The 266,747-nt window shown below is 46.9% G+C and overlaps 6 protein-coding genes across 9 annotated transcripts; 3 read left to right on the plus strand and 3 right to left on the minus strand.

Annotated features, from left to right (window-relative positions):
• The first annotated feature begins 282 nt into the window (after window positions 1-282).
• On the plus strand, window positions 283-51,943 carry ADAR (adenosine deaminase RNA specific). Of its 4 annotated transcripts, none has more exons than XM_052637136.1 (16): window positions 283-300; window positions 24,673-25,007; window positions 29,959-31,391; window positions 33,262-33,445; window positions 33,932-34,080; window positions 34,660-34,804; window positions 34,930-35,120; window positions 43,593-43,818; window positions 44,074-44,245; window positions 44,520-44,613; window positions 45,216-45,338; window positions 45,636-45,769; window positions 47,612-47,794; window positions 48,268-48,380; window positions 48,916-49,043; window positions 49,208-51,943. In XM_052637136.1, the coding sequence occupies exons 2-16, from the start codon at window positions 24,993-24,995 to the stop codon at window positions 49,443-49,445; spliced, it is 3,528 nt and encodes a 1,175-aa protein (XP_052493096.1). In that variant the 5' UTR covers window positions 283-300; window positions 24,673-24,992; the 3' UTR covers window positions 49,446-51,943. The 4 variants fall into 4 exon arrangements, with proteins under 4 accessions (XP_052493096.1, XP_052493098.1, XP_052493097.1 ...); XM_052637138.1 differs by having other exon boundaries at window positions 43,593-43,740; XM_052637137.1 differs by having other exon boundaries at window positions 33,932-34,008.
• A 5,251-nt stretch (window positions 51,944-57,194) lies between these two features.
• CHRNB2 (cholinergic receptor nicotinic beta 2 subunit) lies at window positions 57,195-64,800 on the minus strand. The gene is made up of 6 exons (XM_052637477.1): window positions 64,737-64,800; window positions 63,293-63,438; window positions 63,060-63,104; window positions 62,531-62,640; window positions 60,808-61,777; window positions 57,195-57,365 (listed from the first exon to the last, which is right to left on the minus strand). The coding sequence occupies exons 1-6, from the start codon at window positions 64,798-64,800 to the stop codon at window positions 57,195-57,197; spliced, it is 1,506 nt and encodes a 501-aa protein (XP_052493437.1).
• A 13,285-nt stretch (window positions 64,801-78,085) lies between these two features.
• UBE2Q1 (ubiquitin conjugating enzyme E2 Q1) lies at window positions 78,086-87,702 on the plus strand. Its single transcript, XM_052636597.1, has 13 exons — window positions 78,086-78,412; window positions 80,622-80,726; window positions 81,061-81,165; window positions 81,755-81,805; window positions 83,375-83,515; window positions 83,729-83,813; window positions 84,081-84,141; window positions 84,337-84,427; window positions 84,539-84,597; window positions 84,680-84,728; window positions 85,006-85,101; window positions 85,440-85,506; window positions 85,968-87,702. The coding sequence occupies exons 1-13, from the start codon at window positions 78,086-78,088 to the stop codon at window positions 85,997-85,999; spliced, it is 1,269 nt and encodes a 422-aa protein (XP_052492557.1). The 3' UTR covers window positions 86,000-87,702.
• Window positions 87,703-88,554: 852 nt separating this feature from the next.
• TDRD10 (tudor domain containing 10) lies at window positions 88,555-140,130 on the minus strand. The gene is made up of 13 exons (XM_052638122.1): window positions 140,112-140,130; window positions 136,254-136,282; window positions 135,644-135,723; window positions 134,654-134,712; window positions 118,675-118,745; window positions 117,876-118,032; window positions 96,756-96,798; window positions 96,144-96,234; window positions 95,649-95,796; window positions 95,257-95,402; window positions 94,868-95,022; window positions 88,801-88,871; window positions 88,555-88,587 (listed from the first exon to the last, which is right to left on the minus strand). Coding segments are annotated over exons 2-13 (1,056 nt in total). The 5' UTR covers window positions 136,256-136,282; window positions 140,112-140,130.
• Window positions 140,131-141,171: 1,041 nt separating this feature from the next.
• On the plus strand, window positions 141,172-158,416 carry SHE (Src homology 2 domain containing E). The gene is made up of 6 exons (XM_052638008.1): window positions 141,172-141,777; window positions 145,062-145,188; window positions 153,768-154,097; window positions 155,965-156,121; window positions 156,574-156,693; window positions 158,188-158,416. Exons 1-6 carry the CDS (start codon window positions 141,172-141,174, stop codon window positions 158,414-158,416), a joined length of 1,569 nt encoding a protein of 522 aa, XP_052493968.1.
• A 15,181-nt stretch (window positions 158,417-173,597) lies between these two features.
• Window positions 173,598-228,366, minus strand: IL6R (interleukin 6 receptor). Its single transcript, XM_052638017.1, has 10 exons — window positions 228,048-228,366; window positions 208,418-208,666; window positions 207,358-207,481; window positions 203,390-203,562; window positions 202,948-203,114; window positions 200,887-201,028; window positions 188,709-188,752; window positions 187,284-187,353; window positions 183,406-183,499; window positions 173,598-177,304 (listed from the first exon to the last, which is right to left on the minus strand). Exons 1-10 carry the CDS (start codon window positions 228,364-228,366, stop codon window positions 177,058-177,060), a joined length of 1,629 nt encoding a protein of 542 aa, XP_052493977.1. The 3' UTR covers window positions 173,598-177,057.
• Between the last annotated feature and the right edge of the window lie 38,381 nt (window positions 228,367-266,747).

The following is a 266,747-nucleotide window of genomic DNA, read 5'->3' on the forward strand; positions in this document are numbered from 1 at the left end:
CCCAAACCCAAGTACCTATTCCGCACCATGCCTACAGCAACACCATTAACAGAACAGTAAAAACCCAAGGAAAGCAGCAACAAAATCCTAGCTTAACTAGGACGCAAACAAAAGAGAGAGAGATCACGTGGTGCTCCCTCCCACGCCCGGCGCGCCGGTGATGTCACCAATCCGCGACAGGGCCATTGATTTCAGATTGAAGGTAGAGAGGGCTACGTGGTGGGGGAGGGCGGGGGGAGGGTCCGGGCGGCAGTGACTGTCTCTGGTGTCGAGTTGTGTCCCGGAGAATTACAGGACCCGGTAAGAGGTTTTTCCCTTCCCCGCCATCACCTTCTGTGGCCTGAATGCCCGGCTCCCGCCGCCGCTCCAGTGTCGGGCGCTACTGAAAGGGGGAGCGCAGGGGCGCCCGGGTGGGCTGAGGGTGGCCGCAGGGCCAGGTGGGGAGGCGGGGGTCGCGGGCAGCGGCGGGGCTCGGCAGCCTCGCGGGGAGGTGAGCGCCGGGGGCCAAGTGCTTGTGTGCGTGCTCCCGGGTGTGGGCGGCAGAGACTGCGCACGGATGCTCTGGCGCTCGTGCCAGTCAGAGCCGAACAGCTGGGTACCAAAGGCCCTTGTTTCCCTCTCGCCAACTCCCTCGCCTTAGGGAGAGTGACAGGAGAGCGGGGCGCCTGGGACTCGTTCCGGTCCGCTCCTTTCTGCGTCTTCAGCTCTGACTGCATAGGCCCGCGCCTCATCCCTGGGATAACATCCGCCGCCCTTGGCCTGCCTTCCACAGGGAAGGCGTAGGCGTCCGCCGTGTAGAGCCCACTGCGGGGTCACGGACACTGCGCTCCGCCTCGCTCTGGCCTTGGTGCAGGAAGCCTAGTTGCGTCACCTCCCCTTCCTTCATCTGGCTTGATTCTTGGGCCCCGCTGGAGGGTAAGCCTGCCTTAGGTGTGACGTGTTGATGTCAGAGTTTGGGAAACTTGTCTTTCAAGAAGGCCTTAGTACCTGTCACTGGATACTCAACGCAGTGTCGGGGTGTCCCAGCCTGCGGTAAGGGAGGGAGCAGAGCCTGAGCTGCTAAGGGAGGAGGATGTGCACACAGAGGCCTGCACAGTGGCTGATGTTGAGAGGGAGGCCGGATCTCTAGAACAGGCCACTGGGAGCGAGAACGCAGGAGCAACAAATTGTCCAGCAAATGTGAGTGGTGATGCCAGTTTCTTTCTTTACTAAAGAAAGCCTGTTCCCATCGTGTCAGAGATCCTGAAATATCTTCTCCATTATTTCATTATTTCACAGTTGGGTGTGCTTGCTGTGTGAGAGTCAGGGAATAGAGTGGAAAGGGGGCATGAACTTTGGGAGTCAGGTCTTCTTTGCCAGCTGTATGACAGTGACTGAATTATTTAACCTTTCTACTCCTACTTGATCTTATCTACAAAATGAGGATAATTAAATCTACCTTGCAGGGTTGTTGTCAGAATTTGAAGTGTCTAGCTATTATTAGTAAGATCCGAGCACCCAAGACTTGAACTTGCTCCCTTGCTGAAGATATCCCTTTGGTACAGCTGCTTGAAAAGCAGGGGAACTTTTTGCTATTCTGGATATTTGCTATTCTGCCAGATAGGATAAAGCAGAGTTGGGATGGGGGTGGGGAGACTGGAAACCCACCATCTCTCTACAGTAGACCATCAAATTTTAGAACTGGAAAAAGATTAAGCCTCACTTTATTCTCTTAATTATGCTTAGTTGCTTCATTCGTCTCCAACTCTTTGCAGTCCCATAGACTGCAACCCAACAGGCTCCTCTGTCCATGGGATTTCCCAGGCAAGACTACCAGAGGGGGTTGCCATTTCCTTCTCCATCTCTTAATTGTAACTTCTCTTTATTGAGCACGTGCTAGGTGTGTGACCCTGTAACCAGGCTCTTTACAGACACTAATTGATTTAATCCCTCCAGCAACCCAGTGCTATAATAAGTATTATTCCCATTTTACAGATGCAGAAGATGAGCTTAGCCAAGTTTCTGACACTAGTTAATGGCAGAGCTGGAACTTGAACCCAGGCCCTCAGGCTATGTGGCGTTTGGGTCTTGTTATTTTTCAGCATCACCAACTCAGTGGACATGAATTTGAGCAAACTCCCAGAGAGAGTGAAAAACTGGCCTGCTGCAGTCCATGGGGTCAAAAAGAGTTGGACACAATTTAGCAACTGAACAACATTTCTCAATGACTTGAGCCCAGGCAGTGTGAGCCTAGTGTAGTGGGGGAAGGGAGGCATAAGCAGAATTTAGAAGGCCAGTGTTTGCTCTAAGAATAACATCTCATTGTCCAGTGATAAATTATCTTGTATTTTACATCTTGCCCAGCATTGTCCAGATGTGAACCAAGATTTGGCCTTTTCACACAGAGAAAAAGGAAAGGCCCATGGGCACACCGTGCTGGGATCATAGACACGCAATAGATACTTGGAAAGAAGAAAACATTTTGAGATATTGTTACTTCAGCCAGGAGTAACATTGCTTAAGACAGTTTCCTTTAAGCTAGTTATTTTTATACTGTAACAGGGTGTAATGTGACCTTCCTTCTGATTTGTGGATTTAAAGATTTGAAGCTGTGATTCAAACCATGACTGGTATTATCTGTGACCAACTGATTTAAGTTTTCAAATATGTGAACCACAGGATCTGAGCTTTTGGGCTTTTGTAGTGATCTCTTGAGATACGGCAGTTTATTTTGCTCTAACATCTGTTAGACTTGGACCATAGTGAGTACAGCTGCTTGAGTTAAGTTTTCTGGAGAACACTGGATGATCATTTGGTATCAGGGTTAAAGAGTTCACAATATTAAGTTTGTCACAAAATCAAGTATTTGAGAAAGATCTGTGATGGATGTGCATTAATGTGGGAAGAGTAAATGGGTTTTAAACAGATGATATTCTTGGTGTTTTTGATCAGCTGTGCTGTGTTGTTTCTCAGTTTGAGGATGACTTTCAGCTGTATGGTGAGTTATTAGGAACTTGGAAGATTTGCATAACCCACCCATGTAGATTGTGACAAATAAACTCTCAGTTCCTCCACCCAAGGAGCTCTCATTGCTGCTTCTGTACCGTCCCAGATGTCCTGAAGTCACCTATTTCATCACGTTTATCAGACTTAATGGGAGAGATGCTTTAATATAATTTATCCTTCCTTTCCCTTTGTACCCCCCCCCCCACCACACACACAGTGAAGTTCCTTCCCCAGAAGGGTATATACTAATCTAATTGCAAATAGCAGAAACCTAATGTAAACTAACATAAGCAAAAAAAGATTGATTATTTAACTAGGAGGTCCAAAGGTGAACTTCAGGCATGGCTGGATCATGAGACTGAAATGATGCTGTGAAGACTCTCTTCACCCTGCCTTTCTCTGCTTCTTTTTGTTTATTGCCCTCATTCTTTTCTGCTGTTTTTCTCTGTTCATATTGAAAAAGGTGACTTCTGGCAGCCCCAAGACTATGGTCTTATAGCTCACTTCTAGCAATGTAAGCTAATCATGTAGACAAGGAGCAACGGATGCCATGATTAGGCAAGTCTGTGTCACAGGCCCACTTTTGAAGGGCAGGAGTAAAACTTCTTCCATAACGTCATGGGATGGGGAAGTGCAGAAGTGCTAGGCAGGTGAAAACACCAAAGGATTGCTTCAAGTGTGTGTGCGTGCATAGGCATTTGTGCTGACGTGTGTGCTCATATCCCACTTCTCTGAGGCATTTCCAGAGTCTTTCAGCTAGAATGAAGCCACCTGGTTTTGTTTGTCCATCGCACATTGTTAGTTTGTTATGGCATCGGTCATGTTCTTTTTCTCTTTTCCTTGCCTTTGCATCTGCTGTTTGGGTTGTGCGTGTGTGCGTGTACACACTCACACACACTGTCTTGGCTGATTGACTTCCTTGGGTTCAGGCCATGCTTCTCTTCCCAGAAGCCTTCTTTGACCTCCATCAACTAGGAAGTCACATAAACCCCTGAGCCCAACCCCGCTGTGGATTTGATTTCTGTTTGATAACTGTCTATTTTCGGGTCAGTTCTTTGCTAGACTGAGAGCCCCTTGAAGACAGAGGCTGTGTGCTCTGTATTTCTTACTTAGCTAAGAAATTAGCTGCATTATTTTTCTTCTTAGCACTTAGAACAATTGACATTGTATATTTGTTACCTGTCTTCTCACTAAAACATCAGTTTCATGAAAGTAATGAGGAAAGAAATTTTTGTTTTGTTTACCACTGTATCTCTAGGGTCTAGGATGGTGCCTGGCACATAGTATGTGCTTAATAAGTGTTTATTAGATGAATAACTGAAAATCTACTCACAGGGAGAAAATGATGCCACTGTGTTGATTAGGATTAATCAACGTTAATCTGCATGATAGATACAGTTGTCACTGTAAATATCTGTAAACACAAGTATGCAGGTGCCATCCCAGCAAGGCAGAACCTCTCTCCCCGTGTGCATCAGCAGAGGTGAAGGGTCAAGCCGCAAGGAACAACCACCTGGAAATTCCACCCTGGGAGATATTTCACCCCCCCGAAACCCTCCTGAACTATGATGTTGTTCGGTTGCTAAGACCCGTCCGACTCTTTGAGACCACATGAACTGCAGCATGCCAGGTTTCCCTGTCCTTCACTGTCGCCTGGAATTTGCTCAAACTCATCTCCATTGAGTCAGTGATGCCTTCCAACCATCTCATCCTCCATCGTCCCCTTCTCCTGTTCTCAATCCTTCCCAGCATCATGGTCTTTTCCAAGCAGTTGGGTCTTCACACCAGGTGGCCAAAGTATTAGAGCCTCAGCTTCAGCATCAGTCCTTCCAATGAATATTCAGGGTTGATGTCCTTTAGGATTGACAGGTTTGATGTCCTTGCAGTCCAAGGGACTTTAAAGAGTCTTTTCATAGTCTAAACTATGATAGGTAGGATATTAAGGCTTTTTTCATAGTTTGAGTCTTTTTTTTCCCCCCTTAGAGTATTTATCTGTAAAACATTTTCTTGAGCACTTACAATGAGCCAGGGAAGGTTTTAAGTCCCTTAACAATTCATTCTTTGACTGGAGTTTGGGGATCAAGGGTTGTGAACTTTAAACCTTTTTCTTTTAAGTACCCAAACATTCAAAAGAGGCTTAAAAAAAAATCCAAACTAGGAAGTTACAAAAGAAATGAGACCCCTTTCCATCCAGCTTACCTCACCCTCCACAGGTAGCGCTACTTCTAATAGCTTGCTGTGTATCTCCTCCTTCCTTTTCTTGGACTCTTAAATAAAATACACTCCATCTTCTTGTCGTTGTTTGGCTTTTCACCCGGATGTTCTGCACGCTGATCTGCACCTTACCTTCTGCGTAGCCATCTTCCAGGTGCTTCTGCTGTGCCCGGCGCTGCTCCCCAGGACAGCACCCTGCCTTGAGGGGAGTGGCAGAGCCAAATGCGGGAGACTCGCAGCACAGGGTGCAGCCTGGCCTTGGGCACAGCGGCTGCTCAGGTGTCGGTCTTCGGGCCTCTCCCAGGGAGGGCCCAAACCCGCAGCCATCTTCCTGGTGCCTCATCTTCAGGGAACCCTGCTCATGCCGCATCTACCCCCCAACAGAAAAAGTGGAGCAGTGATGCCCTCCTGTTTCTTCTTTAACACACATAAAACAGTAGTTCTCTTACAGTTAGAGGCTGGAGGTGAGAGGGCTGTTGTTTAACCCCACTCTCACCCCCAAATATCTGGGCCTCCCTTCTACCTAGCTGCAGTACCTTCTTGTCCTCGTTTGCTTCCTTAAAAGTGAGTAAGACCATGGCTGAATCATGTTGATGTATGGCAGAATGATACATACACAGTAATAAAACAGTTGCTGCTGCTGCTGCTAAATCGCTTCAGTCGTGTCTGACTCTGTGCGACCTCATAAATGGCAGCCCACCAGGCTCCCCCGTCCCTGGGATTCTCCAGGCAAGAACACTGGAGTGGGTTGCCATTTCCTTCTCCAAATAAAACAGTTATCCTCCAATTAAAAATAATTATTTTTTAAAAGTAAGTACAAGTTTACACTGCAGTCCGAGTTTACACTGCAATGCTTGACCGTTCCCTGTGCCTCTGTCTAGCCCTGCCCTCTCCAGGACTGGGTATTTTAACTGAAAGAGGATAATCTTGGCTGACTTGACAAACTGTCTCATTTTAATTTGCACTTTTGGTTATGATTTAGTTTGAACTGTTTTTTGTTAACCATTTTTATGTCCATTTAAAAAATCTTGTTAATTTGTGATTTTGTCTATTTGCTTGTTGTCTCTAAATGATTTTGTTTATAAATTATACAAGTTATCTAAAAAATGAGTATGTGCTGATTATAAAAAACAAAAAACTCTTATGTGCTGTAAATACCCTTCCAGTTGGTTGGTTGCCATCTAATTTTGGCTTTATTATTAAATATACAAAAACCTGTTTTTCATTCTTCTGTAGACAACTTTTGTCCTTTTTGATTTCTTCCTTTGCTTGTAAGCTTAAAAATATTTTTTCTTCATTCTGTGTCCTAAAGGTTTGCTTTTTGACATATGACTAAAAAGCTAATATTTGGTTTTATTTCAGATTTTCACAAGACATTTGATGTAAATATTGTGCAGTGTTTTAAATAAAAGCAGTTTTAATTAAATAAAGGTCTATGTTTTGTTTTAAAGATACAATAGCATGTATGTATCATATTTTTCCTTTTTTAAATTTAGTAGAATATCAAAGCTTACTCCACAAAACTGACTTCAAATATATGTATAATTGTCATCATTTTAATGTTCTTAAGCATTTTATAAATTGCTTCATGAGATGTTTATCTGTTGCTATTGATCTGGTTTAAAGAAGCACTCTTGTTCCACTAACAGCTTCTCAGTGTAGTCAAAATGATGAATTTAGCCTCGTCCAATTCCCTCGTCTCAAAACTTCCCTAAATCTCTCTTTGAGATATAATCATATACAATAAACATTTTATGAATATGATATGGTATTCACTGAAATCCATTCAATAAATTTTGACAAATACAGATACCCATTTAATTACCTCCAAATCAAGACGATAAAGGATTTCCATCACTGCAAACAGTTCCCTCATGCACCTTTCTAGTTACCAGCATCCCAGAGGCTACCACTGTTCTGATGTCGATCATCATAGGTCAGTTTTTGCCTCTCTAAAATGTCATGTAAATTGAACTGTGCAGTATGTACTTTGTGTGTGCTCCTTTTAGTGAGGTTCAGCCACGTTGCATGCGTCACTATCTGCTTTATGCTTGTGCATTTGTTGTTTAATTCATTCATCAGTTTGTGGACTCTGGGGTTGTTTCCAGTTTGTGGCTATCAAGAATAAAGTTCTATGAATATTCTTTTTCTTCTTTTTGTATTGTGATGAAAAAACACATAAAATTTACCAAATTAACCATTTTCAAATGTACAGTTCAATGGTATATGTATATTCACATGGTGAAACTGATCTCCAGAACTTTTTCATTTTCTTTTTTTAAAATATATATTAATTATTATATTTTTTGGCCATGCGGCATGCAGGATCTTAGTTCCCTGACCAGGCATTGATTCTAATAGGCTCCCTGCAGTGGAAGCGGTCTTAACCACTGGACCTCCAGGGAAGTCCCAGAACTTTTTCATTTTCAAATCTAAAACTCTACACCCATTAAACAACTCTCCCTTTTCCCTTCTCCCTATCCCTGGTTCCATAAACATTCTTGTGTAAGTCTTTTTGTAACCATCTCTTTTCATTTTCCTTGAGTAAGTACCCAGAAGTATAGTGGCTGAGACATAGGGTATTTGCATTATTTAGCCTTAGAAGAAACTGCTAAACAGTTTTGAAAGGGGTTGTACTGTTTCACATTCCTTCCCACCAACAGTGTATGAGAGTTCTAGTTTCTCCATGTCCTCACCATTAGATATTATGAGGGATTTTTAAAAATTTTATTTAACAGAGAAGCCTGGTCTGCTGCAGTTCATGGGGTCCCAAAGAGTCAGACACAATTTATAGACTGAGCAATAAGAGACAAAGAGCTGTGATGCGGTATTTTGTGATTTTATCTCATCATATCTTAATCATTTATTTTCATGGCTGTTTCCATTTAGACTGAGATTCTTCCAGGCAAGGTTCATACAGTAGGTAGTTATCTTTTTCTTATTAACTTTTTACCTCTTACTTTGGGTGTGATAGATGCTTGATTATAAAAAACTTGAAAGCTGAAGAAGCTATTAAAATGAATAGAATCTCTGGTAATCCTACCTCTCAGATATCATCATGAACATTCTGGTGTCTTTCACGTGATGCTGTGTTAGGCAGTCCACAGATAGGGCAGTTCCAGGGAAGGTTGATACAGCAACTCAGCGTTACCCCTGCCCTCTACTCTGCCATCCTCAGGGCATCATTTACTCACAGCAAGGAATTTTTGTCACAGAAAGCCCCTGACAGACTTCCTTTGTATTTTGCTGGCCAGAGTTGTATCACATGTATCACTGGCAAGAGGAGTGGAACTGCCAAAACCGGGTTAGATTAGGCTAATCACAGTCCTTCCTCTGACCCCGGGGAGGCAGCCTGGCCTTCTCAGAGGACTGTGGACAGAACCAGGGATCTGTCAGGAAGGAAGGCAGAGTTCCAGGGTAGGCACTCAGCACTGTCTGCCACTTAGTCATGCTGTTTTTCAAAAACCTAACTGTTCTCTATTTAAATTTTATGCCTTTCCCCTTATAATGAACTAAACATCTTCCATGTCATTAACTCTTCATAAATATGACTTTTATGTATTGTATTATTTATGACTGTACCACAGGCTACTTGACCACGTCTCTAGTTTTGGACGTTAAAGATGTTTTCAGTTTTTTTCTACTGTATGCAATTCTATAGCCAGCCTAAATTTCTGTACTAGATTTCGAATTATCTTCCTCAAGGTAGGTTTTTATGATTGCGTTATTAGTTATACTTATTAATAATTATGTTGCAGTATGATTACAAGATTAATAATGATTGTTGATTATTACGTGACGTTATTAATATATTTAAGACTTCTGACACACATTGTCCAATTGCCTTGTTAAAAAAAAAAAAAAAGGCATCTTAATCTTACCACCATCTAGGAGGATGCCTGTTTCTCCTCCTTTCCTTATTTTTTACTTTTCTCCTTTCTTTTTCTTTCATTCAGTCATTAATGTATATTCCTTTGGCAGATATTTGTTGAATATCTTTGACAGCCAAAGCACTGTGCTGGTCATGAGGGTACGAGACTAGTACCGCTCAGGACATACAGACAAAGATCATGCAATTGTATAACTATAGCTACTGATAAGTATTACGAAGGAAGCTTCCTAGGGTTATAGATACTATAAAGTTTATATGCCTTCTGGCATAGGGACAGGACTGGAGGAGAAAAGAGTTTACAACTTGGCTTTTTCAAGGCTGCGAGAGTGCTCTGTGGCTATTGGGCAAACAGGATGAACGGTGCTTTTTGTGACATGAAAGGATAGGCTTGGCGGGAGAGTGGGAATTGCTGACCTTGTTATAGACTTGGGCCTTTATGCCAAGAGAAACAGATAGCCAGAAAAGGGTTAAAGAAGGGAGGTGATGGTGACCTAACCATCGTTAAGAACATTTTGGAGGGGGCCAGAGTGGATTCCTAAGATTAGATTGTGAAGGTAGCCATGGAGTCCCCCCAGCTGGCACTGTTTTTTTTTTTTAATTACTGATTTTATGAATGAAAATGTGAGTTGTATTATAAATGTGATCGAATATCTCCCCACGCATTTGCACTTCGTTTTTTGTGACGTTTTTTGTGAATTGGCTTTTTGTCGACTGCAGCATTAGTGGGAACGGCATAGTGTAATGGCCAGGAGCACCCGCCCCAGAGCCAAAGTGCCTGAGGTTGAATCCTGGCTCTGCCAGTACTGACTTAGTTATCTTAAACAACTTTGGTCCACCTCAGCTTCCCCTGCTACACCACGGGGACAGTAACAGTGTACCTCTCTTCTAAGGTAGTTGCACAAATTAAAAGATAAACTACGGGGCTGGCACATATGAGGACTCCATATGTACCTGCTGTCTTATTTCAGGTATGTGGGCTTTATATATACAGATATATGTATTAACTCTGTCTTGTGTATAATGTGTTATAACTGTGATTCCCTATTCATTTCCATTTTTTAATTAATATTACTTTTTAAAAACTTTTTACTGTGAACATCTTCAAACATCATGTCACTGTTTTGAAGTACAAAAATTTATCTGCAGTAAACAGATGTCAGTCTTCTCCTTTGTGATGTCTTCCATTCCTGTGAAACAGGTCAAGTCATACCCAAAGATTTTGTTTTTCAGTGTTTTTATTCAAAATGCTTTACAAATAATCCTTTAATCCATTTGTAATTTATTTTGGTTTATTAATATCAGGCAAGGCTCTAAATCTATTCTTTACTTCCTTACACATTCATAGGGGCTTTGATTTAAGTTGTACCTGGCTGGCCTAGTGGTTTTCCCTGCTTTCTTTAGTTTAAGCCTGAATTTGGCTATGAGAAGCTGGTGATCTGAATAGATTTAAGGAATTAGAACTTCTAAACAGTGTGCCTGAAGAACTATGGACAGAAGTCCATAATATTGTACAGAAGGCAGCAAACAAAATCATCCTGAAGAAAAAGAAAAGCACAAAGGCAAAGTGGTTATCTGAGGAGGCCTTACAAATAGCTAAAGAAAGAAGAGAAATGAAAAACAAGGGAGAAAGGGAAAGATATATTAAAAAAAACGCAGATTTCCAAAGAACAGCACAGAGAGACAAGGCCTTCGTCAATGAACAGTGTATAAAACTAGAAGAAAACAATAGAAGTGGAAAGACTAGAGATCTCTTCAGGAAAATAGGAGGTATCAAGGGAACATTTTGCCCAAAGATGGGCGCAATAAAGGACATAAATGGTAGCGACTTAGTAGAAACTGAAGAGATTAAGAAGAGATGGAAAGAATACATGGAAGAACTGTATACAAAAGATCCAGGTGAACCGTATGACTATGACAGTGTGGTCAGCCACCCAGAGCCAGACATTCTGGAAAGGGAAGTCAAGTGGGCCTTAGGAAGCACTGCTGTCAATAAAGCTAGTGGATGTGATGAAATTCCAGTAAAACTATTCAAAACCCTGAAGGATGATGCCCTCAAGATGTTTCATTCAATATGTTAGCAAATCTGGAAGACCCAGCAGTGGCCACAGGACTGGAAAGGTCAATCCTCTTCCCAGTTCCCAAGAAAGTAGTACTAAAGAATGTGTTCACCATTGGACAATTGCACTCATCTCCCATGCTAGTAAGATCATGCTTAAAATCTTAGACACTAGGTTTCAGCATTATGTGAACCAAGAACTTCCAGATGTGCATTCTGGGTTCAGAAAAGGAAGAGGAACCAGAGATCAAATTGCCAACATTCACTGGATCATAGAGAAAGCTAGAGAATTCCAAAAAAAACATCTACTCTGTTTCATCAACTACGCCAAAGCCTTTGACTGTGTGGATCACAATAAACTCTTAAAGAGATGGGAATACCAGACCATCCTACCTGTCTCCTGAGAAATCTGCATGTAGGTCAAGAAGCAACAGTTAGAACCCTGTATGAAACAAGTGAGTGGTTCAAGATTGAGAAAGGAGTACTACAGGGCTGTCTGTTGTCACCCTGTTTGTTTAATCTATACGCAGAGCACATTATGAGAAATGGGCTGGGTGCATTATCTGGATGGAATCAAGGCAAGAGAAACATCAACAACCTCAGATATGCAGATAATACCTCTCTAATGGCAGAAGGTGAAGAGGAACTAAAGAGCCTCTTGATGAGGATGAAGGAGGAGAGTGAAAGAGCTGGTTTAAGACTAAATATTTTTAAAAAACCCTAAGATCATGGCATCTGGCCCCATTACTTCATGACAAATAGAAGGGGAAAAGGTTGAAGTAGTGGCAGATTTCCTCTTCTTGGGCTGTAAAATCGCTGTGGATGGTGACTGCAGCCATGAAATTAAAAGACTCTTACTCTTTGGCAGGAAATCTGTGACAAACCTAGACAGTGTGTTGAAAAGCAGAGACAATACTCTGCCGACAAAGGTCCGTATAGTCAAAGGTATGGTCTTCCCAGTGGTCATGTGTGGTTGTGAGAGCTGGACCGTAAAGAAGGTGGAGCATTGAAGAATTAATGCTTTTAAACTGTGGTGTTGGAGAAGACTCTTGAGAGTCCCTTGGACAGTAAAGAGATCAAACCAGTCAATCTTAAGGAAAATCAATCCTGAATAGTCATTGAAAGGACTGATGGTGAAGCTGAAACTCTAGTGTTTTGGTCATCTGATGCGAACAGCTGACTCATTGGAAAAGTCCCTAATGCTGGGAAAGATTGAGGGCAGAAGGAGAAGAGGGCATCAGAGGATAAGATGGCTGGATGGCATCACCGATGCGATGGACATGAACTTGGGCAAACTTTGGGAGATGGTAAGGGACAGAGAGGCCTGGCATGCTGCAGTCCGTGAGGTCACAAAGCATTGGACGTGACTGGGCGCCTAAACAACAGTAAAGGCTTTATGTTGATTTTTTATTTTTTCAAAATTTAAAATTTTTATTTTGTATTGGTGTATAGCTGATTAACAATGTTGTGATAGTTTCAGGTGAACAGTGAAGGGAATCAGCCATACATGTACATGTATCCACTGTGGCTCAGATAGTGAAGAATCTGCCTGCAATGCAGGAGACCTGGGTTAGATCCCAGGGTTGGGAAGATCCCCTGGAGAAGGAAATGGCAACCCTCTCCAGTATTCTTACCTGGAGAATCCCATGGGCAGAGGAGCCTGGCAGGCTGCAGTCCATGGGGGTCACAAAGAGTCAGACACAACTGAGTGACTAAGCACAGCACAGTTCAGTTCAGTTCAGTCGTTCAGTCGTGTCTGACTCTTTGCGATCCCGTGAATCGCAGCATGCCAGGCCTCCCTGTCCATCACCATCTCCCGGAGTTCACTCAGACTCACGTCCATTGAGTCCGTGATACCATCCGCCATCTCATCCTCGGTCGTCCCCTTCTCCTCCTGCCCCCAATCCCTCCCAGCATCAGAGTCTTTTCCGATGAGTCAGCTCTTTGCATGAGGTGGCCAAAGTACTGGAGTTTCAGCTTTAGCATCATTCCTTCCAAAGAAATCCCAGGGCTGATCTTCTTCAGAATGGACTGGTTGGATCTCCTTGCAGTCCAAGGGACTCTCAAGAGTCTTCTCCAACACCACAGTTCAAAAGCATCAATTCTTCGGCACTCGGCCTTCTTCACAGTCCAATTCTCACATCCATACATGACCACAAGAAAAACCATAGCCTTAACTAGGGAAGAACCATAGCCTTGACTAGACAGACCTTAGTTGGCAAAGTAATGTCTCTGCTTTTGAATATGCTATCTGACAGAATGTGGTCCACTGGAGAAGGGAATGGCAAACCACTTCAGTATTCTTGCCTTGAGAACCCCATGAACAGTATGAAAAGGCAAAATGATAGGATACTGAAAGAGAAACTCCCCAGGTCAGTAGGTGCTCCACTGGAGATCAGTGGAGAAATAACTCCAGAAAGAATGAAGGGATGGAGCCAAAGCAAAAACAAAACCCAGTTGAGGATATGACTGGTGATAGAAGCAAGGTCCAATGCTGTATGGAGCAATATTGCATAGGAACCTGGAATGTCAGGTCCATGAATCAAGGCAAATTGGAAGTGGGCAAACAAGAGATGGCAAGAGTGAAGGTCAACATTCTAGGAATCAGCGAACTAAAACAGACTGGAATGGGTGAATTTAACTCAGATGACCATTATATCTACTACTGTGGGCAGGAATCCCTCAGAAGAAACGGAGTAGCCATCATGGTCAACAAAAGAGTCTGAAATGCAGTACTTGGATGCAATCTCAAAAACGACAGAATGATCTCTGTTCGTTTCCAAGGCAAACCATTCAATATCACAGTAATCCAAGTCTGTGCCCCAACCAGTAACGCTGAAGAAGCTGAAGTTGAACAGTTCTATGAAGACCTACAAGACCTTTTAGAACTAACACCCAAAAAGCACAGCACATTCTCCCCCAAATCCACTTCCAGTCCAGACTGGCACCTAACATTGAGTAGAGTTCCATGTGCTATCCTTGTTGTCTATCCATTTTGAATATAGCAGTGTGTACATGACCTTCCCAAACTCCCTAACTCTCCCTCTGCCCTGGCAACCATAAATTCATTTTCTAAGTCTGTGAGTCTCTTTTTGTTTTGTAAGTAGGTTCATTTGTATCATTTCTTTTTAGATTCCACATAGAAGGGATGCCATATGATAGTTCTTCTTCTGTATCTGACTTACTTAACTCAGTGTGACAATCTCTAGGTCCATCCATTTTGCTCAAGTGGCATTACTTCATTCTTTTTAATGGCTGAGTGATATTCCGTTGCATATGTGTACCCCATCTTCTTTATCCGTTCCTCTGTTGATGGACATTTAGGTTGCTGCCATGTCTTGGCTCTTGTAAACAGTGCTTCAGTGAACATTGGGGTACATATATCAATGGCAACCCCACTCCAGTATTCTTGCCTGGAAAATCTCACAGACAGAAGAGCCTAGTGGGCTACCGTCCATGTGGTCCCCGAAGTCAGACACAGCTTAGCAACTAAATCACCACCACCATCCCTTTGGGTCATGTTTTTCTCCAAATATATGCCCAAGAGTGGGATTACAGGGTCATATGGTAGCTCTGTTTTTAGTTTTTTAAGGAACCTCCATACTGTACTCCGTAGTGGCTGTACCAAATTACATTCCCACCAACAGTATAGGAGGGTTAAATAGATCTTTTTTTGTCCTAGAAAGCCTATCAATTAGCCAAGCTCCATATATAGACTAATTGATCTTCCCCTTGCTGCTGCTTTTGGCTCCTGTCATGCATTGGATCTGTACACACACTAGGGCCTATTAGGAAATGTGGTTCTGCTCTGTAGCTCCATTCTGGTATTATACTAGCACTGCTTTGATTTAGTCAGTATGGCTGTCCTCTTTTTATAAAGTATTTTGGCTATCCTTGCTTGTTTTTTCTTGCACTTGAACTTTAATCATTTTGTCAGGTAACCACTCCTTACTGCCCCTAACCTCATTAGAATTTGCAGTAAACTGCTGTTTGATTTGGCACTAATTGGCAGTCATAAACTGTTCAGCCATCACATTTGTAACTGATGTATCCTTCTGTTTAAGACAGTTGTTCCTCAACAGAGTTTTGTACTTTTCCACACATTTTAATACATTAAGCTCTTCACACTGTTTAGAATTATTTCCATGTTTCCCTTCTTAATTTTAATTAAAAAAAAAACTTTGTGTATTTATTTGGCTGCCTCGGGTCTTAGTTGTGGCATGCAGGATCTTCCTTGCATCATATGGGGGCTTTCACTGCAGCAGACAGACTTAAATTTTGGCGGGCGTGTTCAGTAGTGACATGCGGGCTCGGTGGTTGCAGCATGTGGACTTAGTTGCTCCGAAGCATGTGGAATCCTAGTTCCCGGACCAGGCAATGAAACCACATCCCCTGCATTGCAGGGCGCATTCTTAACCACTGGACCACCAGGGAAGTCTCTGTTTACCTTTTTTAAAATGTTTTATTTGCTGTTAAGAATATAGTGCTTTTCATGTAAGGAAGTGTTGTGTTTTGTATATTTCTCTTACATCCAGCCATGTTCCTTAACTGATGGTGATCCAAAGAGTTTCAATCTTCTTGTATCAACTAGGATTATGATATTATCATCTGAAAATGTTTTTCTTTCTTTTTTTGTTATCTCTTCTGTTTTGTGTTATAGAATATGCTAGGATTTTCAGAATAATGTTAAATACCATATTTCTTTGATTTTAAGACCACTGAGCATAAGAACATGTTATCAACTTAATAATAGTTTTAGGGGCTACTAGTTGAAATATCCCAATATATAATATCCATGCATATAATTCATGGGCTTCCCAGGTGGCTCAGTGGTAAAGAATCTACCTGGCAATGCAGGAAGCATGGGTTTGGTCCCTCAGTCGGGCAGATCCCCTGGAGAAGGAAAAGGCAACCCACTCCAGAATTCTTGCCTGGGAAATCTCATGGATAGAGGAGACTGGCAGGCTACAGTCCATGGGGTCACAAAAGAATCAGACATGACTTAGCAACTAAACAACAACAATATGTAATGCACATCCCAATATCAGAAATGTTTGGAGTACATCTCAGAATGGAGGAAGTAAGATTATGGTGGTAGTGGTGGCCCTCTTTATTTTTTGTTTTAGTGGGAATTCCTAATTATTCCATTTTAGATATGATATTGGCTGCTGGTTTATGGTCAGTAGTCTTTGTTATATTATAGAAATAACCTTTCCTTAAATGTAATTGTGCTGGACGGAAATGAGAAGGCTGTACTGTTTAACTGAAAAGTGGAAAGCGTGACTGTGTGCGTGCTCTCTGTGCCAGCTGCTCTCTTTCCACCTTTTCCTTGGTGGCCCCCAAAGTGCAGAAATCTTGGCTGCTCAGCAAGGTCTGTGCTAGTCCTTCACCCAGAGCGCCCTGATTTGCACAACCTATAGAGGATGGTGTCTTTGTTTCCTGCAGCTACGGTGACAAATGACCACGGATTTGGGGGCTTACAGCCATAGACATCTGTTCTCTCGCAGTTCTGGAGGCTAGAAATCTGAAGTCAGTAGTGTTACTGGGTTGAAATGGAAGTGTTAAAGGGCAGTGCTCTCTCTAGATGCTCTCGGGGGGAGTCAGTCCTTGCCTCTTCCAGCTTCTGGTGGCTGGCTGCATTGCTTGGCTTGTGGCCACATCACTCCCATCTTCAAGGCCTGCATCTTCAAATCTCTCTCTGCCATGTCTTCACACACCTTCTCCACTGTGTGCATAGATGGAAATTTTTTTTTTTCTAAACTTGTCATTGTTGCCGCTGCTGCTGCTAAGTCACTTCAGTCGTGTCCAACTCTGCGCAACCCCATAGATGGCAGGCCATCAGGCTCCACCATTCCTGGGATTCTTGAGGCAAGAACACTGGAGTGGGTTGCCATTTCCTTCTCCAATGCATGAAAGTGAAAAGTGAAAGTGAAGTCGCTCAGTCGTATCCGACTCTTAGCGACCCCATGGACTGCGGCTTACCAGGCTCCTCCACCCATGGGATTTTCCAGGCAAGACTACTGGAGTGGGGTGCCATTGCCTTCTCCGTGTCATTGCTGAAGGAAATGCTTTTAAACACATATGTTAGGAATTTTTGTCGTTCTCTCGCTAAGTTGAGTCCTCTTTGCAACCTCAGGGATTTCAGCACGCCAGGCTTCCCTGTCCTTCACTGTCTCACTGAGTTTGCTCAACTCATGTCCATTGAGTCAGTGATGTCATCCAACCATTCCATCCTCTGTCACCCCCTTCTTCTCTTGCCCTCAATCTAGCAAAGCCTTATTATTCATTCCATTTGGGAAGAAAATTGTGGTCACCTGGAAATGGCTCTAGGTCAATTCCCAGAAAGTCAATCCACTGAATTCAGTTCCACAAAAGCCCCTCAACCTTCCCTCCTCCTACTGACCCCCAGTCTCCTTCTCAGTCTTAGCTCTTCATCTGCAGGGAGTGGGCAAGCTACATTTCCTCTAATACTGTTGTGAAGGCAGGATAAAAACTGGTCAATTAAGGCTAGATGCTTAAAGAAAAAAGTAAAGAAAGCAAAGGCTTTCTGCCCACTTCCCCAGGAAACACTGCAGAATTCAGGGGGCGGGGGGACAGCGGCTGCCCTCAGGCCTGCCTCAAACAGTATTGCACTTGGCCCCTCTGCTTCCTACAAGCCATGGAGATGAGGACATTGCCCTTGCGGGAAGCTGGGACTGAGCGCAGCCACTCATAGGCTAGGTCCTAGGGGAGAGAACGGAGAGAAGGCAAGAGTGAGAGGGAAGGTCCCCTCTTTGGACTTTGACTCAGTTCAGTTCAATTCAGTCGCTCAGTTATGTCCAACTCTTTGAGACCCCATGGACTGCATGGACCTCATGCTTCCCTGCCCATCAGCAACTCCCAGAGCTTGCTCAGACTCATGTCCATCGAGTCAGTGATGCCATCCAACCATCTCATCCTCTGTCGTCCCCTTCTCCCACCTTCAATCTTTCCCAGCATCAGGGTCTTTTCATAAGAGTCAGTTCTTCTCATCAGGGAACCAGAGGATTGGAGTTTCAGCTTCAGCATCAGTCCTTCCAATGAATATTCAGGACTGATTTCCTTTAGAATAGACTGGTTGGATCTCCTCACAGTCCAAGGGACTCTCAAGAGTCTTCTCCAACTCCACAGTTCAAAAGCATCAATTCTTCAGCACTCAGCTTTCTTTATGGTCCAACTCTCACATCCGTACATGACAACTGGAAAAACCATAGCCTTGACTAGATGGACCTTTGTTGGCAAAGTAATGTCTCTGCTTTTTAATATTCTGTCTAGGTTGAACATAGCTTTTCTTCCAAAGATCAGGTGTCTTTTAATTTCATGGCTGCAGTCACCATCTGCAGTGATTTAGGAGCCCCCCCAAAATAAAGTCTGTCACTGTTTCCATTGTTTCCCCATCTAGATGCCATGATCTTGGTTTTCTGAATGTTGAGTTTTAAGCCAACTTTTTCACTCTCCTCTTTCACTTTCATCAAGAGGTTCAGTTCTTAGCTTTCTGCCATGAGGGTGGTATCATCTGCATATCTGAGGTTATTGATATTTCTCCTGGCAGTCTTGATTCCAGCTGGTGCTTCATCCAGCCCAAGGTTTCTCATGATGTACTCTGCATGTAAGTTAAATAAGCAGGGTAACAATGTATAGCCTTGACGTACTCATTTCCCGATTTGGAACCAGTCTGCTATTCCGTGTCCAATTCTAACTAGACTAACAGTCTAACTTTGTCTCAGTGGAACCCAGATGTGGACCAGTAGCTGAGCCTCTCTGGCTAGAGCCAAACTAGCCAGTCAAGAGTTCTCGCCAGACCAACCTAGCACAGAAGACGTGGTTTCAGGGTGTCAGAGCTTAGTGCATGAAACCACAAGCCGTGTGGTCATCTTGTGCGTGTGCAGTGTGTATGAGACTAAATGTACATTCCCACTTTAAACTTACATGTAAAATACTCAGCGCGGGCAGGTAAGCCATTACTATTCATATTATTTTGGCATTATTACTAGTATATCTTTAAAATACAATACTTACCACAATGCCTATAGATAGTTGATAAATACTATTTTTCTTCCTTCATTTACTGGGTAACTTTGAGCAGGTAGAGGCCACTTCTGGAGACCTGTGTTTTTTCCGGGGGTACCTGAGGCGTTTCTTGCTTTCTTGTAACCTCAAAGCCAGTCTAGTCAATACCCTTAATAGAATATACATCAGCATATAGACAGCTGGGGAGCACTGTTCAACCAGGTGGGCGGCTTCGCTGTTCTGCCCACAGGAAGCCTTATAGGTTATCGAAGCAAGTCAGGTTATTACAGGAAGACCCTGGGAATTGTGAAAATTATGTTGATGTGGCAGTAGCTGTCTAGTAGAATAAAAAACCCAGTGATTAAACATTGAAACAACAAAAAAAGAAGGCAATAAATGTATGCCTAGCAACTCTATGAATTGCTTGTTACGTATTTCCTAGGAGTTAAGATAAGAACATGAGTTTATTTAGGTGCAGATCCTCTTCTAAAATAGTGCACTAGTATTTAAAATAGCTCAGTAGTTCATTACTTTTTTGATAACGTGCTGCAAGTTCAGTTGCGCACATTCACAGGCAGTCCATTTTTGTTGCAGTATCTGCTGTATGAGCAAATATTGAAGGAGTTTGCAGACGTCTGCTTTACAGTAGGGAGATAGATGATCCAACTGGGTATAGCCCATATGTGCAGAAAAGTCTGGTTATGGGAAATTACAGACTAGAAAGACAGTTGTAAATATGCATCCCTGCACGCACCATCCCAGGTGGTGCTAGTGGTAAAGAACCCACCTGCCAAGGCAGGAGATGCAAAAGACACGGGTTTGATCCCTGAGTCCGTAATATCCCCTGGAGGAGGGCATGGTAACCCACTCCAGTATTCTTGCCTGAAGAATCCCATGGACAGAGGAGCCTGACGGGCTGTGGTCCATAGGGTTGCAAAGAGTCAGACACTACTGAAGCGTGCATACACGCAGGTAGTCAGGTTAAACAGAAAATCCACAATGAGCCAAATTAATCATTATAAAGTGAGATTAACAGTTATATATATAGTTCAAAGAGTCGGACACAACTGAGCGACTTCACTAGTCACTGTATAGTTCAAAAACAAGAGTAGCAGGGTCTGGAAACAAAAACCAACCCAGTAGTCCAGATGATAACACGTCCTTCCCGATAACTGGGCAAGGCCAGGCCCCCAAAGGCGCACATGGAGCCAGAGCTTGTCAGTGTTATGTGGAAGCCAGATTTCTGAGGACACTGAATGGGGCGCTTTTGGAGTAATACCTAATTCTAGACAGTAACTCTTGTCACTTAGGCAGTTGTTAGCAAGTAACCTTAGGCAGTATGTTCACAGGAGGTCCTGCATTTGGGGCTACTGCCAGGCAGCAGATAGTGGCAAGCTCCTGGGGAGGTAGGCACCTGTGTCAGGAGAGCTGCATATATGTGTCCATGGAGCCTGGAAACACAGGGGAAACAGCAAGGGTGAGCACTGGTGAATTAACAGTGGAGATTTAGGGGTAGCTTTGACCACGTGTGGGCTTCACCGGTGGCTCAGATGGTAAAGAATCTGCCTGCAATGCAGGAGAGCTGGATTTGATCCCTGTGTCAGGAAGATCCCCTGGAGAAGGGAATGTCAACCCACTCTAGCATTCTTGCCTGGAGAATTCCATGGACAGGAGCCTGGCGGGCTACAGTCCATGGGGTCGCGAAGAGTCAGACACGACTGAGCGACTAATACTTTCACACTTGACCATGTTTGCTCATCTCTAATTTTCTTGCAATCAACAAGAAAATTAACTGCAGTTAAAGTGTTATTAATTAATACCTTAGGTTACTTTTTAAAAGAACTTCATCCAACTCGCCAGGCCCCTACAATAGAACAGCACAAAGACTGATGTCACCACCTCACGACCCTCTGGGAGCTGAAACAATCACTGAGGGCAAGGAGATGAAATATTTATGAATAAGACTGTTTGCAGTTACTTGAGCTGCTGAGATTAAGTGACAAGAGCAGTTGTTCTTCCAAGGCATACACTGACTCTCTGTTCAGGAAACAAATTTCGCCTTCCTGCTTCCCCCTTGCATCCTGGGTTTGATTCAAAGCCATGGAGGCAACAGCGATGCAGCTTCCCTGCACAGTAGCTGTGATGAGTGCTTTTCTGGATGATTCTTGTGGAAGGTGATGATTCTTAGGATTGTTTAGCTTGAAGGCAAGAAAGCAGAGGTGAGACATAACTCATTTTACTTAAATGAAAAAGAGAAGACACTGGAATTGCTACAGGAAGAGTTTGCTGTTGTTCTTAACCTTTTAAACTTGTGAAGTACAGCACATACCTACAGAAAGGTGCATAAAGCATCAGTGTATGCCTTAATGAATTATTGGAAAGCCGTGTATGTAGCCACCACCCACGTTAAGAATTAGAATATCAGCAGCACCCAGAACATTCCTTTCCAGTCAAAACCTCTCCTTCCCACCCTAGAGATAACCACCATCCTGTCTTTGATGCGGAGTATACTATAGTTGTTTTGCCTCGCTTGGGACTTATAAGTGGAACCCTGTCATATGTATATGGCTTGTTTCACTAACTATCATGTTTAGATGGTTAACCACCCTGTTGCATGTGGTTATAGTTCTTTCCTTTTTGTTGCTGAATGATATTCTCTAATAGGCAGATGTCACCATTTATCCATTTTCCTTTTGAAGAGCATTTGGGTGGTTTCAGGTTGGGAGCGACTATGAATAATCCAACTACCAGCTTGTTGTATGTGTCCTGGTCTTGTTGTTATCCTGGTCTAGGGGTGAAATTCCTGAATTGTGGGGTGTGGAGATTCACACCTTTCCCAGGTGTCCTGTCATAACTAGGAGCTGTTCTGCACCCTTGCTCTCATGCGCTCTCATCAGCTGCTAAAGTGCTTATTTGATAATGGACAGCAACTCACCGAGGCTTGGCTTTGCATTTCCTTAATGTGATGAGATAGAGCACTGTCTCTTGTGTGTACTGATATTTTTAATTTCCTCTTGTGACATTCGTGTGCCGCTGTTTTGCCCATTGTTTTTTCTACAGAGCAGTCTGTTATTCAGTCAACTAACCAGCCCCCTGAAGGCCACTATCAGGGAATGTGGGGAGTTCCCTGCCCCAGGAGAAGACCTTACAGCTCTAAAGGCTGATATATAAACAAGTAGTTCATAACATTGTGATGATCGTGTGAAGCATTGGTCTCCCCCACCAGACTGACTGTTAGCTGAAGGGGGAGGACTCTTATTTGTCTCATGTCCTTAGTGCTTAGCACAGTGTGTGGCATGTGTTGGGTGTTTAGTGAAGTCTTTGTTAAATGAATGAAGAAGAGGCATTTTCAGAGGATGGTGAAAGTGCTCTAGTAGGGGTAAGTGTTAAGTAAGAGAGAAGCACAAAATAAGGAACCACGAATTGCAGCCCCTCCCCCACCAAAAGTGGGGCAAAGCTTTCCTTGGAGATAATATCTGAAGCAGATCTTGAAAGACTTTCACCAGAAGCTGTGGAGGAAGTATATTTAAGGCTAGACTAGAATGCACAAAGGCACTGGCAGGAAAGGAGCACTACACCAGAAATGTGAAGTTGCGGGGTGTGGGGGGCGCACCTCGCACCAACTCGGGCAATGGAATGAGAGGATGGCGAGAAAGGGCGAGACAGTGCTGTGAAGGGACTGCCTTGTAAATCTCATAAGCAGTGTCCACTGAAAAAAATGCACAACCTAAAAGCTGAGAGTTGTGTTTTATTCAGTGGACAAAACTGAGGATTTAAGCCTAGGACACGGCCTCTCAGATAACTCTGAGACTGCTCCAGAGATAAGGGAGGTGCCAGGATATATATGAGTTATTTTAACAAAGACCAGGTAGTCAGAACATCAAGAAATTATTGTTAATTAAAGAAAACTGGATATAGCCTGTGTCTTCTTATCCTGAGTTTCCTGCATGACATGGAGGAGAGGGCTGCAGAGTTGGATGATTGGATGGTGGGCATTGTTTTTAGCCTGAGTTCCCTCAGGGCTCACTATTGGGATAGCTCTAATGTGATGACTTGATAGCTGCAACATCCTTTGCTTAACTGATACAGCAGGCAATATTTTTCACTCACACAGTGGGGATAGAATTGAAATGAAATACAGAAAAAGAGAATTCTTACAGGTGAGCGGGGAAGAGAGCTGTTGAGCATTAGAAATGATCTTTTCCTAGACATCTTGGAGAAAATAGAGCAGGTATATAAGCCTGATCATGAAATCAATTGGCAACAAAAGTTATCTTTTTGAAAGCCATCATGTAACATGATGGAGTGTAGAAGAGTGACTTTCTGCAGTCAGACCTGGATTTAGCAGCAGCATGGCCCTGGTGGAGCCTCCATTTCCACATCTGTAATTTGGGAATCATGCCCACCTTGTGGAGTTGTTGTGAAGATTAAGGAGATAAGGTGGGACTTCCCTAGCTGTCCAGTGGTTAAGACTCCCACTTCCACTGCAGGAGCTCGCCAAAAAAAAGAGATGAGGCATGTAAAGGACTTCACCCTTGCCTGGATGGATGCTGAAGGTGAGATGGTTTTGTGATGTAGATCCTTAAGTCAGTTGCTGATATTATTATCTTGCTACTACATGCTGGCTGTTATGTGGTCATGTTGATGCAGCCAAGATCTTGGCTTTGTCTGCCCACTAAAGCCAAATAAAAAATACAGAGACAGAGTTTGGAGGAAATAGAAAGGTGGCTTTAATCCTCAGCCAGTGGAAGGGAGAGCAGAGTAGGCTTGTTCTTCAAGAACTGTGCTCTGCTTCTAGGAGGAATCTGGATTCCATGGATGAGGCTCACAGTCAGGGGTCAGCGATGAAGAGCAAAGGTGTAAGGGTCTTGTATTCTTCCTCTTGCACTGTCATTGGCTGCTGTCTGGTAGCCCAGGTGTTGGGTCCATAGTCTTTCTTGACTTGTACTGTGGCCTCCTTTCTGTAATGCAAAAAAAAAAAAGTGAAGAACTGCAAGGAGTGGTCTGCAAAAAGAGTGCTAGAAAGGTGAGCACCAAACACAGGATGTGATTAGCATAGAGTTAAAAGATAACAGATGCAGAAGGTAGCTCCTGCAAGGTCTGAGGTACAGGATTTAATTTACAAATCAGGTTAGTCTTGGTTATTGACTACTGATCAGAAACAGTTAAAAAGAACTCAGGGCAAGGGAAAAAAGACCTTTTCCGTTATTTTAACTGCAACAACATCAGTTAATATGCTCGAGTATGGGTAAATAGTTCAGTGAGGACAGTCAGTCACCTGAAGAGCTTTGGGCCCCCGTTCCACTTTAGAGACACGCGGTCATCTTAGGATCTGGGAGTAAGAAAACAGCCCCAGACTCTTTTCTCCAGTGCTAGGCTTCGCAGGGGGGCTTTGTTCTCAGTTTGCTTTATCCCGTGTATTCCTGAGACAGCCATGAGGGATTTATGAGCTCAGTATTTTATAGCTGTTTTTCTAAAGAAAGCGTATCTTGCCCAGTTCTCATGCAAGGAAAGGATTAAACTTGTAATCGGAGTGAAACCAGACTTTCTCGTGCTCCTTTGCGCAAGCCCCGCCCCTCGGCCAAACTTTCCAAAGAGGGAGGTCCGTTTGAAGAAACGAAAGTGAAATTGAACCGGAGCCATTTCCCAGTCCTGCTCCCGGCTTGAAGCTCCCAGCTCCCTGCTCCCGGGGCTTGAGTCGACTCCAGAGGCGCCCCCTGCGTCTGGGAGGCCCACGGCCTGCCCTGGGAAAGGTCCAGCTGCGGAGGGTCGCGCTGCTGGCTGCGGGCGGGCACCGGAACATGCCTGGGGTGCGCCATGGACCCAAGACAGGTAAGCCCCTGGGGTCAGGGCCCAGAGCCGGCGCGCCCGCACCCTGCTGGCCTGGGCTCATCTTATCCTCCACCCCGCCCCCACCTCCCGCCCCCACGTCCCTGTTTTCCTGCTTGACATATGCTTATTGTGTGAGAGCGTGTGGTTTCTTGCCAAGCAAAATTGCTATTCTAAGAATTCAGAAATTTGTGTCATGTTTATTAACTCTGTGTTGAGTAAGATTTGGAAGAGGATTTGTGAGGGAAATGCACCTCCTCTCCCAGAGGACCAAGGCCTGAGCCCAGGTCAAGACAGCCCCCCTCTGCTTTTCTGCTCGGACCCCATGGCGGCTCAGTCCAGCCTTTAGCCACCTCCCCCCCGCGCCCCCACCTGCTTGACTTTGAACGTCTCCTGCTTAACCTGTAGGAAAAAGTTTATAATGGCTTGACTCATTATGTCCAAAACCTGGAAGACCCTAGTGTCCTTCAATGGGTGATTAAACAAACTGGGATACATCCATATAATGGAAATCTGCTCAGCCACAAAGGCAGGAAATACTGCTGTATTCAACAACATGGACAAATCTCAGATGATGCTGAGCAAAAGAAGCTGGATTAAAACACTGCATACGAGTTCATTTAGATGACATTCTGGAGAAAAACCCACAGGGACAGAAGACAGACCAGTTGCGGACAGGAGCTGTGTGTGGAGAAAGAAGCTGTTTACAAAGTGCATAAAAAAGGTTTTGGGGAAGGGAAATATTCTGTATCTTGATCTCAGTGGTGGTTAGAGGGCTGTGTGTGCCTTGAATCTGTATGGTCAAAACTCAGAGTGCCAAGTGCTAAGTCACTTCAGTCGTGTCTGACTCTGTGCGGCCCCATAGACGGCAGCCCACCAGGCTCCCCTGTCCCTGGGATTCTCCAGCCAAGAACATTGGAGTGGGTTGCCATTTCCTTCTCCAGTGCATGAAAGTGAAAAGTGAAAGTGAGGTCGCTCAGTTGTGTCCAACTCTTAGCAACCCCATGGACTGCAGCCTACCAGGCTGCTCCGTCCATGGGATTCTCCAGGCAAGAGTACTGGAGTGGGGTGCCATCGCCTTCTCCGTATATGTACATGCATGTATGTGTGTGTGTGTGTATATATACATACGTATATGTATACATGTATTTTTTTTTCCCTCCTTTAAAAGAATTAGGGACACTTGACTTGTGGGAAAAGCATTTTTCATGCAAACCAACATATTGCCCTATGGAGCCCGTGTGTTAGAGGTGGGGGCTTCTCTCTTAATCTCAAAAGTGTGAGAACAGACTGAAGGGAGACTGTGCAGGGCATCAGTGACTTGTCAAATGGTTTGCATAGTACATAGGCATGAAGTTGGGTGAAGGGGGATGTTGAAGGATTTAAGAATGATCACCGTGGGGGTTGGTTTGCTCCTTTCTTCTTGCTCTCAGTCCCGCTCAGTGACTCCACGGGGCTATTCTCAAGTGGTTTGGCTTTTAGGAGATTTTAGGGGGTATAAAGGACAAATTAATAATCTCCCTCTAATTTTTCTCTAAAATAACTGTTGTTAAAAATTTGTGTTTCCCTTCTCTGTCTCTTTTCTCTGTGTTCTTTCTATCATGCATACACATTCATGGGTTTTTTTTTCCCTTTTGTTTATGAAAAAAGGGATTATAGCATACATATTTGTCTGCAGCTTGCTTTCTTTGTTAATTTAACATTATATCATTCCTAAATAGATAACACATTTTTTTAAAAACTGTGAGTATGATTCCACAGCCTGAATGTGTCATGATTTGTTCTACTCTTCTTTAAATAGACATTCAAATATTTTACAAGTTTTGGCTAAGAAGCAGCAGTTTAAATCTAGAAAGCATTGAGCTAGAAACTGACTTCAGCCACTTTGAAACAAAGTTCTTTCACCAGGGTCACTCAAAGAGCTAATCAGAAATCCCCTGAAGTCCCCATAATTGAGTCCTGTGGACCCAGCATTCACTGTACTCACAAATACCCCAGCCCTGGAGAGGGAGGGGGGTTGCGTGCAGCAAGAGGCACAAGAAAGGCAGCGATGAGGTGAAGAGGTTGCATAACTAGCGATGGCTTGTTTATGCGGGTGTTGGTTCAGGATCAGCTTTGTGCCGGGTGCTGTAACTGAAGTGTAGTCCTTGTCCCCCAGAGGCTTACTCTCAAGTTGACTGCAGCCTCCCCCACATACTACATGGAGGCCATTGAGAGTAGAGACGTTAGTATAATTTCTAGGGCACCCAATATTATCAATCACCTTTGAGATACACTACAATCCGTATGTGACTGTATGTGCCATTACGAAAATAATCAGTAGCAAAAAAGAAAAACAATCAGTAGCTAAGATAAAAGGTAACATACATGGTGTAAGAGGTGCAGGGTGGGAGGAGTTCAAGGAGAGGAAACACTCCCAGGCTGGGGTGTGCAGGAGTCAGAAGTCTCCTGAAGAAGGTGGCATCTAGAGAGATGTGTAGGGAAAGGACCCAAGTTGTAACAGGTGGCAGGAGGGGGAGAAGCAGGGACGTTGCACTGGCATATAGAGAGAGGGGAAAATGAGAGGCACAGTGGCAGCCCATGTGAGAGAGAATGAGGGGCTAGAACGGGGAAAAGACGCATAAGGGAAAAGATAGAGGTGGTAGACAAGATAGGACTTTGCAACTACCTGATGAGATGCGGGAGACAGGGACTAAGGTAGGCAGGCAGCCGGGGTGACTCAGGCTTCCAGCCTGCATAACTACGAGGAGAGTGCTGCCACTAACAGGAATAAGAAAGCAGGAGAAGGGGCTGAGAGAGGGAGAAGAATTAATTTGGTTCAGAATGTGTGTCATTTGAGGTAGTGGTCAAGAATCTAAGTGAACAGATCGTCTAAGCATTTGAAAATTCAAGTCTTAAGCTTCAGCACAGGTGGTAGCAGAGATAATAGATTTGAACACTGTTTCTTAAAAAGACTGGTTAAGGTTAGGGGAGCGGGTGAAATCAACCTGGGGAAGGAAGAAGAGAGCCGTAGACAAAACCTCGGAGACTAATTATATCTAAGGGGTGAAAGAAAGGATAGGGACAGACAGAAGGAAGAAGAAAGATGAGAGATCTTTGGTGCTGTGTCACCAAGCTGTGGGAGGATTTTAAAGTAAGAGATCTCGATCTGCGTTGAGTGGCATATGTTTGTTGTACTGAACTGACCACCAAACAGCCCTGGAAACAGAGATTCAAGAGGAGGAATTTATGTGGTCTTATTAGCATGAGGCGGTATCCTCCTCCAGCACCATTTGGAAGTTTTGGAACAGAAAAAGGGGAGAACAGGCCTTGGGTGGAGAAGGGAACCGACCCTGAGATGCAGGCTGAACGAGGAGGTGTTTGGCTGACCCGCAGCCACGGGGGCAGGAGTGGACGTCACGTGAGCAGCAGGTCCCTCAAGGGGAAGGAGTGGATGTCGTAGAAACACAGGGAAGTTGCCGTTGGAGAAGAGCAGGAGTCAGCAAACTGCAACCCACAGCCAACTGCAGCCCTGGTTTTGTAAAGGAAGTGCTACAGATGACCCTCCTACCGGCCCCTTACAGAAGAAGTTTGCTGACCCTGGAAAAGAGTTTCAGGATTGGAGGTTCAGTGGTCAAGTAACAGTGAGATTGAATTAGAAGCTGGATGAGCCGCTCGTGTGGCTGAAAGGCGGAGGTGGCAGCCGCTGGAGAGGCACTGAGGAACTGTGCAGCCCATGTACTGTGAGCATGACCAGTGAGAGCACTGAGCTCCCCTCACCGTGGCCGGGGGGCGGGGGTGGGGAACAGAAAGCTGAAGTTACTGAAGAAAGGGACGCAGCTGCCTGCGGGTCCCTGTGGCCTTCCGGAGGATCAGACAAGGAGGATGTGAGCATGAGGAAACAGGTTTCCTAGATGTGCAACCCTGGAGGCAGGCAGCCAGGTGTTTACTGACACCCCAACCCTGGATCCCATAAGCCCCTCCAGTGAGTAGTCCTGCTCCGTGGGTGGCATCACGGTGAGTAGCATCGCTGGTCTGTGGGTGCGGACAGAGTCGTCGTGCTCGCTGTTCTGGTGAACGGGTGGCAGTCTGAGAGAAGCTGGAGTAGCTGGTGGCCTACAGGACCGGCTTCTGAAGATGCACCATGGAAGCAGCTCCTGGGCAGTAGCTAAGGGGGTGTGGAATAGACACCAGCAGCTCCACACATCCAGGTGGGCCTAGTGGCCTGAGTAGGAGTGCCCGGTGTCCCTTCTGAGCCTGGGCACCGTACTGAAGGATGAGAACAGTGTACCTGTTTTCTAAGAAAACTGTCCGGTTCCCTTAAAATCAAATTCTGGTTCTCCCAGGATGGCGGTGCAAGTAGACGATTCTCTGAGGTCCCGCCGCCCTCCCCCAGGTGAGGGGACTCCCTCTGCTACAGCCTTGGAGGATGGGGCTCCAGTTCACCCAGGCCACTTGCTTGTTTCTTTATTGTCCCCCAGATGATAGATTCCAGAGAAGGGGGCTGGGCGGTGGGCCATCTCATGGTCTCCTAACTCCCTTGGCACTTTTAGGTTATTCTGTGTGTTTGTTTTTAAAGTAAAACATTTATTTGCTTTCTTGATTGTAAAAGTTTTTTGTTTTTTTTTGGATGAGTGGAAACATACGTTCTCAAGTCCCTAAACTCTTGAAGGGAAGACAGTGCGCTAGGTTGCTGGAGAGGCTGTGCTGGAGTGTCAGCACCGCCACATGCTCCCAGGAGCTCTGTGTGTCTCACTGTCTGCTCCTCCATCTATTCCCTCTGTTGGGTCCACGGGTGGCACCTATGAGGTGTGCAGGCCGCCCTAGCTGGGTCACTAGCCCACGCCTCACTCAGCTTCTCAGCTTGTTAAGAATCAGATACAGCCCCCACCCCCACCCACCCCAAGAAGGCAGAAGGGACAGACTCCCTGCCGCAGTCCTAATTCACGCTCTTCTCCATCTTCTTTTTCTGTAGGGGTATTCCCTCAACAGATACCAAGCCCGCCCAGCCCAAGGCTATGAGCACAGCAGGCACAGACACCAGCAGCCAGAGCGGGGACCTTATCGTGACAGTTTCCAGCTCCAGCAAATAGAGTTTCTCAAGGGGCAGCTCCCAGAAGTGCCCCTATTTGGAAAGCAGCCACCATCACTGCCACCGCTCCTCCCTGGACTCTGGCCGAGGTTTCCAGGACCACCTGCCAGAGGCGGGCCCCTCCAGATCCGAGGTGTCCCCAGGGGCGTGCCTCTCAGAAGTCAGGTAGTCCCAAGACGGTTCCAGCGTCCTTTCCCACGTGGCCACATTCGGCCATGGAGAGGTGTTGATAGGCTCTCCTCACATTTCCAGGGACTGACCATCAGCCAGGATCAGGAACAAAGGACCCTAAAGCTCTTGGATGAGCTTGGAGACGGGAAGGCCACCACAGCACGTGATCTGGCCCGGAAGCTCCAAGCCCCAAAGAAGGACATCAACCGAGTCCTGTACTCTCTGGCAGAGAAGGGAAAGCTGCACCAAGAGGTAGGATCTCCCCCTTTGTGGAGAGCCACAGTCCCGGTTCAGGCTCAGAACCAGCCTAGCCAAGTAACAAGGGCAGAGAGTCAGACCCCAGGAGCTCCAAGCCCAGACTCCAGTGTGGAAACAGAAGACAGAAGCACCCCGTGTGGCTTAGAAGAGCCCCCCGAGCCTCTCGACATGGCTGAGATCAAGGAGAAGATCTGTGACCACCTGTTCAGTGTGTCCAGCTCCTCTGCCCTGAACTTGGCTAAAAACATTGGCTTCACCAAGGCCCGGGATGTGAACGCTGTGCTGATTGACTTGGAAAGGCAGGGAGATGTCTACAGGCAGGGCACCACCCCTCCCATATGGTATTTGACTGACAAGAAGCGAGAGAGGATACAGATCAAGAGAAACAAGGACAGTGTTCCGGAAACCACTCAAGCTGCTGCTATCCTGGAGGCCGGAAAAACCACAGAGGGCCCCACCTGCAACTCACCTGCATCAGATGCTTCCAACAGCACGGTCACCCCAGGAAAGGTGGAAAATGGGCAGGAACCCGTCGTCAAGTTAAAACTCAAGCAAGAGGCCACAGCAGAACCAGTAAAACTGAAACCACCTGTTCATGACAACGGCCCCTCCAAAACAGGGTATGTTGACTTTGAAAACGGCCAGTGGGCCACAGATGACATCCCCGATGACTTGAATAGTATCCACGCCGCACCAGGTGAGTTCCGTGCCATCATGGAGATGCCCTCCTTCTACAGTCATGGCTTGCCACGGTGTTCACCCTACAAGAAACTGACAGAGTGCCAGCTGAAGAACCCCATCAGCGGCCTGTTAGAGTATGCCCAGTTCGCTAGTCAGACCTGTGAGTTCAACATGATAGAGCAGAGCGGACCACCCCATGAACCTCGGTAAGAGACCACCCAGGAATTGTGCCTAAGGTTGGGGTCGGGCGCTCTTGCTCCTGACACAGTCTCAGCCGACTCGTGAGCGGTGCCGGTTGGTGGCCCCTGTCTTTTCCCTCTTCTTTCTACCTGTGGGCTGCGTCATCCTTGTCTGGCCCTTCCTCTACCTCTTGAGCAGGGAACGTAGACCTCGGCCCAGCCAGAGTCTTGGCTGAGCAAGGGGGAAGTTGGCACTCTTGGCTAAAATGAAGCTTCTTTGGAGATGATTAGCTTCCATGCACCAGTGTCATGCCTGCCGCCTAAGGCCATAGGTAATGAAGGCTTGATGCCCCTCCCGCCCCCTTCCATGTGCCATCCTCCTCCACTCCCACCCCACCCCCTACCGGCTGAGCTCCCCACGGGATGCACGAACAGCTGGCTGCACACCGGAGTAAGGATGGATTGTGCTGCTAAGTAGCAATGAGTTCAAACCACCCCACCCCTCCTGCCTCCCGCTCAGCTCCCGTAGGGAAGGGATGCACATGTAGGGTGTGTGCGGCTGCCTGCCTTCTGAAGGTGGTGGTTCTAATTTTACAAGCTGCCTCCGCACAGATGGGTGGGCTAGCACTTGCTGCTGCTCCTAAGCTGTGAAGTCAGAAATTACCTCACTCAGACAGCTGGCCTGGCCCGGCACCATAGGCGTTTCCAAGCCAGCAGACAGATAGAGGAAGACAGGTGGGCCCAGGAGGAGCCGCTGCAGGGCCTAGCAGAGATCAAGGACCACTAAAGCCGAGTGGCCGCCCGCCGCAACTGGAGAGCACGCCGGCAGAGTCCCACTCACCTTCACATTAGCTGTAGGCCACTGTCTGATGAGGGTAACGACTCCCAGTGGCGACCCTGCCTCCTTATCTGACCGTCTTAATGACACTGAGATGACATTGCAGGGGAGCTGTGAGGAAGAGAGGGTGCATCCAGAAGCTGGCAGGGTCAGGCGGGTGTGCTTCCGTCTAGGGTAGAGGTAGAATGGCCGTCCTTCCTTCTTCTCCCTTTGTCCCTCTCCCAAGTTGGGGCACAGCAGTGGGTTTTGTGGTTAACCTTTCTTTGGACTCCAGCTGTAAGAAACATTGATGCCATGTTCAAATATTTCAGAAGACCCAGGAAATAAGAAATCTGACCTACTTTTCTAAATGAAATCCCAGATTGAGCAAAGAGCTGAACCAATTTGAAAGCTTGAACAAAAGCGGACTAAGCTAAGTCCAGGGGGCCTAGAACAAATGCTTTTTGGTTCTCTGCATAACGAGGAGATATGCCTTTCATCTCAGGCGGCAGACAAATAGAGCTGTAGGATGGCTCAAAGGAGACCATGAGAGTGGTGTACCTCTGAGGGTAGGTTGGGGACTAAAACAGGCTCCCCAGAGTGGCAGACATCTGATCCCCGCAGGTGTCTGGAGAGTGTGAGGCTGCGCTGTGAGAAGCCTTGGCTTTCTTTAGGAACACCCTTGAGGTGGCCGAGTCGGCCACCATTGCTTTAGGGTAAAGGCTCTTTGGTTGCTAACAAGACTCTAATGGTGATTTTAGCTCATCATTTTTTGTACAGATTTGATCTTAATTCATTGCTAAAGGATAGTGGGTTTCCCTTGAGCTAGTTTCTTATCACCTGTGGCTATGTTTGCTCTAATGAGCTTGGAGAGAGAGGGTCGCTGGCTGCTTTGTTTCCAAAAAGCAGGAATAGGCTGTACCTGCAAAGGGACAGGAGTCCCTTGGTCTGCCCCCCATCTCCTTCACAAGTCAACAAACCCCTTAGCGTAGCAGGAAATTCCAGGGTGAAGATCTCTTTGGAGAGGGCAGAAGGGATGGCCTAGACTAGTGTTCACACATCTAATCACTTTCCATCAAGATTTAAATTCCAAGTTGTCATCAGTGGCCGAGAGTTTCCCCCAGCTGAAGCTGGCAGCAAGAAAGTGGCCAAGCAGGATGCAGCCACGAAAGCCATGACGATTCTGCTCGAGGAAGCCAAAGCCCAGGACAGTGGAAGCCCAGAAGAAGCCTGCCGCTATTCCTCGGAGAGGGAGCCAGAGAAGGTGGGTGTCCCGTCCTCCGGGAGGACCTCCACTCACCGTCCGCATCCGTGGAGCACTAGACCATCACCTGACCCTCTTGGAACAGTCCCGGCCTGCCCAACCCGCTGTCTCAGAGTCAGCTTCCCGCTGTCCCCTCTCCCCCGCCTCACCAACCCGCCTTTCCTCTTTTCATACCCAGCTCTCCTTCTGGTGCCCCCTCCCAACCTAACTGGAATTACAGAATTTCAGAGTTGAAAGAGGCATTAAAATTTATTGAATCCAGTCTCCTCTCTTGGCAGATACAAAATGAAACCAAGGACATTTAAGTAACTGATCTGCAAGGCCTAGAAAATCCCCGCAACCCTCTTCCTTTAGAAAACCAGCCCCAAACATGCAATTGACCGAAAGAAGTTCTCCCATCCCCGTTCCCTCTGCTGTGACAGAGCAGCCAATGTTTTCTCAGTCTGTTTTTGTTCTTGTTTTGTTTTTGTCTCATTTTCTCCACAGACCGCGGAGTCCCAGACTGCCACCCCTTCAGCAACATCCTTCCTTTCTGGGAAGAACCCCGTCACTACATTGCTTGAGTGTGTGCACAAGTTGGGGAGCTCCTGTGAATTCCGTCTCCTATCCAGAGAAGGCCCTGCCCATGACCCCAAGTACATCTCTTGTATCATGTATCTCTGCTGAGGTTTTCTCAAAAAAGAGAGAGATACATTTTCTTCCTTGCCTCCTCGAGATGGCAGATTATTTCACTGAGCAGTCACTCCTGTTTTCAGTATGGAGAATGTGGGGCCTTGAGAGCATGGTTGCTGCTTGTGGAGCAGAGTGTCGGGTTAGGAGCTCACAGGGCAAATCAGGGACCGAGCAGGAGGGAGACACCTGGCTTGAAGGTTACTGGTGGTGGGACTAAGAGGTGCAAGACCTAGGTCTACCTGAGAAGCTCTCTGCTCTGAGGCTCTGCAGACTTACATGTTCGAGAGAAGGGTTCCTGGAGGAGATGAAATTAGGTTGATGCTTAAAAATGTTGCTTAGGGGTCAGTTGGGCTGCGAGAGACTGGGGGCAGTAGGAGGGTGAAAGGCACCGGCTCTTCAAGGCAGAAGTGACTGCGTGAGCCAAGGCACGGAGGCGATGTGTGCAAGGAGATTACAAGTCGTGAAGGATGACAACCTGACAAAGGCTAGGTAAAGCTCTCCTATCAAAACCAGTTTAATCCTCTCCTTTCATCTCCTGTCAGGTTCCAGTACTGTGTTGCAATGGGAACCCATACTTTCCCCACTGCCAGCGCCCCGAGCAAGAAGGCAGCAAAGCAGATGGCTGCCGAGGAAGCCATGAAGGCCCTGCAAGGGGAGGCGACCAGCTCGGCGTCTTCTGATGACCAGGTGGGGCCATTTCCTACTCACAAGATGCTGGCCGTTTTAGCAACCGAGTGGCGTAGGATGGCCCGTGAGCCCCTCAGAGTCTCCGTTAAGTGGTCACAGTTCCTCTTTGGCTGATTCTCCTTCAGCCCGGAAGTACGAACACGGAAGCGTTCGATAACTTGGAATCAGTGATGCCCAACAAGGTCAGGAGGATCAGTGAGCTCGTCAGATACCTGAACACCAACCCAGTGGGTGGCCTGTTGGAGTACGCCCGCTCCCACGGCTTTGCTGCTGAGTTCAAGTTGGTTGACCAGTCCGGACCTCCTCACGAGCCCAAGTGAGTGTTCCAGTCCTGGCTACAGCCTTGTGTCACAGGGTGGGACAGCCTATAACCCAGGAAAAGGAAGGATGTGTATTAGCTGTGAATGACAGGCAGGGCATGTTGAGAGAGCCCTGTCCCCAGGGCCTCTGAGAAGACACTAGATCAGCCATCTTGAGAAGATACCCACTCTTCCAGTGAGTGTGAGCCTTAAAAATTTTTTTAAACAAGTTTTAATTTTTAAAGGGATATATATACCCATAGAAAATCATTCAAGCTGATTGAAAAGATGTGCAATGAAAAGGTCTCATTTCTAGTTTAGACTTCGTTTCCTTCCCCAGACTCATATACTGTTACCAGTTTCTTGATTCCATGCACATCTGAGCCTGTTTTCCTTTCTCTGTGTTTTAAAATAAGTATATGTCATCTTCTGTTCTACTTAACTGTGTGCCTCAGAGGTCATTACAAATGAGTATGTATAGACCTACCACATAAATGCTCCATTGAATAGATATTTACAGTTTTTAAATTGCTTTGCTGAACAAGAGATACGAAAGTCCCTCTTAAAACAGACACTCAACTACCTACCTGGTAGTTTAAGAAGAAGAACATTATTACTGTTTGAAGCCCCACCTTGCATAGTTTGTCTAACCGACTTCCAGGGACATTCAGGCTAGTTCTGGTCTTACTCTAAAAGCACTCTTGCAGCGAACAGCCTGCTCTACCTGTCTTTGTCTACATGTACAAACCTGTCTCTGGTATAAATGTTCAGGAGCGGAAGTTCTGGGCAATCAGTCTCATACACTGTTGTTTAAGTTTTTAAAATAGGTAATAGATTATGCAAAATAAAAAATAGTATTCAAAAATAAAAATATAAAAAACTTCTCACTTTTTCTTCTCACTTTCACCCAGTTCTTACCTATACATACACACACACACATACCCCAACATGTAATAACTTTGCACTATTATATATCCTTAAAGAGTGTCCCTATAAATACAAGCAGCTATATTCCCCATCATTACACAGAAATACATATATGCATTAATTTCTAGCTTGCTTTTTACATACAAAATTATTATCTTAGAAAATTTTTCATATCACTTTGTGTTCTTGGTATATAGCTGCAAAGTATAGTGTTTCAGTATACGGATTTATCATGATTTACTTAACCAGCCTCAGTTAATGAATACTTGGATTGTTTCCAAACTTGGTATTCTAACAAGGCTACAATGAATAACATATGTGCATTTAAAGTTTTGGTAAATTTTGCCAAATTTTCCTCCAATGAAATTATACTGGTCTATGCTTCCACCAACGGTATATAAAGAATGTCTCTTCCTCTACCTCATAAGCATTCTAAAAGGCGAAAAATGGTATCTCCATAAAGTACAAAGCCTAGTCCACACCAGGATATTTATTGTTACTATTTACCACATTAATAGGTCAAAGGAGAAACACCACATGGTCATCTCCTGAGGTTCCGAAGAGACATACAGTAAAATTTAGCTTCCGTTCAGATTAAGAAAGCAGAAATTATTGAATACATCCTTTGCATGGTAAAGAACATGTCTGAAGTCAAAAGCCAGCAGCTTATGTTAAACCCAGAACTGTTCCTATTAAAGTCAGGGAGGTGCGGCTGCCAGTGTCATCACTATTTACTGTCATTCTGGAATTCCTAGCTAATGCAAGCAGTTTAGAGAAAGAAGCAAGTGTAAAGAGAGGGAAGGGGAGGTAAAGTTACCACTATTTGTAGATGATTTGATAGTATGCCTGGAATATTCGTGAGAAAACTGAAGAAATGCAGAGACGAAGCAGAATTTAGGAGAGCAGGGGACTACAAAATGATGTGTTAAGAGTCAAGAACTTTTCTTGTATATAGTAATAAGCAGTTAGAAAACGTGTAGAAAATATCCTATTTGAAACTTTAGCTAAAAAGATAAGTGACTCAGGCACATTCCTAATAGGGAATATGTGGGTTCCACGTTAGATAAAATGCCAAAAACCTGGGGACCATCTCCTCTATCCAATTCACCTCCTTCAGCCAAACTGTCCTTGAAGAAAAGAAAAAAAGGAGGTGTTAGTTGCTCAGTTGTGTCCGACTTTTTGCAGCCGTGGACTGTAGCCGGCCAGGCTCCTCTGTACACAGAATTCTCCAGGCAAGAACACTGCAGTGGGTAGCCATTCCCTTCTCCGGGGGATTTTCCCAACCCAGTGATCGAACCCAGGTCTCCTACATTGCAGGCAAATTCTTTCATTTCTGAGCCACCAGGGAAGCTCTGTTTATTGTACCTACAATTTCTATCCCAAATCCCTTTCTCCTCTTTCTGCCTCCAGTGTCAACACTCTCTCAGCCAAGCCATCGTCTTCTCTCACCTAAACCAGGAAATAGTCTCCTGGTCTCTCTACGTTTATTTATTCATTCAACAGATATCTATACAGGGCATTGTATTTGTTAGAATGGGAGTCAGATATCAATAATCATATAAAGAAATGTAAGATCTTGGATTTGATAGATTATAAAGCGCTCACATTGCATGATGTGATGAGAACCTACATGGCATGACTTGACTCAGTACAGAGAAAGGAGAGGGCTTCCCTGAGAAGTGATGCGTAAGCTGAGACCTTAGTACCCCCAGGTCTGCAGAGCTGGTAAAGGGCTGCCGGAAGGCCAGTGTGGGTGGAGCAGACAGCACAGGGGCGACCTGATGCCAGATGAGACTGAAGGGAACCTTGTGAGCCATGTCATCCTGCTGCCTCACAAGCAGTAGAGAGCCATTGAAGGGTTTTAAGTAAGGGAGATTCACTTGCCCGCCCCCCCACCCGCCCCGCCACTGCCCCGACTTTTGCCCTCTCCGTGGCATACTATATTTTTATACTGCCTTTTCTTTCATACTCTAAGAAAACCATTTCAGACCTTTGTCTTCAAATTTCCAACAAAACCCCTTTCTCGCTATAAACTGATGACCTGACTTAATAGAGAAATAATTGTTGTTCAGTCACTCAGTCATGTCTGACTCTGCGACCCCGTGGGCTGCAGCACACCAGGCTTCCCTGTCCTTGACCATCTCCTGGAGCTTGCTCAAGCTCATGTCCATTGAGTCAGTGATGACATTCAACCATCTCATCCTCTGTCATCCCCTTCTCCTCCTGCTTTCAGTCTTTTTCAGCATCAGGGTCTTTTCCAATGAGTCAGCTCTTCGCATCAGGTGGCCAAAGTATTTTAGCATCAGTCCTTCCAATGAATGTTCAGGATTGATTTCCTTTAGGATTGGCTGGTTTGATCTCCTTACAGTCCAAGGGACTCTCAAGAGTTTTCTCCAACACCATAGTTTGAAAGCATCTATTATTTGGCTGTCAACCTTGTTTATGGTCCAGCTGCCACATCCATATATGACTAATGAAAAAACCATAGCTTTGACTAGATGGACCTTTGTTGGCAAAGTAATATCTCTGCTTTTTAATATGCTGTCTAGGTCGGACATAGTTTTTCTTCCAAGGAGCAAGTGTCTTTTAATTTCATGGCTGCAGTCATTGTCTGCAGTGATTTTAGAACCCAAGGATATAAAGTCTGTAACTGTCTTCCATCTGTTTGCCATGAAGTGATGGGACTGGATGCCATGACCTTAGTTTTTTGAATGTTGAGTTTTAAGCCAGACTTTTCACTTTCCTCTTTCAGCTTCATCAAGAAGCTCTTCAGTTCCTCTTCTCTTTCTGTCATAAGGGTGCTGTAACCTGCATATCTCAGGTTGTTGATAAATCTCCCAGCAATCTTGATTCAAGCTTGTGTTTCATCCAGCCCAGAATCTTGCATGATATACTCTGCATATAAGTTAAAGCAGAGTGACAATATACAGCCTTGACATACTAACTCCTATTACAGTTTTGAACCAGTCCGTTGTTCATGTCTGGGTCTAATTGTTATTTCTTGACCTGTAAAACCTGTATGCAGGTAGGTAAGTATGGTGATCTAGTATTCCCATCTCTTTAAGAATTTTCCACAAATTGTTGTGATCCACACAGTCAAAGGCTTTAGCGTAGTCAGTGAAGCAGAAGTAGATGTTTTTCTGGAATTCTCGTGCTTTTTCTTTGATCCAGCGGATGTTGGCAATTTGATCTCTGGTTCTTCTGCCTTTTCTAAATCCAGCTTGAACATCTGCAGTTTCTCAGTTCACATACTGTCGAAGCCTAGCTTGGAAGATTTTGTGCATTACTTTGCTAGCATGTGAAATGAGTGCAATTGTGTGGTAGTTTGAACATTCTTTGGCATTGCCCTTCTTTGGGACTGGAATGAAAACTGACCTTTTCTAGTCCTATGCCCACTGCTGAGTTTGCTGGCATATTGAGTGCAGCACTTTAACAGCATCGTCTTTTAGGATTTGAAATAGCTCAGCTGAAATTCCATCACTTCCACTAGCTTTGTTCATAGTGATGCTTCCTAAGGCCCACTTGACTTTGGACTCCAAGAATGGCTGCCTGTAGGTGAGTGATCATACCATTGTGGTTATCTGGGTCATTAAGATCTTTTTTGTATAGTTCTTCTATGTATTCTTGCCACCTCTTCTTACTATCTTCTGCTTCCGTTAGGTCCATACCATTTCTGTCTTTTATTGTGCCCATCTTTGCATGAAATGTTCCCTTGGTATCTCTAATTTTCTTGAAGAGATCTCTAGTCTTTTCCATTCTATTGTTTTCCTCTGTTTCTTTGCATTGTTCACTTGGGATGGCTTTCTTATCTCTGCTTGCTATTCTTTGGAACTCTGCATTCAAATGGGTCTATCTTTCCTTTCCTCCTTTGCCTTTTGCTTCTCTTCTTTCTTCAGCTATTTGTAAGGCCTCCTCAGACAACCATTTTGCCTTTTTGCGTTTCTTTTTACTTGGGGGTGGTTTTGATCACTGCCTCCTGTACAGTGTTACAAAGCTCTGTTCATAGTTCTTCAGGTACTCTATCAGATCTAATCCCTTGAATCTATTTGTCACTCCCATTGTATAAACGTAACGGATTTGATTTAGGTCATACCTGAATGGCCTAGTGGTTTTCCCTACTTTTTTCAATTTAAGTCTGAATTTAGCAATAAGGAGTTTGTGCTCTGAGCCACAGTCAGCTCCTGGTCTTGTTTTTGCTGACTATATAGAGCTTCTCCATCTTCAGGTGCAAAGAATATAATCAAGATGATTTCAGTATTGACCATCTGGTGATGTCCATGTGTAGAGTCGTCTCTTGTGTTGTTGGAAGAGGGCATTTGCTGTGACTGGTGCATTCTCTTGGCAAAACTCCGTTACCCTTTGCCCTGCTTCATTTTGTACTCCAAGGCAAAACTTGCCTGTTACTCCAGGTATCTCTTGACTTCCTACTTCTGCATTCCAGTCGCCTGTGATGAAAAGGACATCTTTTTTTGGTGTTAGTTCTAGAAGATCTTGTAGGTCTTCATAGAACCGTTCAACTTCAGCTTCTTTGGCATTAGTGTTGGGGCATAGACTTGGATTACTGTGATATGGTTTGCCTTGGAAACAAACAGAAATCATTCTGTCGTTTTTGAGATTGCACCCAACTAGTGCATTTTGGACTCTTTTGTTGACTATGAGGGCTACTCCATTTCTTCTAAGGGATTTTTGCCCACAGTAGTAGACATTAGCAGTAACAATCCTTACTTTCCCATCACTGAATCCACCTTCCTACGTCATCTGCACAGGACATCTGTACTGGTGTGCAGGAAGCATCCTCCTTCCATTCCGTGCCCTGGATCCCCTCCCCCTCGGCCTGTCCTTCCATTCTCTCCCACTCTCATTATCAGCTGCTCCAGAGCTCTGTTGGATCCTTCCCATCAGCCTGCACACATGCCTGTGCCCATCTGCTAAAACCCTTCCCTTGACCCCACATCTCCCTCCAAATACCACCTCGTCTCTCTGCTCCCCTCACAGCCAGACCTCTCAGTATAATTGTTTATACTCGATGTCTTCATCGGTTTCACTTCCTTGACTCATTCCAGTTAGGCTTTTGTCCCCAGCATTCCACTAAAAGGCTAACCACTAGCCATATGTGGTTGCTGAGCACTTGAAATGTGGCTGTGTAACCGAGGAACTGAATTATCAGTTGTATTGAATTTTCATTAAAGTTAGCCTCATGTGGCCAGTGGCTGTCGTATTGGACAGTGAAGCTCTAGTGGATCCTAATTGCGCAACTAAGAAACTTTGTTCTGTATATTGTGGTTGTTCAGTCACTAAGCTGTGTCCGACTCTGCAACCCCACGGACTGCAACATGCCAGGCTTCTCTGTCCTCCACTGTCTCCCGGAGTTTGCTCACTTTCATGTCCATCTCATCTTCTGCCGCCCCCCCCCCCTTTGGCCTTCAGTCTTGTTTTTCTGTGCACATATATAGGTATGTGTATATATATGTATGCGTATCTTTGTGCCTAAGAGTGCATATTCTTTTCAAACATACAGAACACTCATGAAATTCTCCTGGATCCCTCAGGTCAAGATTCTACACAGTTTGGCCCCATCCCCTCTCTTCAACATCTCTTCATGCCTCTGTGCTTTTCCTTCGTAAGCTTTAGCCCACTGGCTTGCACAAACCAGTTGGCATCATCAAAGAAAGCAGCAAAGGCATTCAGATGCTTATGACAAGCAAGAAATAGTGAGAAGCTCAGTGTGGTTGACCAGAAAGATGGATTCCTTTCACTGCCTTGAGCTGATTGATAAATCTTGATACTGAAACCTTTGTTATATGCAGTTAGATTATCCAGAAAGCTGGGTTTCCCTAAAGCAGGTTCGGTTCAGTTCAGTTCAGTTCAGTCGTTCAGTCGTGTCCGACTCTTTGCGACTCCATGAATCGCAGCACACCAGGCCTCCCTGTCCATCACCAACTCCCGGAATTCACTCAGACTCGGCGTCCATCTAGTCAGTGATGCCGACCAGCCATCTCATCCTCGGTCGTCCCCTTCTGCTCCTGCCCCCAATCCCTCCCAGCATCAGAGTCTTTTCCAATGAGTCAACTCTTCGCATGAGGTGGCCAAAGTACTGGAGCTTCAGCGTTCGCATCATTCCTTCCAAAGAAATCCCAGGGCTGATCTCCTTCAGAATGGACTGGTTGGATCTCCTTGCAGTCCAAGGGACTCTCAAGAGTCTTCTCCAACACCACAGTTCAAAAGCATCAATTCTTCGGCGCTCCGCCTTCTTCACAGTCCAACTCTCACATCCATACATGACTACTGGAAAAACCATAGCCTTGACTAGACGGACCTTAGTCAGCAAAGTAATGTCTCTGCTTTTGAATATGCTATCTAGGTTGGTCATAGCTTTCCTTCCAAGGAGTAAGCGTCTTTTAATTTCATGGCTGCAGGATCTGGTTAAAAGCTGGGATTCTTGAAACCTTGTCTGGTAGCTACCCAAGCTGTTTTGCTCCATCTCTTCTTCCCTCTGTGTTTGTGGAGATGCCTAGCCACAAAGGGAGGGGAACCACAGGCCACTCCCCTCCCTGCCTAGCAGCACTGCCTGCCTCCCTGCTCTACCTGTCCCCTCCCCCTAAGTTATTGCAAGGCCTCCAGGAATCTAAAGTGAAAGTGTAGTTGCTCAGTTGTGTCCAACTCTTTGCGATCCCAAGGACTGTAGCCCGCCATGGGATTCCTCTGTCCATGGGATTCCCCAGGCAAGAATCTGGAGTGGGTTGCCATTTCCTTCTCCAGGGGATCTTCCAGACCCAAGGATCGAACTCGGATCTCCCGCATTGTGGGCAGACTGTTTACCGTCTGAGCCACCAGGGAATCCCCCAAGAATCTAAAAGTAACTCCTAATAAAGGTGTGGTTCCTGGAGCTAAGGCCAACCTTGCTCTCAGATCTCTCCAGGTTAAGTCCTCTTGAGCAAATCAGGAAATGAATGAGGAAATGAAACCAGGTAATTAAAAAATCAGAGCATTAGAAACAGTGATTCAAGCAGGAAAAAGTTACTTCCGTCTCATTTCTGCTTAAGGTAAAAAGGAAGTCCACATGTGGTGCTGGTATTGCTTTAAAGCCTCTCTAATACTTGCTGATTTCCTTTATGGTAAAGGCAGGCTTCGAGCCTTTACAAGCCATAGCGTCTCGTCAGAATTTAATAAGTTGATTTTATCCCGTTTATTTATAGCCACCTTCCGTGAATGGCAAGTGATCCTGATTTTTCATTTACAGTAGTGATACAGAGTGTCCTTTTAAAATGTATTTAAAGTAAAAAAATTTTTTAAAAAATAAAATGTATTTACATTGAAAAAGAGTCAATTTAGAGAAAAATATCAGGTAAGTAATACTCAGGTGATACCTGGATATAGTGGAAACCACACTATGATTCAGGAATATTCAAAGTCTGGGGAGTGGTGCCTTAGGAACAGAGCTGTCAGGAGTGATGAGGCCACGTGTCGGCCAGTCTGGCCTCCCGTTGAGCAAAACCAGCCCTTTTCTGGAGCAGCTGGCGGGGTCAGGTACTTGTCTTTATTCCCTGCTTCTCATCTCCAAGGTTCGTTTACCAAGCGAAAGTTGGGGGTCGCTGGTTCCCAGCCGTCTGCGCGCACAGCAAGAAGCAAGGCAAGCAGGAAGCTGCAGATGCGGCCCTCCGCGTTTTGATTGGGGAGGACGAGAAGGCAGAGCGCATGGGTTTCACAGAGGTAACCCCAGTGACAGGGGCCAGTCTCAGAAGAACTATGCTCCTCCTCTCAAGGTCCCCAGAAGCAAAGCGAAAGACAGTTAAGCCGTCTACTTTTGGTGCTATCTTTTTTTGGGGGTCCTGCTAACTCCTGTCTGGGTGGAGTCAGCTCTTAACTTGCTGTCATGTGAACCATCCCTCGTCTTTAATATTAGCCTCCATAGAGCTGGGATGCTAGTGCAAGAGGGGGAGAAAATGACCTACAAGTCGAGTAGTCCTCGACCTCCCCCACCCAGTCTGAAACATGGTGGACGCAGGCGAGGCTCTGGCCCTGACAAGCCTCCTCTCCCCACAGCTCCCTCTCACGGGCAGCACTTTCCACGACCAGATAGCCATGCTGAGCCACCGGTGCTTCAACGCCCTCACCAACAGTTTCCAGCCCTCCTTACTCGGCCGCAAGATCCTGGCTGCCATCATCATGAAGAAAGACTCTGACGACCTAGGTGTTGTGGTCAGCCTGGGGACAGGTAAGTGGGTGCTGAAATGTGTCCCCCCAGCTCTCCATGCCCTGTGGTGACTGCACGTACCTCCTTATTCTCCTCTGTGGGTGAATTTAAGGCAGAAGACTCATCTTCTATTTTAGCTACAGTTTATTCAGAGCAAGGAATGAATTCTCATATCGTAGGAAAAAGAATACAGGAGTCAGGATTGATAAATAGGCTATTTGTACCTTCAGGGTTTAAGAACCAACATCCTTGTTTTCCTTTGGAAATTTTACATTTGCTTTAAATGCCTTTCTAGGAAATCGCTGTGTGAAAGGAGATTCTCTGAGCTTGAAGGGAGAAACTGTCAATGACTGTCATGCAGAGATCATCTCCCGGAGAGGCTTCATCAGGTGAGCAAGATCGCAGGGTGTCAGGGCCCTGCCACCACCTCACAGGCAGGTCCTCAACGCTGCAGGGTCAGCCTTTGAGCTTCTTACTGAATCAGTTCCTCTGTGACGTGGCTACATCCCTCTCCTCGGCCTGCTGTTGAAGAGTGCTGTCTTTTCCCGCTAACTCCACTTCAAGCCCCTTTTAAAAAACACATGATGACCTCTTGATCTTCAGGGCTATGGGGATGAGGAGGCCTTCTGTCTCCATTTGAGGACCTAAAAACAAACCCACTGTCCTGCCAGCTTTCCTCTCCAGTTCATCTTTAATTTGTAGAAGGGAAAGAAGCCACAGCCTCCTGTAGTTCCTGAATCAGTTTGTTCTGCCCTAAAATTCCTGTCGCTGCCAGAGCAAGAAGCTCTTGGCCGAATTGTAACTGACCTGAAAGGCTAACTTAACTGTAAGAAATGCTGAGGTCTCCCATGGAGAGATTCCCCCACCTCTTTCAACCGGCGAAAGCGTGTAAGGTCTGCACCGTTAAGGCTTTTCCTTGGGGTCAGATTATAGAAGCAACCACTGTTCCCAGAGTCAAAGCAGTCTTCTTAACCAGACTTTCTTCTTACAGGTTTCTCTACAGCGAGTTAATGAAATACAACCCCCAGACGGCGAAGGATAGTATATTTGAACCTGCTAAAGGAGGAGAAAAGCTTCAAATAAAAAAGAGCGTGTCATTCCATCTCTATATCAGGTCTGTACAGTCTCTGTTGTCACCAGAGCCGGCCCGCCGGCTTTCCGGGGCTGGGTGTCTGAATGGTCTCCATGTCCATAATTCAGAGCTTGTTCAGTGGGCAATGCTTGACTCTTGCTTGAGGTCCACACCCCAGTGTGGGATGACTCACACTTCTACCCACTCCAGTAGCCTGTGTAGGCTTCAGAAAAAAAAAAAAAAGCCTCATTTCTGCCACATGGAACTGTTCTTGAGCCCCAGGCAGCTGAAGAGACCCATGCGCACAGGCGGGTGTTAACAGACGCCCCTGTCTTGCAGCACGGCCCCGTGTGGGGATGGTGCCCTCTTTGACAAGTCGTGCAGCGACCGAGCCGTGGAGAGCACAGACTCCCGCCACTACCCTGTCTTCGAGAATCCCAAACAAGGCAAGCTCCGCACCAAGGTAGAGAACGGTGAGTGACACGTCCTCCATCGCCCACAGAAAGGCTCTGCAAAGCCCCAGGCCCATCGCAGGGCCAGGGCACAGCTGCAGGGTTTCTGCCATCATGGGTGGGATACCAGGGTCTTGTCTCCAGAGGGAGGGAAGATGTAGGTCGGGGAAGACCTATGGGAAGACTGGGACTCCGTTTTGCATTAGTCGGCTGGGTGGATATGCAGTCACATAGGAGGCAGCTGTGCCCATCGAGAGCTCAGAGGAGAGAGATGGCTGCAAATAAAAGTCTGGGAGTTATCCTCCTGCGGTTGATCCTTATGGCCATGGAAATGGATGGGATCACCTCAGGGAAGGTTGGAGAAAATGGAAAGAAAGCGAGGCAGAACAAGCCTGAGGCGTTGACAGGACTCCGCGCCCGCTTCCCCACCTGCCTAGTTGGCCGCTGGTTCTGCACCTTGTCTGCCAGCTCCTCCTGCTCTACCGTCCTCCCGTGTCTCCTCACCGTCTCCTCACGTCCACTCCGTTCCCTTTAGGCCAGCCGTCTGCAGTCATCAGAGTGACCCTCAAACAGAGGTCATGTCGCTTCCCTCCTCAGAACCCTGAAGTCTAAACACAGAGCTCCCATATGACCCGGCAGTTCACTCCTAGGAACATCCCCAAGAGAAATGAAAATAGGTCCACACAAAAACTAACACAGACCGGCTACCCTCTCTCTCGGCGTTGCCACTCTTGGGGCTGAGGAGGCTGCAGGCTGCCGCGTTGTTGTTGCATTTGCTGCACTGGCACTGCGCTTTACAGCCCTGAAGAGTCTGCTTTTTTCCTCTCATTTTTTCCCCCTGCAGTCTCCCATTATGGAGACCCAGGGAGAAAAAACTAATACAGAACGTTCATAGCAGCAATGTTCGTAATAGCCCAAAAGTAGAGACAACCCCAGTGACTGATGAGTGGGTAAACAAAATGAAGTATATCCATAAAACAGGATATCATTTGATACATGCCACAGCACGAGGGAACCGAGGGAACAGTGTGAAGAAGGGAAAGAAGCCAGTCACGAAAGAGTTTGTGTTACGTGGCTCCCACATTTTCATTTACTTGAAACGTCTAGAATAGGAAAATCCATAAAGAAGGAAAGTAAGTCGGGCCAGCTGGGCCAGCGGTGGAAAGGGCTGGAGGGAAATGGGGCGTGACTGCTAAGGGATAGGAGGCTTCCTTGGAGGGTGATGAAATGTTCTCACATTGGTTGTGGTGATGGCTGCACAAGTCTGTGAATACACTAAAAATTATTATATTCTCTAAACGGGTGGATTGTATCTCATTGAAGTTCACGAAGAACCAGAAGCCCACCACCCTGTCATGGTGTCCCACTACACGAAAGCAAGCCCTGCCACTTCGGCCATCCTGGTTCTTCGTCAGGTCCCTCAACAGCTAAACCCTCTGCTGCCTCAGGGCCTTTGCTTTTGCTGAACTCTGTATCTGAAACACTCTTTCTCAGCTGTTTCTTCTCTTCCTTCGTGTCTCAGCCCCCCGACAGTCCTGTCCCAGGAGATGCCCTGACCTGTCCATTATAGCTCCCTCAAACCATCTACAATCATTATGTGTGTATTGGCTGACTTGTTTAGTGTCCCCTTTCTGCTCCCTCACTCCCATAAACCCGCTAGGAACGCAAGGATCTGATTTGGTTTTGCTCACTGTTGCTTCCCAACACCAAGCCTAGTGCCCAGCACAAAGTAGCTGCTGTGAAATATTCAAAGAACAAATGAGTGAGAAGCCTCTGGCCCAAGTCTAAGGAGCAGAAAATGCCATGCCGGGGAGGGGCCTGGTCCAGCGGCCCTTGCAGGTCTAACCCAAGTCTCTCATCCAGGGGAAGGCACGATCCCAGTGGAGTCCAGTGACATTGTGCCCACATGGGACGGCATTCGGCTGGGGGAGAGACTCCGCACCATGTCCTGCAGCGACAAAATCCTGCGCTGGAATGTGCTGGGCCTGCAGGGGGCACTGTTGACCCACTTCCTGCAGCCTGTGTATCTCAAATCCGTCACTCTGGGTAAGGACCTGTCTTGGAAGCTGGAACCGGACTGTCATCCTGGTTCCCAGATCCCAGCAAACTGCTCACTTCATTGCCAGGTGTTAACATGATGTCTCCCCTTTACGAAGTGTGCTCGATTCGGTGGTTTAGTGATTGATTCTGAGTGTCCCGTCTGCTGTGATGGGAAAATTGGTTTAGGCAGCAGTCTCAGTAACAATATGCCAGCCAAGTCTTTCAAGGTGAGTTTGAGAAACACAGCAGCTTAAAACTGCAGTGTCTTAGTGTCCTTGCCGTCTCAGCGCTTGGCCTTACCTGGAACCTTATATATTGTGCTTAACTGATGATCCCTGTGTATCCTGGGCAGCCGCAGTCAGCAGGTGCTCCCTGCCTAGGGAGCTGAGGCTCTGTCTGTGCCCTCACCCTCCCCACATGCCTCTGTTGCTTCATGGCACTGGGGATAATCAGATGTGTGCATTTCTTTTTGTACCCAGGTTACCTGTTCAGCCAGGGGCACCTGACCCGTGCCATTTGCTGTCGTGTGACAAGAGATGGAAGTGCGTTTGAGGATGGACTCCGACATCCCTTTATTGTCAACCACCCCAAGGTGCGATAACCCAATCCATTTTTCTCTTGACGTTTTCTCCTTTTCAAGTAGTCCTGTCAGCAGAGCAGAAATGTACAGTGTGGGCAAGGGGAGCCTTAGTTGGTTTCCCTCAAACTTAGCCTTCCCTCCTTTGGGGGCTTCCCCGATGGCTAAGATAGGAAAGAACCTGCCTGTAAAGCAAGAGACCTGGGCTTGATCCCTGGGTTGGGAAGATCCCCTGGAGGAGGAAATGCAACCCACTCCAGTATTCTTGCCTGGAGAATCTCATGGACAGAGGAGCCTGGCAGGCTGCAGTCCATGGGGTCACAAAGAGTTGGATATGACTAAGCGATTAACACTTTCACTTTTTTCCTTCTTTTAGTTTGGAATTCATTTGAATTGAGGTGGGGTTAGTACATCTCAGTCTTAGCCAAACGGAATCATCAACAAGGGGGAAAGATCGTGACCCCGTCTTCCCTCTTTTCCTGTGAGTCTTGAGTCCCTGCTTCAGAAGCTTTTCTCTGAAAGTTTCCATCTTCCTCCCTGGAATTCCTAGGTTGGCCGAGTCAGCGTATATGATTCCAAAAGGCAGTCTGGGAAGACCAAGGAGACAAGTGTCAACTGGTGTTTAGCTGATGGCTACGACCTAGAAATCCTGGATGGGACCAGAGGCACCGTGGATGGGTAAGGAGCTGGGGAAGCACAGCCACACAGCCAGGCGTGCCAGCCAGACTGCCAAGGGGCGTCACGTTGTCAAAACACCAGAGCTTAAAAGCTGCCGCCTCCGCACCCCCAGTGCCTCCACTTGTTCCGTCCCAGGTGGATAATGAGTCCTTCTGTTTCCCCAGGCCACGGAACGAATTGTCCCGGGTCTCCAAAAAGAACATTTTCCTTCTATTTAAGAAGCTCTGCTCCTTCCGATACCGCAGAGATCTACTTAGACTCTCCTATGGTGAGGCCAAGAAAGCTGCCCGCGACTACGAGATAGCCAAGAACTACTTCAAAAAATCTCTGAAGGACATGGGCTACGGAAACTGGATAAGCAAGCCCCAGGAGGAGAAGAATTTTTACCTTTGCCCAGTGTAGTGTGACCCAGTGACTGATGGGTCGGGTGTTTCACACTGGGTGCGAGAGAGAGGTCGTAGCATTCCTCATCACATGGGTCAAGGGGTTTGGGGTTTTATTTTCCCTTTTTTTTTTTAAAGAATGGAACTGCGGCTGGTGACACTGAGAACTTTGGGTTCCTGTTATTCTGCTTTTCTTTGGGAATCCCAGGCCAGGTCTCACCACCCCCTTCTGTTTTCCCCAGCAGAGAGACGGAGACCGCAGGGCAGAGAGAAGGGGTTGGTTCCTTCTTTCCGCCCATTTCCTCTTCCGGTCTATTTCCATTTTTTTCTGTTTCCTTTCCCTTTGTGTTTGCTACACTGACCTCTTGTGGTCTCGATTAGGTTCCAGTCAACCATGTGAACCATGCCAGGGACAGAGGATTTTTCATTTGTGAATTCTGAGGCCCCTCTGCTTCCCGTCTTCCCCTTCTGAGATTCCTTCCTCGTGATTGTTAGTTTTTCCTTTTCCTCCAAGAGGGTAAAGCAGTGAACTTAAAGAATCTGGTGACACATTTCTAAGGGCCGGAGTTGAACACTGCAGTCAGCTTGTTACCGGTGCCAAGCGTGATGAGAACCTGCAGATGATGCTCCGTGATCTTGCACTTTAGCCGGCTTGGGAGGGGCCCAGCGGCAGGGGAGGCAGCTGCCGGGGAGGTGCATCCCTTCCCCAGGTGGCAGGAAGGTCTGGGACCAGCCAGATGGGGCTAATGGAATTGCCTGAGCACTGGAGGAGGCCTGCCCTCCAGGGATAACACAGACCACTTTCCCGGTAGGCAGACATACCTTGGAATGTTGCCAAGCTCCCAGCTGCTGCTCCTCCTAAAGCATTCCTAGGAATTTGTCCTGCTGATGGGGGCAGTAACGCTGTAGACCCCGACCAATTGGTAGGAAGAAACCCAGGGTAAATCCTAGAGGGTAAATCGTCTCTGCTCAGATAATCATGACTTAGCAGGAATAAGGCAAAAAATCATGTTGGGTCAGACCACTGTCCCCCCCCAGCATATTTCTCGTGATGGTGACACCAAGGGAAGGTGACTAATTCATGGTAAATGGGGAGTTTTTAAAAGAATGCCATAAATGTTGATCCTCGGCAGCTACAGATAACCTGTAATTGCACAGATTTGAAGTTCAGATGTCATTTTCCGTTGATTAACTGAGTGCTTTTGTTTTGCCTAATAGCTTCAGAAGGTTGTCTGCGGGCAGGTCACAGACCCGAGGTCTCCTGCCCACTAGGAGTCTTTCTAGGGTTGCCCTTGAGCAGTAACTCCAAGTGAAAGGGGAGGTTGTCCTAAAACTCTGTGAGGTGGGACTCTGGGTCTGCACCTCAAGCTAGCGTGGACTCCTGTGGTCAGAGCCTGCGTCTCTCCGTGGAGTCTGGCTCTGGGCTAGCCAGCCAGGTGTGCTCCAGAAAAGTACAGAGGCTCTGCCCTCTCCAGACCTGAGCCTGCCTCTTTCTCTCTGGACAGTTCCTGTCATCTGTGAATAGGCCACACCAGTGCCCTCGGATGATCTTCCGTCCTCCCGCACACCCTGCCGACTACGGCTAGTTAAGCCCCGTCTGTCCCGCCTTGTCGGCGGTGGATCCACCCAGGTCCGCACATTTATTGTCGTGGCTACTGTGCCCTCTGTGCTTTTGACCAAAGTGAGAAACGTTAGGTCTTTCAAATACACTAAGGATGTTTCTGCGGGACACCAAAGTGTCCCGTGGAACTAGAAGGGAAGCAATGGCTGTCTTCTGAGGTGGCAGGGGCCTACCCCCGGGTCTGTCAATCTTCCACCGGCACGAGATCAGTCCCACCCCAGGAGGCAGCTCAGCTCCCTGGTTCTTTGGGCTGGAGAGCAGCACCTACTCACTCCTTGGCATGTCCAGCCCCTTGGGCATCAGAACCTCCACAGAGCTCAGTCTCAGCCACCACCTCGTCTCAGCTGGGAGCCTGGGCACTCTGAACCATTCAGAGCCCCCGCTTGCCCCAAGATCTTGTCTGGCGAACTTACAGTATTCAGCTTCTGCTGTAGGAAGAGAGTAAGGCTTCCCTGTACCCGTGCATCCTCTGGAAACAAGCCTGTATTGGGCCCTGCACGGCCACCCCACCCTGGCGCCTCACCCCCACCCCCTCAGAAGAGGCAAAACCCCTGCCCAAAGTGTCTGCTTCACTTTTTTGTTCAATCCTTGTTTTTGAAAAGCAAGACCTCCTCCCCAGCTTTTTTTTTTTTTATGATCTTTGTAGTTGATTTGTCTGAACTGTGGCTATTGTGCATTCTTTGAATAATCACTTGTAAAAAAATTTGTCGCTGCTTCAAGCTATTTCCTTTACTCATGTTGAAGGGATTTTGCTGGCTTTTGGGGTCTCGGTAGTGACTCCCAAGAGCAGAGTGGAGAAGAGCCCAAGTGTAGACTTGGGGGCCACGATGGGTGCAGTCAGTTTTATGATCCTGCTTTTATGTGTCCTTTGGTATAAGTGACTAACAATATACATTCCTCATAAATAAAAAAAAAAGAATCTGAATTTTTAGAAAGCCTCGAGTCTTGGTTTCCTGGGGGACGAGAAAGTGGGGAACAGAGGGAGCTGTGGTCCTGGGATTTCCGGCAACAGCACTAGCTGGGACTGACTCAGAACCTGGGGATCGGGTCCCCCTCAGCCAGCAGAGAGGAGCCATCTCAAAGGTGAGCTTTTGTCTGGCACAGTGGGTGCATCAGACAGCCTTTACTTACTTCCCCAGTTCCACACCCCCACCTTCCCCAGCAGAGCCCTCCATCAAGTATCTTGTCCTCAGACACACGCTGTGCAAGATTTCAAGGCCCAGAGTAGGAAAGTGTCCCTTGAGACAGCATCGCAGACCGCAGACACAACTCCAGAGGTTTCTACAGCCCTCCACCCCCAGCTGTTTGCCTGCGGAAGGTGCAGGTTGCAGCCTGGACAGACCTGACTTGGCCACTGTCTTGGGAGACAGGCCATTTGCTTTCTACTTTATAGATGGCAGCTAGAATATTTCTGTCTTGATTTCAGAGCGGAAACACCATTTTCCTTGTTGCTGTTGGGTCAGGATGTCTACAAGTGTCCTCTTTGACCTTGTAAAGATACCATACCAGAGGATAGGAGATGCCTGACAGTGAGGCCTCCTAAGTCAGTGAAACCTCCCTCTTCATCGACTATACAGATGGAACAGCTGAGGCCAGCGGGGGCCAGCAACATGTCCTGGGGGACATTAACCTAGGGCCAGAACTGCATGGGGGTCACTCACCATCTGTTGAAACAGTCGGGCAAGCTGAACAGATTCTACAGTGAAGGACAGTGTCTCTGCCTACAGTGAGGCCTGGAGCCTCGACACCTCTGTCCTCTCTGTTCTCAGGCGTCTGGTCCCACCTGGAGGGAGATGTATCCAGGCCTTTTAGAAAACGAACCATTTTCTTCATACCTAAGGTGAGTGCAGGATGTAAGACTGTCCCCCCAGCTCCCAGTTCCAGGCAGGCTGGAAGGCAAGGCTGCCCCCTGGGAACACGAGGGATTTCCTTTAGCATTTTGGTTGCTGCTCACCTGGCATTTCATCTCAGCCCACCATTTAATGCGGCTTCCAGGATGCAGGCAGGCCCGGGTCAAACCCGTGTTCCAGGAGATGTGCCTTGCACACAGCCGTATCTATCTCCAGGAGACCAGGCCTCACCTCTGCCCTGCCCTCCAGGGCCTGTTTTTACAAAGGACCTCCCCAGGAGCTATTTCTGGGCTCTGTCTACTCCAGGCCAAGCCTTATCTTTCCCATCTGATGAATGGACTTGTCAGGCCACCATCACAATCATTGGCTACCACTGACCTTTTCTTTAGATTTTTTAATGTCTAACCACAGCAACCTCTCATGGATCCAATTTCCCCAGTATTCTCCCTTTTCCCCTTATTCACCAACCCTGGCCCATGAGGATCTCCCCACTCCCCCCTCAAGGATTACAGAGAGATAAGACATCTTTGGAAACAACTTTATGAGAATCTTGAGTTCCTATTGAGTCTGGTCTGGAGTGGGCTAGACCAGTGCAAATGTTCCAGGAGCAGATGGGGTGGCCAAGGCCAGTGTTGGGGAAGATAGGGACACAGCAGGTGGGTGAGGTGTCCTAATGATTCCTAGACCAACAGTCCCCTAGGAACCACGTGACTGTCAAACTGACCTCTGAGACTTGTTGGAATGAATACTGAAAGGTGGCTGTTTATTCTATGTCTAGTCTTGAGTGGGCAACTGGCCAGCATGAGTTGGCTAGTGAGGGATGCTGTGACGCCAGCCCAACTCTGCCTACAAGCAGAAGGTGACAACTAGAACTGAGTAGGGAGTGATTCAGAGAAGACCCTGATGCCCTTCGCTTCCCTCCCAAGGAAGCTCTTCTTCCAGCCTCAGAGGCTACGAGCGTGGACTCTGGGGTCAGTGTGGGATTTCAGGCCAGCACCACTCACCAGCTATTTCTTGGTCTCTCGGGCCTCATTTTACTTCTGTCAACAGGGGCCCCTTCCCTGCAGGATTGTTGTGAGGAGTAAAAACAGGGCATCTGAAGCAGCTGGCCCAGAGCAGGCCACTGGTACACAGCAGCTAATAATGGTGGAGATGCAGGACAGGAGACGAAGCTGCACACCCTCCCTCTTTCCTTAGGGGGAAACAACCTGCCCTTCCTGCACAGCCAGCCTTCCACCACAGAAATGCCAGCTGGGGGCTGCCCGTGTCTTATTTGCTTTTCAATCTGCAATAACTCGGGACCAGCTGTTCCAATATTAGACTCCTCACTGCCAGAAGACTGCCTTCCTCCTGCTGCAGTGCCAGTCATCACAAGCAGAGTTTTTCATGCCTTCTTTTCAGATGAAAAATGGTTCTCAGATGGCCTGTGGCCTTCCCGTCTCTGATGGAGAAAATCTCAACTGTTTGCTCGCTGCCACCTCCCAAGTCCAGCTTGCTTGGGTTTCCATCCAGTATCTCTCCCTCTCTCTTCATATGCAGGACTCCCCCGATCCTGGCCTGGTGCTGAGCTGGGTACCCAGTTCTCTTCAGAGATGCCCACCATGCCCCCTTTCTCCACCCCAGCCCCCATGGAAGGGGCCAAGAGGCATTCCTGACAACACCAAGAGGACAGAGGACGCAGGAGTGGAAGAGACTGGTTCTCCAAAGCTTCTCAATACCCTGAGGGTCAAGGCCTGTCCTGACACGTGGTAATACTTTGCCTGAGCCCTCTTCCCTCCACCTCTGTCCTCCCCGCTAGCAGTCCCCAAGGGCCTGCACCCAGAGATGGAGGGAATGGTACGGCCCCAGGGACCCTGCCTGGTTAACCCTTTCTTCTATACATTGATCCTTCACACCCTTGCTGCAGTCCTCAGTCAGCTGCCACCCTCGTCACAGATGAGGACGAACAAGTTCAGAGTTCAGTGCTGGTATAAGGTCAGGCAGCACACAACCTCCGGGCCTGCATTTTCCCGTATGTCGGTGGGGTTCATGGAGAGGAGTTCAACAAGCCGCTCTAGCAGCCCCTCTGGCACTGTCCAGTAATTTACCTGGACCACAGCCACTTGCGGCAAGTACTGGGAGCAAGTCCAGCCAGGACAGCAACTGATGGGGCCTCCCCAGCAGCCCTGGCCCTGGCAAGGAGCCCGGGAGAGCTGGGCAAGTAGGCCTCAGGTCAGCACCTTCCCCTTCAGAGGGAGAGTTCCTTTTCAATAGCTGTTTCAGGTTCTGGGATGTTTCCTCAGGGCTATGAGTTCAAGGTGGGTCCAGGGATGATACAGGCAACTGTCCATCTGGTGTTTCGAGAAGGGAGTCTCCGTAGTGCCGAGACACTCACCCCCCAGAAGAGATGTCTGCTGGCCCATTCTGGCAGGAGGGGAGAGGCATGCCTCATGCAGCTGCTGATTTAATGTCTGGATGGTTCCTCCACAGCCAGCACAGGGCTAGATCTCCGGGGGGCCTGAGCACACACCTGCGTCAGGAGGCCAGAGCCTGAGCTCAGCCCAGGAATGGAACAAATCTTTGCTGAAGGGGCTCCAGAAGGCTGTTAGGCTCACCTCAGCACCCCCTGTGTAGTATCTCTCCAGCCCCAGCCCTGTTTCAGGGGGCTATTTCCTCCAGCGTAAGGGTAGGTCTGGGAGGAAGACTGACGTAACAGGTGACTGAGCCCACACCTACCAGCTGTGCCTGCCTCTCAGACGACCCCCCAAGCATCTACTGTACACCAGGTGCAGCGCTGGGCTTTTTCACAGACATCACGCCTTCCTCAGACCAACCCCACGAAGAGGGACTTACTAGCCCCAGTGTATAGATGAGGAAATGGAGGCCTAGCCAGACTTGCTGAGGATGGCTGAGAGTAAGTGGCAGGGCACCCAGACTCTGCTCCTTGGCCGGCGCTCTGCACTTAACGCTGCATCTCCCCACCTCCTCGATGCCTGCAGAAGCAGGCGTCCAGCTGGACTCCAGAGAAGAGCATGGTGTGTCAGGCAGGTGCCTTAGGTGCCCTTGGCAGACAGTCCCCTGTGTGACCTGCTGGCTGAGCCCATGTTGGGACCACAAATCGGAGCTGGTCATGTGATGGGGGCTGGGCCTGATGATTCCTTAAGAGGTCTGTTTCCCGGGCTCATGGGCCAGGGGAGCCCCTGGGAAAAGCGTCAGGATACAGCCTCCAGGGCATGCTCTCTGCAGTCCGCTGTGCAGACCTGTCCTTCCCAAGTTCTGCAGCAGCCTAGCTCAGGTTTGGTTGGGAGGAGGAAGGGGAGGAGCCAGAGCAGGAAGGATGGAGCCAGGAATAGAAGGACGGGAAGCAGGAGCCATGCGGATGTGGCAGAGCTCTGGCCATTCACTCCCCGCTTGGCTGGCCTCCACAGCCAGCCCTCTCCTGCCCAGCCTGCTCTGCCGCGGGCAAAAGGGCTGGGTCTGCTGAAAGCTAACATCTTTGGATTACTTACCCCAGCAACCAGTCCGTTCAAATTGCATGCGGGGTAGGGGGTGGAGAGGAGGGAGAGGAACAGCCTGTGAACCTGAACTCATACAGTTTGAGAATTTAGCCTTTATGCTCCAAGTAGGTCACCCAAAGATTGGGAACTCAGAGGCTCCCCTAATACCAAATCTTGCCCCCACGCCCTGGCCTGAATAAGAAAGGAAGCCTAGGGAGAATCCTTCACTGGGAGAACGGGACCTGGGGGTGAGCACTGGGCTGCATAGAAATGAGGGGCTGTGGGGCAAGAAGCCTCCCCCAGGACTCCTACCTCAGCACCAGGCTAACATCTGAGCAGGAGCCCCTGGCCACTGTGAGGCCCACCCAGTCAGCTGCTGTCCAGTTAAGCGAGGACAGACCTCAGGCCACACCCAGACCCCTCTCCCCCTCACGTCTCCCTTCTGCGCTGCATGGTCTCAGGCCAGTTAGCACAGCGTCGGAGCCCCTGTCCCACCCCCTGCTCCTGCACAGCCCTTTTCCATGACGGAGGCAGCCAATGACTTCACTCCATCCTCCACTTCTCAGCCTTCATCCTTCAGCAGCAACACTATTGCCTGAGCTGGTTCAAGAGGAGGGGCACCAGGCAGTTGGTCCAGCCTCCAGGTTAGCGCTGGCTGGGTGTTGGGGGAGGGGAGGGGAGGGGATGGAGGAGTTCCAGGTGAAGCGAAACGATGGGTCTGTGGGGGCAGCACCCCTCTTTCTGGTAGTTCACTCATCTCTCCTCCACCCAAAACTATTGTCCAACGGAGAGGCTGAAGGAGCATGGAGCTGGGGAGGGCCTCACTTGGAGCTGGGAGCCGAGTGGTCTGCGTGGAGGAAGGTGGCAGTGGTGTAGTTCTGGAAGAGAGGCTGCAGGAACATGCCGATCGTGCCAAAGACACAGACGAAGACAAAGATCCAAAGGAACAGGCGGTCGATCACCATGGCAACATACTTCCAGTCCTCACTCACCTGGAGAGAGGAAGGGTAGGAGACCCAGGTATCAATCACATAATACAGGAGGGGACTGGATCGGGAATAAGCAACTTCCATCACACATCACTCCTCTCCCTCCTTGACCCCAGAGCGACCGTTCCAAAGTTCGGCTCCAGTCTTGCCTGCTTAAAAGCCTCCAGTGACCCCATTGCCTTCAGCAGCCACCCAAACTCCCAAGTCTAGAATCAAGAGCACCCATGACAAATACGAGCCAACATTTATCTTCTTCCAAGTCCGACTCAGACTTACCAAACTCGTCTGCCCTCTCAGGTCTCTGTGCCTTTGGGTTTCCTCTCAGTCTGGAATTCCAGTCCTCCCTATCTCTACTTGTGAACTCCTACACATCTTTCAAAGCCTAAATCAAAATGTAACCTCTTCTATGATGCCTTCTCTAACCCCCCAGCTCAGAATGAACCTCTGCTTCCTCTGGGGCTCCCTCAGCATCATCTGTACATCTCTGTGCTGTGCTGTGCTTATTCACTCAGTTGTGTCCGACTCTCCGCAACCCCATGGACGGTAGCCCACCAGGCTCCTCTGTCCGTGGGATTCTCCAGGCAAGAATACTGGAGTGGATTGCCATGCCCTCCTCCAGGAAACCGTCCCAACCCAGGGATTGAACCCAGGTCTCCAGCATTACAGGGGAGATTCTTTACCGTCTGGCCACCAGGGAAGCCCAGTATTTTTACTCCACTGTATTGTCAGTTCAATTCACATGCCTATCCTCTCCTCCCCACCCCAACTTAAGCTATGAGCTTGTAAACTACAGGGGCCTGATCTGATTCATTTTTGTAATCCCAGCATCTCAAACACAGAGTTCCAGTAAATGAGTGTTGAACTAGTGAATGAATGGTGCCCTGCAGGCCTCACTCCTTATATAACTGCCCGGGGAGCCCTGTCCAACAGCCCCAGGATGTGAGGACTGAGTCTCAGATGCAAACAAATCCATCCAGAAGAGGATAACCACTGTGTTTGGGAGCCAGTCACAGGATCTGCATGAGAGCTGGCCTCCACTCAGAGCCATTCCACTCCTGTCTGAACCTGGACCTTTGCACACATGTTCATCTGAAACCTTGTGCGTCCTCTGTACCTGGCACCATACTGGGCACTGGGGATGTGAGAGGGCAAGACAAACACATCCTGCAGTTCAGTCTACTGAGGGAGATGGACATAAAATCAGTAAAAATAAAAATGATTACACCCTTTTGGGTGCTTACCTGGAAACAAAGGACAGAGAAATGGAGGGGGAGATATCATTCAGGGTGTGATCTGGGGAGGCTTCTTTGATGGAATGACATCTTAAGCGAAGATCTGATAAGTGACAAGAAGCCAGCTCTATCAGGAATAAATTGAAGAAGGAAACAGACAAACCCAACCTGTGGTGGTGGTTTAGTATCTAAGTCGTGTCCAACTTGCAAACTGAGGGACCTTCAATTGGCCTGGGCCCTTCAAAAACGTCTATGCCATGAAAGACAACGCTAAGGAACCGTTCCAGAGTGAAGCAAACGAAAGAGACAGGACAACCAAGTGCAATTCAAGATCCTGGACTGAGCTGGAGGAGATGCTACAAAGGCTGTTACTGAGACAACTGAAAAAATTTTAGTATGGACTTTATATCAGATAAAGGTATTGATGCTAATTTCCTGAATTTGATCACCGGGCCTGGGTTATAGAAGACAATATCTCTGTCCTTGGGAGAGAAAAGCTCGAGTATTTGGGATAAAGGGTCACTTACTCTCAAGAGTAGGGCAAAAATTAATTAATAGTAGTAATAATTCTTAAAAGGGAAAAAAGGGGCATTCCAAGCAGATGGACCAATATGTGCAAGGTCTGGAGGCAGGAAAGAGCTTAGCTCGCTTAGAACAAGTGTCAGATGAGCCAGTGACCTGAGCTGTGGAGAGCTGACACATGGTGAGCAGGAAACACTGTCTGTTTGGATGGAGAAGCACAAGAACTAAATCGGGGAGACCTTCAGGAGTCCCTGCCCTGGGCCAGGCGAGAGCTGATGGAGGCACAGCCAGGGAGGAAGCATGGAGATGGTGAACAAAGGATGAAGCGGAGAATGATTCTGGAGGCTGAGCTCACAAGACAGGACTTCTGATGATTTGGATGGTGGGGGAGATAAGAAAGACAGTCATCGAGGATCACTCCAGGCTTCTGGTCTAAACCATTGGGTGGATGGTAATGTCATTTACTGAAAGATGGGGAGATGAGAGGAGCAAGTTGGTGGTGGGACTGTAAATCAAGCACTCAGTTTTGGACATGTTAAGTTTGAGATGCTGTGAAACACCCAAGTAGGTCATTGCATCCTCATCACCTAGCTCAGTAAATGTGCATTACATGCGTTTGCTGCAGTGGGGGAGGCAGAGGCAGTGGCACAGCCAGCTGAGCCCCTGCACCACCAGCATTCCCCACTTGGCCTCAGCCACCTCTGAGCCTCCAGCCCCGTCCTCTCTTGCGTCGGTCCTTCTCATCTTCCATCAGGACCATAACCTGCTCCCTGGCTCAAGCCCCAGCTCCTGCCCTCCCAAGGGACAGAAACGCTGGGCTCTGGAGCATCCCACCCCCCACAAACGATAATGCAGGAGCCTGCCCTTCCTTACTCCCCAGGCCAGAAAGACTGCATCCCAGTGGAAACATGGCAACAGCTGAGCCGCAACCTGGAACCAGCCAGGTGATTAAAGACTGCTGGATGGGGCCAGCCACGACCCCAAATGAGGGGGAGTCAACCCCTCATATTCCCTCCTCCTCATCCCCTAGTTCAGTGTTCAAGGAGTCCCCTTCAGGTACAGCCACTGCAGAAAAAGCCGTGTGTGCAGAAAGCTCTGGGCAGGTCCCTGGCCTTCAGCTGCCTCCACCTCCATAAATAATTCACAAGGCCATTCCCTGAGGACTCAGAAGAGAAGGAAAAGGATACTGATTTGGGGCTCTGCCCTCTTCCCAGTGGCCAGTGGAGCCACCTAACCACCCCCACACCTCCCATACACACTTTCTACTGCCCTCAATTTTGCCCCCAACACGGGGCACCCCAAGGATTCATCCTCATTTGTGTAAAGAGCTGCAGGTTAACAACATGGTCTTGGGAATACAAACGGCAGAGAAGGTCTCTGGGGACACAGCCACAGGCCAGCTGCAAACCCACAAGGGCCTCCTCCCCTTTGTGGCCACCTTTCCAAAACTAACGACACTAAGGATGCTCCAGCCGAGGTATTTCCCTCCGGATGCTAGTACTCGGGAAGCAGCAAGGTCATCCTGTACCGACTGCGGAAGCCGAAGGAGAGGCTGCGCCAGCGCCCAGGCCCACAGCCCCAGGCCAGACCCGCACTGTCGGCATCCTGCACTCTAATTTGCTTTGTCTGAGGAGCTTCTGAGGGGCCCTGCAGCCCCGCATCCCATGCCCGAGTCCCTGAGCTGCACTCACGCTCTGGTCGTCGTCCTCACTCCGCATATGATCTGCGATGAAGCGCACGCCGTCCACCGCCTCCCGGAGGCCGCAGCCACACGGCCCCCTGGCGCGCCCGGGGCCTGCCGCCGGCGCCGGCTCCGAGCCGAAGGCCCCAGCCAAGCCCTGCACCGACGCGCGGTTGACGAAGCACGTGCAGGAGTCGGCCCCCAGGGCCTCGCGGAAGAGGGCGCCGGCTCCCTCTCGCTCGCGCTGGCGCCGCCGCAGGCGGAGGCGTTGGCGGGCGCAGCGGTGGCGCGGCTGCTGCATGAACAGCAGCGTGGGCAGCTTCTCCAGGAAGACGGCCTTGACCCAGGGCGCCATGGTGTGCGTGGTGGGTGAGCGGTGGTGCACGTTGAGCACGCACACGCTGGTGACGATGGAGAAGGTGACGAGCACCATGGTGAACATGAGGTACTTGCCGACGAGCGGCACGTCGAGGGAGGTGGGCGGCACGATCTTAGAGATGAGCAGCAGGAAGACGGTAAGCGCCAGCAGCACGGAGATGCACAGCGTCATCTTCTCACCGCAGTCAGACGGCAGATAGAAGACGAGGACGGCTAGAGAGGTGATGAGGACGCAGGGGATGATGAGATTGATGGTGTAGAAGAGCGGCTTGCGGCGGATGATGAAGTCGTATGTGATGTCCACGTAAGTGGAGTCATCTGGGTTCTCGTTGCGCCGGCCGGGCAGCGCCACTATGTCCCACTCGCCGCTGGGTGTGAAGTCGTCCAGGTTGGCCACGTCACTCTTGAGCACCAGATCGATCTCAGTGCGGTCGTAGGTCCACGAGCGGAACTTCATGGTGCAGTTCTGCTGGTCAAATGGGAAGTGCTTTACCTCGATCTTGCATGCGCTCTTGTAGATGGCAGGCGGCAGCCAGAAGATGCTGCCGTCGTAGGAGACCACGGCATTGGAATAGAAGGACACCTCGTACATGCCGTCGGCACTGCCAAGGGATGGCACAGTCAGCCCTGACTTAAGCATGCCTCCGCCCCATCCATCCACCCAGCCCAGAGTGGGAAGAGAGGAAAGCCGAAGAGAGGTGTGGGAAGAGGGAGGTAGGAAGGAGCAGGAATTAATAAGCAAGAAGGGGATGAGGGTGGGTTGGTGGATGAGAAGAGGTGTCCTGGTCAGAAGGCCTGAGGGACCCCTCTGTTACTTGTCATGCACTGTATAAGCCGGTTGGTCCATATGAAGGTGGAGAAGTCGGGGGAGCCAGGGAGATCAGAGTGAGGGGCCCGGAGCAACGGAGAGGGACAGGGGCAGGTGGGAGCAGAAGATGTTACCTAGAGCCTAGGGACTAGTGGCTCTGGGTCTTGGAGGTAAGATGGCTTATTGTAGGAGAGCAGGTGGACCCTGGGGAAGAAACTGGGACCTCCAAGTTCTTTGATTCTTACCATTCCTCCAGGAAAGCCTATTTTTTAATCAGTTTGTGCACTGGGGGCTGTCAATCTTTGTATCACACCACAGCTCCAAACAATTAGAGTCCTAATTGACTGGGAGGGAGCTGGCCATGACCCAAGTTACCTTGGCTGTCCACACCATACCTCACTGGTTTGGGTTTGTCCGTCTGAGCAGTGGCTTGTCTGTGCCAATGAAAAGTCCCTTCTCTCCCCCAGCATAAGCTAATTTACTTTCTCCAAGACCTGAGCACTCTCAAGTTCTCCTCCAGCCTTCCCATCCCTCCAGGGTCACCTACTTGTTGTACAGGACCACATCTGGGAGCCAGATGTGTTTGGAAGGGAGCCGAACTTTCTTCATGTTGTCAAATTCCTCAGGCTTCCAGGTGAGGCGATAATCCTCCCACTCCTGGGAAAGGGAAAGAGGGAGGCAGCACTGACCTCTGCCCTGAGAGGGGCTCAAGGTCAAGGACAGAGACAAGAGGAGGCCTATTTGGCTTGAGGAAGTTTTTAAAAGTCATTGCCTCGCCACCGAGCCTTCTCGGCCCAGCAAAAGTGGCTTCTCATTTAATTTGCATAGCCAAGCCAAGATATTAGAAGCTACATTTTGTGAATGAGAAAATGAGTCTTGCAGTGTTTAACATATTCAAAGTTAACAGAGCTGGTGAATGGAAGAACCAAGACTCATATCCAGTTATTTAAGATCCCGAGGTCTATACCTTTCTGCCTCTCTTGTGGAGATTCAAAGAGGGAAAAGCATATGCAAAAAATAAAAAATAAAAAAGGAGGAAAGAGAAGCCCAGAGGTGTGGGCAGGAAGAGCTCTAACCTGAGTCAGCCAGACATTGGTGGTCATGATCTGCTCCCGCTCATGCTGCAGGAAAGAGAAGCTGCTGAGAAATGCCCCCTGCCACCATCCCTCAAGTCTGTGGGCTCCCTACACCACCCCAGGCTCCTTCCCCCACCTGCCCAAGCCTTGGGGACTCCAGAAGAATTAGTGCAAACATATTCTGGCTATGCCAATTTCAGTAGCGGGGCAGAGAGCTTGGGACCCCCACTCACCACACTGATGAGCTGGGCCAGTGACACCATGAGCTGTACTGTCACCAGCTCAGAGCCATTGGTGGCTGGGCGGATAAGTTTGTTATAGCGGGAAGGATCCAGGAGATGCTCTACCAGCCGCTCTTCTGTGTCCGTACCCCAGACTCCTGGGCAGGGGAGTGGGGTGGGGAGCAAGAGGTAAGTACACAGCAAGGAGGGCCCACCCAGGATCCCACTCTCCCTAGGCAAGTGGGACAACCTAGGCCCAAATAGGAAGCTGTAGTTTCCCACAACCCATCCCTAAGAAGATAGCAAAATGCTTAGGTTGCCCCCATGGAAGCCCTTCATATAGGTTCCCACAGCTCATCTCTAAGAAGACAGCGAAATGCTTAGGTTGCCCCCAATGGAAGCCCCTCATAGAGAAGGCCCTCTCTGAGATCACTGACCAAGAAGCCCAGATAGTCCCCCCACAGCCTCCCACTAAAAACCCATTCTTCAAGGATCAGTGGAGACCCTGCTCTTCCTGCAAGGTCTCAGAGGATGATTTCAAAAGATTTGAAGTTTCTGTTTCCAGGGTTTCTTTTAGAAGATATCTACAATTCAAGGGAGGTTTTAGAAGGTAGTGAAAGGAGAAGAGTTATATGTGTCCCACCATACAGCCTTTCTTCTCAGTCAGTGCCTATCTCTGTGTACAAGTAATGTTATGCGCCTCTACATGTGACTAGCTGTGACCCCCTCCCCGAAAAGGTATTGGGTTGGAGTAGAATACTTGGGCTACCTGAGTTGTGCGGGACAGGGCATATACTTAGCCTCAAGTTCCACACATACAGGAGCCCACCTCTCATGAGATTGCAGGCAGATGTGGAAAGCTCATTTGGTTGTATTTTCCTTTTGTACCTGCCCCACCACACACTATCTCCTGCAACCCTGCATGAACGCACCCCCACATCCTCAGAGACCCCTCCCTGGCCCTTAGCCTGGCAGAGCTTCTTCCCTTCCGAGTCTCCTGTCCACCCTCCAAGAGAGTTGAGAAGTTGCTTGTTTCCGTTTCCTGCCTTGCCCCTGTGGAGTGAGCAAAATCAGGAGCCCAATATGAGGGACAGGAAATGATGGAGAGCCAAGTGAGGGTGCCGAACCAGGTAGATTTTCTTGAGATAATGGCTCACTGGAAGTTAAATAGCAATTCAGCTGCAATCAGAGTCTCCCCTTCCTGCCACCCCAGAAATCCTGGGGAGATCCCTTCCTTCCTTCCTCTCTGTACCCACATCCTCTCCATCACCACTGCCCAGGTTGCCCTCTCTTCTCCACATCACTTAGAGCAAGTCCTTCCCCCAGTTCAGTCTCCCAGGTACTCCCAGCTGTCCTGGGGGTCTCTCCCCTAATCCCCAGCAGACTTCCCACCATAGGGATCCCTCCCTTACAAATGCGAGCCTGAGTGAGACAGAGCGTGGCGACTTGTCCTTACCTGAACACAGTCCGAGGAGGCCAAAGCTGAGGAGCAGCGCCTTGGGGCCAGAGAGCCAGGCCATGCCTCTGGCATAGCTCGCCGGCTCGCCTAAACGTGCCAGAGAGCGCCCCAGGCTGGAAGGCCGCGGGCGGGGCTCTGTCCGTGGTGCTGAAGCCGCTCCTGCGCCGCCCGCGCCGGGCGGGAGCGGAGCCCAGGGTGTGCCCACAGCCTTTGGTGCTGCCGTGATAATCTCCACGGCGGTTCCTCGGGCTCCAAGAGCGAGAAGGAACCCGCTTCTCGCTTATCCCGGTCTGAGCAGGCGGAGGCTTTTCCGGCTGCTCTTCCAGGGAATACAATTGGGACGGTGAGAGGGAGGAGTCTCCGCCCCGGAGGCGGAAGCGCCAGAGCTCAGAATAAAAAGGGTCCCTGGTTGGGGTATTCTTCTGCTGGTCCTGCTTAGTTAGAGTGTGCGTGAGGCGGAATAAGGGTGGCTCACCCGACGGTGGAGAAGTTCTGAAACCCCAAAGTTGGGGCAGGACCTGGAAGGGTCTGAAAAGCCTCAGGAAGAAAACGCAAGGAAGACAAACAGGTCAGGACCGGGTAAGCACCCGGGACAAAGGGCCAGAATGAGGGGAAGTGGGAGTCAAAAAGAGTTTCTGGGTCCCACCTTCCTTTTTTTCTCTTACCAAACCCAAATGCTCCCGCTTCCCGGGAAGGCTGAGGCTGCAGCCAAGACAATGCACTTAGGCCCTTAGAGAATGAGACGGAGGACTGACTGTAGGTTTGATATTTTAAGAAAGCAAACAATTTGGAGTCTAGAAACAGGATCCCCTCATCTGTTCCCTTCCATACCTCCACAGAAGGCATCCAGGGGATCTAAGGTGGAGACATGTGGACATCTCCTGAAAAGGTGACCTTCAAGAGTGGAAGGGTAAGTGGCCCTTATCAATTAGTCTTTCTCACCCACATTCTGTTCTTCACCAGTCTTTGACTTCTGTGTGACAAGGGGGAATCAGAGGATGATTTCATAGAGACCAGCCCAAGAATGAAGCTAACACAAAGGAAAGCAAAGATGAGACAGAGGTGTCAAAACTCAATGACATCTTTGATCTTAAAAGCCCCGAACTTTTAACTTCTGAGCCAATAAAGGCTTCCCTTTTTTCCTAGGTGGATTTTTTTCAGTTTCAACCAAAAGATTCCTGACTAAAGCAGCCTTATCATACATCAAGGCACTGTCTTGTTCCATCTCTGCCTACGTCTTCAACCTCCTCTGGGCTGGTGCCCGCAACCCCACACTCCTCATAGTAATGTCTTTATTTATTTTTGAAATAAACCTTTTCTTTTTCTTTCTTTCATTTTTAAATTTATTTGGCTGCACTGGGTCTTCATTGCTGCATGTGGGATCTTAGCTGTGACATGCAGGATCTAATTCCCTGACCAGGGATGGAACCCAGGCCCCTTGCACTGGGAACACTAAATCTTAACTTCTGGACCCATCCTCCATGCTTCAGGGCCTTTTAAACATTCAGTTCCCTTGATTCTGTTTTCACCCATTTCCCGTCAGCCACTTTCTACTTTGAACACCTGGCAGAAACATCAGTTCCTTAAGGAAGCTATGCCTGACCAAAGATTAGGTCAGGTGCCCTGAGACATGTTTCCAGAGGATAATAAATGAGTAAATAAATCAATCTAAGGTGGTAGCTATCTCTCCTCCTAGATTTCGAACCAGTATAGTGCCTGGCATGTTGTGAGGGTTCAACAAATAAGCCAAAGGGCTGGTACAAGACTGAAATCTTTTAATATGTAGAGAAAAATTCCTCTCTAAAAGCTCAGCCAAAAGCAACTTATATACATGTACTTAGTTCCTGGAATTGAGAAGGAAAAGCAAAACAAGTATCAGCAAAGGGCTAGAGAGGATGTGGGATGACTACAGTCTCCATAAGGTGCGTGGAAGGAAAGTGAAAGTGTTAGTCGCTCAGTCATGTCCCACTGTCTGCGACCCCGTGGTCTGTCCATGGACTTTTCCAGGCAAGAATACTGGAGTGGGTTGTCATTCCCTTCTCCAGGGGATCTTCCCAACTTAGGGATAGAACCCAGGTCTCTTCCGTTGCAGGCAGATTCTTTACCATCTGAGCTACCAGGGAAGCCCAAAGCATGCGGAAGTGGCCAAAAATCTGCACCACAAGCTCCAGGACACATACGTGTGCAAACATGTTATCATCTCTTAAGAATTCAAGAAATCTTAGAACCAAGGAAAGAAGTGGAGAATAAAAGCCTCACGGAAAAGGGAAGGAATGTGTGTAGTCACTCCACTTGGGAAAAGAGTCAAAGGTGGGAAGAAGACTTTCCTCCCCGCCCCCTCTGCCTTCAACAATTCAGATCAATTGTTCGGTATCTACTGTATAGTTATCAAAGATGCAGTGATCAAAAACTTAGTCCCAACTACTAAGGAGATCACAGTTTGGTGGCAAAGACTTGTGACACCATGTGGTGGCTGATCTAGAAGAGTGTAAACAAGGTGCTTTGGAAGTATGGGTGAGAGAGGAGTTCATAGTGCCTGAGAGCCCGGAAGGGGTAGAGATGAAAGTTGAGATTTGAAAGATGAGAAAGCCAATTAGACAAACGTGGCTAAAAGGCATTTCAAATGCCTAGAAGAGAGGGACACGGAGCTTTACATGTAGCTAGTACTCAGTCCTTTCCTCTTGCAGTGAATGCTGGGCGGTAGAAGAAGGCTGCAAAAGTCTTCTTTTATGAAAATCTCTCTCTGGAGTGGTTGCTTGTCTCTGTATTGACAGACTGGAAAGTCATTTGCTTGCTTGAGTCCCTTGGTCACTCCCTGATCTCCTTTTTGGTCACTTCGGGCAGCCTGTTCACCTTGGCCTTTAACTTTTCTTTTCAAATTTCTCAGCTTTTATTCTGAGTCCTCTGAGCACAACCACCCAGAGGTGGAGGAGAACTGGAACACCCTTCCTGCTTCCTTCATGTTTCCACACACACCCCTCCCATATCCACCAGGAAGAGAGGACAGGCCCAGAACTACACAAGGTGATGGATACATGTAGGAGTATCAGTCCTCAGGCAAAACAGTGAACAGGCAAGGTTTTGGTGGGACACACTCAAGGCCTCTGATGGTGAGGAACATTTTTTCTGAAAGGCGTAACAGTGTTCAGTTCAGTTCAGTCACTCAGTCGTGTCTGACTCTTTGCAACCCCATGGACGGCAGCATGCCAGGCCCTCCTTGTCCATCACCAACTCCCAGAGCTTACTCAAACTCATGTCCATCGAGTCACTGATGTCATCCAATCATCTCATGCTCTGTCGTCCCCTTTCTCTTCCCACCTTCAATCTTTCCCAGCAGCAGGGTCTTTTCCAATGAGTTAGTTCTTTGCATCAGGTGGGCAAAGTATTGGAGTTTCAACTTCAGCATCAGTCCTTCCAATGAATATTCAGGACTGATTTCCTTTAGGATTTACTGGTTTGATCTCCTTGCAGTCCAAGGGACTCTCAAGAGTCTTCTCCAATACCACAGTTCAAAAGCATCAATTTTTTAGCACTCAGCTTTCTTTATAGTCCAACTCTCACATCCATACCTGACTACTGAAAAAACCATAGCTTTAACTAGCCGGACCTTTATTGGTAAAGTAATGTCTCTGCTTTTTAATATGCTGTCTAGGTTGGTCATAGCTTTTCTTCTAAGGAGCAAGCGTCTTTTAATTTTATGGCTGCAGTCACCATCTGCAGTGATTTTGGAGCCCAAGAAAAGAAAGTCTGTCACTGTTTCCATTGTTTCCCCATCTATTTGCCATGAAGTGATGGAATCAGATGCCATGATCTTAGTTTTAAGATTTTTAAGATTGTTGAGTTTTAAGCCAACTTTTTCACTCTCTTCTTTCACTTTCATCAAGAGCCTCTTTAGTTCTTCTTCACTTTCTGCCATAAGGGTGGTGTCATCTGCGTATGTGAGGTTATTGATATTTCTCCCAGAAATCTTGATTCCAGCTTGTTCTTCATCCAGTCCGGCATTTCGCATGATGTACTCTGCATATAAGTTAACTAAGCAGCATGACAATATACAGCTTTGACATACTCCTTTCCCGATTTGGATCCAGTCTGTTGTTCCATGTACAGTTCTGTTGTTTCTTGACCTGCATACAGATTTCTCAGGTGGCCTGGTATTCCCACCTCTTTAAGAATTTTCCACAGTTTGTTGTGATCCACACTGTCAAAGGCTTTGGCATAGTCAATAAAGCCAAAGTAGATGTTTTTCTGGAACTCTCTCACTTTTTCGATGATCCAGTGGATGTTGGCAATAACATTACAATGTTATTTCTCTATTTAAGATACTTTAAGTTTAAAACTTTATTACCAGAGTAATACAAATCTATGAAGAGCAATTGGAAAACACAAATTAGCAAAACACAAACTAGATTCATAATCTTACCTCTTAGGGAAAAAAAAACAGTTTACATTTCATATATATCTGTGTGTGTGCATACATATATATACCCAGTTATGTATGTGTACTTAGATATAAGTGTCTTCCCAGGTAGCACTAGTGGTAAAGAACCTGCCTGCCAATGCAAGAGATGTAACAGATGTGGGTTCAATCCCTAGGTCGGGAAGATCCCCTGGAGGAGGAAATAGCAACCCACAGCAGTATTCTTGCCTGGAGAATCCCATGGACAGAGGAGCCTGGCGGGCTACAGTCCATAGGGTCACAAAGAGTTGGACACGACTGAAGCAACTTAACATGTTTATTTAGATATACATGCAAAAAGCATATAAATTATAAGTGTACAACTAGATAAAATTTCACAACATGAACACAGCCTTGTAACTCCCACCCAGATTTTTAAAAAGAGAGAATGTTAGCAATATCCAGAAGCCCCCCACTATATTCCCTGCCAGACATTATTTCATCTTCTTCAGTGACTCCCTAACAGGTACTACTTGAAGTTCCGGAACTAGAGAGAGGTAATAGTTACCCAACTTTGTAAATGTAGTACATGTCACTGAACTGTACACTTTAAAATGGTTAAAATGGTAAATTTTATGTTATGGGTAATTTCTAAGAATTTTTTTTAAATGACCAAAAAAGTAAATACTATTCTGACATAACAACATAGATTAACTTTGCCTGCTGAATTTTATATAAATAGAATCATAATCTTTTGTATTTTTTTTCAATGGTTAGTGAGAATCAAGGGCATTGTTGAATGCAATTGTGGTTCATCATCTTCATTGCTGTAGAGTATTCCATTGTATAAACGCACCACTGTTTATCCATTTCACCACTGATAGATATTTGGGTTGTTTTCTATTTCAGACTATTAAAAATAACACCACTTTGAACATTCTTGTTCATGTTTTTAGTATACAGATATATGTTTCCATTTACTTATTAAAAAGGAGCACACGTAAAATAGGTTTGTGACCTTCTTTTATAAATTTATTTATTTTGGGCTGCACCAGGAAGCTTGTGGGATCTTGGTTCCCCGTCCAGGGGTTGAACCCCAGGCCCATGGCAGTGAACACACCAAGCATTTCCCACAGCCTTCACCTTTCATGTACTGTTTCTGAAATCTCTCTCCACATCAATATTTATAACTATTTAAAAATAGTTTTATATCAATCTATTTGATCAAATATTTGATAACTATTTTAAATAGCTACATAGTATCCCATTATGGGTAAATGTTTGCACACACCTTTAATAGTTTCCAAGTGAAAATGCTGAGTCAAAGGTGTTTTAAATTTTCTTATTATTTAATCATTTATTGCTGAAATGAGCTCCAGAAGGACTGATACTATTAGAGTGACCCTGGGGCTCCAGGCTAAAGCACCTATGATGAATACCTCTACAATCTTGCCTGTGCTGACCCCTTCCTTTTCTTCTTCCCCTCCTCCCAGTCATTCCTCCTTTGACTTGGGTCTTTCTGCCCAACCTCCTACTTTAGGACCAGTTCTTTAAAAGCATCCCCCCACATTTCCACCTAAGTATCTTCTCTTAATACTTTCACACACTTTCTTGGGGGTTAATCCTGACTATTAGCTCCCTTCAAGACCTTTACCCTCCTTCATCCCTCTTGCTGCACTTGTCACACTGTAGCACAGTTGATTATATCTGGCTCCACTTCATCCATTACTATGTGTTCCAAAGAGCAACTGGAAAAGGAGTAAGTCAAGGCTGTATATTGTCACCCTGCTTATTTAACTTATATGCAGAGTACATCGTGCAAAATGCTGGGCTGGATGAAGCACAAACTGGAATCAAGATTGCCGGGAGAAATATCAATAACCTCATATGTGCAGATGATACCACCTTTATGGCAAAAAGTGAAGAGGAAGTAAAGAGCCTCTTGATGAAAGTGAAAGAGGAGAGTGAAAAAGCTGACTTAAAACTCACCTTTCAAAAAACTAAGATCATGGCATCCGGTCCCATCACTTCATGGCAAATAGATGGGGAAACAATGGAAACAGTGACAGACTTTCTTTTCTTGGGCTCCAAAATCACTGCAGTTGGTGACTGCAGCCATAAAATTAAAAGATGTTTGCTCCTTAGAAGAAAAGCTATGACCAACCTAGACAGCATATTAAAAAGCAGAGACATTACTTTGCGGACAAAGGTCCATCTAGTCAAAGCTATGGTTTTTCCAGTAGTCTTGTGTGGATGTGGGAGTTGAACCAATAAGAAAGCTGAGTGCCAAGGAATTGATGCTTTTAAACTGTGGTGCTGAAGAAGAGTCTTGAGAGTCCCTTGGACTGCAAGATCAAACCAGTAAATCCTAAAGGAAATCAGTCCTGAATATTCATTGGGAGGACTGATGCTGAAGCTCCAATATTTTGGCCACCTGATGTGAAAAACTGACTCATTGGAAAAGATCCTGATGCTGGGAAAGATTGAAGGCAGGACGAGAAGGGGACGACAGAGCATGAGATGGTTGGATGACATCAGCGACTGAACAGACATGAGTTTGAGCAAATTCTGGGAGATCAGCGACTGAACAGACATGAGTTTGAGCAAATTCTGGGAGATGGTGACGGACAAGGAAGCCTGACGTGCTGCAGTCCATGGGGTTGCAAAGAGTCAGACACAACTGAGTGACTGAACTGAACTGCACTGGAGCAGGAGCAAGAAACACAACAAAAATGATAAAATGAGTAGCAGCTGTCATGTGAGGAGCCAGGAATCAAGCCAGGCTCTCCCTACAGGGAATGTAGCTTCTTTGTCTCTTCATCCCCTGTGTTTAATACAGTTCCTGGCAAAGAGCAAGTCCTCAGGACGTGTTTGTTGAGTCAGTGACAAAATGCTATGCTTCTGGGAGCAAGTCAAAGGAGAAAACTGCTCACTCTGCCCCAAACAAGTGCATCTGTTCACTCTGAAAACACATGACCTTTTGGAGAAAAAAAATCTTCACAATTCATTTTCCATAGAGCAGCCGGAGTGATCTTTTTTTTTTTAAGGCTGTGTGTGTGTGTGTGTGTGTGTGTGCCCTGCTGCATGTCTAGTTCCCCTACAAGGCATCAAACCTGGGCCTATGGCAGTGAAAGCACCAACTCCTAACCACTCAACCACCATGGAATTCCCCAAAGTGATCTTTTAATATTTTAAATCAGATCATGCTACTCCCTGCTTAAAATCTTCCAAATGTTTCCCACTGCACTTTGAATAAAACTCAGCAAATTACTGTGGTCTCTATTCTTCATTGGCCTCACCTCCTGCTCCCTCCTCGTCTTTCATGAGATTCAAGGTATGTGGATCCTCTATTTTTTTTTAAAAAAAATGAGCTCTTACTGTGTGCACTGGACTGAGCACTCTTCATGTTTTCTCACTTAATCCTCCCAACAATCTTATAAGGTAAGTACTATTATGGTTTCCATGTTACAGATGCTCCAAGAGAAGCGTGACAGGCTAAATAACTTGCTGAAGGTCACACCTTTAGCAACTGGCAGAGCTGGGGTTTGAAGCCCATGATCTCAGCCAGTATATAACGAGCTTCCTGCTTCCAGATCACACCACCTTCGTTCTCAGGGTCTTGGAGGTTGGCTCTCTCTCCTGGAATGCTCTTTGCCGGGTCTTCCCAGGCCATCCTGCTCTTCATCAGAGATCAGCTCAAACCCCGCCTCCCTAGGGAGACCTTCACTGACTACTGGACTTAACCCCCAGTCATTCCCTCCCACATGACCCTACCAGTCCACAGTCCTCTGGTTATTTCATTCATTTGTTCATTGTAACTCCTTGCACTTAGAATGTTAGTACCAAGAGAACTGGGATACTGTTTGTCTACTGCTATATATTTATGGTCTTCCCAGGTGGCACTAGTAGTAAAGAATCCACCTGCCAGTGCAAGAGAAATACATAGAGATTTATTATGCAAGAAATAAATCGAACAAGGGTTCGATCCCTGGTCAGGAAGATCCCCTGGAGAAGGGCATGGCAACCCACTCCAGTACTCTTGCCTGGAGAATCCCCAAGGACAGAGGAGCCTGGCGGGCTACAGTCCATAGCGTTGCACAGAGTCAGACATGACTGAAGTGAGCGAGCGAGAAATGTACTATGTGCCCAGCTCTGTAAGATGTGTTCCTCATCTTCCATAGCCCATTTCATCTACACGGACACAATGACCCACGCTGCAGGACAGAGCGTCATACTGTTTTACAGATAAGGAAACTGCATTTCACAGAAATTAAATGACTTGCCCAGGGTCACATAGGTACCAAAGCAGAGAAGTTCAAATCTAAACCCAGTTCTGTCTGACTGCCCAGTCTGTGCTCTTCCCACTCAGCTGTGCTTTCCCACTTTATGGCCTAATTCGAAGGACAACTGTAGCTGATTCTCCAATTAACACCTATGGCTCTGCCTCTTTCCCACACTCAGAACCCACACTCCACTGGACGTCCAGAGGACTGTCCACATCCCCCTCCCTCTACACACTCAATGTGTTCGTGACCCAGCTCTCCACCTCTCCCACAAAACTTAGCTGTCCTTTGAGAAGCCTCACTGTTAGTGCTATTAGTTACCCAGGCATCTAGTTTCTCCAAATTCCAGTGACATTTTTATCTTCCTCCACCTTAAAGCCCAAGATTTCTCCACTGCCTAGCTTACCTGCACCACTGTCTCTTCCTCACCCTAATCACGAGCCTTCTTTCTGTTCCTCCAACTTGCCCTGGTTCTACCTCGGCATCTCTGCACATGCTGTCTCTTCTGCTCAGTCCAGTCCTTCCTCCCCCTTTAGATAACTCTGCTATCCTTCAGAATTTAACATATCACTTGTTCAGGAAAGCCTTCCCAGATCTCTAGTCTTACTCTTTGAGGCACTTACCACAATTGCAATTAAGTGGTTGAGTGTGTTCAGTTCAGTTCAGTTGCTCAGTTGTGTCCGACTCTTTGCGACCCCATGAATCGCAGCACGCCAGGCCTCCCTGTCCATCACCAACTCCCGGAGTTCACTCAGACTCACGTCCATCAAGTCCGTGATGCCATCCAGCCATCTCATCCTGGGTCGTCCCCTTCTCCTCCTGCCCCCAATGTCTCCCAGCATCAGAGTCTTTTCCAATGAGTCAACTCTTTGCATGGGGTGTCCAAAGTACTGGAGCTTTAGCTTCAGCATCATTCCAAAGAAATCCCAGGGTTGATCTCTTTCAGAATGGACTGGTTGGATCTCCTTGCAGTCCAAGGGACTCTCAAGTCTTCTCCAACACCACAGTTCAAACGCATCAATTTTCGGCACTCAGCTTTCTTCACAGTCCAACTCTCACATCCATACATGACCACAGGAAAAACCATAGCCTTGACTAGACGGACCTTAGTCGGCAAAGTAATGTCTCTGCTTTTGAATATACTATCTCGGTTGGTCATAACTTCTTCCAAGCAGTAAGTGTCTTTTAATTTCATGGCTGCAGTCACCATCTGCAGTGATTTTGGAGCCCAAAAAAACAAAGTCTGACACTGTTTCCACTGTTTCCCCATCTATTTCCCATGAAGTGATGGGACCACATGCCATGATCTTCGTTTTCTGAATGTTGAGCTGTAAGCCAACTTTTTCTCTCTCCACTTTCACTTTCATCAAGAGGCTTTTGAGTTCCTCTTCACTTTCTGCCATAAGGGTGGTGTCATCTGCATATCTGAGGTTATTGATATTTCTCCCGGCAATCTTGATTCCAGCTTGTGTTTCTTCCAGTCCAGTGTTTCTCATGATATACTCTGCATAGAAGTTAAATAAGCAGGATGACAATATACAGCCTTGATGTACTCCTTTTCCTATTTGGAACCAGTCTGTTGTTCCATGTCCAGTTCTAACTGTTGCTTCCTGACCTGCATACAGATTTCTCAAGAGGCAGGTTAGGTGGTCTGGTATTCCCATCTCTGGTTGAATGTGTAACAAACGATTTATGAACTTATCTGACGTTCTCCCAGTCTGAAGGCCTGGGAAAGGTGAAGACTGGGTCTGTCTCACTCAGTGCTGCCTCCTCAGTGCATGGCACATCATAGGTGATTAGGACATACTTGTTCTTCTCTATGTGAGTTTGCTTTATCACCTCTTCCATTGTCATGTCTGTGTCCAACAACAGAATGTAAGTTCCAAGGGCAGGGGTTTTGTTGTTATTTTATTCACTCCTGTTCCCCTAGCACCAAGTGTTCATTAAATGCGCATCTCCATAACTTCCTTTCCACTTCTAATGCCCTTGCCCTACACATCTCCGCAGAACACCAGACATCACTCCCCACTAGGCTTTTAGAGGCCAGAGCACTCTCCTGGCCAAAGAGCTGAAATGCTAAAGACACCAGCAGAAGAAATGACAGATCTCATCCCAGTGACCAGGACCTGAGTTTCCTCCTTGGGGACCTGAAGTCTGCAAAACCATGAGACTCTCTCATCATATTGTTTTCCTCTAATTAAAACTTCGTAACATACAGTTCATCGGTACCATCTTTCTAGGTTCCATATACATGCATTATGCATTATATATGCATTGATATACCATATTTGTTTTTCTCTGACTTACTTCACTTAGTATGGCAGAAATAAAACCAATATTATAAAGCCACTATCCTTCTATTAAAAATAAAATTTTTTTTCATAAAATATGGAAGTCAGGATCTTCCAAATAGCTGCATTTGTTGTTTTCTTGGGTAAGGGTTGGTGTCAGCTACACATGAAAACTTCTTGAGAAAGCATCAGAGGAAGGCAGAAAGGGTTAAGGCATGGACTTCGGAGACATGCTCAGGAACTCTGCTTACTACCTGTAAATCCATGGGTAATCCCTCCTTTTCCCAATTGTAAAACAGGGATAAAAATGCTTCCCTTATAATGTTGTTGGGAAGGGAGGAGTAGTGTTTAGAAAGATTTGCAGAATACCCTGACTTAGGAAGTGTTCAATAAACGGGACTTTTAAAAAATTATTTGCTTTACAATACTGTGTTAGTTTCAGATGTACAGCAAAGTGACTCAGTTACACTCATCTCTTGCTGTCATATCTTTTTGACCTTTTATACAGTTCATGAGGTTCTCGTGGCAAGTATACTCGGGCGGTTTGCCATTCCCTGAGGAACTGGTCTGAGGGCATAAGAGAGGGTGTCAGAGAATAAGATGGCTGGATGGCATAACCCATGCAATGGACATAAACTTGGGCAAACTCCTGGGCAAATTCTTGGAGATGGTGAGGGACAGGGCGGCCTGGCTCACTGCAGTCCATGGGTCACTACAAGTCGGACACAACTAGGTAACTGAACATGTATATATTGGGCTGGCCAAAAAGTTCATTTAGGTTTTTCCACACAATGTTACAGAAAAACTCAAGTGAACATTTTGGCCAACCCAATTTTCCCCCCCATCATTTTCTATTACAGGTTATCACGAGATACTGAATATACTTCAATTAACAGGATTTCTTAGCACAGCCTTTTATGCTCCCAATTAGCACATTCATAAAAGTGACATGTAGCTATCTGTCCAGTCTCCCAAAAAGAGATAAATCATCTTTGAATACCCGGAACCCAATTTAGCCAATGAAGGCCTTTTCAGCCTCCACTGACAACATAAATGAGTAGCCCAGAACAAAGCACTGAGGTGCACAGTCAAGCTCCCACAAAGGCTAACTCATTTTAGTCCAAGTGAAAAGAGAAGGTAGCAATCTGGCCAGCTGCTCAAGCGCGGAGTTGGCTCGGTAGAACCCATCAGGCCCTACCTGGGCTGACACCTGCCCTCCGAAGTGCAACGCCAACTATCGGTCTCTGGAACCTCAGCCAGCTTTGTCCTTTGTGATAGTGCCACCTAGCGAGACCCTGGAAGCACTGCCGCCTACACCGGCTATGCCAGGACCACTGCGACAAGCCCGATAGACTTTGGACTGGGACTGTGGTCTCCTTTCATTTTATTGCCGGGTTAAAGGTTTAGACTAGTGACGTCCTCCTTCCATGACCCTGCAGAGGAAGCTTGTGTTGTCCCTCCCCGACCCACGTTGAGACCCAAAGGGACTGATAAGCGCGAAGAGTCAGCTATCGACTACCCGTCGTGCAGAATTGACCAGTGATCACTCTGCGATCTCCTCGCATCCAATCCTCCGGAGCAGGCAAAGCAAGCATTAGCATCCTCATCAAAATCATTGCACAGATGAGAAAACTCAGGGAAGGTGGTTAACCCAAGGTCACAAAACATCGGAGATGACAACCCAAGCCTCCTGTAACCGGGTCGGGTCCCTGGCTCCCTCCCCAGTCACACGCCCCTCATTTCAGCGTGGCCCCAAGGGAACAGAGCCTTGGGGACCGCGCGCCGAGGACAGGCGGGTGGGTGCAGGATACAGATGATACATCGGCGACCGCAGCTCTCGCTCTTCCTTCTCTGCTCACAGAGAGCCCTGCATGTTCACCACGGTTCCGGGCGGGGGAAGAAGGGCCCAGAGCAGGAAACACGGTCCCGCGCAGGTAGCCCCCGGGAGCACGCGGCGCCGGGTCACGTGAGAGGGGCTCGGCGGCGGGGGCTCTAGCACGCACGCACGCCATACGTAAACACGCACTGAGGAGCTGAAGGCGGCGAGCCCGAAGCCCCGGGTCACATGTACAGAATAAGGGGGCGGGAAGGAGAGAGGCGTCACGTGAAGGAGGTCGGAGCAGCGAGGTCACGTGACGGGGGACGGAGGCGGGGCCGCCGAGGAGGAGGAGGAGGGGCACGCGGCTTCCGGCGGTGGGGGGGGCCGGCGAGCGGAGGGGGGGGCCCTGTCCCGGAGGTGGCGGCGGCGCCATCTTGGCGAAGGGGGGATCAGGAAGTGCGGACCGCGGCGGCGGCGGCGGCGGCGGCGGCGGCGGAGCCCGGAGCGGAGGCCGGAGGCTCCCGGCCCGCCGGCCCCGGAGCGGAGCGGAGCGGAGGATGCAGCAGCCGCAGCCGCAGGGGCAGCAGCAGCCGGGGCCGGGGCAGCAGCTGGGGGGCCAGGGGGCGGCGCCGGGGGCCGGGGGCGGCCCGGGGGGGGGCCCGGGGCCGGGGCCCTGCCTGAGGCGGGAGCTGAAGCTGCTCGAGTCCATCTTCCACCGCGGCCACGAGCGCTTCCGCATTGCCAGCGCCTGCCTGGACGAGCTGAGCTGCGAGTTCCTGCTGGCTGGGGCCGGAGGGGCCGGGGCGGGGGCCGCGCCCGGACCGCATCTACCCCCACGGGGGTCGGTGCCTGGGGATCCCGTCCGCATCCACTGCAACATCACGGTGAGGACCCCCTCGTGTGCGCGTCTCTGGGGTCCTCTTGTCCTCACCCCACACAGCTTTTTGCTCTCGAAAGACCTGGGAGGCCGAATCCCCTCTCGGGGTTCGGCTCTCTTTCTTCAGGTTGCACTTGTTTCTGACGCTTGAGATTCTGCCGTGGACCCAGAATCTCTACCCTTCATAGTCAGGGACACCCTGACATATGGCGCCTCGACTACCCCTTTCCATTACCCACCCACATCGCAAGGTTCATAATTTTGGCTCATTTTGGTTACTTCACGACTTTTATTGACACCTGGGAATGCCGCTCTTCCTCGCCCCCCATCTCAAGGTTCCAGGCCTCTTCATTGACTTCAGCTGGAAGGACTTGGCTTGGAATTCTGTAGATTTCAGTGATTGCCCCCTTCTCAGAAGTACCTTTGGTTTAGGACGTTGCCACCTGTGAGATCCCTGCCCAGGTGTCTGTCATTCAGTCCCTCTTCCTCTCTGAATTTTACCAGTGATAGTTTGCAATTCATGACCCCTTTGCTTCCTCTCCTTTGGATTGCCTTTTATTCTGGTGTAACCTCTAACTCTCCTCCTTTTGCCCCAGCTGGTAGCTGCCACTCCCATCCTGTTCCCTATGGATATCTCCAGTTGCCCTGGGTTGTTACCTTTCCTAGTAATGATGGTGATGTGCAAGGGCAATCTCATTTGTTCTGAGTGGTAACAGTTCCTTTTCTCCCAGTGAGCATCATTCCATCCTAGGTGTGCAGGGCTGGGAAACACCTTACACGTCTTCCATTTAGGCTAGCCTCAAACATTCTGGGAATAGGGTTGGCGTCTGGTAATCTGGGAATACCTGATACTGCATGGTATAGCACTTAAAATGACTGATCCCATCTGATGTGGTAGTGTTGACCCTGCTGGGAGCACCGGGTCGCGAGCCAGGGGACAGTACTTTATCCAGGCAGGCACACTGCAAGTGGGAGTAGTCTGGAGAAAGACAGACTTGTGAATTGTGTGGCACTTGGGGGCCTGAATTCAATTCACATGGTTCTTGTTTACTATCCCTTTCTTGCATCAAACCAGGTCAAGGTTTGGTGAGGCAAGCCTCAGCTTGGTTTGGATGGTGCCCCACCAAAACTCACGTGTTCCATTTTCCTCTCTCACTTTTTTTCATACTAAAAAGTCGAGATTGAAGGACTAGGTGTGGCTCTGTGAGCTGACAACTTGAGCATCTTTGATAATTTTTCTCCAGGATTGAGGATTAGAGCAGTGGCGGAGTTTAAGACCTTTTTAGGAGGTTCCCTTGGCATATGTGGAAACTTCTGGGATTAATTCCTTACCTGAATTATGCTTTCAATTCCTTAAGGGTAGGTTTGCCCGCTTCTACTTGGCTTCCCAGTTGCCAGAGGCCATCTACGCTCTTTGTCCCTGGAAAGAGGTTAGTTTAGAAGATTCTGAGACTCCCTGTGACCACTATAAAGAAGACTTGGCCTGAACTGGCCCCCTTGATTTGGGCAGAGGGGGAGTCTGGTCAGGCTGCATTTGGCACCACGGCTCAAGAATGCTGGGAATGTCAGCAGCGTAGGCTTTCTCCCAGCCTGCCATGTGGAGCCCTACAGCCTACGCCTGGACTGAGAGAGTGGCAGGTTCCCAAAGGAGAGGTGGGGAGAAGTGGCCTTTGAGGCATTCTGTTAGGAGTGGAGTGGGAAGATTCTTCCTGCCACCCTTTTACTTTCAGGTTTTAGAGACATCATCTAATTTTTAATTCCTCCGTCCCTAGCTAAAATGAAAGTAATCTGTGGTCTCTGGTGTTTTTCTGCTGGTGTGATTGTGATGAGGCGATCCTTTCCTCCACTGATTAAGGAGGGTCGGAGGCCTGGGTGTGGGGTGTGGGAGCTTAAGGCCTGGAGCTTGTTGAGGCAACACAGGAGGTAGGAAACCATACTCATCCTCAGCACAGTTTGGCTGTGCTCCTTCTCTGATGTTTACTCTTGAAAGAAAAGGACCAGGCTTCTTGGAAAGGGTCATCCCAGGGACTTGTTTCTCCTGGTCTGGGATTTGTTGGGAACCTGGCTCTGAGCTGGGCTTGTATATGTGTGTTGGGGGAAGGGGGCGGATGGTGGAGGGCAAAGGGACTGGAAGTCTTGGGGCAGGGAAGGCAGGCAAAGTCTAGCTTTCCCCAGAGTCTCCTGTCTTGACTGCTCTCCCTGCTCTTTCCCCTTAGGAGTCATACCCTGCGGTGCCCCCCATCTGGTCAGTGGAGTCCGATGACCCTAACTTGGCTGCTGTCTTGGAGAGGCTGGTGGACATAAAGAAAGGGAATACTCTGGTGAGGGGCCAAGGTGTTGAGCAGGGAGTGCATTTTCCTCCTGTGAGACCCATGCCATGAAAACATCCTGTGAAACGTGTGTCTGGAAAGTGGGTGGTGCAGTAGCCTGAACATTTGAGGCAGACGTCCTGGGGGAGTTGCTTCCTGAAGCCAGAGGGAGAGCCCTGCACCTGCCCCAGGATTCGTCCCGTAAGCTCGTCCCCACAGCCCTGGGGTCTGTGAGTTCCAGAGAACTAGGTACCAATTTGGGGGCTGAGATAAGAGCCCACCCGTGTACCTGTCGGTATTGGGGTGGGGAAGAAGTGTTTGACGTCACTGTGATCCCCTACCCCAGCTACTGCAGCATCTGAAGAGGATCATCTCCGACCTGTGTAAACTCTATAACCTCCCTCAGCATCCAGATGTGGAGATGCTGGATCAGCCCTTGCCAGCCGAGCAGGTGAGCACCTGAGGGGCTTTGAACCCTGTTACGCAGAGTTACCCCCACAGACAGCACTCAGGAAATACATGTTACTTGAGATGAACCTGCAGAAGTTTCTCTCCAGTACTATTCCAGACACGTACACATATCATGACTCTCGGCCTCTCCTCTAGATGTTCGGAATCCAGCTAAATGGGGCACCAGTAACTTCACCCCTCTGATCAAACACTCTCAAGGTCATCCCTCGGGGGGATTTTTACTGTTAGCAGTAGGCAACCATTGGGGACCGAGGCCCCTTGTTAAGATCCAAGAATGCAGTTCAGTCTAGAGATTGAGTAAAGGGGTTCTTGGGGAGATTAAACTGGGATTTGTGAGTTAGGTGGCAGGAACAGCCAGTGTGCTGCTCTTGTTGTTTGGCGTGTAGTGGACCGGCAGTGAAGTCATTCCCTGGACTGTTGCTTCTACACAGCTCTGACTGGTAGAGAGGCTGGTAGCCTAATGGGCAGGTGCACAGCTTCCAGACCCAAAGGCTCAGGGGAGTAGGTCAGAGGCTGCATTCTAGGAAGCCACCAGGGTCTGACCTCCATCTTTTCCCTCCCTACTGCAGTGTACACAGGAAGACGTGTCTTCAGAAGATGAAGATGAAGAGATGCCTGAGGTAGGCTTCTACCCAAGACGGTACTGGTGGGACTTTCTTTCGGTCAGCAGCATTGAGAGCCTGCTATGTACAGAGCTCCGGTCTAAACTGGGGAGAGAGAAATACCAAATGAAGACAGCTGTACTGACCTGGGGGAACAGCAGTGTAGTAGAGGAGACGGCGCCCATGTCCAACCACCGGAGACAGATAAGTGCAAATCTGTTTACAGTAAACAGTCACCATGTTAATCTCGGATGGCTTTGTAGTCAGACCTGAGCTTGTGTCCTGTATCTCCCAGCTGTCTTGATTGGGGGATTTTATCTGTTCCACTAAGGTACTACTTCTGCAGTTTTCTTATTTATAAAATGGGATGTTAATATCTACTACATAGGGTTGTCTTTAAGAGTAAATAAGGCATTCATGTGAAAGGCTCCGTTCCATACATAAGTGCTAAATACTTGGTGATATTCTCTAAAAACAACTTGGTTAAGAACTTCAGAGCCAGACAAAATTTGATGTGCATCTTAGTTCTATTAAGAGTTGTATGACTTTGTGGGTATGATAACCTCACCTGGACCTTGGCATTCTCATTTGTAGTATGGGGGTAACCTCCCCTGGACCTCGGCATTCTCATTTGTAGTATGGGGGTAACCTCCCCTGGACCTCGGCATTCTCATCTGTAGTATGGGGGTGATGATAAAATAATGGCATGGTGGTTATAAGAACTAAATGAGCTAGTGTCTAGCATCTCAGCAACTAGTAGAGTAATTAGGAAATTAGTATCACCACATCCTGCCAGAGGAGATCATGATTACTTTGTTTCTCTGCACTGAATTAACATCCTAGGTTCTGCAACTTCTGTAACTTTGTTAGGGTCTTGAGCTGCACAAAGGCCCCAGGATACATGAAACATTCTCCTGTCAGAGTGCAGACAGCCCTCCAAAGTCTGGCTGAAACGGGCTGCTCCCCCATGTACAGTGAACTAGCTCCTCACTTGGAGCAGGGTGAACAGGGGCCGGTTCTGTTCTTGACCCCTGCTCTCTGCATTCTGGACCCCCTTCCTTATTTCCATCTTGGCAGGGGGTGCCTCTGCCTATCCCCTCAGTCCCTGCACTTGGGAAGGCAGGAGGTTTCTCCCTTAGACCTGGAGTCCTGGGAACTCCTGGGTACAGAAGTCACCTGATGAAACATGAGCTTTGAGTCACAGTGTCAGGCCAAAGTCATTTTAGGAATTAAGGAAGAGTTTGTGCTGCCAATGGAGAGCTGTAGGGATAGTTGGGGCAGGGTAGATCTAGGGAACAAGAAAGCCGAGTCTCTGCTTGCTTTCCCTAGACCTTTTCGTAGCCCTGCAGCTTGAGAACTGGATAGGAGAGATTTTCCTCGTCTTTTAGACTGTGAAGGGAGTGGGGCTGGGAGCTTTCCAGCAGTGGAAAGGGTATTGTACTCACTCAGCTCCAGACAGACTGCAGCCGTCTATCTTCTCCACCTGCAGCTCTAAGTCATATGGGACTGGAGAAGGGAAAGGCCTTCTCCACAGTGTGTGTTGCTTGCTTGCTTTTGTCCCACTCCTGCCCCACACATCCCCCCTAGGACACAGAAGACCTAGATCACTATGAAATGAAAGAAGAAGAGCCAGCGGAGGGCAAGAAATCTGAAGATGATGGCATCGGAAAAGAAAACTTGGCCATACTAGAGAAAATTAAAAAGAACCAGAGGCAAGATTACTTAAATGTACGTGCTCTCTAGAGAGAAGCTGGGCCTAGGGGTTGGCTGGTGCTGGCTGGGAGGTGGTAGGCCATCGGGTGACAGGGTGGGAAACAGCATCTCCTTTGGGGTGGGTTATCAGTGTGCCTCATCCTTGCCTAACCGTGGGGCATACTGCAGCCTACCCCTCGAGTCTAGCACATGACGTGAGATGTTCTGCCCTCCGTGCTTCCTTTGTAGGGTGCGGTATCTGGCTCGGTGCAGGCTACTGACCGGCTGATGAAGGAGCTCAGGGATATATACCGATCACAGAGTTTCAAAGGTGGTAAGTTTGCCTCACAGCAGGGTCTGAATGCGAGCTTTTCAGAAAGAAAGGACACGGTGGCGGCAGTAGATACGTGGATGCTGACCAAGTTTTTAGGCCAAGGATGGAACACCCCTCATAATGGCTTAGATGGGAGGCATGTCTATGTGGGATGAACCTGGAGCCTTTGACCTTTCTTTCTTCTCAGCCTGGGAGAGGGATCTGCATCAGGTCCCGCTTAGCACTGGGACCATCACCTGATGATATCCTTCTTCTTCCCTCCTTCAGGAAACTACGCAGTCGAACTCGTGAATGACAGTCTGTATGATTGGAATGTCAAACTCCTCAAGTAAGTGGCGGCTATGGGGCTGGAAAGGAAGTTGAGTAGTGAGTGCAGTCACTGTGGTGGGAGTCTCCAGGGCCAGCCGTCCTGGGAGCGGGTGTGGACAGTGGCTTAGCCCTCTGCTGCTTGCCCCAGGGGCAGTGGGAGCCTCAAGGCTCCTGACTTAGACCCAGAGCTAAGCCTAAACTGGTTGCTTCCTAGAGTTGACCAGGACAGCGCTTTGCACAACGATCTCCAGATCCTCAAAGAGAAAGAAGGAGCCGACTTCATCCTGCTTAACTTTTCTTTTAAAGTAAGTCCGTCCTTTCCAGTCTTTCCCGGGCCTAGCCATCCTTTCCACCTTCCAGTCCTGCAGAGGGCCCTGACCTCCCCTCCCTGATGGCTGCCTCCATCTCTCCCTCAGGATAACTTTCCCTTTGACCCGCCGTTTGTCAGGGTTGTGTCTCCAGTCCTCTCTGGAGGGTGAGTGGCTCAGCAAGGGCAGAGGGTGAAGAAGGGTTGGGGAGCTTTTTCCAGGCATAGCTAACTAACCTTTCTTCTGCAGGTACGTTCTGGGCGGAGGTGCCATCTGCATGGAACTTCTCACCAAGCAGGTGAGCCTGTCTCTCGTTTTTTGCCTGGCTGGCCTAGGCAGGGCTCGGGTGACCTTTACCCTTCACCCCTCCATCACGGGTTGGGTGATGGGCATAAATGGCCCTTTCATTCTGCCTGGCAGGGCTTGCACTCACTGACCTGGGCAAATGGGTGATGGCTGTTCTGGGAGTTCAGGGCAGGGGCCCTTCCGTGGCTGCATCTGCTCTCTGGAGAACCAGCATCAGGTTTCTCTGGCAAGTCTGCTGACTCGTTTGCTCTGCCCACGTTGTCACTTAGGGCTGGAGCAGTGCCTACTCGATAGAGTCAGTGATCATGCAGATCAGTGCCACACTGGTGAAGGGGAAAGCCCGAGTGCAGTTTGGAGCCAACAAAGTAAGGAGCCCAGACCCTGGCCTGGTGGGGCTGCCGGGAGCCGTGTGACTTCAGGCCCCTAGGAGGCCACAGTGGGGCTGAGCCGCCGCGCCGGCAAGTGGGCCTAGTGTATCCGCCGTGGGGGCAGAGCAGGCCTCGGCCTCAGGGCAGCCGAAGACTCGGGGGGGGGTGCAGGTCTGGAAAGGGAAAACTAGGGGGTTGTACCCTGTGGGGACCTCCCAGGTAGAGGGTACTTAGTCTGTCAGCAGAGCGCAGCGCTGGGAGCCGGGTCTCTGGGCAGCAGCAAGGCCGCAGCCGGCCTTGTCTGGCGGCCTGATCTGGTGGCTTCCTCTCCCCAGTCTCAGTACAGTCTGACAAGAGCACAGCAGTCCTACAAGTCCTTGGTGCAGATCCACGAAAAAAACGGTGAGGCTGGAGCGCGACTTGAGATCCGGACCTTTGCCAAGCCTGAGGTTTCCATCCGGCTAAACAGCAAGAACCCCTTTCGGTGTCTGAGCCTTTTCCACCTGTTAGTGCGGCACCTGTCCCTGTTGCCCAGGGAATTCAGTGAGCTGGAGGGTAGCGTGCGCCACTCTCCTCCAGTAAGCCAGTGGCGGTCAGGGCACAGGTAGACTGGGCGCCGCCCCACCTGCCCACCGCCCTGTGAGCACGCTCACCTCACTGGTGTCATCTCAGGGTGGGTGCATCATTCTGTCACAGTTTCCAAGTAGGCAGTTCCTCACCTGCCCATACAGCTTCTCTCCCTGCACCAGGGAGCCCTTTGCAGGATCTTTTCACCTCTGACCCTGGAGACGTCTTCAGTGATTAGGGCTAGGAGGGTGGGCAAAACAATCTCCACCTCACAGTTTTCTTCCATTTCTTTGCAGGCTGGTACACACCCCCGAAGGAAGATGGCTAACCCAGGAGTGCCATCCCCTTCCTCCTTCCCCAGGCACCACTGGACCAATTACCTTTGAATGCTGTATTTGGATCTCACGCTGCCTCTGTGGTTCCCTCCCTCATTTTTCCTGGACGTGATAGCTCTGCCTATTGCAGGACAATGATGGCTATTCTAAACGCTAAGGGAAAAAAAAAAACACACACACACAGAACTGTTTGAAGTACTCAAGACTGACTTACAGACCAACCAACCACCTGGCTGGAACCCTTGCTAGCAGGCATTCTTATAAAAGAAACTTTCGAGCCTCCTTATATTGCTGGAAACTCAGCTGTGCTCCAGACTAGAGCCTCCTTACCTATGCTATGGATTTTTAATTTATTTTCTCTTATTTCATGTACACTGCTTTTTTTGGTTACAGTGTATGATGGATGTGTATGAAAAAAAATGTATCTTTGGGAAAACAATTACAGTTTGTTAATTTGAAGACGCTGGTTTTGACTCATCTTTATTTTTATTTTCATAGCTTACCCTTCCCCCATCCCCTGAATTCCTTCAGCAGTTGGGGGAGGGGTACCAAGGTCACTGTGGCTTTGGGAGCCATGAGGAGCTGCACTTCACTGCTAAAGCCAGAGAAAGGTGGAGCTGAAGCACATGCCTGCCTCAGCCTGAAGGGCTCTGGAGTGACCAGACTTGTACCCCCTGGGAAGGCAGAGCTCAGCCTGCTGAACCGCAAAGCAGGCTGAAATGATGACCCTTATTCTTAACTTCTAGTCACAGATGTTTTCAAATTTCTAAGAAAAATAAGGAGGCCTAAGAGGCTGCTTCACAGAACTACTTTTAAATGAACTGAATAGGGATGGGGCCAGTCTCAAGCATGTATGTGGTCCTTCTGATCTCAGCAACAGGCTGTGTAGCTACCATTCGTGTTCACTGGTCACCCTTCCCAGGAAGTGGCACTGAAGGGAGATGGTTGGGAGCTCCGTTGCTGCTCCCCTTGTCTGTTGCTTCATTTATTCCTAACAGAAGAGCCAGGCAGAGCTCCGAAGTAAGTTGTTTGGCTTGGAGACTGAATTCTTCTAAGGTACTTTCATAATGTGGGTCCTACTGGAAAGGATTGGCTTTAAGGGGTTTGGTCCATCTACCTGTGGGCCCCACTCAGGCTCAGAACTGCTGTGGAGGCAGGTCCATGAGCTGACCTGCCGGTGCTGGGTCTGTGCTTGCTGTGTAAGTACATCTGTGCAGCCTCCTGGTCCGCGAGCTTGCTCAGGGGCAGAGACAGCCTCCAGAACCTGCCTACAGACTGGATGGTGAAATGCCAGAGGCCAGGGATGGCCAAGTGAGGATGAGGATGTGTCTTAGCTTAAACAGCACAGCCGTCTGAAACCTCTAGGATGCCAGAGTTCTGTATGCTTTGACACAACTATTTTAACTTTGGTCACACCCCCCGCCCCCAATTAAGGGATTTTCATGTCTTGCTGCTTCAGGTGGATGCAGAGTTCACCGGAACCACTCAACGCTGCTCTAACCCTACCACACCCACCTGGTACAGGGTGCTCATTTATGCTGAGGTGGAGGTAAAGAGGGCAGGCACCCACAGGGAAACTCATTTCATGGAGCTGAGATCTAGTTCTCAAGGCCTCTGCCTTTTTTCTGGACTTATCACCAGCCCTGGCTGGAACGTACTATAGGTTGTGTTTTCAGTAATGTGTGCTGTGGGCTGTCCTCTGTACAATGTATTTTGTAATGTATTTTTCTCATCTACCAAAGGATGGAACAAATAAAATTATTTAAATAGTTTGGCTCTAATCAAATTATTATTTAAAGAAAGAATGGGGGGGTCACATTCACCTGATGTAAAGGGAAGCACCAGCTCCTGTGCGCTGTAGCTATATAAACACCAACTCTCCAAGAAAATCTTATCAAACCTAGCAGTCCTTTCTATGACCTTACGTTAGGCTCCTAATGAAGTTACATGGTTAAGGAAAAAAAAAAGGCCACATCATCTGGAACCAGTGTTCTGTCTACCAAGAAGGCGAAGAGAAAGGAAACAAACCTTATCTTGCGCGAGTGTATATCTATGTCCCACACAAGGTTTGAATAGCTGGCACACGGCAGCTCCCAGCCTGTGGCTTCAGCTTTAGAGGGCAGGGTTGGGGAGGTGTGGCTAGATAGGAATCAGTCACCCCAAATGTGAAGTATGCCGACGCTTATTCACCAAGCCAACAGATCAGTGTTCAGATGCTCCCTACCTGATTCTACGCTGGAATGCCAAGGAAAGTTAAGCAGTGGGCCCCTCCATTCTCCAGAATCTGTCAGGGCAACTTATATCATGCTCTGGGGTTACAAAAAAAAAAAAGGGAAAAAATACACTGGCTACATCAGACTTTCAACCTCATGGAAGCTTCCCTGTTTGGTTCAAATGTTCACGGTGAGGACACACGACACACTGAGAAGTGAGCTGGGGGAAGGCAAAGGGGGATCCAATCAGTCCTGGGCACCCCCAAGGCCTCAACAGGGAAAGGGCAGGAGGGCAGAATCCAGACAGGAGAGGGAGCATGCTGATCGCAGCCACGTCACTTAAACTCTTCAAACTTCAGGATGTGTGACTGGAAGAGAAAGATAAAATCTGAGTGGGAAGGAAGGACCGCCCCCCGCCCCCCCCCCCCCCCCAGGCAGTCCACCCCACCCCTGGACAACTTCAGTTTGCTTCCTCTACAGGAATGACAGGTAAATATGCAGCACCCAGGCCGAGGCCAGGGGGTGGCTGCAGCTGAGACCCTGGGGTGGGAGGGAAGGAACAGGAGACACAGGGCAGTTACCTCCAAGTTCAAAGCACCAGTGATTTTCCCTTTGAGGATGCGATGAATAACCTGATTTGAACTCAAAATACCTGCAAAACAAAATACAAGAACAAAACCTTGGTATTTGTTGGTCCGGCAGGAGGAGCAAGGGAGGGAAGTGAGAGGCTGGGGCTGCAGGAAAGGGTTCTGGCTGCAGACCAGCTCCTGCGGACAAGTCTCTGCTAGTCAGAGCTCACTCCCAGCTGCCAGGATAACGTGAGATAATCAGCGCTGAAGAGGGAGGAGAGGGGGAGGGCAAAGTGAGAGCACATAAAAGGAAGCATTATACTTGTTAAAATGATTACGGGTATCTGAGATTGCACATTTCCTAATGGAAATCCTGGGGACAGAGAACGGTTTACTCAACTCTGCTGAGTTTTGGCTGGAGAGATGGAAGTTAAAAGACAGAGAGCCTTTATACCACGACGAGTGAGCATTCCTACTTGCTGGGACAAGGCAGGGCAGGGCGCTGGTCAGACACTCGCCTTTATCCAGTCTGCCCTTAATCAGCTCCTGCCATTCCCACCCCCACACTCTGGGACTGTCTGTATGCATGCAACTGGCTCATATCAAGGGTAGACCCCAGTACTACCCTCACCCAGGCCGTTTTCTTACTATGAAACATGAAGAAGTCCCTTTCATTTTTCTGAGCCTTACTTTCCCCATCCATAAAATTGTACACCTGCCCACCTGGCCTCAGGACCATACTCCACATGAGAGCTGAGCAACCCCCCATCTGAGCTGTACACTTTGGCCCTTCTGACAGGCTTGGAGCTGCTCTTAGAGGGCAGGGGGCTCCTTACTCTGGGCTGCCCTCCAACACCCAAGCAGTCAGGTTCGGCCTACAAGACATTCCCCAGCCCTGTCTGCTGCGTGAGTCCCCAAGCAGAGCCTCTTCATGCAATGACCCAAGGCGACCTCTGGGTGGTGCCCCCTCACCACTGGGCACAAGCCCATAAGCCTAGCAGGAAGGCTTGGCTCTGCACTTGGAGGAGGTGCTTTTCCATCTTGGTTTGTGTGTGTGTGTGTGTTTCTTCACATCCACTTCTCCTCAGCCCCTTAAAGCACTCTTTCACCCTTTCACATCTCACTTAAACCCCAGTCTTGAGAAGAGCCAGAGGAAAGAAGTGGCCTCGCCATTTCAAGGTTGCAGAACTGAGGCCCCACAGGTGTCCAGATCTAAAGTAACAACCCCTCACATCATGTACAAAAATAAACTCAAAATGGTTTAAAGACTTAAGCATAGACATGACACCATAAAACTCCTAGAAGAGAACACAAAACATTCTCTGACAAAAATCACAGCAATATTGTCTTAGGTCAGTCTCGCAAGGCAAGAGAAATAAAAGCAAAAATTAACCAGTGGAACCTAATCAAATTTAAAAGCTTCTCCACAGCAAAAGAAACCATCAAACAAAAAGACAACGGACTTGGAGAAAATACTGGCAAATGATGCAACCAACAAGGGGTTAATTTCAAAAATATACAAACAGTTCATACAGTTCAACATCAAAAAAACAAATAACACAATAAAAAATGAGCATCAGGGGCTTCCCTGGTGGCTCAGTGGTAAAGAATCTGCCTGCCAATGCAGGAGACACGGTTTCCATCCCTGGTCCAGGAAGACCCCACCTGCTGCAGAGCAACTCAGAGAAGGCAATGGCACCCCACTCCAGTACTCTTGCCTGGAAAATCCCATGGACTGAGGAGCCTGGTAGGCTGCAGTCCATGGGGTCGCTACTAGTCAGACACGACTGAGCGACTTCACTTTGACTTTTCACTTTCATGCATTGGAGAAGGAAATGGCGACCCACTCCAGTGTTCTTGCCTGGAGAATCCCAGGGACGGGGGAGCCTGGTGGGCTGCCGTCCATGGGGTCGCACAGAGTCGGACAAGACTGAAGCGACTTAGCAGCAGCAGCAGCAGAGCAACTAAGCTCATGCGCAACTAGTGAGCCGGTGCTCTAGAGCCCGGGAACCGCAACCACTGCACCCACGTGCGGCAACTACTGAGCACCATGCGCCCTAGGGCCTGCACTCCACAGCAAGAGAAGCCACCGCAGCGCGAAGCATGCGCACAGCTGGGTAGCCCCCACCTCCGCAACTAGAGAAAAGCTGGCACAGCAACAAAGACTCAGCACAGCCGAAACAACCGAATAAACAGAATTATTCTTTAAATGGGCATTAGACCTGAATAGACACTTCTCCAAAGAAGACACAGACATGGCCAACAAGCACATGAAAAGATGCTCAACATAGCTAATTCTCAGAGAAATGCAAATCAAAACCACAATGAGCTATCACCTCACACCAGTCAGAATGGCCATCTTCACCAAGTTCACAAATAGTAAATGCTGGAGAGGGTGTGGAGAAAAAGTAACCCTCCTGCACTGTCGGTGGGAATATAAATTGGTGCAGCCACTATGGAGAACAGTATTTGTTGCTGTTGTTTAGTTGTTAGATCCTGTCCGACTCTTTTGCAGCCCCTTGGACTGTAGCCTGCCAGACTCCTCTGTCCACGGGATTTTCCCAGGTAAGAACACTGGAATAGGTTGCCATTTCCTTCTCCAGGGGATCTTCCCCACCAAGAGATCGAACTTGTGTCTGCTGCCTTGGCAGACGGATTCTTCACCACAGAGTCACCTGGGAAGTATGGAGGTTCCTTAAAACACTAAAAATAGAGTTACCATATGATCCAGCAATCCTACTCCTGGGCATAGATCCAGAAAAAAACGAAAACTCCCAACTCAAAACAATACACGTGCCCCAGAGACTACCCTGGGGGTTCAGGGGCTAAGACATCACACTCCCAATGCCAGGGGCCCAGGTTTGATTCTTGGTCAGGGAACTAGATCCTGCATGCTGCTACTAAGAGTTCATTGCTGCATCTGAAAAGATCCCGCAAGCCGCAACTGAGACCCAGCACAGCCAAATAAATAAAAGATACATGCACCCTAATGTTCACAGCAGCAGTATTTATAATAGCCAAGACATGAAAGCAACCTAAATGTCCATCAACAGATGAATGGACAAAGAAACCACAAAAAAAGAATGAAATAACACCATTTGCAGCAACATGGGTGGATCCAGAGATTATCACATTAAGTGAAGTCAGACAGAGAAAGCCAAATATTATGTGATATCATTTATAAGTGGAGTCTAAAAAGTAATACAAATGAACTTATTTACAAAACAGAAACAGATTTAGAGACACAGAAAACAAAATTCTGGTTACTGACGGGGTGGGGAAAGGATGAATCAGGAGTATGGAATTAACAGCGTACCTGATGCAAAGAGCTGACTCATTTGAAAAGACCCTGATGCTGGGAAAGATTGAGGGCAGGAGGAGAAGGGGACGACAGAGGATGAGATGGTTGGATGGCATCACCGACTCAATGGACATGAGTTTGGGTGGACTCCAGGAGTTGGTGATGGACAGGGAGGCTGGTGTGCTGCAGTTCATGGGTTCGCAAAGAGTCGGACACGACTGAGTGACTGAACTGAATCATTATATGTAAAACAAGTAAACAACAAGGATTTAAAATATAGCACAAGGAATTATGGGGGTTCCCAGGTGGCTCAGTGGGTAAAGAGCCCGCCTGCAATGCGGGAGACACAGGCAGGTACAGATTTCACCCTGGGGTCAGGGAGATCCCTTGGAGGAGGCCATGGCAACACTCTGGTACTCTTGCCTGGAGAATCCCATGGACAGAGGAGCCTGGCAGGCTACAGTCCACAGGGTCTCAAAGAGTCAGACACGACTGAAATGACTGAGCACGCACACAGAGGGAACTACAGTGAATATCCTGTAATAGCCTCTTATGGAAAAGAAACTTAAAGATACATATAAACAGACACACACAGACATAAAGCTGAATACACAGAAGAACTGTACAAAAAAGGGCTTGATGATGCAGATAACCACAATGGTGTGGCCACTCACCTGGAGCCAGACATCCTGGAACGTGAGGTCAAGTGGGCTTTAGGTAGCCTTACTGCCAATTAAGTTAGTAGAAGTGATGGGATTCCAGCTGAGATATTTAAAATACAAAAAGATGATGGTGTTAAAGTGCTGCGCTCAAGATGTCAGCAAATTTGGAAAACCCAGCAGTGGCCACAGGACTCGAAAAAGTCAGTTTTTATCCCAATTCCAAAGAAGGGCTGCACTGAAGGATGTTCAAACTCCTGGACAACTGCGTTCACTTGCCATGCTAGTAAGGTTATGTTCAAAATCCTTCAAAGGCTTCAGCAGTACTTGAATCGAGAAATTCCAGATATACAAGCTTGGTTTAGAAAAAGCAGAGGAACCAGAGAATAAACCGCCAACATTCGTTGGATCAGAGAAAGCAAGGGAATTTTGGAAAAGGATCTACTTCAGTTTCATTGACTACACAAAAGCCTTTGTGTGAATCATAACAAATTTCAAAATTCTTACAGAGACGGAAATACCAGACCATCTTACCTGTCTCATGAGAAACCTGTATGCAGGTTAAGAAGCAACAGTTAGAACCCTGTATGGAACAACTGACTGGTTCAAAATTGGGAAAGGAGTACGACAAGGCTGTATATTGTCACCCTGATTATTTAACTCATATGCAGAGTACATCATGTGAAACATTGGGCTGGATGAGTTAAAAACAAGCTGGAATCAGACTGCTGGGAGAAATATCAACAACCTCAGATTTGCAGATGATACCACTCTAATGACAGAAAGCAAAGAGGAACTAAAGAGCCTCTTGTTAAGGGTGAAAGAGGAGAGTGAAAACATTAGCTTAAAACTCAACATTAAAAAAACTAAGGTCATGGCATCTGGCCCCATTACTTCACGGCAAATAGAAGTGGAAAAAATGGAAGTAGTGACAGATTTTCTCATCATCTTGGGCTCCAAAATCACTGCAGATGGTGACCGCAGCCATGAAATTAAAGTCGTTTGCTTCCAGGAAGGAAGGCTAGATAACATATTAAAGGACAAACCTAGATAGCATATTAAAAAGCAAAGACATCACTTTGACAACAAAGATCCATAGAGTCACAGCTATGGTCTCTCCACTATGGATGTGAGAATTGGGCCATAAAGAAAGGTGAATGCCGAAGAATTGATGCTTTTGAACTGTGGTCTAGAGAAGATTCTTGAGAGTCCCCTGGACAGCAAGGAGATCAAACCAGTCAATCCTAAGTGAAATCAACCCTGAATGAATACTCATTGGAAGGACTGATGCTGAAGCTGGAAGCTCCAATACTTTGGCCACCTGAGTTGGTCAATAGGCGACTCACTGGAAAAGACTCTGATGCTGGGAAAGACTGAAGGCAAAAGGAGAAGAGGGTGACAGAGGACGAGACAGTCGGATGTGGCATCACTGACTCAATGGACATGAACTTGGGTGAGCTCTGGGAGATGGCGTGGGACAGGGAGACCTGGCATGCCGCAGCCCATGGGGTCACAAACAGTCAAACACGACAGCAACTGAACAACAGCAGCAAATAACTGAATCACTTTGCTGCGGACCTGGAACCAACACAATACTGTAAATCAACCGTACTTCAATTAAAAACCAGAGTAACAAACATCACATCAGGGAGTAAAGTAACAAACATCACATCAGGGAAGTCTTGAGTCCACCGCTCTAACCTCTATCACTGGTCTTCAAATACCACTTCTCTTCTACAAAGAATCCTTCTCTGAAGAAATAGTAAGCGAAACTCAACGTACATGAAATAGATGGAAGCTGAGCAGTTCCGGCAGAAGCAAGAGGCCTGCCCTCCCCTCACCCCACCTAGAGAACTCAGCCTTCAGGGCAGCACCTGAGGTCCCCTTCCAGATCTTATTGTTCGGAGAGACCAGGTATGAAAACCAAATTCTCAAGAAAGGTCGGCAAGGGGCAGATGCTGAAAACTAGGGTGAGACCGAAAGGACAGAGACTGATGGGAAGGCATCCTGAGGGCCTTGGCTGCCCCTACACAGAAGCTGTTCCCGCCCAGGTGCCTGGAGGGACGCACAGCATCCACCATCCCCTGGGTCCTCTGGAGGAGGGTGGAGGGCGCCTTACCTTTCTCCAGCATGAAGGGCTGAGTCAGTGGGGGGATGGTCCAGAAGTCATCACTGTCCAGGGTGCGCAGGGACTGCACAGGGATGGTGGCCGATCGGCCAAAATCCACGAACATGACCACCACCCAGGAGTCCACGCGGTCCAGCACCCAGCACCTGGCCGGAGGGAGGGAGAAGAGGTTTGTCCCACCTGGTGCCACACAGAGCAGTCTTCATGGAGAGGGCTGGAAGCTCTGGGGTAGGAGGAAAGAGAGTTTCCTGTGCTGTTCCCCACCTTGGGTGGAGAGGTGATCACAAGGAATGATCTTGAGAGAAGCAGCAGCAGCAGCAGCAAAGACACGGGAGTCTGGAGGATGGAGAGGCAAGCCTCCAGCCCTGCCCGGCACACACCTGTTCCAGGCCAGGCCGTAATCGCCCAGGTGGTACTCGGCCAGACCACGTGTCCCGCGCCGCACCGCTGAGTCCTGCAGGTAGGGCTGCCGCTCCTCCGCCTCGGCCAGGGCGCTGAACAGGGCCTGCATGTTCTGGTACAGTGTCTGTGGATGGTACAAACGCTGTGGGCCTCGCTGCCTGCCTGTATCACACGTCTGTCTTGGCAGGTATCACCTGTTACATCAGCACCACTGATCCACCCCAAGGGAACCCATGGTACGAGGTGAGAGAGAGAGTGAGGCCGAACCAGGGATCAAAGTGCGGCCCCTCTGGATGTCCATCACGCTCACCCCAGTGGGGCCGCACGAGGAGGGATCCAAGCCCCAGAGCACCACCAATAAGCCCCGTACCTCAGTGATGTGCATGGCCCAGAAGAAGGGGGTCTGAGGGACAGTACTGGTCACCAACAGCCCCACCTCCCCGCCGATGCTGGGGATGGTGGCCAGCCAGCCCAGGTCTCGGAAACATTCCCTTAGGAGCAGCACCAAGAAGGACCCTCTGTGCAAAGGGCAGGGAACAGAGGGAAAGGGGTGAACGCAGAGCGATCTGACCAACGCCTGTCCTGGGGATGCCGGGCAGGAGAGTCATCTTGACAAGAGGGCTGTGGCCCTCCCCAGGGTGGGGACAAGTGCTTCGGACACACTGATCTCAGGGCATCCAGGGTGGGGAGAGTCCCAGGCCATCACCATACAGAAAAGGAGACGGACTCTGCAAGTGCTTGGGTCTGATGGGGGAGTTCTGAAAACTTGATTTCCCCACCCCCATACATCCCTGCCCCCACCCTCTAGGGACCGAGCAGACATTTGCAATTGCCATTTGCTGGTGGCCTCTACACCTCCGCTCACCTCATTTCCATGGGAACTGCAAAGAAGCTTGTCTTGGGTTTCTCTGTCTCACAGGGCTCACCAGAAGCTCTAGGAGTGAGCTGTGGGCAAGCTGGAAGGCAGAAAGTGGAGTCCTGGAGGCACCAGGGCCGTCTCAGAGGACTGCCCCCCACCTCCCCCTCAAGAGACCCCAGAGGTAGGATGAGATGGGCGGTGAAGCTACATCCTGCCCGGTCTCAGCCTCCAGACCCTCTAGGGAGGGCTGTGCTGGATGATCTTTCGCCAACAAAGCATCCCAGGGACCTCCCTGGTGGTCCAGTGGCTGGACTTCACTCGCCACTGCAGGGAGTGCATTTTCAGTCCCTGGTTGGGGAGCTAGAATCCCACATGCCTCGTGGCCAAGGGATCAAACCACAGAACAGAGCCAATGTTGTAACAAATTCAACAAAGACCTTAAAAATGGTCCACATCAAAAAAAATCTTAAAAAAAAAAAAAGAAGGCATCCCAGAGGAATAAAAATATTTTCCACACCAAGGGGTCAATGCGGGACAAAGCTGGAAGGAGGCTGCGAGAGGTAAATCGGGAGCTGCAAAGACACATCCTGGGAACAGATGGCGGCTGGGGAATCTCACCAGTGGTTCCAGCAAATCCTTGAGCAGAGGCCTTCTCTGAAATCTAGGGAGGGAGAGAAAAGGCATCACTCGGGCATGGCGGTGTTCATCTCACTGTCTACATACTGGGTCTCTCCAAATAGATTCGGATGAGAACAGCCACAGCCCCTGGACTGACACGGGCTTCAGCTGACTTCAGGGACCCCCACCCCGCTTTCTCCTTTCTCTCAGGGGATACTGAGCCAAGGAAAGACAGGAGGTTCAGGAGCAGGGAGCAGGGAGGGAGGGCATGTTGCCAGGAACACTCACCAGGTCCTGCAGGCACAGAAGCCCAGCGCTGCTTAGCCCCAAGGCCCCTGTGGGCACTTCGGGAAAGAGGAGGAGAAAGGGGTAGGGATGGCGACTCTGGGGCAGGTCTGGGTGGAGACAGACTACAGACCTGCAGCCCTCAATCCACACAGGCTTCCCTCTGTCGACTGTCCTGATCTGGAAACCCCCGACCCTGGTTACACCCACAGATCTCCCTGCCCGGCTATGTTCCTGCTTCCCCCACAACCCCTCCCCGCTGCCCGAGAACACACACGGCCGCTATTCTCCAGTGGACACGCGACAATCCTTCCATAAGCCCCTAGTGAGTTTCCTTCCTTCCCTCCAATAGATGACACCTCACCCGCTCCTCTCTTCAAACCCTCCACACCTCCCACCCAACACCCACCCGGTGAACTGGCCTCTTCATCAGGAGAAAACTGGAAGCAACTGGATGCAGGGGCACCCCCATCCTCTCACCACCCAAACCACCCCCCACCCCGCTCTCTCTGCCCCTGTTACTGTGGCCACCAAGCGCCTTTCCATTGTGCTTATAGAGAAAACCCAAAGTCCCCACATGGGCTCGCCAAGGCCACCACGATCCACCCTCCTTCCACTGACCTCTTCTCTGCCCACTCACCCTTGAAGCATTTGTAGGCAGCCCCTCTGTCTAGCATGTTCTTTCCCTGGTCTCCCCACGGTTGGCTGACTTTTCATCCAGATCTCAGCTGTCACTTCCTCACACAGAGGACTCCCTAAGAACCATTTGAGTGACCCCTCTCCTCTCTATCACCTCACCTCATTTTAGTCCTATGTTTGCTTCTTACTACTGAGACAGGCTGGGACCTGGGACCCTTTGCTGCAGTGCTCACACCTGGACAAATGTCTCCTCCAACAATAAAATACAAGGAAACTCTAAGGGACTAAAAATAACTGCACGCATGTGCAGTCAGGGAGAATCTTGGACAATAAGATACAAAAAAGATGGGAAACCCAAAACCCAGTGCCACTTCTGAAGACCAGGAGCAAAAGCAGGATGCTGTACCTGCCCCACGCACAAAGGCATGGGCTAACCACCGAAGCCACCTCTCTGGCGTGAGCCCTGGACACGCCCCTGCTCACCCCATGTAAGGACCCAGCTGATCCCACCTTGGGAACTATCAAGCGAGCTTGTGGCTCATTTTCCCTCCTGGTGCTGCTGCAGAGGGGGACCCAGTAAGGACTTGCCTGAATTTCTTGTCTGGCCTCTAATCAATTTCTATTGATTAAGGAAGCTAAGAACCCTGGTTGGTAATACTATCTGACATTTTCTTTTTCCTCGTTTTTCTTGGTGGGGGGGGGGGGGGTTGGAGGGCACTGTCTTATTTATTCACTTTTTTATGGGTTCACTGTATGTGTATTTCCACTGGAATTTAAGCCTGGTGTGAACCACATCTCTCTTCTGACAACCACCTTCATGGCCAAGGAAATCTCAGGCCCCAGAACAGTGTCTGAGACATGCTAAGCTCTTAGCAAATATATGTGAGAGAAAGAGACAGAAGGAAAGAGAAAGGAGGAGGGAGGGAGGAGAAATGAACTGGGGCAAATTCTTAATATAAACCTCGGTTTCCTCTTCAATACCATGAATCATACCTGATGTGAGGATCTACTTTGGCCAGCATCTGTTCAGGACATGACACCAAAGAGATGCCTGATAAATGGAAGAGAGGTTAAGGGACTTCCCTGATGGCCCAGAGCCTAAGCGTCCACCTGCCAGTGCAGGGGACACAGGTTCAGTTCTCATCCAGGAAGATCCCACGTGCCGCAGGGCCATGAAGCCCCGGCGACACCACGCCGGAAGCCCGCACACCCCAGAGCCGGTGCCCCGCAGCAAGGGAAGCCACCGCACCACCAGAGAATAGACCCCGCTCGCCGCAACCGAGAAAAGCCCAGGTGCAGCGACGAAGACCCAAGGCGGCCAACAGATGAACGAAGTTTCACAACAGGGAGGTTAAAAGCGCAGGCCCTGGAGTTAGCCGGGGCGCCAATCTTGGATCGAGCTCCGTAACTCTGGCCTGGCTCCTTGGCGTCTCGTCCGCAGGACAGGAGAGCAGCAGCGCCTATTGCTGGGTTTAGACGGGTTCATGCAGCAAAGCGATCGTTACAGAGCCCGCAGAGTGAGCCCTCCACGAAGGCGAACCAGCACCGTCAACCAAGGGGGCCCAGGCAAAATCTCCACGTGAAATCATTCTGCCCCTGCTGCTGCTGCTGCTGAGTGGCTTCAGTCGTGTCCGACTCTGTGCGACCCCACAGACGGCAGCCCACCAGGCTCCCCGGTCCCTGGGATTCTCCAGGCAAGAACACTGGAGTGGGTTGCCATTGCCTTCTCCAATGCATGAAAGGAAAAGTGAAAGTGAAGTTGCTCAGTGTCCGACCCTTAGCGACCCCATGGACTGCAGCCTACCAGGCTCTTCCATCCATGGGATTTTCCAGGCGAGAGTACTGGAGTGGGGTGCCACCGCCTTCTGTTAACTTATGACAAAGCAAAGTGACAGTGTTAAAAAATCTCCTCTAGCCAAGCTGCCTTTTTATTTGAACAGGGCTTCCCAGGTGGCGCTAGTGGTAAAGAACTTCAGGAGACACATGTTTAATACCTGGGTCGGGGAGATCCTCTGGAGAAGGAAATGGCAACCCACTCCAGCAATCTTGTTTGGTAAATCCTCATGGACAGAGCAGCCTGGTAGGCTACGGTCCATAGGGTCACACAGTCGTACACGACTGAAGTAACTTAGCACTTAGCAAGGCAGTTTCATATACCAATCTCAAGAACCAATTATCAGCAAAGGTTTCAAGCTTAAAATTACATTAATACAGACACATTGAAAACCATTCCAGGTCTAATTATTATTCCCTAATGATTTGAGAGATGTAAAAGCCTATTTTGTCAGTCTGTTAAATTCAGTTTCAAAGGAAAATCTATACAATTGTCATCCAACCACCACAGCAGACACATCACTCAAAAACAAACTTCAAATTTCAGGATATGCATAACATAGAAGTGGCCACCTAGAGGCCACAGCAATCGAGGCAGCATCTCAGGAACTGCCAAACCAGCCGATTTTAATTAAGTTCTATTGTTGCCACAAGCACAGTAACTCTACGTCCCGAATCAGTCAACAGCTCTTAATGGTCTACTTCGTTCTGGAACACTGCTACCAGCTGGTCAAGCGTTCCAAGAGGTGGCCTGCTCCAGAATCATGCAGGTAAGTCCCAGCAGTGGGAGAGAAGTCGCGGGGCACACAAAGGTCAGTGGCCAGAAGGCTTTTGGGGGCTGGGAGCACCGACTCATGTGACACTCAGAACAGTGGTGGCCTCCCTGGGATTGCTCACTGCCACACCCTTGGCCTGCTGCGGCCACCCTGGACCACCACTTTTAAGGTCCTGTCTCTACCTGGGGAACCACACCTGGAGCTGCCTGACGGGCATATCCTAGTGGAAATTTAAAACTTGGAGCTTTAACCATCAGCTGCTTTCCTGCCACCCAGTACCACCTTGTAAAACTTGGAGCTTTAACCATCAGCTGCTTTCCTGCCACCCAGTACCACCTTGCACTTCTTGCATTTCTATGTGCTGGGCTCAGAGGGGCAAAGACAGCAGACACAGGCCTTGATCTTGGGGAGCTACACCGAGTCACTCCACACGTATTTATACAACGCGTTCGTTCTGGACACAGCCATCACATCTCCTGGGGGCAGGAGACAAGAAGTATACAAAAAAGTATAAGGTTGATGACCATAAGGGTAAAGAAGATTCACAAGGCAAGGAGAGGGGACAAGAGGGCAAGCGTGGGGGAGGGCGTGACAGCTGAGCAGAGGCCCGAATGAACTGAGAAGGCAAACCCGCAGGCATCTGGGAGATGAGCCTTCCTGCCAAGGACACCTGAGGTCCTAGGGTAGGGCTGTGCTTCCACTGCGACACTGCAGCCGGAGAAACAGGCATTTGCATCTCTTATCGGTCCCACCCAAGACAGGTCTTCTGCTTCCAGGCGCTTGGAGTCTCTTCCACAGGGTCCCTTTAAACTAAATCTAAGTGAACAGATGAACTGATGGTGGCACACCCATACACAGAATACAACTCAGCAATAAAAGAGAGAACTGCTGATGGCGCGACCACATGGATGATTCTCAAGAACATTCTGCTGAGTGGAAGAAGCCAGACACAAAGAGGCGCGTGTGGCTCGAGTCCATCTACACCAAAGTCTAGGAAAGGATCACTCTCATCTAAACTGATGGAAAGCAGATCAGTCACTGCCTGGGGCCACGAAGCAGGGAAAAGGCACAAGAGAATCTTTGGGGGTGACTGAAATAGTCTATATTTGACTGTGACGGTGGTTACAGACGCATACGCTTGTCAAAATTCATCCAACTGTACATCTAAAAGGGGCTCATTTTATGTAATAATTCAATGATACTTCAGTAGGTGATTTTTTAGTATAAATTGGTTAAATCTGGCTAGGTCATTCCATGCTCAAACCCTCCAGTGTTCTCATTATTATGTGACTATGTTAATGCCAACTGCTGCTGAATCAAGTTACACACCATGAAAATTAAAAATTTTTAATACTAAAAATGTATTATGATTATTTTTATCTTTAAACAACCTTCTCCAGGAATTAACTGCTCCTTTTTTCCCATTTACTTGGATTTCCTTAAATTTCTGGCTAAATCAATAAAACAAAGACAAAATTAATGACCATCCAGTAAGACTGAAAAGAAGACACAAATTGCCAACATCAAGAACAAAATGGGATATCAATATACAGCTCACAGATATCAAAAGGATACCAAGGGGACATGAAGGACAACTCTACACATAAATACAAACATGAAGCGGGACAACTTACTACAAAATATACCACTTTCTCAAAAACTAGAAACTATCAAAACTCACCCAGTCTGAAACAGACAATTTGAAGAGCCCCATTACTGTTAAAGAAATTGAACTCTTAATTAAAAAAAAAAATCTCAGGAATTCCCTGGCAGTCTAGTGGTTAGGACTTGGCACTTTCAGTGCCAGGGGCCCTGGTTCAATCCCTGGTTGGGGAACTAAGATCCCACAGCCAAAAAGGAAAAAGAAAATAAAAAGGAAACCTCCAAGCTCAGATGGTTTTACTAGAGAATTCTAGCAAACATTTAAAGAACAGTTAATGTAGTTCTATACAGTCTTTTCCAAAAGGAGAGAACACTTCCTGATTCATTTTGAAGAATGCATTTATACTAGTATTCAGTTCAGTTGCTCAGCCATGTCCTTCTCTTTGCTAAACAAGAAAAATTACACGTTCATATCACTCAATACAGAAAAAACCATTCAACAAAATTCAACATCTGTTGAATGCTGAAAATGTTGAAAATTCAACATCTTTTATAGGTTGACTTATTTCTGCCCCCTCAAAAAAATATCTGTGGAACTCCAAACCCCTAGTACTCAGACTGTGACCCTTATTTGGAAACGGGATCTTTATAGAGGAAAGAGAGGTAAAACGAAGTCCCCAGGGTGGGTCCTAATCCAGTACGAGCGTGTCCTTATGAGAAGAGGAAGCCTGAGCAGCAGCCCGACACAGAGGGAGACAACACGAAGCCACACAAGGAGAGCGATATGCGAGACAGAAGGCTGGGGAGACACGCCTGGGAGCCGAAGAGCACCGAGGGTGACTGGCAGACGCCAGAAGCTAGGCAGAGGCAAGCCACAGCTTCCCCCAGCTTTCAGAGGGGCCTCCGCCCTGCTGACACCGTAATTCAGGTCCTCCAGCCTCCAGAGCTATGAGACGGTCAATTCCTGTTGTTCCAAGCCACCCAGCTTGTGGTACTTTGTGACAGCAATCATACTACTACTACTGCTAAGCCGCTTCAGTCGTGTCCGACTGTGCGACCCCACAGACGGCAGCCCACCAGGCTCCCCCATCCCTGGGATTCTCTAGGCAAGAACACTGGAGTGGGTTGCCATTGCCTTCTCCAATGTATGAAAGTGAAAAGCAAAAGTGAAGTCGCTCAGTCGTGTCCAACCCTCAGCGACCCCATGGACTGCAGCCTTCCAGGCTCCTCCGTCCACGGGATTTTTCCAGGCAAGAGTAGTGGAGTGGGGTGCAACTGCCTTCTCCAGACAGCAATCATAAGAAACTAATATAACCATGACTCATGATTTAAAACAGAGAAAACTCTTAGAAACAGGAACAGAGGAGTTTCCTTAACTTAATAAAGAATATCCATCCAAAAGCCTATGATAAACTCATGCTTTATTGTGAAAGACTGAATCTTTTTACCCTAAAAGAATAAGGCAAGGATACCCACACTCACTACTCTACTTCAGCATAATGCTGGGAATCTAGCCAGTACTAAGAAAATGAAACAAAGACATACAGATCAGAAAGGGAAAAAAGTAAAATAAAACTGGCCTTATTTGCAAATGACATTACTGTCTACACAGACAACCCCAAGAAATCTACCCCCAAAACCCCACATTCCTATCACTAATAAATTCAGCAAAGTAACAGGATATAAGATAAATATTAAAAAATTATATTTCTATATATTACCAATGAGCAAGGAGACAGAAACCAAAAATACAGTGTCATTTATAATCACTCAAATAAAATTAAATACTTGTATCAACCTAATAAAATATATTAGAACCTGTATGCTGTAAACTATATAATCTGATTAAAGAAATCAAAAAAGGTCTGAATCAATGGAAACACATACTGTGTATTTATGTTCATGGACTGGAAGACCCAACATATAATAAAGATATCAATTCTCCTTAAACTAACACATGAGTCTAAAGCGATTGCTATCAAAACTCCAGTCAAGAGGGGTGGAGCGAAGGGAACACTGTTGATGGGGATGTAAATTGGTACAGCAATGATGGAGGTGGCTTAAAAAACTAACAACAGAGCTATTATATGACCCTGCAATCCCACTCCTGGGCATATATCCAGAGAAAAACATGATACGAAAGGATATATGTACCCCAAGGTTTACTGCAGCACTGCTGACAACAGCCAGGACATAGGAGCAACTTAAATGTCCATCAACAGATGAATGGACAGAGATGCGATACACATATACGATGGAATATCACTCAGCCAGTAAAAAGAACAGAAATGCCTTTTGCAGCAACATATCATGCTGGGTGAAGTAAATCAGACAGAGAGGCATACACGTCATCTGACATCCTTTATATGTGCAATCTAAAAAGAAATGGTACTAATGAACTTACAAACAGCAGGAGAGTCACAGACTTAGAGAACAAATGTGTGGTTGCTGGGGCGAAGGGATAGTTAGAGAGTTTGGGATGGACATATACACACAGCTATATTTCAAATGGATGACTAACAAGGACCTACTGTATAGCATGTGGAACTCTGCTCCATGTTATACAGCAGCCTGGATTGCAGGGGAGTTTGTGGGGAGAATGAATACATGCATGTATATGGCTGGGTCCCTTTGCTGTTCACCTGAAACTTTCACAACATTGTTAACGGGCTGTACCTCAATACAAAATTAAAAGCTTTAAAAAACAAACAAACAAAAAAACTCCAGTCAAAATTATTGTAGTTCTAGATTATTCTAAAATCTATATACAAAAGGAAAAGAATTAGAACAGCTAAAACGATACTGAAAAACAGTAACTAGAAGCAATCTCCTAATTTCAGTACTTCTTATAGCTATAGTAACTGAGACTATATGAGACATTAGACATGTAGATCAATGGAACAAAACTGGGGACCCAGAAACTTGTTGTTCAGTCACAAGTCCTGTCAGACTCTGTGACACCACGGACTGCAGCACACCAGGCTCCTCTGTCCTTCACTATCTTCCAGAGTTTGCTCAAACTCATGTCCATCGAGTCGGGGGTGCCATCTAACAATCTTCATCCTCTGCTGCCCTCTTCTCCTTCTGCCTTCAGTCTTTCCCAGCACAGGGTCTTTTCCAATGAGTTAGCTATTTGCATCAGGTGACCAAAAGAGGGAAGCCTCAGCTTGAGCATCAATCCTTCCATTCCTTCAGGACTGATTTTCTTTAGGACTGAGTGGTTTGATATCCTTGCATTCCAAAGGACTCTCAAGAGTCTTCTCCACACAGTTCAAAAGCATCAATTCTTCAAAGTTCAGGCTTTTTTTATGGTCCAACTCTCACGTCCATACATGACCACTGGAAAAACCATAGCTTTGACTATACAGACCTTCGTCAGCAAAGTGATGTCTCTGCTTTTTAATACACTGTCTAGACCTGTTGCAGCTTTCCTTTCAAGGAGTTAAGTGTCTTTTACTTTCATGGCAGCAGTCACCATCCACAGTCATTTTGGAGCCCAAGAAAATAAAATCTGTCACTGTTTCCACCTTTTCCCCTTCTATTTGCCATGAAGTGATGGGACTGGATACCATGATCTTAGTTTTATGAATGTTGAGCTTTAAACAGATTTTTCACTCTCCTCTTTCACCCTTTTCAGAGGCTCTTTAGTTCCTCTGTTTTCTGCCATTAGAGTGGGATCATCTCCATATCTGAGGCTGTCAATATTTCTTCCAGCAATCTTGATTCCAGCTTGTGATTAATCCACCCCAACATTTCACAAGATGTACTTTGCATATAAATTAAACAGAGTGACAATATACAGCCTTGTCATAATCCTTTTCCAATTTTGAACCAGTCAGTTGTTCCATGTCCAATTCTGCTGCTTCTTGACTCACATAAACGTTTCTTAGGAGGCAGCTCAGGTGGTCTGGTATTCCCATCTCTTTAAGAATTTTCCACAAATTGTTGTGATCCACATAGTCAAAGGCTTTAGCGTAGTCAATGAAGCAGTTTGTTTTTCTGGAATTCCCTTGTTTTTTCTATGATTCAGTGGATGTTGGCAATTTGATTTCTGATTCCTCTACCTTTTCTAAACCCAGCTCGTACATCTGGAAGTTCTCAGTTCACATACTGCTGAAGCCTAGCTTGAAGGATTTAGAGCATAAATGTACTAGTATGTGAAATGAGTGCAATTGTGCAGTAGTTTGAACATTCTTTGGCATTGCCCTTCTTTGGGAATAGAATGAAAGCTGACCTTTTCCAGTCCTGTGGCCACTACTGAGTTTTCCAAATTTGCCAGCATACTGAGTGCAGCCCTTTAACAGCATCATCCTTTAGGATTTTAAATAGCTCAGCTGAAATTCCGTCATCTCCACTAGCTTTATTCATAGTAATGCTTCCTAAGGCCCACTTGACTGAACACTCCAGGATGTCTGGCTCTAGTTGAGTGATCACACCATCGTGGTTATTCAGATCATTAAGACCTTTTTTGGATAGTTCTTCTGTGTATTCTTGCCACCTCTTCTTAATCTCATCTGCTTCTGTTAGGTCCTTACTGTTTCTGTCTTTTATCATCCCCATCCTTGCATGAAATGTTCCCTTGGTATCTCCAATTTTCTTGAAGAGCTCTCTAGTCTTTCCCATCCTACTGTCTTCCTCTATTTCTTTGCATTGTTCATTGAAGAAGGCTTTCTTATGTCTCCTTGCTATTCCCTGGAACTCTGCATTCAGTTGGGTGTATCTTTCCCTTTCTCCCTTGCCTTTTGCTTCTCTTTTCTCAGCTATCTGTGAGGCCTCCTCAACCACTTTTCTTCTTGCATTCTTTTTCTCTGGGATGGTTTTGGTCACTGTCTCCTGTGCAATGTTATGAACCTCTGCCCATTGTTCCTCAGGCACTCTATCAGATCTAATCCCTTGAAACTATTTCTCGCCTCCACTGTATAATCATAAGGAATTTGACTTAGGTCATACCTGAATGGTCTAGTGGTTTTCCCTACTTTCTTCAATTTAAGCCTGAATTTTGTAATAAGGAGCTCATGATCTGAGCCACAGTCAGCTCCTGGTCTTGTTTTTGCTGACTGTATAGAGCTTCTCCATCTTCAGCTGCAAAGAATATAATCGGTCTGATTTCACTATTGACCATCTGGTGACGTCCATGTGTAGAGTCGTCTCTTGTGTTATGGGAAAAGGGTGTTTGCTATGACCAGCATGTTCTCTTGACACAACTGTTAACCTTTGTCCTGCTTCATTTTGTACTCTAAAAACAAACTTGCCTATTACTCCGGGTATCTCTTGACTTCCTACTTTTGCATTCTAATCCTCTATGATGAAAAGGACATCTTTATTGGTGTTAATTCTAGAAGGTGTTATAGGTCTTCATAGAACCGTTCAGCTTCTTCGGCATCAGTGGCTGAAGCACAGATTTGGATTACGACACTGAATGGTTTGCCTTGGAAATGAACTGAGATCATTTAGTTTATTGACTCCTAAGTTACCGACGTTCACTCTTGCCAGCTCCTGCTTGACCATGTCCAACTTACCTCGATACATGGACCTAATGTTAATTCCAGGTTCCTATGCAATGTTTTCCTTACAGCACTGGACTTTACTTTCACCACCAGACACATTCACATTTGAGCGTTATTTCCATTTTGGCTCAGCGGCTTCATTCTTTCTGGAGCTACTAGTAATCACCCTCCGCTCTTCCCTAATTTCATATTGGACACCTTCTGACCTGGGGAGTTCACCTTTCAGTGTCATATCTTTTTGCCTTTTCATACTGTTCATGGGGTTCTTGAGGCAAGAATCCTGGAGTGGTTTGCCATTCCTCCTCCACTTAGCCACAATCTGTCAGGACTCGCCACTATGATCCGTCCATCTTGGGTGGCCCTACACAGCATGGCTCATAGCTTCACTGAGCTAGGCAAGTCCCTTTGCCACGACAAGGCTGTGATCCATGAAGAAGGATGAAAAAATAAATGAGTCCACACAAATATGCAAAAGCAATTTAATGGAGGAAATGGTGCTAGAAAAACTGAACATAAGAAAAAAAAATAAAACTCAACCTAAGTTTCAAAGCATATACAAAAACTAACTCAAAATTAAAAGGGGCTTTACAATGTAAACCCATGTTACTTTAAAAAAAAGGATAAAATCTTTGTACCATTTTACATTCCCACCATATGAAGGGTTCTCTGCATCCCCTCCAGGATGTCACTTTTTAATTTTAGCCTGATAGCTATATAGTGATATCTTATTATGGTTTTAATTTACATTTTCCTAATGTCAAATAGTCAATCCTCATCCCAGTTCCCAAGAAGGGCAGTACTAAAGAATGTTAAACCACTGGACAATTGCACTCATCTCCCGTGCTAGGAAGGTCATGCTCAAAATCTTACATGCTAGGCCTCAGCATTAAGTGAACCAAGAACTTCCAGACGCCTAAGCTTTAGAAAAGGCAGAGGAGCCAGAGATCAAATTGCCAACATTTGCTGGATCATAGTGAAAGCAAGGGGAATTCCAGAAAAACATCCACCTCTGTTTCATCAACTACAGTCTGACTGTACAGACTGTAACAAACTATGGAAAACTCTTAAAGAGATGGGAATACCAGACCATCTTACCTGCCTCCTGGAAAACCTGTATGCAGGTCAAGAGGCAACAGTTAGAACCCAGTATGGAACAACTGACTGGTTCAGGATTGAGAAAGGAGTACCACAAGGCTGTTTGTTGTCACCCTGTTTATTTAACTTATACACTGAGCACATCATGAGAAACGCCAGGATAGATGAGTTACAAGCTAGAATCAAGATTGGCGGGAGAAATATCAACAAACTCAGATATGCAGATGATACCACTCTAATGGCAGAAATCGGAGAGGAAATAAAGAACCTCTTGATGAAGGTGAAGGGAGAGAATGAAAAAGCCAACTTAAAACTAAAAATTAAAAAAACCAAGATCATGGCATCTGGCCCCATTACTTCATGGCAAATAGAAGGGGAAAAGGTGGAAGTAGTGACAGAGTTCCTCTTTTTGGGCTCTAAAATCACTGTGGATGGTGACTGCAGCCATGAAATCAGAAAAGGACTGCTTTTTGGCAGGAAAGCTATGACAAACCTAGGCGGTGTGTTGAAAAGCAAAGACATCACTTTGCCGACAAAGGTCCTTATAGTCAAGGCTGTGGTCTTTCCAGTGGTCATATACAGTTGTGAGAGCTGGACCGTGAAGAAGACAGAGAACTGAAGAATCGATGCCTTCTAACTGTGCTGCTAGAGAAGACTCTTTAAGAATCCCTCTAACAGCAAAGAGATCAAACCAGTCAATCTTATAGGAAATCAAGCATGAATACTCATCAGAAGGTCTAATGTTAAAGCTGAAGCTCCAATATTTTGGTCACCTGATGCAAACAGCCAACTCACTGGAAAGAACCCTGATACTGGGAACGATTGAGGGCAGAGGAGCAGAGGGCAACAGAGGACCAGACATTTGGACAGCATCACTGACTCAATGGACATGAGTTTGAGCAAACTCTGGGAGATGGTGAGGGACAAGGAGGCCTGGTGCGCTGCAGTCCACGGAGTCTCGAAGAGTTGGACACGACTGGGAGACTGAACAACAACAATTCTAACGATGTTGAACATCTTTGCTTGTGGCTAGGGCTGGCCAAAAACTTCTTAGACCTGACAACAAAAGTGTCATTCATTAAAGGAAAAATAGATAAACTGGACTTCACTGAAATTTAAAACCTTTGTTCTACAAAAAATCCTATCAAGAAGATGAAAAAAAAATGAGCTACAGAGTAGGAGAAAACACTTGCAAATCACGTATCCAACAAAGGACTAGAATCTAGAATACATAAAGAACTCTCAAAATTCAATGGCAAAAAACCCAAACAATCCAATTAGAAAATGGGCAAAAAAAAGAAAGATATTTCAACAAAAATGATATACACAAATAGTAAATAAGCACATGAAGAGGTATTCAATAGCATTAGCATCAGGGAAATGCAAATTAAAACTGTAATAAGATACCACAAATATACCTACCAGAGTGGCTAAAGTTAAAAAATGACATCCTGGAGGGGTGTCTGAGAACCCTTCCAACAATCATAGTGGAAATGTAAAACGGTACAGTCATTGAAAACAGTTTGGTTGTTCCTTAAGAAAGGAAACATGTAATGACCATAGTATTCAGCAGTTTTAATTTGGGGCATTTATCCCAGAGAAACACACAAACTCTATACATGAAGATTCATAGCAAATTTTATTTGTAATAGTAAAAAACTAGCAACAATGTAGATATCCTTCAGTGGGTAAATGGTTAAGCAAACTTTGTACATCTACCCCATAGAATACTACTCAGCAGGATAAACTATTGGTATACGCAACAGCCCCTGGATGATCTCAAAAAATTATGCTGACAGAAAAAAGCCAATCCCAAAAGGTTACATACAATATTTTTCCATTCACATAACACTCCTGAAACTGAAGAAATAGAGAACAGACTAGTTGTTCCAGGGACTAAGGTGGAGATGGGGATGGGAGGGAGGTGGGTGTGGCTATAACAACAGGAAGGATGCTCGTGGTAGTGAGGGAAATGTCCTGTATCTTGACGGTATCAGTGTCAATATCCTGGTTGTGAGATTGTTTTCTAAGATGTTACCATTGTGGGAACTGTGTAAAGGGTACAGGGAATCTAGGTACTGTTTCTTACAACTAGCTCCATGTGACTCTACGATTACCTCAAAAAGAAAAGTTTAATTGAAAGAAAAATTCTTATCTCACCAACAGCATAAAAGCAGACCGCCACTGGCCAAAGCCTGCTGACCCCTGTCCTGGTCAGTTACAGTATTTCAAGTATCTTCTTCTAGTTTTTTGGACTGAATTTATCTTCCTTTGTATTATCTTTCAAAGCAGGTAAGTTCCTAATTTTAATTGATAACTCCTCTTTTTTTCTGTATGCCTTAACAACTCTTATTCTACTCTGAGGTTATAAAGAGATTCTTCTATACTTTTTCCTAAAAGTTTTAAAGCTTTGTTTTTCACATGTAAGTATGGTTCATCTAGAATTTATTTTTGTGTATGAGGTAAGGCATGGATATAATTTCATATTTTTCCACATAAAAAAGCAACTGTCCAGATTCAACAACTGAAGTATCTGTCCTTTCACCAGATATGTACAACTCTACAAGAATAGTCACAGTTTCTCCATTTGCAAGAGCCTCTTTTGGGGGACTCTCTATTGTATGTTATTAGTCTCAAATATTCATAGGCTTGTAAACTTCCACATAAATTTTAGAATTAGCCTGTTCCATTCCTGGGAAACCCTGTGGGAATTTTTATTGAAATTATGCAGAATCAACAGATGAATTTGGGGAGAACGACTCTTAAGTAACTCTTTTTCTATCTTCCTATCCACGAACATGAAACTTTTACCATTTTAGACTTCCTTAAAGACTTTCAATAAAACTAACATTTCCCCCATAGGCCGTGCTCACCTTTCACTGGATTCATTTCTATGTACCTTAATTTTTTTAATTGATCTTATGAATGTTACATTTAAAAAATTATTTTCTGTTGTTTATTCATGGAAATATAAATAAACCTGATTTATATATATCTGATATATATCAAACTACCTTATTAAAATATTTCTAATAATTTAGTATTTAAGTTTTTCTATGTAAAGAAACATCATCTGTAAATAATGAACTTTGTTTCTCCTATCCCAGTATTTATGCCTTTAACTTATTTCCCTTACCTTACTAGATAAAAGTATATCCATAAAAAAAAAGTATATCCATGTCTCGTTCCTATTTTTTAATGAGAATGTTTATAATGTTTTTCTATTGAAATATTATTTTCTGTAGAGTTTTAGAAGATAGCCTTTATCAGGTTAAGAATAACTTTTCACTTCGAGCTGCTAAAAATCTTTATTTTTAAATCATAAATTAGTGCTGAATTTTATCAAATGCTTTCACTGTGTCTAAAGTGATCATATGGTTTTCATTCTTTAATCTGTTAATGTAGTGAAAGAGTTATTGTTTTTCTTTATTTTTCTTTTTTTTCCCTGGCCTTACCATAAAGCTTGCTTGTGGGATCTCAATTCCCTGACCAGAGTCTGAACCCAGGCCATGGCAGTCAAAACCCAGAATTCTAACCACTGGGCAACCATGAAACTCCAGACTTGTCATTTTTCTAATGTTAAATTTCCGTATTTTTGGAAAAAATCCAACTGCCATTACAATCTCCATCAGCGAATATTGACTTCATTTTGCCAATATTTTGTTTAGAAACATCGCATGTGTATTCATGTGAGAGAAGCCAGCCTGCAATTTATTTCTCTCATAATCTCCTGCCTGATTTGTTATCAGATTATATTGGCCTCAAAGAATGAACTAACAAGTATCTCCTTTATTCCTTAGAAGAATTTATATAAAATCAGAATTTTCTGTTCCTTGAAAATTCAGTAAATTTGCCTATAAAACAATCAGAGCTCGGTGTTTTCTTTACAAGACGATTCTAAACATTGATTCAAACTGCTTTACAGATATAGGACTATAAGATACAGGTTCTTATCTAAGATACAGGTTCTTATATTAGTTTTGAAAATGATATACTTTAAAAAACAGGTCCATTTCTTCTAAGTTTTCAAATTTATTAGCTTATATTTTAATATCAGCTACGTCTATAGTTATGATCTCTTTTTTAATACTAACGCTTATTTATTCCCTTTTCTTTTTTCTAATTAATCATTCCAAAAGTTTTTTTCATTAATCTCTTTAAAGAATCAAATTTTGACTTTATTGATCCTTCTATTGAAGGTTTGTTTTTTACGCTTCTTGTTTCCCCTCCAGTTTTACGGAGATATAACTGACATATAACTACAGCTTTGTTTACAAAATTAAAAATTGTTTTATGAAAGGGAAACAAGAAGTGCCGTTTTTACGTATTGATTTATGGCTGCGCTGTGCCTTAGCTGCTCCACAGGTTCTCCTCCTGGCTGGGGTGAGCGGAGGCCACTCCTCCTTGCTGTGCACGGGCTTCTCGCTGCGGTGGCCCCTCTTGTTGCACACACAGCACAGGTTCTAGGCGCACTGGCTTCAGTGGCTGCGGCGCGCGGGCTCTAGAATGTGGGCTCAGCTGTGGCCCACGAGCGTAGCTGCCCTGTGGCACGTGGGATCTTCCTGGCGCAGGGATGGAACCCGTGCCCCCTGCATTGGCAGGCCGATTCTTAACCCCTGGACCACCAGGGAAGTCCACAAAATTTTAAATTTTAAAAAACTTTGCTTTAAAATTTTTGCTGGGACGTCCCTGGTGGTCCAGTGGTTAAGACTCTGTACTGTCAATGCAAAAAGGCCAGGGTTCAATCCCTGGTCAGGGAACTAGACCCCACGTGCCACAATTAAAGATCCTGCATGCCTCCACTAAGACCCAGTGCATCCAAATAAACAGATGGTTTTTTTTTTAAATTTTGTCTGTTCCTTATTTGGGTTTATTTTTACTTTTTACCTACTTCAATCAACTGTAAGCTCATTTATTTTCACCATGTCTCCTTTGCTCGTTTAAGCATTCAATATTACATACTTCCCCATAAGTACTGCTTTTGCTGCAGTCAACTTTTTTATTTTCTTGGTCGTACTGGGTCTTCCTTGCTGCGCACAGCCTTCCTCTAGTTGCAGTGGGCGGGGGCTACTCTTTGCTGCAGTGAGCAGGCTTCTCGTTGCGGTGGCTTCTCTTGTTACGGAGCACAGGCTCTGGGTGATGGGCTGCAGAATCTGCAGCACATGGGCTCAACAGCTGTAGCCTGTGGGCTCTAGAGTACATACATCCCACAGCTTTCGATGAGAAAAACTTGTCCGTATTGTTCAGTTCTAAGAACTTTTTCAAAAAAATTTTCTGGCTGAGCTGTGCGGCATGCAGGATCTTAACTCCCCGACAAGGCACTGAACTCATGAGCCCCATAATGGAAGCCTGAAGTCTTGACCGCTGGACCACCAGGGATGTCCTCTTAAGTATTTTTAAATTTCTCTTATAATTTCTTCTTTGACCTACGAGTTATTTACTTAGGAATATGTTTTTAAATTCCCAAAAGCATGGAGATTAGTGTTCATCTTTGGTTACTTATTTCTAATGCAAAAGCACCAGAAATGGTCCTGAGAAATGATATTCATCCCAAAAGGAAGACGGTGAGCCTCTAAACACTCTTACTAGTACCTGGTTCTGGCATGACAGTACTTACCCAAACAACCGTAAAATTGGACAAAATACACAAATTAACTGTTTCTGGTACACACTAATGATAGTGAATAGCAGAGGGCAATCTGCCTGAGAAAAGGAAAGCACGGGCTAGGAGCCCACATTGCCTCTGGCCCGCTGCCGGGGGGCATTTTCCCAATTCACAGCCAAGGCAAGCAGAGCCTGGGCAGTCAGTGGCAGTCCCCCTGAGCAGAAGAAACACACAGGAGAGGTTTGGTGCCGGGAATTTATGAGACGGGGTACCACTGAGAAAGGAGTACAGAAAAGCCCCAGAAATCTAGGGGCTAAACCCAGGTGCTTGGCTGTTTCCTAAGCTGCCCATATGCAGGGTAGGTCCTGGGAGGCCTTAGAGAGAAGAGCTGCTGTAGAAGGTAGAGAGTGAGCTAAGAGAGGAATACAGGTATCAATACGATGCTGGGAAGATAACGAAGTTCCAGCCCAGCCGGAGTGGAGCATGGTAAGTACCCTGACACCTTCAGCCTACAAGGTCAGATCTGAGGAAAAGGATTTTGCCTAAGAACAAAGGCTCAAAGTGAAATATCAGTTCAGTCACTCAGTCGTGTCCGACTCTTTGCGACCCCATGAATCGCAGCACACCAGGCCTCCCTGTCCATCACCAACTCCCGTAGTTCACTCAAACTCAAGTCCATTGAGTCGGTGACGCCATCCAGCCATCTCATCCTCTGTCGAGTATACCAGTCTCCAAAAGAGAAAACCAACTTTAATAAGATCAAAAGACCAGCTAGTGACTTCATTTTTGCTAGGAAAAAAAATCAGCACTATTTAAAGAACAGAATATAAAGTCTCTGTAATACAACATCCACAGCATCCAACATACAGTAAAAAATTACTGTAAGAAGCCTTTACTCTTAAGCAAGGAGGTAAATGTCAACAAAAGCAGAGCCACAAGTGGCCCAGATGTTGGAATTAGCAGAAAATAATTTTGTAACTACAGTAAGTATATTAAAGAACCTGGAAGAAAAGATAAACAAAATGGGTGAAAAGATGAAAGAGTTCAGGAACGTCCCTGGTGGTCCAGTGGTTGAGACTCTGTGCTTCCACTTCAGGGGCCCTGGTCTGACCCCTGGTTGGAGAACGAAGGGGGCTCCCCAGGTGGCGCTAGTGGTAAAGAACTCGCCTGCCAGTGCAAGAGACGTACAAGACATGGGTTCAATCCCTGGGTCGGGAAGATCCTTTGGAGTAGGAAATGGCAACCCCCTCCAGTATTCTTGCCTAGAGAATCCCATGGACAGAGGAGCCTGGGAGGCTACAGTCCATAGGGTCGCAAAGAGTCAGACACGACTGAAGCGACTCAGCACTCAAGCACACACGTGTGGAACCAAGACGCCACATGCCTCAAGGCCCAGCCAAAAAAAATAAAGGAGAAGCTCAGCTGAGGAATGGGGGGTAAGAACTAAATGGAAGTTGAAAGCTACACTATTTGAAATGAAAAATGCATTAGATGAGCTTAATAGCAGATTGGACATAACAACAGAAAAGGTTTGAGATTTCCAAGACAGGTCAGTGTGAAGAAGCGGGAAAGCTAAGACCATACCTATAACTGAGAGCCGTGAGCAGGGTGGTGTGAATTATTTTCAGCAGTTCAGAGAGGTTGATGGCTGAGTTCAACTAGGAGAGGAGTTGTGCAAGATATGACTTAGTGAACTAAGGGAATTAAGGTAATTTCAATGAAGGCAGTTATGATTCTGGAATCTAAGCTAAGAAGGGAAGTAAGGGTGTAGAGTGTTGAATAGTGAAGAAGTGGTAGGGGCAGTGTTTTGAGTCCAGTGTGTCTGATTGTTAGACTGGGGGTTTTAGAGCCTTGCTACTCAAAAAGTGGTCCCAGGACCAGGGGTGCCAGCGCCACTTGGCACTCGTGGCATAGCGCCACAATTCTCAGGCCCCACCCCACATGCACTCAATCAGCATCTCTGCAGGTAGCGCTCAGCAAGCTGTTTAACAAGCTCAGCGGTGACTCTGATGCTGCTAAAGCTTGAGAACTGCTCTTCTAGAGTAAGAGAGATGCAGGGAAGTGGTGAGGGGCAGAGTGGGGTGCTCCAGATGATATTTTGGAGGTGTTCAATTATGAGCCGTGACAAGGTCTGAGATATAATTCAGGGAACGGGAAACTGTGACCGAGTGGAAGGAGAGATCACTGAAGATAAATGGTCTAGGAGATAAGGGGTCAGACTCTTAGACAGACCATCCACAGGACACAATCTGAGTGTCAGTAGGAGAGAAAGACGGTGAGTCAGACGCGGAAGTTATCAACGAATAACAGGGCACAACAGTGAGAATGCCAGGTGACTGCAACCAAGAAGGTCAGTATGTGGCGGAGTCGGACAGCCTGCCCTTCCGAGAGAGGGTTTAAAGAGAAAGGAGGAAAAACAGTTTGCAACTAGCAAAGGGAGCCACCTCTGGCACTCTTACTGTGGAGATTCTAACCCACCTCTCAACTCCCATCTCCAACTTCTCCAGGCTCGGCCGACCTTGTTAATTGCCTGCCAACAGGCATTGTCTCTTCCCTTGCTGACAGATTCCCAAGTTTAGCGACAGTGTGCCTATTTTAAAAGCTACATTTTCCAGCCTCCTTTGCACTGAAGGTCACCAGCTGCAGCGCTCCCTAACAAAATGTAAGCAGCATTGTGGTAGGGCTCCTGAGGACGCGCCTTTTATGGGCACATAGGCTCTGGGCCCTCTGCTTCTGCCCTTCTTCCCACCTGGAACCCTGGTTAGCATCATGGAGCTCCCATTCCACCCTTGGACTCCCTACTTTCTGAACTCTTCTACAGCAAAGAAAAACAAATAGCTTTGCTTCTGGTTCACCTTCACCTACATAGAGCTGGCTTCATTGGAGGGAAGCTCAAAAAAAAAAAAAAAAAAAAAGTCATTGGAGGGAAGCTCCTGGAGGTTAGTCATGGGCCTTCTCTTCTCTGTCCACAAAGGAAGCCCCCACTAGGCACTGCCCCACCGTTAACTCTCACGTTCCCAGGCTTCATACTTGTTTTCCTATCAGGAAGGATCAGGTTTTACTCACTTTTGTCTCCCTCACCTTCCACACCAGCAGCCAGAACAAGGCTATGCAAACAACAGATACAATTGTTTGCTGCGTTAAACAAGTAAAAACCTCAATTTCAGTAACCCAGGTGGAAAAAGCCCTGACTGAATTGCCTAATAACCCTTTTCGTCTTTGCCAAGAATACAGCCTTCCTTTCATTTCAAAGTCCCAGGTTTTCTATACCAACCTTGCTCCTGACTGTTAAAGTCATAAAGTTCCCTAATTTCACCCCAGCCCCCGTTCTGTCCACTGTAAGATGGGACAGAAAGAGAGAACAGAAAGCAGAGTCATCTAAGCTCTGAAGAGTGACCACAGGTGGGCTTCCCTGGTGGCTTAGTGGTAAAAAGAATCAGCCTGTCAATGCAGGAGACCCAGGTTTGATCCCTGGTCCGGGAAGATCCCATGTGCCATGGAGCAGCTAAGCCCACGTGCCACCACTACTGAGCTTGTCCTCTAGAGCTTGACAGTAACAACGAAGTGCCCTACATGTGCCCTAGAGCCCACGCCCCACAACGAGAGCAGCACTGCAATGGCAAGCCCATGCACCGCAACTAGAGACGAGCCCCTGCTTGCCGCAACTACGGCAAGCCCGGGTAGCAACGAAGACCCAGCACAGCCAAAACTACACAAATTAAAATCTTTTTTTAAAAAGTGACCGCAGAGCAACCCCTCTCCACAGCCAGGCACCCACCAGAAGCTCCTGGGGCCGCTCAGTCTCCTCAGGGGTCCTCTTGGGAGACCTGTTGTTGGAATTCACGTACAGTTTTCGCTTGTGGAAGAGCTTCCCATTCAGCGCCTGGATCGCAAGTGCCACTTTCTGCATAGAGCCCAGATCTACGAATGCGAAGCTGCAAAGGAAGGAGAGGGCAGCTCTGAGCCCAGCTCAAACAGAGCTGCAGGCGGGTGCCGAGCGCAGGAATGGTCTCCTCTCCCCTCTGCGGGGACAGGAGAGCGGCTGGGCCACTCCTAACGCACAGGAAGGCCACCACGACACCCAGGTCTGGGCTGGGCAGTGGGGGAGCTGGTCCTGAGGTTCCTGGGGACCGGGAGACATGCACTGCCCCTTTCACCATATACCATAGGGTTGGCTCTGCGTTTCCTTCACACTGTTCCCCATGGAAGTTCAAAGTCCTTTTACTGCCTTGAACATAAGAAAGGAAAAATATGAGTAGGTCCAGATTTCAGAGGCAACCAAGGCTGAGGGAGGTTCACTAACTTGCTTCGAGTCAGAAAACAGAGAAAGGACAAGACCAAAAGCAAACCCAGGGCTCTGGATTTCTAACCCAAGGTTGTATGGTAAAGGTAGTATTAGCTGCCGAGTCAGAGGGTTAAATGTGGAAAGGGGGTTTCCCAAACGTCCCCTCTGCCAAGTCACAGTGGGCGTGGCTTTGGGAGCTGTTGAGCTGGTCTGCAATATCAGTGCATCAGCAAAATGGACAAAGAGGAAAGGAGTTGCTTCCCAAAAAAAACAAAGGAAGAACAGTCATTACCATCTGCAGCCATTCTGGACTCTGTGGACATGGAGAGGGCTGAAGTCCTTCAGAAGGCACCGAATCTCCTCCTGCAACGGTGGGTTTAAAAGTGATTCAGAGACCTGAAGACAAAACTGACAGCTGGATCCCCAACCAGTTAGGCTGCTATCAGCTGAACAGAGACTTAAGGAGAATCAATGAGGTGCTGAGTGTGCCAGGCTTTGTGCTCAGCGACGCAAATACAGAGACAAGAAGGATGTAAGCGCTGCCTTCAACTGCAGTTCAACAGACGTGTGGGGCCCTGACAAGACAATCAAGTAAACAGGTCGTTTTACCAGAGGGTGTGAAATTCCATGAGGACGTACGGAGGCCTCTGGGAGAACACAGTCTGGGTATCTAACCCAAATTTGGAGAGAAAAGAAGTGATCAGGGTGGGCTCCCAGGTGGAAGTGACTTTCAATTTATTAGGAATCTCTAGGCTATCTCCCTTTCATCGCTACCTAGGCGGGAAGACATTTTTAATTGAGTCTGCTGACTCAGTCCTGTATTCATGGCAACTTCCCTTCATTTCTTTCCTGACACGTCCGACAGCAAACATGGGCTACCCACAAGCCTTACGCCAAGCGTTACAGGAGATATGAATTTGAACTTGACATAAGTCTTGAATTCAAGGAGCTTAGAGTTCATAAACGCGTGATCTCTGTTTAACCGATGGGGCGGAGTGACGTTTAAGAGTAAAAGTCCAGTCCAGAGGGGCAGCGCGTGGAGGGAGCATACTCATCTCCGGTCAGCTGCTGATTGAGCTGTCTGCCATGCCTGGTCTATAAGGCTCCCCACCCCTACCAACCACCCCAACTCTCCTCACTGCGGCCAGGCCTCTACCGCCGGGGGATACGATCCCCTCCCCTGGACGTCTCTCCATCTAATTCTCAGCTCTCCCTGCTGCCTGCCTTTGGGCTCCCTCTCCCACTCCCACCCCTGGCCTCCAACCACAAATGCCCTCCCTTTTTTGAGATAACATCTACCCAACCCTGATGCCCTTCTGAGCGACACCCTATTTTTTCTTTTTCTGCCAAATGTGTAGAAAGAGCCATGTCCGCCTATTGCCTCTGTTTCCTCCCCGCCCACTCCCTCCTGGCTGCAGCTTGGCCGCTGTTCCTGCTCCGCTGAAAATGCGTTCTTGCAGGTCACGGATGCGCTGCCCACGGCCGCAGCTTCCCCTCAGGCCTCCCAGTCAACTCCTACCTGCACCTCCCCACTTTCGCCTTCCCCAGCTTCCCCGCTGGCCGTTCCCACTGCAAATCCCACACCTGTGATGAAAACCCACGTTTCCCAAGAAAATTCTATTTTGGGAAAATGTATATTTATACCATCTTCTGTTATTATCAATCAAAAGTCACTTTGTTGGCAAGGGAAGAGAAATGTATAATGTATGGCTCATTTTTCCGAGTCTTCATATTTATATTACATTTAAATTCAAATTTTCTAATTTGCTTTTACTTCTAAATATTTAATGTTTATTACACATGAATCTACAAGATGCTGAGCAACAAGCAGTTTGTGAGAACAAGCGATATGTGTTCAGCATTTTCAGTTTATAAAGCACTATCATATGCCTATTCCATTTGATCTTTAAAACCACCCTATGAAGTATATATTATTATTGTCCTTGTTCTCAAATGCATAAAAGAGATTAAGTGACTGCCCTAAGATTACACAGCTAATTTAGAGTCAAGATTTGAACTCAAGGCTTCTAACCTCAAATCTGGCATTCTTTTCATGATATCATGCAAAACGATACCTTTCTTCTGGTCAGATTTTGCTATCATTAAAAGAGAGAATCCCCTGGTGGTCCAGTGGTTAGGGCTCTGTGCTTTCACTGCTGAGGGCATGGGTTCAATGCTTGGTCAGGGAACTAATATCCCCAAAGCCGTGTGGTACAGCCAAAAATAAATCAATGAATAAAAGGTGAAATAAAATAAGAGAAAACTCCCATATTTTTGTTCCTTCAGTGTCAGGACACCACAGCCTCAGGCCAAATCCAACCCGCCACCCTTTTCCTAAGGGTTATTGGAGTGCAGCCACCACATGCACTTACGTCTTCTCCGCGGCCGCTTTCATGCCCCAGTGGCAGAGTGTCCGCAACAGAGGCATATGGCCTGCAAAGCATGAAACCTTACTCCCTGACCCTCTGGGGCTTCCCAGGTGGTGCTCGTGGTAAAGAACCTGCCTGCCGAGAGGCGGTTCCATCCCTGGGTTGGGAAGATCCCCTGGAGGAAGGCATGGCAACCCACTCTAGTATTCTTGCCTGGAGAATCCCATGGACAGAGGAGCCTAGTGGGCTACAGTCCACAGGGTCACACGGAATCAAACACGACTGAAGCCGTTTAGCATGCACGCATCTGACCCTTTACAGAAAACTTGGCAAACCCTTCTCCTATAGCAATGATCCTCAATTCTGACTGCATATAAGATTCAGCTGGAAAGTTACTTTAAAAAAAAAAAACTACCTACCAGAGTGATGTCTGTCCCACCCCAGATGAACAAAATCAGAATCTCTGAGGTTGAGACTAAAGCAGTATTTTTTTCAATGGTTTTTTAAAAGATGATGGCAATATGCAGCCAAGGTCAAAAACTACTGTTCCCTGGTATCAAACTGATTCAGCAAGCACTCATTTTCAGAAAAGGTGCTAGAGAGTAAGGAGAGAAAAGAACCACCACTCCTACCACACACATACAAACACAAAGGAAACCTGCTGACATCCTTCCATCCGTGGTTCATCAATCAGCGCTATCAGTGAGGTCACCCTACAGCAGATGCTGTTCTTATTGATAGTCAGCATAGGGAACTACGAAAATCTAAAGGCATAACCTATGACATTATTTTTCTGCCCCTTAATAGTTCAGTTTGTTTATTTAAAAAATCTTTTACTATAGATGTGACAGGAAGCTTAATACATTAAGCTAAAATTGCCTCATATCCCTTAGGGTATCTTTTATATATCATTTTAAATAATGAAAATTAGTTATTAGGATATTTTAATTATCAAAGCATTAAATCTTCATTATAGAAAAGCTTAAAAATACAGATAAGCAAAATCGAGATATCACCCATAATCTTACCACCAAAACAGGAGTACTGTACAGAAAGACTGAGGGATCATACAGCAGCCTCTGCTTCATAACCTATTTCACTTACTAATACACTCCTTTCAATCAATCATTACAAAAAAAATCTACTGTAGCCTGCCAATAGTTATGGCACGCGCATTTATGGACCACTGCCTTCGTGCCAGACAGGCAGAAGGTGATGGCAGTTACCTGCATGCTAAATGATTCCATATCCACCAGACAGCAGTGATTTAGCAGCTGGACAACACCAAGCTGGTGTTGGTAAGGACAAAGGAATTCTGCTGCTGCTGCTGCTGCTGCTGCTGCTGCTGCTGCTGCTGCTGGCAGGAGTCGGGGGGCCTCTCTCCCCTCCTGGTCCAGCCATGCGCACCGTGTGGCTCTGGCCCCACACCCAGGTGAGGTCCTACAGACACACATGTAGACATGCGTACACGTCAGTGCACTGAAGCTCTGTCTAAGGTGGCAGAAGGACTTCCCAGTGGCATGGTGGATAGGAATCTGCCTGCCAACGCCAGGGACACGGGTTCGATCCCTGGCTGGGGAAGACCCTGTGTGCCACAGAGCAAGCCCATCTGCCGCAACTACTGAGCCCCTGCTCGGGAGACCAGGAGCTGCAACTCCTGAAGCCTGAGCACCCAGAGCCTGTGCTCAGGAACAAGAGAAGCCATCACCGTGAGAAGCCTTCCATCGAAACTGGAGAGCAGCCCCCGCGCCATGCAGCTAGAGAAGGCCCAGGCAAAGCAACAAGGACCCAGCACAGTCAAAAGAAAGAAAGCAAAGAAAGTGGCAAAAGCGGGAAACGTTTGAGCCATGTGGTCTGACATTTGTGCAGATAGAGACTGGTCGAGTAGCAGCACTTTCCTATGATACAAGCTAAGCCTCTGAATGTTTATTGGCATTGCATGTATGTGCCAACACAGATACACTTTTTTAAATGTGTGAAATGGTAAAAGTCATAAAGAGAAAACACACAGAGGAGAGAGAGGGACCAAGAGCGGTATCCCCGTCACCTGAGCTCCCTTCCTCCCAGGACACACCCTGGACCCCACTATTACCAATGACTGCCTACCTCCAAACAGCAACTTCGAGTCCCTGCTTTCTAACCACCCTTCCTTCTCACACCTCTAGTTCCCCAGTGCTATTCTCTGGGGCTGTGATCCTTCAAACTCTGCCACTTTCCCACCATCCCGCAAACCCCTGACCCTATCCTGACTCTCTGGCCATCCGTTCTGCCCCACCCTGCCTCGCCCCACCGGCCCTTGCCTTCCTCTTTCCACTGCGGTTGATCCCTGACTGTGGGCCATTTCCTGGTTCAGTGCTTCCGGCATTCCTACTACGTATTCCTAATCATCAACCGCCAGCCTCCCCCACAAAACTACTGCAGTCTACTTCCACTCAGACCTTCCTTGCCCTCTTTCTACTCAGCAGATAACCCTGATTCTTCGCTGAAGAGAGACAAGCAATCAAAAGGAACACCCACCCCCTGCCACCACATCAGTCAACCTCCCTGTACCCGTGTGCACCCCTCTACATAGAAGACCCATCCTTGCTCCAGACAACCCTTCTTAACCTTCTCAAGGTCTTTCATACTAAACGATCTCCTCTTTTTCCTGCATCCCCACTGGGTGGGCATACAAATGAGCTCTAATATTTACTATCTAAATACTTAAAGACAGGTAACAGCTTTGACCTTACAACCCCCTCCTGCTCCCACCCCACTTCCTATCCTTCTTTATTACAAAAATCCTTGAAAAACTTGTCTGTACTCCCTGTCCTCTTCCTCTAATTCATTCAGCAAATGATTATTAAGTGCCTACTCTGTGCTAGAAAATGTCTTTCGTGCCATGAACAAGGTACCCAAAGTCTCTCCCCTCCTGGGGCTGATCTCTTTTTTTCTTTTTTTTAACTGAAGAATAATTGCTTTACAGAATTGTGTTGGTTTCTGCCAAACATCAACATGAATGAGCCATGGGTAAACATAAGCCCCCTCCTTCTGAACCTCCCTCCGCATCCCACTCCTCTAGGTGGTTCCAGAGTTTGAGTTCCCTGAGTCATACAGCAAATTCCCATTGGCTATCTATTTTACATACGGTCATGTACACTTTCATGCTTCTCTCGCCATACATCCCACCCTCTCCTTCCTCTCCCCCTGCCCGCCCCTCTGTGTCCCTCAGTCTGTTCTGTGTCTCCATTGCTGCCCTGAAAATAATTTCAGAAGTATCATCTTTCTAGATCCCATATACATGTGCAAGTATATAATGTTTTTCCCTTTCTGACTTACTTCACTCTGTATAATAGGCTCTAGGTTTCCACCTATTATTTATTAATTTGGGTGCACCAGGTCTTAGCTGCAGCACATAGGATCTTTGATTTTCCTTGCAGCGTGAGAAGTCTTATTTGGAACACGTGGGATCAGTTCCCTGACCAGAGATTGAACCCGGGCCCCCTGCACTGGGAGTGTGGAGTCTTAGCCCCTGGGACTGATCGTATTTAGGAAAGACAGATAATCAGTTAAAATCAATGAGAAATGTGCATGGTGAGTTCAACGGTATTAAGCAGACATACTAAGTCAGAGAGGTGACTTATCAAACTACAAACAACGAACAGACAAATGTCATCAACTGTCTCAAAAATATCTTTGAACGACCGTTTGTCACAGTCAGGGTCAGAACAAGGGCTGCTTATTCTGTTTGGTCATCATCTCTCCTAGGTCTCTTCTAAACGTGTTTAGATCAGATCTCCCCGCTTTAATTTCCCCGTGACTTTGTCTTGTAATATAGACCAGGCCAGCTGTTCTGTAGACAAAGAGTACTGCTTCCTTATTGTAAGCATCTAACTTGATCTTCTACCCCCACCCCCGTTTCCTTTAGACTAGAAGTTAGCCCCGGAGCTTTCACATATAGGTTATTATTTACATTTTTGGCTAGAATGCTTTACAGATAGTGTGAGATCTTCCTCACTAATATGACATCACTTTAGGAGACTTACACCTGGTTGTCTCACTTTAAGCGACGCTAAATTAATCGACAAATTCAGACAGTAACAGCCTGATCCTTTCATTATAAAACTGCCCATCAATATTTTATCTAATGAACTTACCATGCTCTGATAACCACCGTCTGAAACAGGTATTATGGTTTGCAAAATGATGATTTTCAATCGTTTCTTCTGCATTTATGAGTGAGAGTTCCTCTGTAAAGAACTTTCTCTCATTCACTAGGGTTATTCATTTGCCCTGAAATGGCACTGGTGTTGGAAAAGCAAAATAAACACTTAACCTTTTCCTTTAAACACCAAGTTTTATATTACTGAACTATTTCTTGCTGTCTTCAATGTGTCCAATGAGTTTATGTATTATTTCTTTAGGTATCACTACAAATCATTGCTTTTTATCACTAGTAAGTTTTAATCAAAGGTAGTCATTAGTATTTTTGAAACATGAATTGTCCCATTTTTGGCCCACAGGACCCTCTTTTTGCTTGTTCTTATGTCTTTTTTACTTTACAATACTGTATTGGTTTTGCCATACATCAACATGAATCCGCCACAGCTGTACACATGTTCCCAATCCTGAACCCCCCTCCCATCTCCCTCCCCATACCATCTCTCTGGGTCATCCCAGTGCACCAGCCCCAAGCATCCTGTATCCTGCATCAAACCTAGACTGGCGATTCGTTTCTTATATTATACCTGTTTCAATGCCATTCTCCCAAATCATCCCACCTTCTCCCTCTCTTTTTATTTGGAAACTTTTAAACATGTATCAGTTCAGTTCAGTTGCTCAGTCGTGTCCGACTCAATGCGACCCCATGAACTGCAGCACTCCAGGCCTCCCTGTCCATCACCATCTCCCAGAGTTCACTCAAACTCATGTCCATCGAGTTGGTGATGCCATCCAGCCATCTCATCCTCTGTCATCCCCTTCTCCTCCTGCCCCCAATCCCTCCCAGCATCAGAATTTTTTCCAAGGAGTCAACTCTTTGCATGAGGAGGCCAAAGTATTGGAGTTTCAGCTTTAGCATCAGACCTTCCAAAGAATATCCAGGACTGATCTCCTTTAGAATGGACTGGTTGAATCTCCTTGCAGTCCAAGGGACTCTCAAGAGTCTTCTCCAACACCACAGTTCAAAAGCATCAATTCTTTGGCGCTCAGCTTTCTTCACAGTCCAACTCTTACATCCATACATGACCACTGGAAAAACCATAGCCTTGACTAGACGGACCTTTGTTGGCAAAGTAATGTCTCTGCTTTTGAATATGCTATCTAGGTTGATCATAACTTTCCTTCCAAGGAGTAAGCGTCTTTTAATTTCATGGCTGCAATCACCATCTGCAGTGATTTTGGAGCCCCAAAAAATAAAGTCTGACACTGTTTCCACTGTTTCCCCATCTATTTCCCATGAAGTGACGGGACCAGATGCCATGATCTTAGTTGTCTGAATGTTGAGCTTTAAGCCAACTTTTTAAACATGTCTAGAAAACAGTATAACAATTTCCTATATACCTGTCAGCTTTAATTCAAAAGAAAAGGGAGCAATAAAGGTACCTGTTCCCTGTTTTCCCTCCTCTGTGCTATAGCACGAGTCCCCAGGAAAGCCTTGCCCAGAAAAAAAATTCTTAACTCAGGGACACTCTGATTTCATCTATACCTCTCCATACCATTGAAGTGAAGTCATTCAGTCGTGTCTGACTCTTTGCGACCCCACAGACTGCAGCCTGCCAGGCTCCTCTGTCCATGGGATTTTCTAGGCAATAGTACTGGAGTGGATTGCCATTTCCTTCTCCAGGGGATCTTCCCAACCCAGGGCTCAAACCCGGGTCTCCTTTACCATCTGAGCCACCAGGGAAGTCCATTTCATCTATACCTCTCCTTACCATTAGGCTGCTGCCACTGCTGCTGCTAAATCGCTTCAGTTGTGTCAGACTCTGTGCGACCCCAGAGACGGCAGCCCACTAGGCTCCCCCAACCCTGGGATTTTCCAGGCAAGAACACTGGAGAGGATTGCCATTTCCTTCTCCAACCATTAGGCTATTCAGAAACAAATCTCTGAAACAAATCTCATCACCTCATCACTACATCTGTAAACATTCCAGCACATAGCTCCAAGGAAAAAGTATCTCACATCTAATTACAACTTCTCCCTTCCCTTCAATCAAACCCTAATAGCCTTTGAGAGGTTTCTAGCTTCCTGGCACATAACAGCTCCAAACCTGGAATCTAAGAAGGTATAGTTCTTTTCAGTGGGGAATTGGTATTTAAAGTGAGCAATCTAGGATCTTATTGCCACTGGGTTGTTAAGAGCACCAAGGTCTTTCAACCAGCAGAGTTAGGAGATATGCATCTTTGAAAGGGAAAATAATCATTGTAATCATGGATTTTAATTTCTATAGAGCTACAGATGGTTATTTATCTTATGCTGAAAATCCTTATTCCTAACAATACTAGTTATTATATCCTACTTTAAATATATAACAGGTTCAAATACCAGGATTACTACAGACAACAAAATTATTGAACAAAGCTTAAGACTTCTTTGCAGTTCTTTTTATGCTTGTAATATATCCTACTGAGGATACACAGTCAAAATATCATATTCTAAGGTCAATTTGAATAATTATATTCTCTGACACCACTAATTACATCACTAGTTTGTTTCCAGTCTTATTCAATTTGAATAATTCTATTCTCTGACACCAAACTAATTGTATCACTAGTTTTTTTTCAGTTTTTAGGGAGTGCTTTTTTAATAGATCATTTTGATTCTCTTAATTATGAAAACATTCATATATTTTAAAGTCAAAACAATAACACAAGGTAAATTCATAAACTGTCCCTTCAAAAAGACGGGATACATGTAAACACAAAGCTGATGCACTTTGCTGTACAGCAGAAACTAACACAACAATAACTCCAATAAAACAATAACACCAATAAAAATTCATTTAAAAATTTTTAAATAAATAAAATAAAATTGTGCCTCCATTTCCCTTCTATCATTTTTCCTTTCCTCCCCCAGAGGTCACCATCTTTATTCCCTTTTTATCTTTCCACTGTTTATTTTGGCAAATTTAGAGAGATATTCCATTCTCTTCCTCCCTTCTGATGCAAAAGACTGTTTGATTCTAGGTGTATTTTTATACCCGCTGACAGATTGGATGTGAAGTGTGAAAAACATGTGAGATATGAAGCAAGAGTATTTCCCAGGTTTGGGGCCATTTGCTGAGATGAGGAAGACTGTGGGAGGAGCAGGCTGGACACATTAAGTTTGAAACGCCTATTAGCTGCCCAAGTAGAGGTAAGGACTAGGCAACTGGACAGACAAGTTCAGGGCTCACAGGCAAGGTACAAGCTGGGAATACAGGCCACTGGCCACGGTTTTCTGCTGCCACAATCACATCACCTGCCCTAGTGACACTTATCTCCGCCTTTCCCGTTCTGGTGTCTCTCTTTTTCCTTGCCTGCTGCACTGACCAAGACCACCAGTACAAGGTTGACAGGAACAGCAATAGCCGGTATTCCTATCTTGTTCCTGATCTCAAAGGGAAAGCTATCCAAGTTCTGTCCCGAAGTATTGCATTTGTATCTGCCCGCAATGCGGGAGACCCGGGTTTGATCCCTGGGTTGGGAAGATCCCCTGGAGAAGGAAATGGCAACCCACTCCAGTACTCTTGCCTGGAGAATCCCATGGAGGGAGGAGCCTGGTGGGCTACAGTCCATGGGGTCGCAAAGAGTCGGACACAACTGAGCAACTTCACACCATCACACACCATACATTGTTAAGTCCTTAATCCATCTAGAATCCATGCAGTGTATAAATGTATAACGTAAAGGTCCAATTTTGTTTTTCTTGTGTGGATAAAGAAACATCTCAGAACCGGTTTACTGAATAGTCCCTTCTTTCCCAACGCATCTGTAATGCCACCTGATTATACACACCAAGTTTTCATATACGTGTAGGTCTATTTCTGGACTTTTTCTGTTTCATATGTTGACAATTAGCAATGCATCCACATCAAGGTCATCATTATTACAGTGGAAAATTTACTCTCCTGTCTCCCTTATTCTCCCTCTTCAAAAAAGGTGTATTTATTCATGGGACATGTTCTGTTTCATGTACATTTTAGAATCAGTTTGTCAAGCTCTTTGAAAATCCTTTGGGTATTTTGATCACAATAGTATTGAATCTATATATCAATTTAAGGATCATAAAACTGACTCTTCTTATCCATCTCTTTGTTGAGGTCTTCCTTAATGTCTTTCAGTAAAGCCTAATTTTCTGTATCCATGTCTTGCACAACTTTTATTAATTTCTAGCTCTTTGCATTTTTTTCCTCTGTATAGAGACACAATTGACTTTTGTATATTTATCTCATATTCAACCACCTTAACTATCCATAATTCTAACATATCCAAGAGTCTTCTGAGCTTCAACTTAGACAATCATCTGCAAATAACGACTTTGTTTTTTCCTTTCCAATTCTCACACCTCTCACTTTTTTATTTTCTCACTTGCTCTAGCTAAGAGATTGCATAAAATGTTAAACAGAAATGATAGAGGCACTAGCGTCTTGCTCTTGATTTTAAAATACCTGTTTCCCAAGTGACAATGTTTTCTGCGTATTTTCTGTAGATACTCTTTATCGGATTTTGGAAGTTTCCTTCCACTCACAATTTAAATGTTATTCTGTGATTTGGGCTTTTATCAAAAGTTAAACTTTAGCTTGAAGGTTCCTAGACCATGTAAGTAATATGAATTTAAACTACAATTCACATGAAATCAGGCCTACTACATGTTCTTAGGGAGACTGTTTACCCTACCAGCCCCAGATCCTGGCCAAGTCAGATTAACTTTCTCAACACCACCCTGGGCCAATAAGCAAAGTTTTGTGGCTCACACTTTCACTGAGGGCCAGCCCTTCAACCATCCTGCTTTTGCAGGGATGTCGAATACCACGCCCCTCCTCACATAGGTCCCGCGTGTCATCTCCTACCCTAACATGGCTGCTATAATCCAATCCAATCCTTAGGTTTTGAGATAGGCACAAAACCTAGGGAATTGACCAGATCCTCCTAGTTTTCAAGGTATTGCTTATTTGGGGCCCTCTGAACTTTCCTTACTTTCTTAGGAATCAGCTATGTATCTTAAAGGGGCATTTCTCAAGAGGCACATAAAGGATGGTCAACATCTCTAGTTACTGGGGCTTTCCTGGTGGCTCAGATGGTTAAAAAAAAATCCACCTTCAGCGTGGGAAATCCAGGTTCGATCCCTGGGTTGGGAAGATCCCCTGGAGAAGGGAGTGGCTACCCACTCCAGTATTCTTGCTTGGAGAATTCCATGGACAGAGGAGCCTGGCAGGGCTACAGTCCATGGGGTCACAAAGAGTCGGACAAGATATCACTTCATACCAGACAGAAAGTCTATCATCAAAAAATCCACAAACAGGAAATGCTGGTGGGTATGGAGAGAAGGGAGCCCTTCTACACTGTTGGTTGGAATGTAAATCGATACCGCCACTACAGAGTACAGTATGCTGCTGCTGCTGCTGCCAAGACGCTTCAGTCGTGTCCGACTCTGCGCGACCCCATAGACGGCAGCCCACCAGGCTCCGCCGTCCCTGGGATTCTCCAGGCAAGAACACTGCAGTGGGCTGCCATTTCCTTCGCCAATGTATGAAAGTAAAAAGTGAAAGTGAAGTCACTCAGTCGTGTCCAACTCTTAGCAAAACCATGGACTACAGCCCACCAGGCTCCTTCATCCACGGGATTCTCCAGGCAAGAGTACTGGAGTGGGGTGCCATTGCTTTCTCCGAGAGAACAGTATGGAGGTTCCTTAAAAAACTAAGAACAGAGCTACCATGTGACCCTACAATCCCACTCCTGGGCATATATCTGGAGAAAAGCATGATCTGAAAGGATACATGCACCCCAGTGTTCACTGCAGCTCTGTAAGCCAGACAGAGAAAGAGAAATATCATAAGACATCCCTTATATGTGTAATCTAAAAAGAAATAATACAAATGAACTTAAAACAGAGACCCACAGACTTAGACGACAAACTTGTGGTTGCCAGGGTTGGGGAGGGGGTAGGGGTGGGGACGATGGGGGAAAGGGATAATTAGGGGTTTGGGATGGATATGTACACACTGCCATATTTAAAATAGATAACCAACAAGGACCCACTGTATAGCATATGGGACTCTGCTCAGTGTTATGTGGCAGCTGAGACGGGTGGGGAGTTTGGAGGAGAATGGTACATGTATATGTGTGGCTGAGTCCCTTCGCTGTTCACCTGAAACTTATCACAACGTTGTTTATCAATCAGCTTTGCTGCTGCTGGTGCACTCGTGTCCAACTCTGTGCGACCCTGAGGACTGCATACTGCCAGGTTCCTCTGTCCATGGGATTCTCTAAGCAAGAGTACCAGAGTGGACTGCCATGCCCTCCTCCGAGGGATCTTCCTGACCCAGGGGTGGAAACCAGGTCTGCAGCACTACAGGCAGATTCTTTACCGCTGAGCCGCCAGGGAAGCCCCTAAGCAGCTGCATACTCCAATACAAAATAAAAAGTCAAAAGAGGCATTTCTTCTATTTTAGCTTCTATTTCCAAGTATTTTCTTGTGAGAGGGCTTTGAGGTTATCCAATCGATCATAATTAAGGAAACAGAGGCATCTGAAGATTTTAAATCCATTTGGCATCATGAAGGTTCCTCATATACTCAACAAGACCAGTTTCAGAAAACTGGCGAGGGGAGAATGCTAACCACTGGGCTCAAGAGTTGAGTGTGAGATCAATTTCAAAACTTACTACAAAGCTACGATATGCAAGCGCAGCACTGGCGTGAGGACAGACATACAGATCAGTGGAACAGAATGAGACTCCAGAAATAAACTGCTCCATTCATGGTCAATGGATTTGCAACAAGGGTGCCAAAATAATTCAGGGGGAAAAAATAATCTTTTTAGCAAATGATGCTGGGGCAACTGGATATCCACATGCAAAAGAATGAAATTGACCTCGATCTCAAACTGCATGCAAGAATAAATTTTAAAAGGATTACAGACCTAAATGTAAGAGCAAAAACTACAAAACTCTTAGAAGAATGAATACGTGTAAATCTTTGTGACCTTGGATTAGGCAATGGATTCTTAGATATGGCACCTAAAGCAACCAAAGAAAAAAATGGAAAATTGGAATGCATCAAAATTGAACGTTTGTGTTTCAAAGGATAATACAGACAAAAGAAAACACAAGTGATGGGAGAAAATATTTACAAATCATGTATCTGATAAGAGACCTGTATCCAGAATATATAAAGAACTCTTACAACTCAATAATAAAAAAAGATGAACTGATTTTAAACTGGGTAAAGGATCTAAAAAATATTTCTCCAAAGAAGATATACACAAAGAGAAACACATAAAAAGATGCTCATTAATTACTACGAAAACACAAATCAAAACCACAGTGAGATACCACTTCATATCTACTAGACAGCAAGAATCAAACAGACAAGACAATAGTTTTGGGCCAGGAAGTGGAGAAATTGGAATTCCCACACATTGTTGGTATGAATGTGAAATGGTACAGCGGTTTTGGAAAACAGTTTGGCAGAGAGTTATCATGTGACTCAATGATTTCACTCCTAGGTTCCAAGACAACTGGAACGTACATTTACACAGAAACTTGCACACCCATGTTCAGGTTAAGATTTTTCATCAAAGCCAAAAAGTGGAAACAGGTCAAATGTCCAGTGACAAATGGATAAACAAACTGTGATATATATCCATATAAATACTGTAGTCATAAAAAGGAAAGAAGTACTGAGACATGCTATAAAATGTATGAACCCTGAACACATCACGCGAAGTGAAAGACACTATACGACTATATTTACATAAAATACCTACAACAGGCAGATCCATAGAGACAGAAAGTAGATCAGGGGCTGCCAGGGGCTGGAGGAAGACAGGAGGAGGCGGTGCTGCTAATGATTATGAGATTCACTTGCGAGATGATGAAAATATTCCGGAATTAATGGTGATGGCTGTGCAACCTTGTGAATATATTAAACACCACTGAATTTTATGCTTTACAACAGTGAATTTTTTGGCATGTAATTTATATTTCAATAAAAAAAGAAATGTTAATAAAGTAAAATGCTAGCTACTATTATTGTTATGAGTAATAATTCATCTGTCATCTCTGATCTGAGACTTTCATCTTCTACCAACAACCGTGAAACTGCCACAGGCTAGTCTGTTGTTGTGCAAGGAGGTAAAAGTCTCAGACACCCATTTCACAGTTCTCGACAAGGCAGGCACTAATGTTAAAATCAGACATTGCTTTTTAAAATCCTACTTCTTTAGCTCAAGGGTTTCCTCTCCTAGGAGGCTGGTCTCTGTTTGTACGTTGGAAGAAACCACTGTGGAGAACGCTGTTGCTTTCTAGTGAAGTGGGCAAGGACCAAAGGTGCCCTATAACACAGTGTGGGTCAGCATGGCCAAGCAAGCCCCCGGGGCCCGGCCGTGAAACGGGATCCACTGCAGAGAGGAGGCAGAGCCGCTCAGCACCTCGCCTGCCCCAGACCACTGCACCAACCACCGCAGGGCTCCTGCCTTCATCCCACTGTCAAGTAACGGGCTGTACCAGCCTGCCAAGGGGAAGGGGAGTCAATCCCAACACTCCCTTGTCCCAGATGCCAAGCATCCCCCAACACACCCACTTTGACTCAACAAGATTTAACTCACTGGGTCAAAATGAATTACTTCACTCTCTGTGCTCCAATATGATTTTTTTCTCTCTTTGTCAGATAAAAATCTAATAGGTCCATGTCTTTTTATGGTGATTTCTTTACACATCTTATCAATTATGTGGTTGAGTACTTGCAGGCAGTGGAAATGGACTCAACTCCTGGCTGACCACTCCCTGAGTCTGTGTACTTGGCTAAGGAGGACCTCGTAGAGCCTCGTCTGCCTCATCTTCAAGATGGGGATACCACCCACCATGCAGAGCTATTATGAGAATTTAATAAAACCACACTAATGAAGGATTTAGCCTGGTTCCTGGAGCATATCTGATAATTAAAATATAGTAACAGCGTAAAAGGAATAAAGTACGACTTAAGCAGAGAAGACTGAGTTTAGCTAACTGGCAAGCAGGCACGAGACCAGGACATTTTTGAAAGATGTCTGACATGCAGCAGGGACTCCACAAAAGTCAGTTTCTCTCATGCTTCATCTAAGACTGAGTTTGAGCATGCTTTATTTTTCAGCATGCTGAGAGTGCCTTGGGCACATTATTTTGCATAATGTGAAAATTTTTAAATGCTCCAGAAAAAAAAAAAAAGCCAGGGGATGCCTCAAATCAGATTACACTTTCATTCTCTTTTCATCGATAGTTCAAATGTACATATTACAAATTTTAAATATTTATGTTGTTTTATAATTATTTCAGGTTTGGTGGTCTGGCCTCCCCAGATAGACAGGAAGATTCCTGGGGTCAAATGTGGCTGTTTATATTCTACTCTCTGAACACACAGCTAACTGACTGAACTGGTTCATTTCAAAGTGAAATGAGCATAGTTTTTTTGACTGAGACCCCACGGCTCCTTATGATCAAAGGATTGGCATAAGGCCCCTCATAAGGCCCCCTTCCCAAAGGGAAGCGGCCTTACTGCAGCCCTCCATTCCAAGCGATGAGGAGGGTGGCCACCCACCAAGGTCCACACAGATGGCTGGATGGAGGATGCTTCACGCTAAAACTGGGAAAGCCCAGGGCAAACCGTGAGCTGACTATGAGTTGGTTTAGGGCATATGGGGGAAGCCAAAGAAGATGAGAGGCAACCATGCACAGAGTGAGGCATACCTCAGAGATGTCCAGCGGGAGATTGCCAATGTACACCTCTGTCTCTCTTTTCCTGAATTCTAAAATAGCGAAAAAGAAAAAAAAGGCAGGTGTAAGGTTGGAGGAGTTAGAACATGAGATAAATGACGCATTTTTCTCAATGTTAAAACATACACACACACTCCCTTTCAAACATTACTCCTCCATGAACAAAAAATAGTTAAACAGCATTCAACGGGTCAGCAAACACTTGTCAGTATTATGGGAGTGGTTCCGAGTTACGCACTGGCCTTGGACATCACTAATTCAAGGCAGCAGCGCAATCTCTGGGGCAGGAGAGGCAGGGAGGACGGGTCATTACCACACCAGGAATCCAGCACTTTCAATGGGGTAGTAATGAAGTTTCAAAGTTAACAGTCAGCTGAAGGAGGTAAGGACGGGGATTAATGCAGGAGGGAGGTGGAAGAGAATCCAGGCAGAGGTCATAGCACATGCAAAGACATGGACACAGGAAAAGGCCCGGCTTCTTTGGGAGTTTGCATGGGGTAGGGAATAGCTAGACCAAACACTGCATGTGGGCGAGCAGAAAAAGCAGGGGCAAGAAAGGCAGGCTAGGCCAACTGCTGAAATCACTGACTGCTGCCCACAGCAGTCTCAGGGAACCCACTGGCTGAGAGAGGAGGTGAAAGATTTAATCAGAGAGCTGATAGCAACACATCTATGTTTTAGAGCGGTGCCACTTTGGAGATGGTGGAGAGTGAAATGGAAACAGGCAAGGATTAGAGTATGGGGTTAGAAGCAGCCGATGAGACAGTGACTGAGGGTCTATGCGCAGCGGGTGGCAGAGGGATACATCCACCATGCGAAAAGAAATGTGGGGGCTGATTAGAGCAAGGACAGATTAGGTGGATGCCAGGTTTCATGCTTGAACAGAAACTGAGTAGATTAACTAGGATCCAGGTTACAGTCTGAGGGTCCTAGCACCAAACACCACCCCGTAGGCTAACTCACTTGGAGATTTCTGCTCCTCCAACGCGCCATTCTCCCCAGATACTTTTGCAGAGGGTCGGAAGTCACTGTTGCTCCAGGACCTGTCAAGTGCAGGACTTAGCATTGCACCTCCAACGAGAGGAGTTTGGGCATAACAAGCAGGGGCCTTGCATAAGCTTCTATTACTCTTCCTGACAGAGGGTTTCCCTTCCTCCTTCCAGACTCGGGTTCCAAGCCAGGAAGCCCTCCACTGGACTTTTTTAATCCTTAATAGTTAAAGCAGATTCCCCAGTGGCTCAGCAGTCAAGAAGCCACCTGCAGTGCAGGAGACACAGGAGATGCCGGTTCGAGCCCTGAGTCGGGAAGATCTCCTGGTTAAAGGAAATGGCAACCCACTCCAGTATTCTTGCCTGAAAATCCCCACGGACAGAGGAGCCTGGCAGGCTACAGTCCGTGAGGCTGCAGAGTTGGGACAGGACTGAAGTGACTGAGCATAAGCAGGACTGTCAAAATCAACAGGCAAGAAATGCTGAGATTGACTCTTAAACTCTGGGCAGGACAAGGCAGGTGAAGGAAGAGAAGGCTGCCGGGTGGAAGGAGGCCTATTTATCAGCAAAAGGAAGCAACTTACATGCTGCAGTTTCTTTCCAACCGGATCTCCTGCAAAGCCAACCAGCCACAGTTTTAGAGGAATGCCAGATCAGTCACCGCCACATTGCCGAATAGGTACTGTGGCAGGCAGAATAATGTCCCCACCCTCTGCAAAGTGATCCACCTCCTAATCCCCAGGACCTGTTAAAGGTTCGAATGTAAGGGGAGCAGTTTTCTCACACCATCAAGTGATGCTCCGGACACCAGCTGGGTGGCCTAAAATTCAATTCAATTCTGACACTATCTACCCAGAGATAGCATCAATTTCATAGATTAAGGGGTCAGTACCACAGGACTGCCAACCTCCCTCTCCACTCCTTCAGAGGTCGGCCACCTGCAAACCCAGGTGGTCAGCTGTGCTTCTGCCTGACCAGTTATAGCCGGAGATTCCCACAACCTCTTCCTGGGTCCCATCAATTAGCCAGAGTGGCTTACATCTCAGAGAAACATCTTCCTTACCAGATTACCATTCGTTTTAAAAGGATGGAACTCAGGAACGGCAGACGGAAGAGACCCACAGGGCGAGGTATAGGGAAAGGGCTTAGGTCTCCATGCTCTCCAGGTGCACCACTGTCCCCAGATCGCTACAGCAGCAGCCCCTAACCTTTTTGGCACCAGGAGCTAGTTTCACAGAAGACAATTTTTCCATGGACGGGAGGCTGGGGGTGGTTTCAGGATGATTCAAGCACATTACACTTATTGTGCACTTAATTTCCATTATTACATCAGCTCCACCTCAGATCCTGGAGGATCTGCTCTGTTGTGTTCACCAACCCAGAGCTCTCAAGAGTCCATACTTTGGGGTTTTCTATGAAGGCCTCTTGGCAGAGGCATGACTGATTAGCCCTTCTTGTCTCCCCAGAGATGGGGCGCGATGGGAAGATGAGTGTAAATTCTGACCCTCTAACCAGTCAGCCCCCACCCTTAGGTTACTTGGTGTTTGCTAAGGTCACCTCAACATGACAAAAAGACACCTTCCCGTCTCTCATTTAGGAAATTCCAAGGATTTTAGAAGCTCAGTGACAGAAACCAGATGAAAATCAAATATATATTTATTATGAATCGCAATATCACACCTATGAATACGTTTAGTTACATGGCAAGGGGGAAATAAAGCGGCAGATGGAATTGCAGTCGCTAACCAGCTGACCCCAAAATACAGGGATTATCCGTAAGGGCCTAATGTGATCATAGGAATCCTTAAAAGTGGAATAGGGAGGCAGAGAAGACAGTCAGATAAACAGACATGACAAAAAAAGCAAGACTAAAGCAATGCAATATGAGAACCGAGCTACTGCTGCTGGCTATGAAGGCAGAGGAAGAGGGCCGTGAACCGGAGAAAACAGGTGGCCTCTAGGAGCTGAAAAAGGCAAGAAAACAGACTCTCCTCGGACGCTTCCAGAAAGAATACAGCCCTCCTGACACCTTGATTTTAGCCCAGTGACACGTGTGTCAGGCTTCTGACAAACAGAATTGTAGGTTGTGTTGTTCAACCCACTGAACAATGGTGCTCTGTTATGACAGCAAATAGAAAATACAGGCACTAGGAGCAACTTTAAAATCACCGGTGGTCACCTGTGGAGTTAGACAGAGGCCGCTCTGAGTGCAGCCCAGCGACCTTGGGCATGTCTTCCCTGTCAAATGGGATCACAACACCTATGCCAGCCCATGAAAAGATGCTCCACCTCACTAATTACTAGAGAAATGCAAATCAAAACGACAATAAGGTGCCATCTCACACCAGTCAGAATGGCCATCATCAAAAAGTCTACAAATAACCACAGGACTTCCCTGGTGGTCCAGTGGTGAAGAATCCACCTGCCAATGCAGGGGACACAGGTTTGATCCCCAGTCCAGGAAGATCCCACACGCTGTGGAGCAACTAAGCCTATGTGCTACAACCAGGAAAGCCGCTGCAATGAGAAGCCCAGGCGCCACAACTGGAGACCAGCCCCCATTCGCCGCAACTAGAAAAAGTCTACCACGCCCAGCAACGAAGACCCAGTGCAGTCAAAAATGAATAAATAGAAATTTAAAAGTCTACAAATAACAAATGCTGGAGACGGTGTGGTGAAAAGGAAACCCTCCTTCACTGGTGGGAATGTACGTTGGTACAGACACTGTGGACAATATGGAGGTTCATCAGAAAACTAAAATATATAATTACCATATGATCCAGAAATCCTACTCCAGGGCATATATCTAGACAAAACTATAATTCAAAAAGATATAGGCACCCTTATGTTCATAGTAGCACTATCCACAATAGCCAAGACGTGGAAACATCCTAAGTGTCCATAGACAGATGAACAGATAGAAACGGTGTGGTACATATATACACTGGAGTACTACTCGGTCATTAAAAAGAGTGAAATCATGCCATCTGTAGCAACATGGATACAGCTGGAGAGTAACATTAAGTAAGCAGAAGGAGAATGACAAATACCACAGGGTATCACTCATCTGCAGAATCTAAAATAGGACACAAATGAATCTACCTAGGACACAGAAACAAAATCATGGACGTAGCGGGGTCGGGGTCAGCAAATGTAAGCTTTTATACGGAGGACGGATAATCAACAAGGCTGAACTGTATAGCACAGGGAACTACATTCAATAAATAAACTACAATGGAAAAGAATATTTCCCAAAAAAGTACATATGCATAACTGAACCACTGCGGTGTACAGCAGTAATTAGCACAACATTGTAAATCAGCTATAAGAAAAATAAACGCCAATGCCATAGATCACAAGGGTGAAGTGAGATAAAGCACTTGCCACAAATTAAGAGCTCAATAAGTGGCACTGTACTTAATTTTTACAGATTTCATTGGCACTTTTCTATGATGCTTCAGATTAATACTGTCCCATTTTACTGATGGGAAGGTCAAAGCAAAAGGGCATCAGATGATTTGATTGAGGTTATAAGATACTGAGGTAATTCAGGTCTGTGACTTCAAAGCCTTGGTTTTTTCAAAGTCATTCTGAAGGAATTTTTTTCTTTACTTCAGGAGAAACAAAAATTAAAACGTTAAATTTTAAAAGAATGTAGTAACTGCTTTGAATTGTTTCCAGCTGTAGAAAGAAACTGCTCCAGCAGCTGCTCAATTTAAATAGAGCTAACAATGATTAAGATAATTCAAAGGCTGAAGTATTGATGAATAAAAACAGGTTTGTGGGCAGAATCAGGCTACAGGTGTTACTCCCAAATTCCTGGTAATCCCTGGAAGTTTACGGGCTTCTGGAACAGGGCCGGCAACAACACTTCCCAGCAAGGGCCCAGCATAAATTTTTCAAGGATGCTTTCAAGGGCCTATGGTGCTATGCTAACTAAACGGCTAACGCACAGTCTCATTTAATCCTCACGGAAACTCTCAGAACTTGTCATTATCACCCCACTGTACAAACGAAGTCCTGGAGGCTCGGAGGCCGTAACCAGGTAGTCTGAAAGTCCGTTCAGCTTCCACGGTCTGTAATGGATTTAGAACATACTGCGTTAGCCTCAACAGCGCTTTCAGGTTTTTAAGCTAAAAAGTTTTTAAACTGCTTCGAAAGGGAGGAAGATGGCAGAGGCGGCTTTTCACGTAAAGTGCCCCGCAGTACTGCACGAAATGCTCCCCAGCTGCACGGATGCAGTCTCTGCGGTCCACTCCCACCCGCCAACCCCCCTAAAAAATTAGCTCTGCCGCCAGGCGAAAGCAAGCGATCAAGTCCGAGGGCGAACATCCGTCCCACCACCCCTAGAGTGAAAATGAGGGGTGCAGTTTCCTCAAGTGCCTCCCGACGCCCGCTACTCCCCGTCCGGCAGCCCGGGGCCGGGAACCAACAAACCGTACCTCCCCCGGGCCAGGTGCGTCCAGCCAGCGGCCCAGACACCAAGCCTTCGCGCCTCCTCTCTAGGAGCTCCGCCTTCTCCGACGCCAGCGGGGCGCGGGGCGGGGCCACTCCTCCGCAGCCAATCCCCCGCCGCGGCTGCAGCCCCGGTGGGGCGGGAAGAGCTGGGTGCTTTCGGCGAAGAGCCCGCCGTTCTACCGGGACCATAGCTGCAGCGGCTCCTGGGCCAGTGCCCGCGGCCTCCTCCCCTGCTTTTAGTAGGCACTCTCCCACACACATCCCCAAAATATGCTTGCAGAGAGAGTGGAGCGAGTGACCGCGACGCACCTCTAGCTCTTTTGGGAGTGGAAGAGCTCCCATCCCGGGTTGGAGAGGTGCACGTGGCGCACTCGAGCTGAGCTTCAAGACAGCGCCTTGTCGAGACCCGCTCGGTGGTGATGGGGAGCTGCTTGTGCAAAAAATGGGAGGCCCTAACCACGCGGGCACAACCGGTCAGCACGTAAAGCTGCTGCTACCTTCCCCTGAACATGCACCCCCAGACCCGCCTCTACAAAGGCGCTGACCCCGGCGCCCCCGGATCTGGGCGGGAGGTGGCGCGCGGGGAGGCGCCAGCCTCGGAGGGGAGGGGCGCGCGGAGGGGGCGGTCGGCCCGCTGGCTGCCCACCGTCTGTCGCGCTGCCGGGGACACTCCCGCCGCCTCCGCTCCGTCCCCCCTGGTCCCCGAGAGTGTGGGCAGGGCTGTCCCGGGGCTTCCGTGCCCGGCCTCTCCCACTTCTGGAGGAAAAAGCAGGGGAAGCCCCCGGCGCCCGCCGCCTCCGGAGAGCCGCGGAACCCCCGGCCGTGCAGGCGCTGAAGACGACCTCGGGCGGAGCCCCGGTGCGTCGTGCCTGTCGCCGTCCGTGTCCGGAGCGGCGGCCCGCGTCCGCCCGCTCGGCGCCCTGAGCCCCCTGCTCCGGGCCGTAGGGACCCCACCCTGCGGGGCGTGGGCGACGGCCGGCCGGGGACCAGCAGAGCAGCCGTCGCGGGGCCTTGCCGCAGCCACCAGCAACCCAGCCCCGGGGAATGCAGTGGCCCCCGGTCCCTGGCGCCTCTCCGTGTCTAAGCTGGGCCTCCTCGCTCGCCTGCTTCGCGGCCACGACGCTCCTGAGCCGCGCCGGCCGGGCCCCCCTCATGGCGGCCAAGTGGTTCAAGGAGTTCCCCCTGAACCTGAAGACCGTGTCGGAGCGGGCCAAGCCCGGCGGCGGGGGAGGCGGCAAACTGCGCAAGAACTCGGAGGCGGGCGGCTCCGGGCCCGCCCCGGGCAAGGGCCGCAAGAACTCAGCGGCCGAGCTGGGCAGCGGTCGGGCCGGGGTCGGCCCCCCCAAGGACAGCCGGCTGTCCCGGGATAGCCTGCAGAGCCTGATTCAGGCCGCCGCGGGCAAAGGCCGCAAAAACTCCCGGACCACCGAGGAGGAGCCCCACCGGGGCGCGGCCAAGAGCTCAGGCTGCAGCACCTACATCAACAGGCTCATCAAAGTGGACACTCAGGAGAAGAACGGGAAGAGCAACTACCCCAGCAGCAGTAGCAGTAGCAGCAGTAGCAGCAGCAGCTCTTCCTCCGCGTCCTCTTCCCCTTCATCTCTGGGCCCCGAGCTGGACAAGGGCAAGATTATTAAGCAGCAAGACACGGTAAGAGTACAATCTCCCTTGGACCACCTCTGCCCTACTGAAGCCTAACAGTGGGAAGGGAGCATTGTGAACCCACTGAACTCTAACGTTTTTTATACCTCGGAGAAGATGAGGATATATTTTCCCCTTCTGACATTGATGACTGCCAAGTCATCATTTTAAATGATGACCATTTAAAATCATTTGTTTGTTTAATCTTGAAAAATTCTTATTCTAGCCTTGGCAACTTGGCAGAAATGTACTTTCCATTTAATTTTGTTATCAGTTTAGAAGAATAATTGAATGAAACAAGCGGGTGCTTTGTTGAATTTGACTCCCTTGTAGATGTTGTGTATTTTAATTTACAAATCCAGGAGATTTGCAAAGCTAGACTTATGTATAACTTTTATTCTTCTTGAGCATAAGGAATGGTCACCTTTAAACTGCTTAAGTATAAATTTTAAAGCTCCAGGGAGTGGATTAGCCACTACCCACCTTCTCTGCTGGAAACTCCATCATTCCTTGCACTTTTACCCAGTATAGAGTTTCTCCACGCTTCACTAGCACCCTAAGTTTACAGCCCTTTCATTCATCCCATTGGAGAAGGAAGTGGCAAAGCACTCCAGTATTCTTGCCTAGAGAATCCCGTGGACAGAGGAGCCTGGTGGGCTGCTGTCCTTAGGGTCACACAGAGTCAGACACGACTGAAGCGACTTAGCATGCCTGCATGCATTGGAGAAGGAAATGGCAACCCACTCCAGTGTTCTTGCCTGGAGAATCCCAGGGACAGAGGAGCCTGCTGGGCTGCCATCTGTGGGGTCGCATGGAGTCAGACACAACTGAAGCGACTTGGCGGCGGCAGCAGCATTCATCCCGTGAACATTTGCTGTGCAGGAGCCATGTAGGATAGGGGGCAAGGGGCTCTAAGGGCTCGGGTTGTGGAGGATACAGAACAGGACAAGGAAATGCCCTGAAGGAAATTACAGATCAGGAGAGAAGGTGTTTCCTGCTTCTTACATGCCAGAGGTTTTCTGGGTACTGTCCAATGTGAGACAGTTAAGAAAAGAAGCTCGAAGAGACCCACTTCGTTCGTACAGAGATGAGTTGGGGTTTTGTTTGTTTTTAAAAAGAGGAGAGAGAAAGCTTACACCCCGCTCTCAGACTCTAGCCCAGGTGATCACTTCCTGTCATGAGGACTTTCTCTTGCCCAGGCTTCAAACATGCTGCCCCTCTGGGTGGGGTCAGGGGCAGGCAGCACGTAATGTGTGTCTGCACTGGGCCTTCTGTTCATCCCTCCGTTTGTTCTGTCCAGGTATTTACAGCATGCGCACCGAGTGCCAGACACTGGAGGGAGAGTTTGGGAAGATGGCCAGCTCACCCAGACATTAGTCAGTGATCTCTGTGTGTGTTTACCTAGATCGTAAGCACCTTGCAGCCGAACGCTGAGTATCATGCTGCTTGCTCCTCGTTGCACCTTGGGGAGGCAGGACGCCTGAACGGGCAAGAAGCATGGAGTGAGAGAGTGAGTGGTGACCGCAGTCTTCTGCAGTGACTGCCCAGTTATTTTCATGGCCATTGCTTCTCGATGTCTGAAGTTTCTTAGGCCATCTCCGCCCAGGAAGAGAACTCTCATCCAGGTTGCCCCCTCCTCCTCACTTCTCCCCATTTACCTGGATTTCTTTCCCAGCCCCGGTGGCACATCTCTGTGAACTCTTTGGAGAATATAATCAGAGATTGTATGAAGGGCTGGGCTTCTTCCCTTAATTTTGATTCACCTTTGGTTTTTTTTATCCCTCTCTTTCTCTTTAACTGGAATACATACTTTATTTATACTATCCTCGGAGCCTGGTGGGCTGCCATCTATGGGGTCACACAGAGTCAGACACGACTGAAGCAACTTAGCAGCAGCAGCAGCTGTTTATTTGTGGAGCCACATTGATAATAGGGGAAGTGCTGTGTTTTTTAAAAATGAATGTTTCTTGGGACTTCCCTGGTGGTCCAGCGTTTAAGACCCTGAGCTTGCACTGCAGGAGGCAGGGGTTCTTACCCTGGTCATGGAACTAAGATCCTGGGTGCCTTGCAGTGCAGCCCCTCTCCCCCCCCAAGAAAGAATATATCTTTTCTCCATAAAATTTCCATGAAACTCTTCCTTCCTGAGAAGTACCTGTCAGACGCAGGCTCCCACATTGTCACTCAGCTCCAGCACTACAGAACGATTGCACTCACACCACCTTCCCAGGCACCTTCCTGTTTTTGGAAGGATGGATGCTTTCTGTCACAAACACGGATGAAAACTTCCCTGGTGGCACAGTGGATAAGAACCCGCCTGCCAGTGCAGGGGACACGGGTTCGACCCCTGGGCTAGGAAGATTCCACGTGCCTCAGAGCAACTAAGCTCCTGCTCTGCAACTTCTGAGCCCACACTCTAGAGCCTGCGAGCAACTTCCTGAGCCTGAATGTCGCAACTGCCGAAGCCTGTGTGCCTAGGTACTCCTCAACAGGAGAAGCAATGAGAAGCACTTGCACCGCAATGAAGAGCAGCCCCCTGACCACAAATGGAGAAAGTCCACGCACAGCAATAGAGACCTAGTGCAACCAAAAAATTAAAGAAATAATATTTTTTAAAAAACTACCTGATTGTTGTCTATGAGAATCAGTGCTTTATAAATCATTGAACCTAGAACCCCCACAGTACTGTTTAGCTCTGACCTGTTTCTTAGGCTTCTTATTATGAAGCCTGTTTCTTTAGAGCTGTTACAAATTCCTTGAGGACGAGAAGAAGGTCTTGGTCTTATTTTATTCCCTCTCAGTGCCTAGCCAGTGCCAGTGGACGTGCAGTATCAGTGAGTGATGAGCTGACTTACCATGGCTATGTTGCTCAAATAGTTGGCATTTTTTAAAAAAACAAAATCATAGAAGAGGTAGTAGACCAGTTAATTTTCTTCTACTCTAAAGGCATAGATATCTTCCACCCTCTGCCATCCACCCTGCCACACTTTAAATACCTTATTTAAATAAGGCATTTATTGCCTTATTGCCTGGGGAGAGAGAGGGAGGTGAAAAGAGCCTTGGGGATAAGCAGGAGAGCTTGGATGGATTGTTGCCAATCAATTATACTACCAAAATAAACCAAATGTTTGTCCAGCTGGGTGGATAATAATGTGATCAAGTGCAAAAGCTCTTCAGAACTGGTTGGGAATTTTGAACTCTTTTGGGGTCTGCAGGTTTTTAGTAACTTTTTTGATACCATTGTCACTCTGGTATGTGATAATTGTTAGCAACTTCCCTGTCTGGTTTTCTTACAGGTCATCATTTTAGAAGACTATGCTGACCCTTACGATGCTAAACGGACGAAAGGTCAAAGGGATGCAGAGAGAGTAGGGGAGAACGACGGTTATATGGAACCCTATGATGCCCAGCAAATGATAACAGGTTTGTAACCAGGAGCTGCTTTATACTGAAATCTCGCACTCAACTTGGAATGTAGTAAAATAAATAAATAAATAAATAGGAACCAGTGTATATTTGGGGAAGAGAGGTGAAGGAACTTTATCAGATCCTCCTGTGGGGAAGAAACAGAAATTAGACCCAAAACTAAAGTCAAAATATCTAGCTAACATCCTTAATGGTTTTCTATCCTTCAGTTTTAGAATTTGCCGGCGGTGGGGTGGGGGGGGCGGTCTTTAAAGTTTTTCTAATTCTATGCAAAGTGACACTTGTGAATTTGCAGATCTTCTCAGGATGTGATCTCCAGTTTTCAGATAATTTAAACACACCTGTTGGCCACTGACAAAACTTTGACATCCATAATGGGAGTCATGAATCTGTACCAAGGGGGAATAATTCTGACTTATAAGTTGAGCAGACACTCTTGTCATTTTTTTGGGTGTCATACTTTTCCTTTTATTCATAATTTTCTTAAGTTGGTGTAAATAGTACTTAAACTAATTATTTAGATTTCTTTGTGAAATTTTAGAGTAAGTTTTCTTTACTCCCTAATGAAAAACTGCTGTTTCTAAGGGCTGACTCAAGGGAGCCTTGTTCACATGTCCTGGGTTTCATGCCTGGGAGAGGAATAATTGGTCACACATGAAAGATTTTGTCTCTTCTGTTTAAAAACAGATTGAAAGGCTGTCAAGCGCGGGCTCCATAAGCATAGTCTCAGGAAAGTGGAGCAGGAGGGGAGCCATAGCACCCTGGAAGGGTCAGGACAGGCCTCAGAGCCGGAGCTGCAGCAGGAAGGCGCTGCTCTGTCCCCTGCTGTCTGCTCACAGAGATAAGGCACCGCATTTGGGGGGTGCACCCTGGCCAGGCTGCGGCCCTGAAGGCCACTGGACTGTGACCTCTACTGAAATCTGTGAATGAAAGGAAGTGAAAATGAACTTAGAATTCTAAAAAATACCAGAGACTTGAAAGGAATAGGGGGAAAGATTTTCTTTTACATAAAACTGAGGGAAAAGCTTTTCTGGAAAAAAAAAGAATGTTTTGCTTTAATTCACTTTTCTTTGTCCTTTGATGTTTATTCCTTTCTTTCTCTTTAATTGGGATAAGTTGTTTATATTCTCTGAGATTTGGGGGGCGTGTTTGTTCCGTTTTCTTATGGATCCACACTGATAGTAGGGAAAGTACTTTGCTTTATAAAAATGAATAATTCCCCCCATATAATCCTCACAAAATCCTGAAAACTAGGGGACGCTAATACTACCCCTTGTTACAGGGTAGAAAATAAGACCAAAGAGTTTCTGACTCGCGTAAGATGTTCGTAAGGCTCTTTAAGAAACAGAACATAAATTAGAACCCAGATCTTCCCACTCCAGACTGAATGGTATGGTTTCTACACCAAAGTGCCCCAGGACACATTCGAAATGGTATATGCAAAAGCATTTTAAACTTTACACATAAATAGCAACCTACTTCAGTATTCTTGCCTGGGAAATCCCATGGACAGAGGAGTCTGGTAGGCTACAGTCCATGGGGTCACAGAGAGTCCCCACGACTTAGCAGCTAAACAGCAAGAACAGCAACAAGGCATCTTTCCACTCAGACTCACAAAGAAAGTTGTATTTAGAAGTCAAAAGTCTGTATGTAACTTGTTGCTTTTCCAGAAAAAAATAAAATTTTAAAATTAAATAAAAGTCAGTGTCCAATATGAAATAAATGTAATAATAGTAGTAGCTAGCATTTAATATTGGAGCACATATTAAGTCCCAGGCTTTGTTTTAAACAGTTTATAGGAACAAATGTATTTCGGAATACAACACTAATACATTCAATTAGAGAATAAATTCAAATTTATTAAAAATTTTAATTACTAACTTAAGAATTATAATTTTTTTCCTTTGCTCTTTTAAAAAAATTTTATATTGGTGAATTTTAAAATATACTTCATTTAAAATACATATCACAAAACACCTACTCAATTAATGTAGAGGATATACCTCTTATTCTACACATAGGTTACACAGCTGGACAGAATAACAGGAAGTGAGTTTACCGGAAGCTGGAAATAAAAGATTTGCTACTGGGTGGGTTTTCTTTTTTCTTTTTTTCCTTTTACCTTTTTTATTCAGTTTGCTCCCTGTAAGGCTTGTCAAAGTCCAAGTTCAGAATGTCTCATATTTCTTGAGAAATCTTAGGGGAATAAACAAAATTGTTTATTTCAGAATTTCTGCAGAAGATAGAGAGGATTCTGATAAATATAATTTAATTGTGGCGCTCCCAATTTCTGTACTGCCTTTTTAATACCTGTGAAATGGGAGTAACATACCTGATTTCAACAATGTCTTGGATGTGTAGAACAGTGTTCATGATGGTATTTTGTAACAGCCAACAAAAATTTCCCAGGCATCTCTTTGCCATGTTCCAGGTCCTACACTAGGCTCCGGACATCCAAGGAACAAGATGCACAGGTCCCAGGTCGTTATGAACCTTACAACCCAAGGGGAAACAGACGTAATAGCAGAAAAATCATCACTGAGAAATGTGCTAAATGCCGGGAAGAAAAGAATGAAAATCATGATCTGTCTCAGGAAGCGGGAGGGATAGAAATTAAGAGGCATTCATTACTTTCCTGTGGCCAAGTAACTGTGGGACCCAGACTCCCCAGATTTCCCTTTGCCCAAAACTTTGCTCTTAACTTTTAAAAGCTAAAGATTTGTAAATTTCTGAGTAAATTCTCACTTAGATTTATCCGAAGGATTGTTTTATGAAAAAGATAGGACAGTGAATATGAGGCAATATTAGTTTAAACCTGTTGTTCTTCTGCTAAATTTGCAGGAACATTTTGGCTAAATAATTAGCAGAAACGTTCTGCTTAATTTAGCGTGATGAGTTTTTTCCACCAAATGAAAACATTAGCATTGGGAGAGTTTTTCAGAGTTTTCTAAGATGAGCCGTCGTTCAGCACGTGAGTTCCTTCTGCAGTTGATTGTCACACAAGTCGAGTGTCTCCTAGGTGCCAAGTTGCCAGGTTACCTTACGAATCCTACCATCCTGTGTGGTGGGCGTTAGAAGTGTCTGATTGACAGAGGAGGAAGCTAAGGTACAGAAAGATTCAATAACGTGTCCCAGTTATGCAGTTGGAGAGTTGGGATACCACATCACCCAGCACCCTTTGGTTTTAGTTACAGAGCTCCAGTCATAAGTATCTTTAAATTTTGGTTTTTGCCTCCATATGGTTTTATTGGTTGGTATAGACAGTCAAATCTAAAGGACAGCGTCCGTTTAAAAAACTGTCGATTATGGAAAAGACAGAAGACTTTTTGATTTACTTATTTTGTCTGTATTTTGTCTGTTAAACTTAAGTTTCAGGACTTCTGATTTATACCTGCTTTTGTTCAGATATTTAGATTTGTTTGATAGGAAAACGTTAATTTTAAATCAAAAGCTTGAGCACTGATAAAAGATCCCTATTTCTGATTCTAAGGGGAACATGGAGCTTTATAGGGCTCTGAGTCTGATGTTTTGAATACATGAAATGGACTAAGGGAAAGGTATGTTACAAAAATTGTAACTAATATTCTACATTAAATCTTTGAGGCATAAAGTAAGATATAGTAGAGAAAGCAAGGCTCTGGAGGCAGTGGGCTGCCCCGCTGACTACTGCACAGCCTCAGTTTATTCATCTGTGAAAATGGGCTAGCATCTCCTGCTGCATTACACTGGGCTTCACTGAAATGCAGGTGCAGCATGCCTCGTACATGCATCCATGGAAGATATCACAATTATTTAGACACTTTGGAAAGAGAATTCCATTTTTAAAGAGAATTCTTAACAAGTATGTTATTGTTTAGTCTCTAAGTTGTATCTGACGCTTTTGTGACCCCATGGACTGTAGCCTGCACGGCTCCTCTGTCCATAGGATTTCCCAGGCAGGAATACTGGAATGGGTTGTCATTTCCTTCTTCAGGGGATCTTCCTAACCCAGGGATGGAACCCAGGTCTCCTGCATTACGAGCAGATTTTTTACTACTGGGCCATTAGGGAAACCCCTGAACAAGTATAGGGAACTATTAATTGCTAACTAGATAATTTAACAACAAAAGAAGTCTTGGTCTTCTGATGTTTTTAAATATAAATGGCATAATTCTGCACAGCTACAGTTGGAAACTGAGAAGGGAAAACTTTTCAGCCCATGTCGTGTTTCTCGACACCCAGTTGCAGTTTTGAGCTGGCACAGGTCAGGCCTCGGTTCAGCCCTTGGTGAAATGGGTGTTTATCTGCAGGCCGCTGGCTGCATTCTGTTGTCTGCCGTGGTAAATGGCCTCTATCGGCAGAGCCAGGGTGTAGCTTCCTCTGGCCATTTCCTCCTTCTCAGGCTCGTTTCCTCTCGAAGCCAGCTCTGCACGTCAGGGGCTATTCTCCTGCAGGAAGGGTCGGCTTGCAGCCCCGCGATTGTTTCTGTTTCTATGGCGCCTCAGGTTGGGGGCAGCCAGGTGCTGGAATGGACTCGAAGGTGACTCCCCTTCAAGGGGCAGAGAGGCCTTGTGCTTAAGCCCTTTTTTTCCCCTCTAATTAAATATTGTTTTAAAAGATCGTACTCCTCAGATTTCACCCCAACGCCGGATCGTCCTGGATGGAACATTCTCAACTGTATGCCTTCCAGTGTTTTTCCCAGAGCTCTAAGTGTGCACTGACTATCTAAGCTAGAAGGAATACAAAGCCCTCTTCGTAAAAGTAAGACCCAAATACATGTGAAATAAGAACTCAAGATTTTAATCAGGGTACATCATTTTAACCCAGACTCATTGAAATTTCCTGTGCACAGGGCTCCTTCTATCTTAAGGTTGGACTCAACTCTTTCTCCATTTAGTTCAACCTGGACAGAATTGAGGTGAGGACTTTGGGAAAGGTTTCCCCAGCCTCTGCCAGTCTAAACAGAGAATAAAGTTAGGTTTTGATCAGAAACTTTAAAATTCTAAATTCGTCCTTTGAATGCCTTTGTGTTTTCTCTTTCCTAATTCTGTAGAAAAGTTCTTTTTCAAAAATTCCAGCCTTATCTTAATTGAACCAAGAGCAGAGTGTGTTTTTTTGTTTCTTGTTTTCCATAACGCCATCTAGAATAAGCAGTGAAGAAAAAAAGCTGTCGATTGAAAGTCAAGAGGCTTGGACCGGAGATGTTGGAGACCTCAAACAACCCGAGGCACCTTCCTGGCCTGGGGGTGGGGAATGGCCCTCAGCTCTCACATTCGGATGTGGAGATTTTCATGCTAGGGGAACCCTTCTCCTTGGGCTGGGGCTAGCAATGATGAGATTAGTCCTGGAGCGCAGGAGGAACTGAGGTGGCGACCCAGGCGGAATGGGAGTGCATCTCAGGCTTCTCTTAGTAGAATCACCTGGGGGAGCTTTTACAGCTCTGGCTGCCAGATTTTTGTTGTTTAGTTATTAAGTCATGTCTGACTCTTTGCAACCCCGTGGACTGTAGCCCACCAAGTTCCTCTGTCCATGGGATTTCCTGGGCAAGAATACTGGAGTGGGGTTGCCATTTCCTTCTCTAGGGGATCTTCCCTACCCAGGGATGGAACCCATGTCTCCCGCTTGGCAGGCAGATTCTTTACCACCAAGCCACCAGGGAAGCCCCCCCAGCTCAGTTAATCAGGACCTGTGTTGATGGGACCCAGGCCTGAGTCTTCATTAAAGCTCCCCCAGGTGATTCTGTGCACCAGACCTGCAGTTTTATAGGATCCAGCTGCAGCAAAGGGCCCCTATCCAGCAGAGTTATAACCCCATCCTACAAGTAAATTTTGCCCCTTTGAATTAATGTCCTGATTTTAATAACTTTCCCCTGGAGTGTTTCATTTACCATCCTTTCCTTGTTATAGAAGTCTGATGCAGTCAGTGGTTCTTCTCCGTCACCATGCCCATTTTCGGTTACTTGTAGAAAGTTTCACTTTGCCTTGTTTCTGTGGCGTTGTAAGTCTCCTGATTCTCTTCTTCCTTACCTGACCATTCCTCCTCAGCCTTTTTTGGTGACACTTGTTTTATCCAGCCTTAACTGAAGTCCCAGATTCTGCTTTTGATCCCCTTTCCTTTCTAATCGGCCTCCTTTTCTCTGATGATTGCTTTGATTCTTACCAACCATGATCCATGTGTGAGTAACTCCTTGACATGTACCCCTGACCTTCATCTCTCTGCTGAGCTCCAGATGTATGTTGTCACCTGCCCAGAGAAGTTCTAGAACTCCTTCCCCTCGCTCCCTCCTCCCATCCATCATCCAACGATTATTTAGCACAGCTGTTTCCTACAAAGTCAAACGAGACATGGGGGGGGGGATCCCTGGCCTAGCAATCTCCACCAAATTGGAAGTTCAGACACATCAACAAATAAATCCACACACTGAGAGAAGTACAAGGTGAGAGTGAATTAATGAAGCAGTACCACCCAGGGGGAAGTTGGGGCATTGGAGAAGGTCAGTCGGAGAGAGGAGATGCTAGGCCAGACTCCAGAGGATTAGAAGATCATGAGCACGCCGTGGGCATAAAACAGTGCAGTGTGCAAGGAACTTAAGTTCTGTTTGGTTGGAACAAAGAATTGGATTTCAGGGGGGATAGGGTGCTGTTGAGAGATGAAATCAGAGAGGGAAGTAGGCAGTGATGTGACTACAGAAGTGTCCCGTGCCATGCTGAGCAGTTAGCACCTTGTAAGTGGACAGTTGAGAGCCTATGGGATGGTAAGTGATGAGATGTTTGTGTTTAAAAAGGTCCTCTTCACTGTGACCGGGTAGACAGACTAAAGGCTTCCTCGTGGGCATTTAGAGGAAACCACAGCACAATGCTTGAGTTGGCCTATGGTATCACTGGTGGTAAAGAATCGCCTGCCAATCCAGGAGACATAACGTGGGTTTGATCCCTGGGTTGGGAAGATCCCCTGGAGGAGGAAATGGCAACCCATTCCAGTATTCTTGCCTGGAAAATTCCATGGACAGAGCCTGGCAGGCTTCAGTACATGAGGCTGCAGATTCATTTGGACACGGCTGAGCAACTAAACAACACATGATGCCTCTGGGCCCTGAGCTACTCAGTCCCCAGACTCTGCTGCTGCTTTCCCACTGGGGCTCGCTGGCTGGTTATCGGGTGGATAGAGGATTTGCATCAGATATTTGCATTTATTTCTAGGCTTCCATTCAGAGCATACCTTTATGCTATCTTGTGTGCTGTGTTGGAGTTCTCTTCCAGCAAAAAAAAAAAAAAAAAAATTATATATATAGAGTTATTTATATAGTTGTTAATTATATACAATTATAACAATTATATAATAATTGTTACTACCTGTTTAAAAACTTGTAATGGTTCACTACTGTATACAGAACAATTGAAACTTTTTAATTCTGGCTTTTAAAATTTCTCCACTTTGGTGCCTGTCCTGCCTTTTCCAGCTTCCTCTCCCATACCACCTCTCCTCTCCTGGTCTTCTGTCCTTTGAACTTCTCTCTCGATTCCCTGTGATGGGAACAAGCCCTTTCTCGTTCCCACCTCCATATCTTCACTCAGGCAGCTTCCTCCACTGGAAAAGACCTCCTCCATCAAAGTCAATGCATCTTCCATTTCTCTTCCACTTGGAGTCAATCCAAGAGTAGTGGCTAAGAGTATGGCTTCTAGAGCCCAACTTCCTGCCTTTGAATCCAGGCTTTGCACTTGCCATCTTGAGCAATTTCTTTAAACTCTTTGTGCTTCAGTTTTGTCCTGTTATATAGGGAACTAATAGTGTCCACCTCATAGGGCAGTTGTGAAAATTACAATGCACTTAGAAAAAAATATGTAATGCATGGTACACTATTGCTAAATGTTAGCTCTTGAGATATTATTGTTTTTCCCCCTAACAACTCTTTTACATATTCTGGGAGATAGTGAAGAACAGGGAAGCCTGGCATGCTGCAGTCCATGGGGTCTCAAAGAGTCAGATATGCCTTAGTGACTGAACCAACAACATTGTCTTGTTAGCCTGTTAAGTATTATTTGTAAACGCATCACTAGGTCGAAACCACCTTGAAGTCAAGAATTCTGTCTAATGAACCTAAATATCTTCCCTCAATGGATGTGGCCCAGTGCTTGAATATAGTAGACACTCAATTTTTATTAAAATACTTTGCTCTCAGCTTCCTAACAACATCTTCCTTTGAAGATGACCCATACTCAAAGGTGGAGACAGGGGGACCAGGAACTATGGAGCAGGTCCCCTGAGGCCCCTTCTCTTCTCTCCAGCCACACGGCCCCAGAGGCAGGCCTGCCTTCCGTTGTGATTCCCTAACGCCTGGACTTGATCCCGCATCTGGCTCAGGGGACTGATCCCGCATCTGGCTCAGGGGACTGATCCCGCATCTGGCTCAGGGGACTGGCGGAAAGTTGTAGGGCCCTCCCCACCCCCACCCCGCGGTCAGCAACAATCCAGGTGTCCTCCGACACTTCCAACCTGATGGACCGGTCTGGTTGGAAGAGAAGCGGTGATTCGGTGCATCACCGGGCTTCCACGGTACATTTTCTTCAAAAGTATTCTGTGCGGTATGTGTTTTTCAGAAATCAGACGACGAGGTTCCAAAGACCCCCTGGTGAAGGCGCTTCAGCTGCTCGACAGCCCGTGCGAGCCTGGAGAGAACGGCCCGAAGCCCGAGGCGCTGGCGAAGCGCCGAGGCTCCAAGGAGCTGCTGGGGAAGCCGCCGCAGCTGTACGACACGCCCTATGAGCCGGCGGCCGAGGCGGGCGCGTTCGCCGCCGAGGGGCCGGAGCGGAAGGCGAGGTTGCCCCCGGACAGCCACGGACGGCTGCCCCAGGACGACGAGAGGCCCGCGGCCGAGTACGAGCAGCCTTGGGAGTGGAAGAAGGAGCAGATCGTGCGGGCGCTATCGGGTGAGGGCTGGGTCCGTGTCCCGCTCCTGCCTTCTTTCAGCTTCCCTGCTGGAAAACCCCCGCCCGTTCAGCCAAGGCGCTTTTCTTTGTGTTCCTCGACTGCGAGTTTCTTTTTCCAAGAAATTTGATGACGTGGGGAAATAAAAATTTGGCTATGGTTGAAAGAACAGGACTGAAGAAGACCCCTTAATGTTGCAAGGGGGTCCTCTGTCTTTCTGGGCATCTTCATTTCCCTTTATCCTTGCAGTGTGCAGCTGTTTGGGAAATGCCTTAAATCACTACGGGAAAAGCCTTATCTAATCACCACTAAAAGCTGTCACATTGAGAGCAGCTTCTTCTAGCTCTTGGTGCTGTTCCTCCAACCTGTTCACATTTCTGTTTATAGTAAGATGGCAGTAGTGGATCCAGTGGACTATAGGAGAGGTGGTTGGAAAGCAGGAGGAAGCTAGCTTTTTTTTTTCCTGTCGAAAATCCTAAAGGAACCAATTCTTCAGCTGTGAACTGTTTTTAATAACTTAAGAGGAAGTTGATGAGTAGATTGTCAATAGATATTAAAGGTCAGTCTCCCTCCTGCTTCTCCCAAGACATAGTTTTTCTACTTACCTGGCCACCTAATTTCTTTTGCCTTTGTAAAAGTTCGGGATATCTTTTCCCTCTAACAGTAAAGCTGTGCTTTTGATTAAAACTGTCGTCAATGTAAAGGGTGAATGGAAAAGGTAATTTGTTTGATAGCAAACATTTGAGCCCAGATGGGCTTTCCCTGAGGCTCAGCTGGTAAAGAACCCGCCTGCCAGTTACAGGAGACTCGAGATGTGGTTTCAATCCCTGGACTAGGGAAGATCCCCTAGAGCAGGAAATGGCAACCCAGTCCAATATTCTTGCCTGGAAAATCCCATGGACAGAGGAGCCTGGCAGGCTAGTCCGTGGGGTCCCAAAGAGTCAGACCTGACTGAGCATGGGTGTGCACGCACACACACATTTGAATCAGGTTTTCTTTTTGTGTGCATTAATTTTTAAAATAATTTTATTCAAGTATAGTTGATTTAGTGTTGTGTTAATTTCTGCCGTACAGCAAAGTGACTCAGTTATACATACATATATTCTTTTTTGTATTCTTTCCCATAATGGTTTACCACAGTGTATTGAATATAATTCCCTGTGCTGTTTAATAGAACCTGTTGTTTACCATCCTATACATACTAGTTTGAATATGCTAATCCCAGGCTTCCAGTCCTTCCCTCCCCACCCTCAAGTCAGTTTTTGTTTTATTTTATTTTTATTTATTTATTTTTTGGTTTTTGTTTTATTTTAGAATTATTTTCCACAAATCCCTACTGGTTACCAACTTCTGTGCTAAATGCTACTCATTTTCTCTCTTTATTTTCTATCCAACCTAGATGTCATAGCATTGTTAAGACACTGTTAGTAGTTTCTATTTCTCAGTTGATTTTTCTCTTTATTATTTCATAGTGAAAACTTCATTTGGTTTCATAGAACGACACACACTCTTGGAAGGAGTCATTACCTGAAACTCTGTTTAGTCTTCTGTTCTAAATATACCAAAAGGACGAGTTTTTTTGAAAGTACGTTCTGAAATATACTGAAGTGGTTTCTCCTCATGTTCTAAAACCATTCTCTGTTAATGAACATCTTGCAGTGAAAGTGGGTGCGTGTGGATGCTAGCAGTATGATCTGATATCAAAGACAGCAGGAGCTCAGCTACCCCAGGGCCTTTGTAGTACATTTTAGCTCAAATTAAAGAAGGAGGAAAGCTGCTTTCCTAAGATGAGCCAGACAAGTTCTTTTCTTTGAGGTGTACATAGGTCATCTCAGTGGCCTCTGATGTTAAATGGAGCCTTCCTTCCAGTTCAGTTTGAGGGCTCTGAGCGGCCTTCTGTCAAGGAGGAGGCAGTGAGGCAGCACCACCGGCAGAAGAGCTGGACCCAGAAGATCTTGAAGCCAGCCCTGACCGACCACAGTGAGGGGGAGCGAGTGGACCCAGCCCTGCCGCTGGAGAAGCAACCGTGAGTCTCCTCCCCAGACACGCGTGACACAAGGTGGCTGGCAGCTTGTTGAGAGCCTTGGCGGGGCACACTAGCTCATTTTAAGTCTTTCTGGTGTTGAACACTTGTCTGGGTGGGGCTTATTTGTGAAAACCCATTTTCTAAGCCCTGTGCCTTTGTGCCTAGGGGAAAATGAGGCCCCAGAACCGGATCTCAAATTCCATTCCCCTGTGTAGAGTGAAAACTTTTTAAGTGACTCTAGCCCTGTTAACTCCCTCTGGGGGGTGATGGATAGGTTTTGTGATCCGGGATTACCCAGATCTCATTTCGTCTATTTTGAATGGGAAGCCGGATCTAGTCCAGGCTGTTGAGCTTTCATGAGAAGTTCATTTCCAAAATTGCTTTATGGAATGAGGCCCTGTCTGGATTGGGATATTGATGCTCATGGTTTCTCCCTCTGCCCCATTTTTCAGTTGGTATCATGGTGCCATCACCCGTGCTGAGGCAGAGAGTCGACTACAGTCCTGCAAAGAAGCTGGGTACCTGGTTCGAAACAGCGAGTCAGGAACCAGTAGGTACTCCATTGCACTGAAGTGAGTATTAAGCATCCTGGGCTCTCCCTGTCTGGATCAAGAGTGGGGTGCAGACTTTCCTATCATGGGAAAATGACCAGGCAAAAAAGATATGTTGGGTTAGCCAAAAACTTCATTTGAGTTTTTCTGTAAGATCTTACACTTTTTGGTCAACCCAGTACTTTATATGGTGCACAGGGATACATATTGACAGAAAATAAGATGCGTTTGCTTGGACAACAGAATATGACATACTTTGTTTAGAATGCAAAATTGAGAGAATTCCCTGGCTGCTCAGCGGTGACGACTCGGCGCTTTCACTGCCATGGCCCGAGGTTCAATCCCTGGTCAAGAAACTAAGTTCCTGCAAGCCATGTGGTGCAGCCAAAAAAAGAAAGAATTCAAAATGGGTGTTGGGTAAATGTCCCAGTATGCCTTATGATAAAGAGGGATAAATATCCCTATTTCATTTAATTGTACATTGATTAGTTTCTGCCTTTTGTGATCTAAATTATTTCTTAGAGAAATAATTTCTGATAAAAAAATTTCTAACAGGATAGTTCAGTCGTTCTTTTACTCTCTAGTGTTTGGGGCTTTAAGTAAATCAGAGATTCCCTGATTGTCACAATGCCAACTGCAATTTTGGTTCCAGTTTCTTCTGTTGAAGAAGGAAACAGTGCCTTGCGATGACTCCCCTGTCCAGTTGTACACAGAACATTCGTTTTTGCCCGGTAGGCTTATTCCAATAAGCCTGGTGTCATGGAAATTCTCGTTGCTCTGCGAGTTCAGTGGTGCTATATTGGAGGATCATTGTCAAGAGCCCTAACAGCATTTCCTTCCTGAGGAAGCTGAGCCCCTGCAGCTGAAACAATCAGACTGGAGGGGAAAAGAGGTTGAGGGGGGAGCAACATGGCTCAGAAAATGGGATAGGCTACCAGATACACAATACCAGGAATAGCTTTGCTGTGTTCCTGAAGCGGGTACTTGTGGATTAGATCTTTGAGCCTTTGGTGCCAGCTGTCATATACAACCAGAAACAGTGTTTCCAGATTGGGGGGTGGGGGGGGGGAGGAAGAAACAAGTTTTATTATTATTATTCTTAATGTTTCCTTTGGGGAGGAAAGAAAGAGGAAACCTTTCACATGTCTTTCTAGCCTTGAGAAGAGGTGAGTTTATACCTCACCTTCGTGGTCTCATTCTTGGGCTTAAGCACTAGTTTGGCAGTTTGCGGGGAGGAACTGGGCAGTTTGTTTTTTTTTTTTCTCTTGGTCCAATGCCTGATGACTTGTGTGTGTTAAAGATAAATGACCCAGGGGTGATGCACATGTAGCTGAGGGTTGTGAAGCTTCTGTGCAGTCTGCTAGAGTGCTGAAAGCTCTTCTGGGTGTATATAACAATTCCAGGAGTGGCTGGGAACCTGTTGGCCTATGAATCTAGCTGAGATTGTTTTCAGTGAGGAGGGAATCCCTCTGCTCACTCATTCATGTCTTCTCCTCAATTTTGGTTTTGTTCCAGGACTAGTCAAGGATGCGTCCACATCATAGTGGCTCAGACCAAAGACAACAAGTACACCCTGAATCAGACGAGTGCTGTCTTTGGCAGCATCCCGGAAGTGGTACACTATTACTCCAGTGAGAAACTGCCCTTCAAGGGGGCAGAGCACATGACCTTGCTCTACCCTGTACACAGCAAGCTGCACCAAGGCTCAGCCTCCAAAAGCCCCAGCGGAGCCTCTCACACCTAGGAGGGCATCAGCACCCAACCGGATTCTCAGGGGATAAGGCTGGACTGCACCATAATATTTGGGAGGAAGCAGGACTCTTCATATAGAAGTCAAGAAGTCTTTGGCCTTGAATCCATTCCATGACACTTGGTTACTGACCTGTGCCTTTTCTCCTTGCTAAGCAGTTCTATTACGAGAAACCATAATTTACCAGTTGCTTCTACTCCCTGGAGTAGGGTTATCTATTTGGGACGTGACCCTCAGGAAAGGTAAGTCAGGAGTCCAGAAGTACTTAAGGTTCTCCAAAAATGCACTAGTTATTCCCTGGAATACCTAATTTCCAAATAAACCAACAAACTTGGCATTTATATAAAACAACAGAAAATGATCAAACGGACCCAAAGAGCATGTAATATAAGACCCCTTCTTAGGGAAAAGCATGAACAGTGGAAAATGAGTAATAATGGACACTTTGGAAAAAACTACCCTTCTCTCTTAAGGGTCCTAGTTCAACTCCAGAGGCCATAAAAAGTCACAGTGTTAGAGTCTGGCCAAAGGATTATTTTGTCGGCCAGCCTTCTAAGCAAAGTTTGTGTTTTCTCAATTTCTGTGGACTTTTTTTGACAAATCAGTTATATAAGCATAAATAAGAAGGAAGATGCCTGTGATTTAAGAAACACCAATATAATTAAGCATTGGCAGTATTGCCATAACTCTGAATTAAATTGCAGAATAAGATACACAACGAAGATTACATTTCTGAGTTTTAACAAATATGAAAATTTACAAAGCTCAACAATTGTTATTGAATAATAGAACCTTTGGTCTCTTTTGTTTCATCTTTGTCCATTTTAGTAGTTATTGAAAAAACTGAATTTTTCATTTTTAGCCCTAAAATTAGATATACTTTGCATTTTAGAGTAACTATATGTATATATATATATGGGGTCCCCTTATATATATATATATAGGATATGATTGTGGGAACTGGGTCTCTAAAACCTGCAGTTTCTCTCATGCTGTACAAAGCAGACTGGTTTGCACTATATTAAAATATTTTAAGAGACTGATGTTTTCTCTAACCTCTACTGCTTAAAGATATTAAAATAATATTCATAGTATCATTATCTTTATGATTTATTATGAACTTATATCACCAATGTACTTACTGTGAAAAAAAAAAAAAAACAACTGTGGAAATGGCATACTGTGAGAAGGCGCCAGTGAGTGGCTCTGTAATGAAAACCAAGCAGATGTTTCTGGATTCTGGGGTTTGTAATTTGGTTCTTGAAACTGGTCCAGATACAAATGTGCTGACTGTCATCAATGAAAAGTTAACTTTTGTGACTAATGTTAAATACACAAAAAAATGTTGATCCAGTTAACTTTTAGGAAAACATATCCTTCTGGTTATTAGTTATCGTTTTACTATTAGGATTTAGAGATTAGTAAATATTTGCATCTTTATTCAGTTAAGAATGTACCCAGAGTTGTGTGATCTTTGTTTTTAAAAATTTGGAAAGAACTTTTCCTCACTGGATCTCAATGATTTTATTAGTCGAGAATGTTCTGTTTTTTAAGTACTGATAGAATTTTTTTTAATGTCCTGGTATATGCACTTGTCTTTAGTACAAGATTCTTTTTTTTTTTAATGTTTAGCGTCCATAGTTCCAGTTCCAGTCACCAAATATTTATTTTCTTCCATATACAAATAATTCATTCTATTAAGCTTATTTTCAGTTCAGCATTCTAGAAATTAAATCTTGCTTTTTACTTATTCTACAAAGGAAGTTCAGCAGTGATCCCAATTTTACTAAATGCTGAAAACTTTGTAAAGTTTTTCTTTGTGCACTAAATGATTTCTGGCCCACACCCAGCAACTGTGATGAATGTAATAGTGAAGTAACGCTTTGAAAGCAGACCTGATGCATTAAGTATTTATTGAGCTTCTGTCACGGGCTCAGTATTGTGCTTCCTTTATGCTGTTTTTCTGTGACAATCATGCTGTTTTCTTTATATAATTAAAAGTGGAGATGTGGCGTTCATATATAGTCCAGTTCCTTCGCAAATGTACAGGAGGTTATAGGAAGAAGAAACACAGTAAATTAGTAGAAGGGGGGGATAAGCTACTATTTTCTTCCTGAAGTTGTGACAGGAGCTGACAAAAGCCAGGGAACTCACAGCTGGGTGGTGGCACAAAGTACCATATGTTCTAAAAACAATTAGGCCCAGCAGGGTGTCCCTAATGGCTTCCTTGTTAAGCCTCCGGGGCCAGCTGATCTGAAGCCTTGTGACATGTCTCTCTGAGCTCTGAATGCTTGTGCCTTTTGGTCACTTGGTCCTGATACAAGTGTTCTCCTGTGGTCTTCATTCTCTTGAGTTCATTCAGTCTCCTGAAATATTTTCTGATTCTTTCTGGAGAGAACAGTGCCTTCTCACAAATTTGTACTCGTTTGCCTTGAATTTTAGCATCCATGGAGCTTTTTACGACTGTCCTTTCCTCTTTATCACACTTTGTTTCTAAAAAATGGTTTGCTGCATGTTACAAGATGGGTTTATCTCATTGTCTCCTTTCAGGCCTCTGAGGACAGAGAGTGAAGGGACATTTCTATTTGCTGCCGCAGTTTTGTTTTTTTTTTTTTAATCAGGATGAATTTCAACCACTGCAATTGGTATATTTAAATAAATAGGAATAAAAGAGAAATGTTGATACATGTACAAAAAGGTAAATACAGATATGCCTACTGTGTTCTGGGGATGGAACTATCCTTTTTAGTTATCTAAAGTATTTTTTTTTTTCAAAGTATTTTCTTAAGAAGTATATATCAAAAGAGCCTTTATTCTTTGCTGCTTTAAGTCTCCCTGTTTTGCTGAATAGTTACTCGTTTATTGACCTCTGCCACAGGGTGGGGAGTGTGGGCAGATAATTTATAGGGCCAGCCAGATGTTTTTGAGATAGGTGGGAAAATAGTCCATATTTTTTAATTGGGTCATCTTAACTATGTAATTACTCTGTTAATGGCCACTGTTAGTAAATCTTAATACTTAATTCAGAAGAACAGCTGAGCATTTGAGACATTCTTCAGTTGCTTTTTAAATGAGAGTAGCTTTTCTAGTCTATTAAAATGTCCTTTTTTAGTCAAAGGTTAATGGCTCATTTTTCCTTCAGTCTAGGGGGTATATATTTCATTTCCCTTCTCTCCTGATCCTTTTAATACAATATTTAGCAGAATTTATTTGATACCTTCCTCACAGATGTCTTTTATTCATTAGTTGTCTCTTTCTTATTTCCCATAACCAGCACTATCTTGGCCTTGTGATATATTTAGAATCACTCTTCTTTATTGTCTTCTCCAATTTTTGTACCCCATTAACTTGGAGAAACTTGGCCTGCAGTGAACCTTAATTTTTCCTACCTTAATTTCTGACCCTATAGGAAGAAAATGATGGTGTGTTACTGCCATCTAATGGAGAGAAGGAAAACTGCAGTGTGAAAACAGAGCGCATTTAGGGCAGGGTTTTCTGAAGGATTTCTGATACAGTCCTTAGCAGGAAAATGATGACACAGCAGTTGCCATCTTGAAATCTGCCCCTTCCACAGGAAAGGTGATTTGCAACCTAATACAGCCATCGTCAGGAGGCCCCTGGACTATGGCTGGATCATGACGTTTAGCATCTGAAATTGTTTCATAATGAATGTGCTGGCAAAAGGTCATGGAGACAAGCATCTCATTTTTGTCACATTCTTAACCATTCAGTTACTTTGTCTGGGGCCTTAACATTTTAAGTATCAACTAATACATAATGTTAAGTTTTGAAAATATTTGAAGATTGTATGTAATACAGGTGCCTATCTATAGTACTTTAGTAATTTATAGTATATCAGAAGGATTTTATTAAAATTTCTGGATGTATTGCAGTAGCCAACATAAGCTGCATGCTCTCCTGAAAGATGGTTTACTCTGAAATGTAACTTTAAATAAACATTATTCCAAGAAAGTCTGTGTTTCTGCTTGAGTCAATTAGTTTTGAGAATCACCTCCCTTCATTAAAAAACAAAAAAACAACACTTTTCTGCCATAGCAGGGAGAGTCAGAAGTTTCATTTGCAATCATTATTGATGAAATGTGTAAACAAACCACAGGTAAACATAACTAGCTGGTGTGACTGTAATTTTTTTTTTCCCAGTTCAGCTTGAAAGCTCTATGTTTTCCTTCCTAAATAAACAGCCACACTTGTTGTTGAAGCTTTGCTCTTCCATTTCCTCAGTCCTCTTCTCGAGTAGGCAGTTGTTCCATTTGTCCTTGCCCCTGACGAGGTCTCTGAGTTGTGGCTTTGCTTTTGCTTTTTATCTTTGTAGTCCTTATGCATGTGCCCAGCCCATCTGTGGGGCATGGCGCTATCATCTGTTGTGAATCTCTTTTTCAGTCTATACCAGGTGATTTCCATACCCAGCCATGGCTGAGAGCTGCCATTGGAAGCAGCTCTTTAGAAACCCAAATTCACTTGAGATTCTAGAAGAAGCCTATCAAAGTCTGCGTCTGCATCGAACATTTATATAAATTGCCACCAGGTGGTATAAGTGCTCATTGTTTTTTCCCATCTGTGTGAACAGAAATGGGAGTTTGGGTTGAGAAATGTTCACCTCCCCCAGTCAGCAGAGCAATTGAGTACTTGTTTTCAGAAATCAAGTTGAACACATTGTTTCCAACAGCCCAGGCTTTGGTCTGTTGAGCTTGGATTCTGTCTGTGAAAGGCCGAGTTGGAAGTAATGAGAATAAACTCTTGCTGTACACCAGGCGTGTTCCTGAACAAATGCTTTCCATGCTATATTATTCCACTTTAATCCTCCACAAGGCAGTGAACCAGATGTAGCCTCGTTTCTCAGATAAACACTGAATCAGTCAGGTAGTAAGTGATAGCCCATACTATCAGTTAATATCGTGAAGAATTGATGCTTTTGAACAGTGGTGTTGGAGAAGACTCTTGAGAGTCCCTTGGACTGCAAGGAGATCCAACAGGAAATCAGTCCTGGGTGTTCACTGGAAGGACTGATGTTGAAGCTGAAACTCCAATACTTTGGCCACCTGATGTGAAGAGCTGACTCATTTGAAAAGACCCTGATGCTGGGAGGGATTGGGGGAAGCAGGAGAAGGGGACGACAGAGGATGAGATGGCTGGATGGCATCACCAACTCAATGGACATGGGTTTGGGTGGACTCCGGGAGTTGGTGATGGACAGGGAGGCCTGGCCTGCTGAGGTTCCTGGGGTCGCAAAGAGTCAGATACGACTGAGCAACGGAACTGAACTGACAGTGCAATCCAGGTCTAATTCTGGAGTGGCTCTTAATTGCTCTACCTAGACAGAAATGGCAACCCACTCCAGTATTCTTGCCTGGAGAATCCCAGGGACGAAGGAGCCTGGTGGGCTGCCGTCTATCGGGTCGCACAGTCGGACACGACTGACATGACTTAGCAGCAGCAGCAGCAGACAGACATTACTGCGCTTCACAAATACTGCGATCTTTACAAGCCGAAGGTTTATGGCAGTCAGTGCTATTTTTCCAACAGCATCCTCTCAATTCCTGTCTCTGTGTCACATTTTGCTGGTTCTCACAATACTTCAAAGCTGTTCATTATATTTGTTATGATGATCAGTAATGTTTGACATTACAGTTGTGATTGTTTGCCGGTGCCATGAGCTAGGCACCTGTCTAAGACGGTGAACTTAATAAGTGTTGGACTTTCCTGGTGAGAAGTGGTTAAGAATCTGCCTGCCAAAGCGGGGTACACGGGTTTGACCCCTGGTTCAGGAAAATTCCACATGCCACAGGTCAGCTGAGCCCATGAACCACAATTACTGAAGCCCGAGCTCCTAGAGCCCATGCTCGGCAACAAGAGAAGCCGCTGCAGTGAGAAACCTGCGCACAGAGAGAAGCCCCTGCTCACCGAAACTAGCGAAAGCCTTCATGCAGCAACCAAGACCCAGGGCTGCCAACGATTGTTTTTTTATATTTTTTAAAATAAATATGGTGTGTTCTGGGGCTTCCCTAGTGGCTGAGATGGCAAAGAATCTGCCTGCAATGTGGGAGACCTGGGCTCAGTCCCTGGGTTGCGAAGATCCCCTGGAGAAGGGAATGGCTACCCATTCCAGTATTCTTGCCTGGAGAATTCCATGGACAGAGGAGCTTAGCATGCTATAGTCCATGGGTCCCAAAGAGTCAGACATAACTGAGCAACTGACTCTTTGACTTCATTGTGTGTTCTGACTGCTTCACTGGCTGGCCATTCCCCCATCACCCGCTCAGACCTCACATTTCCCCTAAATACAGCAATAGTGAAATTAGGCCTAATAGTAAACTTACAATGAACACTGAAGAATTGAAGTGAAAGGAAGAGTCTCTCACTTTAAGTCAAAAGCTAGAAATGATTCAGCTCAGTGAGGAAGGCACCCCTAAAGCCGAGATAGGCCAAAAGCTAGGCCTCTTGCACCAGTCAGCCAAGCTGTGAAAAGTTCTTGAAAGAAAGTGTTACTCCAGTGAACAAACAAATGATAAAGTCATACAGTCCCATTGTTGATACAGAGAAAGTTTGAGTGGTCTGGATAAAAGACCAAACCAGCCACCACATCCTCTTAAGTCAAAGCCTCTTCCAGAGCTGTCTTCAGTTCTGTGAAGGCTGAGAGAAGTGCTGAAGCTGCAGAACGCAGAAGAAAAATTTGAAGCTAGCAGAGATTGGCTTATGGGGTTTAAGAAGAGAAGCTATCTCTAGCACATCAAAGTACAAGATGAAGCAGCGAGTGCTGATGTAGAAGCTACAGAAAGTTATCCAGAACATCTAGCTAAGATCTAATGAAGCTGGCTACACTAAACAACAGATTTTCAGTGTAGATGAAACAGCCTTCCATTGGAAGAAAATGCCATCTAGAACTTTCATAGCTAGAGAGAAGTCAATGCCTCGATTAAGATCTTGGAAAGATAGGCTGACTCTTTTTGGGGGCTAATGCAGCTGGTAACTTGAAGCTGATGCTCATTTACCACTCCGAAAACCCTAAGGGCCTTAAGAATTATGCTAAATCCACTCTGCCTTTCCTTTATAAATGGAACAACAAAGCCTGGATGAGAGTACATCTATTTACAACATTGTTTGCTCAATATTTTAAACACACTGTTGAGACCTGCTCAGGAAAAGATACCTTTCAAAATATTACTGCCCATTGACAATGTACCTGGTCACCTAAGAGCTCTGATGGAGATGCGCAGTGAGATTAGTGTTGTTTTTACTCCTGAGAGCACAACACCCATTCTGCAGCCCATGGTTCAAGGAGTGAGTTCAACTTTCAAGTCTTTGTCTTTAAGAAATACATTTCATAAGACTCGAGCTGTCATAGATAGTGATTCCTCTGATGGATCTGGGCAAAGGAAATTGGAAAGCTTTTAAGGATTCATCAGTCTTGTCGCCAGTTAAGAACATTCGTGGTTTGCGGGGAAGAGGTCAAAATATCAACATTAACAGGAGTTTGGAAGAAGTGAATTCAGACCCTCAAGGATGACTTTGAAGGGCTCAAGACTTCAGGGGAGAAAGTAACTGCAGATGTGGTAGGAATAGCAAGAGAACTAGAATTAGAAGTGGGGTCTGAATGTATGACTGAATTGCTACAATCTTATAAAACTTTGATAAAACTTATTTTTTAAACTTTGGTGGATGAGGAGATGCTTCTTAAGAATGAGCAGAGAAGTTAGTTTCTTCAGGTGTAGATGTTTCTTCTACTCCTGGCAAGGAAGCTGCAACGACTGTTGAAATGACAGTAAAAAATTTATAATATCACATAAACTTAGTTAAGCCAATGGCAGGATTTGAAAGGACTGACTCCAATTTTGAAAGAAGGTCTCCTGTGGGTAAAAAGCTATCAAACAACACTGCATGCTACAGAGAAATCTTTCATGAAAGGATGAGTCAATCAATGTGGCAAACTTCATTGTTGTCTCATTTTAGGAAATTGCCACAACCACTCCAACCTTCAGCAACCACCACCCTAATCAGGTAGCACCATCAACATCAAGCCAAGACCCTCCACTAGCAAAGACTGTACCACTCACTGAAGGCTCAGATAATGGTTAGCATTTTTCAGCAATAAAGTGTTTTTTAATTAATGTAGGTACATTTTTAGACATAATGCTTTTGCACACTTAAAAGACTACAGTATAGTCACGCATAAGTTTTATATGCGTTGGTCAACCAAAATATACACATGATTTGCTTTACTGTGCTATTTGCTTTATTGCAGTGGTCCAGATCCAAACCTGCACTATCCCCAAGGTATGTATGTACTTCCCTTCCCTTTCAGAGATTATACCTGGAATTCTTCACCTTTGACTAACGAGACAAAGAGTAACAAACTAGCCAACCGATGTTACTTAGCAAGTAAAAAATAAAGTTTAAAAAAAAAAAAATGCTCACAAAAGCCAAGAAGAGCAAGCAACACGAACGTCCACGGGTGGATGAGTAGATAAACAAAATGCAGTGTATTTATGGACAATGAAATATTACTGAGCCTTAAAAAGGAAGGAAATGTCAACACGTGCTACAATATGAATGAACCCAGAGGACATTATGCTAAGCTAGACACCAGAAAACAAATACGGTGTGACTCCAGTTATATGAGGTACCTGGGACCGAAGAATTGATGCTTTTGAACTGTGGTGCAGGAGAAGACTCTTGAGAGTGAGTCCCTTGGACTGCAAGGAGATCCAACCAGTCCATCCTAAAGGAGATCAGTCCTGGGTGTTCATTGGAAGGACTGATGTTGAAGCTGAAACTCCAGTACTTTGGCCACCTGATGAGAAGAGCTGACTCATTGGAAAAGACCCTGATGCTGGGAAAGATTGAAGGCAGGAGGAGAAGGGCATGACAAAGGATGAGATGGTTGGATGGCATCCCCGACTCAATGGACATGAGTTTGAGTGAACTCCAGGAGTTGGTGATGGACAGGGAGGCCTGGGGTGCTGCAGTCCATGGGGCCGAAAAGAGTCAGATACGACTAAACGATTGAACTGAACTGAACTGAAAGTACTCAAATTCATGGAGACAAAAAATAGAATGGTGATTGCCAAGGCCTAGGGGGAGGGGAGACGTGGAAGCTGTTGTTTACTGGTATAAAGTCTCAGTTTTGCGAGATGAAAACATTCTGGAGGTTGTTTACACAGCAATATGAACGTGCTGAACACTACTGAACTCTACAGTGAGCAACGGGTAAGGCCGCAGATGTTATGCCTTTTGCATGCAGGCCTGTCTGACTCTTTCTGACCTCATGGACTCTAGCCCATCCAGCTCCTCTGTCCATGGGATTCTCTAGGCAAGAATACTGGGGTGGGTTGCATGCCCTCCTCTTTATGTCTTTTACCTCAGTTAAAAAAAAAAATTCCAGTCTGTATTATCTTACAGTGAAAATGCACCTAGCAGACTGGACATCCAGATTGTCATGGGTGATCAGTGAGTTCTCTCCCCACAGGTGAGCCACATGGACACAGGCGGGGGAAATGGGAATTAGGTCCACCTCCTGGACCACCCTGTGCTGGGTCTGACAGGTCATGTCCTGGGCTTGGGCATTCTTTCCCTGCTGAAGAGAGGCTCCATCTGTGGATCTGGTAGCCTGAAGTCCTTCAGGACAAGTTAAGCTCTGATAATGAACATGCAATTATAAATTAAGGAGACTCTGAGCATGGAGATCATTCCCAGAATCCACAAGTAGCACCAGGATGACTTCCCTCATATTGTGAATCATTTGTTGTGAGTCACGGTTATCATCTCAATTCAAACTTAAAGCACTTCCTACATGACATTTTTTCAGTGATTCCTATTGGCTTCTTTAAGCCATTCTGAGTTTATTTTTGTGTATGGTGTGAAGGTGTGTTCTAACTTCACTGATTTACATGGTTCCTACTGCTTTCTGATTTGTGTGTATAAATAAACAAGATTACCAGTTTGGATGAACTGAAGGAAAGAGATATTACCTGTGCACATAAAAGCCAATGGGGTGAGTAGAGGGGTAAATTAAGAGTTTAGGATGTTAATATCTATCTTATATATAGTAGTCATACACACTGCTATATATAAAAGAGATAAACATTAAGGACTTACTATATAGCGCATTATATTCGGTATCTTATAATAATCTATAATGGAAAAGAAAATATATATATAAAACTGAGTCACTTTGCTGAATATCTGAAACTAACACAACATTGTAAATCAACTATACTTCAATTAAAAAAAAAAAGCCAAGCCAAGTAGTTAGTCAAAGTATCAAGCAGGGTACTGTGAACAAATGAGAACTGTGGTTTACATTAAAAGATAGTTGAGGAAGATGTGTTCGCATTCTTTTTTTTTTTTGGTTGCTCTGGGTCTTTGTTGTTGCATGCACGAGGGTTTTCTCTAATTGTGGTAAGGTGGGGCTTCTCTTACTGCTGAGCACAGGCTCTAGGCATAGCGGCTTCAGAAGCTGTGGAGCGTGGGGGCCTCATTCGTTCCAGCTTGCTTGCTCTGGAATGGGGGCTCAGTAGTTGTGGCACACAGGCTTAGTTGCTCTGAGGCATGTGGAATCTTCCCTGACCAGGGATCAAACCCATGTCCCCTGCATTGGCAGGTGGACTCTTATTCACTGCACCAGCAGGGAAGTCCCTATTTGCATTATTTTAAATGGTACCTTTGCAAGTGAAGCATTCCCCCTAAAGTCCTTGCACATTTAAAATGGAGAATGTCAATGGTTTTAAAAGGTTTACTCAACTTCAACAGTTACTGTCTCATAGTCAGTTTTGCTTTATCTATGATCCCCACCTACTTCTTGCACTCTTTAACAATTTTTTATAGGCAGTCCAACCTGGTTGCACTATTCCAAAATAGAGGGATTATAACGGTTTAATGAAAAGCTTTTTAACTGTAAAAAACATACAGGCTCATGAAAAAAAATTTTAATATGCATAAAAGAAAAAGAAGGAACAAATCTGGTCTTCAGCAGCTTCCTAATGCTCTTAGAATGTCGAAAAATTTCTCTGCACATTGTATGTCCAAGGCAGGACTCACCTCAGGCCCTGCACTGTCAGCCTCCCTAGGCCACCCCTTCCCCCTGGAACCCTCCTGTTTTCACTTTCCCTGTCCCTTCCTTTCCTGACTCCCTAGACTAGATTAGTCACTTAGACAGCAAGAGCATTTGCTTCCTAATTGCCTGGCTCAGTGAGTGAACTGACAGCATCTTTGGGAAGGGATTGGTCCTCTTACATCCTGGCATGGTGATGGAGTAAACATCCCCTGAAGGTCTCAGCCCAGAGAGAACCACCTCTTCCAGCATGGTGATCATTCACCCTTTCAGACACAGTGGACATAAGAAAGTTCTCATGCCATAAATAAAGCACAGTTTGGGGATTTCAAGGTAGTTCATTCAAGTATTGGTGGCACAGTAGTAAAGAATCTGCCAGCCAATGCAGGACATGCAAGAGAAGAGGGTTTGATCCCTAGATCCGGAAGATTCCTTGGAGAAGCAAATGGCAACCCATTCTAGTATTCTTGCCTGGGAAATCCCATGGACAGAGGAGCCTGGTGGGCTAGAGTCCAGGAATCTTAAAGACTTAGCCATGATTTAGCGACTGAACAACAAACAACATTAAAATATACACCAAGGAAGCAACAGAACACCAGATCAATTACTCAGAGTTCAGAGGAAAAGATATGGGACTGATACAGAAGGAGGGGAAGTGGTTTGGTTTCTGATGAAGGATCATTAACCGTAAGGAGCTATTTGCTGCCTCCGCCTCTGCGGCCCATCTCCTCTGCGGCTCCTATTTTGTGAGCATCGCTGAGGTCTGGTGGCCTCAGGGACACACCTTCATAGCTCAGACTCCCAGGGTCTCGGCTTCCGTGCTGATACATGTGATAAACCAGATGAAGACTCCAGGGCCATCTCCCCATGAGGGTGAGTGGGCCGGGCCCCCACCCAGCACAGAGGCAGAGCACCTAGCCTGGGAAAGGGGGTGGAAAGGTAGGCCCATCCTGGTGGTCACCAGGGGCTGAGGGGCCACACAGCAAGGGAAAGAGCACTGGCTTGGGGTCAAGCAGACCCAGGTTTAGGGTCTAGTTCAGCCTCTTACCCAGCTCAGGAGTCTTAGACCACTATCTTCGCCAATATGAGCCTCTGTGGTTGCATCTGTAAACTGGTGAAAACACTTACCTCTCATTAGAATGAGAAAGAATACCCTATTTGTGAAGCACATGGCGAGGGTCCATTAACAGCTGTCATTATTATTAGCTAATCATAATATGCCATCTTGACCAAAAAGGGATGGTGACCTTCTGGATAACCAGTAGGCCAGTGGTGTAGCTCTTTGCTGTCCACAGGTTTTGTCCCCTGCTTAGGCCCCCAGTAACGTGTTGCCATAGAACCTCGTCTCCCATGCTGCAGTCTCCCTCACAGAGACCCTCAGAGCTGGCGGCACGGCAGGAGAAACTGAGCACCTTACACCCATGTAAACAGACGCCCACTTTCGTGATCTGGAGGCTCTGGGGTTGAAGCCTGGGCATCTTGTAATTCCTGGACCCATCCACAGACATGATCGCCTGAAATCTGGGGCCCCAGAGCACCCACCTCCTCATAGAAACAATCAGGGTCCACAGTCACCCTCGGGGTCCGGCACCACCTTCTCCAGACCGATCTGGAAGCCCTGCTGGTTGTGGTGACTCCAGTGTACACCACGTGCACCTGTGCCCTGCAGGGTAGTGAACACACTATCCACACGAGCAGGTGCTGCTGACACAGTCCTCCTCCACCTTTCCCCCCTCCCTTCATCAGTCACTGGGGACAGACCCTAGAATGTCCCAGTTACACTGAATGGGACATTTCATCATTTCAGAACCCTCATTGTTCAGCATATGCATTTAAAAACCAAAATAGGGGACTCCCCTGTTACCCCTGCGGTTAAGACTGTGTGCTACTGCCAATGTAGGGTTCAATCCCTGTCAGAGCCCTAAGATCTTACATGTCGCTCAGCATGGCCCCCAAAATTAATTAAATAAAAAACAAAATAGAATTCAACTGTCCTCCCGATAAATTTCGTTCTTTAAAAAAATCATGAAGAAGAGAAGTCGCTCAGTTGTGTCCGACTCTTTGCGACCCCATGGACTGTAGCCCACCAGGCTCCTCCATCCATGGGATTCTCCAGGCAAGAGTACTGGAGTAGGTTGCCATTTCCTTCTCCAGGGGATCTTCCCGACCCAGGAATCGAACCCAGGTCTCCCACTTTGTAGGCAGACGCTTTACCAAAATGGACTTGCAGTTGCCAAAGGAGAAGGTTGTCGGGGAAGGAAGGATTGGGAGTTGGGAATAAGCATCTTAGTTCCCCAACCTGGGTCCTCCACAGTGAAATCAGAGTTCTAACCACAGGACCATCAGGGAATTCCCAGAAGCAAACTATTATTAATATATAGAGAGAATGGATAAACAACAAGGTCCTCCTGTACAGCACAGGGAACTATATTCAATATTCTGTATAAACCATAATGGAAAAGAAAATGAAAAAGTATGTGTATATATATAACTGAATCACTTTGCTGTACAGTAAAAATTAATACATCATTGCAAATCAACTATACTTCAATAAAATAAATTTTTCAAAAAAAAATAAAACACAGCTTCTCATCACACGATAAACTATTTTCTTTGTGGACATTCGGCAGCCTTACTAAGCATTTTGAAGTTACCTGAGAAAAAGAAACAGCCTAATTGAATACTGCATATTCCCATAGTGCGAGTGTTTCGGGATCTTACTGAAAAATCTCACTGTACTCATGTTTGGATAGTCACTGAAAATTGCTGGTGTGAAATAACATGTAGCTGAGGTTGTTCCAAGGTTGTTTTAAGTAACACACATCAGCCAGAAGACCAGAAGTTTCGCAGAGGGACCAGGGGGTGGTCAGTATTTGAAGGGTCGTGTGGGGCTGGCTCCCCTGCTCAGGACTGTTCACATGATATAACCACTCGGTCAGCTCACCCAGCCAGCCCACCTGGCCACTACCCTGCCTGAGAGGCTGCCAGGCCCAGCCCGGCCCTTGGCTGCTCAGACCAGCTTCAGGCCTTGCAACAGCACGCTTCTGCCATGCAGAAAGGCACCACAGTTCCTGCCTCTGGCCTGTGCTTCTCACAGACACAGGGGAAGGTTTGGTGTCCTTCTGCATCAAAAAATAAGGAAAGCGGTTTCCTTAGTGGTCGTTCCAGTGACTGAGTGTTCCTTGCCATTCTCTACAGGATCCCCCATCTGCTCTCTCATTTCTCTCTTCTGGAAAGAGCACCGTAGCCTTACCAACCTAACAGTGATGCGGTGAAGAGGGGGACTCACCCTCTTCCATTTCCTGCTCCTTACACTCACTCCCACACCCTCTGTGGGGTTCACACAGCCAAGCCACCATGGGACATCTGTTTCCTGCGTCACTTTCTGCAAGACAGGGACCAACCTCGCAAGAAACCGTGGCATCCTCAAGGATAGGCCCCATAGGTGTGGTCGGTCGTGTGGCTTTCTTTTGATTCCCCGGGGGTTGGGGGGCTGCACAGCAGGGCCTGGCACTTCAGCTTTCGGACTGAGTTACACAATTTCCAGGTTTCCATGCAGTTTCCTCCTCCCCAGCCCTGAACTGTTTACACAGCAACTCTTATCCACAGAGCATCCACATGAAGGCTTTCCTCTGTTTGGAAGATTTGGGATGGCAGAGTCCCAAGGTTTATGGAAGATCCTTTTCAACAGGGGACAGATGCAGCCTGATGATGGAGAGGTTCAGGGTTGACTTGTGATTCCGTTAACAACCCCTGTTCAATAAACAGTCTTCTGATGAATAATGGCCCTTCCTTTTCCTTCCCCCCAGCTCCATCACCTGATAATGATGTAAAAAAGGCCGAAGCACCTACGCCCTTTCCAGAAAGCCCAGGGCTCCTTTGGGGAAATAACTTTCCAAATGAAAGTCTTTGAGAAATTGCAACTTATTTCTTAAACTCACCTGATTTTTTTCCAGAGGTAATTTAATCCTGCATTAAGGAAAAGTTCACCCCCCAAATGGTTCTCCCTGACTTTAAACCCATGTTTCTTCACCCCTTTCCCCGAGTAACCATGCAAGTCTTTCCTTGAAAGGACCCAGGCGCCAAAGCATCATTATCTCCCAGGCATATTTTTTAGAACTTCTTTATTTCAAACATTTACAATTTTCATTTTAAATGCAAAATAGCTGATAAAAAGAAAAAACACTGAAAAAAATTATACTGACCCTTTGCCCCATATACAGACATCACCAGCCTTTGGTATTTGCTTTCAGATAATTAGGTTTAAAACAAAAAAACAACCAAACTTAAAACTATTATTTCTCTCCAGAAAAAAATAAAGTTGAGGTATTCTATTTAACAGATGTGTGCTCTCTATCCAAATACGGTTTCTCTATTAATTAATAGCCTTGCTACACGCTGTTCCAATCCTTTCCTTCTGAAGTAGATCTGCATTTGAGCATATGTTCATACATCTGACAATGTTCCTTAATCATCATTAAGGTTGCCATAGAAACTTGCTGGTGCTGGAGCCAGGCTACACGGAGGACGCGATGCTAGAAGGACCTTTTGGGGATGCTCCGGAGTGTCTGGCACAGAAGTGGAGCCAGCTTGGCAAAAGCCCCGCTGCCAACTGCTGCATGGGAGGCTGGGATCCAGGCTCATGCTCCCAGGGACCACCAAATTAAGATAAATTCTTACCAACTCAATCTGGAGCTGGGTGTCAGACTCCTCCCCAACTGGGGCAATCTTAACTGCCTTTGATGAAGCGATATAGCCCAGGACCAAAGCAGCCAGGCAAGACATTCCTGAACATTCTACAGGAAACCCACAAACCATGATCACCCCCAGTCTGTCCCACTGAGCTCTGCTGAGCCGAGCTCTGCTCCCCACCAGGTGGGCTCCCAATCCGTTCCAGGAGCAGATTCCACCCCTTGTAATGGTGTTTCCTTCCCTCGGGACAGCAGACAGATAACAGAGACTGGGGTGAGCCCAGAGCCTGGCAAACAAACTGCCAAGGACAAGGTTCCATCAGGGCAAAGGGCTTTGCAGAAACAGTCAATGCTACTTCCTCGACACTTAAAAACAGAATTTTTTTTTCATTAATGCTACAAGAATTAATGACCACTTTAACTGAAACCCTGAACTAGCATATTTTCAATGTTTCCCACCCAGCAGGATAAGCTGTCCATCTGTAATAAAAAACTGTTGCTGGGCTAACATTTCCTTCTGGCTGTGTAGCAGATTGCTACAGGTATTAGGTGAGTAGCATCACACGCGTGCTGCAGAAACACAGGTAAGAACGACCTGTAAATTGAAACACACATTCACTGACCATAGATTCAAAGACAGAGAGAGCGTGGGGTGTATACCTATGTACACCGAGCAAGAGAAGACAAATATTTTTCCTTCATCTATACTAGCTTATAAAAAAATAAAGGAGGGGGGGAGGCAGTTCCGTTCAAATAATAATGAAAGCAATAACAATTTGGAGATCAAAGCTGCCTAGCTCTCAGTAATCATGAGCTATCTGGATTTCACATCTTCCACCAGCACCGCTGCCTGGCTCTGCTAATATTACACGTGGGTAAAACTTTGTCAAGAGTTAACTGTGGGCAGAGAATCATCCTGTCTGATGCAGATTCTCATTTTCTATATTTCCCTTTAACAGCATTTTTGCTGGTCTCGGTCACGAAAACTTGAGAGAAAAACAAAACAAAACTGCCTGCCTCACTTTTGTCAACTTCAGATTAGTTGCCAAAGGCAGCAACAGAGTCTGAAATTTACAGCCAAAGCCAGCAATGAAAGTCACCACGTAGCCCAACGTCATAACAGTTTGAGCCTGGCAAACAGTAAACAAAACATGATCATTGCTGTCCTTTTCCCACCTGTCTGGTGCTGGTGGTGGTTCTTCTAAAACGGGAGACTACTAGAAAAGTGTTGTGGTCTGGTACATTTTTAGTGGTGGGTTACACGACTGATTTTAATCACAGCTTCTTTCTGGGACTTCCCAGGATACTTGAGGGTGCTTGTCTGGGTAACCACTAACTTCACTGAATTTTCGAAGCCTAGACAGAAAAGCACACTGCAGTGGTTAGCGCAGCGTCACGCCTAGGCGTTCAGTCGGTGCTCCAATGCTAGGGGAACTCAATCACATTCAAGGAACTAACTAAAAAGAGGAAGGCATCAAGCTTAGGATTTTTTTTTTAATGAACCTCGTCCGATACCGGAGGATTCGTGGCTTTCAGTGGTGGGGATTTTCAGCTGACCTGCTGAGTAATCGTGGGAGGCTGGCTTCCCAGCACTGTGACCTGGGAGCTGGACACCATTTCCTTCTCGACCGCCTGGGGGAGTAGTAACAAGCTGCCTTTTCCGCTAAATTAGAAGAGAGGCAGAGTTGTTTTCTCTCTCTTTTTTTTTTTTTCATTTTTTAAGGCAAAAACAAAATTTAGAAGAGTCTCTTCTCTTATAGGGGAAAATCTTTTCTCGTCCTTCGTCACTTGATTCAGTTTTGTGCTAAACAATATCACTGTGCCTTTCCCCTGTTATTTATATACTGACTCTCAACTAATACTGGATGCTCTACCCTCTGAAGATAAAAGAGTCAGCAGTTTTTTAAAAACCTAATTAAAATCCATTCTTGCCAGGTTCTTTTGTCTTTTTGCATAAATATTATCTTCCCTGGTTGCTCAGGCTCAGTTGAAAACAAAATAAACAAAGCTGGAGCAAGGCAATGTTGATTTCACAACTGGCAGATGCCTTCCTGATGCCAGTTCTCCTTTTGGGGAGCTGGGGAAGTCGGGGAACGGTGTGCAGAGGCCTCCATCCCCCTCAGCAATGCTACTACAGATAAGCTTGGAGACCCTGCCCCACTCCCCTCCTTCCTCTCCTGAAGTCCTGGGATCCAAAAAGGGAAATCGAGCCAGTGCACTTGCTTCTGGATTCAGCAAGTGCCTAGGACGACCATTCACATTCAGAAAATGCTGATGAGGAACTAATTATAATTCCATTTCAAACCATCAGGCCCTGAGATACTATCTGCCCCCACCTCCGCTGCGGGGAAAGAAAAGCACAAGAGACCTCCCCCCATACTTAGGCCTAGAAAAGAAGGAATTTCGAAGGCACTTGGGTTTCTAGAGTTTGCTGTGGGTCAAGACATAAGCGACTCGGGGAGTCTGGCTGGAAATCCATCCCACCCGTCTGAGGTTGCAGCTCCTCGTGGTGGGCGGGAGTGCGCGGGTGGCCAGCGGCTCATCCACACCAAAGCTGGGGGCAGTCCCAAACCTCCCCAGTCACCCAGCTCTGCCCACCTGAGTGGCCAGTAGAGTCTTGACACCCGTCTCTTCACAGGGGCCTGAGTTCACTCTCACCCTGTAATCAGGGCATTGGGGTCAGGGTGATTCAAAACTAAACAAACACAGCAAATCTTTTTTTCACCCAACGTAGAATTTTCTGTGAGGCGCTTCTGTAAAGGTGAAGCCAGAGGCCCCAAGTACCTGACATAAGCTGGCATGGCAGTGAGGAGCGACTTATGCGAAGCATCCACACAGTCCAGGGGCCTGACGCCCCAGGCTGCTAGGCCTAACCATTATCTGGGGAAGAAGTAGCCTCTGTTGCTGACGTCATAAGGGCTCCCAAGGCCCTTAGCATCCGGTCGGCTGTTCCTCGATGTGTTGTCAGATTCAAGGCTGCTGGGGGACACCGGTGGGGAGATGAGGGGGACAAGCGCTGTGGTGGGCTTGGGCCTCTCAGGGACCAGCTGGCCCAAAGAATACGGCGGGTGTGCACTCGTCTTGCCTTCTTTCAGAGCCTGCAGTTTCCCCGTCTTGTTGAACCTTCACAGAGACACACAAAGACAAACCACGCAAATGTTGAGTTCCTGCTGTGGTAAGCCCAAGAGAAAAACACCAACAGCTGGCTGCCCTGGTGGGCTGGCACTCTTGGGTCTCAGCTCCAAGGACTGATAACTGTTTATTCATTGGCTGCTTTCTGTCACTAGGAACTACATAATCCTCTGAAGAGCTGTCAGAAATACCCCAAGGGAATAGGTATGGATGGTGGGTCCAACTTACCAATGGGGAAACTGAGGTTTTGAGTGCCTCTTTATAGCACCTGAGAACCTAATTTGTCCTTTGTTCTGCTCCACTCAGACAGTAAGGAATCCATCTACAATTCAGGAGACCTGGATTCGATTCCTGGGTACATAAGACTCCCCTGAAGAAGGGAATGGCAACCCACTCAAGTACTCTTGCCTGGAGAATCCCATGGACAGAGGAGCCTGGCAGGCTATACAGCCCACGGGGTCGCAAAGGGTCAGACACAGACATGACTGAAAGGCTAACACAACCGTAGAGGTAGCCCAGAGGGACACGTTCAGTCTCAAATCCATTTACTCAAAAAAGAGAGACAGTATTCTTTCAGTGGGGAAGGAAAAGGACTGTCCTGCTCCCTCAACAGCCCTCCTTCGCTTCTGGCTTCCAATATGCTCATAGTCCCCAGTTCTCCCTACGCCCCTGGGTCCCCTCCCACCACACTCGCACATGCACACAACCTCGGCCATGGGCACCACTTGGGCACGGGTGACTCATTTGACAGGAAAGTCGATGTTAAACAGGAAGGAGATAGACATCTCTCTGACCACAGCTTCGTTCACCCTGCTCCACTCTGGGCCCAAAGCCAGGGCTCAGTAACCGAGAAAAGTTACTTGACAGCTCAAAGAAAGATGAGATGGTGATAGCAATCTTCAAAGGTACAGTCAGGTCTCCTCCCTGCATCGATCGGGGCAGCCCATCGTCCCCCCGATTCCCACTTTGTCACCTACTAACTTACTGCCCACTGACCCCAAAGCGGGAGCAAGGTGGTCTCTCTCAGTTCTACCAAATGTCAGCTACCTCAGGAAGGGCTGGGAGGGGGAAGGGGAAACCAGCATCAAAAACAAGGTTTGGGGATTTTCCTTAGGTTTCTTTTTATATCGACAGGCTATTCCTGTCCTTGTTATGATAAATAATTGATAGCTGGCTCCAAATATGCCATTGGCTCTTAGCCTGTTATCCAAATGGAACAAACAGTCTGCAGAATGTGACTTGGGCTTCGCCATGCAGGCACTGCACAGGAAGAGAACACAGCAGGGGCGCTTACTGGAGCTATGCTGGGTTCTTGGGTGGAATCCTCCTCTCTCATGAGAGAACTGAAGACAGAGTCATTACACTCTGGATTTCAAAATATTCAGACCCTCTGATCCGAGATTTCCACTTCTGGGAATATATATATCCTCAGGAAAGCACATAGCTATGGAGAAAGCTTTATGCACAAACATGTTCAACACAGTCTTGTTTATAAAAGCAAAGCAACAGTCCAACTACCCAATAATAGGAGGTTGGTTAAGTGATCTTGGGTATATCCATCTAACGGAGAAGTGATGAAAGTGAGGTTTACAAAAAATTTTAATAAGAAGAAGTGCTTATGTTATATAACTAATGCTACATTTAAAAGGCAGGATTCAGAGTTATGGATACAGAATAATCATGGTTCTGAAAAACAAACCCTGGTGGTCCAGTAGTTAAGACTCCTTGCTTCTTATGCAGGGGGTACGGGTTCAACTGCTGAATGGGTAACCATCATGTCACATAGCCAAAAACAAACAAACAAACAAGAGACTATGCAGAGGAAAAAGACTTGGAGAAAATTCATCTAAATGTCAAGTGCTCTTGATCTGGGTGTCAACTGCATGGGTGTCTTTGCAGAAATGCATGGGACTGTACGTGTGTGACATCTGCACTTTCCTGTATGTTTGTCAGACTTTTACATTTTAAAAATTTAACAGTGGCTGTCTCTGCTTAATGTGTGATTTTTCTCCCTTCTTGCTTTGTTGTTCCGTCCCCAGGTCATGTCCGACTCTTCGCGACCCCATGGACTGCAACACACCAGGCTTCCCTGTCCCTCACCATCTCCTGGAATTTGCTCCAGTTCATGTCCATTGAATCAGGGATGCCATCCAACCATCTCATCCTCTGTCACCCTCTTCTCCTGCCCTCAATCTTTCCCAGCATCAGGGTCTTTTTGAATGAGTCAGCTCTTCGCATCAGGTGGCCAAAGTATTGGAGCTTCAGCTTCCGCATTAGTCCTTCTTTGCTATTTGTCAGTATTCAGCAAACTGCCGATATTTAGGAAATCATCCTGTGTCACAATTTTTGTTAAGTTTCTATTGATGTTACTTAACCCATATGGAAAGCAGTCTCTCTCCTCAGATTTTTTTCAACTGGATGGGTAACTGAGAAAGATGAGCTTTTCTTCTTTTGAACTATTTTGAGGAGTGAATGAGACTTTTTCAGCAAATCACTAAGCTCAAAGGGGACTTAGAAACCTCTGGGCCTGTGGTCCGTCCAAACCTGGCACTGCCCTGCCCTTGGAAGGTGTCTGAGCACTGCCTGGAAAATTTCATGGACAGAGGAACCTTGCAGGCTACAGTCCACGGGGTCACAAAGAATCGAACACAACTGAAGTAACTGAACGTGTACGCAGCAATATTTTGTTTTAAGAAAAGTTTCTACAACTAAAAGAAAATTTTTAAAAAACTTTAAAAACTTAAAAAACACTTATAATTAACCACGGGGATGGGAGAGTGTGATTTTAAAATATTGAAATGAGACAATACATTCAATACAAAGTGATTTAAATCATAGGCATATATATAGGAAGTCCTCATCTAATGGTGTTAGCCATTCTAAATAAATGTGCAGAAAAGTAACTCTCTGCTATGAAAATCCTATTTTCCCAGTGCCTGATGGCATAAAGTAGAGAGATATAAATGGGGGGCACACTGCGGCACAGGAAGTACAGTGGGGAGAATGGCCCTTTTAAGTTACAACATCCATTTAAAAGATAGTACACCTTCTTCAACAGCACACTTAAATTTTTAAAAATTGCCACTGATATTGATGGAAAAATACTTAGGAAAATACTGTGCTTTGCTTGAGACACAAAATAAGTGTCCTAAAAATACAAAGATGGGGTCACAGGTTGGTGGGCTTCACTTCCTCCATCTGCCTCTCATTCTATCCGCTGTAACAATCTGGCCACCCCAGTGGTCATGGTGGCCCAGCCATTCTGGCGCCCCAGGCTCCCACAGCATCTCTTGATACTCATTTTTCTTTAGCTGCACTGGGTCTTCATTGCTGTGTGTGGGCTTTTCTCTAGTTGCAGGGAGCAGGGGCTACTCTTTGTTGCCGTGCACAGGCTTCTTATTGTGGCGGCCTCTCTTGTTGCAGAGTACAGGATCTAGGGCTCACAGGCTTCAACAGTTATGGCACCCGGGCTCAACAGCTGCGGTTCCTGAGCTCTAGAGCACGGGCTCAACGGTTGTGGTACACAGGCTTAGTTGCTCTGTGGTGTGTAGGGTCTTCCCGGACCAGGGATCGAACCCACATCTCCTGCATTGGCAAGGGGGTTCTTTACCACTGAGCCACCAGGGAAACCCCTACTGATTCTCTTTTCTTGACATGGGGGACTTTGGAAATAGTGTGATTTTTCTACACATGATCTTAGCCAAAAGGCCGAGAAGCGATGTGTGATTTTTCATTGTTTGAAATTAACTGGCCTCTTTCCAAATAAATTACCCTTATACGGGAGGATGGAAACTCATCAGGCTAGGAAATAAATAACTGCTATGTTCTCTGCACAGGGCACTGTGACTTCAGGGACTCTGGTTGTGTAGCAACCAGCCAGTGTACAAGCACCATCAGCACATTAGCAAACTAGGTCTGTGATGAGCACTGTGGCCGATACCCAGCTTAACACTTCTCTCCTAGTGGTTAACAGCACAGCAAGAGAGCACCGCTTGTTAGGGGGGCCACTGGCCAACAGTGGACGTATAGGACCAGGCCCACCTCTGAGCTGACTGCAGGCTGGTGCGGTGGGCAGGCACTCTTGGGACACGAGTCCTTGTCCTGTCTCTGCTATTAACAAAGTATGTGTTCCTGGGCAAGTCAGCTCATTGCTGTTGTGTCATTTGTAAAATTCAAGAGTTTGACTAAATGACCCCTAAGGCCCTACCCAAGAAGTGTAAGCTGTGAGTTTGAACCCTAGCCTCCTCACCCTTACTAGCTGTAATCACTCTTCTTTCTTTCAGCTTTAATTTTCTCACCTGTCAAGGGGAAATCATAATCATGATATTTACACTACAGGGCCTGTGATGGGTTATGATAAAGACCTTTTGAAGCCCTAATGATAAAGAAATAAAAAGAGAACACAGAAGTACGTGTCTGAGGTTAGGCAAGGAATCCCCCAGAACAGGGGTCTCCAACCTCCGTGATCTAACGCCTGATGGTCTGAGGTCAAGCTGATGTAACAGTAATAGAAACAGGGCACAAAAATGTAACGCACTTGAGTCATCCTGAAACCACCCCCCACCCTCTGGTCCATGACTGTCTTCCACAAAACTGGTCCCTGGTGCCAGAAAGGTGGGGGTCCACTGCTCCATAGGGTCTCTGGTGGATTATGAGAAAGTCCATTTGAAACCCAGATGATATATATACAGAAAGAAGAGGTGTCTGAGGTGAGGCAAAGAATCCCTTAGAAGGGAGTAGGAAGACCTCTGAAAGCTGGCAGGGCCCCTCTCTGGCCCAAAGGTATAAAAGACAGTGAGTTCTTGGCTCCTCCAAGGAGTTACTCTTTAAGAAACTTATCTTCTGCACACCCTTGGAACAGCTTGCTTGCTACTTCATTGAAAAATCAAAGCAAAACAACCCCAAACACAGTTTGAGTTGTTATCTTCCTCATCTTCCAACCCAGACCACCTTGGTGGCTGAGCTATTCCGGGGTCACTGTGAGACTCCAGTGAGCTAGCACGTGGAAAGCTGTCTGCCAAAGTCTTACCCCTCCTTCCCAAACACCTCAAAGACCACCTCTCATAATCACGGGGTAGAATCCTTGCAAGTTACAAACAAAAAAGACAGGAAAAACAGAAAGAAATAGGATGGAATTTCTTCTCTCCTTATATTATCATTGGAATTTACCACCATCCGAAGCCAGAGCCCAGCCTCATTTCCTTTAGGGCTTCAGCATGTGCAAAAGTGCCAGTTCCTGCAGTAAAATCATGAACACTGGAAGTTTTCTTTATTGCCCATTCTCTGGGAGCACTGTTAGGTGACTTCTCTGCAAGCTTGGGAACGAGTGGAGAGAGACTGGGATGATTAGGCATGGCACTGCAGTGACCAGAGTGCCAACCAAGCCCTCACCACGACTGGAGAGAGGCACCAGGATAGGACATTTAAAGGGGACCCACGAGGTCTGCTTATTTTAAAACACAGAACATCCCCAAGGAGGTAGTCTAGCCAGGCACTTCAGAGGTACCCGTGCACTTCTGCTGCGGCGCTTCTCAAGTGGCACTTTACTCATCGTAGCCTGTGGCTTAGGAGAGGAAGGGTATGTTCCTATTGCAATCCCAGAGCCTAAGGTGTTTCTTCAGTGTTTAACGCACACTTTCACCACCAGGCTTTCCTGCCTCTTCTGCTCCCTCAGGCCACCCCTTCTCAGTCCCTTTCTCAGCTCCTCCTCTTCACAACATTCCAGTCGCACTCCACAGATGACATTTTTGGCCCCATCTTCTCCTGTGGCCCCAACTACCATCTGCCTGGTGGCAACGATCTGAATGGCCTCCCAAACTTGCCCACTTGGGGTTTCCCCAGTGGTACCAACACGTAAGCCTTGCTCTTCTACTTGGTTGTTCTGCTTAAGCCAGAAACTTGAGGGTCCGACTTGATTCCTTTCTCTCCTTCATCCTCCTCATCTAAGCTGTCCTCAGGTCTTGTCCATTCTGCCTCTCGAATGTATCTGGACTCCACTCGGGGCTCTCCAGCCCAAGGCCACCCTCCTAGCGCCGGCAAGGCTGGATGTGAGGCCTGAGATCGCCGCAGGGCCGCCGCGGGGCCCTTCTCACCTCAGGATGACGCAGATGCAGAGCAGGGTCCCGAAGGCCAGGCTTCCTCCAGCCACCAGGAACGCAGGCAGTGGCACCAAAGTAGAGTCTGGCACTAGGGAAAAAAAAAAAGTGAGAGGAAGAGAAGGAGGAGGAGGAGGAGGAGCAGAGGAAAGAAGGGGGGAAAAAACAAACCACTCAGCAGGTGCTGTCAAAACCTCAAAAGAACCTCACCCCTAGAGGAGGAAACAGCCCTGCCTGACAACCTTGCGAGTGTTCTGGCCAAAGCCAACTCCAGAAGGTCTCCCCCAGCACAGTCTGACAGACCCCAGGACGCCACCACTTGGCAAGAGATACACCTCCAGCTGAGAGCTTCTGAGTGCCTGCGGCCAGCCACAGACTCCCACTCACTTTCCAAGCAGCTTTTTCTAGTGGCACTCAGCTGGCCCCACAAGGCACAGGGGCGTGCAAGAAGCAGAGCCTTAGGGGACCTCATTGACAGCAGCTCCTGGAGGCTCAGATGCTTTAAATCAAGCGTTTGGGTGCAGCTGCTCCCACTGCATCATCACTTCTCACCTGTCTCCCCAGTTGGTACGCAAGCCCCAGCCATCTGAATTTCAGTCCCTCTTTCTCACGCATATTCCGTCTCCTGTACACGCATTCTCTTCTCCCCCAGAATGCTCGTCCACCCTTGCTGCACCCCTTTCCCTTTGCTGGCCAGCCCCCCTGCTTGGCCTTTGAATCTCACATGAGATGATGGCACTCCCTTTGAGAAGTGATCCTGCTCCATGCTGGCCCGCCTTGCTTACTCTCCCAGCTCCACCTCCAGCCTAAACTCCCTGAAAGCAGGGACCATGTGTGTCTTTTTCACTTTTAACGTTCCAGCTCCTCACGTGGTGCCTTGCACGAAGCAGGCCCACCAAACTGTTTCATTGAATGAATGCAAAAACAAACTAGCTTCACAAACAACCGTGTCCTTTCCAGGGAAAACTCCTTCCCAAGGCTGCCAGAGACAGACCCTGGACTAGACAGAGAGTAGTCTAAGCAAAATCATCATTCCCTTCTGCTGAAAATGCAGATACTTCCAGTCTCATGGACTTCGGATTCAGGCTCTTCCACCCTAAATGGAACCCGCTGCTGATAAAGACGTGATGCCAGTCATCACTCCGGGTGTCTAGTAGATGCAGGCTTTGCCTTGAGCCCAAACTGGGGGTGGGCACTGACCACGAGGACAGGTGCCTCCCAGTGCGTCCCACGCCTCTTGGCATAGACGGCCGTTCCGTGTATGCTTGGCTTACTCTTTCACTAACACTTCATCATCTTTTGTATTTTTCCCTTCATTCATTCAACAAATATTTACTGAGTGTCACGTGCCAGGCTTTGTTCTAAGCTTCATGGATACAGATAGTGGGATGACAGAAAGACTCCTGGCTTCCTGGATCTTATAGTCAGATCAAGGGAGACAGACAAACAAATACATATCTAATAAGATGTCAGCACTGACAAAGGCAATGATGGAAAACAAAGCGTAAAAAGGGGAGCGTGACAGCAGAGGGTTCTGTCAAATTGGGTGATTGGGAACGGCCTCCCTGGGCCGGGGGGCTTTTGAGCAGAGGCCCGGATGTATGAAAGGGCTGTCCAAGGGGAGGTCGGGGGAAGAGCATCCAGGCAGAGCAAGCAGTGGGTGCAAAGGCCATGAGGTGAGCACGTGTGGAAGTGAGGAAGGCAGAGCGGATGAGCGAGAGAAAGGAGGGGCTGAGACCTAAAGATCAGGGCCTGACTTCAGGGAGACTAGGGCCTTTGTTAGGCCTTTGGCTTTTACTCTGGGAGACAAGATGGTGTTAAGCCAAGAAGAGCTTAAATTAGTGTTTTAAGAGTCATTCTGGCTTTTGGCTGGAAAAGAGTCAGTTGGGGGTTAAGACAAAAGCCAGGAGGGACATCCAGTGGGTTAGAGGCTGACTCCACACCCCCAATACAGGGAGTCCAAGTTCAAGCCCTGGTCAGGGAACTAAATTCTACATGCCACAACTGAAAAGAATCCAGGTGCCACAGCTAAGGCCCAGAATAGCCAGATAAATAAATTTAAAAATGAAAATAAATATTAAAACAAAAGACTAAAAGCCAACAGACCAGCAGGCAGACCCTAAAGTCGTACTGGAGAAAAGATAGCAATGGCTGGGCCAGGTGTTGGCAGTGGAGGGGGTGAGAAGTGGTCAGCTCCTGGACAAACCTCAGGATACAACTGGCAGGACCTGCTGAAGGACCGGGCATGGGATGAGGTATAGAAGAGGAAGCCTGTCTTACCCCCAGCCTCAGCAACCCAGAGGACGTGTTGTCTTTACTGAAATGAGGAAGAAGGATGAGAACAGATTTGGCCTGAAGAGGCGGGGAGGCATCACACATTTTCTTTTAGACACGTTAGGTCTGAGAGTTTTAGCAGGTATCAGGTGGACACGTCACCTAGGTAGCTGGATGCACCAGTCTCGCTGGATCTTCGTGGGAAGGTCAGAGACGGGGCTGTACATTCGGGAGTCATCAGCCCATAGACGGTCTTTAAAGACACGGGGCTGGATTAGACAGATCCTCGGTGAGAGTGGCTAGAGAAGACTCAAGGGTCCTTCCTCCACAGTATCCCCTGAACTGCCTGTTGCCCCAACCTCCTGCTGTCCCACCCACATCATTCAAGGTTCATTCAAACGGCACCTCCTCTGTGAACTTTCTGTGATTCCCTCAGGACTCTAAGCCCCACTTTGCTTTACCTACGGCTCCCTTTTGGCCACATTCCACTCTCCTCTAGTTACTGCTTCACTCTTTCCCAGAGCCTGCCCCCTGGGTGGGAGACTCCGGGAGAGCAGGGATGGGTTCGACTCCAAGTTCCCAGCTGCGCAAGCAGAGCTCAGCCTCAGGTGTTTGGCAGGTCCCCCTAAGTGTACTGCACTAGGTAGGGCTTTGCAATAGAATGGCAGGGCATGGGCAGCCAGGTATGGCAGGAATCTGCCCAGTTAAAGGTATGAAGGCCAAGGACTCCCTCAGAAAGCCCAAGAGCCATCAGGTGAATGCATTCAGCTACTGGGCCTCCAGAGTCTGGACTCCATGAGTCCCATCCATATATTAACAGTAAAGCAAACACAGGAGCTGGGATCTTTTCCTTCCCTTTTTTTTTTTTTTTGGCTGTGCTAGGTCTTGGTCGCTGTGTGAGCTCTTCCGCAGTTGTGGCAAGTGGGGGTACTCTCTAGCTGCGGTGTGCAGGCCTCTTGTGGCAGTAGCTTCTCCTGCTGTGGAGCACGGGTTCCAGGGCACTTGGGCTTCAGGAATTGCAGCATGCGGGCTCAGGAGCTGTGGCTCCCAGACACTCGAGCACAGACTCAATAGTTGCGGTGTCCAGGTTGTTTCTCTGCAGCATGGGGGTTCCTCTAGGATCAGGGATCAAACTCGTGTCTCCCCAGTTGATTGGCAGGGGGATTCTTTACCACTGACCCACCAGGGAAGCCCTGGTTGGGATCTTTCTCGATAGAAACGTTACTAAGGTTGCCTAGTCTTGCAGGTATAGGGAATCAGAAGCATTGGAATGAAGGCCTTCCCAAAGATTTATTTCATTCCTCAAAGGTGTATTTCATTACAGACGCTAGTAATTTTGTTTGTAGCACATTCATTTGTATTCTGGGCCAAATGTGACGTAGTTTACTGATTTATCTTACTCTTCTTACGGTCCCTTCAGTGTATCTTAGCTAACAATATCAAACTTGGAAGTATAAAGTAATAAAAGACTGTTTCTGCCATCAATCCTTTTCATTAAGCAGACCAGCCCTCTGCCAACACTTCCAAAAAGAAAGGACTTTCTGCTGAGACAAGACTTATGCCCCATAAGCAACAGAAACACAAAAATATCTAGTCCTTACCTGGGAAACTGGTTGTTTTTGCAGAATCTTTGGAGAAAAAAATTTCATTATCTTCAGTAGTAGTAGGTGCCTAAAAGAAACATTCCTCACTGTGAGCCTCTTTCTGCAGATTCCACCATCATTCAGGACCCAGCTCAGGCACTATCTCCTCCTTCACCTCCTGCCTGATCCACACATGGCAATCCTTTCTCTGGCTCATGGACCTCTCCTTGTCTGACCCGTCACTCTCAACTTACTTGTATCTATAGCTCACCTACTCAGGGTGGGGATTTCTTCCCACATGTCTCTCCACCAGGAACTTAAGGGCACATCCCTTCCACAGAGGAGATACTCAATAAATAACCTGAGATAGCAGATGTATTATGGGTCTGGTGCCAGGGCGTGGGTACTACCACTTACTGGGAAAAGCTCAAGCTAGAATCTTGGATCCACCACTTACTAGTTGTGGAAGGCAGGGGAAATTTCTTAATCCCCGTGGGCATCAGTTTTCCTCCCTTGTAGGCATGATCATGGACTTCCCAGGTGGTGCTAGTGATAAAGAACCCGCCTGCCAATGCAGGACACATAAGAGATATGGGTTCGATTCCTGGATTGGGAAGAGCCCCTGGAGGAGGGCATGGCAACCCACTCCAGTACTCTTGCCTGGAAAATCCCATGGACAGAGGAGCCTGGTGGGCTATAGTCCTTGGGGCCGCAAAGAGTCAGACATGACTGATCAGTACAGGCATGATCATTCGGGCACCCAAATCTTGGTGACCATAAGGGTCAAATGAGGAAGGAGATGCCAGGCTTAGAGCCTAGTGAGGCGTGGCAAGTTCTCAGCGTCGGTTCCCACCACCCTCCAGCCCCGTGAGTGTGGGCTTCACCCTGGAGCTGTTTCCGCTGGTCCCTGGACAGTCCTGCATCCAATATGGCCAAGATGCAAGACCCTGGCTCCTTCCCCATGCTGCCCAGCTCCAGGAGTGGCTGAGCCTCCCCGCTTAGCATTGAGGGAATTAAGGACCAGGAGAGGAGATGTAGTTGAATGGGAAATTGGATTACACCAGGATTTGTTAAGCAGCTTCAGAGGTAATCCTCTTTTCAGAAAATTATGACACCAGGAGTCCACAGGGGAAGAGCACAGATACACAAGCTAAGCTATCGGGATGCCCAGAGGTTCAGAGATGAAACAGCAGCCACCAGACACAGAGCTGCTCAGTGAGCCGGGCCAGAACCAATCCACACTCTGCGTGGCCTACATCACTGGGACGAGAGAACCGCTCTTCCCCTGCTTTACAGAGCCCCTGTGTTCAGACTAGCTGCTCACATCCACGTTTCTGGTAAGTGGTAAAGGTGCAATTGGAGTCAACTTCTGCTTGACGTCAGCCCACAACCCTTAACTCTAGGTGCTGTTGCCATGACCCTTTTATAAGAACATGAGCTCACCTGTGTGGAGGTGGGCAGCTCGGTCGTAGTAGAACTCCTGGGCTCTGTGGATAGAAAAGTCATTATTAACGATTCATGAACGCTGAAGTCCCGACTGATAGAATAAAATTAACCATAATGAATCTTACGGGGAAAACGAGCAACTATCCAACCCTAAACGACTAGCCATATAAATTCTGATATAATCATACACTGCAATAGTCTTTAAAAAATCTCAGAAAATAACTAAGAATATGATATAATGTTAAATAAAAAATGTAAGACAAGGAAAAGTCCATATAGTGTGATTCAAAGTTTTCCATGCAGTGTGCTAAGTTGCTTTAGTCGTGTCCAACTCTTTGCGACCTCTTGGACTGTAGCCTGCCAGGTTCCTCTGACCATGGGATTATCCAGGCAAGAATACCGGAGTGAGTTGCCATTTCCTTCTCCACGGGGATCTTCCTGACCCAGGGATCGAACCCATGTCTCCTGTGACTCCTGCATTGCAGGCAGACTCTTCACCACACAGACACCTGGGAAGCCCATGTTATATGATATACCATAATATATATTCTGAATACTCATTGGAAGGACTAAGGCTGAAGCTGAAGCTCCAGTAATTTGGCCACCTGTTGCAAACAGCCAACTCATTGGAAAAGACTGTGATGCTGGGAAAGATTGAGGGCAGAAGGAGAAGAGGGTGACAGAGAATGAGATGGTTGAATGGCATCACCAATGCAATGGACATAATCTTGGGCAAACTCCGAGAGATGGTGAGGGACAGGAAAGTCTGTCGTGCTGCAGTCCATGGGGTCGCAAAGAGTCAGACTTAACTTGGCAACAGAACAACAACAACAACAAATATATATTCATACACAGAAAGAAACAAAAGGAAGGATATACAGCGCCAGATAGAAGCACCATTAACATTTTAATCTCCTTTATGCGCCTTTTTCAGAGAAGGCAATGGCAACCCACTCCAGTACTCTTGCCTGGAAAATCCCATGGATGGAGGAGCCTGGTGGGCTGCAGTCCATGGGATCGCTAAGAGTCGGATATGACTGAGCAACTTCACTTTCACTTTTCACTTTCATGCATTGGAGAAGGAAATGGCAACCCACTCCAGTGTTCTTGCCTGGAGAATCCCAGGGACAGGGGAGCCTGGTGGGCTGCCATCTATGGGGTCGCACAGAGTCGGACATGACTGAAGTGACTTAGCAGCAGCATGCCCCTTTTGGCAATAAAAATATTTATCTAAACCACAGATTCTCTAGGACTTTGCTGGTGGTCCAGTAGCTAAAACTCCACACTCCCAATGCAGGGGGCTCAGGTTCGATCCCTGGTCAGGGAACTAGATATCCTATGCTGCAACTTAAGATCCCACATGCTGCAACTAAGACCCGGCTCAGCCAAATAAATAAATATGTTTTTAAATTATGTAACAACAGACTCTTACAGCCTGGATGGATTTAATATACTGTGCCCGAGAAGGGAGGTGGGCTGGGCACCCTTCTGGGCCCCTCCCCCTCCATGGGAACCACGTTGCTGCAGAAACCCCAAGGCTGCAGAAGGGCAAGTATCAAAGCGAGAACGCTGACACGAGGCCTGACTCAGCCACAAACGTGGGCCCAAGGGACCAGGCACTGAATGCTCTGGAGTTTAAAATATTTTCTTTTCAGTTCACCATTTTTCCATCAAGAAATTAAAAATACCACAGAACCAGTTTATACAAAGATGTCGAGCCTCCCTGAGTCAGGAGTAGAAAGACTAGCAAGGGGTTGGAGGAGAGGGTGACCCTTCTGCTCAGGAAAGAAATTTCCAGAAGGGGCATGCCTTCCCCAGGAGGGGAAAAACACCACACACCAGCAGCACTGGAAGGGACACAAGAGCATGTTCACCCTCCGCACTGAATGGAGAGCCCAGAAAGGGAAAGCAACTTGTCCAAGGTCACAGAGCAACTTAGCCCCAGATCAACCTTGGATAAATGGGAGGGACACAGTCTCTTATTCTTTTGTGTTCTTCCCAGCCCAACCTAACAGGGAACAATTAGATTCATAGCAGGGGATGACTGAAGGATTAAAGGAGGGTGTGGGGATGCTAGAATGAAAGCTAAAACCAGGAGACAGGGACAACTCTACATAGGAAATATGGTTGACCATGGATGGTGGTTCTTAAACCCAGACATGTTCAGATTCATCAGTAGTCTTTTAGGTCCAATCCCTGACCTATAGCCTCAGAATCTCCATGCTAAGTTTCAGCCATCAGGGTCTTTAAAAGATCCCTCAAACCCAGAAATATATTTCAGGAAGAAAAGGAGACCAGTATACTTTTGACCCTCAGCTCTGACCCCCAACATGGTATGAGGTCCAGAAAAGGATGTGTAACCTTTGGTGGGTCAGATTTCCAGAGATAAATTAGGAATTTTCTCTCAAATAACCCAGGAATGCTACCAGACTGAACAACATTTTTCCAACACATAGTTAAGATTGTCTTACATAACAAGTCTTTTTAAAAACCTCCCTAGATGACAATAATGTTAGTCTCTGAGTCGTGTCCAACTCTGCGACGCTATGGACTGTAACCTCCCAGCCTCCTCTCTTCATGGGATTCTCAGGTAAGAATGCTGGAGTGAGCTGCCGTTTTCTACTTCAGGAGAGATGACAACAGGAACCCCTGACTCAGACTATTTGTCCCCTGAGATGGAAAGTGTATTGCTATTACTAATAAACATTTCCATTTTACAGAAGAAACTACAGCTCAGGGGAAAATGAGTTTAATAATAATATTATTAATACTAACTGCATACTAATAAAACATTGCTAGTACTTCTACCATTGACCTTGGTCGACGCTAACTGCACTCCAGTTCCAAGTGGTTCTTTGCCTACGTGATGTTCATAATATCTCACAAGGCAGGTACTATTATCACAGGTTTACAGACGCAGAGGCTCAGGAAGGCTATAAAACATTAGCAACAACAGAGAGCACATTTTTTCCGTTTAGACCAAAGTATTTTATATTTCCTAGTGTTTCACTGCAGCTAGCATGTGGAATGAAAGAGGGGAAGGAACCGGCATTCACTGGCTCCCATATGCCCCTGTGTGCCAGGAAGTAACAGGCATAAGGACAGTGGCGGCGGTCACGAGACCACAGCAGCAACAACTATGACAATGCCTGACATTTACTGAGACTTTACTACGTGCCAGGCACCATCTTTCCTATAATACTTTACACGAACTAATTAATTTAATTCTCACAACAGTACTCTGAGTATTCTGAGATTGGCAATAATGTCACCCTCACTTTACAGATGTGGAAAATGAGACACAGGGAGGTTAAATAGCTCGCCTGAAGTTTTGTAAGAAGTAAGCATTAAAGCTTTCTGACTCCAAGAATAAACTTTTTTCCACTTTATTTAAAAAAAATCATCTCTAGATCGAACATTTCTCAAATTCAAGGACTGTATCTTACTCATCTTTGTGAACTCACTACGTAACACGAGCCTGCATCTTGCTGAAAACCTGTGGAATTAGTAAAATTTCAATTATGGAAAATCACCTGGGGACAAAAAAAAAGACTGATACATTAACATCCAACACGGAGTGTGTTCCCATAATAATATTTCCAGATCAGACGATGTACTTTTATATTCATAACAAAGTGAATGAATGAATGACCATATCCAGCAAGTGAGGCTGAGAGAAACTACCTGTGAGTTTTTTCCATGAGTGTTTAAAACAAAAGACGTATTTCTGTTGATTTGAAAATGGGTTTGGGTTTGCTTACTTGGGTTTTGGAATAGAGAGATTCAATACAAAAGATGGCAGAGGCCTTCATACCAGATCTGTAGTTTTGGTCAAGGCACTCAGCTTCTTTTAGACCTCGCTTCTTTGTTAGTAAGGAAGGGGGTGGCTTCCTTCTACACAGGGCACCTCAGATCACAGGCTGAAGGACCTAGCACGTGCCCAGCACACAAAAACATCTGTTTAAAAACTGACTCTAAATTCAGAACACAGAACATAAAACATTTTCTAACACAATACTTTTAAGTTGTATATTGAAAGTGAAAGTGAAGTCACTCAGTCATGTCCAGCTCTTTGCGACCCTATGGACTGTAGCCCACCAGGCTCCTCCGTCCATGGGATTCTCCAGGCAAGAATACTGGAGTGGGGTGCCATTTCCTTCTCCAGGGAATCTTCCTGACCCAGGGATCGAACCCAAGGATCGAACCCAGGTCTCCCGCATTGCAGGCAGACGCTTTAACCTCTGAGCCACCAGGGAAGCCCAAGTTGTATAAAAATATGGGCTACTAGGCTCCAGGGTTGGAGTACAGAGAGGGAACAAAGGAGTGGGCTGGGAATAAGAAGAGGCAAAAGAAAGAAAAAGGAAGCCAGAGGGTGACAGAAAGATGAAGGAACACGGGGAGAGGGATGAACCACAAAGCCAGACATTTACAGAGAGGGGGTGGGGTGGAGACACAGGGACCCACAAGCTGAGCGGCACGCCAGGCAGCGCCCCTACTCTGAATGACATGCCTTCCCTCACACCCTATAAATCACCAACCAGAAAGTTGATCACTTTTCCCCCATTTGTGCAGGACTTCCCTGGTGGCTCAGACGGTAAAGCGTCTGCCTACAATGCGGGAGACCCAGGTTCAATCCCTGGGTCGGGAAGATCTCCTGGAGAAGGAAATGGCAACCCACTCCAGTGTTCTTGCCTGGAGAATCCCATGGATGGAGGAGCCTGGGAGGCTACAGTCCATGAGGTTGAAAAGAGTCGGACACGACTGAGCGACTTCACTTTCACTTTTTTCCATTTTTTCAGAAAAATGAAAAAGCCCAAAACCTCACACTGAGAAGTGGACAGTCTCCTGAGGAGAAAAAAATCACCTCTACCTGGGCCCCAGCACCACCCAGGACAGTCTGTGGAGAAGTCTACTAGTCTGAGGCCAAATGAGAAAAAACAAAGTGGATAGCTACATAGCTTAAGTGTCTTCCTTCTGAGATTTAAGCCCTTGTTTCATCCTCTTATGAAATGAGTGACGGTCAATGGCAATAGCTCCTTTTTACTTGGGCTTCCCTGATGCTTAGACAGTAAAGAATCTGCCTGCAGTGCAGGAAACCTGGGTTGGATCTCTGGGTTGGGAAGAGTCCCCTGGGGAAGGGAATGAAAACCCACTCCAGTATTCTTGCCTGGAGAATTCCAGGGACAGGGGAACCTGGCAGTCAAACGTGACTGAGCAACTAAGCACAGCAGAGCACTTTTTACTTAACCGTTTAACTTTAGGTCCTTACTTAGCAAACTGAAAAGCTGGTGACCTTCTTGGGTACCCAAAATTCTTTTCGAAATTTTATAGAAATCCCAGGAAACTGTCAGCTATGCACAGAAATGGAGCAGGTAGGGAGGGTGTGGAAGGAAGTGATGCAGTGGTGGGCCCAGAAAGAAGGTGGATGAAGAGGCAGACAAGAGTGCCAAACTGCTGGTCCCCCTGGAGGGGGAGAGGCGAGTGAGGGCCAGGCGCGAGGGATGGTGGGCAGGCAGCCGGAGAAGGCCCTCTGCTCGAAGCTCAGGAGTTTGAGCTTCACCTGGAAGTTAAGGGGAGTCATAGCTGTAGATCAGAGAGCAACATTCAGGCTTGTGATCTAGAAAGAGGCCCATGGCAGTGGCATGGAGGACACCCGGTGCTCTCCCCCCAGAGACAGAAGTCAGTTTCACAGATCCTCGTAGGAACTCTCTTGAGGGACATCCCTCGGTCCAGTGGCTAAGACTGCACTCCCAATGCAAGGGGCCCACAGGCTGCAACTAAGACCCAGGCACAGCTAAATGACTAACAAAAAGAATCCTGCCAACATGGGACAAGAACCTGAGCCAAGGGAGAGGGTGGTCCGGCCTGCTATCCTGGGCATGTCCTGGCTCAGAGAGAGGGCTGGATGGTGGTGTCCATCGCCAGAAAAAGAACACGGGGAGGTTTGTGGTCCAAGCTCTGGGCAAAGTGGAGACAAGAATCCAGAGCTCAAGGGACAGATGTGGCCTGAAACACAGGTGAATTGCTAGCATCTGGTATATACTCACATGTGCCAGGCTGGGTGTGAACTGCTGTCTAAGCTTGGTTAGTCCTCTCAGCTCAGTGAGGCAGGTGTTTGCTTTGGAAGTTCTGAAGCAGGCCTATCATTCCCATCTGGAAACCAAGCAAACCTGGGCACTTCCCTAAGGTCCCGCGGGGAGGGGCAGTGCCAGCGACCAGAGCCCAGTCCACCCCACGACAACACTGCACCCAGGGGACGCGACAAGGCCGCCCCATGGAAGCGGCACCACGGCAGAGTCAGGCGATGCCTGGGGAGCGGTGAAGGGGCATGGTCTCTTCAGAAACGTGTCCCCAAGTACCCTTTAACCTGCACAACTTCCCCGCGGGCCGTGCCGAGGGGAGGAACGCAGTGAAGTCCCCCAGAATGGGATGACTGCAGGGTTTGAGGTGATAGTATGTGGCTGAAGGGATTGGGCCAGGGAGGCCCACCTGCCCGGACAGCGTGCAGCCCAGCCTCTGGGTCCCCCAAAGGCCATGTGGATGCAAACCTCTAGCACCTCCTCAGCAGTGTGACTCCCAAGAATGGGTCCCCGCTGCTCACTACCTGTCACAGGTGGTTGTTAATATTTCCCAGGTATCGGTGAGCAGGGTGTGAGAGGGAGTCAAAGGGATTCATGAAAGCAAGAAACAACCCTCTTATGCCTAACGGGCTTTTCCCGAGCACTCTGCCCCAGCTCGCTGTGCAAAGGGCCCACAGGTTTGCTGGATCCCAGCCCTGCCAGTGCTGTCAGAGACGACAAACGTGAGGAACCCCCAGCCTGCAAAGAGCGGCTGACCAGCCGCCTGTCAGTGTGCAGCCTCTCCTTCCTGGCCTGACATCAGAGTGACATCAGCCCTGACAGGCAGGGACTCCGTGAGTCACTGTGGCAGGTGCTGCTGGCAGTCACCTGGCCTTCCTGGCCAGAGCAGGGCCCCCAGAACTGTGTGACTCAGTGCCCCGCCCTCAGGCTGGGAACCTCGCTGCCTCCACAAGACTGCGTGCAGCCAGGTCTCGGCCTCAAGAGGGCAGCGCTCGCTGCAGCCCAGGCGCCTGACTCCCCTCCCCCACACCTCTACCCCGCACCCCCTCTCCCTTCAGGCCTTCCCGGAGGGGCCCCACTCGGGCCTCCCACCCACACACCTGTGCTCCCCCCGGGCCAAACAGCCCTGCGTTGGTTCACAGTCCATGTCCTTGCACGTGCTGTTCCCGCGGCATATAATCCCCATTCTCTACTTGTAGGGAAACCCCTACAACACCCTCCAAGACATAAAGCAAATGTCACCTCCTCCGTGAAGCCTTTCTTGCTCTTTCTAAACTGCCCGGAGTGTTGTCTGCTCCACAGCCTTATCAATTACAGTGGATGCTACGCCAGCCCCTCCCCTACCCCACCCCCGCACATTCCCCATTTCACATTCCCCTCTACATTCCAACTCAGTGAGTCTGGGACTGTATCCAGGGCGGCAATTCTAGGACGTCCACAGCCCCGCTCTCTTTATCCCAAGAGCTACGGGCTCAACAGTTGTGGATCCTCCCGGTCGAAGAACCAATCAACACAGCACTCAAATTACTAATCCTCCTACACTGGCAGTGCTAGTTATCATCTCTAAGAAATGTTTTTTTCTCTAAATTCATAAAAACTCTCCAAAGGGGACAAGATAAGTCATGTTATCTCCATTTTACAGATGACAAGACTGAGGCTCTGAGAGGTAAACTAACGTTACCAAGGTCACACAACCTGATTTCCAGGTCCAATGTACTTCTCTTGGCCTCTGTGTCAGGACCTCCACACCTAGGCAGGGGCATCCTACCTGTCTGGGCTTTAGGGATGGAGGCAGGTCTTTGGGGCTAGAAAGCCCATCAATGTCGTATCTAGTGCACTGACATGTCTCAAACAGTCAAATAACTCTAAAACATATGTAACCTCAGTAAAACATACTTAACCTCCCTCTCATTTTCCAGAAGCACTCCCCAGTTTCCAATCCTGTTGCATGGGAATAATCCAGGTTCCTCTTGCTCTGCCCTTAGTGGAGAGGGGAGCAGCTGGTTTCTCCCTTGGCTATATTCACCACTGGGGTTTTGAAGCCCCTCCCCTCAAAACCCACGCAGGTACAGAATAGGAGCTCAAACCCTTCAGCTGCTTATGTGAGAAGTGGTCAAAAGAGTTCTGTCTGAGCTTACGTGATCACTGTAGCAAGTCATAGAAACATAGGACCTGAGGTTGAACAGTCAAGGACATGTGCCTACCACACCGTCCTCCACTGGCCGGAGACGACAACAATTTAAAGAGGGACATCCACAGATGAGACCAGCTTTGAGGGAAGGTCCCCAGACAGGTAAGGAATCCACAAGCCATCCCATTCAGCAGCCTGGGAACAGAAGCACAAGCAGATGCAAGTCCCCTGGGAATTCCAGAAACATTCAGAGAGAGCAGACTAGCAGACTTATCAGGGGTTACCCTGGAGACCAAGGCCCAGTGAGACCAGAGCTGGGTTCACATGAGAAAGAATTTTCTACTTGAATAGATAGTTCTCCAAAAAAGATATACAAATAGCCAGTAAACACATGAAAAGATCTTCAACACCACTACTTATTATGGAAATGCAAATCTAAACCACAGTACCATTGTGGACCCAGTGGGAGAAGGAGAGGGAGGGACAAACAGAGAGTAGCATTGAAGTGTACAGACTGCCATTGCAAAATAGCTAGCCAGCGGGAAGCAGCTGTGAAGCAGGGGAGCTCAGCTCAGTGCCCTGTGAGGACCTAAAGGGGTGACATAGGGCTGGGGGTGGGAAGGAGGCTCAAGAGGGAGGGAACATATGTATACTTATAGCTGATTCACGTTGTTGTACAGCAAAAACTAACACCATTGTAAAGCAATTCTCCTCCAATTAAGAAAGCACTCCACAACACCACACCTGTAAGGAGAGGTATTAAGAAAGAAAGAAGAAAAGAGACAGAAGGGAAGAAGGAGGAAAATACTAAGTGCGGACAAGGATATGAAAAAAAGAAAACCCTGCACGTTGCTGATAGCAACGTAGGAACGTACAAAGGTGCAGCCACGGCGGAAAATACTATGGCAGTCCTTCAAAAAATTACAAATAGAATTACCATATGGTGTAGCAACTATGCATGTGGGTATATATTCCAAAGAACTGAAAGCAGAGATCAAAACATATTTGTACAGCCACGTTCATGGGAGCATTATTCAGGACGGTCAAAAAGCGGAAGCAAGCCATGTCCATCTACAGACGAATAGATAAACAAATTATGGTATATGGATACAGTGGAATATTATTCAGCCTTAAAAGGGAAGGAGATTCTGACACAGGTTACAACATGGATGAATCTTGAGGAAGTTATTCTAAGTAATACAAGCTGGTCAAAAAAGACAAATACAGTGTGCTTCCACTTACATGAAGTACTTAGAGCAGTCACACTCTGAGACAAAAGGAAAGCAGTGGTTGCCAGGCACTGGAGGTAGGGAGGAATGGGAAGTTACTATTCAACTCGTATAGAGTTTCAGTCCTGCAAGGTGGAAAAAGTTCTGGAGCTGGATGGTGGTCAAAGTAGCACCACGATAGGAAAGTGTTAAAGGCCACTGAACCACACACTTTAAAGATGGTAAGCTGTAAGTTATTTGTGTTTTACCACAACTTAAAAAAAAAAAAAGGAAGAATTTTCTAACAAAACAAGATTTTCTAAAGCTGTCTGTGACCATCCAAATTAAGTGCTTGGGATAAAAGGTAAACAGGTGTCAGCCTGTATCCAGAACATTTCCACCACACAATGTTATAAATGATTCACTCCCCTCCCAAAGGCTCCTAAGGCCATGTTAATGTTTGGTATTCAGCATGTTTTGGCTCAAAGTCCTTGTACAAACCAAAGACAGCTATGGACAGGTCAACACCATCTAGCCTGAAGGATGTTCTGATTTATTTAAATGACCTTTCTAAGGAGGATAGAGTAGTTAGGTGTCCCTTCTTGTCCAGGTCTCATCAGGAAATAAACTTCTGAGGATAGGGTCCAACAGAAGGCTGCCTCCTGCTCTCGGTGGACAGAAGAGGGGACGGCAGGTCCTGACCCTGCGTGAGCCTGCACTCGACACTCTCCACTCCGCCGGCTCTCCAGGACAGGAAGGACGAGGACTACATACTGCACAGCCAGAGTAGAGGAAAGGCCGTCTCATCACAGCATCCGTTCTGGGGGAAGAATGCCAGCCTACATATACGTCTCCCGGAAGCCGGAGACAGAAGGAAGTGGCAGAGGTGGGGCTGGATCTGGACAACTTATATCATTTCTGTCCTTTCTTTTTTATCCAAACATACTCAATAAAATTTTTTTTCTTCTTTGCTGTGTCATGTGGCAAGTGGGATCTTAGTTCCCTAACCAGGGATCAAATCTGAGTCTCCTGTACTCAAAGTGTGGTGTCTTAACCACTGGACCACCAGGCAAGTCCCTATTATTTTTTAATTGCCTAGTATTTAAGAACAACTAATTTGGTCCAGTTATGCGGCAGGGCGAAAGAGATCTGACACAGAAGCAAACCTGGAAACTATTCTACAGTAAGAATGGACAAAAAAGAAAGGGCAGAAACAATAGAAGTTGTCCAGACCCAGCCCCACCTCTGCCACTTCCTTCTGTCTCCGGCTTCCGGGAGACTTCTATGTAAGCTGGCATTCTTCCCCCAGAATGGATGCTGTGATGAGACGGCCTTTCCTCTACCCCGAGAGTAGTAAGCTCTCCATCTCTGGAAGCATTTAAGCAGAGGCTGGGCTACCACTCTGGTTTGTAATCAGGGAGATTCCTGCACTGGATGTAGGTCAATTAAATCCTAATGTTTCATAGGAAGGAGTGAAAAGATAACATCTCATATTATTTTCTTGGGGAAAAAAATCCAGCCATGTTAGTTTCTTGTTTGGAGAGGAGGGGACAGAAGAACTAAAAACAGCTTGGTCTAGCGAGCAGGGCTGAAAATGGGAAGGGGTGGGACAAGAGACACTGGTTATTATTATAAGCCCTTCTCTGCTTCTTTGCTGTGAGCATGTATTAATTTGATAAAAGTTTTAAAAGTTAAAAAAATAATTCCCATGGGTTTAAAAAAAACATATTAGTCATGCAGTTGCTAAACAATACATTTCCCAAAAATAATTAATTACATGGGAATACCCACGAAATTTGACATATGAATACATAAACACATATAAATATACCTAGAAGAAGAAAGAAGTACAGTAAAATGTTCTCACTGGTTTTCTCCAGGTGGTCAGAATACCGGGAATAATTATTCTTTGTATTTTCCTGGAATTTTTCACTAATCACGGTAATTACTCACAAATGATCATTATTACCTTTAACAACTTTTTTCAAGTAAAAAGCATTAGTAACTGTGGTAGATTAAATATAGCTACAAGTTCTTCCTATCAAGTTGTGGAGCGGATCTTCCCTCTTGAGTTTAGGCGGGTCTGCTGGAAGATGACAGACCTCAGGGAGGCCCGAGGGCCCCCTCCACTAGCCAGCGTCGACCGTCAGACATGGTGAACTGAGGCCATCTAGGACAGTGCAGGCCTGATGCACAACTAACTCAGACCGGCACAAGAGCTGCCCAGCCGACCATTTTTCAAAATCTTGAGCAGATGAATGGTTGGTGGTGTTATTTAGCTGCTAAGTCATGTCCAAATCTTTTGCAACCCTATGGCCTGTCCTCTCTCCATGGGATTCTCCAGGCAAGAACACTGGAGTGGGTTGCCATTTCCTTCTCCAGGGGATCTTCTCCACCCAGGGATCAAACCTGAATCTCCTGCATTGTAGGCAGATTCTTTACCACTGTGCCATGAGGGAAGTCGGACTTGTTACATCCATCCTAAGTCACTTCAGTCCTGTCTAACTTATTTGCAATCTTATGGACTGTAGCCCGCCAGGCTCCTCTGTCCATGGGATTCTCCAGGCAAGAATACTGGAGTGGGTGCCATGCCCTCTTCCAGGGGATCTTTCTAACCCAGGGATTGAACTTGTGTCTCTTACGTCTCCTGCACTGGCAGGCAGGTTCTTTACCACTAGCACCACTTGGGAAGACTTGTTACACAGCGACAGATAATTGATATAATAAGAAAGCTGAAACACTCAGTTATCACATACCTGTCCAAGGGATGCCGGTGACCTCGGGGCTCCACTCGCTCCACAACCCATTCCCAAATTCCTCCTGGGCCCGAAGCTGCACCACATGCCTCATGCCGCTCCAGGCATCACGGATGATGCAGTGATACGAGAGATCCTTCATCTGCGGGTGAGAGGCACAATGGACTCTGGGGTGGAGCCTGAGCGGCACCTGTCAGATTCACAGGGCCCTTGGAGTCCTTAGACACCCCCGTCCTCCAGGCGCTCCCTCTTTCAGGTCCAGCGGGCCACTCAGCTGGGCAGGAGGCTCACAAGAGGTGAAGTTGCCCTCAGGACCAGCAGGAGCAGAAGCTAAGTCACTGCCCCTGCCCCCAGGCACCACAGAAACTTGCCAGCACACCCTTGATTCGTAGGCAGCCCATTTCTCCCCCCAGGTCACACTCTCGCCCTCACAAATGGGCCCGTAAGGAGGAAACTGGCCTGGCATTATTATTCCCACTTTATAAGTGAAGCAGCCAAGGCTCAGAAAGGTCCAGGGACTTTGGAAAGGCCGTGCAGGTAGTGAGCGGCTGACCAGGACCCAAAACTCATTTTTTTCCTTCTAGTACCCATTGCTGTGAAAGTGCTGCACTCAATATGCCAGCACATTTGGAAAACTCAGCAGTGGCCACAGGACTGGAAAAGGTCAGTTTTCATTCCCATCCCAAAGAAAGACAATGCCAAAGAGTGCTCAAACTACCGCACAGTTGCACTCATCTCACATGCTAGTAAAGTCATGCTCAAAATTCTCCAAGCCAGGCTTCAGCAGTACATGAACCGTGAACTTCCAGATGTTCAAGCTGGTTTTAGAAAAGGCAGAGGAACCAGAGATCAAATTGTCAACATTCACTGGATCATGGAAAAAGCAAGAGAGTTCCAGAAAAACATCTACTTCTGTTTTATTGACTTTGCCAAAGCCTTTGACTGTGTGGATCACAATCAACTGTGGAAAATTCTGAAAGAGATGGGAATACCAGAACACCTGACCTGCCTCTTGAGAAATCTGTATGCAGGTCAGGAAGCAACAGTTAGAACTGGACATGGAACAACAGACTGGTTCCCAATAGGAAAAGGAGTACATCAAGGCCATATATTGTCACCCTGCTTATTTAACTTCTATGCAGAGTACATCATGAGAAACGCTGGGCTGGAAGAAGCACAAGCTGGAATCAAGATTGCTGGGAGAAATATCAATAACCTCAGATATGCAGATGACACTACCCTTATGGCAAAAAGTGAAGAGGAACTAAAAAGCCTCTTGATGAAAGTGAAAGAGGAGAGTGAAAAAGTTGGCTTAAAGCTCAACATTCAGAAAGCTAAGATCATGGCACCTGGTCCCATCACTTCATGGGAAGTAGATGGGAAACAGTGGAAACAGTGTCAGACTTTATTTTTTTGGGCTCCAAAATCACTGCAGATGGTGATTGCAGCCATGAAATTAAACGACGCTTACTCCTTGGAAATAAAGTTATGACCAACCTAGATAGTATATTGAAAAGCAGAGATATTACTTTGCCAACAAAGGTCCGTCTAGTCAAGGCTATGGTTTTTCCAGTGGTCATGTATGGACATGAGAGTTGGACTGTAAAGAAAGCTGAGCACCGAAGAATTGATGCTTTTGAACTGTGGTGCCAGAGAAGACTCTTGAGAGTCCCTTAGACTGCAAGGAGATCCAACTAGTCCATTCTAAAGGAGATCAGTCCTGGATGTTCATTTTAAGGACTGATGCTGAAGCTGAAACTCCAATACTTCGGCCACCTCATGCGAAGAGTTGACTCATTGGAAAAGACTGATGCTGGGAGGGATTTGGGGCAGGAGGAGAAGGGGACAACAGAGGATGAGATGGCTGGATGGCATCACCGACTTGATGGACATGAGTTTGAGTGAACTCCGGGAGTTGGTGATGGACAGGGAGGCCTGGCATGCTGCGACTCATGGGGTCGCAAAGAGTCGGACACGATAGAGCGACTGAACTGAACCCATTCTACCATCCCCTGAGTATCTAAGGGCTCTTCACTGTCCAAGAATAAAAGAAAAATTTACCGTCAGTGTTGTGAATGTCTTTGACTGTTCGCTACGGTATCGGAGCTCAAACTGTAGCCTGTAGTAATGTGAGTTCCAGGAGGGGGGGTCTTGCCAGGTGACCCTGAGCCAGCGGGGGTTTCTGTCCACTGCGCTGACCGTGATGTTGCCAGGTGGGTCGGGCTGCACTGTGGGGAGAGGGAGCACAGCTTCTGTGTGGCAGCAAGCGCGGTGCAAAGGAGAGACCCAGAAGACGGCAAGCCCCCAGCAGGCAAGACCCAGCCTCCAACCCCCATCCACTTCTGCACACACATCCCTGCCACAGTCAGACCCCTGGCAAGTAAAGCACAAAGGCACCAGCTCACCAAACCCTTCACCAGGCCACTCCAAAAGGCGCATGAGGAACATTAAATTAAAAAAGAAACAGCTAAAGGGCAGAGGGAGGCCTGAAGAGCTCACTTACGGAGTTTGAAGCCGTCAAATCCTAGGGGGCTGCTGGACTTGTTCCCGGCACTGTTGGCGACACACAGGGACACTACGTAGAAAGAGCTATCTCCCTCAGGGACAGCCAACTGGCAGGAGAAGCGCTGGGTCTCAGGGGAGTACTGGCATGGCTTCTGGAAGCCTTGCGCCGGACTGTGGAGACAAAACAAGGGCAGGGCTCACTATCAGCTGCGGCACTTACCCAGGACTGGGGTGAGCCGGGGGCCATGCTGAGATGCTGAGGCTCTGGGGTCTCACCCCGGGGGTGTTCATCTCCGCTCCACACACTGAGTAACACTTACGGTCTTGAGTAAATTCTCCAACCTCTCCAAGCCTCTGTTTCCTCACTCAAAAATGGTAATGTTAATAGTACCCACCTCACAGGGCTTTCTTAGGATTAGTTGAAAAATGAGTGTAAGACATCTAGCTCAGCCCCTGCCACCGCTGTCAAAGGGGCTGAACTAGAGGGCGAACTCAATCGTCATGGCATCACGGAGGCCATGCATTCAGGCTCTCTGCCAGGCCCTATGCTTTGGCCTCTGCGGGGGATGCAGAAAGGAACCAAGAGGCCCCACCCTGGCCCCAAGATACTAACAAAAGAGACCTGCCCTCAGAGGACTAGGACAGCCAGTGGAATGCCATTCCAGAAGCTCAAAGTGCTGGAGGGGTTTGCAAGGAGATGGGAGTGTTTCTGGCAGGTGAGCCCAGAAAGGATTTCTGGGTGATAGAGATATTGGAGTTGAGTCAGACACTCTCCCAGCTAGTCTGGAAGCCTGAGACTTCACCCATGTATGACATGTATGGGCCTGTGAGGCCAGGGCAGCCAACCACCTCACTGCCACACGACAAATCAACCATCAACCTCTGTTTTGAGTCTGAACCCCAGGCCCAGGACAAACTCTTTTCTTCTTGGAAGCCCGCCCCCACCTTCCCAGTCTGAGTTAGGGCCTCCCTCCCCTCCTTCCACCATCACCCAGCCATCCATCCCGCAGGCCTGTGGCGTGTCTCCTACAATCTGTGGGCCCTAAGAGCAGTGCGTGTTAATCGCGCAATCATGTCTGACTCTACAGCCCTCCAGACTCCTCTGTTCATGGAATTCTCCAAGCAAGAATACTGCAAAGGGTTGCCACTCTCTTCTCCAGGGGATCTTCCCAGCCCAAGGATTGAACCCAGGTCTCCTGCACTGCAGGCATTTTCTTTATTGTCTGAACCACAAGGGAAACCCTAACAGCAAGGGCCAGTCTTTTTATTTTTATTTTTGGCTTGCACAGCACAGCATGTGGGATCTCAGTTCCCCAACCAGGGATCTAACCTGCACCCCCTTGCATTGGAACCGTGGATTCTTAATCACTGGGCTGCCAGGGCAGTCCAGGGGCCCAGCCTTGTTTGCCTCCTGTCTCTCCTTCAGCCTGGTAGAGCACCCAACCCACCGCAGATGCTGAACTTGACAAACACTTACGGAGAGAGTGAGCAAGCAAGTGCAGTGGGGCGAGGGTGTGACCGCAGGCACACACATGAGCAAAAAGAGCAGAACACACAAAACCTCTTTGCGTTTCACCCTCACAGTCCCAGGATGGGCCTGAGTGGGTTCTGGGGGGACCTGAGGCTCTCGTGAGGGCTCCCCATTCCCCCTTCCTCACACCAGTGAAGACAGCCCAGGAGAGGCAAGTAGATGTGCCTGAGGCTGCTGTCAGGAGCGGGCTGTGAACAAAAACGCCCTGTCCGCTCGCACTATGTCAACACACCAAGTCTTCCAGTCAACTGAATAAGCTTTCCCTGGGCTGGTCTGGGCAGTTGTCGGCCACAGTACGGAACATCTCATCTAAGCAGAAATGCCTTCCACGTCCCAGACAATTTATATCCTAGCTCAGCTTCAGGTTGTGGAGACTTCTGACCCTCCCTGACTTGGAGTATGAGCCGTCAGTCCTAATGGCAGCTGCGTCTTGTGCAGACGGGTAATCTATACACATCTGTGCAGAGACCAAAACACAAACATCACAACAAACCAGGTGACTCTCTGGAGACGGGCACAAGTGCAGACCAAAACTCCCTGACGACATCACTGCTTGAATTTTTTGATACTCTGATGATTGTCAGCTCAAACTCAGGGATAAGCATGTCGACTAGCCCCTTAGTCTAGATGGACTTTCCAGGGGTCACAGCGGTAAAGAATCTGCCTGCCAGTGCTGGAGATGCAGGAGATGTGGGTTCGATCCCTGGGTAAGGAAGATCCCTTGGAGGAGGGCATGGCAACCCCCTCCAGTATTCTTGCCTGGAGAATCCCGTGGACAGAGGAACCTGGTGGGCTACTGTCCAAAGGGTCACACAGAGACAGACACGACGGAGTGAGCGCTCAGTGGGACCTTGGCTCTGAGATGGAAACAGAGAAAACTGCAGAGGTGTGATCATCCACCTGCTCCACATCCATGCCTGAACTCGTCCCACTTTGTGCTGTTAGAGCTGAGTAATATTCCACTGTAAATGTGTACCACAATTTCTGTATCCATTCATCTGTCAATGTGCTGTTAGGTAAAGTGTCCAGAGTGGCAGTTAAAAGGCAGCAGTTTAAAGGCAGACAAAGAAGTTTAAAAGCCCATGAAAAACAGAGCAAAGGGAAAACCTACAGCCAGGAGCTTCAGCAGGAAAAACGCGCCCAACACGCCCGCTTCCCTAGTTGGTCTCGGATACAAGCCCTGTTTGACACGGGCAAAACAAATCAGATACAGAGGACTGCTTTGGGGAGGGAACAAGGACATAAAAGAAAAACGTAAAATAGGGCGGCCCCATTCCGATGGGGTCAGCCCACTCTCACATCTTGGGGGTGCACTTTGTCATGCCCCTTGTTTAATAAATCCTGCCTGAGTGAGCTTTCTAGTCTCGTTTAACTCTACGACAAAACAAAGGACCAAGCACGGAACCACACCTGACAGGGCCATCTTCTGGTGCCACAGGGACCACGGACCAAGTGTGACTTCCCGCCCCGCTGCCCCCAGCTCCCTCTCCTCACCCTATCACCACTTCCTCTCACCCACCATGATGATGGGAAAGTCCTGATAAGCTCACAGTCAGGACTGATCAGGAGTTGCCCTTCCCCACCCAAGGACATCTGTGTCTTCTTAAGAGCAACACCCAAAACCTTTGTATTTTGAATGAAATGAGATAGACTGGGGTTTGATTCGTGGCAGCGCTACTTACTAGCTAGATGACCTTAAACAAACTGATTAGTCTCCGTGGTTCACAGTTTCTCCATCTGTTAAGCAGAAAAATAACTCCCACCCCTCCACCCTGGCTACTGTGTGGACAGCACAAATAGGGTAGCACCCTGACCGGCACAGGGTGTTCTCCTGGCGAAGTGCCCCCATTCCCTTCTCCTCAGGTGGCTCAGAGGTTAAAGCGTCTTCCTGGAATACGGGAGACCCGGGTTCGATCCCTGGGTCGGGAAGATCCCCTGGAGAAGGAAATGGCAACCCACTCCAGTACTCTTGCTTGGAGAATCCCATGGAGGGAGACGCCTGGTAGGCTACAGTCCATGGGGTCGCAAAGAGTCGGACACGACTGAGCGACTTTACTTACTTACAGCTTAAAGTACTTGTTCAATCGCTCATTCGTGTCTGACTCTTTGCGACCCCATGGACTGCAGCACACCAGGGTTCCCTGTCCTTAACATCTCCTGGAGCTTGCTGAAACCCATGTCCGTTGAGTCGGTGATGCCATTCAACCATCTCATCCTCTGTCGTCCCCTTCTCTTCCTACCTTCAATCTTTCCCAGCATCAGGGTCTTTTCCATTGAGTCAGCTCTTCCCATCAGGTGGCCAAAGTATTACTTTCCAGTAACATTTTGGACTCACTGGTCAACCAGTTCCTCTGAGAGCTCCCCCACTCCCCATCACTCCTGGAGCTTCAGGAAGGATGGAGGAGACAGACACACTGCCCAGCCAAGATACTTACACCTTTTTCACCAGTAACACGGCCTTGGTGGTCAGGGATGGAGGGCTCCGGGGACTCCACTCACAATTCACGCTACTGAGGGGGCTCTTCTGGAAGCAGGAGATCTGAGGCTTCTCCGGGGGGACTGGAAGGAGAGAACAGAGGCTGACGAGGCAGCACACATCCCCTCCTTTCTGGGCTCACCTCCCTTCTGAGGGAGCTCTCAGCTCAGCCCTGCCACCTCACCCTGCCCTGGTGCCAGCCTTCACTCCAGCCAACAGCCATGAACAGATCTTACTGGGCTGGGAAATTAAAGGACACCAAAGTCCTCATGTCAGGCTAGGAGGTGGGCAAGTGAGGGGAGAAACCTGGGAGGCTAACTTGCCTAAAGGGGAGCACGATTGACAGAGAAAAAGCTGGGGGCTTTGGAGTTACACTGGTTGTGTGGGCAAGTCCCAATCTCCCTTCAGTTTTCTACTATGAAATTAAATCATTGAAAAATGACCATAATAATACTGCTTTCTCTCACTGGGACATTGGGAGGACGATGCAAGACACCAAGAAAGAAAGTCCCTCAGCACAGGGCCTGGCACACTGGGTGTCTGACTCTAGGGTGTGTTAATGAGATACGAGGGAGCTAGGAACCAGCTAATTCTAACAATAAGAAGAGTTCATTCGAGAGCTTACTATGTGCCAGTTTTTAACACCATTATGTGTGCACGCATACATACTTATTTAATCTTTACAATAAACCTGAACTAGGTTAATAAAATGAACCTTATTTTATTAACAAGGGAACTGAGGAGCAGAGAAGTTAAGCCGTGAAGGAGGAGGATTCAAACCCAGGCCCCTGTCTCCGGACCCTCAACCCCTAAGCACCCAGCAAGACCGGAGAGACGGCATCTCCTTCAGCCAGCTACCCCCACCCAGCTGGAAGCTCGGCCAGCCTCACTGGCAGGCGTCACTGGGCCTTTCCCCGAAATGCTTGGGCCAAGGAAATGACAGGAATTTAAAGGGTCAAGTGGGGAATCTCTCCCTGGAACACGAGAGCCATGCTGGGCGCTCTGAGGACGCCACTCACCATCTACCACCAAGCGCACTCTCCCAGCTGGGTGGCCGTCCCGGTAGCATGAATAGTTTCCGGAGTCGCTGGGCTGCACGGATGGCAAAAGCAGCCACCGTCCCACGCCAGCCGGTCTGCCAGGGTGCGAGCCTGTCATCTGACTCCTGAGCACCCAGTGGACTGTGGCATTGTCCTCCGGTCCCCCACCTGGGCAGGTCAGGGTGACATTGGCCCCTGGCACGCTGGTCAGCACATCGCTCGCCACCTCTGCCAGGGGAGAAGACACTGGGTGAGACCGCAGCAACCCGAGCAAGGGACCTCATTTCCAATTTGGGGAGCCACAGAAGGTTCTGGTGCTAAACATCTGGCCCAGGCCACCATCTCCTGGGTTATAGGAATGGCCTCCCAGCCCCAGCCTTGGCCATCTCCACCCAGTCGCTCCACTGAGCCTTCCAAAGAGGCTATCTGGTCACCCCGCTCCTTTGATTGGCAGCCCCTTCAAGGGCCTGCCATTGTCCACAGCAGGAAGTCCAAGTTTACAGGCCGGCCCACAGGGCTTTCCACCATCTGCCCCCTGCTGACCTCTGAACCCTCACCTAGCCCACTCAGCCTTAGAAGGGATAGAGCCCCTCCCCACAGGCTCTCGAGCTCCGCTCACACTCACTGCCCTCCCACCCGGACCCCCATGCTGCCTCCTCCTGTTGCCCATCTCAGCCCATCTGTCGCTTCCCCACAGGCCTTCCCTCAGCTGCTTTGGGCCCCCATTCTACCTCCCTCACCACATGACCTCTCACACGCTGCCTTTCAATTACCAATTTTATATCCATCTTCACTTCAGGACTCCAAGTGCCTCAAGAGTAGGTACCCTGTCTTGTTCTCTGCTGTATTTCAGTGCCTAGATGGTTGCCTGGAACCCAGCAGGGGCCCACTGAGCACTTGATGCATGTATAAATGAACGTAAGAATGAAGGCCAGGAACCCAGTGGGATGCATGAGTACACATGAAGCCTCAGAATCCGGGGGTCTCCGTGGTAAGTGGCCCATTTTACAGATAGTATCCAAGGCACCAAGGAATCGGGAGACTAGTCCAAGATCACCAAGAACAGCGACACAGCTGAGATGCAAACCAGGTTTTCCAGCTCTGTTCAGCGCTCCCTCCACCTCCACCTCCACCTATCTATCACCATTCAGGGCAATGCTATTTTTATTCTAGAGACAACATTGGAAAGTAAAAGAAAAGAAATGCACTCCCTTGAAAAATATCATGAGTGCTATTCAAGGCAAGGATATTAAAGATTAAAGGAACAACCAAACTTTTTTTTTTTAAGTATAGGTTAAGGGGTTTCTCTGTTGCTCAGACAGTAAAGAATCCACTTGCAATGCAGGAGACCCGGGTTCAATCCCTGGGTTGGGAAGATCCCCTGGTAACCCAAGGGAATGGCACCCCACTCCAGTATTCTTGCCTGAGGAATCCCATGGACAGAGGAGCCTGGTGGGTTACAGTCCATGGGATCACAAAGAGTCAGACACGACTGAGTGACTAACACTTTCATAGGTTAAATAGATTCACAGCATCTAAGATTTAAATTAGTCTAACCAGCTAAGGAAACTGAAGCCAGGGAAAACAGCAAGTTTTCATATTAAGCACACTTGGTCCTTCTAACCAAACGTGTGGTCATGTATTAGCAAACAGAAGCAATTTCTGGTCAAAGATTTCCAAAAGGCCCAGAAACAGTGTCCCCCCAACCTGCAAAGCTTTCTTGCTTAGGAGGCACTCTTAATCTCTCTCCTTCCTCCCGCCAAGGCAGCTGTCAGAGAGGAGGGACTAAGGATAACTGACTTCCAAGAGGACGACACTCCCAAAGCCAGCTGGGCTGGCTGTCTAGACAGACCCCGGGCACAGCCCAGCAGCCAGGGACACGGCCACAAAGGGGATAGTGACTGGGGATTTCCCTGGTGGTCTAGTGGCTAAGACTGCACACCCAATGGAGGAAAACCAAGCTTAATCCCTGGTCAAGGAACTAGATCCTACAAGAGTTTGCAAGCCACAACTGAAGATCCTGTGTGCCACAACTAAGACCTGGCACAGTCAAATGAATAAACAAATGTGGGGGAAGGTGGAGGGGACAGCAACAGCTTCTCTCCGGCTATACAGACTCCCTTTAAGCTTCCTTCTCACCTTATCACTTGGAGCCCGAGATCCCGACCGAGGCACCCTCTGCCCCAAGACTGGCAGGTAAGGGACACATCCAGGGACAGGATGGCAGCCTATCATCTACGGTTTCTTTCTCTTCACCACCAGAGCCTTGGACTTTGGGTGAGAAAAATGGTTGCATCTCAGCATGCAGCCGAGCAAGTGTGGACAGGTTCCTTACACCCTCTGCCTCACCTTCCCCCACTACGGGCCAAATGACCTACATCCAACGAACATTTGAAGAGGCCCCCAGAGCCAGGCACCAGTGAAGAGGATGCAGCTGGGCAGCAGAGAGACCTTGCCCTCAAGGATAAGACACGTAAGATGAATTCACTCCTGGAGAACTGGGACAGAGAACCCAGGGCTCCCCTGACCATCCCAGTCCCTAGAAGACCAAGTCCAGTGACTGAGGGTACCTCCATGCCCACAGGGCTTAAAAAAGATATAAGAAGCCCTAAGTACACTTTTCACACATAATCTTTAGCAGTATATTTTTAGCATTTCAAACATCATTTTTAAATGTGGTCTATGATATTGAACACATGCAAATTTATATGTGTAATGTACAAGAAAGTTACGAAGCATGAAACACCCCTGATTTCCTGCCAACCAAACCACTAGCAATCATTGGCTCTGAAGTTCCTCCTGTGCTTCTGAATTCCCCAGTCTCCCTGCTCATCCAGTGTTACATTTGGGGCCTATCATTCTCTCACTTTTACTTTTTAAAATGTATTTTTATTTATTTTTGGCTACACTGGGTCTCCGCTGAGCACAGGCTCCAGAGCGCAGGCTCAGTGGTGGTGGCACGCGGGCTTAGTTGCTCCTCAGCAGGTGGAATCTTCCCAGAGCAGCAATCAAACCCCCATCCCCTGCACTGGCAAGTGGGTTCTTATCCACTTCCCACCACCAGGGAAGTCCACTCCCTCTCTTTAAAAAATAGGTTCAGATTCGCTATTCACGGATCCCTAAATTGTTCTCAACTTTGTGTGATATCTGAAATTTATACAGATTGTAGGTAGTCTTCTGTGACATGCTTCTGTCACTCATTCCGTTTCTATGATTCATGCAGCTACAGTTATTTGTTTTCACTGCTGTGTAATGTTCCATTGGACAGTGATCTCATTCTCCTGCCGAGGGAGGTTTTAGGTCATTTCCAGTGTCCTGCTGTGTACTAAAGAGTGTGCTATCAAATTTCTCCAATGTGGCTCTCGGCGCATTCGCCCAAGAATTTCCCTGAGTAAAACTGCTGGTCCCGGTGTGTATGTCTATGTCACACATGTCCTTTCCCTTCATGACTGACACACAGGCCAAACCGCTTGAATCTGGTGTGCACCTGACGGAGGCTATGGCCAGCCACGTCCAGTCCACATACTAAATTCCATCTGTGCCTGAATGAGCTCTTTAAGACCCATCAACACTTTGAATCACTACATAAACACTTTCACTTCTCCATTTTCTACTTGATAAAGAAAGGACATAACCTAACATGGATGTCAAGTTCATGAAAACATTACCAACCCTGTAGGAACAACGACGGAAACACTGTCAGGAATGCCCCGGTGGGTCAGTGGTTAGGACTTTGCACTTCCACCGCACGGGGCACAGGTTCAATCCCTGCTCCAGGAACTCAGATCCCACAAGCCTCTTGGTGAAGCCAAAAACAAACAAACAAAAATAGATGGAGACCCTGTCAAAATAGAACAGTCTTCTGGTGCGTGGCCCCGCTGCGCAGTGCTTACAACACCCCTCCATCAGCTGATGAGCAGCAATTGAAATTCACAAGGAACCAGCACACAGTAGACTTTCAAAAGTGCTCGGAAGTCCAAGCAAGGGTCAAGGACCATGGCGGGATGAGCTTGCCCTGGTGCTTTCCGCACGGCACTGTCTTTAACTATATGTAGGTCTCCATCCCCAGTCATGAATACGAGACTGTGAACTCTAGGTAACACTCATCAGAGAACTCAGTTCATGCTTAATAAATGTTCAAGATAGGGTGCCAGAGAGGGCCCCACAGGGTCAGGTTCTCCACAGTGAAAACTCCCAAGAGGCCCTGTCACACAGGACACCGGGGTCCACGTGGTATTCCTCACGTTGTGCAGGGGGCAGGCCCTATACACAGACCAAAGTGCCAGCTTGTCACAACCAGGAGATGCTGAGGAAGACAAGCAGGAGCCTAGAACCAGAAGGGGCTCTCTTTCCTGCTTCTGCCTTTGCCAGTTCCAGGAAATACATTTCTCTGGTCATTTCCCTTACCCCCAGGTCAGATGGAAGCTCTTAACACGGTCAGTGACCAGCTTGAACAATAGCAGGGGCTGTTCTGTTCCTGAATTCACGAACAATGGCCAGAGTATCTGGGCAGCTCAGAGAAATCACAAATAAAAAGACTTTTTTTTTCTCTTCTACTAAAGCAGAGCTTGCGGAGCGACATAATGGTCACTTCCTCTGCCAAGGAACTTGAGTAATGGTTTTCTGAATCTTTAAAACTGAGTCACTATTCTTTTATAATGGGGAATGATTAATTATAAACACCCATTGGCAAGTATTGCCTGTCCCTGCCCTTCTTCAAAAAATACATATTTCTCCTCGAACCTGTGAACAGCACTATGTTAACTATGCTTTTGAAAGCATTCTGTGCTCGATCGTCACAATCAAATACTCAGAAAGCAAAGACCACAAGAAAATATACTTGCTACTGTCAGAGTGGGCAGTGCCGCCCCTGCCCACCCTCCCACCCCTCTGCCTCCTGACTCAAATCTCTGAGTCAGTGCCTGTGACACTTGCAGGGCTGCGTGGGAGCCCCTGGGCATCTCTCTCTCTCTCTCTTTTTTTTTGGCCACACTTCAAGGCTTGTAGGATCTCAGTTCCTCAACCAGGGATTGAACCCGGGCCAAGGCAGTGAAAGCCCAGAATCCTAACCACTAGGCCACCAGGAAACCCCCTCCTGAGCATCTCTTTGAAAAGGAAGAGGTGATAATCACAGAATGCCCTCCTGGGACTTTCACTCACCTCCCCAAAGGATGGGATGAGAGGCAATTTCTTCCTCTTTCTTTCATCTTTCTGCATTTTTTCAATTTTCTGTAAGTTGTTTGTATTACTCTTATAATGAACATATATATATATGTAAAACAAAGAGGCTACATAGCCTGGATCTGTCCAAGATATTATACCTAAAGAGGGTGGAAGTGGAGCAAAGTGCAGGGAACAGGGGTGGGGTGAGAGTGGGCTTTTCAGGACAAGCAGCTTCTGAGAGCTCGATCCAGGCCAGAGTGTACACACCCCACCCTTGCAGCTCTGCCCTCCCACCCTTGCAGCTCTGCGCTTTGTCACTTTTGCCGCACGCTACACGCTTAGCCCTCAGCTGTGCTGGCCTCATCCCCTAGTGGACACAAGGTCACTATCCCTCCCCACGTGCCCTGTCTGCCTGCTCCCTGGAGTCTGCCAGGGCCCCTCCCTGAGGGGGAAGAGCCAAAGGAAGAGACACAGCGGGGAACAGTGAGGCGGGAGCCCCAGGTAAGGCGGAGCTCCCGAGAGCATCCCCTCCTGCTCCCCACAGATGGGTCCCAGACCTCCTCACGCTCTCACTCTGGGCGGTGAGGGCCGGGTTAGGAGAGCGGGGAGGGAGGGCTTGGCCCTGCACGCTCTGACATTCAGCACAGCACGCAATTTAACATCTGCCCTTGAGCAACTGCTCAGACATTTGAGCCAGGGTTGCAAGCTGATGCCTGTCCCCTCCTTAAGAATTCAAGAATTTTTTTTTTTTCTGTGTCCCATCAAGTGAAAGTCCAGAAATCCTAATCCCAGAGACAGAACTGACAGTTAGTGAACACTTACTATGCGCTGACATTCTTCTCCACAAAACCCCATGGAGAACTCAAAACTGCCTATAACGCAAACCACCCTAAGGTAAATGTCCCCAACATATTGAGAGAGCCAAGAGGGGGTGTTAAACCATTCCTAAAGGGAGGGACCAAAGGAAGAGAGTTTTGAGACACAGCGGGAGTTTGATAAATGGAGCTACAGGGAATTTATTGTTGTTCAGTCACTAGGTCATGTCTGACTCTTCGCCACACCACGGCCTGCAGCACGCCAGACTCCTCCGTCCTCCACTAGCTCCTGGAGTTCGCTCAAATTCATGTCCACTGGTCAGTGATGCTATCTCACCATCTCATCCTCTGTCACCCGCTTCTCCTGTCCTCAATCTTTCCCAGCATCAGGGTCTTTGTCTAATGAGTTGACTCCAAAGTACTGGAGCTTCAGCATCAGTCCTTCCAATGAATATTCAGCGTTGATTTCCTTTAGGATTGACTGGCTACAGAGAATGGCATTCTATAAAGAGGGAACAGCATGGAAAGGCGTTAAGAAGTAAGACCTTAGGGAGGGCAGGTATCTGATGTCCTCCAAGGGGATCAGAGCTGACTCTTGCAGACAGAGCCATGTGTAGGCTCCCTGCCCACCACCTCCAACCCCAGCCTCTGGGACTGAAGCCAACAGTGCCGCCTGGCATAGGGGAAGCAGCCCTATGTTATCAGAAGAGCAAGTGCTATTCCTGGTCTTGCCACCTGGACTTGCAATGAGCCTTGGGCCTGTCACAGCCCCTGGTGGAGCCCTACTCACCTTCTCTGTGAGATGAGGATTCAGACCACAGTCTGGAGCTCCTTGCTGTCCCACCCTCCCTGTTCCTGCCATCTAGCATCTTATCACTCTGAATCACCAGCTCACAAAGGGCAGGAAGCATGTCTATGTCTGTTTATCTCAGACAATAGCCCAGCTTGAAAATACAATTAATCTGTGGATTTATGTATGACTCTAAGAGTCGATGATGTTTGGAGAAGGACGATGGCCCGAGCATCCCAATGCTGTCAGAAAAATGCACCTCCCTTATCCCTCAAGAGCCCCGGGGAGGAAAATTCCCTCAACCTCCTTCACCTCTCATTACCTAAGGGGAAGAGAGTTTAGGTCCTGGTAACCTCTGACAACCAAAGCCACACCTCCCCTGGACCAGTGCTCATGCAGCCCCACTCCCTGGGGCCCCCCACCACGCCCAACAGCTCTCAAGCCTGGGAACTTCGCAGTACAGCCCTGGGAAGTGGGGCTCTTCCCCATCCAGGACCTGAGGTCGGATGCCAGAAACCCAGACAGCTTTGTTGTTTTTCCACTTCTACCCTTCTTCAAGTAAACTCGCAAATGTCAATAACCAGAGAAAAACACGCACACGGAGACACATATTTCTCAACTCCTTTGCAGCTTGTTGTTGCTCCTGCCAGCAAAAACAAGTTCAGCTTCCTGGCCCCATTTATGTAAGCCTTGGAGCCGCTGCCAGTGCCACCGCCGCTGACACAATTTAGCTCACGCCTGCTAATCCCACCGCCCCGGTTTCTGAGCAGGGACAGTTCTCCCAGCTGTCGGCCAGCCAGCTGGCAGCATAGAACAGCCTCCAGCCTCTGGGGCTTCAGGGACACAGGATCTCAGAAGGGGTCACAGAGGAACCATGGGGACCCCGTTAGCAGGCAAGACCCTGACCTAGAAGGAGGTGCCTGCTGAGACGTCTCCAGGAGGAAAAAAACCATGGGCACCTAATGTCCAAAGAGAAACAGAAGCAGGATCTGGTCCCATGGGGCCTAGAACAAGTTCCCGATGTGCTCTATCCCCTGTCCCTGCACACCCCCCCTGCCCAGCTAAGGACTGAAACCCATGTCCTGACTTCCCGAGTGATAATAACTGTAACACTCAGCAACACCTACAGCGCTTAGCACATGCCAAGCTGCCAGGCGCTTTACCTAAGAGCCCTACCCTCCTAACATACCTTGCTGAGGAGGAGGCTGGTCCCTACTTCCGTGTAAGTTCAGAGAAGTTGAGGAACTGACCCGAATGCACACAACTAGTGAGGGAGGGAGTCTGCAATTGGTTCCAGGTGGGTCTGATCACAGTCACCCCACCCCCACTCCCTGGGGGTCCAGGTGCCTCCCTGCGCTCCAGCCCTGCCCCTCTTCTCTGGGCTGCCCACCACCCTGCATCTCCACTTCCTGATTTCTTCTCTCTGCCTTCGCCAGGTGTTTCTGACCATCACAGAGGTTCCAGGAAGACAGCCCTGGGGTTGAGCCCTGGGGTTGAGAGGTCTTGGGGGGGGCGGTTGGGAGGGGAGTGAGCCTGACCCCACATAGCCCTGCCACATTAGTAGCCCCTGGGGGTCTCTCACTGGAAGCCAGGGCCCAAGCAGCAGCACGCCCGTGATTATTTATAGTTTAAAGTTGTCCCCCAGACCCCTAATCTCACGCTCTTACCAGATCACCCACTCACTTTCTAAAACTCCCCAGAATGCCCTCCCCTGCCACGTAGGGCCATGTGGTCCCAGCCACCCCTTTCCCACAGACCCCTCCTCAGATTGCTGACTCCTGCCCTCCTCCCCCCTCTAATGTGTTTGTACTTCTCTACCTGCTTGTATTTGTCTTGTATTTGGCAGAGTCAGTATTTACCTTGGCGCGGTCTTGCCCTCTATCCGCACCACGGACCCTACATCTACTGATTGGAGAGAGGGCCTGGGAGGCTCCTCTGGACCATAAGAAGGTAACGATGGCTGCTGACTCAGAGACCAGCGCGTGTGACCAGCTCCGCAGGAGAAAAACATTTAATTCTCCCCTGGCAGCATCACAAATAACAAGCTGGCCCCAGGCCCAGAAGGCCTGACCTGGGTCACTTCTCAGAGATTATAAGCTAATTAGAGGAAAAGATATCAAAGGAGAGCAAACAATCTAACTTCCCTCCCCCACCAACCCCCAAGAAGCAGATTGAAAAAAGAGTAAAGGCAAGACTCAGTAAGCCATGCAGAAGGGCACGTGGCTGCAGGTGGACTTGGGTCCAGGAAGGGGCTGGGCTGGGGCTACAGCCACAGAGGGCTGCTGAGCAGAGGGCCGCTCTTCTAGGGCTGTCAAGACCCTTAAAGGTGATTTAGCCAACCTGCCCATTTTTATAGATGAGGGCAACCAGGGCCCAGAAGTCACACAGCCAGTGTGTGGTGCAGCCAGAACTGGAAGCCTGGCTCATTATTGCCCCACATCCTTCCCAGGAGTACAGCAGCAAGGGTCCTGTCATCTTGCCTCTGAACTTGGCCTGGGAGTCTAATCAGGAGCCTGGCCCCCTTCAGGGTCTGTTATTAAGTGTTTGTTGAAGCAGAGGGTGGATGGGGTGCAGCACACACCTGATACCTATTCCCCCACCCCCATCCCAAGCCACATCCATCACCACCCCTCCCACCACCTGCCCCAGCTTCCACTCCTCCACCCCTTTAGAAATGAGGAAACAAAGCTAAAGATTTGAGAAGTGACAAAGTGGAGGTGCGTAGAGAGTGACTAGAAGGGACACAGGAGGGCCTGCTGGGGCTGCCCATACAGCTGGCTGGTGGTTATGCGGCTATGCTCCATTTGTGCAAATTCACTGGGCTGTTAGACTTATGCTGGGTACACTTTTCTGCATGCATCTATACTGCGGTACTCATTTTATAAAGCCCCAAAGTCCTCCTGTCATTCTTCCCCTCATGCCCACTGCCATGAGCAGACACACACACAAGCACACTCTGGTCCAGCTTCATGTCACCATGAAGCAAGCTGCTCAGAATGGAAGAACAGGCACGTCTACCCTTAGTGAAACTGTGAAACCCAGATTCCAGCTCTTCTGCCCCCAGCCTGTTCCTCTCACAAATAAACCTCACCAGGCCCACCAGGTTTTGAGCTAGGGAGACTCAGCATTATAAATGCTCCCTAAGTTATCTCTAAATTTTACTTGATCCCAATAAAAACATCAACAGGACTTTTTTTTTTTTTTCTTGGAACTAGGGAAGCTGATTCTAGAGTTCAAACTGAAAAGCAAACAAGCAAAGATAGCCTGGAAAATTTTGAAAAAGCAGAGAACTAAGAGGAGGATTAGCCCTAAAAAACTCTAAAGCATATTATAAAGCTATAGTGATGCGAACAGCGTGGCACCGGCGTATGAGCAGATGGACAAAACTAGAGACTAGAAAGTTCAGAAATAACAGGAACCACAAAGAGCTCAGCCTGCACCACTGAACTGTGCCCTTAAGATGGCTCAGATGGTAACTGTTATGCAATGAGTATCTTACCACAATTATTTTAAAATAGCTTAATTTGAGTGTTGGCTATATACAGGTGCTATTCTAAGTATGCACATGGATGACCTACCTTGATCTTCTCAACACCCTATCTTACAGGAGGCTGGTTACATAACTAATTCGGAGTCAGCCTAGACACAAACCCAGGTGATTAGGCCTCAGAATTTTTGAAATACTCAGTCTCCATCAGGCAGTATAAACCCAAGAATATACAGTAATTTGGTAGATTTTAAAGGTGACTTTTTTAAATCGATGAGGGAAAGATGGATTATTCAACAAACTACAAAAAAGGACACCAGGTAACAACCAGGAGTCAAAAATTTAGAGCCATACCTCACTACATGATAAATTTAAATGGATCAAACATTTAAATATTAAAATTATTAAAAGTACCAGAAAGTACACCCCCCCCCCAAAGAATCTTTTAAAACAGTTTTGGCATAGGGAAGATCTTATTAGGCATGATACAACATTTAAAAGTCATAAAATAAATTGATAAACTCAACTACAATTTTTTAAAAATATGGATGGCAAAAACTAACCCCCACCAAAAAGTCAAAAGACAAATGACAAACTAAAGAAAAGTCTTCAAAACTCATATCATAGAGGACTAAATTCTTTATTAAGAGCTCCTGTAAACAAGAAAAAGACCAACAACCCAATTCTTTTTTTTAATGAGCAATGAATATGAACAGGAAGCTCATAGAAACAGGCTATGCAAATATCTCTTAAATAAGCAAAAACCTGTAAAACCGCACTCAGGTAAGATAAATGAAAATTAATTCCACATAGACACCATCTCAGGTTGATTACAAGTTTTCATCAGAGGTGTGGAGATAGGCATTCTCTCATTGCTACTGGGAGTATGAATTGGTGAAGCTTCCACTCTCACTCAAAAGTACAAACACACATGGCCTTCAACCCACAGATTCACCTTCGAGGAATTTATGCTGCCCATGTGCTTTCACTTAGGCAACACGATGGACATGTAAACTTACTCCTGGAAGCACTATCTGTAATGGCTAAGCCAGGAAACAAGCCTAGAGACGATGTCCTTCAAAAGGAAACTGGCTAAAGAAATTCAGTGTGTCCATATAATGAAATACAAAAAAAAAAAAAAAAAATTAAGAGGACGTTCTTTAGGGACTTCCCTGGTAGTCCAGTGGCTAAGACTCCGTGCTCCCGAGACAGGGGGCCTGGGTTTGATCCCTGGTGAGGTAACTACATCCCATATGCAGCAGATAATCCATTCTGCAACTAGAGATTCCTCATGCCACAAGGAAGATCAAAGATCCTATGTGCCATAACTAAAGATCTGGTGCAGCCAAATAAATAAATAAAAATAAATTAAAAAAATTAAAATAAAGAGGAAGTTCTTTATTTATCAAAATAAATGAACTTTTTCCTAGTCCATTGTCTAAAGTAGTTAAGAGGATTCAGACACACCCAAGTTCCAACCCTTGGACAGCCACTTACTACTTGTGTGACCTTGGGCTAGCTTCTCAACCTCCTTAGGCCTCACTTTTCCCGTCCCAAAAATGGAAATAATAATAATGTGTGTGTATCTGTTAGTCACTCAGTCGCATCTGATTCTTTGCAACCCCATGTAGCCTGCCAAGCTCCTCTGTCCATGGAATTCTCCAGGCAAGAATACTGGAGAGGGTAGCCATTCCCTTCTCCAGGGGATCTTAACTACGCAGAGACCGAACCCAGGTCTCCTGCATTGCAGGCAGATTATTGTCTGAGCCACTAGGGAAGCCCAATAATAATTATTTCTAAAGGTTGTTGTGAGAGTTGTATTAGATAACTAATGTTAAAAACTTAGCACTATTCTCAGAACATACCTAATCTCTCAAAAAACATGAGCAATTATAATTATTTTTCCCACTGCAATGGCGGGTCTTTCCCCTTTTCTATGAGAAAGTCTTCATACTACAGCCTCTCCCATCAAAATAGGCTCTTCAGATCAGTGACAGCAATCAAGCACCTGATTTTGTTTGTTTCGGCCTCAAGAAGTGTTGCTCTGTCTGTCTGAGCTTAGAGTGACTTGGCTTAAGGTTGGCTGATTTGGTAAGTGGGCAGTCTAGAGACAGGCCTGAACTGTCTGCCCCCTGAGATGTTTTCTCTCTCTCTGCTCTCCCAGCTGCCTTGCTTAGAGATACAGAAAGCTCATTTGCAGGGACATGGGGTTATAAAACATTTCCCTGACCCAAAGTGGTATGAATGTATACCAGGGAGGAGGGGGTTATCGTGCAACGGCTTAAACATACACAGGGCCTTAAGTGTTCTTCTTAAAAGTACTGAAGAAGGACACTCCTGGGGCGAAATCAGAGCTGTCTCTGCCACATCAGTATGTATGGAGTTGGTAAGTCTCTGAGAATACTGAGAAAAGAAACGATGCCCTTGATGTCTCCGAGCTTTGAGAAGGGTGGGAGCTGTGGGTGACCTGTGATACGGTGGAAAGAGCAAGGTTCGGCGCAAAGTCTGTTATTTCCTTGCTGTGCCATCTTGAGTGAGTTTCTTAACCTCTCTGAGCCTCGGTTTCCTTTCGCCTACTCAAGGACACTGCCTCAGCAATTCTCTGTCAATGTTTGGTCTCTACTAGATTATTTTCATCAGCAGACAAACAGGATGAGATTTCAGTCATCTTTTTAAAAAGTCTTTTCATGATCCCACGTCTCCAGGCAACGAACACTCCATTTCTTTCCTCCTCTTTACAGGTAAGACCCTCAGGAGAGTGGCCTCCACTTGCTGGCTCCTGTTTCTCTCCTCCTGTTCTCTTTCTAGCCCACTCCTGTCAGCCTTAGGCCTCCACCATTTTGCCCAAATGCCTCACAGCAAGGCAAGGTCACCAACGGCCTGAGGGTGGCTACGTCCCCTGGTCAGGCTGTCTTTTGCTCTCTCAGCGTCCGACACCACTGAACTGTTCCCAGCTCTTGACGCACTGTCCTCGCTGCGTTTTCAGGACAACTCTCCTGGTTCCCCTCCTGCTTCCCTGGCCTCATCGTCTGTCTCCTCCTCCCTCTTCCAGGTCAGAGTGCCCCAGGGCTCCGCCCAGGACCTCTTCGCTTCTCCATCTACATTCTCACCCTCTGTGATCTCAGCCATGCTCAAGACTCGACATAACCTCTGTTGTCAGCCGACTTCCAAATTCATACCTCAAACTCAGTCTGCATCCCCAAACTCTGGACTCCTATACCCAGCTCCTCAGCATCTTCTCTCCATTGTCTAAAAGACAGTTCAGTTTCAACATGTCTAAAACCAACTTTCTGATCTCCTCCCCACCCGCCGACAAAACCTGTGGTCCGACAGCCCACCCTCTCTATGCCAGGCACCAAGACCCCTCTCCCACACAGTTGCTGTGAACAGTAAGTGAGATCATAGACGCAGAGAGCTTAGCACAGTTCGGTGTACAGTCAGCATCCAGGATGGTGGCAGTTGCTGTTAACCACAGGGTAGAGAGGCAGGGAAGCTGGGAGGTGGAGGGAAGCTGAACGAAGGAACTGGGAGACAGCCTGGCTGGAAGTCAGGCCAAACTCAGGACCGTGCCAGAAAAGTCCCCGACTCTACCAGAGATTTTGGACCTTTTTGGATCTCAAGTGCAGAAGAGAGTAAAGCACACAGATGACCCCAAAGAAACTCCCCAGGGCTTCACCAAACAAAGTCTGAGAGTTAAAAGCCTCTTTTTGTGCTATCTTACAACTCCGGTCCTCAAGGACTCTCTTCCAAAGACGTAACACCTCAGTGACAATTAAGGACAGGACATCTAGAACCTCCCTGTCCACCTGGAGTCTAAAGAGCTGATGACCCAGGCTTGGCTTCCCCAGAGACAAACCCAAACTTCACCAGGGCAGGGGGCATCCAAGTGTCCCGACAGAGCCCTCTGCTCCAGAACTCGACAGGCCCTCAGGTAGGACCAGATTGTTAAAGAGGAGGCAGGAATTTGCCTGCACAAGTTGGAAGTATCAAGAATCCCTCAATATTTTTAGATTTCCTCAGACTTTCATTCCAACCTCATCTTCGTGGTGAGACCTTCCCCAGCTTCCCCTCAAAAAGATCAGTTCCACATCCTTCTTGATTTGTACACATGGTTCCTATCTCCATCCCCTGCTTTGTTTTTCCTCCTTGAGTGTGTGTCTGTGTCTGTGTGTGTCTGTGTGTGCACGCGCGTTTAGTTGCTCAGTGTGTCTGACTCTTTGCAACCCATGGATTGTGTGTGGCCCTCTGTCCATGGGATTCTCCAGGCAAGAATACTAGAGTGGGTTGCCATGCCCTCCTGCAGGGGATCTTTCTGACCAAGGAATCAAATCTGTGTTTCTCTTGCATTGCAGGCATATTCTTTACCATCTGAGCCACCAGGGAAGCCCTTTCCTCCTTAGCACTAGTATCATACTATATATTTAATTTACATCCCTAATAGAATGAAGCCCCAATGAGCCCAGGAATTTTGTCTGTTTGGCTCACTGCTGTATCCACAGCTCTTAGAATAGTGCCTGGAACATCAGAGGAGCTCAAAATGCTTTTTTCAGATGAATACATTATTGGCTACATGTATTTAAGCACTCGCTCTGCGTTAGAGATCTTATTATGTGCTCTGAGTAGTACCTTACTTAGCACATTTCATCTTCATAACCACCCTATGAGGTAGTATATTATTTCTATTTTCCAGATGAGGACAGCAAGTCTCTGAGATGGTAAAAATCCCTTGCCGAAGCTCACATTATTCTCCATGGCAGGGCTGGGCAGAGATCAGTCTGGCTCCAAAACCTTAACCATTAACTGTTCAAGATGAGCTGTGTTCATATGGAAAGAAGGTCCAGAGAGGGATAAAAAGCAACAGAAAATCTCTGGAAGAAACTGCTTGGCACTCAAGACCAAGCGCTGTCCAGTAGAACTTTCTGCAGTTATCAAAATGCTCTGTATTTTGCTGTCCAATATGGGAGCCAAGTGTGACTAGTGCAACAAAAGAACTACATTTAAAATTTGATTTCATTCTGATTAATTCAAATTCAAGCAGCCCTACTTAGCAAGTGGCTACCATATTAGAGAGAACAAATCTAGATCTTTAAGCCTCACCTGGAAAAGCCCAGATTCAGTGATAGGAATGCTCTGGCTTGCTGGGTGGGCTGGTAGCAGGCAAGGCTGGTGGGGTAGGAGAACCAGAGGGGAAGTGAAGCAACTGGACCAGCTTTGTGTAATCCTTCCAAACACCCTGTAAGGGGAGGATTTGTTAACCCAGTCCACAGGCCAAGCCACAGAGGGTCAGAGATGTGATGTGCCTGCTGCCTCGGGATCTTGGTCCACCCCGCTCCCCCAACAACTTGGTCCTTGAGTAGCAGGCACCAAGCAGGACGGGACAGAGGGTTTCCTCAGTCCCTCCTAGGGATTCACCCCTGACCATTTTTAAACTCCTTTTAGGCAGTCTTTAGGTGGTGACTGTATAGTCCATGGGGTCATAAAGAGTCGGACATGACTGAGCAACTTTCACTTCACTTCACTACACTGAGTGGCTGATTCCAGGGCTTCACAGGATTCATAACCGTTTTCGACAGTGAGTAAACAAGTGAAAACAAGTGAAAGTGTTCATTGCTCAGTTGTGTCCGACTTTTTGAGATCCCATGGACTGTAGTCCGCCAGACTCCTCTGTCCATGGGATTCTCCAGGCAAGAATATTGTATTGGTTAGTCATTCCCTTCTCCAGGGGATCTTCTCAACCCAGAATCAAACTTGGATCTCCTGCATTGCAGGCAGATTCTTTACCATCTGGGCCAGAGTCAACAAGAGGCGGGCTTGCCTGGTGGCTCTGCCGGTAAAGAATCTGCCTGCAATGTGAGAGACACAGATTTGATCCCTGGGTTGGGAAGATCCCCTGGAGGAGGGCATGGCAACCCACTCCAGTATTCTTGCCTGGAGAATCCCCGTGGACCCGAGGAGCCTGGCAGGCTGCATGCAGTCCATGGGGTCGCAAAGAGCCAGACACAACTGAGCGACTAAGCGCACACAGCACAGCAGGACGTAGAGCTAAAGCAGGAGGGATTTCCGGCAACTGGAAGCTAGAAGCATGGAAGGCCTTCCTCGAGTTCTTCATCACACTGTTTAGCCAGTTACCCTCAAATTTGTGAATCACAAGTGGTAATTGTTGAAAAGGACATTTCCTGAGCCTTACTTCCAAATATTTCTCTTCAGTAAATCTGGGGCAGGGGCCAAGGATCAGCATTCTTGTCAAGTACCCACCCCCAACTCCCAGGGCACCCAGGCAGGTACACACACACAGACACACACACCAATGTTTATTCAAATAGACCCAGAATGAGCCTTTTGAGAAACATTGATTTAGGGTGAGACTAGGAACTAAAGAGCCTCTTGATGAAAGTGAAAGAGGAGAGTGAAAAAGTTGGCTTAAAACCCAACATACAGAAAACTAAGATCATGGCATCCGGTCCCATCACTACATGGCAAATAGATGGGGTAACAATGGAAACAGTGACAGACTTTATTTTGGGGGGCTCCAAAATCACTGCAGATGAGGATGCAGCCATGAAATTAAAAGACACTTGCTCCTTGGAAGAAAAGTTATGACCCACCTAGACAGCATAATAAAAAGTAGAGACATTACTTTGCCAACAAAGGTCTGTCTAGTCAAAGCTATGGTTTTTCCAGTAGTGATGTATGGATATGAGAGGTGGAGTATAAAGAAAGCTCAGTGCTGAAGAATTGATGCTTTTGAACTGTGGTGTTGGAGAAGACTCTTGAGAGTCCCTTGGACTGCAAGGAGATCCAACCGGTCCATCCTAAAGGAAATCAGTCCTGAATATTCATTGAAAGGACTGATGCTGAAGCTGAAACTCCAATACTTTGGCCACCTGATGTGAAGAACTGACTCATTGGAAAAAACCCTGATGCTGGTAAAGATTGAAGGCAGGAGGAGAAGGGTTGGATGGTGTCACCAAATCAATGGAGATGAGTTTGAGTAAGCTCCGGGAGTTGGTGACAGACAGGGAAGCCTGGCGTGCTGCAGACCATGGGGTCACAAAGAGTCGGGCACGACTGAGTGGTTGAACTGAACTGACTGAGGAATGCAGGTAGGCACTGGAACTGAAAGAGGTTGCCCTGAAGGGAAGTTTAGAGGTTAAGATAGGACTTTGAGATTTAAAGGTGTAGGTGTCTGTTTTGTGCACCGTCTTGCAATACAGAAGGCGAGAGGAACCTCAGTCACAGATGTTCAGGCCTTCCACACCTGACACCTACGTCCCAGCTAGTCCAGGCCCCTAGACAGCAGTTCACTTGCGCAGCCCTGCCAGCTCTCAGATGTGTGGGCAGCGGCTGATCCCAAGGAAAACACGCCTCCTGGCTATAAGGGCCCACAGCCAGGAGAGTCAGCGGATTTCCCCTCTAAACCAACTCCAGCCTCTGCTACTCAGCTCGGCCCCTCACTTCTCCAAAGCAAGATATCTCACAGTCATTTGCTCCATGCTTCCTGTACAATGTCTTTATTTTTGCTCTCAAGTTTGTGGGTTGAGTTCTGTGTGGGTGTGGGAGGGGAGCTGGGTATTTTCTACCTCTCTGCATGTTCCTTCTGAACTGGGAGGGCTTTCACTTCCTCCCCAAACTCTCAGTTCTGCCTTTTTCACAAGGCTGTCCAGGCCTTGAGACCACCTCGCCCAACCAACCTGAGCACCAGGAAAACTGACTGCAACCGCCCTTTCAGTGCCTTATAGCCACTTAGGAGAAAAAGGAAGCAACAGCTACAGCAGTAACCTCCCTGGGGCAGGTGCCCTGGGGGGTGGTGTGAGTAGCAACAGAGGCAGGCAGGGAAGGCTTGCTCCCTGCTGGGTGCCCCAGGCCTCAACCCTGCCTTGCCTCTCTCTGATAGAACACCAGGCAAACCCAGGCCTCTCCTTCCCTTGGCCTCCTCTGACCAGCACTTGGTCAGCCAGCGGTGATGGCCAGGTTGTCCTCGAGACACCCCCAGCTCTGCTGGCCAGGCTAGTTCTCCATTTGGAGGTCTTGGGGGTCTACCACATCGGAGCACAGCACCTTGGAGGGGTGGGCCTCCACCAAGCCGGCCTGAAAACTTCCCGACCCAACCTCTCTAAATGCTGGCCTCCTCTCTGGAACAAAGTATTACTCAGATCCAGCAGAGAATGTGTGTAAAGCACAGGAGGCCTTCCACAGCCCCTGTTACCGGTTGGGGTTATAAACATGTGCTGTGAAAAGGAATCCCTTTTCTTTCCTCCTTGAAGCACAACGATCACAACCATTCAGAAGGCAAAAGGAGCTGCAGGCACACCAGCCCCTGGTTCTCTCCAGCAGGGAAGAATGATTGAAGGTGTTCACCCAGGGCAGGGGCACAGTGCAATCTAGCAGTGGAAGCCAGAGTCACCGGCCCCCAGCCATCTATTCCCAGAAGCCTGCCGGCTGCCCCCTTGGGTTTCCACTGTGGCCTCAAGAAGCCTTCAGACCCTAAAATAGACCTCTGGGGAAAGGGTCCTCTAGAAGAGAACCTTAGACGCGCTGCAGGGCACGCCGCCAGAGGCCAGAGAGAGGACTCGGCCAGCGGCACGTTACAGTCCCCAGGAGCAAGAAGTGCCCTGTGCCCTCTGCCTCACCCCTCCTTCTCTCGTCTGAAAGTGGAGTCCAGTGTGTGCCAGTCTCAAGACGTCTCAACCCCCTGGCCAAACCTCCTTAACTTGGCTTCAATTCCCAGATCTGAGGCACAGGGCTTGCTAGAGCCGGTGTCTGCCTAAGCAAGTGCAGGCAGCGAACGGCAGGAAGGTCCGTGATTCAGAGCCCATGATGTCACTCCCTTCACAGTCAGGGCACTGTCATCCACACATCAACCCGGGGTCCGAGGGGAGAACCAGGCGGGATGCCTTCTCCAAAAGCTGAGGGGCAAAGGCGGCGCTGGCATAAAGGACGCCCGGGGCAGGAATTCCACTCCGCTAGGGCATCTCCTTTTAAAGTAACCCAGGACGCCGTTGTGTAAGGACTCCTGGGGGCACTGGGAAGGAGACCCGAGGATCGGGTTGCTGAGAATACACCACGTCCTGTACGAGGATCGCAGAGAGCTTACCCGAGGCAGAGAAGTCACGGGGAGAGCGCGCCGGGCCGAAGCGGCAGGACGCAGCAAGGGGGCGCGCGAGCGAGCGCCCGCGGGGGACAGCTCGGGGAGCCCGGGGCCGCACCTTGTGCCGCGGGGACCCCAGCTAGCCCGGGACAGGGGGAGCCGTCACCGCCCCCTGCCTCCCTCCGCCGCCCAGCGTCTACCGCAGCCACCTCGGTTCCCCCACCCGCCGGCTGCCCCAGCCCTCCGGAAGCGCCCGAAGCCCTTACCCGGCGCGGGGCAGCCCTCCAAGGCCAGCGCCGTCCCGGACGCGGCGAGGAGGGCGGTCAGCAGCGCGCAGCGGACGGCCAGCATGCTTCCTCCTCGGCTAATGCCCCATGTTCCCAGAGAGGCGGGCGGGCGGGCCGGCGGGCTGGCCGGGAGCCGACGGCTGGGGCGGGGCAGCGGGCGGGCGGGCGGGCGGAGGGCAGCCCCCATCCCCGAGGGGCCCGCGCTCCGCACGCACGGCGAGTCCCCGAGCCCTGCGCCGCTCTCGGCTCGGCTCCCTCTGGCCGAGCTCAGTGTCAGTGCGACTTCCCACTTGCACATGACTCAGAACCGCGGACGGTCCCGACAACGCAGGAAAACATTTGAGGAACTCGCCCTGGAGCTGTCTCTCGGCTGTCCCAGGGTGCTGTTACGAAAGTCGAGGAGGATGGCGCAACAGCCCCGCGCACCGGCCGAGCGGAGGGGGTGGCTTCCTGCCGCCGCGCCGCACCTGAACCCCGCGGGGGCGAGCTCGGCCGGGGACCCTCCCCCTACTTCTGTTGATCAGAGCAGGGGAATTAGACACCACTGGCTCGGTTTTGATTTTTGGTTTCGTGACCAGGATTACTCTGTGAAAGGAGCACCTGGAGAGCGCTGGAGGAGGCGATGTGCCTCTTACAGTTACAGTAAAGCAGGGCTTGGCAGCCCTTTCTGCCCCTCTGAACCACCTGGGCGCCCTTAAAACCATCAGAGTCTGGTTCCCACACCCAGAGATTCTGATTTAATGGATCTGGGCTGAGGCATCGGGAGACTCACTGCAGTAAAGGTGCATTCTTTCCCCGTGCCTGTCTGTCCCCCGCAGTACTGGCAAGGAAAAGTTTTGGGCTTTGGAAGAGGATTGAGACCTGGGTTCCCATCCAGACCTCCACCTACTGTGTCTGTGACTACAATTCCCTTGAGTTTCTGTTTCCTCACCTGTCAGATATAAGGAAGTCTGTCAGGATAGTTATGAAGACACTGTGGCTGTGGTTGTGATCTATGCACCTGACACAGGGTCCAGGCGGAAGGGGTCAAAACGTGCGTGTCCGCCCTCCCCATCTGACAGACAGAAACTGGAACTCAGCTTTTCAGAAGCAACCACAAACACCTCTTGAAAGAGCCCACCAAGGTTCCCCAAGGAGCCTGAAGCTGACAGGGTGGCCTCATGGCTGAGTTTGGAGGGAATGAAAAGTGCTGAAACAAGGTCTAAGCTGAGGAGTTTCTGGCAGGGCAACTGCTAATTAGAATGTGCTTTTCCATTTGGGCTTCCCTGGTGGGTCAGAGACTAAAGCGTCTGCCTGCAATGCAGGAGACCCGGGTTCGGAGCCCTGGGTCGGGAAGATCCCTGGAGAAGGAAATGGCAACCCACTCCAGTATTCTTGCCTGGAGAATCCCATGGACGGAGGAGCCTGGTGGGCTACAGTCCACGGGGTCACAAAGAGTCGGACACGACTGAGCTACTTCACTTTCACTTTCCATTTGGGCTTTAGGCAGATCCGAACCAGGATCCAGGTTCCTGGGATAACATAATGGGTGTGGCCCGATGGAAGCCTGGGTGGATGGGACCTGGACTGAAGAAACACAGCTTCTGAAACGCAGAGCTCAGACCCAGGGGCCTCTGTGTTTCTCTTTGGGAACCACCCATCAGCAGTGCCTGGAAGGACCAGACACGTGCCCTGACCCCACCCATGACCTGATAGAGGCTAGTTCGGAGGGCTTGCTTTGGCCACACCCGCAGAGGGGGAAAAAGCATGTTGGAAGCTAAGTTTTTTTTACCACAAGTTCTCTCTCCTGATATTTACTTATTAAAAAAAAAAAAAAATACTTCTCTTTTTAAATTTATTTGATTGTGTCAAGTCTTGGTTGCAGCATGGGGATCCAGATCCATGGATGAACCCAGGCCCCCTGCATTGAGAATGCAGAGTCTTAGCCACTGGACCACCAGAGAAGTCCCCTCTCCTGATATTTAAAACAGGGTTGCAGGGAGCAGTTCCCACTATGGTTGCCCCCTTCCCCCACTCTTTGTGGCAGACCTGAAAAAAAATCAAAGGGGACTGAAACCAGAAGGCTTCAGAAAGCCCTCTGTGTTAAACCTCAAGAATGGGTGTGTCAGACCCCACCTAGGTCCTGCATCAAAGTGGGCTACCCTGTCTAATTCACCAGCTGGAGCCTGTGTTCCAGAGTCAGATCAAGCTCCCATCTCAGTTCTGCCATTTGCTGACTGTGTGACTAAGAGCAAGCTACTTAACCTCTCAGAGCCTCCGTTTCCTGATTTGTATGAGGAGAGCAACAATAAAATAAAAATCGGGCCTATCTCTATCTTCTCAGCCTCATTTTCTGCATCTCCAAGCTTGAATATAATTCTGTCTCTACAGTGTTCTATATGCTTTCTCATCTCCACACCTTTGTTCAAGCTGTACTTTCTGCCAGAAATTCCCCTGGAGAACTGAAATATCGCCTGCCGTATCAGTAAACAAAGGATGTTATAGCCGTCAAGAATCACCCTGCCAACCGGATGATGAATGCTGAGGGAACTCAGGATGGAGACAAATGGGTTGCCCACTGCCAAGTCCATACAACAGTCAGCTAGATGCAGCCACCCCTCAACTGGTACTCCCTGAGGAGACTCAGGATGAGAGAGCACAGAATACTGGCCCCGGGTAGTTGAGACATATAACAAAGGAATGATTGCAGTGAGATCCGACTCTTACATCTTTGCTTAACTTGAGGTATCTGGTTTCGTTTAACAGTAATCTTTTGATGTTCTGACTACCCAATCTTTTGTTGCAAAAACACCTGTATATCCTGGTTTCCCTCTTGCTTCTTTGGAGCAGTCTCAGATTTATGTGAGATGCTGTCTTGAAGTCCTAAGAATGTCCACCGAATAAAATACAACTCTCAACTTATAGGTTGTGCTTTTCTTTTCGGTCAACACCCTCCTTTGTCCTACACCCTACTCACCCTTCAGATGTAGCTACTGAGCCCTCCTTCAACTCCTGCACCCTGAATGCCTAGAGTCTTTGTTCCCCCACAAGAGAAGCCACCACAAGGCAGCAAAGTGTAGCCCCCACTTGCCCCAAGTACAACAACGAAGACCTAGCACAGCCCCCCAAAAAAGTTAAATTTAAAAAATAAAAAGACTTAGCTGGGATGTCTTCTCCAGGAAGGTGACTTCTTCTCTGGAATCCTATCATCCAGGAGGTCGGATTAGGTGGCTTGTCTCTGTGCTGTCTCAGAACTCCGTGCTGGCCTTCCCTGGTGGCTCAGTGGTAAAGAATCCACCTGCCAATGCAGGAGACCATCCCCGATCCAGAAGATCCCACATGCTGCAGAGCAACAAAGCCAGTGCATCACAACAATTGAGCCTGTGCTCTAGACCCTGAGAACTGCAACTAATGAGCCCCTGTGCCCCACCTACTGAAGCCCGTGGGCCCTAGAGCCCGTGCTCCTCCACAAAAGAAGCCACCCCAATGAGAAACCCACACAGTAAAACTAGAGAAAAGCTCGCACAGCAATGAAGGCCCAGCACAGCCACAAACAAATGAAATCAATCAAAAAAAACGACAGCAACAACAAAATAACTCCACCACCCCATCTTTCCTGCCACACCTAAAACTCATCTCTATCCACACTGCTGAGCAGGGCATGGCATATGGAGGCCCTTTGTTGGGGAGATATGGCCTTCCCTGAAACACAGTTGAGCAAGCTCTCTGACCTCCATTAAGCGCCACCTGAACTCACTGTGGTACTGGAGAAGACTCTTAAGAGTCCCTTGGACTATAAGGAGATCCAACCAGTCCATCCTAAAGGAGATCAGTCCTGGGTGTTCTTTGGAACGACTGATGCTGAAGCTGAAACTCCAATACTTCAGCCACGTGATGTGAAGAACTGACTCACTGGAAAAGACCCTGATGCTGGGAAAGATTGCAGGCAGGAGAAGAAGGGGACGACAGAGGATGAGATGGTTGGATAGCATCACCGACTCAAAGGACATGGGTTTGGGTGGACTCCAGGAACTGGTGATCGACAGGGAGGCCTGGCGTGCTGCAGTTCATGGGGTGGCAAAGAGTCAGACATGACTGAGTGACTGAACTGAACTGAACTGAACTCTGCGCTAAATATAGGTTCAAAAATCATGGGCCAACGTTCCAGGCTTTATGATGAAAAATACTGATAAGAGAAGGGAACATACGTGCTTGGTTCAGCCTGACTTGCCTTCTCCCAGACCTGATTCCTGATAACCAGCACCCATGGGAGTCACCTGGTCTCAGGCCCAGCTTCTTGCCCCCAGGAAAAGGTGAAGACTCAGGCCTGCCAGGGACACAGACTTGGCAAGAGCTCCAAGGTGAACTGAGGAGTGGGGACGGGGATAGCAAGTCACTGGAAATCAGAAGTGAGGACCAGACAGGGCTGACGGCTGCGGGTCCCGAGGTTGTTAGACACACTGCAGGCATCGTGCCGTAGAAGTACAGCAAGCACTTTAACCCGGGCTCCTCTTTTAGGGAACCGCGCTGCTTACAAAGTTCTTTCACAACGTGATCGTTCTTTCACAACGTGATCGCTTTTGAATTTCTTAACCCTGACAACTAGGTGATATACATTGTCCCCCAAATTCAGAAGAGTACCCTGAGGCTCAGAGAAGTGAGGTGACTTGTTCGGGACTGTGCAGCTGGTACCTGGCAGCTCTGAAGTCTGGCTCTTGACCCAGAACTCTCCCTGAAGGGAGGGCGCAGTGGGCACAGGACCAGGGGCGCTGCAGCACATCCGTAGACCCCATCACAGTGGGCACTCGACGGTGGGTAGATTAGGAGGGAAGAGTGGGCGGACGGTCCCTGGCGCTTGGTACGGCCCCTTCCTTGGGCCTCCCAGACCCTCTCCCCCTCCCCAGTGTGAGTCCCTGCAGTTACCCTGGTTCCCCTGGAGAGGGAAGCTCTGGACTGGCACCATTTTTTGTAGACCCTGGTGGCTCAGACGGTAAAGAATCTGCCTCCAGGGCAGGAGACCCAGTTTCCATCCCTGGATTGGGAAGATCCTCTGGAGGAGGAAATGGCAACCCACTCCAGTATTCTTGCCTGGAGAATTCCATAGACAGAGGAGCCTGGCGGGCTACAGTCCATGGAGTTTCAAAGAGTTAGATGTAGCTGAGCGACGAACACTAGGATTCCATAGTTAATTTACAATGTTGTATTAGTTTCAGGTGTACAGCAAAGTGATTCAGTTACATATCTATATATATATATATATTTTCAGATTCTATCTCCTTATACAAAATATTGAGTGTAGTTCCCTGAGCTATACAGAAGGTCCTTTTATCAGACTTTTATCTTTTAAAAGACTTCTCCTTTTCATGTGAGTTTTATCAGAGTGTTTCTCAAGAAGCAAGTCCTCTCTCATCTTTGACAGAAGAGATTAGGCCTCTGTGGAAAATTCTGAAAGAGATGGGAATACCAGAACACCTAACCCGCCTCTTGAGAAATCTGTATGCAGGTCAGGAATCAACAGTTAGAACTGGACATGGAACAACAGACTGCTTCCAAATAGGAAAAGGAGTACGTCAAGGCTGTATAGTGTCACCCTGCTTATTTGACTTCTATGCAGAGTACATCATGAGAAACGCTGGACTGGAAGAAACACGAGCTGGAATCAAGATTGCCGGGAGAAATATCAATCACCTCAGATATGCAGATGACACCACCCTTATGGCAGAAAGTGAAGAGGAGCTAAAAAGCCTCTTGATGAAAAGTCAAAGAGGAGAGTGAAAAAGTTGGCTTAAAGCTCAACATTCAGAAAACGAAGATCATGGCATCTGGTCCCATCACTTCATGGGAAATAGATGGGGAAACAGTAGAAACAGTGTCAGACTTTATTTTTTTGGGCTCCAAAATCATTGCAGATGGTGACTGCAGCCATGAAATTAAAAGACGCTTACTCCTTGGGAGAAAAGTTATGACCATCCTAGATAGCATATTCAAAAGCAGAGACATTACTTTGCGTACTAAGGTCCGTCTAGTCAAGGCTATGGTTTTTCCTGTGGTCATGTATGGATGTGAGAGTTGGACTGTGAAGAAGGCTGAGCGCGAAAGAATTGATGCTTTTGAACTGTGGTGTTGGAGAAGACTCTTGAGAGTCCCTTGGACTGCAAGGAGATCCAACCAGTCCATTCTGAAGGAGATCAGCCCTGGGATTTCTTTGGAAGGAATGATGCTAAAGCTGAAACTCCAGTACTTTGGCCACCTCATGCAAAGAGTTGACTCATTGGAAAAGACTCTGACGCTGGGGGGGATTGGGGGCAGGAGGAGAAGGGGACGACAGAGGATGAGATGGCTGGATGGCATCACGGACTCGATGGACGTGAGTCTGAGTGAACTCCGGGAGTTGGTGATGGACAGGGAGGCCTGGCGTGCTGCGATTCATGGGGTCGCAAAGAGTCGGACACGACTGAGTGACTGAACTGAGCTGAACTGAACTGATGCTTTGTCACAGGCAGACATCTGTTGGAGGCCCCATAGGATAAACGCACAGATTGTTTTGAATGCAAAACATACTTATTCATCGTCTGTTCCTCCTCCCTCCAATGTCCTGAGGTAAAATGGTTTGCCAAAGGTGACACGAGCAGTGATCCCTGGTCAGGACCCCAGATATCTCGAGTCTTGAAACACTCTTTTTTTTAAGTTATTTTTTATTGAAGGATAATTGCTTTATAGAATTTTGTTTTGTTTTGTTTTGTTTTTTCTGTTAAACCTCAACATGAATCAGCCATAGGTATACATATATCAAGGAATATTTTTTTTGTCTTTTTAAAATCCTCACCCTGCCCCCATCCCATCAGGCTTGGGCTGACGTGTTAGGGTATTCTCAATGGAGAGAGTTAAAAACAATATCCTCTGTTCTCTATTCACCTTTAGAGGCAATGATGATCCTAAGAAGGACAAGGGTGGAGAGTGGGGTTGGGCTGACCTGCAGACCCCTCCCCTGGCCTCTGGACCAGAAAGTGCTCTTTATTCCCTGAAACTTTCCACTCCCTTTCTTCTCAGCTGGGAGGTGGCCAGCTGAGGTTTAACATGGGGACCTCTCCCCATGTTAGCAGAACGTGGTCTTAGACCAGCAGCAACCCCCACTCCAGGATCAAGCCCCAGCCAGGGCCCAGCACCCTTTTCCTGCCTGGGTAGTCTCTACTTTCAGAGCAGAGGAATGCGAATCTCCAGCTCTAACAAGACAGTCCCGCTCCCTCTAGTCACTATCACCATTTTTCCTTTCATCACATCACCAGCTGGGTTTATCTTTGGAAAAGGAATTTTGTTTATTACTTTGGGCCATGCCACACAGCTTGTGGGGTCTTAGTTCTCCAACAAGGGATTGAACCCAGGCCCTCAGCAGAGAATGCGCAGAGTCCTAACCATTGGACCTCCAGGGAATTCCCAGGATTTTTTTTTTTTTTTTTTTGATAGTGCTGGGTCTTCATTGCTTCACTGCTTTTCCCTGGTTGCAGTGAGCTGGGACGCCTCTCCAGCTACAGTACGCAGGCTTCTCACTGCAGTGGCCTCTCCTGTTGCAAAACACAGGCTCTAGGGCTTGTGGGCCCCAGTAGCTGTGGCTGCCAGGCCCCAGGGCAGGCTCCATAGCTGTGGTTGGCATGAGGGACCTTCCCAGATCAGGGATGAACCCATGGCTCCTGCGTTGGCAGATGGATTCTTTACTACTGAGCCCCCAGGGAAGCCCCCAGGGATTTTTTTAAACTAAAGTATAGTAGATTTATAGTATTATATTATGGTAAGTCGCCTATATACGAACCTTCAAGTTTTGAACTTTCAAAGATTCGAGTGTCCGTTCCCATGTCCAGGCACGTAAGTCAGTTCTCGTGTCTTGCAGACGTGATCACGAAAGTGCATCCTCTGCAAGTGGCTGTGCTTTCGTGTACCTTCCTGTGCAAACTGTATAGGGTACAACAGGATGTTTATTTCAAGCCCAGGGGCTCCAGAAGCAAAAGGGTAGACAAGTGAATCCAGCGAGGAACCAGAACCTGTGCCATCACTGTCACGTGTGAGTGAGCTTGCAGCTTGCCCTCTGCCTCCTGTGGTTGGCGACCCTTCAGCTGCACCGTCCCCCACCTCCTCTCTCTCCCCCAGTCAGTAACTCCTTTCGCCCGTCCACTCGATGCCACCCCCTGTTTGCTAGCTGTTGTACTGTGTGTACTACTGTACTTTTCAAGGTACTGTACTGTACTGTAGGGTTAAAAATATTTCATTTTTCATGTTTGTTTTTTAATGTATTACTTGTGTGAAAGGCTTCCCTGGTGGCTCAGACCGTAAAGACTCTGCTGCAATGCAGGAGACCCGAGTTTGATCCCTGGGTCAGAAGATCCCCTGGAAAAGGGAATGGCAACCCACTCCAGGATTCTTACCTGGAGAATCCCATGGTCAGAGGAGCCTGGTGGGCTACAGTCCATAGGTTGCAAAGAGTTGGACACAACTGAGTGACTAACACACATGTGTGTGAAAAGTATTAGAAATTTATTATAGTATGTACTTTTCTCTTCCAAGGAGTAAACATCTTTTAATTTCATGGCTACAGTCACAATCTGCAGTGATTTTGGAGCCCAAAAAAATAAAGTCTGACACTGTTTCTACTGTTTCCCCATCTATTTCCCATGAAGTGATGGGACCGGATGCCATGATCTTCGTTTTCTGAATGTTGAGCTTTAAGCCAACCTTTTCACTCTCCTCTTTCACTTTCATCAAGATGCTTTTTAGTTCGTCTTCACTTTCTGCCATAAGGGTGGTGTCATCTGCATATCTGAGGTGATTGATATTTCTCCCGGCAATCTTGATTCCAGCTTGTGTTTCTTCCAGTCCAGCGTTTCTCATGATGTACTCTGCATAGAAGTCAAATAAGCAGGGTGACAATATACAGCCTTGACGTACTCCTTTTCCTATTTGGAAGCAGTCTGTTGTTCCATGTCCTGTTCTAACTGTTGATTCCTGACCTGCATACAGATTTCTCAAGAGGCGGGTCAGGTGTTCTGGTATTCCCATCTCTTTCAGAACTTTCCACAGTTGATTGTGATCCACACAGTCAAAGGCTTTGGCAAAGTCAATAAAACAGAAATAGATGTTTTTCTGGAACTCTCTTGCTTTTTCCATGATCCAGCGGATGTTGGCAATTTGACTTCTGGCTCCTCTGCCTTTTCTAAAACCAGCTTGAACGTCAGGGAGTTCACGGTTCATGTATTGCTGAAGCCTGGCTTGGAGAATTTTGAGCATTACTTTACTAGCATGTGAGATAAGTGCAATTGTGCGGTAGTTTGAGCATTCTTTGGCATTGCCTTTCTTTGGAATTGGAATGAAAACTGACCTTTTCCAGTCCTGTGGCCACTGCTGAGTTTTCCAAATGTGCTGGCATATTGAGGGCAGCACTTTCACAGCATCATCTTTCAGGATTTGAAATAGCTCAACTGGAATTCCATCACCTCCACTAGCTTTGTTCGTAGTGATGCTTTCTAAGGCCCACTTGACTTCACATTCCAAGATGTCTGGCTCTAGATGAGTGATCACATCATCATGATTATCTGGGTCGTGAAGATCTTTTTGGTACAGTTCTTCCATGTATTCTTGCCACCTCTTCTTAATATCTTCTGCTTCTGTTAGGTCCATACCATTTCTGTCCTTTATCGAGCCCATCTTTGCATGAAATGTTCCCTTGGTATCTCTAATTTTCTTGAAGAGATCTCTAGTCTTTCCCATTCTGTTGTTTTCCTCTATTTCTTTGCATTGATCGCTGAAGAAGGCTTTCTTATCTCTTCTTGCTATTCTTTGGAACTCTGCATTCAGATGCTTATATCTTTTCTTTTCTCCTTTGCTTTTCGCCTCTCTTCTTTTCACAGCTATTTGTAAGGCTTCCCCAGACAGCCATCTTGCTTTTTTGCATTTCTTTTCCATGGGGATGGTCTTGATCCCTGTCTCCTGTACAATGTCACGAACCTCATTCCATAGTTCATCAGGCACTCTATCTATCAGATCTAGTCCCTTAAATCTATTTCCCACTTCCACTGTATAATCTTAAGGGATTTGATTTAGGTCATACCTGAATGGTCTAGCGGTTTTCCCTACTTTCTTCAATTTGAGTCTGAATCTGATAATAAGGAGTTCATGATCTGAGCCACAGTCAGCTCCTGGTCTTGTTTTTGTTGACTGTATAGAACTTCTCCATCTTTGGCTGCATAGAATATAATCAATCTGATTTTGGTGTTGACCATCTGGTGATGTCCATGTGTAGAGTCTTCTCTTGCGTTGTTGGAAGAGGCTGTTTGCTATGACCAGTGCATTATCTTGGCAAAACTCTATTAGTCTTTGCCCTGCTTTGTTCCGCATTCCAAGGCCAAATTTGCCTGTTACTCCAGGTGTTTGTTGACTTCCTACTTTTGCATTCCAGTCCCCTATAATGAAAAGGACATCTTTTTTGGGTGTTAGTTCTAAAAGGTCTTGTAGATCTTCATAAAACCATTCAACTTCAGTTTCTTCAGCATTACTGGTTGGGGCATAGACTTGGATAACTGTGATATTGAATGGTTTGCCTTGGAGACGAACAGAGATCATTCTGTCATTTTTGAGATTGCATCCAAGTACTGCATTTCGGACTCTTGTTGACCACGATGGCTACTCCATTTCTTCTGAGGGATTCCTGCCCACAGTAGTAGATATAATGGTCATCTGAGTTAAATTCACTCATTCCAGTCCGTTTTAGTTCGCTGATTCCTAGAATGTCAACCTTCACTCTTGCCATCTCTTGTTTGACCACTTCCAATTTGCCTTGATTCATGGACCTGACATTCTAGGTTCCTATGCCATATTGCTCTTTACAGCATCAGATCTTGCTTCTATCACCAGTCACATCCACAGCTGGGTATTGTTTTTGCTTTGGCTCCATCCCTTCATTCTTTCTGGAGTGATTTCTCCACTGATCTCCATTAGCGTGTTGGGCACCTACTGATGTGGGGAGTTCCTCTTTCAGTATCCTATCATTTTGCCTTTTCATACTGTTCATGGGGTTCTCAAGGCAAGAATACTGAAGTGGCTTGCCATTCCCTTCTCCAGTGGGCCACATTCTGTCAGACCTCTCCACCATGACCCACCCATCTTGGGTTGCCCCGCAGGCATGGCTTGGTTTCATTGAGTTAGACAAGGCTGTGGTCCTAGTGTGATTAGATTGACTAGTTTTCTGTGAGTATGGTTACAGTGTGTCTGCCCTCTGATGCCCTCTTGCGACACCTACCATCTTACTTGGGTTTCTCTTACCTTGGGCGTGAGGTATCTCTTCACGGCTGCTCCAGCAAAGCACAACCGCTGCTCCTTACCTTGGACAAGGGGTATCTCCTTACCGCCGCCATTCCTGACCGTCAATGTGGGATAGCTCCTCTAGGCCCTCCTGTGCCTGCGCAGCCGCCGCTCCAAAATCACTGCAGATGGTGACTGCAGCCATGAAATTAAAAGACGCTTACTCCTTGGAAGAAAAGTTATGACCAACCTAGATAGCATATTCAAAAGCAGAGACATTACTTTTCCGACTAAGGTCCATCTAGTCAAGGCTATGGTTTTTCCTGTGGTCATGTATGGATGTGAGAGTTGGACTGTGAAGAAGGCTGAGCACCGAAGAATTGATGCTTTTGAAGTGTGGTGTTGGAGAAGACTCTTGAGATTCCCTTGGACTGCAAGGAGATCCAACCAGTCCATTCTGAAGGAGATCGGCCCTGTGATTCCTTTGGAAGGAATGATGCTAAAGCTGAAACTCCAGTACTTTGGCCACCTCATGCGAAGAGTTGACTCATTGGAAAAGACTCTGATGCTGGGAGGGATTGGGGGCAGGAGGAGAAGGGGACGACCGAGGATGAGATGGCTGGATGGCATCATGGACTCGATGGACGTGAGTCTGAGTGAACTCCGGGAGTTGGTGATGGACAGGGAGGCCTGGCATGCTGCGATTCATGGGGTCACAAAGAGTCGGACACGACTGAGCGACTGAACTGAACTGATAGTATGTACTATACAGTTTACTGTGTTAGTTGGGGACCTAGGCTAACTTTCTTGGATCTATGAAAGTGTCCTCAGAACAGAATTCATTAGTATGTAGGAGATTTACTATAGTTTCAGATGTACAGCACAATGATTCAGTATTTTTATATATTATACTCCATTTAAGGTCATTATAAAATAGTGGCTATATTCCCTGTGTTGTGCAATATATCCTTGTAGCTTGTTTATCTTATAGATAGTAGTTTGTGCCTCTTTGCCCCCTACCTATCTTTCCTCTCCCCTACCCCTCTGTCCACTGGTGACTGCTAGTCTGTTCTCTATATCTGTGAGTCTGTTTCTGCTTTATTACTTGCATTTGTTAATTTTTTAGGTTCCACCATAAGTGATAATATACAGTGTCTGTCTTTCTCTGTCTGACTTATTTCACTTAGCATAATACCCTCTAGGTCCATCCATGCTGTTGCAAATGGCAAAATTTCTTTCATTTTTATGGCTGAGTATATTCTACTATATCCACTTTGTATGTGTCTATGTGAGTGTGTATCTCACATCTTTGAGAAGGGATTCTTTTAGCAGCGTTCTCAGAAAGGGGTTATAAAATCTCCCTTTTCTGGTAATATTTATGGAGTGTTATAATTTTGTATCTGCTAAAAAGCAGGTGCTCATGCTGTCGCTAAGTCGTGTCTGACTCTTTGTGACCCCATGGACTGTATAGCCCTCCAGGCTCTTCTGTTCACGGAATTTCCCAGACAAGAGTACTGGTGCGGGTTGCCATCTCCTTCTCCAGGGGATCTTCCCAGCTCAGGGATCAAACCCAATTCTCTTGCGTCTCCTGCATTGGCAGGCAGATTCGTTACCACTGAGCCCCCAGGGAAACCACTAAGAAGCAGCACAATTAAAATGAAATATAAATTAGCAACGCCATTTCTGGGCGTATATACAAAAGAATGAAAGCGGGGACGCAGATATTTATGTGCCCATGCTCGCGGAAGCATTATTCATAATGGCCAAAAGGTGGGAACAACTCAAGTGTCCATCTATGTGTGGATGGGCAAGCAAAATGTGGTATCTCTATAAATGAAATATTCAGTCTTAAGAAGAGCGCTTCTGATAGATGCTACTATATGAACGAACCTTGAAGACAGTGTCCAGTAAAATAAACCAGACACAAAAGGACGAAAACTGTATGACTCCACTTACATGAGGAGCCCAGAGTACTCAGACTCACAGAGGCAGAAAGTAGAAGGGCAGTTGCCAGGGGCTGAAGAGAAACTGAAATGGACGGTATTGTTTACTACGTATGGAGCTTCAGTTTTTCAAGATGAAGAGCTGTGGAGAGGGATGGTAGTGATGGTTGCATATAAGGTGAATGTATTTTATGCCACTGAACTGCAGACTTAATTATGGTTAAAATGGTAAATTTTATATCGTGTAAATTTTACTGTATTTTTTAAAAAGCATCGCAATGATAAAATTAAACAAACTAGGGGCTTGAAAATTCAGATATATTAAATAGATGCATTATTGCGTACATGAGAAAGGGAGATGACCCATGTTATTAAAGGATCTAGCTTGAAACTTGGAGTGTGGATTTTTTTAAATGCGATGTAACACTCAGGAAACTCAAACTGAGCCTCTGTGACAACCTACAGGAGTAGGACAGGGTGGAAGAGACACTCAGGAGAGAGGGGACATGTGTATACCTATGACTGACCCATGTTGATGTACTTCAGAAACCATCACAATATTGTAATTGTCCTTCAACTAAAGATAAACAAATTAAGAAAAAAATTCTCTGGTAAAGAAAAAATGTAATATACAATATAATTCTATGTACATAGACTCTGGAACAGACTGCCTAGGTTCAGCTTCCAGTTCCGTCATTTATTAGCTGGGAGTCCTTAGATATATTACTTAACATCACTGTGTTTCAGTGTCTCCATCTGTAAAATAGAAATAAAAACCCTCATAGGAATTTTTCTTTATGGGTTTTATTTTTTTTTATTTTTGACTGCGCTGGGTCTTCGTTGCTGCATGCGGGCTGTCTCTGATTTGCAGACAGCAGAGGCTACTCTTGCCTTCAATGCGCAGGCTTCTCATTGCGGTGGTTTCTCTTGTGGAGCACAGGCTCCCGTGCTCCGGCTTCAGTAGTTGCGGCCATGAGCTTAGTTGCTCTCTGGCACGTGGGGTCTTCCCCCACCAGGGATTGAACACACGTGCCCTGCATTAGCAGGCAGATTCTCGACCACTGGACCACCAGGGAAGTCCACCCTCCTAGGATGTTTATGAGAGTTGTTAATAACACACGTGAAATGTTTATAACAATGCCTCACACATGGTAGGTCCTATATGAGTGTTTGTTTAAAAAACGTAAATTTTCTTCAAGCACATTTTTTTCTAGACAAAAAGTAAATTTTCCCCACATTTTTTTCTAGACTGAAGAGTCCATCTGAATGTATTTTAAAAATTATATCTCATTGCATGACCCATAAAATGAACAGGTTGCAATAGAATTTGGTTATTAGACATTCTCTGAGTGAACTCCGGGAGTTGGTGATGGACAGGGAGGCCCGGCGTGCTGCGATCCATGGGGTCGCAGAGTCGGACACGACTGAGCGAATGAACTGAACTGAACTGAACTGAACTGAGGCCCCTTCTAGCTTCATGGGTTAGGCAGTGTTCTGGATTAGAGAACAATTAACCAGCAGACTTCCCAGTTCCAGCTTGGTTTGCTTCTGCCATCAGCAGGAGTCTCTCAGGCCTGGGGCCTCTGTTTGCCGGTTCACTTTTCCTGGAAGATAGTTAAACTTGGATTTCACAGGTACATGTGAGCTGTTTGTTCTTGTCCTTCCCAGCAGAGGTTGTGTTACACTCTGGATTTTCACAGAATAAGGGTTGAGTAATAATTACCCTTCACGTCGCTGATCGTTTTCTCCATTTGTGTCCATTAGCTAGCTCTTTAGCAATCATTCCTCTATGCGTTGCAGTACACATTCGTGTAGACATATGTGTGAGCATACTCTTGAGCCAAATTGCCCAAATTCAACTCCACTTCTGCCATGGACTAGCTGAGGACCTTGGACAATTTCTAAACCCCATTTCTCCAACCTCATTTTTCCTTATCTGTAAAATGGGAATAGGAAGACTTTCTACTGCACAAGGTTATTGTGAGAATTAACTGAGAAAACTTTCTGAGGTTACTTATCTCAGTCCTGATACCCAGAAAGTGCTCAGGGGCTGTTAGTCTGATAATGATAACAAGCAGCATGTGTGACACCTTGCCCATCCCCTGGAGATGAGTGTCACTTAGGAAAGAAGGATGTCGTATCTTTTTTTTTTTTTTACTAACTGAAACTTCCCTCCAAGGGAAAAAACATTATTTATACTGGCCATTTTCATGAGTCTCTTTGCTACAGATATTATACACATTTCTGGATCATGCTGAATATAATTTTATTAAATTTCAAGCAACATAGCCACTCTCTTAGGCGGCGCAGTGGTAAAGAATCCGCCTGCCAATGCAGGAAATGCAAGAGAATTGGGTTTGATCCCTAAGTTGGGAAGATCCCTTGGAGGAGGAAATAGCAACCCACTCCAGTATTCTTGCGTGCAAAATTCCATAGACACAGGAGGCTGGCGGGCTACAGTTCATAGGGTGGCAGAGTCGAACGTGACTGAGCACACACATATTGTTTACATATAAAGCTGAAAAGAATCATACAATTGATATCCGTGTGCTGCCATCCGGATTAAGAAATGCAAAACCATACTGTAGGGTTACTATGTTCGACCTTTGAGCTGCCTTGGACAAACTTACCCTTCCTTCCTTCTTAATTCACTCTTTCGGCTTCCGCACTGTCACACTTTCCTCCCAGCTTCCTGGTCTCTCCTTCTCTGTCTCTTCTGTAAGTTCTTCCTCCTCAAGATGGTATTTCAATGTTGAAATTGCTCCCTCGGCCACATTTTTCTCCCAAACATTCCCTCCCTATCAGCACGTACAACTGTTTACCTGACATCTCACCTTTGAGGTCTCATGTGCAGTTCAAATTCAATGTGTTCAAAACTGAACCATCCTCTTCCCCTCACTACTTCATCTCCCTCCTGTCTTCCCTACCTCGGGGACCTTTCCCACCCATCTCAGCTCCTCCTTCTCTTCTCTGTCATCCAGTTCCTGACACCACTGCAGCCCAGATGTCAAATCCATCTGCCTCTCTGTACATTCATCACACTACTCCACACCTGTCACGCCTCTCTGTTTTTGCTTGGAACACTTACTGCCTTCCCATAGGCACCGTGTCTATTGAGTCATCACTGTATCCTCAGGGCATAAAACAATTTCCTGGTACAGAGTAGACGCTCAATAAATATTTATTACATGAATAAACAGATGAATGTTCATGACCTTATTCAAGGAGTCTTTATTTTAATCAAAGTGGAAGAGAGAATGAAGGCCATATATGAAGAATCCAGAGCTAATATCATATTCAATGTTGAAAGAAAGAAAGAAAGTGAAGTCGCTCCGTCATGTCTGACTCTTTGCGACCCCGTGGACTGTAGCCTACCAGGCTCCTCCGTCCACGGGATTCTCCAAGGCAAGAGTACTGGAGTGGGTTGCCGTTGGTTTTCCCTAAAATCAAGAACAAAATGAGGGTGCTCGCTTTTGCCACTTCTATTCAGCTTAGTACTATAATAAGTGCTAGTCAGAGCAATTAGGCAAAGACACGGAATTAAAGGCATCCAAATTGGAAAGGAGTGAGTAAATTCACCTCTGCTCACAGACTATATGTCCTTATTTGTTAAGAAAATTCTAAAGATTTCTCTCTGTCTCACACACACACACACACACTTATTAGAGCTAATAAATACATTCAGCAAAGTTGTAAGATTCAAACTTTACACACACGAATCAGTTGGATTTCTATATACCAGCAATGAACAATTAGAAAAGGAAATTTTTAGAAAAACAAGTTTATTTACAATAACAAGAACAAAAGTAAAATATTTTACCAACAAGGCAAAAGGCTTGTATACTGAAAACTACAAAGCATTGCTGGAAGAAATTGAGACCTAAAAAAATGGAAATACAGGCTGTGTTCATGGATTTGAAGATTTAAAACTGTTAAGATGACAATACTACCCAAAGTGATCTACAGTTTTGATGCAATTATTATCAAAATTCCAATGTCGCTTTTTGAAGCAATAGAAAAACCCATCCTAAAATGTATATGAAATCTCAAATGATCTGAATACTCAAAACAGTCTTGAAAAAAACAAAAAAACATTGAACAACTTACACTTTTTAATTTCAAAACTACTACAAAGCTACAGCAATCAAAACAGTGTGGTAGTGGCAGAAGGTCAGACATACAGATCAATGAGATAGACTAGAGAGCCCCCAAATAAATCTTTATATCCATGGCCAACTTATTTTCTTCAGTGTTATTGAAGAGTATATAATTGATATGGCCAACTGATTTTCTGACAAGTGTGCCAAGACCATTCAACAGGGAAAGGACTGTCTTTTCAACACGTGGTACTGGGAATACTGGATATCCACATGTAAAAGAAAGAAGTCAGGGGAATTCCACAGTGGCCCAGCGGTTAGGACTCAGCACATTCACTGCCATGGCCCAGATTCAATCCCCTAGTGGGGAAGATCCCTCAAACCTCACAGTGAGAGAAAAAAAAAAAAGGCTCTTACCTAACACCACATACAAAATTAATTCAATATGAAGAAAATGTACAAAAAAGACTTCTCTGGTGGTTCAGTAGTCAAGACTCCACACTCCCAGTGCAGGGATCACAGATTCAACCCCTAGTCAGGGAAGATTCCACAGGCTGTGGGGAAACTAAGCCCGCGTGCTGCAACCACCGACGCCCGTGCACCCTAGAGCCCATGCTCTGAAACAGAAGAACCCAATGCCACAGCTACAGAAAGCAGCGAAGACCCAAGGCAGCCAAAAATCAACCAGTAACCAAGAAGAAGTCAGGAGGAACTCCCCGGTGGTCCAGTGGCTAGGACTCGGCACTTTCACTGCCATGGCCTGGGTTGCGTCCCTAGTGCAGGAACTAAGACCCTGCAAGCCTCGAGGTGTGGACAAAAAGAAAAGAAGAAGAAAGAAGGACTCTTACCTAACACTATATACAAAAAATTAACTCAAAATTAAGAAAACATACAGAAAGGACTTCCCTGGAGGTCCAGTGGTTCAGAGTCTGAACTCTCACTGCAGAAGTCATGGGTTCAATCCCTGGTCAGGGTACTAAGATCCCACATGCCTCACAGTGTAGCCAAAAAAAATACAGAAAAATCTTCATGATATTGGTTTTGGATATGACATTAAAAATAATAAGCAAACGAAAGGAAAAAAATAGGTAAATTAAACTTCATCAAAATTAAAAACCTTTGTGTATCAAAGGGCACTATCAAAAGAATGAAAAGAGAGCCCACAGAATGGGAGAAAATATTTGCATATCATATATTTTATAAGGGATTAATATTTAGAATAGATATAGAAACTGCTATAACTCAACAACAAAAAGAAATAATCCAATTCAAAAATGGGCAAAGGGCTTATATATACATTTCTCCAACAAGCACAAGGAAAGATATTCAACACCATTGACATAATGGAAATGGAAATCAAAAGCACAGTGAGATACAACCTCACACCCATTAAAATGGCTACTATCAAAAAACAGAGAATAACAAGTACTGGTGAGGGTGCGGAGAAACTAACGTTGAGCATTGCTAGTGGGAACAGAAAATGATGCAGCCTTTGTGGGAAAGTTTGACAGGTCCTCAAAAACTAAACAAAGAGTTACCATCAGTTCAGTTCAGTCGCTCAGTCGTGTCCGACTCTTTGCAACCCCATGAATCGCAGCACGCCAGGCCTCCCTGTTCATCATCACCATCTCCCGGAGTTCACCCAGACTCACATCCATCGAGCCCGTGATGCCATCCAGCCATCTCATCCTCGGTCATCCCCTTCTCCTGCCCCCAATCCCTCCCAGCATCAGAGTCTTTTCCAATGAGTCAACTCTTTGCATGAGGTGGCCAAAATACTGGAGTTTCAGCTTTAGCATCATTTCTTCCAAAGAAATCCCAGGGCTGATCACCTTCAGAATGGACTGGTTGGATCTCCTTGCAGTCCAAGGGACTCTCAAGAGTCTTCTCCAACACCACAGTTCAAAAGCATCAATTCTTCAGTGCTCAGCCTTCTTCACAGTCCAACTCTCACATCCATACATGACCACAGGAAAAACCATAGCCTTGACTAGACGGACCTTAGTCAGTAAAGTAATGTCTCTGCTTTTGAATATGCTGTCTAGGTTGGTCATAACTTTTCTCCCAAGGAGTAAGCGTCTTTTAATTTCATGGCTGCAGTCACCATCTGCAATGATTTTGGAGCCCAAAAAAATAAAGTCTGACACTGTTTCTACTGTTTCCCCATCTATTTCCCATGAAGTGATGGGACTGGATGCCATGATCTTCGTTTTCTGAATGTTGAGCTTTAAGCCAACTTTTTCACTCTCCTCTTTCACTTTCATCAAGAGGCTTTTTAGCTCCTCTTCAATTTCTGCCATAAGGGTGGTGTCATCTGCATATCTGAGGTTATTGATATTTCTCCCGGCAATCTTGATTCCAGCTTGTGTTTCTTCCAGTCCAGCGTTTCTCATGATGTACTCTGCATAGAAGTCAAATAAGCAGGGTGACAATATACAGCCTTGACGTACTCCTTTTCCTATTTGGAACCAGTCTGTTGTTTCATGTCCAGTTCTAACTGTTGCTTCCTGACCTGCATGTAGGTTTCTCAAGAGGCAGGTCAAGTGGTCTGGTATTCCCATCTCTTTCAGAATTTTCCACAGTTGATTGTGATCCACACAGTCAAAGGCTTTGGCAAAGTCAATAGAACAGAAATAGATGTTTTCCTGGAACTCTCTTGCTTTTTCCATGATCCAGCGGATGTTGGCAATTTGATCTCTGGCTCCTCTGCCTTTTCTAAAACCAGCTTGAACGTCAGGGAGTTCACGGTTCACGTATTGCTGAAGCCTGGCTTGGAGAATTTTGAGCATTACTTGACTAGTGTGTAAGATGAGTGCAATTGTGCGGTAGTTTGAGCATTCTTTGGCATTGCCTTTCTTTGGAATTGGAATGAAAACTGACCTTTTCCAGTCCTGTGGCCACTGCTGAGTTTTCCAAATGTGCTGGCATATTGAGGGCAGCACTTTCACAGCATCATCTTTCAGGATTTGAAATAGCTCAACTGGAATTCCATCACCTCCACTAGCTTTGTTCGTAGTGATGCTTTCTAAGGCCCACTTGACTTCACATTCCAAGATGTCTGGCTCTAGATGAGTGATCACATCATCATGATTATCTGGGTCGTGAAGATCTTTTTGGTACAGTTCTTCCATGTATTCTTGCCACCTCTTCTTAATATCTTCTGCTTCTGTTAGGTCCATACCATTTCTGTCCTTTATCGAGCCCATCTTTGCATGAAATGTTCCCTTGGTATCTCTAATTTTCTTGAAGAGATCTCTAGTCTTTCCCATTCTGTTGTTTTCCTCTATTTCTTTGCATTGATCCCTGAAGAAGGCTTTCTTGTCTCTTCTTGCTATCTCTGGAACTCTGCATTCAGATGCTTATATCTTTCCTTTTCTCCTTTGCTTTTCACTTCTCTTCCTTTCACAGCTATTTGTAAGGCCTCCCTAGACAGCCATTTTGCTTTTCCATGGGGATGGTCTTGATCCCTGTCTCCTGTACAATGTTACGAACCTCATTCCATAGTTCATCAGGCACTCTATCTATCAGATCTCGGCCCTTAAACCTATTTCTCACTTCCACTGTATAATCATAAGGGATTCGATTTAGGTCATACCTGAATGGTCTAGTAGTTTTCCCTACTTTCTTCAATTTGAGTCTGAATTTGGTAATAAGGAGTTCATGATCTGAGCCACAGTCAGCTCCCTGTCTTTTTTTGTTGTTGACTGTATAGAACTTCTCCATCTTTGGCTGCATAGAATATAATCAATCTGATTTCGATGTTGACCATCTGGTGATATCCATGTATAGAGTTACCATATGATCTAGCAATTTCACTCATTATATATCGAGAAGAACAGAAATCAGGGACTGGAACAGATATATATATACACTCATGTTCGTATATGAGTGTTTTACAACAGTCAAAAGGTGGAAGCAACACAAATGTTCATAATTGATAAAGGATAAACAAAATGTTACAACATAGATGAACTGGACCACATTATGCTAAGTGAACAAAGCCAGACACAAAAGGATAAACATTACAATTTCACTTACATGCTGCTGCTGCTAAGTCGCTTCAGTCGTGTCCGACTCTGTGCGACCCCACAGACGGAAGCCCACCAGGCTCCCCTGTCCCTGGGATTCTCCAGGCAAGAACACTGGAGTGGGTTGCCACTTCCTTCTCCAATGCAAAGTGAAAAGTGAAAGGGAAGTCGCTCAGTCGGGTCCGACTCTTAGCGACCCCATGGACTGCAGCCTACCGGGCTCCTCTGTCCATGGGATTTTCCAGGCAAGAGTACTGGAGTGGGGTGCCATTGACTTACATGAAGTACCTAAAACAGGCAAATTCATGGAAACAGAAAACAGAATAGAGGTTACCAGGGTCTAGGGGAAGGGCGGAGTGAAGAGTTGATGTTTACTGGATGAAGAGTTTCCGTTTGGGAGGATGAAAAATTTCTAGAAATAGACAGTGGTAACGTTTACACAATACTGTCAGTATACCTAAAGCTCAGATGGTAAAGAATCTATCTGCAGTGCAGGAAACCTGGATTCGATCCCTGGGTCAGAAAGATCCCCTGGAGAAGGGAATGGCAACCCATTCCAGTATTCTTGCTTGGAGAATTCCATGGACAGAGAAGCCTGGTGGGCTGCAGTCTATGGGGTTGCAAAGAGTCAGACACAACTGAGTCACACACGCACACACACACACACACACACACATCACCTCCCTTGGAACTCCAGCTTATTTCAGCTCACTGTGCAGATATTAGGACCTGTCAGCCTTCAAATCACATGAACCAACTGCATATAATAAATCACCTTATTAAAAGAGATTCTTATGGGATATAAAGAGAGATAAGACACACACAGCAGATACATGCATCCATCCATATGTGGATAGCAATGTAAGTCACAGACCGTAATAGCTTTCTCTGGCTAATACAGGCAGAAATGGAGTTGAGAAAAAAGTGAACATCATTAAGGGTTTGGGAGTTCCTATTCAGTATGAGGGCAGCAGTTTCATAGTGGAGTTGACATTGAGATGCACCTTAAAGATAGAGATGAGAAATGCAGAAGTGAGGGAGAAGATAGAAAATATTTCAAGCAGAAGCAACAGTACAAGCATAAAGCATAGACAGGAAAATTCTGGCTGTGTTTGAAAAATAACACATACAACATTACACTTTATAGTTCATTGCTTGCTGCCACACACCCTACTGAGTCAGCACACAGGAGCCAATTCAAAATCGGTACCCTGATATACTTGCCAAAGGGCCCACACAGCTAGGTCCCAGTTGTGAGCTCCCTTCCCCAAACTCACAGCCCCTGGAGCGGAATACAGTCTCCTCAGAACACTTCACACTCTGGCACAGGATGCCTTTTCTCCCTCAATTCCATACATATATATCTACATACTATGTTTCAGTCAAAGAAGGCTTGAGAAACTAGGAACCAGAAAGTCACCTGTGTGTAGATGACTTGGCCAATGTGAGAAAGCCAGATCCTAAACTGCCAGCAGGGAAAATCAATTTATCTCACAAAATCCTCAAAAAGCTCATCAGTTGTCAGTTCCAAGGGCTTCCCTGGCGGCTCAGAGGTTAAAGCGTCTGCCTGGAACGAGGGATACCCGGGTTCGATCCCTGCATCAGGAAGATGCCCTGGAGAAGGAAATGGCAACCCACTCCAGTACTTTTACCTGGAGAATCCCATGGAAGGAGGAGCCTGGTAGGCTACAGTCCATGGGGTCGCAAAGAGTCGGACACGACCAACCGACTTCATTTCTTCACTTCTTCACTTCTGAAACAAGTGTGTGTGTGTCTGTTTGTGTGTGTGTGTGAGAGAGAGATAGAAATAGGGAAGGGGTGTGTGCTTAGTCATGTCCAACTCTTTGAGACCCCATAGACTACAGCCTGCCAAACTCCTCTGCCCATGGGATTTTCCCAGCAAGAATACTGGAGTGGGTTGCCTTTTCCTCCTCCAGGGCATCTTCCCAACTCAGGGATCGAACCCACGTCTCTAACATCTCCTGCAGTGGCAGGCAGATTCTTTACCACTGAGCTACCTGGGAAGACCAAGGGAGGGGTAGGTTGAAAGAGGCAACTCTCTCATCTCCCCTTCTACCTTCTATTATGGGGTAACTGCTCTCCCTTCACTCCACAAAAGCCTGCAGGTCTATTCTCTCAATAAGCTAAAGCAGGGCCTCTGAACTGGAGGGCACCAGGCGCGTCTGAGAGCGCAGGCGTGGCTTCTGGGACTGACTGTGTGTGTGCTGAATGCTGCCCACTGAGGTCTGCCGCTCCCCGCTCCTTTCACCAACCAGATCACGAAGGGCCAGACCAGTTCTCCCCCTGGAAGCGGACTGCTAGATTCTTCTCCGGGAAATCTGATGAGCCCGAGGAGAAAAGCCAGAGATTCAAATATTTGGGAATTCTCCCAGTAAACAGCCCACTCAGCTACCCACCACACAGAGCTTCCTTCCAGTCAGCATTTTGGTTCCTGTGTCAAATATTTCTCATCAGTTCCTCCACACCCCTCCTCTGTCCTGCCCTTTGCTTGGGGAAGCTCCCAGGTGTGGATGGGTGGGTTAGGGTTAGGGTTAGAGCCTCCCATACCCTCCAGCTTCTGGTTGACTGGGTGAAAGTGGGCCCATACCATCCAGCTTCCGGTTGACTGGGTCAAAGTGGAAGTCGGGAAGAAAACAGGCGGAGCAGAGGGGGGTGAGGTTGCCTCAGGCTCCCTGTGTCTGTCCACCAGATCCAGCTACTCCATTCTGCCTTTGTAAACAGCCATTGTGGAAACAAACCCTCCTGTAATTATCCTGATTTGTGTGTACCTGTGTTTACTGTTGGGACCTGACCAGTCAAGGATTACCAGACAACTGGGTAAAAAGTCTTCAACACACAAGATACAAGCAAACAACAGAAGAAAAAAACAAAAGAAAAGCCATTGTAGAAACAGTCTGTGCAGGAAAGAGAGTTTTAAAAAGAAAAGTTTCACTAATATTCTCAGAGAGACACTAAAGATATCGAGTTCATGAAACAAAAATGAAATACTATTTAAAAAGAGGAGGGACATTCAAGGATGAAAAAAGAGGTCTTTGAAAATTAAAAACATGACAGAAGAAATTAAAAACTCAGTAGAATAGTTGAAAGACAAAGAAATGTTTCAGAAATTAGAGCCAACAAACCCCAAAGGAACAGAGTATTAAAGGACAAGATAAGGAAATGAAACCGTCCAAGAAGTTCACTATTTGAATAGTAAGAGAGAAAATGAGAAAATAGAGGGGGAAAAAAAATAAATAAATAATTCAAGATTTCTCAGAATTAAAAGACATGAGTTTCTGGACTGAAAGAGCCAGGTGAGTGCCTAAAACAAGGGATGAAACTAGACCCATACAGAGGAAGCCCTGAAGACAAAGAAAGACAGACTTTCAGCAAGAGAGAAAAAGTAATTACCACAAAGAATCCATGTGCCAGTTACCAAGGTGGTGCTTCTTGGCTCCAAATCCGCTTTGCAAGAACCTGCTCAGTAATGATGGCTGGGATACTTTTAAGCATCTCTTCTTGACAGCAAGCACGTTGGAGGGACAGTGGAAGAGGAAAAGACTTTTCTTGCTGGTTTCAGCAGCTGCACCATTGTTCAGAGGTGGGGAAGGACATCCTGAGACGCTCTGCCCCAGCCATGCAACAAGCCTTAACATTTGGACTCTGGGCCCTGCAGGCCCAGTGCCCCCACCCTCTACCAGCTGTGGCTCACCTGGGCCCTGAGGGGTTGCTTTCTGCCTGCCCAGCACAGCCAAATAAATATATTAAAAATAAATACATATATAAAACTAAACTTATGAGCGTTTGGAGTGCCTCACAGAAATGTGGCCAATAACAGAACAGGCCTGCGGGGTTTGTAGGAGGGAGATGACAGCAGCAGAGCCTCTGGGGCCGCCTGAGCGCGGCTCAGCCGACGGCGGCTCCGTCAGGAAGCACAGGCCAACGCCTCTCCTTGTACAGAAAGGCTGCAGTTCAGCTGCCTCAGACAGCCCGGTGAGGAGCTGCCAGTTGCTTCTCCCTTGCTTTCAGAATCAGCCGCTCACCTCTAGATGGGCTCAGCTGTGGTCTGTGACCTGCCAGGCTCAGGGGACTTTCCAAAGCCTTCCTTTCCTCTCCCCACCCTCCAGCCCTCTGCCCTCAGGGTCTCCAAGTTAAACAATCAAGATGCCTCCAGGCACTACACCCCATCCCTTTCCTGGAGCTCCGCCCTGCCCAAGGTGATAGATAGGAGGGGATTAGAGAAGAGGAACGCAAGAAATGAATACGGTGGAAGTTAGTCCTATTGCTGTCCTTGAACCATAGGAAAGGGCAGGGTGAGAAGAACCTTAGGAAAGGGTAGGGTGACCCAAAAGCAACTGAGTTGGGGTGTGGCAGGCTCTCCTGCAGTTAACGCCCTTCAGAGGCTCTGGCTTGTTCCCAGGAGCAGGCTGAAATGCCTTGGCAAAGAAAAGGGTGCTCCAGAAACCACCCCTGCTTTTATCTCTTACCTTATCTCTGGCTACTTTTTCCCTGTAGTCTGGGCTACAGCCACAATAAACAGTGTTGTTGCGTTCAAGAACATTGGTTTGGCATAAGTAAGTGAAGCTCCTGCCCTGGGCCCCACACATAGAACACCCCTCCTTACACACACACACACACACACACACACACACACACACACACCAGGGCACAGCAAGTCCCTGGTTCAGCGAGAGGACAGACATGAGGGATGGCATCTCCCTCGTGTCTCCCACAGGAGACATCTCCTCCCTTTTGCTTTGGATGGTCCTGAGAGATGTGAGGCCTAGGAAAAGCCAGAGCCAGAGCCATTCTTGGAGCATTGCCCCCTGGCAACACCATCACCCAGAGAACAGGAGGACAGAGGAGCTGAAGTCCATTCACCACCACTTGTACTTTTCAGATACTCCAACTCAGGGTCAGCAAACACTAGCCTTTGGGCCACATCAGGCCCCTGATCTATTTTTATACAGCATGGGATAGATAAATCTCATGACTGTAAAAGGGCTGGATACAAAATATCATAGACCATCTGATTCAATTTATATAACATGTAAAGCTGACCCAACTGATCAATGGTGTTGGAGGTCAGAATAGAGGTTACCTTTGGGGAGCGGGGGCAAGCGTCTGGAGCAGGGCACAAGGGAGGTTTCAGATGTGATTACATGCATGGCTCACTCATTGCAGTTGTTTCTAGATATTTGTTTCAGAAGCTTATTATAAATGGTATTTTTCTTTTTTAAAATACATTTTAGGACTTTCCTGGTGGCACAATGGATAAGAATCCACTTGCCAAAGCAGAGAACATGGGTTCAACCCCTGGTCTGAGAAGATCTGACGTGCGGTGGAGCAACTAAACCTGTGTGCCCAGCTATGAAACCCCATACACCTACAGCCTGTGTTCTGCAACAAGAGAAGACTGCAGTGAAGAGTAGCTCCTGGTCACTGCCACTAGAGAAAGCCATGCACAGCAACAGAGACCCAGTGCAACTAAAAACAATAAATAAATCAAATGCTGTAACTATAAAAAATGTTTAAAATACTTTCAGAATGGAAACATATTATTCATGGCCATGAGGTACACTAAGCGTATACCTTAAGAGTATAGTTCAATGAATTTTTGCATATGTATACATTCATGGCAGCTTCCCAGGTCACACTGGTGGTAAAGAACCCAATTGCCAGTGCAGAAGATTTAAGAGATGCGGGTTCCATCCCTGGGTCAGGAAGATCCCCTGGAGAAGAAAATGACAATCCACCCCAGTATTCTTGCCTGGGAAATCCAATGGACAGAGGAGCCTGGCGGGCTACAGTCCATGGGGTCACAAAGAGTCTGACTGAGCAACTGACACTCTCACTTTCTCTCATATATTCATAACAGCTCCACCCAGACCAAGATATAGAATACTCCTGGCATCCCAGAATGTTTTTCTCCATCCCCAGCACCACAAAGTAACCACCATTGTGAAAGTGACTATTTTGGGTTCTGCTTCTTTTTTTGCCCCTGCAGTGGAAGTATGGATTCTTAACCACTGGACCACGAGGGAAGTCCCAGTTCTGCTTCTTCTGGATTTGGGCATAAATGAAGTCATACACATTGTCATCCTTTGCGTCTGGCTTAGTTTGTTCAACAAACTGTCTCTGAGATTAATTCGCATTGTTGCGCGCACCCAATAGTTTATTCTTTCTGTTGCATGAGGTATCTCATTGTGTGGATGTGCAATTTGTTTACCCGTTCTGTTAATAGACACTTAGACTGCTTTGACTTTTCGGCTATTGTGAATACAGTTGCTTTGGGCATTCTTGTACATGTCTTTTGATAAATATATGCACATTTTCCTCTCTCCTAGAAGTGAATTTTCTATTCACAGAGTAGACATACTTTAGTGGGGCTTCCCTGCTGGCTCAGCAGGAAAGATTCCACCTGCAATGCAGGAGCCTCAGATTCCCTGGTTGGGGAAGATTCAGTCCCAGAGTGTAAAAGATGCCCTGGAGAAAGAAATGGCAACCCATTCCAGTATTCTTACTTGGGAATTCCCATGGACAGAGGAGACTGGCAGGCTACATACAGTACATGGGATTGCAAAGTATCAGACACAGACACAACTTAGCAACTAAACAACAACAAATACGTAAGCATTTAAGTATTAAGTTAGTAAGTTTTCTGTACTAAATCTCTCTCTACTTCAAAGCCATAAAAATAGCCACTTTATTCTCTTCTAGATGCTTTATTGCCTTATCTTTTATACTTTGGCCTATGATTCATTTTGGCAAGACATCCTGGAATACGAAGTCAAGTGGGCCTTAGGAAGCAATACTACGAACAAAGCTAGTGTAGGTGATGGAATTCCAGTTGCACTATTTCAAATCCTGAAAGATGATGCTGTGAAAGTGCTGCACTCAATATGCCAGCACATTTGGAAAACTCAGCAGTGGCCACTGGACTGGTCAGTTTTCATTCCAATCCCAAAGAAAGGCAATGCCAAAGAATGCTCAAACTACCACACAATTGCACTCATCTCACACGCTAGTAAAGTAATGCTCAAAATTCTCCAAGCCAGGCTTCAACAGTACGTGAACCATGAACTTCCAGATGTTCAAGTTGGGTTTAAAAAAGACAGAGGAACCAGAGATCAAATTGCCAACATCCGCTGGATCATGGAAAAAGCAAGAGAGTTCCAGGAAAACATCTATTTCTGTTTTATTGACTATGCCAAAGCCTTTGACTATGTAGATCACAACAAACTGTGGAAAATTCTGAAAGAGATGGGAATACCAGACCACCTGACCCGCCTCTTGAGAAATCTGTATGAAGGTCAGGAAGCAACAGTTAGAACTGGACGTGAAACAACAGACTGGTCCCAAATAGGGAAAGGAATATGTCAAGGCTGTATATTGTCACCCTGCTTATTTAACTTCTATGCAGAGTACATCATGAGAAACACTGGGCTGGATGAAGCACAAGCTGGAATCAAGATTGCCGGGAGAAATATCAATCACCTCAGATATGCAGATGACACCACCCTTATGGCAGAAAGTGAAGAGGAACTAAAAAGCCTCTTGATGAAAGTGAAAGAGGAGAGTGAAAAAGTTGGCTTAAAACTCAACATTCAGAAAACTAAGATCATAGCATCTGGTCCCATCACTTCATGGCAAATAGATGGAGAAACAGTGGAAACAGTGACAGACTTTATTTTGACGGGCTCTAACATCACTGCAGATGGTGACTGCAGCCATGAAATTAAAAGACACTTGCTCCTTGGAAGAAAAGTTATGACCAACTTAGTATATTTAAAAGCAGAGACATTACTTTGCCAGCAAAGGTCCTTCTAGTCAAAGCTATGGTTTTTCCAGTAGTCATGTATGGATGGAGAAGGCAATGGCACCCCACTCCAGTATTCTTGCCTGCAAAATCCCATGGATGGAGGAGCCTGGTAGGCTGCAATCCATGGGGTCGCGAACAGTCGGATACTACTGAGTGGCTTCACTTTCACTTTTCACTTTCATGCACTGGAGAAGGAAATGGCAACCCACTCCAGTGTTCTTGCCTGGAGAATCCCAGGGATGGGGGAGCCTGGTGGGCTGCCATCCATGGGGTCACACAGAGTCGAACAAGAGCAAAGCAATTTAGCAGCAGCAGCAGCATGTATGGATGTGAGAGTTGGACTATAAAGAAAGCTGAGCGCTGAAGAATCGACGATTTTGAACTGTGGTGTGGGAGAAGACTCTTAAGAGTCCCTTGGACTGCAAGGAGATCCAACCAGTCCATCCTAAAGGAAGTCAGTCCTGAGTGTTCATTGGAAGGACTGATGCTGAAGCTTTAACTCCAATACTTTGGCCACCTGATGTGAAGAACTGACTCATTTGAAAAGACCCTGATGCTGGGAAAGACTGAAGGCAGGAGAAGGGGATGACAGAAGATGAGATGTCTGGATGGCATCACCGACTCAATGGACATGAGTTTGAGTAAACTCCGGGAGTTGGCAATGGACAGGGAAGCCTGGCGTGCTGCAGTCCAGGGGGTCACAAAGAGTTGGACACAACTGAGTGACTGATGATTCATTTTTAATTAATTTGTAACGCCACCAAGTGAAGTGAAGTCACTCAGTCGTGTCCGACTCTTTGCCACCCCATGGACTGTAGTCTACCACACTTCTCTCTCCATGGGATTTTCCAGGCAATAGTACTGGAGTGGGTTGCCATTTCCTTCTCCAGAGGATCTTACCAACCCAGGGATCGAACCCAGGTCTCCCACATTGTAGGCAGACACTTTACCATCTGAGCCACCAGGGAAGGTACAATTGTAACACCACTGAATTGTTCTTAATTTGATTTTTTTCTTGGTTCTTAATTTGAATTGTACGTTTTTAAGTGGCTACAATGTTCAGTTTTATATTAATCTATTTTACCATAATTTTAAAAGTTTGAGGACATCATAAGAGTTTTTCTTTATGCGGATTATATCTAACAATATTTATCTTATTAGAAAATAAAATTAAGGACTTCCCTAGTGGTCCAGTGGTTAAGAACCTGCCTGTGTGGAGGGGGGCAGAGGTTCGATTCCTGGTCGGGAAGGATTCCACATGCCACAGGGCTACTGAGCCTGTGAGCTGCAAGTACTGAAGCCCAGGTACCCTAGAGCCCATGCTCTGAAGCAAGCGAAGCTGCCACAGTGAGAAGGCCGTGCACTGCATCCAGAGAATGCCCATGCAGTGACCAAGGCCCAGCGGAACAAAAATGAATAAATATTATTTAGTTAAAAAAAAGAGGAAATCATTAAAAAGAAATAAAAAAAAAAAGAAAATCAGAATTTAAAACTAAGAACCCACATATCAATGCAGAAGACTTAACAGATGCAGGTTCGATCCCTGGGTCAAGAAGATCCCCTGAAGGAGGGCATGGCAGCCCACTCCACTATCCTTGCCAGGAGAATCCCATGGATGTAGAAGCCTGGCAAACTACAGTCCATAGGGTCACAGAGTCAGACATGACTGGAGCAACTCAGCATGGTACATACTTTAATTCATTCTAAAATAATACTACATTAGATCTTTCCAAATGATGTATTTTATTTGGGGGTTATGTTTGTTCATTTGTTTAAAAAAACAAAACAAAACACAGAAATATGAGTGGCCTTGTTTGGAATTTCCCTGCCAGTCCAGTGGTTAAGACAGGGCCCTTTCACTGCCATGGCCTGGCTTCAGTCTCTGCTGGAGAAGTAAGATCCTGCAAGCCAGAGAGATGAGGCCAAAAAAAAAAAAAAAAAAAAAGTTTGCACACCCATTGGATGGCTGCTGCTGCTGCTGCTGCTCCTGCTAAGTGGCTGATGGCTGCTACCCACCCCCTAAAAAAAAAATGGAACCTCAGAAAATAAGTTTTCTTGCAAATATAGAGAATTGGAGCCCTTGCACGCTCTGGGCAAGAATGTAAAATGGTGCAGCCACTATGGGAAACAGTATAAATGTCTCTGAAAATTAAAAATAGAACTACCAAAGGATCCAGCAATCCCGCCTCTAGGTGTAAATCCAAAACAACTGGAAGCAGGATATTGAAGAACTATTTGCACACGCATGTCCATTGTAGCACTATTGATGATAGGCAAGAAGTGGAAACAGCCCAAACGTTCATGGATGGATGACCGGATAAACCAAGTGTGTCGTTTGCATACAATAGAATATTATTTGGCTTTTAAGTAGCAGGAAATCCTGACAGAAGCCACAGCATGAATAAGCCTTGAGGACGTCACGCTAAGTGGAGTGTCCGTCATGAAAAAGACAAATATCGTATGATTCTGTTTACCTGAGGTACCTAGAGCAGTGAATTCATAGAAGCAGAAAGTAGAATGGTGGTTTGCCAGGGGCCAGAAGCAGAGGGAAACGGGACACTGTGATTTAAGAGGTCGGAGATCCTGTGGATTCGGTTCCAGATGGCAACACAGTGAACATCGCAGTAAAGCCAGTCACACACATTTTTTCGGTTTCCCAGAGCACATAAAAAGTTATGTGTTTACATTATACTGTAGTCTATTAAGTGTGAAGCTAACATGATATCTAAAAAAATGTACATATCTTAGTCTAAAAATATTTTATTGCTAAAAAATATGTTAATCACTATCTGACAGCTGAGAGTTCCCACAAACCTTCAATTAACAAAAAAGTGTAATATCTGTGAATCAAATAAAGTTAAGCACAATAAAACAAAGTATGCCTGTGAAAAGGAAAGTTTGGCATTTGCAGCTATGCAATTGGAAAATGGAGGATTGTTTCATAGCCTTTTCAGATAATTGTGGATATTCTGTTTTATATAAAATTCAACAAATGATAGCTTCTTAAAGTCTACTTGCAAAGTGGAATATGAAATCATATTAATAAAGTTTTCATATTCTTTTTGTGTATTAAAACACATTGGTCTTTCTTTAAAATGAACGTTTTAAAATTTGCTTAATGTTCCCTTCTTTTTTAATCTTGCACTTTTTTTTTTTCTGGCCGCGTCCCACGCAGCATGCAAGATGTTAGTTCCCCAACCGGGGACTGAATCCTTGCCCCCTGCAGTGGAAGCATGGATTCCTAACCATTGGACCACCAGGGAAGACTCTGCTGTACCTTTTTCTTTTTTAATAATTTTGTTACTTGTCTTTGGCTCTGCTGGGCCTTCCTTGCTGTGTGGCCTTTTTCTCTAGCTGCGGTGAGCGGGGAGCTGCCCTCTAGCTGCGGTGCACGGGCTTCTCATTGCCACGGCTTCTCTTGTTGCAGGGCACAGGTTCTAGGCACACAGGCTTCCGTAGCTGCGGCTCTTGGGCTTAGTTGCTCGGTGGGATCTTCCTGGACCAGGGATCGAACCCACGTCTCCTGCATCAGCAGACAGATTGTTTACCACTGAGCCACCAGGGTAGCCCCCCTCTTGCACGTTAAACAGGCTTTTAATCATGCAAGTTTTAGAACACTGTGCATTCGTCCTGGTGCATGCGACTCTTAGTGTGCTATTAAATTCAGTCTACCAGTATTTTGCTGTGAATTTTTGCATCTATATTCATCAGGAATACTGGCCCATAGTTTTCTTTTCTGGTCATATCCTTATCTGGCTTTGACATGAGAGTAATGCTGGCCTCAACTAATGCGTTTGGAAATGTTTCCTCATCTTTAATTCTTTTGAAGTTTGAGAAGGACTGACATTATTACTTCTTCAAATGTTTGATAGAGTTGACCAGTAACACCATCTGACTATTTATTGTTGGGAGGTTTTTCATTACTGATTCAATCTCCTTATTTGTGATTAGTCTGTTCAAACTTCCAATTTTTTATGACTCAGTTTTGATAGTTTGTGTATTTCTAGGAATTTATCCATTGCCTCTAGGTTGTCCAATTTGTTGATGTATATTTGTTCAGAGTAGTCTCTTATGATCTTTTGTATTTCTGCGGTATCAGTTGTAATACTTCTTCTTTCACTTATAATTTTATCTATTTCAGCCCTTTCTCTCTCTCTCTTTTTTATGTGCTAACCTGATGTCAGTTTGAATTCTCTACTTCTTACCTTATAATTCTAACAACCAGCCATTTATTTAATTCAAAGCTGAGCAGTTTCCCCTTCAGTTTTTACCTTCAGCAAATGTCTAAAATTTTCTTAAAAGGACAGCACATTTAAAGCACAATTTATTCCTTCTATAGGAATTCTTGAGCTCCATTATTTTTATTTGTTTGCTTGCTTGCTTTGGTCACACCACATGGCTTGGGCTTGTGGGATTAGTTCCCTGAGCAAGAATGGAACTGGGGCCCCTGCAGCAAAGATCAGAAGGACTAACCACTGGTTTGCCATCACTTTTAGATGTATAGAAGTACAATACTTACTAGTTTCTATACAGTAGTCAATATAGAAGCTTCTTTTAATTTGAGAAACATACTTTGCTCATGTGCCAGAACTCCAGGCAGGAGCGGCTGTTTGTTCCAAAGGAAAATAGCCCTTTGGATCTGCAAGCCCATCTCCATCCCCTTTTTCTTCCCAGTGGGCATGCCTACCAATGAAGAATCTTGATCTGCCCGGGAGGAGGTTATTTTTATCCCTTACTCTGCAATGCGTGCAGCAGTTCCTCTCCCTAGGTGACCTAGGTGGTGACAATGCAGACTCTGTGGGCGAAGGCCAAGCTGCAGCTGCAGGAGCCTTCTTTTCAGCATTCTCCTTAATGCTTCCAGAGGCCCTGCAGAGCCTAGGTCATTGCTCTGGTCCATCAGTGGGAAAATCCCAGTCACTCATGATTGTAGCCATTCCACCTCATATGTCATCCCACCAGCCTTTGTTGCCCTCCTCTCTTCTTTCTGAGTTCTTCTTATGTCACTGTGTGATGATTTCAAGTAAAAATTTTCTTATAGAAGACAGTAATGCTAGGAAAAAAGAATGAAGAAAACCTGTGCACAGTGATTAGAGCCCATATTCACACAACCAAAGAGTCAAGAAATGATGGATACAAAAAGAAGGAGAAAGAAATGACAGATTGATGGATACAGAATGAGTAAGCAGCTGTGGCTGGCAGGTGACACCATAGCAACTCCAGCTAAGACAAGGTGAAAAAAGAAAAAGGTAAGCAACCCTTTCATACCTTCATAGTATTTATTACATGCATAGCTGGTTAAGAGTCAGGCTCTTTTCTTATAGAACTAATTTTCTTATTTATGAATATATAATCAGTCTTTGAGTCTCTTGTCTATCATTGGCCACCGGCCAAGTGAAAGTCTAATGTCATGATACAGCATAGGCAGTTTTGGATTTCTGGGTAAATTATGCTAAAATTCCACCCAGTTCAAGAGTCTATGTTCCCAAAGCAGGTATTATCCTTATATCACTCTTAGACTCAGGATAGAAGGGTTACTGTTCTGGACTTATCTAGAATATCCATCTCACCACCAGCACCTGGGCCCTCCTCCAGCCTCCCCACCCAAGGCAGTGGCTTATCTGGAGCCCACGCTGACTCCTAGGCTAGAGGAAGGCTCAGGGTGCTGGTAGTGAGGGGGGTATTCTAGATGAGCCCAGAATAGTAGCCTTTCTTGCCTGTCTCTAAGAGTCATATAAAAGTAAAACCTACTTTGGGGATATAGGTCATTGAACTGTGCGGATTTCTAGCATAATTTATCCAGAAGTCCAAATTATGCTGTATCATGGCACTAGGCTTCTACTTCTACAAGTATAGAAATTGAAAGCAAGCATTTCAAAACTTTTACCACAGTTTGACTTTGCTACAATTTCCTAGCTCCTGATGGTCCTCCATTTTCCCCTAGTGCTAGTATAATACATTGTATTGCTAGCATCATGCTAGTAAAAATACATTGCATTTTTTACAAAAGCATCAGTTCATCCGGGATTAGAAACTTAAAAAACTAGCCATTCACCAGAAACACTATTTTAGACTCTGGCATTTTCTGCCCAGATAACCCTGAGGCCATTTCCTCCAAGGCCTCTGCAGTCCTCTGTCTGGGGTGTCTTCACCAGGGGCAGGCCCTTCTACAAGTGGCCACAACTGGCCTCAACAGGTGGCCAGGAACCATTGTTCATAGGGGTACAGATAGACCTTGGACTGGTGAGCTGGGCTATCCACTGTGTGCGTGCAAGCCCCCTCACAGAGCAGAACGGAGGGAGGCAAGAGGAACGGGAAGGGAAAGGGGGCAGGCTGAGGGCTGGGAGCCATGCGTGACAACCTGTAAGTCCAAACTTGGCCTTCCAAGTTGTTATGAAGGCTAGAACACACTTTAACAGTCTGTTAGCCTGACCTCTTAAGGCCTCAGTGGACAAGTGGGTATGTGAGCCTCCATTTGTTACTTGTCCTGAGGCCCATACATAGACCCCGCAGGCCTGCCTTAGGCATCCCTGGATGGACAGCTAAGGAGTTCATTAAAGCTGCGTGCACTCTGTAAAGACAGGGTTTCCCGGATGGCTCAGTGGTAAAGAATTCACTTGCCAATGCAGGAGACACAAGAGAGGCTGGTTCCATCCTTGGGTCAGGAAGACCCCCTGGAGAAGGAAATGGCAAACCAGTCCAGTATTCTTGCCCGGGAAATCCCATGAACAGAGGAGTCTGGCAGGCTGTAGTCTGTGGGGTCGCCAAGCGTCAGACACGACTGACGCAGCTGAGCACGCACACTGAAGGCGGTAGACAGGGAGACAGGCTCTTGCACAGCTCTGAGACAAGAGAGGAGCTGGCATATGCAGGAGTTTTTGCTAGAAAAACAAACAGCAGTCAAACATCAAAAGATTATTGCTAATCACAAAAGACAGTCATCTCCAGTTAATGATATTAGTACTTTCCTATGTATGGGAAGATGAAAGAGTCTGGGGTCACTGAAATTATTTCTTTGATATTTCCTAACTATCTAGGGCTAGTTTCCTGTTTTTTTTTTTTTTCCCATCCAGAATTCCATTTAGGGTATATAGCACTGGGGCTTTACTGCAGGAGCTGATGGCTTGATAGTGGACAATATTCTTTGTTCACTGAAACAGCAGGCAAAATATTTGTGTGTGTGACAAGAGTGATCACAGTTCAAGCATTCGAAAATGGAGTCAGAAGGCCATAGAGGATCTGGTCTTAGACATGTCTCTGTACCACTGAGAATCTGAACTTTCTTTGAACTGTAGCAGACCCAAGGACACCACCAGGACACACAGAACACTTGCCAGCTGCAAACTTATGAACTCAAGGTCTCCCCTTGTAACTACACAACCATTCAGATCCCAACCAGTCCTCACTTAACCAGCACCCCGTGTCTTGCCAGCTTCTATTATAATTCTTGATAACTCGTGTAACTAACTGTAACCTTGTAGTTACTGCCTTTACAAACCTCTCCCACTTTGTAGTCCAGCAGGACACAATTCAAGTGCTTCTTGAATCTGTGTCTCCCGGGCTGCAGGCCTGCTGCTGCTGCTGCTGAGTCTCGTCAGTCGTGTCCAACCCTGTGCGACCCCATAGACGGCAGCCCACCAGGCTCCTCCGTCCCTGGCATTCTCCAGGCAAGAACACTGGAGTGGGTTGCCATTTCCTTCTCCAATGCATGAAAGTGAAAAGTGAAAGTGAAGTCGCTCAGTCATGTCTGACTCTCAGCAACTCCATGGACTGCAGCCCACCAGGCTCCGCCGTCCATGGGATTTTCCAAGCAAGAACACTGGAGTGGGTTGCCATTGCCTTCTCCAATGCATGAAAGTGAAAAGTGAAAGTGAAGTCGCTCAGTCGTGTCTGACTCTCAGCAACCCCATGGACTGCAGCCCACCAGGCTCCGCCGTCCATGGGATTTTCCAGGCAAGAACACTGGAGTGGGTTGCCATTGCCTTCTCCAGTGCGTGAAAGTGAAGTCGCTCAGTCGTGTCCGACTCTTTGCAACCCCATGGACTACAGCCCACCAGGCTCCGCCGCCCATAGGATTTTCCAGGCAAGAGTACTGGAGTGGGGTGCCATTACCTTCTCCGGCTGCAGTCCTAACAAGCCCCAAATAAACACTTTTGATTTCTTTTTTTTTTGGCTGCATTGGGTCTTCGTTGCTACGTGTGGGCTTTCTCTAGTTGCAGCAACAAGGGCTACTCACTAATTTCGGTACGCGGGCTTCTTCTTGTGGTGGCTTCTTTTGTTGAGGCCCAGGGACTTAGTTGCCCTGAAGCATGTGGGATCTTCCCAGACTAGGGGTCGAACCCATGTCTGCTGCATTGGCAAGTGGATCACCAGGGAAGTCCCAAGTTTTTATTTCAATCAGGCCTCTGTTTCCAACATTTGTGTTAACCCTCCCACAGATCAGACTTGCTGCTTTTCTAGGAGTGTCCCTTCCTCTCCAGTAGAGACCCAACCCCCGGACCCAAGCTCTTATGTTTTCTCTTCAGGCCTGAGGTTTGCCAGGCACTGCAGAAACCACTTTCTCTGCACAGTCAACCACCGGCCTTCCTCCTGCCCTACAGGTGGGGAGCCCCGGGCCACTATGAGAAACAAAAGGATGAACGGCCTCCAGCAGCTCTCCCCAGCTGGGAGCAAGTGCCTAACCTGGAGCTGTGGCACAGCTGCCCTGCACCCAGGTGTTCAGTACAAAAGCTTGCCCCAAGCTGGAGGGTGGCCGGGAAGAGAGGCACCCGGGCTTGCTCCAGATGGTGAGCGTTGCCGAGACAGTGGCTTGTGGAGGGAGTGGGGCAGAACAGTCCTTTCTTCCATCTGTACCTCTTCCTCACCTCCTGCAGGCCCTGAGTAGATCTAGGCACCCTCTCCACCTCTTCCTGGTACTTGAAGACACACAAGTCCCTGCTGGGCAGCGGGGGACAGAGAGCTGACCTTTCCCAGGATGGCTGAGACCTCCAGTTCCTGCAGTCATGGGCAGATGGAAAATTTCTGCAGAATCTTGTGCCCAGACAGACCTCAAGCTCTTGTGCTCTTGTCAGAAAGTCTCATTTCTTAAGGGGAAACACCTCATAACTTTTTTTTTTTAATAGATTCTAGGCCTGAGGAAATGTTTGGGAAAGACCTCCCTGTCTCAACTCAGCCAGATGAAGGCTACACCCTCCCTGGCTGGCTCGGCAGCTGCCTCTGCAAGGCAGCTCCTAGCAACTTGCTGAGAACTGGAAAGCTTCCAGAAGGATCGGGAGAGTCAGACAGGTGGTCAGTGTCTCTTACCAGGGTCAGGACACAGTCTTTCAAGATAGGAGGATGGAGCCCCCGAGGAGAGTCTGCATTAAGCCTAGAACAGACCACATTTTCTCTCACAGGACACAGTCAGAGCCGCCCTCACCTCCCCCATCCCTAAGCTTAGGAGGTAGTGCTCCAAACCCAAACTCTCCCCCACGCAATGTAAAAGCTTGGGTTCAGGCTTCCCGACTTTGTTCTGAGAAATGAGATAA

This window comes from Budorcas taxicolor, chromosome 3 (genome assembly GCF_023091745.1).
Source record: "Budorcas taxicolor isolate Tak-1 chromosome 3, Takin1.1, whole genome shotgun sequence".
Taxonomy (NCBI): Eukaryota; Metazoa; Chordata; class Mammalia; order Artiodactyla; family Bovidae; genus Budorcas; species Budorcas taxicolor.

What these genes read in the sequence shown, in the direction of transcription:
- SHE (XM_052638008.1), top strand. Translation starts at nt 141,172, where the DNA reads ATGCAGTGGCCCCCGGTCCCTGGCGCCTCTCCGTGTCTAAGCTGGGCC. An exon ending in TGCCCAGCAAATGATAACAG is followed by an intron (nt 145,189 to 153,767) that starts GTTTGTAACCAG and finishes TGTGTTTTTCAG; the next exon opens with AAATCAGACGACGAGGTTCC. An exon ending in CTGCCGCTGGAGAAGCAACC is followed by an intron (nt 156,122 to 156,573) that starts GTGAGTCTCCTC and finishes CCCATTTTTCAG; the next exon opens with TTGGTATCATGGTGCCATCA.
- UBE2Q1 (XM_052636597.1), top strand. Translation starts at nt 78,086, where the DNA reads ATGCAGCAGCCGCAGCCGCAGGGGCAGCAGCAGCCGGGGCCGGGGCAG. An exon ending in TGGAACTTCTCACCAAGCAG is followed by an intron (nt 84,729 to 85,005) that starts GTGAGCCTGTCT and finishes GTTGTCACTTAG; the next exon opens with GGCTGGAGCAGTGCCTACTC. An exon ending in GCAGATCCACGAAAAAAACG is followed by an intron (nt 85,507 to 85,967) that starts GTGAGGCTGGAG and finishes ATTTCTTTGCAG; the next exon opens with GCTGGTACACACCCCCGAAG.
- IL6R (XM_052638017.1), bottom strand. Translation starts at nt 228,366, where the DNA reads ATGTGCAAGTGGGAAGTCGCACTGACACTGAGCTCGGCCAGAGGGAGC. An exon ending in GGAGGGCTGCCCCGCGCCGG is followed by an intron (nt 208,667 to 228,047) that starts GTAAGGGCTTCG and finishes CTCCCCTGGCAG; the next exon opens with AGGTGGCGAGCGATGTGCTG. An exon ending in AAAAACAACCAGTTTCCCAG is followed by an intron (nt 183,500 to 187,283) that starts GTAAGGACTAGA and finishes TTTTTTCCCTAG; the next exon opens with TGCCAGACTCTACTTTGGTG.
- TDRD10 (XM_052638122.1), bottom strand. An exon ending in GGAGGAGCAGAAATCTCCAA is followed by an intron (nt 134,713 to 135,643) that starts GTGAGTTAGCCT and finishes TCGCTATTTTAG; the next exon opens with AATTCAGGAAAAGAGAGACA. An exon ending in GCCCTTCATGCTGGAGAAAG is followed by an intron (nt 88,872 to 94,867) that starts GTAAGGCGCCCT and finishes TTTGTTTTGCAG; the next exon opens with GTATTTTGAGTTCAAATCAG.
- CHRNB2 (XM_052637477.1), bottom strand. Translation starts at nt 64,800, where the DNA reads ATGGCCTGGCTCTCTGGCCCCAAGGCGCTGCTCCTCAGCTTTGGCCTC. An exon ending in TGGCCCAGCTCATCAGTGTG is followed by an intron (nt 63,105 to 63,292) that starts GTGAGTGGGGGT and finishes TCTTTCCTGCAG; the next exon opens with CATGAGCGGGAGCAGATCAT. An exon ending in CCAATGTCTGGCTGACTCAG is followed by an intron (nt 62,641 to 63,059) that starts GTTAGAGCTCTT and finishes TCCCTTTCCCAG; the next exon opens with GAGTGGGAGGATTATCGCCT.
- ADAR (XM_052637136.1), top strand. An exon ending in CAGAAGCAAAGCGAAAGACA is followed by an intron (nt 43,819 to 44,073) that starts GTTAAGCCGTCT and finishes CTCTCCCCACAG; the next exon opens with CTCCCTCTCACGGGCAGCAC. An exon ending in TCATTCCATCTCTATATCAG is followed by an intron (nt 45,339 to 45,635) that starts GTCTGTACAGTC and finishes CCTGTCTTGCAG; the next exon opens with CACGGCCCCGTGTGGGGATG.